Below are 288,358 nucleotides of genomic sequence, written 5' to 3'. Positions count from 1 at the left end.
TTTACACACTCAGGCTCACCAATCAGACGGACATAATTTTTGCCCAAAGCCCCATTGGAGGGGCACCATCGGGAATTTCATGATCCCTCCTCAGACTAGCAGGCCTGAAAAAAGCTATTCCTGAAGCTAGGATATGGGGGCCTCAGAAATTATATTCTTCGTATTCATATGATAAGTAAGGACAAAAGGCATCACTCTTCCAACCCTGGAGATCCCTTCCTTCCCTCAGGGTATGGCCCTCCACTCCATTTTGAGGCATATCATCTTTATAGGACAGGGGTAAGGTCCCAATACTAACAAGAGAAAATGCTTAGGATTCTAACAGGTTTTCAAGATGCGTTGGTAAGGGCCGCTAAATCTGATTTTTCTTGGTCCTTTTTGTGGTCTAAGAGGAAAGGCAAGGATGCAGGTTTTTGAGAATGCATTGGTAACGGCCACTAAATGTGACCTTCCTTGGTCCTCTTTGTGGTCTAGGAGGAAAATTAGTGTTTCTTCTGCTGTTTTGGTGAGTGCAACTATTCTGATCAGCAGGGTCCAGGGACCATTGTGGGTTCTTGGACGGGGGTGGGGAGTGAGAACAAACAAACCAAAACCATGGGCGTTTTTCTTTCAGATGGGAAACTCTCAGGCAACAACAGGCTCACCCTTGAAATGCATCCTAAGCCATTGGGACTAATTTGACCCCCAAACCCTGAAAAAGAAGTGGCTTATTTTTTTCTGCACTATGACCTGGCCCCAATATTTTCTCTCTGATGGGGAAAAATGGCCACCTGAGGGAAGTATAAATTACAATACTATGCTGCAGCTTGATGTTTTCTGTAAAAGGGAAGGCAAATGGAGTGAAATACCTTATGTCCAAGCTTTCTTTTCATTAAAGGAGAATCCACAACTATGCAAAGCTTCCAATTTACGTTCCACAGAAGGACCTCTCAGCTTACCTCCATTTCCTAGCCTTCCTACAGCTCCCCTTACTATTAATGATAAGCCTCCTCTAATCTCCCCTGCCCAGAAGGAAACATGCAAAGAAATCTCCAAAGGACCACAAAAAGCCCCGGGGATATTGGTTATGTCCCCTTCAACTCTACGGGGAGGGGAATTTGGCCCAACCTCGGTACATGTCCGCTTCTCCCTCTCTGATTTAAAGCAGATCAAGATAGACCCGGGGAAGTTTTCAGAAGATGCTGTTAGGTATATACATATCCTACAGGGTCTAGGGCAAACCTTTGACCTCACTTGGAGAGATGTCATGCTATTGTTAGATCAAACCCTGGCCTTTAATGAAAAAAATGCAGTTTTAGCTGCAGCCCGAGAGTTTGGAGATACCTGGTGTCTTAGTCAAGTAAATGATAGGATGACAGCTGAAGAAAGGGAAAAATTCCCTACTGGTCAGCAAGCCATCCCCAGTATCCCCACTGGGATCTCAACTCAGATCGTAGGGACTGGAGTCACAAACATCTGTGGAAGTGTGTTCTAGAAGGACTAAGGAGAATTAGGAAAAAGCCCATGAATTATTCAATGATGTCCACCATTACTCAGGGAAAGGAAGAAAATTCTTCTGCCTTCCTCAAAAGGCTATGGGAGGCCTTAAGAAAATATACTCCCCTGTCACCCAACTCCATCAAGGGTCAATTGATCCTCAAAGATAAGTTTATTACCCAATCAGCCACAGATACAGGAGAAAGCTCCAAAAGCGAACCCTGGGCCCTGAACAAAATCTGGAGGCATTATTAAACCTGGCAACCTCAGTGTTCTATAATAGAGACCAAGAGGAATAGGCAGAAAAAGAAAAGCAAGACCAGAGAAAGGCCACAGCCTTAGTCATGGCTCTTAGACAAACAAACCTTGGTGGTTCAGAGAGGACAGAAAATGGAGCAGGCCAATCACCCAGTAGGGCTTGTTACCAGTGTGGTTTGCAAGGACACCTCAAAAAAGGTTGTCCAATGAGAAATAAGCTGCCCCCTCACCCATGTCCTCTATGCCAAGGCAATCACTGGAAGGCACACTGCCCCAGAGGGCAGTGGTTCTCTGGGCCAGAAGCCCCCAACCAGATGATCCAACAACAGGACTGAATGTGCCTGGGGCAAGCACCAGCTCATTTCCTCACCCTTACTGAGCCTTGGGGAGGTTTAACCATTGAAGGCCAGGAAATTGACTTCCTCCTGGACACTGGCATGACTTTCTCAGTGTTAATCTCCTGTCCCAGATGGCTGTCCTCAAGATTCATTACCATCTGAGGAATCCTGGGACAACCATAACCAGGTATTTCTCCCACTGCCTCAGCTGTAATTGGGAGACTTTGCTTTTTTCATGTGCCTTTCTTATTATGCCTGAAAGTCCCACACCCTTATTAGGGAGGGATGTGTTAGCCAAAACTGGAGCTATTATCTATATGGATATGGGGAACAAGTTACTTATTTGTTTTCTCCTACTTGAGGAGGGAATCCACCCTGAAGTCTGGGCATTGGAAGATTGGAAAGCCTATTCAGAAGGGCAAAAAATGCCTGCCCAGTCCAAATCAGGCTAAAAGACCCCACCACTTTTCTGTATCAAAGGCAATATCACTTAAGGCCTGAAGCTCATGAAGGATTATAGGATATTATTAGACATTTAAAAGCTCAAGTCTTAGTAAGAAAATGCAGCAGTCCCTGCAACACCCCAATTCTAGGAGTAGAAAAACTGAGTGGTCAGAGGAGACTAGTGCAAGATCTTAGACTCATAATTGAGGCAGTAATTCCTCTATATTAAGTCGTACCCAACCCCTATACCCTGCTCTCTCAAATACCAGAGGAAGCAGAATAGTTCACGGTTCTGGACCTCAAGGATGCCTTCTTCTGCATTCCCCTGCACTCTGACTTCCAGTTTCTCTTTGCCTTTGAGGATCCCACAGACCACATGTCCCAACTTAAGTGGACGATCTTGCCCCAAGGGTTTAGGGATAGCCCTCATCTGTTTGGTCAGGCACTGGCCCAAGATCTAGGCCACTTCTCAAGTCCAGACACTCTGGTCCTTCAGTATGTGGATGATTTACTTTTGGCTACCAGTTCAGAAGCCTCATGCCAGTAGGCTACTCTAGATCTCTTGAGCTTTCTAGCTAATCAAGGGTACAAAGTATCTAAATCAAAGGCCCAGCTCTGGCTACAACAAGTTGAATATCTAGACCTAATATTAGCCAGAGGAACCAGAGCCCTCAGCAAGAAATGAATACAGCCTGTACTGGTTTATCCTAGCTCTAAGACATTAAAACAGTTGCAGGGGTTCCTTGAAATCACTGGCTTTTGCTGACTATGGATCCCTGGATACAGCGAGATAGCCAGGCCCCTCTATACTCTAATCAAGGAGACCCAGAGGGCAAATACTCATCTAGTAGAATGGGAACCAGAGGCAGGAACAGCCTTCAAAACCTTAAGGCAGGCCCTAGTACAAGCTCCAGGCTTAAGCCTTCCCACAGGAAAAAACTTCTCTTTATATGTGGCAGAGAGAACAGGAATAGCTCTTGGAGCCCTTACTCAGACTTATGGGACAACCCCACAACCAGTGGCATACCTAAGTAAGGAAATAGATATGGTAGCAAAAGGTTGGCCTCACTGTTTACAGGTAGTTGTGGTGGTGGCCATCTTAGTATCAGAGGCTATCAAAATAATACAAAGAAAGGATGTCACTGTCTGGACTACTCATGATATAAATGGCATACTAGGTGCCAAAGAAGTTTATGGCTATCAGGCAACTGCCTGCTTAGATACCAGGCACTACTCCTCGAGAGACTAGTGCTTCAAATATGCACGTTTATGGCCCTCAACCTTGTCAATTTTATCCCAGAGGATGGAGAGCCAATTCAGCATGACTGCCAACAAATTATAGTCCAGACTTATGCTGCCCAAGAGGATCTCTTAGAAGTCTCCTTAGCTAATCCTGACCTTAAGCTATATACTGATGGAAGTTCATTTGTAGAGAATGGGATATGAAGGGCAGGTTATGCCATAGTTAGTGATGTAACAATACTTTAAGCCTCTTCCCTCTGGGACCAGTGCCCAGTTAGCAGAACTAGTGGCACATACCCGGGCCTTAGAACTGGGAAAGGGAAAAAGAATAAATGTATATACAGATAGCAAGTATGCTTATCTAATCCTACATGCCCATGCTGCAATATGGAAAAAAAGGGAGTTCCTAACCTCTGGGGGAACCCCCATTAAATACCACAAGGAAATCATGGAGTTATTGCACACAGTGCAAAAACTCAAGGAAGTGGCAGTCTTATACTGCCGATGCCATCAAAAAGGGGAAGGAGAGGGGAGAACAACAGCATTAACGGCTGGCAGAGGCAGGGAAAGACCAAGAGGGAGTCAAAGAGAGAGAGAGAGAGAGAGGAAGAGACAGAGAGACAAAGAAGGAGTCAAAGAGAGAAAGAGAGAGGAAGAGACAGAGAGACAAAGAAGGAGTCAAAGAGAAAGAAAGAAAGAGAGAGATAGAAGTAGTAAAGAAAAAACAGTGTACCCTATTCCTTTAAAAGCCAGGGTAAATTTAAAACCTATAATTGATAGTTGAGGGTCTTCTCCATGACCCTATAACACTCCAATGCCACCTCGTTGTCAGTGTGAACAAGGGCATGGCCCAAAAGCACTGAGGCCACTGACAACCCATAGCTTTTCTATCAAGGATACTTAACCCAGCAGGTTTCCTAACAGGAGATCTAAATCTTAATTAATTACCATACAAGGTCTAGATCTAGGAGGAACTCCCTTCAGGAGAGGACATAGACGGTTCCTCCTGGGCTGTTAAGGGAAAAAGGCACAATAGTTATTCAGTAAGTGATAAGGAAACTCTTGTAGAAGCAGAGTTAGGAAAATTGCCTAATAATTGGTCTGCTCAAACATGCGAGCTGTTTGCACTCAGCCAAACCTTAAAGTACTTACAGAATCAGGAAGGGGCCATCTATACCAATTCTAAGTCAATATGGACTGAACGAGGTCTTACTGATAGCAAAGAATAATTGAAATCCTAAACTTACAAGGTTTTCAATGGAAGTGAAGTGAAGTTTGCTAAAAGTTAACAATGTAACATGCATTATCCTAACTTCTAATCTTGTAGATATCGGACCCTATCAGGTCCCCTCAAAACTCAAGTCTGTCAGCGCAAGGCCGTACAACTAATATCCCTACTTATAGGGTTAAGAATGGCCACTGCTACAGGAACTGGAATAGCAGATTTGTCCACTTCACTATCCTACTACCACGCACTCTCAAAGGATTTCTCAGACAGTTTGCAAGAAATAAAATCTATCCTTACTCTACAATCCCAAATAGACTCTTTGGCAGCAGTGACTCTCCAAAACTGCTGAGACCTAGACCTCCTTACTGCTGAGAAAGGAGGACTTTGCACCTTCTTAGGTGAAGAGTGTTGTTTTTACACTAACCAGTCAGGGATAGCATGAGACGCAGTCCAGCATTTACAGGAAAAGGCTTCTGAAATCAGACAATGCCTTTCAAACTCTTATACTGACCACTGGAGTTGGGCGACATGGCTTCTCCCCTTTCTAGGTCCCGTGACAGCCATCTTGCTATTACTTGCCTTCAGGTTGTGTGTTTTTAACCTCCTTGTCAAATTTGTTTCCTCCAGGATCGAGGCCATCAAGCTACAGATGGTCTTTCAAATGGAACCCCAAATGAGCTCAACTCACAACTTCTACTGAGGACACCTGAATTGACCCGCTGGCCCTTTGACTGGCCTAGAGAGTTCCCCTCTGGAGGACACTACAACTGCAGGGCCCCTTGTTCACCCCATCCAACAGGAAGTAGCTAGAGTGGTCATTGCCCAATTCCCTACAGCAGTTGGGGTGTCCTGTTTAGAGGGGAAATTGAGAGGTGAAACCAGCTGGCCTTCCTGTGTCGAGTGGGGACTTGGAGAACTTTTCTGTCTTCCAAGAGGTTTGTAAAGTGCACCAATCAGCGCTCTGTAGCTAGCTAGAGGTTTGTAAAATGCACTAATCAGCACTCTGTAAAATAGATCAGTCAGCGTTCTGTAAAATGGACCAATCAGCAGGACATGGGCAGGGACAAATAAGGGAATAAAAGCTGTCCACCCCAGCCAGCAGCGGCAATCTGCTCAGGTCCCCTTCCACTCTGTGGAAGCTTTGTCCTTTTGCTCTTCACAATAAATCTTGCTACTGCTTACTCTTTGGGTCTGTGCCATCTTTAAGAGCTGTAACACTCACTGCGAAGGTCCACTGCTTCATTCTTAAAGTCAGTGAGACCATGAACCCACCAGAAGGAACAAACTCTGGACACAACTCTGTGTGTGTATTTCCCTTAAACCACTACAATGAATATTTTTATGCTGGGATAATTTAACTTTGTTTCTGAAAATAATTTGTTTTATTTTTCTCCCCATTTTGTGTCAGTAGATTAAGCCTAGTACAATTATTTTAAATAGTGGTTTCAGGAGCTCAGACGATTTGTTCCAAACCAATGTTAGCTGGTTCCAGAAAGAGTTATATTTTGAATGAAGCTGTGAACAGAAACTCCATTTTTTTGCTTCAATTATTAGCTAAGACATATTATAATCTCATGTTTTATTATATGTGGGGCTAAGTGCTCATTGCTTAAATAAAATAAAACAACTAAAATGTGAACATGATTGTGTTGTAATAACAGATTTTCCTCAAAGTCTTTAGACAAGAACTGGCAGATACTTTGAAACAGTCATACCTCATGTTTGCAAAGTGTTAGATGTCCAGGAGGTGGCAGTAGTGAGCAACGATTAAAAGTATGGGCACATCCCTGGCTGAGAAGATAAATTACCTTTTCCCAAACAATATCTAACAAAGTGGCTCAGATGTGGCAGATATGTAAAGACATCTAAGCAAATGAGAGACATTTTTTACAGACTGATAACTTTAAAGTCAGCTGGAGGAAGCTACATCTTCCCAAACTTTATATTGTCTCCTTGATTCATTGGACCAACGTGACTATTTTAAAAAGTGACATTATGGAGATATTTTCTGGATCTACGAGAGGGGAGAAAGGCATGACAATGGGATTAGTCAGGCCAGATTAGTCTCATACTAGCATTGCTGGAGTGCCCAATCCAATTTAATTCACTATTGTCAAATGATCAGTCTGATTACACTTGAGTGTGTGTGTGTGCATGTATTTTAAAGGAGTATTTGAAGGGACATGCTGGTTGATGTATTTCCCTGTGGAGATTAGCCAGTGGTTGAAACTATGAAGTTATGTGAGTATATGTGTGATTCTGTGTGTGTTAGTTATCTATCACCGTATGTAGAGGCTTAAAAACAACATAAACATATCACTGTTCCTGAGGCTAGGAATTTGGGAGCAGCTTGGCTTGATTGTTCTGGCTTCAAGGCTCTCATGAGAAAGCAAGCAGATATCATTTGGTGCTACAGCAATCTGAAGGCTTGACTGAGGCTGGAGGGTACCCTTTCATGGTAGTTAACTCCTATGGCTGTCAAGTTGAAGCTGATTGTTAGAGGGAGATCTCAGTTCTTCTTCTCCCTGTGTAGGCCTCCCTACAGGGCTGGTTGAGCGTCCTTATGGTATGATGACAGGTTACACCAATGTGAGCAATCCAAAAAAAAAACAGGGCTGCCATACCATACAGCCTAGCCTTGAAAGTCACATACTGTCACTTCTGTTGTACCTTAGTGATTTCATAGGCCAGCTCTGATTCAGTATGAAAGGAGACTAACATGGGAAATGAGTGCAAGGAGGTGGGAATCACTGGGGGCCATCTTGGGGGCTGCCTACCACAGTCTATAAAGAGAAGATGACTTTTGCAAATAGTTGGAGAAGAACATGTTTTCACTAGAAAGCCCTTGTGAATACTTGTCATCAGGTTGTGATGCTGAGTCATGGTATTATATATAGAAGTGCTGATATAAAACAGAAGACCATTGTGATTACCCTGTGGGGTATTTATGCTGGAATTACTATCAAAGACTGGTAGTGAAGAACCCCCTTCCCCCAGTTGTATCGTCATGTTAAAAAAGCAAAACCAAATACAAGCAAACAAAACAAAAAACAGGTCACTGTGGAATGGCTAAAAACATTCCTTTTTGTATTAGAGACTAATATGAAAAACCTGTCCTCTTTTGAAAGATATTTGTCTTCTACTTTAAAGGAAGAAGCTTGTAGTTTGTGAACATTCAAACACATGACACAAATAATTGCTAAGATGTTTTATTCTGCTTTCTGCCAAGTACTTAGTGATTAAACTGTATTCCTCATTTGATCTTACTGTAGTATTGAAACTCTCATGTTCTGCTGAATAGAGCCATTTGTTTCTCCACACTGGTTGATTAGTGTTTTTGGTTGTCATTTTACTTGGCTGGCTTATAATCTGGTATATAATGACTAATTGGCCTGAACTTGGATGATGGAGAGTTGGGATGGGGAAGAGAGTTGGGGGCAAGGTGTCAGCCCACTATTGTCAGCCCATATTTCTAAATTTCTTCTTCCAGGACTCCACTGATCACTCATCTCAACATTTGTTTCCTTGGCATCTGCTTGACAAAAAAATCTCAATGTGGGTGACCAAAGGGATTCTGATATATAAACATTTATTTGGCCAAGTAGAAGAATATCTGAGCAAACTACATCCCACAAGGGATTCTGGCCACTTGATATTGATTGGAGATTGTATTAGGGCTATGAAACTTGGGGCATTGAAAACAATTTCTAATGAATGAGGACCTCAGAAATACTATCAGAGAACTCTGCAAATTCAGGTTGTATTGATTCATGGACAGTAGCAAATCCATGCACCACAGGATTTTCTTTCTAGATCTGTGTTCTAATGACCTCTAAGTTTCAGAATATTCTTTGTCTGGAATCTACTCAGATTACAGGCATTTTAGCTGCTATGGCATAGGTGAATGTTGCCAACCTAGTATCTGTCTTCTCTTTTTAGAACTCCCAATTTTTGTCGAGGCACATGGTTAACTGGAATAAAGACTATATTTACAATTAGTTATGGTTATAGGCCTAAAGTCTGGCCAAAGGGATATAAGTGGAAGTGTATGGCAGCTTCTGGGAAGTTTTCTTAAGATAGGTAGTAGGTGTACTTTGACCCTGCTTCACCCTACTTGCCTCCTGATGTTTAGAGCTTAGGTATGTTTGTTGGAGGACCATGCTGAGTGAAGTATAAGAAATCATGAGATGGATGCCGAAAGCAGTCTAAATCCTAGATAATAATGAAGCCAACATATCAGCACTTATTTGCTTATGTGGAAAAAAAAAACAAAACTTCTCTTTATTGAAGCTACTGCTGTTTTGGTGGAGAACCTCATTGTTGGGTATTTGTAAGGCTTGTGTGAAAAAAGGTTATGCGGTCTTTCAAAGTGCTGTTAATCACAAGTTATTGCTATTCACTTTGTAGTCTATGTAGACATAAACTATGGCACTTTTCATGTGATAGGCAGGGATAAGTTACTTTAGTAGCATCACAGGGGAGAATCTCAGCACTTTGGTGCAGCCTGCCTACACTGATGCTCCAGCTGCTGTCACTTTTGCTGCCAAGAAAGCAGCTGCCTCCCCTGCTTCCCAGCTGGTTCTGGTGCACATTTGTGGGTGGTTCATCATGGGACACACTCATTGTTTGTGTGCTCAAATGAGGAACACTGATTTCAATTTTTGAAATTCATTAATGTTTTCACATATGTAAAGTCATTGAAAGTAATTGTGACAGCTGTTTTATAGCATTATGACATCAGTAATAAGATGATAATTTTTTGGTGTTAGAGAGAGCTGGGCAAGTATAAGAAATTCAAGGGTTTTTATGTGGTCAAATGAGTTAGACATTTCTGTAGCCAAAAATGAAGTGAAAACAGACTTGTAAAAATGTATCCAAAACATGGAACCTATGATGTTTGACTAACAAGCTATACTCCTCTTCAAATCAAAGCTCGTGTTTAATATGGATGTTTCAATAGTATCATACCCTTTAAATTGAAATCATCTGTTGTTGGATTAAAGAATTACATTTGTGTTCACTGTTGCCATTTTTTGCAAAGTAATTATGGAATACTTATTATGCATAAAACACTGAGTTATAAACTATGATAGACTGAACACAAGTGTCTAAACTAGAGAAAACAGCATTAATGTGTTTTCTCTAATGTGCTAGGATGTTATTATCAGTATAAATATGTCTTAATTCACTGAAGACTTGAAGGAAATGTGCTGGACTTTTAGCAGTAGGTTTTATTGGTGTGTAAGGTATTTGGTGAATCTGGAGGATCACTTAGTAGCATCAGTAGTTACTTGGAAAAAGGCTATATTTTGTAAAATCATGGATGTCATTTTATTATTCATGGTTACATCACAAGACATCACATATATAACGTATCTTGTAATCTCTTCTAATTAAAGAATGATGCAACTATAAACATAGCTGCAACAATATTTATGTCCATATTTTGCAAGCGTGAAGAATGGCTTTTATTTGCAGCTGTAATCAGTTCACTGAAAACACTTATTTTCTATAGCTGATGCTCCTGAAGGCTGCTAAAATGGAGTCAACTCATTCCTTAATGGAGGCACATGAGACAATTTTCTGTTCTTTCCCATTGTCTTTAAAAGTGTGTTTTCTACTTGGCTTATAAGTTCTTTACAGGTTTACAACAGAGCAGTTGCTTCAGAATCCTGATACTGAGAGCGATAGTAATGCCTAATACATGCCAGGTATTTTATGTATTTTTAAAATAAACCTCTTAATGGGCAATTATTATAGCTCCCATTTTGTGAGTGATAAAACAAGACCCAGTGATTTAAGTGAACTTCTCAAAATCAAAATGCCAGTTAATGAAAAAATCTGGTTTTGAACCCCAGTCTGTTAACAATAAAATTATGCTGTTTCTACTACATAACCCTACATTTCATATAATGTTAGACTTTTACTATTACAGCCTTTTTGAAGCAGTAGGGAAATTGTAATGAATATTGCTTCATTTTTGATGGGTTGGAATAAATCCAGATTTTGTTGTTGAGCCCAGTTGATTTACTATTTAATATTGGATCTGGTGCACTGATAATGCAAATGAAGTTACCTAAGAAGGCAGAAGCATAGAGCAGCGTTATGATCATACTCTAAAGCCACATTCATAATCTCTTCCCCAAAGATGCTTCTTATTGTTAAAGAGGACATGCTGAAATACAATATTCTAAAATTATTCTCACTGGGGATGTATATAATTTTTGGTAATTTATTTCAGGAATATCTGGTGAGAATATTTAGGGATTCTCAATGAAGAGAAGAGGATGAATGTTTTAGTCAATTAATGCAGACACTACTGTAGAAATGGGTGAAAATGACCACACTATGATAGACTATCATTAGGATGATTTGTAATGCATGAATTGGTCTGTGGAACAGGCTGTTCAACTGATAATGAGGCAGCAGACATTGCCTTTGGCTTGTATATTTAAATCTTTTTGCCTAATTGGTGGAATATCAAAGAGAAAACCTAACCTAATAGAAGTTTAGAATAGAATTCCTTTAAAGTAGTATTGAAGAAGTCAGATCAATGTTATGTGTTCATAAAGGTATGATTCAGCTCTGTTTAGAGACACTCCCTTCTCTCTTACCAGAATTCACTGGGTTGAGTTACAAAGGTAAAGTGTATTTCCTTACCATAGTACCTATGAAGATTAAGCCTTTCAATACCTGTCTGATGCTTTTAATTGCAGCTGAGCAAGCCATTACACTGGGAATGAGTTGACCAGTGAGTGTGGACTTAGAGACAGTAGTATTCTGGAATCCTAACATTTCCTTGAGTTCAAATGAAGCATTTGAATGTTCTCAAGATTAGTTTTACAAATGCAGACTTAAAAATCTCACATTTTGTAAGAGACAAGCCATTTAGCTCTTGTTTTATTGCCAGCAATTTAAAGCTATTATTGAGACAGAAAATATGACCTGTGAGGTTTCATGGCATATGTAAAACCTTACCCATTTTTCACATTACCCTAATCTGTTTGGTCATTTAGTGAAACAAGATTTCTTGGGAGATAAAACACCACAGCCAACACATGTACAAATAAATAAATCAATAACTAACTCTTCCCTCAAATATCTTATCATGAGAAGTGCATTTTTCCCTTTCTAAATTGATTGTTTGTATTTTTGCAACTTGAGTTCTTTGCGGGTTAATAACTAGTGGTATAAATCAGTACTAACTGCTATTTGGACAAAAATGTTTCTCATATTTGACTCATTCTCTTGAACTTGAAACTCTAAGCAGTGAGGAGCTGATTGTTCTTCTGTTTGTATTTTGGTATTAATAATTAATATTATTAATTTTTCATCCCCCACTTCCAAATCAGGTTGATAAGGCATTTGCTGAATCATATATTCTTAGATTCCCCTATGGCTTTGAGCTTAATAAAAGTGGAAGATTATTTTTGTTGTTGTTGTTGTGTAAGGTAATAATAGTACGCTAATAAAAGGATAAAATGAGTTAATATAAAGTTCTCTGAAAAATTCCTGATACATAATAGATGATCTATATAAATTGGTGATAATTATTACTTTATTGCTTCAGTCCTGATTATTATATTTCACTTGAATAACAGCACTAACCTAATTTTTCTGCTATCAATCTAGTCTCCTTCCAGCCTTTTCTCCACAGAACAAGCCAGAGTGAGCAGTTTTAAGACGCAAATGTGCTACTTCCTTAGTGCTCCTCCTTGCTTTACTTTGATACCTTCCTGTTGCTCACAAGACAAAATCTAAACTCAATCTTACCGTGATCTGGTTTCTTCTTAGCTCTCTCCTGTCTCATGTCTTAATTTCTCTAGGTCAAAATCAAAATATTTAAATTTATTTGTAAATCTGGTATTAAAAACTAAGAATTATTATCTTCAACTTGCTTTTTTGATTATATTTTTGATTAATTAATGTTAATATTAATTCATAAATTAGTAGATTAAATTTTTCTCAGCAATTAACTCCATTTGCAAATTTAGTTACTTGAAATTCCCTTAAATTTTTTATACTATATTGAAACATTTTAAATGTCTTGTTATGCCAGACACTTTAAAAAACAAGTAAATGTGCTTTCTCTAGTATCATAAAATATACATAACATAAAGTGTACCATTTTAAACATTTTTAAGTGTATAATTCATTAGGAACATTTACATTACTATGCAAAAGTGCTTTTAATTAAAGCTTTAAGAAATAATCTTTCTAAGCACTTAAGCAAATTTTGTAAATCTGACAAATCAAACTTATAAATAGGGTTTTCCTAAAATTTGTAATGTTCACAAACTTAATTTCTTTCATACCTTTTAAATTAAAATATCAGTTAGATATTTCAATGTAAAATTAAAAGCTGTCATGTTAGATTTTCTTAAACAGTTTGAAATTTAAAAAATCTGTAAAAGAAAATGTTTCAGACAATTTATGAGAATATGACAAAGTTTTATTACCATCTTGATGCAAAAGAAGAGGGCCTAGTAGGCCAATTAAAACATTCATTTTCTGTAGATCCATTATACAGGAAAAGGAATGGTTACATAATTCACGTTAGATTTGTGAAGAAAATATTCAAAGATTTAGAAATTGGCAAAAGAGATGATTGTCCTTTTAGAGGAGTGTTTAAATGAGATTCCCTTCAGGGATAATGGGACTTTATAGGGTGTGTACCTTTGCCTTTCTCTGTCCAGACTAGTTTACAACCCTGTAGGAGAGGAAATTAAATTGTAGAAACTGATAGTATTCAAATGAGTCTCATTCATGACAATACAAAAGAAACTTGTCCTGTAGAGATACAATTTATTTTTACCCTGTAGAAGAGATCATCTGAAACACTAAATTTTAAGTTGTTAACCAGGTTGTATCTCTTAGCAGATTCATTTAGCAGCCCCAATTGCCTGTATAATAGACAGATTAGTTAGTTAGAGAGGTAAGTAGGTAGGTAGGTAGGTAGATAGATAGATAGATAGATAGATAGATAGATGTGCTTCACATTATAATTTTTTTTTTTAAATTTAAGAGATGCGGTCTCACTCTGTCTCCCAGGCTAGAATGCAGTGGCACAATCATAGTTCATTGCATCCTAGAATGCCTGAGCTCAAACCATCCTCCTGCCTCAGCCCACTGAGTAGAAGACAGGTGTGGTCACCATGCCTGGCAAATTTGCTTCATACTTTTAGAGACAGGGTCTTGTTGTGTTGCCTATGCTGATCTCGAACTCTTGGCCTTAAGCAGTCTTCCTGCCTCAGACTCTAAATTCTCCTTCTTAAAAAAAAAATTAAAATTGATATATATATGTACATATTTATTGGGTACATGTGAAAATTTAATACATTCATATAATGTGTACAGATCAAATCAGTGTAATTATGGTACCTACCGCCTTAAATATTTATCTTTTCTTTATGTTAGAAACATTCAAATCATTCTTTTCTAGTTTTTGAAATATATAATAGATTATTGTAAACTGTAGTCCAGTTGGTATCTATCAAACACTAGGTCTTATTTCTTCTATCAAACTGTATATTTATACCCTTTAATTAAACTCTCTTCATCCTCCCTCTCTCCTACCCTTCCTGGCCTACGGTAACCACAAATCTACTCTATCTTCATGAGATCCACTTTTTTTAGCTCCCATATTTGAACAAGTACATGTGATATTTATCTTTCTGTGCTTGTCTCATTTCACATACTGACCTCCTCTTCCATCTATGTGGTTGCAAGTGACAGGATTTCATTCCTTTTTATGGGTCAGTAATATTTCATTGTGTATCTATACCACATTTTCTTTATTCATCCATCTATGGGAACACTGGTTGATTCCATATTTTGGCTATTGTGAATAGTGCTGCAATGAACATGGGAATGCAGATATGTCTTCAATATATTTATTTTCTTTCTTTTGGAGATATATGCAGTAGTGAAATTGCTGGACCATATACTAGTTCTATTTTAAGTTTTTTGAGAAGCCTCCATACAGGCTGTACTCCATACAGCTGCTGTACTAATTTACACACACAGCAACAGTGTATGAGGGTTGCCCTTTCTGCACACCCTCACCAGCATTCATTACTCCCTGTGTTTTTGATAAATCTTTGCCCAGAACAATGTCCTGGAGCATTTCCCCAGTGTTTTCTTCTAGTATTTTTGTAGTTTCAGGTTTTACATTTAAGTCTTTAATCCATTTTGATTTGATTTTCATATGTGGTGAGAGATAGGGGTCTAATTTCATTTTTGTGCATATAGTTTTCCCAATACCATTTATTGAAGAGAATGTCTTTTCTCCATTGTATGTTCTTGGCACCTTTGTCAAAGATGAGTTGGCTATAAATACATGCATTTACGTCTGGGTTCTCTATTTTGTTCTATTGGTCTATATGTCCTTTTATGTCAGTACCATACTTACTTGGTTACTTTGTAGTACATGTTGTAGTGTATTTTGAAGTCAAATTGTATGATGCCTCCAGCTTTGTTCTTTTGATTCAGGATTGCATTCGCTATTTGGGGTATTTTGTGGTTCTTTATGAATTTTAGGATTGTTTTTTCTATTTCTGTGAAGAATAACATTGGTATTTTGGTAAAGATTGCTTTAAATTTGTAGAGTGCTTTGGGTAGAATTGTCATTTCACAATATTAATTCTTCCAATCTGTGAGTATGTAATGTATTTCTATTTTTTCATGTCCTCTTCAATTTCTTTTATCAGTGTTTTAAAGTTTTCCTTGTACAGATGTTTCACTTTGGTTAAATTGATTCCTAGGTATTTTATATTATTTGTAGTTGTGTTAAATGGAATTGCTTTCTTGGTTTATTTTTCAGATTGTTTTCTGTTGGCATATATAAATGCTACTAATTTTTGTATGTTAATTTTGTATTCTGCAAGTTTAACAAATTTATCAGTTAAATTTAACAGTTTTTTTGATGGAATCTTTAGGTTTTTCTAAGTATAACATTATGTCATCTGCAAATAGAGACAATTTGATTTCCTCTTCTCCAATTTGTATACGTTTTATTTATTTTCCTTGCTTAATTGCTTTGGTCAGTACTTCCAGTATTATGTTGAATAAAATAAGAAGGGGCTAGGCACAATGGCTCATGCTTGTAATCCCAGCATTTTGCAAGGGGTGGGGGGGGGGAAGGTGGGAGGATTGTTTGAGTCCAGGGTTCAAGACCAGCCTGGCAACACTGTGGGACCCTGTCTCTACAGAAAGTTAAAAAAAAAAATTTAGCTGGGTGTGGTGGCATGCACCTGTGGTCCCAGCTACTAGGGAGGCTGAGGTGAAAACATTGCTTTAGGCCAGAAGTTTGAGGCTGCAGTGAGCCATGATCACACCACTGCACTCCAGCCTGGGTGACAGAGTGAGACTCCATCTCTATTTAAAAAAAAAATATTAATGAAGGTGGATGTCCTTGTCTTCTTCTAGATTTTAGAGAAAAGTCTTTTAATTTTACCTGTTTAATATGATGTTAGCTGTAGGTTTGTCATAGATAGTCTTTATTATTTTGAGATATGTTCCATTTATACCCACTTTGTTGAGAGTTTTTATCAGAAAGAATGTTGAATTTTACTGAATGCTTTTTTGGCACCTATTGAAATGATCATAGTTTTTGTCCTTGATTGTATTAATGTAATGTATTAGTCTGTTCTCACACTGCTATGAAGAACTACCTGAGACTGGGTAATTTATGAAGAAAAGAGGTTTAATTGACTCACAGTTCCACATGCTGTACAGGAAACATGGCTGGCAGGCCTCAGGAAACTTACAATCATGATGGAAGGGTGAAGGGGAAGCAAACACATCTTCACATGGCAGCAGGGGAGAGAGAGAGTGAAGGGGGAAGTGCTACACACTTTTAAGCAACCAGATCTCATGATAACTCAGCCACTATCACGAGAACAGCAAGGGGGACATATGCCCCCATGCTCCAGTCACCTCCCACCAGGTCCTTCCCCCAGCATTGGGAATTACAATTCAGTATGAAATTTGGGTAGTGACACAAAGCCAAACCATATAATGTGATGTATCATGTTTATTGATTTATGTATGTTGAACAATCCTTGCATCTCTGGGATGAATCCCATTTGATCACGGCGTGTACTTTTTTAAGTGTGTTGTTGAATTTGGTTTGTTAGTATTTTATTGAGGATTTTTGTGTTTGTGTTCGTCAGGGATATTGGCCTGTAGTTTTCTTTGTTTTGTTATGTTTTTGCCTGATTTTAGTATCAATGCTGGCCTCATAGAATGAGTTTAGAATATTCTCTCCTCTTTGATTTGTTTAAAGATTTTGAATAGAGTTGGCATTAGCTTTCAAAAATGTATTTGGTAGAATTCTGTGGTAAAGCCGTCAAGTCCTAGGCTTTTCTTTCATGGGAGACTTTTTATTATGGCTTCAATCTTGTTATTTGTTGCTGGTTTGTTAAGGTTTTCTATTTATTCATGGTTCAATCATAGTAGGTTGCATGTGTTTAGGAATTTATCCATTTCTTCTAGGTTTTCTAATTTGTTGACATATAGTTGTTCATAATAGTTGTTAATGATTCTTTTTATTTTTGTGATCTCTGTTGTTGTGTCTCCTTTTTTGGCTTCTGAATACATTTATTTGAACTTCCCTCTTTTTTTTTTCTTAATCTAGCTAAAGGTTTGCCAATTTTGTGTGTCTTTTAAAAAATGAAGTATTCACTTTGTTGATTATCTGCCTTTAGTTTCAATTTCGTTTATTTCTGCTCTGATTTTTATTATTTCTTTCCTTCTACTAATTTTGGGTTTGATTTGTTTTTGCTTTTCTAGTTCCTTAAGGTGCATCATTAGGTTGTTTATTTGAAGTCTTTCTACCTTTTTGATGTAGGTATTTATTGATACAAACTTCCCTCTCAGTACTACTTCTGCTGTATCCCATAGATTTTGCTATGTTGTATTTCCATTTTTAATTGTTTAAAAAATGTAAATTTATTTCTTAATTTCTTCATTGACCTATTGCTCATTCAGGAGTACGTTGCTGAATTTCAAAACGTTTCTGTATTTTATGAGGTTTCCCTTGTTAACAATTTTTAGTTCAATTCAATTGTGGTCAGAAAGATACTTGATATAATTTCTACTTTTTTGGAATTTGCTGAGACTTGTTTTGTGGCCTAATATATGGTCTATTCTGGAGAATGTTTTAAGTACTCATGAAAAGAATGTGAATTCTATATCAGTTGCGTATATTGTTCTGTAAATGTCAATTAGGCTCATTTGGTCCATTGTGTAGCTTAACTCCAATGTTTATTTGTTGATTTTCTGTTGGGATGATCTGTCCATTACTGAGACTGGGGTATTGAAGTCCCCTACTGTTATTGTATTGCCATCTGTCTCTCTCTTCCTTTAGATCTATTAATGTTTACTTACATACTTGGTGCTCCAGTGTCAGATAAAGAGATATTTATAATTGTTATACCCTTTCACTGAATTGACCCTTTTATCATTATATATAGTGATCTTGTCTTTTTTTTACAGTCTTTGATTTGTAGTCTACTGTATCTCATATAAATGTAGCTACTCTTGCTTGTTTTTTATTTCTAGTTGCATGGATTATCTTTTTTAACTCCTTCAGCTTTAGTCTATGTGTATCTTTAGAGATGAAGTGGGTTTCTTGTAGGAAGAATATAGTTGGGGCTTCTTTATTCATTCAGCCATTCTATGCCTTTTAATTGGAGAATTCAGTCCATTTACACTGTGTTGTTATTGACAAGTAAAGACTTACTACTACCATTTTGTTGTCTATTTTCTGGTTGTTTTGTAATTCTTTTCTTTCTTCTTTTTTTAACTGTCTTCCTTTGTGGTTAAGTGATTTAATTTGATAGTGTGTTTTAATTCATTCTTATTTTTAGTGAATCTATTATAGGTTTTTGCATTTGTGGTTATCATGAGACTTAGAAAATCCATCTTATAGATAAAATAAATTATTTTAAAGAGATAAAAACTTAGATCACAAAGAATGTTAAAAAAAGCAAAAAATGAAAAAATTCTACATTTTAACTTCTATCCCCCATTTGACTTTAAGTTGTCTTGATTTACATATTTTTATATTTCCAATCTCTTAACAGGTTACTGTTGGTATTATGGTTTTTTGTAGATTTGCCTTTGGGGCTTCACACTAGAGTTATGAATAGATTGTTCACCTGTTGCAGTAGTAGAGTATTCTGTGATTTTCTATGTACTTAATTATACCGGTGGGTTTTATACTTTGAAAAATTGTCTGTTTGCATGTTAATGTGCTTTTTTTCCCTTCCAGATTGAAGGACCGTCTGTAGCATTTTTTGTAAGATGGGTCTGGTGGTGGTAAATTCTCTCAGCTTTTGATTGTTGAGGAAACACCTTTCATATTTGAAGATAGATTTGATGAATACAGTATTCTTGGAGGGTAGTTTTTTCTTTCATTACTTTGAAAATATTGTCCCACTACTTCCTGGCCTGTATGGTTTCCACTGTGAACTGTGTCACCAGATGAATTGGAGCTTTGTTTATATATTATTTGCTTTTCTTCCTCTTTCTGCTTTTAGGATGCTTTCTATCACTTTAGCTTTAGAAAGTTGAATTGTTATAGGTCTTGTGGTAGTCTAATTTGGGTTGAATCTGTTTGGTGTTTTCTGACCTTCCTGTTCCTGGATATTTATCTCTTTCTCACATTTAGAAAGTTTTCTGTTATTGTTTTTTTTCTCTTTGAATAAGCTTTCTACCCCTTGTTCTTGCTCAATTGCCTCTTGAAAACTAATAATTCTTAGATTTGGTCTTTTGAAGTAATTTTCTAAATTTTATGAAATATTTTCATGCTTTTCATTCTTTTATCTTTTTTTACGCTCTGACTGTGTTTTTTTCAAATAGCCTGTCTTCGAGCTCACTGATTCTTTTCTCTGCTTGATTCATTCTGTTGTTCAAACCCTCTAATAAATTTTTGAGTTTAGCAAATACATTTCTCAGTTCCAAGATATCTGTTTGATTTTAAAAAATTATTTCAATCTCTGTTAGAGATCCCTGATAATTTTTAAATATGCCTTTCTGTGTAATCTTGAAAATCACAGAGTTTTCTCAAAACTGCTATTTTGAATTCTTGATCAGAGAGTTAACATATTGCCATTTTGTTAGGGTCAGTACCTGATTCCTTGGTTTGTCCACTTGGGGAGGTTATGGTTTCTTGTCTGCTGTTTCTTGTGGATGTACATCTACGTTTTTGCATTAAACGATTATTTATTCCAGGCTTCTGTGTATGACCTGTTTTGATTTACATTGGACATGTTTGCTTAGAGATTCTTCATAATTTAGCTGTTAATTGTCATTATTTTTATCACCCCAGCTAGGTCACTGCCTCCTTTTGGTCACTAGATGGCAGCTTAAGCCCAAGATTTCCTTGGTTCTAGGCAATCAGAGTGCCTCCCTTCTCGAATGGGAGGATATCCCAAAACGGATATCTTGAGTGCGGGAAGGCTGGCTAGGGGTTTGTGCCAGGGAAGCTGTTACACAAACCTCCTATAACATGGTGCTGTTGAGCAGCCACTCTGATTTGATGTCTCTTTTGGCTGAGTTACAGAGACGTTTCCAGGATTATAGATAGTATTCCCATCTCTGCTCTTTGTCTCTGTCCTCAGAGATATTTCTTTATTTAGGCACTCCTGATGATTCCTGTGGCTTGAGGCAGAGACAGGTTTACTGCCAAGAAACCCAAGGTGGTTAAGAAGCTGGTTGTCCACATCATCTCATTTTTTTTTAGTGTGGAAACCCTAAGCTGAGGAGAAATTTTCCATGTTCTTGCTGTTGAACAGATTTGGGGGAGCGGTGTCACGGATATGGAAGTCCAACTTTCTTACTGTGTGTTGAAAGTTTTTTTTCCCTTCTCTGTGGTCCCAGGAATGATCTGACCCTCCTATTTGAGCTCTAGAATATTGCTAGTGATGATGTTAGAGCTGCATATATGTTTCTGGCTTTCTATGTGTATGTGGTGGCAGTGGTGGGGAGGGTGAAGCCAGCTTGCTTCTATGCCACCATTTTGAAGCTGGAAGTCCTCTCAGATTCTCCTTTTAACCAATTTTAATACCTTATTGATTTCCTCATTAATTAATGTTAAATAAAATCTTTGATGTTATTTCTTTTTTAGAGAGTTATGGTCTAAATTTTTTGAAGAACCATACTTGAGTAGATTAGATTTTTAAAAAGAATGCTTTGTTAAGAACTTTGACTGACAATTGATAGTCAACACGGTGAGAGTGAACTTGGAGAACAAGTCTTAATCCCTTTAAATATTTTCAAAAAATTGCTTATGTATTTTATAAAAAGTGTGGCTTTATTACCAGAAGGAAGTTTTGAATGACAGCATAGAATGTATTTTTTTCCCTGGATCAGTTTTGGAAAAAAGACTACAAACATTTATAATTTAAAACTTTACTCCTAATATTTCTGAGGTTGCCAAACCACATGCCCATCTTTGGCTTAGTGTAGAAACTTATAACAATTCTGCCCAAGCCACAGGTAAATATGCTGACACCTCCCCCTCACTCTCTGCTTATCCACTGCCCTGCTTTGAAGGAAATTTTTAAGCTCTGTGTGTGTGTGTGTGTGTGTGTGTGTGTGTGTGTGTGTGTGTGTGTGTGTGATATGTGCATTATATATTTTGCTTTCTTGGCCTTTCTACTTTTCATTCATTTCATTCCCTGGATTTTGATAGGTGAAATTATTCCTTAAACTGGTTGCAGCTCTTATCTTTGCAGCAGGGTTACAGTCAACAAATTATTTTATTGCCTTATTGCCTTCTTTATATTTATCATTTAATTCTTGTTATATCTTTATTATCTTGCTTATCAGACACTTTTTTTAAAAAATCGGCACTAGTCTTCACTCTGCTGCAGTTCATACAGAACAAAGTACATTTTTCTAGCACACCAGGTTGTCTCTTGCTCTCAGATCTTTGTACTTAAACTGGGAATAATTCTGCAAATATTTCTGAAATGAACTTCCTATGGAAAGCTTTTCTCTCTATGCTCCCACTAGCTTTATATATTTTTCCTGTAGTGCTTATAACACTGTACTGTAAATACATATTTCCTTGTATATTATATCCAATAGACTTTAATTTGAAGATAGTGACAATGCCTTGTCCCCTCCTGGAGCTTCCACACTAGTCTAAGGAAATTCATGTAGAAGTGCTTAATTACATACTATGAGAAAAAAAATAGATGAAGTTCAAGGGACAGATGAGATTTCTTTTTTTGAGGCAGGGTCTTGCTGTCCCCAGGTTGGAGTACAGTGGCATGATCATGGCTTATTCGCTGCAGCCTCTACCTCCCAGGCCCAAGCAATCCTCCTACCTCAGCCTCCTGAGTAGCTGGGACTATAGGCACATGCCACCATGCTTGGCTTAATTTTTGTATTTTTATTTTTAGTTTTTAGAGACAGGGTCTCACTATGTTGCTCAGGCTGAGGACAGCTGAGATTTTAACACTATATTCTGATCTACAAAAAAGATTGGACATGATGGGGTTCAGGATATGCTACCACAGAATATGGCCCCTGGGCACATCGGATATTTTAAGCAGAAAGAAGGTGAGAAAACCACAGAAGCAGGAAGTTCTCTCTGCCATTCTCCTGCCCTTCTTCGCTGAAGCAGGTCACAAGAGTCTCATGTGACATGTTCCCTTCCTATATACAAAGGAAAGGTGGAGTGTTGAATCTCTGAAGACAAGGGGCCCCAGAGAAAGATCTGAACAAACAGGCCTTCCTAACTTTCTCATAGTTTATTACCGTTAGATTGTATGCTTCTTGCTCCATCACATTTCTCCTTGACAGTCACCTCTTCATCAAAGCTGACATAAAAATACACGGGTTTAACTATTTCTGTGTGTCTTCATTTCCTTGTGAAGGCTCCCATGTTATGTAAAACATAGTATGTAAATTTGTATGCTTTTCTCTTGTTACTTTGTCTTTTAATATGGGGCCCAATCCAATGATCATAAGATTGGTAGAGGAAAAAGAGTTTTCCTCTCCTACAAATTCTATAAGAAAAAATCCATATGGTTGAAGCTACTAAAAAACCTAAGCCAACTTTAGTAGGACTTTTGCTAGTCTTGACAATTTATTTACCTTATCTAATTCGTTCTTCATCACAAGCGCTGTTGAATCACTGCCTCAACTATGCTGTGGGTACATATGGCAAAAAGCATTTTGGCCTTATTAGAAATGTACATAGTTGGCCAGGCTTGGTGGCTCATGCCTGTAATCCCAGCACTTTGGGAGGCTGAGTGGGGTGGATCATGAGGTCAGGAGATCGAGACCAACCTGGCTAACATGGTGAAACCCCATCTCTACTAAAAAAATACAAAAAAATTAGCCGGGCGTGCTGGCGGGCGCCTGTAGTCCCAACTACTCGGGAGGCTGAGGCAAGAGAATGGCGTGAACCCAGGAGGTGGAGTTTGCAGTGAGCTGAGATCATGCCACTGCACTCCAGCCTCGGCGACAGAGCGAGACTCCACCTCAAAAAAAAAAAAAAAAAAAAAGAAAAAAAGAAATGTGTGTAGTTGACATACTGGATGAATACTCTAATAAAAAATGAAATTTTCTGTTGTCATAAAAACTATATCATTTTCTCGCCACCCACACAGACAAAAGATTTATGTGACAATAATGATGAAATCACTTTAAGATGTCACAGTTCCATAGTTAATATTTTGGTGTTTTCTGCTGGAGACAGGCATGCTTTCATAGAGTCTTTGCTAGTGTTTTGGAGGCCCTGACTATAGACCGTTTAGATAGGTGGGGATGAGTTCCTGCTTTGTTTTTTTTTTTTAATTTTTCTTTGGACCACCTAAGATTTCCAATATTTCTACAGCAATCCATTTGGCGATGGCCTGGAGACCTATAATGAAAATAATTAGTGTTTTATGTTAAGCAATAATTTTTGAGGCATCAACCACATGTAATTGTGTCATATTTCAGCTGAGTGACTCCCTGATTAGTGACAGTCATAGATGATGTTGTTGCATTCTTGGGATCATTGCTTGAAAAAAATAAAGTTACTGTGCTCTTTGTTATAATAAATTTCCAGGTATCACACGAATTGTGAAAATAGTCAATGATAACACGTTACCAATTATTTTGTAGTCCCACATTTGGGAAAAAAAAGTGAGGAGTGGCTCAATATGCATACCAAGTGAAATTTATTATTTCTTTTGTATTTAATTATGTGAGAAAATGAATGCTGAAAGAAGTGAAACCATGTGAGATGATGGTGCTTTGTGTGAAGTTGTTGTGCAGAATGCCTTTATAGTTTTAGTTGTGCATAACTTCACACATACGTGCACATACTCACTAGTACATTCATAAAGATACAAACAACCTTATCTGCTTACATTTTTAAGCCTTGGAACTCCCAACTCTCCCTTTCCGATAGTATATAGGAGGGGAAATGAAGAATCCAGTTCATTACAAGCACTGTGCGCTAGCAGTTCAGAAACTGGAAGCCATGAAGTGTCAACGTTATACCGACAGATTTTTTGGGTGCAGGGGCGAGACTCCCTATCAGTATATCTCCTGCCTTAAGGGATGGAATGATGTATTAAGTGACTCTGAGCCATACAACTGGGGTATTTAGATAGGATGTAGAGGCTATTTTCTCAACTGAGGACAGAGAGCTCAAATCTAGGGACCATTCTGTTGGTCTCTGCTTATATAGACTTTGGCAATATTCAAATAAAGTGCATAAGTTTCTAAGGTCACCATAACAATAACCACAAATTGGGTGACTTGAAACAATAGAAACGTATTCTCTCATAGTTCTGGAGGCCAGAAGTCCAAAATCAAAGTGTCCATAGGACATGGTCCCTCTAAAGACCCTAGGGGAGAATTCTTCCTTGTCCTTCAAGCTTCTGGAGACTCCAGGCATTCTTTGGTGGCAGCATGGATTCCATCTCTTTCTCTGTCTTCCCATTGTCTTCTCCCATGTTTCTCTGTGTCATCTCCTCTTTTATAAGGACACCTGTCATTGGATTTAGAACTCACCCTAGATTCAAAGTAATCTCAACTCAAGATCTTTGACTTACCTTCATCTACAAGTACCCTTTTCCAAATAAGGTCAACATAGGTTCCAAGGGTGAAGACAACTGAGACATATCTCTCTGGGAGCCACTAATTCTGCATAAAGCAAGTATGAAATTTCTTCCTAGGTTGTGGTAGCTGATTCTTCAGGGGCTCGAAGCCTCCTCTTTCCTGGGTGATCAAAGAACTTAGAGCAGTGGAGTTGTTAGATGAGTAGCAGCAGTAAGAGCAGTGATGGAGAACCAGGTCTCAAATTTGGGGACAACTTTACATATTCCATAGGCTTAATGAAGAAGCTGAAAATGACAATTATCTCATTAAAATAAAGGTAAGTGATGAACTGGGGAGAGCAACTGTGGAGGCAAACTGAAATAGATATAGAATGAAGTAGATATATAGCAATAATTTTAGTAAATAACCTTCTGAATCTCTAACTATAATGTAGAGAAAGGTGTTTTGTTTCCTACTTTCAAGTAAGAATCTACAGATGAATGCAAAGCCAAAATCATGAAAAAACTTACATGTAATTGGATATATTTAAGCCAACTCACCAACCCACCCCGCATACCTTAGGAGGAAATTCTAGGTAAGAAGAATGGTGAGGATAGTAGGGCATGTGTTTAGAGTCACATTTAAACCATCTGCATGCAGATTCAAACTCTCACCTATATTTTCTTTTAGAAATGAATGTACATCTAATTGAACACAGTTTACAAAATGCTTTCATTATGTTTTCTCAGATCCTTATGGCCACACTGCGAAATGGGTATGATTATCACCATTCGTGAAAAGTTCTTTGCAAAAATAGCCCCAATAACGTTTTCTTTGCAAAAATAGCCCCAATACCCTTTTCCATCTCTGCATTTTGCCCTCCTACTCATCAAGAGATGAGTTTATTTCTTTACTCTTGAATCTGGGATGGCCTTGTGTTTTGCCTTGAACAAAGCGTGCATTGGAAATGATGCTCTGTTACTTCTGAGTCTAGGCTTCAAGAGGTTTTGCAGCTTCCGCTCTCACCCTCCTGGAATTCTGTGCTACCTCATTGAAGAGGGTTATATATCCTGAAATTGCTCTGTTGTGCGGCACACAAGAATTTCTTGCACCTGGTCAAGTTAAGAAGTAAAGGTAGGTGGTGAGTCAATATGTAGGCTTCGTTGCTTGGGGAAAATAAAAAGCCTAAGAGTAACTTGGCATAAGGAAAAGAAAAAGACGCACTATTTTTGAAGAAAGATTAACAAATTTTGTTGAAATGGCCTTGATTTTTCTGCCATGGTCATGAAAATAATAAACAATTTATAAGTTGATATATTTTCCTTATGTATTTAATATGAATGCAAAATGTGAAATTGCCAGTCAGGTTAAGCAGAAAAGATACTTATGGGGGATGGCATGTATTAAATACGTCACTGAAGTGTGTGTTGTAAGTGTTAACTTTCAGCATTACAAACCCACTCTACCTATTAATAGTTGTGAATTGGGGGAGTGTATAATAGTGTCTAAGGTGATAAAAGTAGTGAGGGTTTTCTTTTGTTTTTAAAATATCTCGGTCAATTTTATTTCTACCTTGAGTTTTTTTGAAAGACACTATTGACCTTGGGGTAATTGTGAGCTGCTGCAGCAATGATGTAGGCAGCTTGTTGAAAAAGAGTTAGAGAAGTGGATGCACTTTTGTAGTAGATAAATTGCATTAAGGGTCCCAATTACCCACCCCTTCTTTTATCAGGGACTTTTGCCTTGTGACTTCGCAGTTCTCACCAAAGAAGCAGAATCGCTTTCTCTTTCCCCATATTCTGAGTTTGGCCATACAATTTGCAGATGTGATTTATGCAGAGGCTTGAAAAAGTGCTTGTACAATGCTGCTTCTGCTCTTGAACCTCAACCTTTCCCATAGAAACATGTCAGGGCTTGCCTGATGGAGGAACATGAGAGACACGTGGAGCAGTCAGGTGTTCTTACTGACAGACAGCTGACCTCAGATGTTTAGGAGCCTAAATGAGCTTGGAAGGCCCACCTAGCCTAATTGCTCGTGCACATACTTGTGAACTAAATAAACGCTGATTTGGGGGACAGTTTATTAACAGCATTATTTCAGTAACAGGTAACTGATACAGGTGTCATTCAAGATTTGCTTCTTTTTAGGGGGAAGTGAGGATTCCAGACTGATAGCTTTAAGGACACTTTCTTTTTCTTGGATTCAGATGGTTCAACTGCTAAATTCCAGAGGCCTAATAATTTGGCTAATGATAGCATAATAATTGCCAGCTTAATGGTGATGATCAATAGGGCATGTGTTTCAGGGCCACCAGTGCATGCTTCAGGTGCAGTAAAAACTATTAGGCCAAATACAAAGAGTATTAATTACCAGAGAACACATCCTTAGCCATATATTTTTGTTAATGGAATGCAGTAAAACCTGATTACAATAAATCCTAGTTGACTTGGGAGAAAACTGTAAGTGACATTTTATAATATCCCATTTGCACTGAGTCCTAAGTTAGGTCAACAAGATTTAAAAGCCTTTCACCATGCGAATACATTCTCAGTACATAAATTGTTCATGAGGAATTTTCCACGTATTTTCTATTCATTTTATAATCACATTTTTTTTTGCCTTCTCTAGAAATTTTTAGGAGGCAAAACTTATTTTATTTCTATTTTTCTTATTAGTTTTTCAGCCCTACCACTTAAAACTTTGATATTTCTTTCCATTAAAAAAATACCAAACTGCTACTCCACTCAAATTTTATCCTCTACTTTCAAAATTTAAAATATCTTTAAAAATGTATCATAAGCATAATATTTGATGGTTGTGTAATATCTAGTTGGATGAATATTGTAACCATGTCCTTTTTTTTCTGCTTTTTTTGTGACTGTTCAAAATACCACTGCAACAATATGTTCTTGTTTGTATTTCTGGTTATTTCCTTATTGGGCGTATCTAGAAGTGGCATTACGGGTTCAAATGTTATAAATATTTTGAAGGTTTAAAAGTTCTGAGTATATATCTAGCTAACCTTTTAAAGAAAGATTGTGCTGCTTTCTGCACTGTATAAAATATCTTTCTCACAAAAATCTGTCAATACTGAGTATATTCTGTAAAAATTACTCTTCACTAGTGGACATAGAGTCTGAAATTTACAAAGATTAATAGAGCTAAAAAATAAAAAGAATGTAATTATTTTCAAATCCGAAAATATTGACTTCTCAGATTAAAGATTACTGAAGTGCTTGTGAGTCTGTGATGGAAATAGAAATCTAGCAACTAGGGTTTTCTTCCCCTGTGCTTCTCAAGTAGCCTAGAATGATGATTTATGATAGGATTAAAATTTCTACCTAATTGAGGGCATGTTTTGGCGCTTTTATTTTTGATACTCCAGTTATGTTCTAGGTATATAAAGAAATAGGAATTGGTGACAGGTGCCACAGGGAAAGTAGCAATTGGCCCCAAGGGTATGTCTCTGAGCCTTTTCAATGCAGGTGGGCATATGCTTATGGATAATAAGATTATGTTATAATGCTTGAAAAGAGAAGACCTTAAGATCTACTGGGAATAGCAGAAGAGTCAGGATTTTACAGACCTGGTTAGAATCCTGTCTTTGTCACTTACAAGTTCTGTCATCTTGGGCAAGGCACTTAACCATTCTTAGCCTTAGTTTCCTCGTTTTCTAAAACAGCTAAAATCACAACATGGTAGAATCGTTATGAGAAATAAGCAGTATAATGTAAGTAAGTGACAATATAGTATAAATGCACCTAATATTAATGGCAATTATTAAAAAATGGGTTGGATGTTATAGCAGAGGCTTAATGATGGGAGTCTGTATATTTTGAAGCATGAGCAAGTAGAATAATAATAGAAATTTGGGAGGACCAGCAAGATGTTGTGGACTAAGTGATAAAATTTTAGGGCTATAATGGGCACTAGCACTAGGGCATTTTACCATTGACCTGCAGGATAACTCACTGTTTTAGTCAGGGTTCTCCAGAGGGCCAGAACTGATAGAATGTGTATAAACACACACACACACACACACACACACACACACACACACACACACGTGTACACACACACACGGGAAAGAGAGAGAGAGAGACAGAGTGAGAGAGAGAAAGAGAGAAGAAGAGATTTATTTGGAGAATTGATTCAAGCCACTATAAAAGCTGAGAAGTCCTACAATAGGCTATCTACAAGTTGGAGAACCAGGGAGGCCAGTAGTGTAGCTCAGTCCCAGTCTGAAGGCTGTAGAACCAAGGAAGCCAATGGTATACTTTCAGTCTGTCTGAATTCAAAGACTCAAGAACTCAGGGGGATTACTGGTGTAAGTCCTGGAGTCCAAACTCCAGAGATTCTGGAGAGCTGATGTTCAAAGCTGGGGAAGAAAGAGTTCTCCAGCTCCAGAAAATAGCAAGAATTTGCCCTTAGTCTATCTTTTTGTTCCATTCAGGCCCTAAGCTGATTGGACGATGCCTACCCACATTGAGGGGACATCTTTTCCACTCAGTTCACACACCCAAATGCCAGTCTTCTCTGGAAACACCCTTGCACACACATCTGGGGAAGCTCAATCATTCTAATAAAATGCCAAGCCACCTGAGATTCCCTTTCAGCAGAAGGGGGACGAGATTAGTGCTTATTGAAGCAATGAGAATAACTAATGCTTTACCAGCTATCTAGATATCCTTTAATCTGGTAAAGTTGATACCCCAAATGAACCATCACACTCACTTCGCTAATGGTAGTGCCTGAGGATGCAGTGACCAGGTGTGAATACTTATGCTGCCTCAATTTGCTGCATCTTGAACTTGATCTTCTAGTGAAATGACTAATTGTCAGAAGCCACGTAGCTGGGTCTATACCTACAGAATTTTAGGAATTTATTGGAATTGCCCTGAGAGCATCTGGGAAAAAGGATATATCTTGGTCTGTCAAGTTGATATAGAATTTGGGGTTGGAGTATGGGTATAGGCAAGCCTTGACTTCAGAGAGAGTCTGCCTCCATATTTAGGAGATTAGACAATAGTACATGTGATCTTTACCTCAAACCAATTGTGATTAAAAGACTATAATGAAAATCTTTGTGCTTAACAATTATCTATATATTGATAGAGAGGTGGGTTTTATGGGGACTGAAATGGTTTAAATTTCCTAATGCCAATATGCAAATTCTAGACTCACCATCTTATATTCTTGAGAAAGGTAATGTAAGCACATTTATTGACATACAATGTCACACTTGACTAATTTGGACCATTATTGGGATTGTCAGTAATTCCTGTAGCTAAATTTGTTGTGTAGTAATATACTTTGATTATAGAGATAGGAGCATTGATTGTGTCAGTTATGCCACAGGCAAATCATTTCAGCTCAGTATAGAAAGGCAGAGTTTGAGATTGTGTAAAATTCTTTTAATAAGACCCCCTACTAAAACTAGCTCAGCTTAAATGGACCATCATGATTAGGAAAGGGACTTTGGTGTCCCCAAAGAGGAATCTTTTACTAATGAGGATTAATATGAGAATTACCAAAATTATTCAGAGTCAGAAAGAGCTGAGAGGAAAAGGTTTTAAATATTTGAATTGGATTGGATGACTGGATCAAAAATTTAAGTTGTTCTTTGTGATAAATATCATTATCCCAAACTGAAGAATTTGCAAAGGATTACAAAGAAGTAAATGAGGCAGTTCTCATTAGAGTTCTTCGGACTGAGGAAAGGAAAGAAAATGCACTGTTTATTATTATTTACTGGTAAAATATTAGCTGAACAGAAGAAGCCACATGAACTTAATTTGTTTTGTTTTTCTTTTTTTTCTCTTCTATGTCATATAGAGTTTTCATTTCACAAGGAAATGTTCATAGAGCTTTATTAACAATGATATAGGAACAAATAGAACTATACACTTCTATAGCTGAAGGGATTTTCACTTGACTTTCTACGCTGTAACATTCCCCCAGATAGTAAATTGGCTTCTGTGCTGGAATAACTCCAGTCATGGGGGAATTCAGGATCTCAAGAATCAGCCCATATTTGCTGATAGCATCAAATTTTAGAGATATGTTCCTTATATAACAATAAAAAATATTGCTGCATCCACCTGGGGTTTGCTCTGGGTAGGAGGAAAAACAATCTGCTTTTTTTTTTTTTTTTTTTAATGGAGTCTTACTCTGCCACCCAAGCTGGAGTGCAGTGGCATGATCTAGGTTTACTGCAACCTCCATCTCCCAGGTTCAAGCAATTCTCCGCCTCAGCCCCCCAAGTAGAGTATCTGGCATTACAGGTGCATGCTACCACACCCGGCTAATGTTTGTATTTTTAGTAGGGATGGGGTTCTGCCACGTTTGCCAGGCTGGTCTTGAACTCCTGATCTTAGGTGATCCACCCACCTCGGCCTCCTAAACTGCTGGGATTACAGGCATGAGTCACCACGTCTGGCCAATAATTAATCTTCTATTGCATACTTTTCTTGCTTTCCAAGCAGTGATGGAAGTTGAACACAGTGACCTTGACTTTGAGCCCTGTCTTAGTCTGTTTCGTGTTGCTAATAACAGAATACCTGAAACTGGGTAATTTATAAAGAAAAGAGGTTTATTTAGGTCACGGTTCTGCAGGCTGGGCAGTTCAAGGATGTGGCCTTGGTTTCTGGGGAGGGCTTTCATGCTGCATCAAAACATGGTGGTTGTCAGAGGGGAAGTAGACACATGTGAAGAGGCAAAACCCATGAGTCCTGGCTTTACTACAACCCACTCTCACAGGAATTAATCCATTCTCATGAGAACTAATTCAATCTCACCAGAGTGACAACTCACTATTGTGAGAATGGTATGAAGCCATTTATGAGGGATCCACTCCCATAATTCAAACACCTTCCACTAGGCCCCACCTCCCAACATCACCATTCTGGGGACCAAATTTCAATATGAGTTTTGGTGAAAAAAAGAAAAAAACATATTCAAACTATAGCAAGCCCCTTTTAAAATTTGATTGGAGATTTGTGAAGTCTTTAGATGGTTCTTTGAATAAAGATGGAACCCTGAAGAGAAGGCTTCCTTCTTTAGGAAAATAAATTTCGAAAAGTTATAAAAAGTGGATCCAGGATATTATAAGAAATAAGGAGGAAATGAATAAAAGAAAGTTGGACAAAGGAGTAGAAAGTTGGCTTTGATTTGATGGTAGTCCAAAACCTAGAAATTGGGGTTGTGGAACTCAGGAAAGAAACAAGAAAACCGTGTCCAAAAACATGATGATGGGCAGATTGACTCCAAGAATACTGCTTTTTTGATGTTTGATTATATCTTTCGGTTTTGTGTTGTAAGGCTGCTCTATGAACCAAAGTTTTTAGCTAAAATCTATTACAAAGTAACATTGCAGAATGGTACTTTGTGAAATAAAAAAAAAAGAGGTGACTTGGGGTGGAAAATCTAGGGCAGTTATAGGAAGAGGGTGAGGCAACCAGACATACTAAAAATGCATGACAAAAAGCCTGGAGCAGAACCAACAGATGAGAGTCCAGGAAATGCATTGTGGAATGTCAGCAACTTTCTCCTACCTCTAGGGAGTTGTGGAGATATGGGGAAGGAAGGAAGGTTATTTTGTTTGGATAGTGAAGAAAAAGATGATCATAAAAAGCTAAGGGACTTGGGGTCATTTGGGTAACAGTAGCTTATGATTGTTAACACTAATTGTTTTTTAATTTCTGGAAGCCTCCTAGAAGGAGTTCAATCCTGTGTATACAAGGACATTTCTTAAATATTTAAGAGGAGCTCTGTCTTCTCCAGGTCAGACAGACTATTTAAGGATTCCACAAATACTTGAGTCTAAATTCTCTGTCACCATTTGATCTTAGTTCTCTGGGTATGTATCAGTTTCTCAATATCTCTCTTAAAATGCTGTACCTGGAATGGAACTTAGTATTTCAGGCGTAATATGACAGGACTTTAGAATTCTGACATCTATTTAATCAATGAAAAGAAGACATGTAACCTCCCTTTTTCTGAAGCCTATTCTTCTAGCCATGCTTAACTGAAATAAAATCAATTATTTTTTGAATTCCTTATCATACTCATATTTCCTTATCATACTCATAAGTTTATGAAACACCTCATTTTTTGATGAAAGTTTTTAAAAATTTATATCTCTCTTACTCTATAGTTGTAGAATTTATATCTCTCTTACTCTATAGTTGTAGAATTCGTTTTTAAAACTAAATTTTATTATGCATACTACATAGTCTTTGATCTTTCTTAAATTCACTTTGGATCCTAATTAATGTCTTGTAAAGATGTAATAAGTTGCAAGTTATATTACTTTCTTGTCAGTGTTGAAGGTACTGAAAAGAACAAGGCAGATGGCAAAATATTATGGTATACTATTCTTTGGACACAGTTGTTGAACCAACTACACACCCGTATAACCATACAACAGCTAGCCCTTATGTCTTTCTCATACAGAGATTTGAAAGAAGAAATCAGCCTCCGTAATTAACAGAACCTCATGTCACATATTTAAAAATTTTAAATTTCAACTAACAAAGAGATTGCATGTTTCACTGTAACATTATAAAGGAAACATTGTAACCAATATAAAGATTTTCAATATTTTACAAATACTGTGACCACTTTCAGATTTATGTTATTGGTATTCTTTTTAAATAGCTTTTTTGACATTAGCTGACATAGGACTTAGGGTTTATTTTTGTCTGTCCTCTGAGGAAGAAGGGCTCTCACTTTCCTACCTGAGTATGATGGAGTTTTTTTCTCTCTTACCTAAGTGTCATGAGATCCTTTCTAACCATCTGTCCCTGAGGCAATTTTTGAACTATGTCTTAGATTGTTCCCTTATATTAAAGAGAGTCTGTGGTTTTGATGTGTTAAGAACTAAGATATGGTATTTGTTCACCTTCTGTCTGGTGGTTCTGTCTTTATCTCTTCTTTCATGTAAGCCTTCAGTAAATGACAAAGTCTTACTTTTTAAAAAATATTGTCTTTAATGCCTTCCCCCAACAATTCTAGACAAAGGGACCATTTTGACTTGCTTAATATAAACTTAATTTACACATTATAATGATATGTATTATATAAATAATGTATAAACATGGTCTTATTCTGTCAGGTTAATATAAATGTTATTTAAACAGTTTTATTCTTTCAGGGCATCGGCTGTATTTACAAAACTATTTTCCTTTACTAGTCAGTGTTCTTAGTTAATAGTCAAATTCCCTCTGGATAATTTAAATGGAAGGGGATTTATTACAGAGTGTTAGTTGACTGATAGAATTTCTGTGTGTGCATTGAACCAAGGTTGTGTTACACAGAGAGGAGTGATGCAAGTTGAAGAAATGCCCAAACACATCATGACGCTGTTTCCAAAAAATGAAGAAATGTTGCTGCTGCCTTTAGCTGTTTGACAGCTGTTCACCAAATCCTCCTCCAGAGGTGCTTTTGAAACACCTAAGGCCTCCCTGGCTGTGTTTGTCAGATCTGTGTAGTCCTTGCTTCACAATATTGTCTGTACCATCAAAGTTTCATGAGGTGAGTCTTTTGGTGGAATGTAGTCAAATGTACAATCTAGCTGCAGGAAACCTGGGAAATGGAGACTTAACTTTCCAACCTCTAATGAACAGAAAGGCATATTGTAAGGCTGCCGGAAGGGTGCTGAGTGAACAATCTGTCATGTCAGCTGTAGTTACCCCTTGGGCCACCTAACATGCTTAGGTGCTCTTCTTCCCAGAATGATGGGAACCAACAGCATGGGACACACACACACACAAACCTATTTTTTCAGATAGAAGAAAGACTACGTTCTCCCAAAAGGAGAGGCTCAAAATCTCGTCGGTCATTACGCCCATTTCTGCTTGGTGTTGCTCAAAACTTCTCTACTTCAGTTACTGCTCTGTATTGATATACTTAATGTATGCTAAATTTACAAAGTTTACCATCACTAGCTCATCCAACTTAAAATAGTAAGGGAAATGGAAAGGAGGAAACCAAAAAAAAAAAAAAAAAAAAGAAATTGTTTAGTGAATAAAGGAGGTGGAACTTCTTTCCTCCCCTAACTTTATCCATTTTAAAATTTCTTTGTCCTCAGCTGAGGAAGGAGAATTACTTGAACCCGGGAGGTGGAGGTTGCAGTGAGCTGAGATCGCGCCACTGCACTCTAGTCTGGGTGACAGAGTGAGACTCCATCTCAGAAAAAAAAAAAAAAAAAAAATATTTGTTTGTCCTTAGCCAGTCCTTCTTGGGATGAAAGTATCTCCTGATATTGGGTTTCTGTTGTTTTCCTAACTTTTGTTACTGGAAAAAGTGGTACTAGGAGGAACCATAGAGGAGCCCATTGGTTCCGGATTTACTCCTGCCTGCCCCCATTGCACAGTAGCACCCTTATTTCCTCTTGACAATCAGCATTAATTAATTGAAGCCAGTATAGTAAATTCCAGCCTATTGGTTCAAGGGCATAAAGAAAGAAGATTGGTCAAATTGCAGTCTCAATGTAGAGTTCTAAAGACCTAATACATCCCATATACATGGATAGCTGAAATTTTCAACAAGTGAAATAAAACATTTGTCAAATTCTCTGAATTTACCTGAATAAATTTCTGGCAGGTAACCAAGAGTGAATTTATATCACTGAATAACACCTGACCATATTCATGTGTGTAAAATCTCTGCTAATTGTGTTCTAATTTACTCTGCTTCTGGCTAGAAAGTTTACGGTAAGGTTTGTTTGTTTTTCCTTTACATTTCCAAAGTGTTCTCCATCATGCTTCTTTCCTCAAGTCAGTGAAACTCCACGTACATTTTGCTCTAGCAAGTCATAGTGTTTGGCAAATGATAGGTGATTCACACATGTAGAACATTGGTTTTTCACAGTGACTTCAAATTAGATTCACCTGGAGAGGCATAAACACCCCCACCCACCCCCAAAATGAAACCAAATAAAACTCACACCTGGGCTCTACTCAAGAGCAATTAAATCAGAAGATCTTTGGATGGTGTCCAGGCATTAATACTTTTTAAAAGCAACTTAGGTCATTCTAATATGCAGACAGATTTGAGATATGCTATATATTATGATAAGGCCTAGAGAGAGCCCTAAAAGTCTCCTATTCTCTATCTTTATCTTTTATTACTTTTAGTGACTTTTTTTTTTTTTTTACTATTTTATCTCTTGTGGGTAGAAAGCAGCCCTGCCAATTAATAATAAAACATTTTAAATGCACACACACTTTAACTGTTATATTTACAATTCTCTATTTAGTGGAGATAATTTTTAAAACAGAGGAACAAAGAAATATAGTTGTCACTCACAAATCCCTCATTCATAAATCTCCCACTGCAGGCATTTGGACTTATCTCCTTGTATGTCAACACATAGGCAAATAATAGGGATCATAATACATACTTAATTTTTATCCTGCCTTTTGCCCTTAAAGTTTATTCTAAGAAGTTTTTCAAGTTAGTGAATGCTCTTTAAAAAGAATTGTAAATGCTGCATAATATTCTATTGAATGGCTGAACCAAAATATATTTATCTTGAAACAGTTCTTGTTATGGAAAGTGATAGTTTGGATACTTGCCCCCACCTAAATCTCATGTTGAAATGTAATCTCCAATGTTGGAGGTGGGCTGGGTGGGAAGTGATTGGATATGGGGGTGGATCCCTCATGAATGATTTAGCACTATCCCTTTGGGGCTGCCTTTGTGATAGCTAGTGAATTCTTGCGAGATCTGGTTGTTTAAAAGTGTGTGGAAAGGGTTGGAAGATGGTGAGTGATGAAACACTACAAATTGGGTTCAATGTATACTGCGTGGGTGATGGGTTCACCAAAATCTCCCAAATCACAACTAAAGAACTTACTCGTGTAACCAAATACCACCTGTTCCCCAAAAACCTATGGAAATAAAAATTTTAAAAAATGTTCCAAGATTAAAAAAAATTATGTGGCACCTTGCTTACTTTCTGTCTCTCTGGCTCCTGCTTTCACTTTGCGATGTGCCTGCTCCCCCATTGCCTTCCACCATGATTGGAAGCTTCCTGAGGCCTCTCCAGAAGCAGATGCCAGTATGCTTTTTAAATAGTGTGCAGCACAGTGAGCCAATTAAACTTCTTTTCTTTATAAATTATCCAGTCTCAGGTATTTCTTTATAGCAATGCAAGAATGGCCTAAACACAGAAAATTTCGAAGTAGAGAAAATAGTGGAATTGAACCACCATGTACCCATTACAGGGCTCAATGTTTACCATCCTGATTTAATACCTTAATTATGGTTTAGGTCCTCACTATATGCACTGGGGAGGGGTTACAAGGCTGCTAGTCTTGAATGATCTCTTTGATTTGTGCTTACAACCCTTTCCTGTCAAGTGTCACCCAGAAAGTTCATGTGTTTTATCACAGGCCAGATTTATTCCATTATATGGATATACTACAGTTTGTTTATCCATTCACCTGTTGATGGACTGGTGGTTTCTGGTTTTTAGATATTATAAATAAAGCTCTTGCAACACTCATGTACAAATCTTTGCCTGGTCATATGCTTTAATTTCTCTTGGGTGAGAAATTAAAAGTAAAAGTAAAATGAAAATGAAATGCTTGGTTCAAATGCTAAGTGTATGTTTAACTTTTTAAAGAACTACCAAACTGCTTTCCAAAATGGTTGTACCATTTTATATTGCCCCGAGTAGTGTATGAGAATTTCAGTCACTTCATATCCTTACCAACACTGGGTGTGGTCAATCTTTTAAATTTTAACCACTAAAAAGTGAGAGAGTAGTGGTATATTATAGTGGAGAGAGTAGTGGTATATTATGGTGGTTTCGACTTGCATTTCCCTAATAACTAATGAGGTTGAGCTTCATTTTACGTGCTTATTTGCTGTCTATCTATAACAACCAGTTTGGGCTGCTATAACGAAGCATTATAGGCTGGGCAGTTTATGCGCAACAGAATTGATTTGTCACAGTTTGGAGGCTGGAATTTCAAGAACGGAGTGCCAGCATGGTTGGGCTCTTGGTGAGGGCACCCTTCCTGGTTTACAGACAACCATCTTTTTGTTGTATCCTAACATGGAAGAAAAAGGAGTGTTAGTGTTTCCTGGGGTCTCTTTTATAAGGGTACAAATTCCATTCATGAAGTTTCCATGCTTGTGACATAATTGTCTTCCAAAATTCTACCTCCCAATACCATCCTATTGGTGGTTAGGAGTTCAAAATATAAATTTGGGAGAAACAGAGACATTCATTCCATGATGCCAGCTATATATTAGCTTTGTTGAAGTGCTTGCTCAAATTTTTTGCTCATTTTTTCTGTTTTTTCCTCATTGTTAAATTTTGAAAAGTAAAAAAGTGTATATATTTTAGATTCAAATTTTTTATCATATATATATTTTGCAAATATTGTCACATAGTCTGTGGCTTGTTTTATTTTAATAGTGTATTTTCAAGAGCAGAAGATTCAAGTTTTGATGAAGTCCTGATGGATTTTGATAATACTGAATAATTTCTATAAGACTTGATTTAGAGTTTGTTATGAATCAGCTCTAAAAGCTATTGTAATTAATTGATAATGTTACATTTTTCTTTGTGAGAAAACTGGAATTTTAGTAGTGTTGAATTTTTTTCCTTGGAAAAATGTCTTAACCAAAAAAAATTAAAATCACACTTTCTTATTTGATTAGATGTCAAAAAGGAGGTAATACTCTAAAGATAGTTTCCTGGAACTCTTCTTCCATCCTAAAATGAGAAAGCACAATCCCATTCATTGGATTTTTCCTTTTTCTTGAGTATGAACTAATGGTGTGTCCTTGCTTTGTTTCTAATAGGATACTTGCCCCATGGTCTTGACAGCCTATGGAGTCATGAATAAGAATATTTTGAATCTGTTCTTTCAATGTTTTTGTAAGTGGGGAAATTGATGCTTCTCCATGATTTCCTGTTCTGTTCATTAGCATAGCTTGGCCAATGTTCCCCTGTAATAGTCAGGATTATGTTCAGGATGATATTCTCTATTATGCCCTCTGGCCCCTACATGTAATGGTACTAAAGACGGTGATGCTAATAATGAAGAGAGATGAAGACTTGTAGCATAAAGACCTATTTCTTTAATTTAAACATTTTTGGAAGTGCACATTTATGAATAATTCCCAAGGACATTTTTTTAGAGGAAGAAGGGATTTTTCCTTATTCCTAATTCACCAGCCAGATTAATTGATTCCCTTGTTTCTATTAGATATCTAATATTTTTACCTTCAAAGCAGTCTTGTTTCTCCTAACAGTAGTTTTATTTCTCTGTTGGGAACCTACTGCCTCTTTTTAATTCTTAGTTCATATGTTTTAGATGGCTATGACTTCTCCTGGTTCTAGGTGAGAACATATCGCCCAAAGTGTGGCTTGTCATAGTATTGCATCCCCTTGGCCACAATGCTTGGTTCAAGGATGGGCATCTTATTACTGTGACCATTGGAAGCTGTTTCAATGGAATTTACTAAAAGCATCTGAAAGAGGTCCCTAGAGCATGCTAAATGGATAGAATAAGGTCTGGGGTTACTGGGGGCCATTTTGCTACTGCATGGGAAGGGTGTTCCTGAGAATGAAACCAACACGGTAGAGATAAGAGGTAATAAGAGACAGTGTATTCTGATAACACATTTTGAGACTGGACATTGCCATTCTATTAAACAAGTTTTAATTTTTAAATTCAATAAATTCTCTTTTTTACTTAAACTGGTTTTAGTGGATTTTTTGTCACTTTAAATTAAATGATTCCAACAGAAACAATGTTCAAGTAAAATTAAACCCATTGTATTTTTGTTCTTAAAATCTGTGATTTACTTCCACAGCAAATATTTGTAAGTTCTATTTATAGAATTTATAAATCAGGGGGTGGTTATTGTTTAGAATCTAAACATAACTCTAAATGAATTCAGCTATTTATGTTTTTTCCTTTGACTAGTTTTTTTTTTTTTTGCACAGGAAATATGTATGGTGGAATTAATGCTTTTGATCAGGATAAATTACAGCACATGTTGAAGCATAGTCTGGATTCTCCCTTGGTAGAATTCAGCTGGGAACTACTTGTGGTTCTCTGCACTGATCTTGTTCCTTGCCTTTGTGCTACACTCATGTTGTCTCTTTCTTTCAGTTCTCTTTGCTTGCTTTACTCCTAAACACATTTTAATATACATTTCAAACATTGTCTCTTTCAAGAAGCTTCCCTTGACCTCTGCAGACTGTTAAGTGTCCTTCTTCAGTTCGCCTTGGATACCCCCTGCTCTGTGTTAGTTTCACATCTTATGTCTGTATACTTTAAATGATTAGCTCGCTGAGTAAAATGTGTCTTATTCATCTGCATCCCTTGTGTCTGGAGCCATTCCTAGCTAAGAGCAGATGCTCAGTAATGGTACTCTCAAAAAGCAAATTAAAACAAAACAAAATAACAAGAACGAATAAAAATAACTGGATCCAACTTCTGGATAGTGGGATTCATCTAGATCTGGCTAATTATCACAGTCACCTGGGGATATTTTTAAAGAGAAACATTATACGGTGGATACCTAGAGATTCTGACTTAGTGGATGTATTAGCCTGCTAGGGCTGCCATAACAAAGTACCAGGGTCTGGATGGCTTAAACAACAGGAATATATTTTCTCAATTCTGGAGCTTTTTAAGTTATAGAACAGAAGAGTCTGCACATGCAATTCTTGTATATGCTTTTTGAGATTATCAAATGCTCACCATGTGACATGTATTTTTTAAATCGCCATTTATTTGCTTTGTCATTTCAGAGTGATGCTTGAGGTTGAGTAGTTTTAAGTACCACCTATGAAGCAAGCCCAGCTATTCACGGAAAAGGGGAACTTGTGTCCTTCACCAACATAGCTGGAACCATTATCCTCTCACATATGCTTTATTTGAGAGGTTGTTTTTTATTCATGAAGTCCAAAAAATGTTTGCCTCCTCCATTGCCTATTCAAAGCCATTGAATATTATAATTTCTGTCCATTAATCAGCATTGCACCTACATGCAAGCTGTATGAACAATGGAAAAGAGTAATGAGGCATGATGTTTACCCTGATGCTTTTGGTGGGAATATTTGCTCATCTTTAGAAGAAATGAGCTGAAACCTACAGCAGTCTCCCAAGGAGCACCTATTATGCATTCCACTGAATTTCCTTTTTACTTTTCTTTTCCCCCAGGAGAGACAGTTTCCCCCACCCCTTTGGTCAATCAAGTACGGCACAAGGGTAATGACAACTCTAATAGATGCTGTAAACCAGTACTTTTAATGCGCAATATAATTGAGTAAGAATATAGTGTCTATACTGATGGAGTCCCTGGTGCTTTAACAGCTGAAATTATGATTAGAAAGATTCAGATAATGCTGACTTCTATTACATTAAACCACAGTATTATACAATTTCCCTTGCCGCAGCATATCCATTCTTTTCTTTTGAATTATGCAGTGTTGTCTTAAATGGTTTAGTATTACTTTGGAATATAATTAAAAAAACTCCTGAGAGAATTTAACATTTTTGGTAAAACAGATGCAAGCTCAATTTTCAGTGATAGTTTTCAGCAGACAATTTCTTTCTGTAGCTTTCATAGGAAAGAGCTTCTTTAAAGAGCACCCTACAGCAAACATTTCTAGCTAGCTGAATGGGATGGTGTGGGGAGCAGTCCATGTTTTGTACATGGGAAGATCATTACTCTACTTGCTGTGAGGTATTTAGAAACTGTATTTGCACCTTTCACATTGTCAAGGGTGCAAGGTGAAAAAAAAACAGTTTATGGATGGTAGTGAGGGGTAGGAGGTACTCTTATAATAATGAATGCTTCATAACTCAGACCTAGTGAGGTGTGAGTGAAATATGTTGTTTTCTTACTTTGTGAATAAAGATCATCAATTACTGCTGTGGACTAAGACACCTTTATTTGTGATCTAAAGCCATGCAATGTAATACTCTTAAACTGTTGGTTTCACCTTCCCTTTACTGGGTTATTTATCATTTTCTTTAAAGGATATGCCCTATAATTCTATGTACAATAAATAATAAAAATGATTTTGTGTTGATGCTAGTAATATTATTACTAATAGTATTGAGTTATCATTTACTGAGTAGCTCTTTGTGAAGCATTTTACACAAATTAAATTCAACTATCACACAATGAAGTTGAAGAAGTTTAAGAAACTTGCTAAATGAACAGTGGCCAGCAAGTGACAGAAGGAGGATTTGAACTCTGATATTTTCCAAAGCCGCTGCACATTATAATATCTTTACTGAATCTCTAGGAGAGAACCATCATTTTAGTGAAAAACAAAGATAATAACCAATGAATTCTGGAATAATTGAGTTGTTTACTCTGATTTCTTAAATGAAAGCATCAAGTATATTGGAAATACAAGGACTTCCTGGTGCTCCAGGTCTACCATGTAAACAGAGTAATCTCTATCTGGACACTGAAAAAATATTACTGTTTAATAAGAAAACAGTTTATGTTAAATTAAACATGATGGATAGAATCTCTGAAGTCAGCTAACACAAGGTGCCACACAGAGTCATATATGTAAGCTGTTATGAAATTTTAAAAGACAAAAAAATTTAAGGAAAAATATAACAATAAAAACAGATGATATTGACCCCCTGACTTTGTGCCAGGCATTGTTCTAAATGCCTAGTATATTTTAACGAATGAATTGAAACTATAAGTAAGAAAGGTGAAGCGAAAATTGGTTACAGACTTTTGTGACCCAAGCCTTGGTGTACAGAGCAAGGAAACCAGTTCTTTGCTTCTGGGATTGTTAGGGATGTAAGCTTTACTTGCTATGTACAGTTTCATTGATTAGTTGCACATAATTATCACTCTGGATGGTTGTTATTGGTTTATGTGTCTACGTTGTCCACTATTCTGTGAGAAGATCTTGTCATATTCACTTATATTTTTGTAGAATCTCATTCACTCATTTCCATCTCAGCACAATTTCATTAAATAAATGAATGAAGAATGAGTCTGAATAGAGTGAGGAGAAGGAATAAGGAAGCAAGTAAGGTTTGAATGCAAGTCCAAAAGGACTAATTTCAGCGAAGGAACTGGTGGAAAAGAGTGCAATTTTGTTAATTTCATGTAGTTAATTTGGGGCTGTATAACCAATGTATTGGTCAGAGTTCAGTTAGGAGATAGAAATCATACCAGATATTTTTACAAAGAATCGAATATTAAAAAATTGTTAACTAGATATTGGAAAACTGAAAAGACCAAAAGTGTCTTGCTAAAGCAACATGGCAGGAAGCAAGTGCAGAAGATAGCTATCTCTCAAACCATGTTCATTGTTTTAAAAGAGAGAATTTTATGTAAAGAGTAGTTAACAAGGTTTTGAAGAATCAAAAAGTCAAACATGGAACACTAAAGTACCACAGAGATAGTAGATGCAGATAACAGCTAGAAGAGCAGAGGAAGCAGTTGGAATTATGAAAACTTAGATGGTTGGAAGAGAGGCCTCCTGGAGCTGAAACTCAGTCCTTTGATGAGGGCCTGCCTATGATGATGGATATGTGAGTGCTGAAAGAACTCCCAAATAGAATTGACTGCTGAAGCTGGAATGCGCTGTAGTGCACTGCTGCTCCTGGGTAAAAACGGAGGCTGAACAAGAACTGGAGGGAAAAACAGGAAGCATGAAGCAAGCAGGAAGGAGCAAGTCCTTTCCTCTCTTTCCAACCTTGCAGCCTCCATCTACTGGGAGTATCTAGCAGGTAGTCAGCTGGCAAAGCAGAAATTATTTGCAGAATCACAAACCAGCATTCCAAAGTTCAGAATCAAAATTCAGGATCTTTTATACAATATTATTTGGGTATTTGTGATGGAATTCTATTTTTCCGTGTGTCATCAATTAGAGAAGTCATCTCTCCTTCATTTTCCATCTTAGAGTTCACTTGGAGTTTATCTTAGCACCCATTTCCTGGAGTGGACCTGTGCCCAGGGCTGACCAACCAGAATACTCCATGTGTCTGCTGCAGGGGGCCAGGCTATCATCATTTCTGGGATATTTTCTAAGCATCATGTGAAAGAGGCACTCTTTTGCCTGGAATCATTACTTGCAGAGATAAACAAAACCTAGAACTGCCAATGGTCATCTTTGCCACTTCATGCGGAAAAAAAGCTGACATCTAGGAAAGCACTACTGTGACAAGGAGAGAAAATGACAGAATTATTATGCATTTTCCAAGCTTCTCTATCAAGGCATTTCTGAAAGGAATCCCGTTTCTGAATTTTCCACTTAGAAAATCCATAAACAATTCTTCCCACTCACACAGTGAGTGGTCACCACCATTTTTTTTTTGTTTGAGTTTTTGTCACTTGCCACCCAAGGTCCTGCCAATATAGTACTTAGGTATTTAAGGGGACAGTGGTTTAAACTATTTGCTAGAAATGTATACCTTGGTTGAATCTTTATTTGAATACACAGATTGTAAAAAATATATATTTTTTACAATAAAATTTTACTTATTTTTTATTGTATTTATTGTATTGTATTTATTTATTGTAAAAAATTATTATTTTTTTACAATAAAAAAGACTGGGCATGGTGGCTCATGCCTGTAATCCCAGCACTTTGGGAGGCCAACCAAGCTGGGTGTATCACCTGAGGTCGGGATTTCGAGACCAGCCTGACCAACATGGAAAAACCTCGTCCTTACTAAAAATACAAAATTAGCTGGGCATGGTGGGGCATGCCTGTAACCGCAGCTACTCAGGAGGCTGAGGCAGAAGAATCACTTGAACTCAGGAGGCGGAGGTTGTTGTGAGCCGAGATCGCGCCACTGCACTCCAGCCTGGTCAACAAGAGTGAAACTCTGTCTCAAAATATATATATATATATTATTGGGAAAATTTGGACACTGCATTGATATTTAATGCTGTAAAAAATGATTTATTGTTAATTATTTAAGCATAATAATGGTGGTATGGTTTTTTTTTTTTAAAAGAAGATACAATCTAAGTATTTAAGGATGAAAAGACATGATGTCTGGGACTTGCTTCAAAATAATCCAATAAACGAGGTAGATAAGTGGGTAATTTAGATAAAAAGAATTGGTCATGAATTGCTTGCTATTTTCTCAAACTGGTTGATGGATTTATGGGGGTTGATTATATGATTATTTTGCATATGCTGAACTTTTCCAAAATAAGACGGTAAATTAAAAATGAATAATTGTTATAAGCACTCTCTTAGAAAACTTGTGATCCGTGATCATTACAAGAATATAGATAATTCCAAGGTGCCCTCTTTATCAACCCTATGCAGATTCTTTAAGGAAAGGAACAATGTTTTACTTGTCTTTGTTTCTCTAGTGATTTGTAGATCTGTGCATAGTTCATAGTAAGTATTCAAAACTTTTTATTAAGATAATAAACTTGCTATGTTGGAAATAAAATAATTAAAATTACACAAGTAGGTAGCAGAGGAGGAGGGTACAGAAGCTAAATATACAAATTCATGGTTTTCCCACCATATCATTTGATAATACAAAATATGATAACGGATTAGAGTGTAGTAAAGAAGTAACCTTACCCAAACAGAGGTCTGGCCTTTGCCCTCAGCTCCTGGGAAGTAACCTTTAAGCCTTTGGAATATTCTGCCTTATAAGGTTGTCTTTGTTTACCTAGAAACCTTGGGCCATGCCAAATAGTCTATGCTAACAATATAATATATGATGGGAACTTTGGGTGACACACATTATCTTGACCTCTAGAGGACTTAGAAACTTAGGTCAGCCAAGTGGACAGGCAACAATGTCTACACAGCCAAACCTCACTAAAAACGCTGGACTCCAAGGCTAGGTGAGCTTCCCTTGTGGACAATACTCCACGTGTATTGTCAGACATCACTGGTGGGAGAATTTAGTACTGTCCATAACTGCACTGGAAGAGGAAAACTGGAAGCTTCATGCTTGGAGATGCCCTGGACTCTACCTCATAGGCCTCTTCCTGCAGCTGATTTTAATCCATATCCTTTCACTATAATAAACAATAACTGTGGGTATAATAGCTGTAAGTGAATTCTGTAAGTTCTTCTAGTGAATTCTTAAATCTGAGATTTAGAGAATTTAAATTTCTAAATTTAAATGTAGGTGGTTTAGGAGACTCTTAAACTGGCAAGAGTCTTTGCAAGGAGAGAATTTCTCACCTTTTACAACTCATCTATTCATGTAGAAATAAGAATTTCCTCAGTCTCTCTTGCAGCTAAAGTAGAGGCGTGTGGCCAAAGGCTGATTTACCCTGAAATTAATGTATTTCACAATTTCACAGGCCCTGGAAAAGGCCTTGGTTGTGGTGGAGGGTGTACACTGGAAAACTGCTTAATGTGGGGAGGAAAAAAACCCATATATCTAGTGTGAGAAATGTTCTGTGTTGAGTGTGAGTCTAGGAAACACAGTTTGATTTTTCCTGTCTCTTATAGTCATAATTGGAATAATGTAATCTGTAGGCAAAGTTGGAGGTGGCTACCTGATTATAGGATCATTAAGATTGAAATAGATAACCAATTAAAGTCTTATCTAGAAAACCAAAACCAACAAAAAAAAAAAAAAAAAAAAAGAAAGAAAGATTCTAGGTCTGGTAAAAAAAAAAAAAAAGAAAAGAAAAAGAAAAAAAAGGCTTGGGCCGCCAAGGTAGAGAGTCATGGGATTCTTTAATTCCAAGAACAAAGTCAGTTAACAGAACCAGGCACTCAGGAAAAAAAATGAAAAAATGGAAGGTGTAGTATACTTGAGGAAAGATCCTTTCATAACATCATAAGACTTGACTTAAATCTTTCACATAACCCTCCCCAAACTTGCTCTCATTTTAAAGGGTAACATGTTCAGGGCATTGAACACTGCTAATCAATGGGAACCTCATTTAACTGACTTGTTTGGCTATTCAGAAGTCATATTGGTCTTGAAAAATGGGACATGATTTCATCAGCATATTCAGATAGTGACTAATTTTAAGTTGCTGTTCCAGATGTTATCTCTTTATTGAAACAAATTAACACAGTCTCTGGCATCTACTATACACCTCTTACTTTTTATCTATTCCAATATACAGAGAACAAGGAAAGCAGTTTGCTTTTATCTTACAGGGAAAGTAATACATTTTTCTCATTTTATCTCAGAGTCATGTTAACTCTTTAGATTCATGAAAAAAAATGCATGTCTTCAGGCACCCTGGCATTCTTACGATTCCACAGGACATCATGTATTCTACAACATTGATGCTGCCATGCTGAAAGGACTAGAGGGTCAGGGAACAGCAGGTGTTCTAGTGCCTTTGTGTGCAATGCTAGAGGGAGGCAGACAAAGTGCATGAAAATAGGCTGGTCTGTTTACTTTATAAGGAATTTACTGTTAAGGGACTTTCCAGGATATTCTCTTCAAAGTGAAATACAAGTTTTGCACTTTATACACCATAACTACTATTAAAGAGGCACTTTCTTGGTAGACATATGCATATTGAATAAATGCATGTTATATGTGGGAGTGAGGTGCTGAATAATTTACCCTATTACCCAAAAGACTGTCAAATTTGAGAAGGCCCCAGATCAAGGGAAGGATCTCCATCTGAGTCAGGGTACAGTGTAATTTATTCTCTCACTTGGTTCTTATGACTTAGAGCATACAGTGGTATTCAAAGTATGTGTAGTACCTTGGGTTACTTGTGGAAATCACTGTTAGGAGAATCACAGCAGAGATCCCTAGAGTTCTGGAGAAAAGTCATGTCTTTTTTGATAGGTAACTATTCTCTTCTTGCTAATAGGTCCTGGTAGAGTTTAAACAGTTGATCACTGGCCATGCTTAAGCTACACATTATCATAAATTTGGATAACTTGGTGAACAAGTTTACCCAGAAAAGTTAGGCACGCTTTGTAGCACTTTGTAATCAAGTGGAAGTAGTATATATGTAAGGTGAATATATAACTTATCATCCAAACCAGGACACTTTTGAAAGTAAAAGAGGCACTACTAGTAGTGGCTCTAATACCAGGACATCTAGAACTAATGAGTACTTTCCCTGGCAAACTAAGGGTATGCCTCCACTGACATAAAGTAAATGCCATTAGCAGGTAGCTCGCATTCTTAGCACGCATTTCCCCAGTTGGCCGACATTTCTCTATCACCCTATGCCACCTTTGTTTCTGGTGACCTTTGACTGAAGAGGGCAACAGTTAAAAGTAGATTCATTAATACTATGCAGGTACCAGCTGCTATTAACAATTACAATGATTCCTGGGGAAGTACTAATTATTTGGCTCTATAATAGAGGAGCTTTGAGTGGACAGACTGAAGAGTTTGTGAAAAGAAGGTCTGGAATGCACATGATTCTTTCAGGATAGACAGTGTGAGAATATTTGAATATTCAGCAAATACCATCCATTATAGAGGAGGCTATTGATAACTAGGTATGCATGGTGACCATTTTGTCCCCAGTCATCTCCCAGCCCCACTGCCTGCTCAATGAGCTATTCAAAAAGTAGTCATGGTAGCAGATCATGGTGGCATCCCCTCAGGCCTATTTGACTAACATCATTGTTGAATGCTCAACTTGTTAGTAGCAGAGACCAATCTTTGTTCATGGGGGCTAATTATTCTGAAAATATTAAAAAATTTTGTGTTAACTGATTTACCTCTGTTTATCCCTATGTTACCCTTGCTATTTACCTGTTTAATTTCATTATCACTAATGATGATGGCTGGCTCCTCTACTTTATCCTTTTGTTGCAGACTATTAAGGTGGAGTCAGTTGGCCCTGGACTTGGAGCTGGGTGCAGCAACCAATTGTCCCCGAAAAAGGGACAATAGCAAGTGCATTTTCATTTGTGAAAAAAGTAGTTGTGTTATGTTAGATATAAGCATTTGTTGTGTGGTTGTTACTGGTTGGAAGTTTAGACATGGGAAAATGAAGTTTATTTATACTATGCTGGGCATCTAGTGAACATTTGTCTTGTTTACTGCCTTCCAAGCCCCTTGTAAATACCCCTGATAGAATCCCTCATGGTATATCATGTTAAGGTGGAAGACAGAAATACTTTCCCACTTTTCATTAAAGCTGGAATGCAGGTTGGAGGAAATCCAGTTGGGACTTAGTTCAGAAGAGAGTGACATGAAGCAGTAACACCAAAGGGAATTAAATCTTGTGAAGGTAATAGAAAATGAGCTTTCAGAAGGCACAGAAGCAAGTCATCCTGGGGTTACAGTCCCATGCTGTGGGTGGGTAGTGCAAACTCGGGCTGTGTTGGTGGAGTGAGAACTTTACTGGAGCATTTTATAGGTGTAATTCAACTATTCTTCCTGGCTGCATAGTATGCATGCTGGATATCTTCAGCCTTCCCTCTCATAAACTTTAACACATACTTTTATTCTGTATATTGGATGGAATGAGCTCTGTCGTTTACAGTTAAAAACCGTTCCTGATGCATAGATATTTGAGATAACCAAACAGGGAAATAGAGGCATTAATCTGGTCAGCGATTACAGAAGTGATATTTTTAAAAAGCCACCTACCTACTCAGTGTTAAAAAGATCGAGCATTGTTCAATTCCCACCTATGAGTGAGAATATGCGGTGTTTGGTTTTTTGTTCTTGCGATAGTTTACTGAGAATGATGGTTTCCAATTTCATCCATGTCCCTACAAAGGACATGAACTCATCATTTTTTATGGCTGCATAGTATTCCATGGTGTATATGTGCCACATTTGTGGGAATTGAACAATGAGATCACGTGGACACAGGAAGGGGAATATCACACTCTGGGGACTGTTGTGTGGTGGGGGGAGGGGGGAGGGATAGCATTGGGAGATATACCTAATGCTAGATGACGAGTTAGTGGGTGCAGCGCACCAGCATGGCACATGTATACATATGTAACTAACCTGCACAATGTGCACATGTACCCTAAAACTTAAAGTATAATAAAAAAAAAAAAAGAAAAAAAAAAAGATCGAGCAATCTCGCCTAAGCCCCAACTCATGCAATTAGAATGCTTTCTTCCTCAGCAAGGAGATACGGAAATCTGCCTGAGTTTCGGAAAATCTCATACACGAAAATCTAAATTTACAAAACCGATTTATTAAATGATCTTACTCTTTTCAATTTACTGAAGGAGTCGCCATGTAAAAGAATTTACTATTATATATATTTTACTTAATTAACCAATTCCCCAGTTATTTATTATGTTGTAATTTGTTTTAAAATTCTTACTTTACAGACCTTTCCAAGATCATATCTGCTACATAAATAGAGATTTAAGTATTAGAATTTAAGTATGAGAATTGAAATACCTCACTGGGAAGTTGTGAAATTACTAGCCCCCAAGGGCTAACAAAGGATTTCAGCTAGCACTTTCAAGATTGGAATGCCTTTAAAAAAAGCAACATTATGAAGAATTCATGCTATTGAGGAATAAGTTTATTGTGTAGAGTTCTTAAATGAAGGTAATAAAATGCATATCTAACTGAAAAATTCAACTGTACAAAACAACATACCATTCAGTTCCTAAACATTTTTATGTTAAGGTGGATAGCTATTGATTTTATAGAGTCACTGAAATCCATTTTGTAGGTATTTTTACACTGTAAATTTAAAAATAATTTTTTTTTTTAGCACATAAAGATACCAGACAGTGGGTTTTATGGCAATGATAATACAATGGCTGTGGTTGCTTTTAATGTATATGTGTGTGTGTTCTATACTGCACCGAACTTATAAAAATCTCTAAATCCCTTCTGGGTTCACAAGTTCGCAGCTGATGTGGAATACCTATTAGACATTTAAGAGCAACATAAAAAGACTATCTCTGGAAGGCTGTGTTTATGCTTGGAATAGATCTCCTCCCGGGCAAGTTGAAAGCCCATTAAAAGGATTTGATTTCAGCCTTGGTGAATTGTTTCCTTTCCCATTAGAGAGCTGGTCTTATAGCTGTAACTGGGTAGTTGTCTCTTTAATTACTGTAAATTTGGCTTTATAATAACTACAGGAGCAGAACTTGGGCATATAACATGGCAACACAGATGCAGAGATTTCACAATTAGAAAAAGAGATTTAGCTTATCCTGCTACCAAGGACAGCTAAAAAATATGTCTGAGCTACATCTTTTAAAGCCTTCCAGAGAGAACTAGATTTCAGATTATGTAATAAGCCATGGTATTTAAGTTCTATCTTCTAAGCAAAGAATTAGGTAGTTTTACAACCCAGGAAGATCTTTTTCATAAATAGGATCTTATGAAATATTGGCTCAAATATTTTTAGGCTACACTTTATAAAGATTTACCGTATTTGAACAGCAACAGTTAATGAATTATTCAATATAGTTTAATAATTAGTAGTTCTAATACCATTCAAACTATTAAAATCCTGACCCAAAACTTCATTTTTCAGATAAAAAATTCCTCAATGGCTTTAACTACCTAGTTGATTCATAGTAACCAAAGGTTATTGGAAAAGCTTTAAGGAAGAGTTGAACACAAACACTGGATTTCACTGGTGAGAAGAAATTGAAAGTAAGCTTGTCAAATTTTGTCTAGTTTAGTTTGATTTTGATGATAGCAAAAGCTGAATGTGAAGATTAGTGGTTTTCCCTGTATGCTATTTGACCAGCCACAGAACAAACTACTTCAGCCTGTAAGATTACGTATCTTTATCTAAAGTCTGCAGATATGGATGTGACATGGTAAGTAGTAACTCAACCCTAGTAGCCTTATGTCATTTAATCTTTCAGATGCCCCAAGATCTGGTTCATTGTATATACTCCCTTATGTTTCTTTTACTTCTTTTATTTTTTTAAATTTTTTTATTTCCATAGATGCCCTAGGTGTTTTCTTATGGTACAAATCACCTTTATACCGGCATACCTCAGAGAGGTATGTACCTCAGGAAGTACACAACCCCATTTCTGTTCCATATCAATATAATAAAGAGAATATGGAAATAAAGTAAGTCATATAATTTTTAATTTTCCTAGTTCATATAAAAGTTATATTTGCACTATACTATAGTCTATTAAGTATACAATAGAATTATGTCGAAAAACGTAATGTACACATTTTAATTAAAAAATTTTATTGCTAAAAATGATAATAATCATCTGAGCCCTTAGCAAGTCATAATCTTTTGCTGGTGGAGCATCTTGCCTTGATGTTCATGGCTGCTGACTGATCAGGGTGGTGGTTGCTGAAGGCTAGGTTCGCTGTGGCAATTCCTTAAAATAAGACAATTAAGTTTGCCACATCTTCCTTTTGAGAAAGACTTCTCTATAGCATGTAATGCTGTTTAATACTATTTTACCCACAGTAGAAATTCTTTCATAACTGGAGTTAATCCTCTCAAACCTTTTTGCTGTTGTATTAACTAAGGTTCAGCAACCCACCATGGCACGTGTATACCTATGTAACAAACCTGCACGTTCTGCACATTCTGCACCTGTATCTCAGAACTTAAAGTATAATTATATATATATAATTATACATGTATATGTATACATCTATAAAGTATAATTATATAAAGTATAATTATATATAATATAGACATGTATATGTATATACATATATATGTATCATGTATATGTATACATATATAATATATACACGTATATACATATATATGCATGTATATATGCATATATAATAATGTATACATATTTTATATATGTATATATAATAATGTATATATACATATATACACATGTATATACATATATTATATATGCATATATACATGCATATGTACATACATATATTATATATGCATATATGCATGCATATGTACATACATATATTATATATGCATATATACATGCATATGTACATACATATATTATATATGCATATATACATGCATATGTATATACATATATAAAGTATAATTATATATATTATATATACTTATTATGTGTATATATAATATAATATATACATATTAATAATATAATACATAATATAATATATATTATATAGTATATATAATACTATATAATATCTAATATTATATATATTATATTATATAATATAATATATAATATAATATACATTATGATATATATTATACTATATATTATATTATATAATATAATGTACATTATGATATATAATATAATATACATTATATTATATAATATAATGTACATTATGATATATAATATAATATACATTATATTATATAATATAATATACATTATATTATATAATATAATGTACATTATGATATATAATATAATGTACATTATGATATATAATATAATGTACATTATGATATATAATATAATGTACATTATGATATATAATATAATGTACATTATGATATATAATATAATATACATTATGATATATAATATAATATACATTATGATATATAATATAATATACATTATGATATATAATATAATATACATTATGATATATAATATAATATACATTATGATATATAATATAATATACATTATGATATATAATATAATATACATTATGATATATAATATAATATACATTATGATATATAATATAATATACATTATGATATATATTATAATATACATTATGATATATAATATAATATACATTATGATATATAATATAATATACATTATGATATATAATATAATATACATTATGATATATAATATAATATACATTATGATATATATTATAATATACATTATGATATATAATATAATATACATTATGATATATAAGATAATATACATTATGATATATAAGATAATATACATTATGATATATAATATAATATACATTATGATATATAAGATAATATACATTATGATATATAATATAATATACATTATGATATATAAGATAATATACATTATGATATATAAGATAATATACATTATGATATATAAGATAATATACATTATGATATATAAGATAATATACATTATGATATATAAGATAATATACATTATGATATATAAGATAATATACATTATGATATATAAGATAATATACATTATGATATATAAGATAATATACATTATGATATATAAGATAATATACATTATGATATATAAGATAATATACATTATGATATATAATATAATATACATTATGATATATAAGATAATATACATTATGATATATAATATAATATACATTATGATATATAATATAATATACATTATGATATATAATATAATATACATTATGATATATAATATAATATACATTATGATATATAATATAATATACATTATGATATATAATATAATATACATTATGATATATAATATAATATACATTATGATATATAATATAATATACATTATGATATATAATATAATATACATTATGATATATAATATAATATACATTATGATATATAATATAATATACATTATGATATATAATATAATATACATTATGATATATAATATAATATACATTATGATATATAATATAATATACATTATGATATATAATATAATATATATTATGATATATAATATAATATATATTATGATATATAATATAATATATATTATGATATATAATATAATATATATTATGATATATAATATAATATATATTATGATATATAATATAATATATATTATGATATATAATATAATATATATTATGATATATAATATAATATATATTATGATATATAATATAATATATATTATGATATATAATATAATATATATTATATAACATATATTATATCATATATTATATAACATATATCATATATTATATAATATATATTATATCATATATATCATATATTATATAATATATATTATATCATATATTATATCATATATCATATAATATATATATAATATAAATTATATAATATATCATATAATATATATTATATCATATATTATATAATATATATTATATCATATATTATATAATATATAAAATATCATATATTATATAATACATATAATATATATTATATAATATATATTATATATTATATAATATATATATTATATTATATATTATATAATATATAATATAATATAATACATATTAATAATACATAATATAATATAATACATATCTATAATATATTATTATTAATATAATATACGCATATTAATATACATACATATATGTATATTATATATAATATACATATATAATATACAATATACATATGTATTATATAATACATAATATAATATAGTACATATTAATAATATATTATTAATAATATACTATATACATATAGTATATGTACATATACTATATACATATAGTATATGTACATATACTATATACATATAGTATATGTACATATACTATATGTACATATAATATATACATATAGTATATGTACATATACTATATGTACATATAATATATACATATAGTATATAATATATGTATGTATAATATATACATATAGTGTATAATATATGTATGTATAATATATACATATAGTATATAATATATGTATATATAATATATACATATATGTACATAATATATGTATATATAATATATACATATATGTACATAATATATGTATATATGTATATGTATGTATATATTATATATGTATATACATATACATGTATATATTATAGATATACGTGTATATACATGTATATATAATATAGATATAATATATATAAGAATATAGAAATATATAATATAATATATACTACACATAATATATATATTATATATACATGTATATTATATATTTGTATATATTATATATACATGCATATTATATATATACATATATATTTTATATATAAAAAATATTCTAAATTCTTTTTTGTCCTTTCAACGATATTCACAGTATCTTCACCAGGAGTAGATTCCATCTCAAGAAACCACTTCCTTTGGTCATCCATAAGAAGCCACTCCTCATTCATTGAAGTTTCATCATGAGATTGTCAACAATCCAGTACTGTCTTCAGACTCCACTTATAATTATAGCCCTCTTGCTATTTCTACCACATCTTCAGTTACTTTCTCCACTGATGCTTTGGACCTCCCAAAGTCACGCAGGAGGGTTAGAGTCAACATCTTCTAAATGCCTGTTAATGTTGATATTTTAACTTCCCCCATGGATCATGGATTTCTTAATGGCATCTAGAATGGAGAATCATTTCCAGAAGGTTTTCAGTTTATATTGCCCAGATTCATAAGAAGAATCTATCTATATTGGCTATAGCCTTATGAAATGTATATTTAAAATAACCAGACTTGAGAGTAATTACTCCTTGATCTAATTACAAAATGGATGTTGTGTTAGCGCATGAAACAACATGAATTTCCTTGGACATCTCCATCAGAACTCTTGGGTGACCACACGCATTATCAGTGATCAGTAATATTTTGAAAGGGAGCCTTTATTTCTGAGTGGTGAGTCTCAATGGCTTGAAATATTCAGTAAGCCATGTTGTAAATAGATGTACTGTCATCCAGACTTCAATGATCCATTTGTAGAGCACAGGCAGAGTAGAATTAGCACAACTCTTAATGTTCCTAGGGTTTTTGGAATGGTAACTGAGTATTGGCTTTAATTTAAAGTCACCAGCTGCATGAGTCTCTAACAAGGGAGTTAGCCTGTCCTTTGAAGCTTTGAAGTCAGGCATTAATATCTCCTCTCTAGCTGTAAAGGTCTTAGATGCATCTTCTTCAAATATAAGGCTGTTTTGCCTGTATTGAAAATCTGTTGTTTAGTGTAGCCATATTCATCAATTATCTTACCTAGGTCTTCTTGGAGAACCATGTTGCAGCTTATACATCACATCAAAGCTTGCTCCTTCACCTTGTACTTCAATATTAGGGAGATAGTTTCTTTCCTTAAACCTCATGTGCCAACCTCTGCTAGTTTCAAACTTGTCTTCTGCAGTTTCCCCACCTCTCTCAGACTTCATAAAATTGAAGAGTTAGGGCCTTGCTCTGGATTAGGCCTGGCTCAAGGTAATGATATGGTGGGTTTGATCTATCCAGATTACTAAAACTTTTTTCATATCAGCAATAAGCCTGTTTCGCTTTCTTATCATTTCTTATCATTTGTTACTAGAGTAGTGTAGGGAGACCCCCTGAAACTATTGCTATGGAATAAAAGATGAAATGCTCCTGATTATTGTAAATACAAAGTTGCATGCAGGATTGTGTAAAGACAATGCCAGGTTGGACTGCCAGAATGAGCCAACAGCATGTGATGTGCTTCCTCCTGCAGAGAGCCTGTGAATGGACGTGCACATTCACGTCACCAAGATTCCTATCCCAGGAAAGCAGATGTTCATAGCTCTGGGAATGGAATGCGACCCTTGTGGAGAGCCTAAAAATGGATGCATGAGGGGCGCCTATTCAAATGGATAAGATAGGGCTATAAAAACCCTCATCTTGCCACTGCTCTTTTAGGCCTCTTTAGGGTTAAAGCATACTCCCTTCTGAGAATTTCTGGTCTAACTGGTTGTCTAGCTTCACGTGCTGTTTCTATGGATTGTTTGTAACCAGCTTTTGCTGCAACTGTTACTGCTGATTAATATCTTGCTAATCATAGGTTATGGAATGACTGTGTTTCTGTTTTAAGGCTCTGTTAGAAATTACTGATACACACGCTATATTGTAAATTTTTATCTCTGTATACTGTACTTCTGCATACAGATGTTATGTTAAAGAATTACTTCATCCCCTTGTGACCATCTCACCTCATAATCAAATGACCCTAAATCCCTCACTAACCTATCCCCGCCCTCACTAAACTTAATAATAAATGCTGGTATACCCAGTGCATTGGTGGCATCACAGGACCAGAAGGTGGTGACCCCCCTGGACCCAGCTTTCACTATCTTGTGTGTGTCTATTATTTCTCGACCTTCCAATCTGCCTGGGAACAAAGAAAGAGCCCCATTGCATTGCAGGCTGCTGGCCAGATCCCACAATAGAGTAGCACTTTAACTTTTCTTCAATAACTTTTTCTTTGCATTTACAATTTGGCTGTTTGGTGCAAGAGGCCTAGTTTTCAGCCCATCTTTGCTTTTGACATGCCTGCTTCACTAAGCTTAATCATTTCTAGCTTTTGATTTAAAGTGAGAGATGTGCAACTGTTTCTTTCACTTGAACACTTAGAGGCCATTGTAGGGTTATTAATTGGCCTAATTTCAGTATTGGTTTGTCTCAGGGGATAAGGAGGTCTGTGGAGACAAAGATGAGGGAAGGGCCAATTGGTGGAGCAGTTAGAACACACAAATTTATTGAGTAAATTCTCCATCTTATATGGGCACAGTTTGTGATGCCCTAAAACAATTACAATAGTACCATCAAAGATCACTGATCACAGATCACCATAACAGATATAATAATGATGAAAAACTTTGAAATATTGTAGGAATTACTAAAATGTGACATAGAGACATGAAAATAGCACATGCCATTGAAACAATGGTGCCAATAGACTTGCTCAATACAGGGTTGTCACAAACCTCCAATTTATAAAAAAAATCATGGTATCTGCAAAGCATAACAAAGTGAAGCACAATAAAACAAGGTATCCCTGGATCTGCTTTAGACTGTATTTGCAGACTTCTGGGATCACCTCCACATGGACTTCTCTTATGGAAGAAGGACTTCACAATTTTCAGGGATGAGGTTAAGGTTGAACGCTGCTTTCCCTGTCTAGCTTCTTGATCATGACACGTCTAGCAGTATCAAGTCCCTGTTCTACCCCACCCCCCCCTTTTTTTTTTAAATAAAATTGCTTGCATTTCCATATATCTGCCAAATCCCACCAACTTTATCATTTATTTTTTCTATATAGCCCCTTCCTTTTTATATATACATTCTGGACTCTTCCCTGATTAGTATTTCTTTTTGTTTTGAGACAGCGTCTTGCTCTGTCTTCCAGGCTGGAGTGCAGTGGCACAATCATGGCTCACTGCAGCCTTGACCTCCAGGCCCAGGCAATTTTCCCAACTCAGCCTACAGACTAGCTGGGACCACAGGTGTGCATCTCTAGTCCAGGCTAATATTTTATTTATTTATTTATTTATTTATTCATTCATTCATTCATTCATTCATTTTTGTAGAGACTGGGTTTCCCAGGCTGGTATAAGACTCCTGGGTTTATGCAGTCTCCTATCTCAGCCTCCTAAAGGGCTGGGATTACAGGTGTGAGCCACCGTGTCCAGCATTTCACTGATTTCTTGGTCTCCAGTCTCAACACCTTCAAATTATGTCACTCCTATACTCAAAAATCTTAAAAAAAAGGAGATCATTAACTACTGAATAAAGTTCAGATTTAGCAAGCAATGTTCTCCATGACCTAGTCTGTTAACCACTCTAGCCTCACTGCTTGTACTTTTCTGGTAGACATTATGATGTTTCACGCCCTTAGAACTTTGTTTTGCCTTGTCTCAAGATTTTCTATTTTAGCTCACTAATTCCTATCCATCCCCTTAAGATACAGCTCAGGCAGCATATCTCCCAGCATATCCACTCTGGTGTCCCAGACTTGGTCATGTATCCCTCTTCTGGGCACCCTTGAAATCCTGTGTATGGCCTTACCGTTGTGTTACATTAATATTTCATGGTTATATGTCTTCCTTGCTATGTACCCCTTTCCCATCTCTATTTCTGAACCATGTCTGTTTCATGTAGGTGCTCAATAAATGTTAGCACTAGTAAATTAAACTCGCCTTGTTTCTTACCTGCCTCTGGTCTGTTCAGCTGGCTCTTTCTTTTCTTGCACTGTGTTGTTGGTCAATTGGTCTATTTGTGGTGACTCTTCCTCACTGTATCTCCTACTATCTGCTCATCCCTCTCTCTGGGTGATGGCTGTGGTATAGTTAGACATTCCTAGAGCCAGATGAAGAGTATTGAAACAATTTTGATTTTGCAATGTTTTCTTTAACAGCAAATAGAAGTCAGGAACTCCTTAAAGAACCCCACTTGTGTTTAGTTGCTCCTAACCCCTGTTAAGATCTCCATGGACAGCTTGAGGCGATTGACCTAGGAGGAAGTCATAAGTAGGGAAGATTTTACAAGGAACTTTTGAAATTAGGGTGCTTCTATTCTTGACCTAGAAGTTATCTTGTATTGGCTTCAACTCACGTGAAAAGAAAGGCTTAACAATGACTTAAAAAATTCAGTTTTAGATATTTAGTCAGTCTGAATTCTCAGTGAAATTATAACCTGATTTTGAATGAAAGCCACTGATTTTGAAACAGTCACTATTCATGTCAAATTCATTGCAGCCATACAAAGCTCCCTCTCAATCTGCAATTTAATGTCTAAAATCTTGTAAAAACTGCTTAATGAACTCACGCTTTAAAGGTTTAATTTTGTAAAGTTTTTCTCCCCCAACCACCTCCATTTGTACTAATTTGCCTAGATGGTATTAGGCACTCAAAGATATTTGACCCAAGTCATGGACAATTTGTTCAACAGCTGTCTATAGTGAGTTGATGAATTTCTTATATATGTAGTGGTTTGTAAATTTAAGTAATCTCCAACTGAATGGCATTTCAATTCCTCAAGTGATTAATGAAATAAAAGATGTTCAATATTGCATACTCAAAATTTAGCATTCTAGGAGTATGGTAATAATGCAAATTTGTACAATGGATTCAAATCAGCATTTAACATTGATGAGTGATTTCTTTAAAAACACAATTTACCTCACTGGATACCTATCCACAGATTTTCAAGTCATTGTGAAATATTTTGATTTCTAGAATCAAGACACTGATCCCAGGCGATTCTTCTGAACTAATTTTTGTCTTTGTCTCTTAACAGCTTTAATTCATAGCAGAAGTAAACTCCCATGGTATGAACAACACTCCTCTGTAATTTTGATTTGTAAGCGGGTGCTCTTTTTTTTTTTTTTTTTTAAATAAGACTTCCCTGAGCTGGTAGGGTTTTCTTAATCCTTAAGAATTCTGAATTTAACATCTAATTCAACATGAAGGGGACCAAGTTAGCACATGTTGTACTCTTTTTCTCCCCCTCTGTTACTCTTAAAGCCATGTCCCTGCTCTGTGTAAGGACAACCCCTCTCATTTTAGCCTATCTACTCATTGACTTTGTTCCCGTGGGTATCCTTTTATCTCTTGAATTCTTTCTCCTGAATCATTTCAATCAGGCTGTGAACACACTGTTTCATATCTTATCTTAAAAACAAAAATCTAATAGACAAACAGAATAGAACCCTTGACTCCACTGCATCTCTCACTTTTGGAGCCATCTATCTGTTATCTTTTACAGAAAAAGTCTTCAAAATATTTGTGACACTCTCTATGCACCCCCTCCTAGTCTCTTCTCAGTTGTCTGGCCAACTTATGGCAACTTAATTGCATTGTGGGCTCTAATTAATAACCTCCCTGTATTCATGAACTTTGGTCTTTAACTTTGTAGTCTCCACCCACTCTGATTCTGGAATGGACTTTGATATGGTTTAGATGTGTGTTCCCTCAAAATCTCAGGTGGATATGTGATCCCCAGTGGTAGAGGTATGACCTAGTGGGAGGTATTTCGTTCATGGGGGCGGATTCCACATAAATGGCTTGCAGGTAATGAGCGAGTTCTTGCTTTGAGATCTCGTTGTTTAAAAGAGTGTGGTACATTTTCTGCCTTGCTCCCTCTCTTACCATGTGATACACTGGTTCTCCCTTCACCTTCCACCATGATTACAAGCTTCCCGAGGCCCTCACCAGAAGCAGATGGTGGAAGCTTTTTTTCTGCACAGCCTGCAGAACTGTGGGCGAAAATAAACCTCTTTTCTTTATAAATTACCCAATTTCAGGTATTCCTTTATAGCAATGCAAAACCAGGCTAATACAGACTTGGATTTATTTTTGCCAATAGGATGTGGGGAGTGATGGTATGCCAATTTTCAGCCAAGAATTTAGGAGACCTTGTGCTCTTCTGCCTTCTTTCTTGGAAGTCTGACACCATTCTGAAAACTAGCCAGGGCTGTCCTTTGGGAGGTTGAGAGACCTTGCAAAACAGACATTTTTACAGCCAAGACCATTCTAAAGCAGCTGACCCCTAGACTACCTCACTCATTGATTGTAGATATATGAGGTAGCCCAGATGAGACCAGGTGAGCTTGGCTCAGATTAGCAGAGCCACTTAATTAACCCACAGAAATTATAGTCATTATTTTAATTTACTCACTTTTGTGGTGGCTTGTTACATGGCAATAGCTAGCTAACACATTCTGCTAATAGGGCTTTCACTGCTACTGAGCATCTGAAATATCCTTGGTAAGGTCACCAGGGCCGTCTAATTTACCACATCCAAGAGTCAATGATTTAGCCTTATTTTTCTTGACCTCACAGCAATCACTGACAAATGGATCCTTTTTGAAATTATTCTCTAGGCCTTTAAGATGTCACATTTGCTTGATTTCCTCCTATCTCACCGATGTTCTTTCTCAATCTCTTGTTCCTTTGCCAGATTCTAAAGTGTTGGAGTCCACCACAGTCTGAGTTTCCCATTTTCCTTTCTGTGTCCTTTTTTTTTTTTTCCTTTGAGACACAGTTTTGTTCCTGTTGCCCAGGCTGGAGTGCAGTGGCACCATCTCTGCTCAGTGCAACCTCCACCTCCCTGGTTCAAGCAATTCTCCTGCCTCAGCCACCCAAGTAGCTGGGATTAGAGGCACCCACCACCACGTCTGGCTAATTTTTTATTTTTAGTAGAGACGAGGTTTCACCATGTTGGTCAGGTTGATCTCAAACTCCTGACCTCAGGTGATCCTCCCACCTTGGCCTCCCAAAGTGCAGGGATTACAGGTGTAAGCCACCTTGCCCAGCTCTTTCTGTGTACTTTTAATTTTATATTATTCAATTCCATGGATTTAAATATTCTGTATATGATGTTAACTCCCAAATATAAATCCCATTTTTTATATCCTTCCTCTGAATTCCAGAATTATACTTATAGAAGTTTATTTGGCATACTCACTCAGATATCAACATTGTGCTATTGTCATCACAAACTTATCATGGCAAAGGTAACTATTTTTCTACCTTCCAATTCTTTTTCAGTTTTTTTCTGGTCCTAATCTTTATCATCCCCTCATCCCCTGACAAACCAAAACCCCAATGCACAAGTGTGTTGCTAGTGTTAATTCCAAAGTGCATGACAAATGTGACTGCATCTTACTGTCTTCTACAACTTTAGTCTGACCCACCATCATCTCATGTTTGCACAACTGCACTTGCCTCTTAATTGATTTTCCAACTTTCATTCCTTTTTTTTTATCCTGTGGTCAATTTGCTACACAGTAGCAAGAACAATTTTTTTCAAAGTATAAATCTAATCACATTATTATGTTGCTTTTCCTCTTCCAATGACTTTCCATGGCAATTGGAAATAAATCCAAACTTCTTACCTTGCTTTCTAAAACCCTATATGATCTGTCTACAGTCTTTTTCCGGGGCCTCACCTCTGGTCATCTTCATTTCTTTTGATTATTCTCCAGCCACTCTTGTTTTCCTTCTGTCCCTCAAGCATCCCTAGATTGTTTCTTTCTTAGAGCCTTTGCACTTGTTGTTCTTACTTCCTGGAATTCTCTTTACTAGATCGTTTATGGCTGGTACTTTTTGATCATTCTAGTCTTAGATTAAAATGTCATATCATCAGAGAGGGATTTTTAGGTCATCCTAGCTAAAGTAGCTTTTTTCTACAGCCTCAATTCATTCTCTAACCTACTACCCTTTAAATTTACTTTCTTCATAGCACTTATTATTAATATCATCTAAAATTAGCTTATTTATTCACTTCCTACATATTTATTGTCGTTTTTTTCTCTATTAGAGTGTAGTTTTCCTCAAAATTAGAATCTTGCTTTCCTTGTTAACATCTGTATCCTTCAATCCCTGAACAGAGTTTGGCACTGAGTGGGTTCTCAATATGGATGTATTCAAAGAATGAACATACCTGAAGTAGTAAACTAATGGTGAATATGTCAAAATGTTGGATTTTGACCTTATTTAAAAATTATAATGACAATAACACATAATATATATCCAAATCCTTAGATTCCTGAAATGTGTGAAAAATAAGGCATTGTAATGGATAAAATGGAAGAATTATGTATTTATCTAGTCACTGATTAGCTTTTGAATTAGCCAGCATAGGGGTACTGATTTGAAGTTCATTTATTCGTTGCCCTGGCAATGCACTTTTACTAAATTAATTTTCCAAATGTCATGCCCCAAGTTAGACTGATTTGCAACATATGAAGTTTAATTGTGTCCACAAATGGACAATACTCTCAGGCTTGCAGAGCTACAATGTATCAAGGAAATGTCAAATACATTTCAGTTTTATTTAGGAATGAAAATTTATATTTTCAAGTGAGAAATATTCAATTCATGGGATTACTATAGATTTATTCCTTAAGATTTAGCTTAAGAATTACCTTTCTTGGCAAGCATTCTTTAGTCTTCTAGGAAATGTGAGTCACGTCTTCCTCTTGGGTACCTAGTTCCTGAGTGCATTGACTACATTGAAATTTTGATTGGTAGTTGACAGATTATTTCCCCATAAGCCTTGATTTCTTTCAAACAGATCTCATGCTTTTCTCATTTTTCTTCTTGAAAAAAGACCTTGATTTTGGCATCTTTAGTTAATTTGTAAAATAGAGTAAGCTCTCAGCAAATGTCTGTGGTATTAAATAGAATAAATTGGTGCTGGATTGAATTACTAATTAATTGTTTTATGTGAATATCTAAGCTTATCCTTAGAATATAAAACTTTGGAGGACAGGAACCAGGCATTATACTTGTCCTTTTTCCTTAGATTCCAGTATACTACACTTCACATGGCAGTAGTGTTCTCTCCTCTGCTGGATTTGGGCTTCCTTCAGACTCTTTACCACCACCAGAATTTAGGGGAATTAGTGTAATAGTTAACCTCTACCTAGGGTTATACATTAAATCTCTATCTAGTTTCCTGTTCTGGTGAGCAGGTTGGATAACATAAAATGCGAAGAACTTTTTAACGAGGGATTATAGGTTATGGCTTTGGGCATTTTACTTAATCTCTGTATGCCTCAACTGTTTTTTCATAGGTGACTAACTCACAGAGTTTTTATGAGGACCACATAAATTAGGATATGTAAAGTACATCAAATGTTCAAAAGTCTGGTTTATAGTAGATTTTCAACTGATGTTAGATATTATTACCCTTTCCTAAGACTTACATCAGAGCTCAGCCTAAACTGTCAAACCTTTTGTCTCCTATTTTTCAATTTATTTAGAGCACCAGATCTTGGGCTGCAAAGGCAGATTAAAGCCATAAGTCCTAGGAGGATGTTTGAATTGAGAGAGTGTTTTCTTTAATTTTTGTCAGGTTTATTGAAACATCTTTTCACTCCTCCCACTGAAAGCTCTACATTTAATCCTGAGAAATGGGTAGGTGGTACATTTCAAGGTGAAATCTTTATATGTCCTTTCCTCTATTTTTATTTTATGTATCAGGGATGCAAGTCCATATGAGGGAAGGATAGCTGTAGCAAGAAGGTTAAAGCAGCACATGATCAATCCATAAAATTACTTGCTGAGGAAAACAAATTTTATTTGTATTGATGTTTTCCTTTGTAGAAAAATGTCCAGTGGAATGAGCTGTCTCTTCAGGAATAAATCAGAAGAGAAAAGGTACAATTTATGAGGAAAGCAAGTCCTGGATTGAAAACCATGGCAAGCAGACTTCTCCACCTGGCACAAGAAATATTATTGCTTACCTTGTGTGTATGTCTCCAAAATGAGTATGAACAAAACTGTTATGAAAGCCAAAGAAGTCAATTTTTGTGGCACAAAACTAGACTAGAAAAGACAGCAAAGATTTCAAGGAATCTGAAACTGTTTTCAAAAAAATCTATCCAAATGTGAGGGAGCACAGAAAAATCTTTTAAAGAGATTATTAGAGTTCATGAATTTATAGCTTTATAATTATTTTAGTCCTCACTGAGGAATTAGGCTATACAAGAGAACCTTTAAAGTTTTTTTACTGCTTTCTCCAATAAATTTTACAGAATTGAGTTTACAATCCATTGATTGGTCAGTTCTTGCTGGACTGAATCAATTGATTAAATGGAGAAAATAATATATAATTTTCCCCTCAGGAGAATGATAAGAATTATGATGTCAACTTGCACAAAAATGGTCGATAGCTTTTATCTGCCTACTTTTGTTAAACTATATTTAAAATTAATTTAAGCACTCTATCTTTTAGATAAATAATCAGTTGTAAATACTAAAAGTTATTACACTATAAACCATTAAATAAAGAGTGCATTTTGATGAAACGTCCCCAAATTTCACCAACCATGGTATCAATTGACAGTTGAGACTCCCTAGTCTTCATGATATCATATTGTTGTTAGCAGTGATGGCTATTTATATATTTACAAAGTCACTCTGATATTTGAGTAATGGGTAAGTCAGGCTTTACCTTGTAAATTAAGTCCTGCAAACTGACAGTTTTAAGAACTCTTATTGTGCTCACTACTCATGGCAGGTACGTGGTATGTCTGTTTTCTCTCCTCCTTAAAATACTATGCTATTTTGCTATAATTTTTAATCTTCCTATTCTAACAATTTTGATACCTCAGTCCTTTCCAGAGATGGAAGAGATACCAGTCAATCACAAATAAAGAATGTATGTGAACCTGATGCTATGTCAGTGATCGTTTTTATAGGCATGACAATTAGGTGGCTACCATTTAAGGTAGTGTGCCTAGAATATTTTACAGCATACTTTCCAGTCTTGATTATAAACTTTAGAAAATAATTTGAATAAAATGGAAAATGTCTAGAGTATTATGGAATTTCCTTCTCATCATATTTGAGAATCTGTGGGAAAAGCATGTAATTAGAACGAAACAAAAATACTTGCTGACACATTTTGCTAGGACTTCTGGCCAAAGCAATAAGGCAAGAAAAACAAATGAAACTGATTAGAAAGTGTATTAGTAATACGAAATTAGTAGCTAAAAACAAAATTTTATTAGCTTATAGTTCTGGAGGTTTGAAGTTCAAAATTAATCTTATTAGACTAAAGCTAAGATGTCAGCAGAGCTGGTTTTTTTGGAGGTTTTGAGGGAAGAATCCTTGGCTTCTTCAGATTCTAAACATCCTCAGTATTCCTTAGCTCATGCCCTCTTTCTTGAATCACTACAGTCTCTTGCTTTCTTCATCTCATCTCCTACTATTGTAATCAAATCTCTTTCTGCTTCCCTCTTATAAAGACACTTGTGATTACTTTGGGTCCGTCCGGATAATTCAGGATACTCTTTTCTTCTCAAGATTTTTAACTAAACCATATCTGCAAAATCCCTTTCATTATGTAAGGTAACAAATTAACAGGTTCTAGGAAAGTGCATTTTGGTATCTTTGAGAGGCTGTTGTTCAGCCTACCAGAGAAAAGAATACACAAAATTAGTTACAGAGATGATAGGCTTATCTACATAGAAACCCCAAAAATATCCACAGATAATGTATTAGGATTAACAAGAGAGTTTAGGTGGCTATACATAAAATCCACTTCAATAATGCAATTGCATTTTTACATATCAAGATGAAATAGTTAAAATTTTAACAAAAAAATAGAGAGAAGGGCAATGTAGATCATTAGAAATGATGCTGGGACAACTGGTTAACATATGAGAAAACTTTAATCCCTACCTTACTTTCTACCTGAAAATGAATTCTAAATTGATAAAAGGCATTAATGTGAAAGGCAAACTTAGAAAAATATTAGAATAAAAATAGGAGACTATTTTAAATATGATACAAATAGCAATAATCTTACAAGAAATGGTTGATAGCATTATTATATTAAAAGATCCTCTAACATAAAAAGAAACCAAAACAAAAGCGAAAAAGACAAACCAAAATCTCAGAGAAGATATTTTCAACACCTAAGACAAACTAAAGATCAGAATCTAAAATAAATCTGCAAAGAAAATAAAGAACAATTCAATTGAAAACTGAACAAAGGATGTGCACAGTTATTTCATGGAAGAAATAAACATGATTAACGTTTGAAAAGAAGTTCAACCTCTTTATGCAAATTATGACTTCAACAGGGAACTATTTACAACCATTTAACTGACAAAACAAAATAAAGGAGTCTGACAATGCTGACCCTGGTAAAGGATGTGGAGTAAGGAGAACTCTAATACCTTACAAGTAATGGCATAAAGTGGAACCACAACTTTGGGAAACAATTTAGCATTTTCTTAAAAGTTGAAGATGAATACAACCTATGATCCAGCAATTCTACTGGGTATATGCCCTTGGGACACTCTTGTTTCTGCATTCTAAGGGATATAAGCAAGAATGCTTGTAGCAATATTATTAATCAATTATAACAGCAGAAGTGGAAATAATAACAATTAAATACACTGTGGTATAATCCACCATGAAATACTATTTAACAGTGAGAAAGAATACATGACACTTATCTGGAAAATGGATGAAGCTTAGAAACATATTGTTGAAAGAAAAAACAAACCTTAAAAATATATACAGAATGATATAATTTTAATAAACTCCCGAGCAAAAAATCTAAAATATATATTGTTAAGCATACATATGTGTGATGAAAGCTATTTTTAAAAAAGCAATAAAATGATAAACACGGTGTACACAGTAGTGACTCAATATGGGTGGAAACAGGCAATTGGGCTTGGGAAGGAGCCAACAGACAGTTTAAAGCATACCGTGTATTCTAGTTCTCAAGGTGGTACTGTGTATATATAGACACACACACACATATACATGATACATACATATGATACATATATAGACACATATATACATGATAAATGACAGACACACATACACATATATTTATTTATAAAGAAAGAAAAGCAAGCAGTATAGCAGTGTCAGTTTGTCTATTACATATGCTGTAATTGGTCTGGCCCTACTACTAGACATAAGGGCACAGGCATGTTCAGTTCTCTGGCCCACCTCTGACACACAGGGCAATAAATAGTTACAGCATATCAAATTTAAAAATAAATAAACGTGTCCATTACCTGAAGATAGCATATTGGGGTGCTCTCTCTGGCAATTTTAATCCATTGATTTGCAAATGGAAGTTTAAAGGCAGTTATGCACAAAATATCAAATTTTTAATTCTCGAGTTTGTATTTTGTTTCATCTTTCTTTCCAAGGAATAAAACTGCTATGCTTGTTCTTCTGTATCCCAGAGAAATAATTTGATGGCAGGAGTTCCTATGGCTCCAGAAAATCAAAATAATTCCTTCCCTTCAATAAGTACCTCTTTGGCTTTGAAACAAGACTCTTTTGTTTTTTTTTTTAACAGAGTAGGGCTTGCCACCTCCCCCTAGTGGCCAGGACGTGCCAGTGGCACCACTGGGTTCACTAATGTTCGATATGGCACAATTAACCTAAGTGGTACCAGGTTGGAGGAACAATTTCAGAGGCAGCTTTACATCCCAGCTTGATTTTTGACGTTTTTTTTTTCAGATTGATTTGAATATTTTCTTTCTGGTCTAGTGTGCAATTTTCTTTCCTTCAGGGTGGGTCCAGTCCATACATTCTTTATCTAGGCTCTCTCGCAGAGGAGAGGCTATACTAGACAACATCAGGGAAAATGTGATGCCAGCTAGTTACACCATATTATTTCTTACTAGTTAATGACTTAAAAGTTTATAGCTAATTATACATGCAAGCCTTCTTTATTTTCATAATATCAAACTTTAAGCACGTGGGGAAGAGGTTGGGATGGCAGAGGGCCTATCCCAACATACTGTCAAAGTTATAGTTTATTCTGTTTATACCACACATATATTTTATAGCCATGTGAGATTGATATTAGTGGTATTTTTATTTCAGATGAGTAAACTGAGGCCCAGAGAAGTGAATAATTTGGCTTAGGTCAACTGGCCAATTTGTTGCAGAGCTAGAATTAAAATCCAGCTCTTCTGACTTTTAATCCAATGCTCTTATTACTACCACACATCACTTATGTATAAGATAAGTTCTAGGGCTGATGATGGGTCTCTTAGCAGGATCATGATGTGGGGGAAGATCCAGGATGCCTAACTTTGTTTCATGACCAATTGGCTCCTTTTTCAGTATTTTATTTCCGATCTAATAAAATATTTTTCACAATAGAAACTGTCTTTTGAGTGTGAGCTTTATATTTATATTTTATATTTATATTTATAGAATATAAAGTGTGAGCTTTATATTTATATTTATAGCATATAAAGTGTGAGCTTTATATTTATATTTATAGAATCCCCTTTCTTCCGTTCTCAGTGAGAGCTCTATCAAGCCAGAGCATCGTTTCTATTTTTTCTTAGGTCAAAATACATGAGGTCTTTCTAGACCCCAGAGTAGAGATCCTGGACTGTTTTAACTATGGTAGGCACAGTGTGATAGATTATTAGAATATACCTCAACATTTATTTTGCTCTTAGATTTTTTGGACAGTTGTATATCCTGGAAGAAGATTTAAATGGAAAAATAGCAGCATTTTTTAAGGTCTTGGTTCCCCATTTCGGAGGTTTTATATCCGTTTAATCTTACCAATATGCCACACTCAATCTGCTTTTCTTAGTTAGCTTGGCCACCCACATACCTCTGTCTGGTGTCTGGGTCAGAGTTTTCAATTCCTATATGTGTTCATACTTCAGGGGGAAAAATGCCCTTTTTAATCCAGGATAAACTACAACCTTATTTCCCTTGGCTTATCTTATTAATATTTGATGACATTTACTTTCAAAGCAACTTTGCACAGTTACCCTGGAGTGTTTGCACAAAGGAGGCTTTCTAATGCAAATCTGACTGAATTTAAAATTTTAAAAAATTTGGCTCAGATGAGATTGCCCTCGATGTAATAGCCAGCAAAGCAGTTATTAATTTATTTACTCATTGATTTCTTAATATATACTGTAATGTATTTAAAAAATTTGTTACAGACATTATGGTGAGTATTAGTTTATGGTTTAGTGGATAAGATATTGCATAAAAAAGAAGCACAGCTTCAAAATCTAAAAAAAAGATTTTGCTCTTGATAGAAGTTCATTGTAAGAAGGAAGGAGAGTACACACCAGCCAGGCACTGGGGAAACTACCTGTTCTTTCTTACACACATGAAAATTAAAGATTTTCTTTTACACTTGAGTACAAAAGACCCTCTTCAAGATTTGTTTTGTGATTTGCAGTAAAGGAGGTGCCTATGCGCTTAAGTCAAGGAGATGAGATCTGGTGAGTGGTCAATTGCAAGGGGAAAGTGGATACTATTATTTTTTGGTGAGTTTTAGTCTATTTGAAAGGAATACCGTTGAAATTTTGAATTTGAAATACAGTATTTGAAATAGCATACTGGCCACAATTATCATCTAGTAAAACATTAAGGATCTTTTAAAGAGTTTATTGAATTTATTCAGGAGAATGAAGAATTCAAGATCTAAAAAGGGATTTCAGTATTTGTCCAGAGGAGTAAATTATTAAGTTTCCTTTTGTTAGGTGAAATTTTAACTTTTGGAATATGAGACATAAAGTTCTATTAATGATGGAGGGACTGATTTCCCTGTCAATATGGCCCAGCAAATGCAATGTTAACAGGAGAGTAAAGAGCAGTTCAGTGAAAGAGGTGACAATGAAATGCTCTGGAAAGAATGAGGAGGCATCAGAGGCTTTCAGAGGAGTTGTAGCTGAATTGTACCGGTAGAATGAGTAAACTATGAAAAGGGGAAGATGATGGAAATATTTCTCCAAGAGGAATTGATTTGCACACTGAAAATGTTTGTTGAGCCATTATTGTGAGAAAGAAAAATGTGTTAAATGATGGGGAAGATATAAAAAGCATAAGTAAGTTTACTATTTAATAAGATATAGAGACATACACAAAAATGAGAGGTAATAACTAAAGACAGTAATAGTGATAGAGAGAGAAGTTCTAAAGGCAGTCGTAAGGTGGTTTCTGTATAAGGCTGTATAAGATTGTCAACTTTAAGAACGAAAACTCTCAAACGCCTGTCATCATCTTCTCCCTAATAATATACCTCTTTTAAAGTCATTATTTCCCCTGCAATAGAAAGTAGATCATGTCATAAATTATAGTCTTAATCATATTAATTGGCTTAGTCATTTCTTCTTTATGACACTACATGTCCTGAAAATGAGAGTAAATTTAACAAATTAGTTTAACTTGGAGATTTGATAAGAACACCATGTTAGCGAGACTCAATAAAACCATGCTGGCAAATTCTTAAAGTTCATTATCAGCAGCAGTTACGGGATTTGTTGATTTCCTCTTCTTCCTTTGCCTGCGTCATAGAAATCCTACAGCCTCTACTTCCAAATAGTTTCTGAAATATTCCACTGCTCTCCATTTTAACCTCTTAGTCCAAGCTACCTTTGTCTCTCCCCTGGGGTTTTACAGTAGCTTCCTACTGATGTCCCAAATTCTAACCTTCAGCCCTACAGACTAGTCTCCCACCAGAGCCAGAGGGACCTTTGTGAATGGAAAATTCAGATCATGTCATTCCCTGCCTGAAACTCCTCAATACTTTCCAAACTTACCAGCATCACAGAGCTTCTCTGATCTCATGGCCTACCACACTTCTTGTTGCCCACATTCCAGCCATATTAGGTATCCATCTGCTTTTCATGCATTTCAAACACACTGCATCTTTAGAGCATTTGCAGATCCAGCTGCCTCTGCTTAGAGTATGTAAAATAAAATAACATTTCAAGACCTTCTAAATTTATCATGCCAAGTGAAAAGTTAAATCCTGGAGACTGAGTCATGTAACAGGTTTGCAATTCTGCATCTGTTTTTTTTTTTTTTTTTTTTTAGATGGAGTTTCGCTCTTGTTGCCCAGGCTGAAGTGCAACAGCGCGATCTCAGCTCACCGCAACCTCCGCCTCCCGGGTTCAAGCGATTCTCCTGCCTCAGCCTCCCAAGTAGCTGAGATTACAGGCACGAGCTACCATGCCAGGCTAATTTTGTATTTTTAGTAGAGATGGGGTTTCTCCATTGTTGGTCAGGCTGGTCTCGAACTCCTGACCTCAGGTGATCCGTCCTCCTTGGCCTCCCAAGTGCTGGGATTACAGGTGTGAACCACCGTGCCTGGCTGCAATTCTGCATCTTAGATTATAGATTAGCTTTCTCCCTCATTGTTCCTGTTCTGTAAATGAGAAGGAGAGACCAGTGACTAGACCACTCTAGCTTTAGTCATTGACCTTTGTTGTAGATTAACTGCCTCCTTTATTGTCCTATACTTAGATCAGATGGCAACCAAGACCCTGTTACTGTTACATCTTCAGTGTGGAATGTTAAATATACCTTTCCAAAAAGAAAAATACCACCTAGACTAATCATACCATTGTAAGTACGCATTTGGCCTTACATAAGTGTTGAAATTCTCTTCACCTCCCCTAAACTTTGTTTATATACATGATCCCAAACTTCTACACTTCAAGACACTGACTTTTATTTTTTGGAATCCACGATTCCCAGGTAGCTTGTCCTCAGACTTTGTGCTTGAATCAACTCTCTTTAAACTAGATTCTGATCCTTTTGATTATTTTAGGTTGACAAATGCTTGTCTCTCAGGTTTTCATATACCTGGTGATTTTCATTTAAGTCTCAATTAAAACATCATCTCCCCAGAGTGGCTTTCTTTAACTTGGTCATTCTTTAATATAGTACCGTTTAAATTTTATGCATATTTTTTATTTCTATTTGAAATTATCTCACTTATTTACTTTATAATCTCTGTGTCTCTCTAGAATATCAGGGTCATAATGTCAGGATCCATTCTACTTCTTCAAGGTTTTATCTCTAGTACCTAGAAGGATACTTCTATAATGGTAAGTACACCACATATATTTATTGAATGGACGTTGAATTGTAATTGAGATGCTGTCTTCGCATTCGTCTTCCACACTTTGAGGCAGAGCTGATGGTTGTGGCTTGGGTAGGGGCCAAGGGAAGACTTCCTCTTTGCCCTCTCAATGGTCACTAAAAAAATCAACTGACAAAAGGCAGATTAATAAGAGAAAAGGCATACAAATTTACTAATGTGTACATGAGGGAGAACAACAGAGTGATTACCCCAACACCCCAATGAGGTTCAGAAGCTTAGATACCATCTTTAGGTTACAGAAAGAATGAGGACTCCAAGCATGGTCAAAATGGGTTAAGCTACTAAATCGGGTTGTGGTGGCAAAGCAGGTTATAGGAGAGAAGAGGAGGCTTGTAAGCAAAAGTGGATAGCAGTCCCCCAGAAATAACAGATAAATGTTTCTTTCAGACCTTTAAAAGTGTCAGACTCTCAGTTAATCTTTCCTAGATCCAGACAGACGAGGTAGAACCTCAGAGAAAACCTGGTTGCATCAGTACAGATTCCCTGCACATAAAAATCTCCCCTACAAAAGATAGCTTTGCAGGGCTACTTCTGTTTGCAGGCCCTCTGAAGGGCCATCTCAAAATATATAAAAGAAGTGTATTTTGGAATGAAATATCTTGATTTCCTTCAGTTGGTTCCCACAGGCTGAAAGGGGAATTAATTTCACCAGAATTACTGCTTAAGACAGTTTTTAGCTCAGTATAAAGTAAAATATCTTTTGTGGCTTTGTAGAAATCTAAGTTTATGATTTCAAAACTTCATATCCACAAGATGAAACTCATTAGCTGATGATAAATTTAAAGTAGGCATCCAAAGCAATAAGAAAAAAGGAAATGCAAGAGCAAGTTACAAATAAATTTTAAATTTCTAACACTATATGAAAGTCTTAAATCATGAAAATGAAATAGTAAACATCCAGCTATTTAGAGTCTTCTATACTATTCAGGATATGCAGCATATATGAACTTACTACTATCTCCTTGTTCCTAAAGTAATGTTCTTAGGCTTAATGTGGAAGCAGCTATGAATTGAAAGTGCACTCTGAACAAGATTTTCTGCTTATTCCAACAGCAGTGTTGAATTTTATTCATATCTATAATGATGTACTTTCATTTAAACATATAATAATCGACGATTAATCACCGCTTGTTTCCACTAGGTATTCTAGGGTGTGTTAAAGCACTACTAATGATTATTTTATTTGTCGTGACCTTCCTTGAACAAGTGGTGGAAACTCAAGTTAACTTCAGGAAAACAGAAATTTATTAGTTCCCCAAACCAGAAATTCCAGGAAAATTTCATGAAGTTATAACTCTCTTTCTTCATCTCTTAGTTATGCTTGTCTCTCTCTCTCTTTTAAACATTTTGGCATTATTATCATCTACAGAAGATGAGCTTCTTTTAGTAAGTTAATGAAAACTGGAGCCAGGGTTATATCTACCTCAAGGAAAGAAGTAGTCCTAACTTATTCCCACTAGCTTGCTCATTCATTCATTAAATATTGATTTAACCAATATGGATTGAGTGTCTTTTGTGTCAGAGTAATTCTTTAAAAAATTCTGCTTTTATATACCTAGATTAGGCTATGCATCTCTTCCTGGACAGAGGAATAGGCTATGTTGATAGGCAAGTGCAATGTCAAGCACCTCCACGTTGGCTGGGTGAGTAGAAAGCACTGTTATTTATACGGATTTGAAAGGGTTCCTAAAAAAACAAAAAGAAGGTAGGTTTACCTCAGTTATAGGAAGGCAGGTTTATCTTCGTTATGATGGGCAGACAAAAACTCATAGCTATAGTATTTCACTGAACTAATGAGGGCCCTACATAATTAATTATCTGGGTGTAAGGTTCAAGGCAAGCTGACAAAAACATAAAAGATGAGAATCACTATCACTTATTTCATTTCTTTATTTTAAAAATTCTGTTTTGGAAAAAAAACTTGATGAAAGTTGCTTACATAGCTTTTTATTTCTGGCTAGGTTACTTACACAATTCCCTATGCTATTTAATTGACATGTGGCTAAAGCTTTGTGAGTCTTGTTGAACTTAACAGTTATATAATTTTCTTTGTATAATTTAAAAAAGGAAGCTCTCAAGTGAAAGTCATAAAATAATTCAGCCCCCCACTCCCACCATGCCCTACAAACATACAGCTTAAATTTGTCCATCTGAACGCGTATATAATTCTAAATTTGTGTAAATACTCCTGTTTCCAACCCTTCCCCATTCCAATTTCACTTTGGTTTTATGTATCAATAGAACAATTCTTTCTTATTCTTAAATTCATTATAGTCTTCCCTTGATTATCTCATTCATTCCTATTCTGTGTCTGGAAAGCAAATTTTTTCTATTCTTTCTTATTTTTACAACAAATATATACTAACTACCAGTTAGAAACCAAGCACTTGGCTAAATTAAAAGAATAAAAATTCTTTGCAATAAGATACTTTGTTACTTATTACTAGACTTCCTTCCCCACAGCCCCATCTCCACTAGGTTACTATATGTGGGATGATTCTGTGTGGTACAAATGTCAAACACATTTGGATGCACTTTACTAGATTTATATTACCTTTTAAAATTCCCACCACATTTACCTGGAAATATTTACCCTTTAGGAAAGCATGCTGGGTAGTTTTAATCTGCTCATAGTTTTCTGAGAGTTTTGAGACTTGTTCTTCCTCTATTCATCTCTATCACACATCTCTGTCACATCTCTGCAGGCCACTGTAACCCATGGGGGTACTGTATGGGCTTTGCCACTGAACATTTCTCAATGAAGGAAGATCTGTTTGGTTTCTGTCGGTCATTCTGAAGAGATAAATATTCTTAATAGGTGAATAATTTAGAGGAGTCTTTTCTGAAGATATTCAGTGAGGTAACATGCGTGACTCTGAAGTGCGTTTATGTGCTTGAGGATGTTAACTGCCACATAATTAACAATATGTGACAGAAAATGCAATTTTCATTTACTTAACTAGAATATTACTTTGTTTTTTATATTATTTCTTCTGATTTTCCCTACGCACATGAAGCAAAATGGCTTTCTTTTTTTTTCTTTTTTTTTTTTTTTTGAGACGGAGTCTCACTCTATCACCCAGGCCGGACTGCAGTGGCACTATCTTGGCTCACTGCAAACTCTGCCTTCCGGATTCATGCCATTCTCCTGCCTCAGCCTCCCGAGTAGCTGGGACTACAGGCGCCTGCCACCAAGCCCGGCTAATTTTTGGTATTTTTAGTAGAGACGAGACGGGGGTTTCACCGTGTTAGCCAGGATGGTCTCGATCTCCTGACCTCGTGATCCGCCCGCCTCGGCCTCCCAAAGTGCTGGGATTACAGGCGTGAGCCATCGCACCCGGCCGACTTTCTTATTATTTTGGTGGCATTCTTACAACACAGCTTTACCGTTATTTTTATCTTTCCAAAACTGGCTGTTTCCATCTATGGTATTCACTTTAAACAATAGCATAGTATTTCTCAAAATCAAGATTGACCATTTGAAAACTGAATAAAATAGCCACTTAATTCTTTTCAGCTTTTATTTATAAATACTGATAGGTGAGAATTTCCCCCAATAAATTCACCTAATAAATGAAGAATAAATAGCAGGAGACAGGCAGTTCATTTTAGAGGCTTGTTACATGATGGCTGGATGTTCCAACCAGCAAAATGGGGCATGGCTGGTTTAAAACAGGTTTGTGGTTTCTTGCTGATCATTGTTATGAAATCAGAGAGTTCATTTTGAAGCTCTATTGAAGATTGTTTTGACAGCATGAATACAGATCCACCTACTGCCATTGATTTTGGACATTATAACATAAAATGGTGAATGTATTGAAAGAGAAATAGTGACATCTCTTCCCGACTTGGCTTTATATTGACCAAGGTACTTTCTTTAATTACTTCAAGCACTTATTGTCAATATCAGAGGTTTTTGTGCCAGTTTTAAGTTCTGCAACATTAGGCAACCCACTTCACCTCTCTGTGACTCAATCATGGGACTGTGCTGCAGAATCTCTATGATTTATTGTTGCTAAAATTTCTACCCATGCTGCTAATGTATGGGCTTTGCCACCGAACATTTCTTAATGAAGAAAGATCTGCTGTTTGGTTTCTGTCAGTCCTTCTGAGGCAAGAAATAACATTCTTATTAATAGCATTATAAATTAATAGTACCCAGGCTGTGTTACATATATAACACATATTACACACACATTACACGCACACACACACGCACAATCTCGTACTGCTCTTTACTTATTTATTTTCTGTGATTATTTTTTCCCTTATTTGACTAGTAAGTTCCTAGGTGGTCCATACTAATTCTCTATTTTTGAAGTGTTCTTCTAGCCAGGGATGTGCACAGAGGGCTCAGTAAATATTTCTGGATGAAGATGATGATAATTCGTTGGATTAATATTGATGAATCATTAGGTTAACTTATGGTTTATTTCTACTTGTGAAGACTTGGATATGGGAGAGGATAATGGTGGGATTTTTCATAATTATTGCCACTTGTCCTTTTGGTAGCAGATGCTCTAAACTCTACCCACTGAAGGCTAATCACTGTTAAACATGTAAGACTGTATTCTGGGGCTTTTGTCTGGTTGTAGGAACACACTTGACCATGAGGCACATACATGGTTCCAAAAGCTGCCTTTGACCAATGACAGAAGTGGTGGGACATAACTCACATAGTAGGGTTTCATTGTGCTGGAGTACACGTCCACTCAAATTCTTAATGCCTGCCCATGTTTGCTATCCTTTTGTTGGCAAGCCCACCAAATTACAAAGTGCTTGGTTTAAACCTTACTGGCTTTTAAATAGAAAACCCACGGAATGATTGGAGTCCAATAGATTATTTATTCATGTCTTAGCACATTAACTTTAGTAGATTGTTTGCTTACTTTTCCTGAACTCGAATCATTGAAGGCAAACATAGTTCTTAGATGAAAAGATGGGGGCAAAGTAGAAGAAAATAACAATTTGAAAGCAAGGAGTGCTTCAGGGAAAAGCAAGATGTTTGGGGCTATAAAATAAGGCATTTGGGCAGTTTCTGTGTAGTGTGAGGAAGATCAGTAATATGGCAGGCATAAGAAACAAATTCTAAGATGAGGAACAAATTAGATTCTTAATAAATGCGTAACTGTAAAAAGTATAGAAAGGAAGTTGTAATACCAGAAGTAAATTTGTTTACTTGTTTGCTTTGAGAAAATATATGACAGAAAAGATGCTGTTTTAATTTTATAAGAAAGAGTTTTAAAAAATCTTGGACAATTACTGTCCTAAAACTGAAATTGGCTTGGTAATGAAAGATCAAATTGAGTTGCATATGCTTATTATTTCCCATTGGTTGACTTAAAGACTCAAAAGTGTGGAATAGGAAAAATAAGCAAAGGTGGATATTATTTTTCCCATGCTGCTTATAGAGGAGTTCATTTACTCTAACCTTTTCCTGAAGATGATTATTTACCCTATTTTTATATAATTAAATCTTAATATCCTGGCTTATTTGAATTTAATATGTTAGCAAGAAAATAAATCTATTATTCCATATTATCTTTCTTAATTTGTAAATATAAGGTTATATTCAGTACACATGCATTTAGGCATGTCATAAAATATATGTAAATTGCCAGATTATAGATAAATGCATCATTTTCTATGCCACACCTAAGTATACATTACGGTTTCCTAAATTTGAAGGCCAGATTTGAAGTGCTATTTTCTTCTGATTACATGGGAGGTGAATATTCATACTTAGCTTAGCTGATAAAGTCGATGTGTTCCATTCACTATGTATCTATTTATAGTATCTCTTAGATATTCCCAGAAAATGAAATACATAACCTACTCTCTAAAAAAGTGCAATTAGAAGACCTATGCTCTATAAAGTTCTAATAAACAAATTGAATGAAATATTATTATTATGGGATGGAAACATGCCAAATATTGAGTTAATTATGTTGTATTCACTATTCTTTTATGGGTTGAAAACTCAGAACAAAACACATTTCAACTTAATATTTTAAATGGTCCTTGATCCAGAGAGATAATGAGTAAGATAAAAATTTACAGAGTACCAATAATGGAAAACAAAAGAAGACTGCTAATGTGGGCATATGAGCTGCATATGTGAATTTGATAAAACTGTGAGTCAAACGACCTAAGACAAATGTGAATGTGGAATAAAAAGAAATATAAACTAAGCATTCATTGAGAGCGTCTGTCATATCATTTCTATCTGTGAACAATATAGTGGCAATGAATTAAAAGCTGCCGCTTTCAGTACATTCATCTACTAAAGCACTAGACTTAACAGTGTTTATGAATAAACAGCAGTTTAACCTAATGGCTTCAAAAATCAATCAAACAATTTGATATACTATGAGCTACTAGAAAATCTGATTGTGTAGCTGATTTTATTGCTCTCTGTTTACATAAATTATTTTTTATTTTTAGTTGTCTGTGAACCATTCCCTTAGTCATCTATCAGAAAAAAATGAAATATTTTGACACAAAAAGCACTCAGGAAGCTTCAGTGCTGTCCTCTCCTGTAGTTTAGGACTACCCTGATGTAAGGCTCTGATTAATATCATATGGGAAGAACTATTACAACCCAGAAGTATTGATATTGATCCCTGTTCCCATCTTTCTCAGAGTGAATTCATGAGATATTAATATTTGCATCAAGTGGATATCACCTTCTTCATATCTCTTGCTCTTAAGATATTGATCATGCAATACTAACTCCTTTCTTTTCAATAACCGAAATGGGCAATCTCTCTGTGACATGTGATTTTTCCTGATCCCTGCCTGTACTGATGCTAGCTCTGTTCTGTGATCCTTTCTTGTCTTGTTACTGAAATTTCTGGTCTCTTATTTGTTTAAACAATATTTAAAGATCTGGGCATGGTGGCTTAGGCCTGTAAGCTCAGCACGTTGGGTGGCTGAGGCTGGAGGACTGCTTGAATCCCAGGAGTTTGAGACCAGCCTGGGCAACATAAAGAGACCTTGTCTTTACAAAAATTTAAAAAAATTAGCTGGGTGCAGTGGCACATGCCCGTTTTCCCAGCTATTCGGGAGGCTGAGGCAGGCGGATTGCCTAAGCCAGGAGGATGAGGCTAAAGTGAGCTATGATTGTGCCACAGCACTCCAGCTTGGGTGACAGAATGAGACTCTGTCTTAAAAATCCCACAAAACCCCAAAATCAAACATTTAAAGAGTGGCATTGTTCTATATTCCACAGAAACAGCAATTAAAAAACAATGAAGTCTTTGCTCCTGGAGTTTATTGTCTAGTAGAGGAGGACAGATATTAAGTAAATAAATGAGTTGCAGTGATATGGCAGATATAGACAACTGTCATGACAAAAATAAAGTAGGTTTGAAAGCAACTTTATATAGAGTGGTAATTTAAATCTTCTCTGATAAGCTCATATTTGAACAAAGTCTGAAGAAGGTGAAGCTCTGAGGCATTCCAAAATCTGGAGGGAAGAAATTTCCAAGCCTATCAGCAGCAGGAGAAAATACCTTGAAGTAGAAGCATGCTTGGGAGGTTCAAGGAATTTAGTGTAGTGAGGGAGGGGACTAGTAGTGAGGACAGAGTGATACTGGGAGAGCTCAGGGAACAAATCATATGAGGTCTTATAGTTCAATGAGTTTTGAATGAGATGGAAACACATTGAAGGATTTTGAGCGAAACCCTGCAAACTCCCTAATCTTCCCTTCCAGTCACTACCGAGAGTAGCCTCTATGCTGACTTTCCATACCATAGCTTAGTTCATCTTGCACTTGAACTTTAACATAAATGAAATTGAGCAGAGTGCCCTCTTGTGTGTCTAACTTATTTCACTCAAATTATACTTGAGAGATTTATTAATATTGTTGGACACAGTCATTATTTACTCATCTTCACTGCTGGACTTTCACTCTACAAATATGCTACAGCATACTTATTCATTTCATTGATGATTGACATTTAGGTTGGCTTGAGCCAACCTATATGTCTATATTGGACATACATTTGGATGAACATTTCTTTGGATGAACAGACGTATATATTTTGTTTGGGCATATACAAAGGAATAGAATTGCTGGGTAAGAGGTTACATGTATATTCAGTATTTAATAAATACTGTCAAAACATTTTCCAGCACGGTTGTAATAATTCATACTCCCATCGACAGTGTTTGAGAATTCTTGTTGTCCTGATAGTCATATCTTTGTGTAATATGCTCCCCTCCTTTGTGTGTGTATAGGACCTTCTGACTTGCTTTAAACCAATAGAGAATGGTGAAAGTGATGAGATGTTACTTCTAAAATCAGATTGTAAAGACTGTGACTTCTGTCTTGCTGGCACTCTTGCCGTTCTGTTTACTTTCTCTGTTGAAGCCAGTTGCCATGTTATGATCTGCTAGACTGAGAGGCCTATGTGACAAAGAACTGAAGAAATGAGGCCTTCAGTCCAAAAGCCGATGAGAAAGTGAATCCTGCCAACAATCACTAAGGTGAATTTAGAAACAGATCCATCTTTATTTGAGCCTTAAGATGACTGCAGCCTTGTGAGAGACTCAGAGTCAGAGGACCCAGTTAAGTACCTGGACTCCTGACCCATAGGAATAGTAACAGTATGTGAGATAAATAAATGTGCTATTATAAATGCTTGCTATTTTAAGCTACTATATTGGGGTAATTTTTTAAACAGTAATAATTATTTTGCCATTTGGATATACTCTTTTGTGACACGCCTATACACATCGTTTGCCCATTTTTCTGTTGAGTTATATGTTTTCTTGCTCATTTTTTTGCTTGATTATTTGTTTGCAGGAGTCATTTAAACACTCTAAACATGAGTCCCTAACATATTTATTGCATATATCTCCTCCCATTGTTGCTTGCCTTTTCACTCTTCTAATGGTTTATCAATTTTATATAGTCCAATTGACCACATTTTTTGCCCTTTATCATTAATGCTTTTTGTGCCTTAAGAAATTTCTGCCTACTTTGAGGTTATGAAGCTTTATTGTTTTACCTTTCACAGTTATATCTATAATCCATCTGGAATTGATTATATTTGTGATGTAGGCTAGGTATTAAGATTTATTGTTTCTCACATGAATATCCAACTGATCTAGGAGAATTTATTGAAAATATTATCTTTTCTGCATTGCATCAGAATATTACATTTGTTATAAATCAAGTGACTATATGTGGTAAACTGAGATGTGTTAAATTCGGTTAAACTGAAAACTGCATTTCCAAAATTTTTATTTGAAGAGTTTTCCATTAGAGCTGGCTATGTAAAAGAACTTGAACAGATTTGGAAGGAGAATATGAGAAAATAGCTATTAGTATTGAAGGTCTTCTCTGGTAGATATGGTAATAGATGAACACAGAGATGCAGGTGAGCTCTAGTTTATTCTCACTCTTCTCCATATCTAGCTTTTCCTTCTGACTGCTGTCTCAGCTGACCAACAGTAGCTCTAGGCCCCCACCAGTGGTTGGCAGTGCACCCACAGGAGAGGTATTGCATGCAGGCAACATTTTGCCATAGATCTTCTGTTTTCTCTTCATGTCTGCAGCTGGACATGCTTGGTTTTTCAGAAAGTCCTGCAATCTTTGACTTTTTCATCCATGCAAGTGCATCAAGAGGACTCATTAGTGACTTCCTCCCTGACCCCTCCAACCAACTCCCCTTTTGACAAAAAGGCATAGATAGTTGGTGCAGGCAATATGAACAATCCTGTCCTGAGTCCAGGCTGATACAATATGTATGTGTAGGTCTGATTCTGGGCTCTTGTGTCCATACCATGGTTAGTTTTTTTCTATTCTTGCACCAATACTACAATGTCTTTTTTTTTTTTTTCACAGGGTCTTGCTTTGTCACCCAGGCTGGAGTGCAATGGCATGATCTTGGCTCACTACAGCCTCTGCCTCCTGGGTTCAAGCGACTCTCTGCCTCAGCCTCCCAAGTGGCTGGGACTACAGAGGTGCACCACCACACTTGGCTAATTTTTGTATTTTTAGTAGAGATGGGGTTTCACCATGTTGGCCAGGCTGGTCTCGAACTCCTGATCTCAAGTGATCTGCCCGCCTTGGCCTCCCAAAGTGCTGGGATTACAGGTGTGAGCCACCATGCCAGGTCCCACAATGTCTTATTCATTATAGTTTTATAATAAGTCTTGATATCTGGCAGTAAATTCTAGCTTTGTTCTTCTGTGAGTTGGCCTTGGGTATTTTTGGCCTTTTTTATTTCTATATAAATTTTAGAATCAGCTTGTTAATATCAACCAAAAACATGCTGGATTTTTATTGGGATTGCACTGTATCTATAGAATTATTGAGGCAGAAGAATTGGTACTTTTACAATAATATGTCTTCTGAACCATATATAACTTAGAAAGAACTAAAATCAATTTTCTTCAAATTTGTCCAAAAAAAAAAAAACAGAAAAATACCCACTTTGAAATTGTTTTATGAGACCAGTATAACATTGATACAAGAATCAGTTAAAAGTTGCAGATTCTAATATTGGACAAAAAATGATATTTAACAATATGCTGTCTGGACGCAGACAAACTTTCAGCTCTCTGGCAGCCTAACTAGGGCACTTTCCCTTGCTCCCATAAGGAGATGACATTTATTTGGCTTAGAAATGTAAAGTCCTGCCATGACTCCAGGTTATTATAATTCCTCAGGATCACAAGTTTCTACACATCTTTCTGAACAGGCTCTAGGCATCACCATTCCCTCTGAGATAAATCCTCGGACACAAAAGTGGAACTGAAGCTTCTAGATCTGTAAGAGATGGCCTGACCTCTTTAGGTGTCTCTTTTGGAAAAGGAAAGAGTTCAGAGAAGGTAGAGCCAAGGTTTCCATCTTAACCATAATAATTCATTAATGCTGAGTGAACTCACCAAGAATCCCTGGGACCTGCCCAGAATCATCTCCCACCTCATGCTCTAAGGATCCACTGCAGATTCTCTCACATGGGGACTTAACTCTTCAGTTTTTCTTCTTTTACTGTGCTATACTAGATAGATAAAAAACAAATATCCTTTCAGGCTCAGAGTTTAATATGCTATAAAAGAATGTTGTGGAAAAAAGTGAATAGGTTTTGGGAAAACAGGGGCATCTCCTTTTGAGGAACACTGGAAAAAGTTGTAGAGGGAAGGATTACCCTGATTAAAAAATGAAGAGACAGGGAGAAAGTGAGAAAGTTACCAGAGGGGTGCCAAAAAGCCAGTGGGCTCATCTTGGTAAAGTTGCCCAGAAGGAGAGAGGACCCATGTGAGTGTCCTGGCTAAGATTCTTGGAGTTCTTAGAAAGTCGTACCAAGCGGCCTCTTATATTTTCTGCACCCAGTACCTACATCTTCTGCTCTGTCCTTGTTGAGCAACTCTCACAGATCCCCTGTGTGCTCACTGCTCACTGTCTCCTCCCTACTCCATTAGACCAGGACTTTTAAAACTGTGAATACGTGTTCAATGGGATTGTTGTAGGGAAGTATCCTTGGGCTTGTTCTTAAGGAGTGATGAAATAAACCAGATACTCTCCGATCTGGAAAAGTAGCTGCAGAAAGTCTTATTATCTTCTCATTTTTTTGGTACGCTTACTAAGTAGTTGTAATGACTGCATTCATAATGACCTTTACCACTGGAGAATTCCGTTCATTCTTGAGGACTCAGCTCAAATGTTATCTCCTCTGGGAAGCTTTTCTTAATTCTCTCAGGCAGGATTTTTAACTTACCTCTTAGTGTTCCTGTAGTCCTTTTTGTTTGGCTCCATTACAGACTTTGTCATGTTATTTTGTAATTATTTGTAAATTTTGTTTTGCTATCTGTATCCAACTTGAGACCATCTCTTATTTGTATTTTGTATCCCCATAAATGGTACTTGACATATAATAGAATCTTAAAAACTGTTGTAGAATAAATTCATCCATGAAGAGCAGGGCTGGCTTCATAATTTGAAAATTCCAGTGCAAAATGAAAATGTGGAGCCCTTGTTCAGTAATTGTTAAGGATTTCAAGTTAGCAACCATAGAACATTAAATTGAGCTTGAGGTCCCCCTGATGCAGTGCTTTGTATGTTCATGAAGCTGGCTCTGATCACAGGTCAGTCTTGGATTCCACAAAATGTGCAGTGTGATGTAAATTCTACCATATTTTACTAGCTGAGCTGTAGAATTGATACTACTCAATGACATTTAATTTGCTATGTAAGTGGTCATTATAGCAGAACATTATAAAGAATGGCTCTGTGAAATTTATTGTATACACATACACACATACATGTTGAATATTTCTTATCTGAAATGCTTGGGACCAGAAGTGTTTTGGATTTTGGATTTTTTTTTTTCAGATTTTGGAATGTTTGAAAATACATGATGAGATATCTTGGGACCAGAACCCAAGTATAAACACAAAATGTATTTGTTTTGTGTATACCTTATACACATAACCTGAAGGTAATTTTATACAATATTATAAATAGTTTCATGTATGAGACAAAGTTTGTGTACATTTAACCATCAATAAGTAAAGATGTCACTATTTCAGCCACCCATGAGGACAATCTGTGGTTGTCTGACATCAACATTATTCCTGACTCTGAATTTATATGGTACAAATCCTTCAAAATCATCACCTTGTTCATCATTATCACCGAACACAGTCTCAGGCCAGAGGTTGTATCAGACATGCACAAGAGTGTCTTTCATCACTGTGTTCTAATAATTGGCAATAGCATATAAGACATCCTTCATGACTGGGCATCATAGCCTATGCTTGTAATCCTAGCACTTCGGGAGGCCGAGGTGGGTAGACGGCTTTAGCCCAGGAGTTCTAGACCAGACTGGAAAACATGGTGAAACCCTGTATCTACAAAAAGAATACAAAAATTAGCCTGGCATGTTGACAATTGCCTTTAGCTCCAACTGCTTGGGAGACTGAGGTTGGAGGATTACCTTAACCCCAGATAAGTTGAGGCTGCAGTGACCCATGATCACACCACTGCACTCCAGCCTGTGCGACAGAGTGAGACCCTGTCTAAAAAGAAAAAAAAAGAAAAAAGAAAGAAACCTTCCACATCCACGCCTCTGTTCACTGCTGCTAGCATGAACAAGAAAGTGTTCAAGAAAGTGTTTTTATGATTATACTTCACTGATTTAAGGAAACCATGATACATAGATGAATTAATGAAGTCATATTTGAGATAAGATACGTGACATAAACATTATATTATTTTCTATTAGAATTTCAGCTGGAGGATGAGCAGAACAGTTGCCAAGCAATAGCAAAATCTTGCAATCATCATGCAGTCCAGCTTCCCTGCAGTAAGCATGAGCCACTGGTACAAAATACTTGTGAATCCAATCAGATAAGATGTTCCTGGTGATCCATACCTTTGTGTTAGAATAATAATGGAATGAAAAGAAATTCACTCCTTGAAAACAGTGGGGACCCAAGCTTTTGTCTATCACAGCAAGTTTACACCTATACATGTCTGCTTCATTAGGACATCCCAGTACAGCCGTTCTGTCCTTGTCACCTTTAGTTCCTCTAAGGGCTGTTCCATCTGCTGTAGTCAGTGCCTTTCTAGGGCAACAATGACAAAACAGTGATGTTTAATCAGCTTTGTAACTTGTTCTGTTGTCAGATTTTCATCAGCAATGATCTTGGCAAACTCATCAATGAATCTCTCTGCTGCTTCACAATCTGCAGATGCTTTGTCACCAGAAATCTTTAAAAACTTAAACCATGCCTTTTCTTAAATTTCTGCAATCAGCCTGTTTAATATTCGTAGTTCCCTTTAATTTTCAGTTTACCATGCTAGATCTTTACTTGTTTCATGATCAGTGTCACCATTAAGTGGCATGGCATGTATTCACCATGATGCTGATGGATCCACCTTTTAGTACACAATCAAGGTCTTCATTTTAGCTTTATGTGGTGTTTTTCTATTTTTAAAAATTAACTTTTGTTTATCACTTTCAGCATAGTGAAACTTTCTCTTTAGTTTAAACTTCTCTTTACTTCAGGTAATATATGGAGGTCATTTCAACACCATGCTCTTCTGTAAGATGTTTCACACTTACACTGCTGTCCAGTTTGTCCAACCGCTTGACTTTCTGTGCTACAGATAAACATAAACATAAATGCTGCTTCTTTTTCTTATCACTATTACTGATAGCTGTATCTGCAGAATGTTTTGACATTTTCCACAATATATTTATACCAGATGGCATAAGAATAAGACCTATATACAGTTAGTAGTGTTCATAGGTCTTGGATCCATTTGGGAAATCATGGAGAACTTGCAGCATGTCCAGCCTCCATGCATATCATTTTATTACTCTTTGTGTTCCTGCTTGTGTGAGGGATTCTGGGCATGTATGGAAAATATATATAACAGCTGAAGGGGGCTGGAAGAGTATATTTTTCCTTGGAGACACAGAATAAACTATGCTGTATGCTTGTGTTTTGACTATGATCCATCACATGAGGCCAACTATAAAATTTTCCCTTTGTGGCATTATATTAGTGCTCAGAAAATGTCAGATTTTGGAGTAGCTTGGATTTTTGCATTAGTAATGCTCAACTTTTACAAACACATGCATATAAATGTTGACTATGTTTTGAATGCAATATATTCCATATATTGTACCAAGGTTGTTGATTATATTAAATGTATATATGTCCTTTGATTATTATTATTAGGAAAATTTTACTTTTAGTATAGGGATAAAGAAGAGTTGCACTTTCTTCTGAGTTACAGGAACTATCAATGAGCCTATATATTTATTCATTCTTTTGTTCAACAACTATTTATTGACTACATACTAGGTGAGAGACACTTGGCTCGATGTTAGGGATACAGTTGTAAACAAGACATGAACCATCCTCTAACAGGGATTGTGTCTAATGGGAAAGACAGACCTTAAAAAGTATTCAGTAACTTGCAACTGCTGCAAAAACTATACAAGATTGTATAACATGTGGTTCTGAGCTTGTCTAGGGTATAAGGAAGTCTTCCCTGAAGAAATAACATTTAAGCTGAGACCTGACATGAACAAGAGATGAAAAAGAGTAGATCAGAGTTGGATAAGAAGCACTGAAGTGGATAAAAGAAGCACAGAAGGAATCAGTGCAGTAGAAATGAAAGGTAAAAAGACCTGAGGTTCACATTAAAGTATGTAGAAAGCAGAAACAACATGGGGACTAGAATCCTTCAGAAGAAAATAGGAGGTGATGTGAAGGAGTAATGATATTAAATGTGATCCTGGAGACATAATAGAATTTTGGGAAGTAGAGCAGACATAGACATTGAAAGGGTCTATGAGAGGCCTTAGGAGCAGATGCTATGCTTCTTGAATACCAAAATGTCCTAAGAAGAAACTGGAGATGTGGGAAGAACATAAAAACAATATTGGAACAAGCATTGAGGCTCACCATTGCTGTATTATTTTCCTGTTTTGCTGTAATAAATTACTACCAATGTAATGGCTTAAAAACAAGATGAATTTATTATCTTACAGTTCTGGAGGTCAGACATCTGAAATGGGTCTTGCAGGGCTAAAGTAAAAATGTTGGCAGGGCTGATTCCTTCTGGAAGCTTTAGGGAAAAATCTGCTTCTTTGTTTTTTTCCAGCTTCTAGAGCTTCCTGCATTTTTTGGCTCCTGGCCCTTGGCCAGCAACTACTGGACTCTGACCTCTGCTTCCTTCATCATGTCTCTTCTGACTCTCCTGCTTCTTTCACTTACAAGCATCATTATGTGACTACATCAGGTCCGCCTGGCTAATCCAGGATGATCTCGCATCTCAAGATCCTTAACTTAATCATATTTTCAACGTTCCTTTTGCCATGAAGATAACATATTCATGGGTTCTAGGGATTAGGACATTTCTGGGGATAGGGGGAATGTATTCTGCCTTCCAGAATTTCTCAGCAGGATTCAGATGTTTATCTTTTTTTTAAAGTAAAGGCAGTGTAATTAGATTTCTATAAAGAGTATTCTATCATTTCTCAGAAAGAAGATAGAGCAAGCTTGAAATTATATCACAAAATATTTACTTAAGACAAGAAATAAATACTTCTTCACCTTTAGAGATCAAGAATCTTGGGCTAAAATCCTAGCTGTATCCTTTGTCACCTATATTGCCCCAGCACATTATTAAATCTCCCTGAATTTCAGTTTCTGGATATGATAATGAGAATAATACTATGATGTAATGCCTAAAATTAAGATTTAACATTATGCGATGCCTTGACATCTGGTGAAATTAGAAGGGCCTCAAATATATTAATTCCAAGTTCCCCTCCCCACTCTGCTCCATGGATAAGGCCCTCTAGCCAAACAACTTTCCTTACCAAATAGATATTTGGGATCTCATTTCTGCTAACTTTGTGGGTTGCAGTTCCTTGCCAGCTGGCATAATTATTCAAAGAAGTCAATCGCATCCTTCATAGGAACCAGGGGTACCTCATCCTCTTGTTACTCCAAAGCTTGCCTGCCATAGCACTTGGCTGTTCACTCTGTTCCTGAGTGCAACCCCCATGTAATCCTGTACAGCATATGGCTCCCTTCTCCACTGGGCTGAGGGCATGTGTGACTAATAACCTGCTGTCTCTCTGTCTCATCTTTTCAGTTTCTGGTTTTGTGTGTTCAGCCATCCTCATAACCCTAGGGTGGGAATCTCTTCCTCACCAAAAGAGTAAATAAGATGCTTAAAATAAATATCAATTTCATAGCATTTTTATGGGATTAATTTTTTTTAAATGTTATGCTCTCAGAAAACTTGCAAAGTCCTGCTATGTAGGAAACTCTCAACAATTGGTAGCCATTGTTGGGGTTCAGAAAATGATACTCCCAAAGTCAAGGGCTCGGAAGCAGCCTCAGAAGCAAAGTTTTTCTCTGATCTTCTCCTGACCTCCTGTTTCTCACTCCTCATTCTCCCCAGTGGCAAAATAGAAACTAGAATCCCTCTTCCCCAAAGTGGGTCAAAGAAACAGAAATCTCTTTCCTCAAAGCCAGCCATAAAACCTAAAATTACCACTCTAACTTTCCCTTACCTTTCTGAGTAGAACTGGCCATAAAGAAATTCTCTAACCTACCTTGTTTGATTGTAGGTCATAAGACCCTCATTCCAGAAGGGATCCTGCATTATACCCAGAAGGAAGGAATGCTGCACAGAGAGGCCAAGAAGAATCTTAACAGACAGCCTTTGCTAAGGGAGATACAGGCTGGTTCTGAATCTAAGTGCTGCTCATGGACTAAAACTCAGAAAGTGAATTTCAAAGCATTGATTAAACCCAAAAGGACATGGCAAACATTGAAGGAAAATCTGTTACTAGGATGTTTATGAAAACATTTTCTTAAGCACCTGACGCAACTGGCAAAGAAATTGTTCATGGTTATAGAGTACCTGGCAGAGCCTTCCAGAGTGAAAAATGAATAAGGATAGCTCTAGTTTCTGCTTGCAATTGTGTGCTGATCAGCACACTCTCTTTTATGTTCTGTTTCATTTATGCAGGAGCTCTCGGCAGAATATTTCCATCAAGTTTTCTGTGCTGCAAACCTGCTTTCCTTTTAGAGTACAGAGAGAATCCTGCTTGTTCTTTAAGTTTCTCAGCATATAGTCTCCAGTTTTCATTTTTTTCTCCTCAGACCACATTTGACAAAAGCCAAATGTGAGCTGAGGTAATCTGTGGTGGCAGCCTTTTCAGATTTATTTAGATGGAGAAATGCGACCAAATGGCAGATGTACAGAGCGTATATTGAACAAAATCTGCTTTTTCTACAACAAATGTAGTTGGCTGTCTTTGCATATTGAGATAAGGAAAACCGTTCCTCAGAAAAATTTTAGGGGTCCTGGGACCAGAGTCAGCAAACACTTAGATGCTTTTCTCATTACCCTTTACAGCAGTATTTTTCCATTTTTTGAACTCCCATAACTGAAGAAGGTATGACGTGAACTGCTAGGCTCAGAAGATCACCTTAAACAAAGACCCAGCATGAGTTAATGAATGAAACAGATTAAAATAACAATAATATTGACACTGTCCCAAAGTTTCTACTAAACTCTGCTCCCATATATCCAACTGCCAACCAACTGCCAGTGGGTTATCTCCTCATGGAGTATTCATCTGCCTCCTGAGAGGCATTTTAATGATTCTGGGAACTTCAAGAATATCTAAAACTGAACTCTTCTATACTGCTTTTCCGTTGAAGCCTGACACCTGGACTTCTCAATTTACATCACGTTTCTGCCCTCTCTCTACCCCTTTCTACCCGCACACATTTAAAAAAATCATAATTATCTATTTTGTTCTACCCTCAATCATTTTTACACATCCATCTCCATCTATTTACACTTGTTCTAACCCAGACCATGTCTCCATTCATCCATTCAGTCTTTTCTGGAATAGCATAAGTGTCTTCCAGCTGAAATCCCTCCCTTCAGGCTTGCTCCTTTATGATCTATATTTGAAACTAAAGCAAGAGTGATTGTTCTAGAATTTGATTCATGCTCCTCTTTGATTTAAAATCTTCTTTTTTTGTTTCCCATTTGTAATAGTCTGCTTTTGCATTGCTATAAAGGAATACCTGAGACTGGGTAATTTATGAAGAAAAGTGGTTTAAGTACCTCACAGTTCCACAGGCTATACAGAAGGCATGGTGTCAGCATCTGGTTGGCTTTTGTTGAGACCTCAGGAAGCTTTCAGTGATGCTGGAAGGCAAAAGAGGAGCCAATATGTCATACGGTGAGAGTGGGAGCAAGAGAAAAGAGGGGAAGGTGCCACACTCTTTTAAACAATCAGATCTTGCATGAACTTAGAGCGAGAACTCATTATCATCAGGATGGCACCAAGCCATTCATGAGGGATCTACCTCTGGGATCCAAACACCTCCCACCAGGACCCACTTTCAACATTGGAGATTACAATTCAACATTAAATATGGAGGGGACAAATATCCAAACCATATTATCATTGCTTTACAACAAAGTCTGAATTCTTTAAGAAATTCGTATTTTCTATTTTAGCCTGTTTTTTTCACATATTGTGTTGAAGCTGCCAATCCCTTATAAACACAACTTCTTTCACATTCTGAAATAAGCATTACCTTCATTCAACTGTTTTCTCTGCCTGGAACAATTTTTCCTGCCCTAGCAGGCCAGGCCAACTTTACTTGTATTTTAGGTAACTTATCTTGCCTCTTGCTAGACCAATGCAGGGACCTCACAAAGCTCACTGTAATCTTGTTATTAGAGCATGAACGTGATTTATTAGAATTGTTTGTTTACTTGTCCCACACCAGACCCTAAGGTCTAAAAAGGTCTAATAGGGTATCCACAAGGGTAGGTGCCAAATATGTTTGGTTCCCTATTCCATCTTTAGCTCACCTACATTCTAACCCAGTTTGAGTGTCGAAGAATAGGCTCTTAAAAATACTTGATGGATGAGTTTCAGTCTATGTGTTGGCATGGTGCTAATTATTCACATACATTATCTTACTTAATGTTTATAACAAATTTGTGAAGTAGGTATTATACAGATCAGAAATATGAGCCTCAGAGAAGGAAGAACTTGCCTAAATTCACGGAATAAGATCAGTGGTGAGGCTGGAATAAAAAATCAGATTTCAAGCTTTCCTCTTAAGGCTACACAATAAGAGAAGGAGATTGGTTTCATGAGTGAAGAATACTGGTTGGAGATAACAGAGAGGCTGGTAAATAAAGGGTAAAGTTCAGTACCATGGGCCACTGAACTAGTGAGGAGACAACAGTGGAGAGTAAGAGGGAGAAGAGTCTTTCATGTTCTCTCCTTAGTTCCTTGAATGCTCAGTCAGGCCATTAGCTGGGAAGGCAGGCATCCTCTTAGTGCCCAAATGTTAGCACTATCCCTGCTGCCTCTTCACTTCCCCAGTTATTTAAGAAGAAAGGTGGATAGGGAGACCAAGATCTTAATCCTTGTCCACTAGAGCTGATTCAAGTGAACTTTAAAAGATGAGTTACCTATTATTTCCTTAATACCATATTTCTATCTCCTTGTTGGGCCAGTTGAGTAAAAACTAGCTTAATTAATTACTGTCTTTGCCCTCATGTGCTTTAAAAGTGTAATTGGGGAAATTATTTATATTAAAAGAGTTTATTTACTAGTGTGCTATGTAGGCCTGTAAGATGTTTTATTCACACAATGTTTCTTTTGTGTTGCAATATTGATAATTACCAGGGTAGTACTATGTGTTTGGCCAATGTGGCCCAGAATTTACTGCTTCAATTCTGTGCCACATATAAGGTTCCAGGGGGGCTTTATACAGCAAATTTTCTTACTTTTCATTTTTCTAACATCGGCTTCTATTTCATGATATTTTAAAATTTCTGCAAATTTCATAGACAAAATGATTAAAAGAGAGAACATTGTCAAAATTAAAGCTGTCTTTTAGTGATTTGACTCATTGAAAATGGAGAACAAAGCAGTCTAAATGAATAATTTTAGAATAAATCACCGTTAACCATACATGACATGTTGTACACCAAATAAGTTCTGATGCACAGTTAGTTACCTAATTAGGTTTAAAATTCATTTAAATAGATGGCTTCTATCCCTGGCCCACCCACTTATGTTTATTATTCCCATTTAAACACTGAGTACAAGTTAAGGCTCATATTACAGAGCTCCGTGGCCTGAAAAAATGCATGCTGAATGGAGAGACAAGTGCTCTATTTGGATAATCAATAAGTTAGTGTCTGTTGAAACCCATATTTTCTGGTAAATTGTATTTACTTTGGCTAGTGTTGAATGGGAAAATATCTTTCAGTAGAAAATCTCAGACTATGGTTCTTGAAGACATATCAACCCTACTTTCTTTACATGGTAATTTGGTAAGACAGGAATGAATACACAATACAGTCAAGAAAACCATTTCCTGCTGATGTATGTTTACTCCTTATGCCTATCAGGGTGCCATACACTATGTAACCTATTTCATTAACAGTAAGACACAGTTTTTCACATTTTTATTATCCTTGAAAGTGGAGTGTATCTTACAATCAATAGTGGTGTCATATTTACTTTCCTGAGTTTTTCTTTTTAGTAATACATAAAATAATGGCGTGTTTTACAATCAGTGGCATGTTAGATTCAATGAAATGTAATGTATTGCTCTTCTGGCAACTTTAAATGGAGTTTCTCAAGGTAACTCTTACATCTCAATAAGCTTACTTACTAGACAAATATTTATTCTTTCATTTCAGTATATATAATTGACACTATTTTTGATACTAAGAAAATAACGGAAGACACTGTTACTTCTCCCTAATAGCTAATAGTCAAGGAGGGAAAATAAATATATCAAATATATGATGAGGCAAAACATTGTGGTGAGTGCTGCACTCAAGAGTAAATACAAGGTGCAGCATGGAGTAATAGGAACTTAGCATATTTTGTCCAGTTGGCCTCTTTTGTACATTTATAATCCTGTGAAATGTAATTGTCTATAATTTCCTTATTTGTGGTGACACTTCATAGAGTGTTTCTCTTCTTCTTCTTTTTTTTAAGGGGTGTAAGGATTCATTTACTAGACTGAAACTCAAATTTTCATGCATAAGGATCATTGGGACTGTTTATTAACAATGGAGATTACTATTGTCCTTGCCAAGAGATTCTGATTCAGTAGGTAGGGACCCAGGAATCTGCATTTCTAATAAGCTTCTCCTTACTCCAAACAATTCTGATGTTTAATATGGTGTTAGGTCTACACTTTGGGATACACTGTGCTGAACAGAGAAAGTTAACACAAGAAGCAGTTATAATAATGAGAATTAATATAAAATTTTGCTTGTTATTATTTGTTTAAATATTCAAAATCTGATACATTTAAATGAGATGTTCCAATGCAATAAAAATTGTTCAGGAAAGGAAGCCTGTACTAAACAGATAAAAGATTTATCCTATCTGCTTACAGCAGTTTCTATCTGGCAACTAGGATATTGATCAACTACAGGCATGCCTTGGAGGTATTTTGAGTTCAGTTCTAGACCACTGTAAGAAAGTTAGTATTACAATAAAATGAGTCACACAATTCTTTTGGCTTCCTAGCACATATAAAAGTTATATTTATATTATGCTGTAGTCTACCATGTGTGCAATAGCATTATGTCTAAAGAAAACAATGTACGTACCTTAATTAAGAAGTACTTTATTGCTAAAATATGCTAAACATCATTGGAGCCTTCAGAGAGTCATAATCTTTTTGTTAGTGGAGGGTCTTACCTTGATGTTGATGGCTACTGACTGATCATGGTGGTGGTTGCTAAAGGTTGGGGTGACTGTGGCAATTTCTTAAAGTAAGACAACAATGAAATTTGCCACATCAATTGACTTCTCCTTTCATAAAATATTTCTCTGTCATGTACAATATCGTTTAATATCATTTTACCCACAGTAGAACTTCTTTCAAAATTGAAGTTAGTGCTCTCAAACTCTGACACTGTTGCATCAACTAAGTTTATAAAATATTCTAAATCCTTTGTTGTCATTTTAACAATGTTTTACTGGAGTTCTTCTTTACCGGGAGTAGATTTCATCTCAAGAAACAACTTTCTCTGCTCATCTGTAAGAAGCAAATTCTCATCTTGTTCAAGTTTTATCAGGAGATTGCAGCAATCCAGTCACATCTTGAGTCTCCACTTACAATTTTAGTTTTCTTGATATTTCTACCACATCTGCAGTTACTTCCTCCACTAAAGTCTTAATCCTCTTAAAGTCATCCATGAGGGTTGGAATCTACTACCAAACTCCTGTTAATGTTGATAATTTGACCTCCTCCCATGAATCATGAATGTTCTTAATGGCACCTAGAATGGGGAAGCCTTTCCAGAAGATTTTCAATTTACTGTGCCCAGGTTCATCAGAGAAATCATAATCTATGGCAGCTATAGCTCCATAAAATATATTTCTTAAATAATAAGATTTGCAAGTCAAAATTACTCCTTGATTCATGGGCTGCAGACTTGATGTATTAGCAGGCATGAAAACAACATTAATTTCCTTGTACATCTCCATTCGAGCTCTTGGATAACGGTGCATTGTCAGTGACCAGTAATATTTTGAAAGGGACTTTTTTTCTGAGCAGTAGTTCTTAACAGTGGGCTTAAAATATTCAGTAAATCATAATGTAAACAGATGTGCTGTCATCCAGGCTTTGCTATTCCATGTATACAGCACAGGTAGAATAGATTTAGCAGGATTATTGAGGGTCCTCGATTTTGGAATGGTAGCTGAAAATTGGCTTTCACTTAGAGTCACCAGGTGCACTAACTTCTACTATGAGAATCAGCCTGTCCTTTAAAGATTGGAAGTCAGGCATTGACTTCTCTGTAGCTATGAAAGACCTCGATGGCATCTTCCACCAATATAAGGTTGTTTTGTCTACATTAAATTTTTTTTTTGTTTAGTGTAGCCACCATCATAAAATTATCCTTGCTAGATCTTCTGGATAAATTGATGCAGCTTCTACATCAGCACTTGCAACTTCACTTTGCACATGTAATAGAGACTGTTTCTTCCCTTAAACCTCATGAACAAAACCTCAAATAGCTTCAAACTTTTCTTCTGCAGTTTGCTTACTGCTTCATAGAATTGAGGAAAATTAGAGCGTTGTTCTGGATTAGTGTTTGGTTTAAAGGAATACTGTGGCTGGTTTGATATTCTATCCAGACCACTAAACCTTTCTCCATATCAGCAATAAGGCTGTTTCACTTTCTTATCATTTGTGTGTTCCCTGGAGTAGAACTTTTGATTTCTTTCAAGAATGTTTCCTTTTTATTCACAACTTGGCTAAGTATCTGATGCAAGAGGCCAAGTCCTTGATCTATCTTGGCTTTCAACATGCCTTCTGTACTAAGCTTAATCATTTTAAAAGTTCAACTTAAGCTTTTGATTTAAAGTGAAAGACGTGAGACTTTTCCTTTTATTTGAACACTTAGAGGTCTTGCACAGTTGTTAATTGGCCTAATTTCAATGCTGTTGTGTTTCAGGGAAAAGGGAGACCTGAGTAGAGGAAGAGAAATAGGGGAACGGATGGTTGCTGGAACCACAGAACACACACAACATTTACTGATTAAATTTGCCACCTTATATGGGAGTGGTTCATAGCACCCTCAAAAAATAACAATATTACCGTTAAAGACCACTGATTACAGTTCACCATAACAGCTATAATGATAATGAAAAAGCTTAAAATGTTGCAAGAATTACTAAAATGTGACACGGAGACATGAAGTGAGCACATACTGCTGAAAAAATGCCACCAATAGACTTGCTCAACACGGGGTTGGCACAAACTTTCAATTTGTGCAAAAAAGCACAATAAAGTGAAGTGCAGTAAGATCAGGCATGCCTGTATTTTAAAAAGTCTCTGTAAGTGTTTATGGCGAAGCCAGTGTTTTGTCAGCTTCTTTCTGGTTTTGGATGTGAGGAGGTGGCATGAAGGGAAATACCAGCAGATGGATCTAATATTTAGGAGTAAAGATGGAAGAGAACAAAGGGTAGATATTATAGGTAGTATGTACAGGAGGCATATAATTTCATGGTTTTCTCATCTCCCTCATGTGACTCCAGTTCTGCAGCAGTTATAGAAATTGCCATTGCAATGCCAGCCAGACTGCAATGGGAGGCCACTTGGATAATGAGGGGGAAGTTCACTATCCAGTCCAGGCACTCTAGATGAGCACGTGCCTTTTAATTTCAGTGGCTGGGTCACTCAGTGAATTTCATTAACTTTAAATGGGAATATTTTGCTTTCTTTTTCTGTCCAGATTTGATAATTACATCTCATGTAGATATGAAATAGCCAGGGTATGCTTTTGACTTCAGTATGTTTATTATTTTTTACCTGGCTAGTTGCAAAAACCTTTTATGCTAACTTCCACTCATGTCCCTGTGAAGAGACCGCCGAACAGGCTTTGTGTGAGCAATAAAGCTTTTTAATCACCTGGGTGCAGGTGGGCTGAGTCCGAAAAGAGAGTCAGCGAAGGAAGATAGGGGTGGGGCTGTTTTATAAGATTTGGGTAGGTAAAGGAAAAAGGGGGGTTCTCTGGTGGGCAGGGGAGGGGGTCACAAGGTGCTCAGCAGAGGAGCTTTTGAGCCAGGATGAGCCAGGAGAAGGAATTTCACAAGGTAATGTTATTGGTTAAGGCAGGAACAGGCCATTTTCACTTCTTTTGTGGTAGAATGTCATCAGTTAAGGCAGGAACCAGCCATCTGGTTGTGTATGTGCAGGTCACAGGGGATATAATGGCTTAGCTTGGGCTCAGAGGCCTGATATTCCTGTCTTCTTATATTAATAAGAAAAATAAAACAAAATAGTGGTAAAGTGTTGGGGCAGCAAACATTTTTGGGGGTGGTATGGAGAGATAATGGGCGATGTTTCTCAGGGCTGCTTCCAGCGGGATTAGGGGCAGCGTGGGAACCTAGAGTGGGAGAGATTAAGCTGAAGGAAGATTTTGTGGTAAGGGGTGATATTGTGGGGTTGTTAGAGGAAACATTTATCATGTAGAATTATAGGTGATGGCCTGGATAGGGTTTTGTATGAATTGAAAAACTAAATTGCATAAGAGAAGAGAAAAACAAGTATTAAAGGACTAAGAATTGGGAGGACCAAGGACATCTAATTAGAGAGTGCCTAAGGGGGTTCAGCGTAGTTACTTGCTTGGTTGGCAAGTTTTTGGGCTCTATCCTTGAGTTTTTTTATGTTGTCATACACCAGGCCAGATTGATTTAGGTAAAAACTATACTCTTCATTTAAGAATATACAGAGTCCTCCTTTTTCAGCAGTGAGTAAGTCAAGGCCTCAGCGGTTTTGGAGGACAACTGCAGCTAAAGAGTCAACTTGGGCCTGGAGGACTGATAAAGTTTGTGATATGTCTGTGATGCTAGCAGAGAAGTCATTATACAGGCTACGGAAGGTCGTGACAGAGGTTAAAATGCCTCCTATTCCAGTACCGAGAGCAATAATGGAGGCAGAAAGTCCTAAACCGACAAGCAAGGGAATTAGTGGAATAACTCTTTTTTGTCATGTCAGTGTCATGAGGGGAACAGGGAGCTCTTCGGTCCCACTTGCAAATTGAATTTTAGGAGTAATGAAAACTAGTGTGCATGTGCCTGTCCAATTAGCAGGTAGACACATGTAGGTAGAGGATCCACAGAGGAAGAAGAGACCTTGTGCGAGGCAAAACTTGAGATGCAAAGTAAAAAGATGAGAAGAAGTGCTGAAAGGGGTGTCTTGTACCCAGACTCCTAGGGATCCAGCTAGGGCGGCAGCCATCAGAGGTTGTAACGGGGACTGATGAGGTAACTGCGTAGAGGGGGAGGCTCGATTTTCATGGTATATGAGAAAATGTCGAGTGTCTATGAGCAACCTTTCACTGTTATTTTTAGGGCTGGGTATAAGTAAACAAGAAGAGGTCTGGGAGGAGAGTCTGATGAGCAAGGGGAAGGTAGCCAAGGATGGCGTGGAATACAGGGTAAGTGTCCTCCTAAGCAATAATTACTGCTAATGTTTTTATGTTTGCCAGTATTGATAGAGGGCTTGTCTGTAATACGGAGCTGGAAGGCTCCAATTGTTTCAGTGATGTGTGTAGTTGGGCTTTGGAGATGAGGAGTAAAGGAACATCGAGAAGGTGAAAGATTACCTAGGGGAATTCCAGTGGGTCTTTGCTGAGAGATACATAAAGCAGCAGCCACAGGAATAGCAGTTTGTGTTGTGAGAGGTCCAAATATGGGGGGAGTAGAGTTGATATAAGGAGAAAGGTTTTTTCAGTAAGTGTGGAGGAGGGTGGCAGCGTGCTGATGTGACATGTCTGGGGAGGTCTTGCTGGACCTGTCTAGAAATTAAATGAGTTCTTCAGGAGGGTAAAGGTGAGGGCTGTTAAAGGAAGTTTGGAGGTGTAGGGAGACAGGAGATGTTGCCCAGTCTGCATGTAAGGTGGGGACAGCTGTGTAGGCACTGGAAGAAAGGGAAATGCAAAGCCAGTGGTTGTTTGCTAAGGAGGGATTAGAAATGTCTAGGAGAGAATGAGTAAGGTTGATAGTGTGGTGGAGATAGCTGGGGAGAGGTAGAGGGTAGCATAAGAATGGGAATGGGAATAAGACTGAGTATAAAAGTAAAGAATAGAACTTCATCAGGGCGAAAGTATTGAAAGGTCCCCTGCCAGCAAAGATCATCTATCCACTCTAAGAGGCAGTTAAGAGTTGCCAGTCCTGGGAAGGGGCAATCCCTGAGCTTGATGTGTAGGGAAGCGAGGGGGCCTGAATAATTCCTGAGGAGTAGTAGAATAGCAGATGGAACACTGAGAAGTTATTTCCTTGAGGATAGATTTCCACGATGGAAAGGAAATGAGAGGTTCTAAGAGGTGGGCTGGTGGCTTGTACTGCAGCATAGCCTGCCTTTGCTGGTGTGTGGCGATTAGGCCTGGTGGAACTGCCATCAATAAACTAAATGTGATCAAGGTGAGGAACAGGGAAGAAGGAAATATGGGGAAATGGGGTGAATGTCAGGTGGATCAGAGGGATATAGTCATGAGGGTCAGGTGTGGTATCCGGAATAATGTGGGAGGCCAGATTGAAGTCCGGGCCAGGAACAATGGTAACTGTGGGAGACTCAACAAACAGTGAGTATAGCTGGAGGAGCTGGGAGGCAGAAAGTATATGCATCAGGTATGAGGAAGAAAATTGATTTTGGAAGTTATGAGAACTGTAAAGAGTGAGTTGAGCATAGTTTGTGATTTTGAGGGCCTCTAAAAGTATTAAGGCAGCGGCAGCCGCTGCACACAGACATGAGGGCTAGGCTGAAACAGTAAGGTCAAGTTGTTTGGACAGAAAGGCTACAGGGCATGGTCCTGGCTCTTGTGTAAGAATTCTGACCGCACTAACCATGCCTAGGAAGGAAAGGAGTTGTTGTTTTGTAGAAGGGATTGGGATTTGGGAGATTAGTCAGACACGATCAGCAGGGAGAGCATGTGTGAGAATTATGCTGAGATAGGTAACAGATGAGGAAGAAATCTGGGCTTGACTGAAGTAATGGGAGCTGTCTGTGAAGCCTTGCAGCAGTACAGCTCAGGTAATTTGCTGAGCCTCATGGTGTCAGGGTCAGTCCAAGTGAAAGTGAAGAGAGGCTGGGATGAAGGGTGCAAAGGAATAGTAAAGAAAGCATGTTTGAGATCCAGAACACAATAATGGGTTGTAGAGGGAGGTATTGAGGATGGGAGAGAATATGGGTTTGGCACCACAGGGTGGATAGGCAAAATAATTTGGTTGATAAGGTGCAGATCCTGAACTAACCTGTAAGGCTTATCTGGTTTTAGGACAGGTAAAACGGGGGAATTGTAAGGAGCGTTTTTAGGCTTTAAAAGGCCTTGCTGTAGCAGGCGAGTGATAACAGGCTTTAATCCTTTTAAAGTGTGCTGTGGGATGGGATATTGGCATTGAGCTGGGTGAGGGTGATTAGGTTTTAATGAGATGATAAGGGGTGCATGATCGGTTGCCAAGGAGGGAGTAGAGGTGTCCTACACTTGTGGGCTAAGGTGGGGAGATACAAGGGATGGTTGTGAAGGAGGCTTTGAACTGGGGGAAAAGGTGGCAATGAGGTGTGGCTGTAGCCCAGGAATAGTCAGGGAAGTAGATAATTTAGTTAAAATATCTCAGCCTGATAAGAGAACTGGGCAGGTGGGGATAACTAAAAGGAATGCTTAAAAGAGTATTGCCTAAGTTGGCACCAGAGTTGGGCAGTTTTAAGGGGTTTAGAAGCCTGGTCGTCAATACCCACAACAGTTACAGAGGCAAGGGAAACAGGCCCTTGAAAAGAAGGTAATGTGGAATGGGTAGCCTCCATATTGATTAAGAAGGGGATGGATTTACCCTCCACTGTGAGAGTTACCCAGAGATCGGCATCTGTGATAGGCTAGGGGGCTTCCAAAGCTATCAGGCAGCATCAGTCTTCAAGCGCTAAGCCGAGAAGATGTGGGAAGGAGTCAGAGAGCCATGGGCCAGGGTTCCAGGGGCTCTGGGAGTGGCTGCCAGGTGAGTTGAACAGTCCGATTTTCAGTGGGGTCCCGCACAGATGGGACATGGCTTAGGAGGAATCCGGGGCTGTGGGCATTCCTTGGTCCAGTGGCCAGATTTCCGGCACTTGTAGCAAGCTCCTGGGGGAGGTGGGCCTGGAGGAACCCCTGGCAGCTGCGGTGGTTCAGGTGTTTGGAGTTCTTGTGTGCTGGAGATATGTCTAGGGTTTGTCTCACAGTGGAGGCAAGGAATTGCAACTCAGAAATAAATTGCTACTTGGCTGCCTCCACTTTATTATTATACACCTTGAAGGTGAGGTTAATTAAATCCTGTTGTGGGGTTTGAGGGCTGGAATTTAATTTTTGGAGTTTTATTTAATGTCAGGAGTGGACTGGGTAATAAAATGTATATTGAGAATAAGATGGCCTTTTGACCTTTTAGGGTCTAGGGCTGTAAAGCGTCTCAGGGTTGCTGCCAAATGAGCCATGAACTGGGCTGGGTTTTTATATTTGATGAAAGAGCCTAAACGCTAACTGATTTAAGACAGGTTGGATAAAGAAAAAAGAGCATTAACCTTGACTATGCCTTTAGCTCCAGCCACATTTTTAAGAGGAAATTGCTGGGCAGGTGGGGGAAGGCTAGTCGTGGAATGAAACTGTAAGCTGGACCGGGTGTGAGGAGGGGAGGTGATAAAAGGATTATAGGGTAGAGGAGCGGCAGCTGAGGAAGAATTGGGACCTAGCTCGGCCTGGCGAGGAGCAGCCTGGGTAGGAGGGGAGAGGTGAGATGGGTCTGTAGAAAAGGAAGATTGGAAAGAGGAAAGACTCAGCGATGCTTGGGGTTGGGACTGAGGGGACAGGCAGGAGGGAAAGAAGGAAGATTTGGGACAAGTTGCATTGGGAACAGAGACTAGGGTGGGACCGATGTGTAAAAGAATGCCTGGATGTCAGGCACCTCAGACCATTTGCCTATTTTACGACAAGAATTATTTAGATCTTGTAGGATGGAACAATCAAAAGTGCTGTTTTCTGGCTATTTGGAACTACTGTCAAGTTTGTATTGGGGTCAGGTGGCATTGCACAAGAAAATAAGGCATTTAGGTTTTAGGTCAGGTGTGAGTTGAAGAGGTTTTAAGTCTTTGAGAACACAGGCTAAGGGAGAAGGAGAAATGGAGGGTGGAAGGTTGCCTATAGTGAAGGAGGCAAGTCCAGAGAAAAGAGAAGGTAGAGACATGGAGAGAAGGGGTGGGGGGTGCTTGCCCCCCAGGACAGTGGTACTGGCTGCTAAGGGTGAAGGATCAAGGCAGGCATTCCCGTGTGGTCAGATACCCCTGAAATGTGGGTGAATAATCAGGCAGGCATCCCTGCGCAACTAAACACCAAGGGAAGACTATCTTCCCAAGTCTGTGACTGGCGCAGGAGTTTTGGGTTCATGGATAAAACGCATCTCCTTTGTCTCTACCAGAAAAGGAAAGGAACTGAAATTAAGAGAAGGGAGAGATTGAAGTGTGGCACCAAGACTGAAAGGAGAAAGAGGTTGAGGGATAGTGAAAGAGGTTGGAGAAGAGAATAAAGAGGGGCCGCTTACCCAATTTAAAATTGGTGAGACGTTCCTTGGGCTGGCCGGTCTGAGGACCAGAGGTCATAGGTGGATCCTTCTCATGGAGCAAAGAGCAGAATGACAGGGGATTGATCTCCCAAGGAGGTCCCCTGATCTGAGTCACGGCACCAAAATTTCACTCGCATCCTTGTGAAGAGACCACCAAACAGGCTTTGTGTGAGTAATAGAGCTTTTTAATCACGTGGGTGCAGGCGGGCTGAGTCCAAAAAGAGAGTCAGCGAAGGGAGATAAGGGTGGGGCCATTGGAGGGGGGTTGTTCTCTGGTGGGCAGGGGTGGGGGTCACAAGGTGCTCAGCGGGGGAGCTTTTGAGCCAGGATGAGCCAGGAGAAGGAATTTCACAAGGTAATGTCATCAGTTAAGGCAGGAACTGGCCATCTAGATGTGTATGTGCAGGTCACAGGGGATATGATGGCTTAGCTTGGGCTCAGAGGCCTGAAACTAACTTCAAGGTTAGTCATGAGATGTGGAGGATTTGATTTAATTAATGTGTTTGTTGAATATTTTACTTGAATATATAAAATTACTGTCACTGATCATTCACTTTTATGTCCTGGTTTAAGCACCATAAAACAAACAAACAAAAATATACTATTTATAACAGCCAACTCTAGTTAACAAATGATGCTTATGTTCATTGACCACTTATACCCTTAAATGAACACAATTCAAAGGTACCTCTTTCACCTGCAACCCTTGACCATCTACTTAATTAAATCCAGAATTTTTTAAGTTAAGGACTTTTAACTGTTTAATAATATGTAAGAACCAAGAAAGGTGATTCTGTATTGAGAAAGACTGTACATATGCATATCCCAAGAACAAATTTGCCTCTGTGTTTCCCTGTTCAGTCAATGAATATATGAGTAAATGCTTTTGAATCTTCCACATATATCAACACCAGAAACGTGCTGTGAAGTATAGAAGGAAATGCCATGGAGTTTTCTCATCATCCATTGACTACTTGTATCCATTGAAAGGACCCCACAACTCCTACACACATCTGACGCTAATCTTTAGATTATTCAGACTCTACTGACTGTGGATGCATTTTGCAAATGAAAGCTTTGAGTCTTTTGTCATTTTCTTGTTTTTAATACTTTGTTTTCTACTGTTGTTCATTACTGAGCTATTTATGTTTAAACAGATGCTTGGTCTTTTCCCACTAGGATCTCTCGTTTGGCTAATTTCACTCACTGAGGTGATTTAAATGGATTGTAATCTCCTGGGTTACCCTACATGTCTTCTATCCAGATCACTTAAGAAGGCTCTATGATGGCCCATTATTACTATGTTGATTTGTGGGAGTTTGTAAGTTTCCTGTGACAGATTGCTTTGGGGGAACTTGGGCTATTACCAAAAATAAGTAAAGGGATCTGGATATTCAATAACTTCAAAATTACTTGTATTTTTCTACATTTCTGAGCTTTCTTTCTAAATCTCCAAACTTCACACTGCTTCTCATACAGATTTAGCTCAATGATGTACTTCTCAATTCTAAGGTAATAGCTGTAGATAATACTCTATACAACCAGGGAGCTCCCAGCTAAGACTTTCAATGATAGTGGACATTTTTTATTGAGGGGTAACTTGTTACTGTGACGCTTTCCTTAATTTGTTGACAAGTCAACAGGATCATTTTCTGAATAAATGAATAAAGTTCACTTATAGAAAATAATCATTATCTTTGAATTAAACTTTCAGAGTTTGCAAGTCTTATTTTCTGCTAAGAGATTTACATCGCTTAAATTCTTCTACACTGATAAATATAACCAATCAACAGAGTACATGCTCTGAGGAATTAATTGTTGTCAGTTGATCTATTTAATGGGACATCACACTTCATTAACCTAGCTAACTCATTAAGCCTAATCAGACATGTAAAAGAAAAAGTTAATGATTGAAGTTAAAAAATAAAACCTGAATTCTAGGAGAGTCTTCATTTGCAACACAGATCATTCAGTTTCACAGAAATGCCTTGTTTATTCCAGAAGTTTTTTTTGTCAGGTCGCATTCTGTGCCAAGGAATTATATAGAGTTTTTCTTTATTTGGGGTATGTAATGCATGAACTAGTAGAGAAGATAAAAAATAAACCACTATGTTTTATACCAATGATTTATGTTCTATATAATTCATATATTGTGCAGGTGTTTATGATTTAGCAAAGGCAATTTTAAATGTGGAAGTCCATAGAAGGTTGTACATTTCTGTGAATGCAGATATGTGGAATTACTGTGCACCTCCGAGTCAAAAGTTTTATGGAATTCCTTTTGCTTTTTCATGTTCCTTTCGGTTAATACCATTTTGGTTTCATTGCCTATTTTCCTGGACCTTTTCAGTATATTTTAACTTCTGAGAAACTGGCTGTAGCACCCCCTGTAATGACAGGGAATTGCTACCCTGCCTTAGCAGAGCCAATTGTTTCAAACCATAGGTTTCCACTGAGGCTATGCTTTCTGTAAAACAGGGCAGGCTGGAGGTGGGACAGGAAACCAGGAGCAGAGGTTATTGATTGTTCACTTCCAATATGTCTTGCTTTCACTGCCTGTCTGCAATGCCTGTTTGTGAGAGAACAGTCTGATAGGTATTCCGTATGTCTGAACCCCATTATTTCCTAATGGGTCTTTTTATGCAGACAATTTGGGAGAAAACAATTTTGCCTCCACCAAGGTCATATGGCTCTGCTGGTGTTTTCAGTACATCATTACCTAGTTAGGAAAGCCCTGCTGTGCTGTTCTGGGAAATTGTATTTCCTGTTTTGTTTTTGTTTTTGAATCACCTGGAGAAGAAAAGCTAACTTAAAGAAAGTTCAGTCTAAGGATATCATTGGCTATGCTCTGCTTTTTCAGGGATTCACATCAGAGACTATATGAAATATCTTGAAGGAACCTTAGGGATTATCTACTCCAACAGCCTCATTATCTAAATGGGAAAACCAAAGGCCAGGGAGGTAAAGTGGTTTGTTGAAGATCTCACAACTAAGTGGTCTAAGGTAGTAGTCTGTTATCTGATTCTTTTAGTGAGCAGCTTCTTTTATTATTCCATACTGACTCACTGATAACAAAGCTTTCATTTACTGAGCACGACAAATATTTGCAATACCACATTAGAGAAAGCCATGTCAAGACAGATTTCTCAAAATGTAGTGGTGTGGTCAATCCGGTGTTTCCTATTACCTCACTGTCAAAAAATAATTTATTTTGGAGCTCACTTGATTATTAAGATTATTAAGCAAAAAAGACCTCTTCTCTAGTAGGACTGTTTTTTATTTTTTATCATAAATTTATCAAGCACCTATTATGAACAAAGTACTATAATAAGTGCTGGGGAGATAAAAATGATAAATCAGACACCCACCCTGCCATCCTGGGGCTTATAGCTCTGTTAATCTTTGAGTGCCAGTGTGCTTCAGGGCTGATGAAATAGTCTCTCAATCTCGATCAGATAGACTCCAAATACTCAAGCATAGAAGAAGGAATAGCAATACATTTAAATGGCATTCTATAAACTTCATGTGTATTTACAAATCCCAATTTTCTGCTGATATGGAGCAGCCTTTCCTCAGAGAAACAGCATGTACTTTCCTATGGCCGTCTTGAAATATTTGACATTTTCAATGAATCTTTCTGTAATTTTTACACAGAATTTTCTTATCTTCTCATGCATTCTTCCTTTCATTGGATTTGATAGTTTCCATATTTCACTCTCCAACTTCTTTGACATATCAATTTCATTTCTCTGTCTGAATTATACAAGACTCTTGTTTAGTTGAAGATTTTATCTTTCCACTGTGCAAATTCCCTTCCTTAGCTTTCAAAAACACACTTTCTGACTGCTATGCCTTTGAGAATTCAAATGACATCTTTTAGAATTTTGTAGGTTTCAACTGTACTTCAAGTTATTTTGTCTGTTTGTATTGTGGATGTAGCCCTTAAAATGTTTTTATAGTCACTGAATGCTTATAGTTGATATAGTGTCACTGATTTCTAGAAAATAGCTTAGTACTCACATTTCTTCTTTTTACATAGAACATATTTTGCTGCCCACTTTCTGTTAACTTTGTTGTCAGAAAGAGATCCCATGATATTTAGGTAGTATTGAAGTAATACACAATATAAAGATGTGTTATAGGCTGAAAGTGTTTGTCTGTCTATCACCTCACTCAGCCAAGAGCTAAGTGCTGTTTGTGCTGCATCATGTTACTGCTCACAGTGTATCTCAGAGGATGGAACCGCATATCTAATTGTTACTCTTCACAGTTTGTTCTATAATCTGCCTAGAAATCTGTCTATATCTATGGCATTACGATCCCAGCACAAAGGAGATGGGAATAAAATACTTTATTTTAAAAAGAGTTCAAATAGGGAAAATTACAAGAATAATGTAGCAAAAATCTGTATTTTCCACACCTACAATCAGAATGAATACCTGTGAATATTTTACTTGTTTTATTATATTTTCTTCCACTTTTGTTAAAGAAATAAATTATTAGGATGAAAGTCCTTTTAAAACATTATTTGCAGTTGTATTTCCCTCCTGCTCCCCTTAAAAGCAGCTACCATCATGATTTTTGTATGCATATTTCTTATCTTTTATTTTCTTCTAAAAGTTATAAAATATTTATTAGGAATAAAATTTTTTATTTAAATCAAAAAAGTAAAACTAATATTTACATCTTCTCCACCCAACTTAAGAAAGGGAACATTACCAATACCCTTGATTCTACCTGTGTACCTCTTAATCTCATCTCTCTGTCTACCCCTCAATCAAAGTAACCGGTACACAGAATGTTGTGTTTATCATTTCCTTTTTGTTTTCCTTGCTTAGCCACATACACATGCATGTTAAAACAATATATTGGGCCAGGCATAGTGACTCACACCTGTAATCCCAGTGCTTCAAAAGGCCGAGACAGGAGAATGGCTTGAGCACAGGAGTTCGAGACTAGCCTGAGCCACATAGTGAGACTCCATCTTTATGAAACAAAAACAAAAACAAAAACAATATATCGTTTAGTTTTGCTTTAATTGGTTTTACAAACTGAAATCATCTTATAGGTTGTTTTTTATAACAACTTTAGATTTCAAAATTATGTTATTCCTTCTTGTGACATCAGCAAAATGGTGAAATAGGAGGTATCTGCTTTTGTTGCCCAAGAAAAAGCAAGAAATAGACAGCTACCCATGAATGAAAGTAGCCTAGTGATATGGTTTGGCTCTGTGTCCTCACCCAAACCTCATTTCAAATTGTAATCCCCACGAGTCGAGGGAGAGACCTGGTGGGAGGCAATTGGATCACGGGGGCAGATTTCCCCCTTGCTGGTCTCGTCATAGTGAGTTCTCATGAGATATGGTTGTTTGATAAGTGTCCGGTGCTTCCCCACCCATCCCTCATCTGCTGCCATGTAAGATGTGCCTTGCTTCCCCTTCGCCTTCTGCCATGATTTTAAGTTTTCTGAGGCCTTCCCAGCCATTCAGAACTGAGTCAATTATGCCTCTTTTGTGTATAAATTATCTAGTCTCAAGTGGTATCTTTATAGCCGTACGAGAATGGACTAATACACTTAGGGAGGGCTCAAGAGTCCACTTATGAAGGTGCAGCAACACATTGGTGAAAAAAACTCGCTAATAATCCTGCAGAAAGTATCACTGGGGTGTCTGACATAGCTGAGATGTTTAGAAATGGCTAAGAACAAAAAATAAGGATAGAAGGATGGGGGCTATCAGTATCAGCTAAGCAATGGGTGTCACAGCAGTCCCCAGTGATCTGCTCTGCAGATGACATAAGCACCCTTTGCCACTGAGACACCCTTTGTCAATAGCCATTTCTTCTGCTCATGTCCAGAGAGGGAGATGCTGCTGTGCTCCACCCCAACTCCCAAGTAAGAGCTTCTGTTGTGTTACCACTGGAAGACGACTGCTACCTTTCTCAACCCTGTGTACCTCCCAGACCCTGGATCTGTGGCCATGTCATATACGCCTACACTCCAGATGCTGCTCCATTGTTGCTTCGTGTGTGCCCACATTCCAAAACCTAGTTCTGTGGTGTTCCATGCATGCCCACACTGCAAACACCAGAGCCACTCCCTTGGCCACTGATGACCCCTGCAATCTTTGCCATGCTAATGTTAGATAACAAAGTTGCATGATGACTATGCTGCTGTACCCTCTCCAGAGCCTGGACTGCCATGCCCCACCCAGACAGCACCCTCACACTAGCCCATAAGAAAAGGGCTTTCCCTATTGAGAGTAGTTAGTAACATCTGTAAGAGTACATTTGGAGTAACTCTTCCAGATGTTACTGACTGCTCTCAGTCAGGCAACAAGAAACATGAAAAAACAAAGAAACATAACAACATCAAAGGAACAGGAAAATATTTTTGGTAACTGGCTTCAAACAAATGTAAAGCTATGAATTGGCCAGAAAAGAATTCAAAATGATTGCTTTAAGTACAGTCGTTGAACTACAAGAGAACACAGAGAGACAACTCAGGGAAATCAGGAAAACAGTACATGAAGAAAATGAGAAGTCTAACAGGGAGATTAAAAACATTAAATAGGACTAAATAGGAATTCTAGATCTGAAGTATACAATGAAAGAATAAAAAATGCATTAGAGAAAAAGCCAATAGCAGAATTGATAAAAAAAAAAACTTTGCACTTAAAGATAATTTATTTAAAAATATCCAGAGAAAACAAAAGAAAAGTGAATGAAAAGGAATAAAGGAAGCCTAAAGGATTTATGAGACAGCATCAAGAGAGTTAACATTCACATTATAAGGCAAAGAGATAAAGAGATAGAAAGCTCATTTAAATTAATAATGCCTGAACACTTCCAAAATCTGGAAAATAATCTAAACGTGCAAGTACAGGAAAACCAAAAATCTCTAATCATATTCAACTTAAAGAAGACTATACCAAGATATACAATAATCAAACTGTAAAAAATGAAAGATTAAGAGTGAATCTTGAGAGCAGCAAGAGAAAAAATGATCATCAGATCATCACATACAAGGAACATCTCATAAGGTTATCAGTGGATTTCTCAGCAGAAACTGCAGGCCAGGAGAGAGTGAGATGAAAGATCTGAGACTGTAACACATTGATGAAAGAAATTGAGGAAGACACAAATAAATGAAAATATATTCCATGTTCATGGGTTAGAATAATTAATATTTAAATGTCCAAAGAGATCTACAGATTTAATGCACTCTTTATCAAAAGTCCAATGACGTTTTCAAGGATATAATCTTTAACAAAAAGAATAAAGCTAGAAGAATCACAATACCTCACCTCAGAACATACTGTAAAGCTACAGTAATTAAAACAGCATGGCACTAGCATAAAAACAGACATAGTGACAGATGGAATGGAGTAGAGAGCCTGGAAATAAATTTGTGAATTTATAGTTAATTGATATTTGACAAAGTTGCTGAGAAGATACAATGCAGAAAGCCCAGTCTTTTCAATAAATGATATTGGGAAAAGAGGATATCCACATACAGAAGAAAGAAATTGGACCTTTATCTCATACACTATATAAAGACTTAATCAGAAAGGATTGTACTTAATATATGAACCTGTAAAACCACTAGAAGAAAACATGGGGAAAAGCTGTATGATACTGATCTAGACAATAAATTTTTTGGATATGAGCCAAAAAGCACAGACAAAGTACAATGGTAGTTGCTGGGGGCTGGGGGCTGGGTAGGGAAAATGGAATGGTATTGGTCAAAGGATAACAAAGTTATGATTAGTGAATGAATAAGCTCTGAGAGCTATTTTACAGCATGATGGCTACAGTTATAATAATGTTTTATATACTTGAAAATTGCTAAGAGAGTAGATTTTAAGTGTTTTCATCACCAAAAATTAATATGTGAGGTGATGGATATTTTAATTCCTTGATTTAATCATTTTACATTTTTAAAACTTATTTTAGGTTTAGGGGTACATGTGCAGGTTTGTTATACAGGTAAATAGGATGCATGTTGTGGAAGTTTGGTGCACAGATTATTTTGTCACTCAGGTAATAAGCATAGTACCTGATAGGTAGTTTTTTGATCCTCCTCCTCCTCCCACTCTCCAACCTCAAGTAGGCCCTGGTGTCTGTGGTTTCCCTTTTGTGTCCTATATACACTTGACATTTAGGTTCCATTTATGAGCAAGAACATGGGTATTTGATTTTTTGTTCCTGTGTTAGCTCACTTAGGATAATGGCCTCCAGTTCCATCCAGGTTGCTGCAAAGGACATGATCTTGTTATTTTTATGGCTGCATAGTATCCCATGGTGCATATGTACCACATTTTCTTTATCCAGTCTACTGTTGGTGGGCATTTAGATTGATTCCATGCCTTTGCTATTGTAAATAATCCTGTGAGGAACATACATGTGCATGTGTCTTTATGGTAGAATTATTTATATTCCTCTGGGTATAAACTCAATAATAGTATGCCAGTCAGAATGGCTATTATTAAAAGGTCAAAAAATAACAGATGCTGGTGAGGTTGCAGAGAAAGGGAACACTTATACATTGCTGGTAGGAATGTAAATTAGTTCAGCCGTTGTGGAAAAACATTTGGCAATTTCTAAAATAACTTAAAACACATTTTTTACATAGATCAAGACATCACATTGTGAACTATAAATATATGTAATTTTTATTTGCCAATTATACCTCACTAATCCTAAAAATAAAATATATTAAAGCAGAAAAAGTTTTGTTTCAAACGTTTGCTCCCACTATTTTATGTAGCTATAGGTCATCTTTTTCTGTAATGTATAATATTCCATTGGGCAAATACACATACTTTATTTAATATTAACAATGTTATAACATATGATTATTATTTCCAGTGTTTTGCTGTTTTAAAGTTTCTTGTATATGTTTCCAGGAACACAGATGCAAAGATTTTTTTTAGAGTATATATTTAGAATTGGAATCCCCAGTTTTCAAGAAATGCGTATGTTCAATCAATTTTGAAATTTGATGTTACATATCTTCACAAAGTGTTCTTGTACTTTAGGAGTATCTTGGCTATTCTTATTCTTTGAGCTTCCACATAAATATTAAAGTCAATTTGCTGGCATCACTGTTATTCAATGTAATACTGGAATTTCTAGCTCTAGCCACTGCAAAAAAAAAGTCAGGAAAGAAGGCCAGGGGTGGGAAAAGACAGGCAGATTCAAAGGAAGAAATAGAACTGCCCATATTTTCAGATGGTGTTATTGTTTATGTAGAAAATTCCAAGGAATTTATAAACTAAAACTGAAACAAAACTCCTAGAACTAATGAATGCCTTCAGTAAGGTTAGAAGCTAAGAGATCAACACACAAAAAGCAATTGCATTTATATATACTAATAACAAACATGTGAAAATAGAAATAAAAGATAATAACATTAACTTCCACTCCAAAGAAAGTAAAATACCTAGGTATGAATTTAACAAAACATATAAAGAATCTAAATGCTGAAAATTACAAAATGCTGATAAAATAAGTTGAAGATGTAGAGATATAGAAGACTCAACATTGTAAGACATTGTAAAGTCCATAGAAGACACAAAAGACTGAATGTCATAAAGCTGTCAATTCTTCCAAAACTGAATTGCAGTTTTAATGGCATTCCTACGACAATCCCAGCAAGGCATTTTTATGGAGATAGACAGGCTTATTTTAAAATTTATATGAAATAATGCAGGTCTTGGAATACCTAGAGAAATCTTGAAATAAAAGAATAAAATAGGAGAAATCATTCTACCTGATTCATTTTTTTTAAATGTGGAGACTTAGCCACGTGGATCAGTGGAATGCTGTAGAGAACCCAGAAATAAACTCACACAAATATAACCAACTAATTTTAGACAAAGAAGCAAAAGCAATTCAATGGAAGAAGGATAGCCTTTACAACAAGTCATTCTGGAACAACTGGACATCCATAGGCAAAAAAATGAACCTTGACCTAAACCACAAAAACCAACTCAAAATAGATCATAGACTTAAATGTAAAAAATAAAACTATAAAACTTTTAGAAAAAATACAAAAAAAAGTCTTTGGCTAGGCAGAGTTCTTAGAATTGATAACAAAGAAATGATCCATAAAAGGGAAAATTGATAAACTGTATCTCATCAAATTTAAAAAGTTTGCCTGCAAAAGACACTCCTAAGTAGATAAAATGATAAACTATATATAGAGAAAAATTGGTTGTATATCATGTATCTAAAACAGTACTAATATCTTGTAAAACTCAACAGTAAAAAACCCAAATAATCCAAGCAGAAAAATGGGCAAAAGACATGAACAGACATTTCAACAAAGAGGATATACACATGAAAAATAAGCATATGGAACGTTTTCAACATCATTAGTCATTAGAGAAATATAAATTAAAATTACAATAACGTATCACTACAGACCTATACATATGACTAAAATAAAAATGTAAAATGTGAAATGGCATAGGCACTTGGCATGATAATTTGGCAGTTTTTTTCAAAACAAAACATACAACTACTATATGACTACACAAAAGTACCATTTATCCCGGAGAAATAAAAACTTTTGTTCATTCAAAACCTCTACAGGAATGTTCATAGAAGCTTTATTTGGAATAGCCCCAAACTGGAAACAACTAGATATCCTTCAGCAGGTGAATGGTTAAACAAGCTGTAGAATATTCATGCCATGGGATATGACTCAGCAGTAAGAAGGAAAGGACAACTGATATGTGCAACAATCAGTTGGATCTTGATACAATTATGCTGAGTGAAAAAAAGCCAATCCCAGAAGGTTACATACACTATCATTCTCTTTATATAACATTCTCAAATGACATAAAGAAATTGAGAACAGAATAGTGATTGCCAAATGGTAAGAATAGGGGAGTGAGTGGTGTGGCCATAAAGAGTAAAGCAAGGGATTCTTGTGGTCATGGAATTGTTTGTGTTTTTACTGTGTTACTGTTAATATCCTGGTTTTGATATTGTGCTAGAGTTCTGTGAGATGTTACTACTAGGGGAAACTAAGTAAAAGGTACATGTGATCACTTCCTACTATTTTTTACAACTGCACAAGATTCTATAACTCTCTCAAAATAAAAAGTTTAAGAAATGAATTTAAGTTCCTTGAATGAAATATATATGTAACATATACACACAAGTATACCTATATACACATAAATAATAAAATCTGTTAGAATATTGTGTGAAATTTTACCGAATATATACATCAATTTAAGGAAAAGTGACAACTTTCTGACAGTATTTTTTGTAAAGGCATGCCTATCCTTTTATTAAGTATTCAGTAGTATTTTTTCAATATATTTCTAAAATATTTCTATACAAAACTGTACATTTTTCATTAGATTAATTCCTTGGCACCTCATTATTATTACCACTATTATTTTCCTATTATAATACTAGTATAAATACAATTGAAAAGCTTACGTTTTACTTTACTGGATATTAGCCCACTATAGAAAGTCAGTTATATTTCTATATCCATAAACTTGCTAAACTCTTACAATTCTAAAATCTTATTTGTAAATTATTTTATTTTTCAATGTACATATTTATCTCATTAACAAATAATAACAGCTTTATTTTATTTTTTCCTTATGCACTTTTTCTTTTTCTTTTCTGATGAGACTGGCTAGAACTTCCAGTAAAATGTTGAATAGAAGTGGTGACAGTGGGCATCCATATCTTTACTAGATTTATGCTTATATTTCTACTGTCTTTTTCTCTTTAATTTCTGATGCATCTTTATTATTTTAGCTTTCAGATTTCCCTTATTGAGCTTTATTTTCCTTTCCCAACTTCTGTTTTAAGGTTGTTATAGTTCTCATTATAATTTGGGCTTATTTAGTAGTATGTTTTAATTAATGAGTTATTTAACAGTATGTTTTAAAATCTGTATATATTTTTAAAAATGTCTTTGAATTTTGATTTCTAATTTATGATAAAATGTAATCTACATGAGCCAGTTCTTTAAAGTTTGTATTATAACCTAGTATGTGGTCAGTTTTTATAAACGATCCACAGGTGATTGAAAAGAATTTATGATATCTAGTTAGTGGGTATGGACCAATTGCTCTCAAGGCTTGCTACTTATCTGTCATCCTGGGACTTGTGCTGTGAATTAGCTTTGCCTCTCTCCAGTTTTGTCTCTCTTGCCTCCTGGATATGATTTCTTCTGCTTTTCGGCTTGATTTCCCTGTTATCATAGAGCATAAAGAGCTTTAAGGGAAAGAGTGTGAATCCAAATATACCTTTATTCTATGTCCATATTTGACTGTAAGCAGAATTATATGTTACTAACAGTGGCCTCTCATGTTCTAAAGGCACTGCTCTAATAGCATTTAGCTTCCGTTGTAGTAGTTAACAAGTCTAAAATAAATGTTAATGCCTGTTTCTCAGTATATGACATTTCTTTTTCTCTCTGAAAACTTTTAGGATTTTTCTCTTTATTTTTATGGTTCTGAAATTGTGTGATGTTGTGCTTAAAGATATTCTTTTTTTTCCTTTTAGTCATTGTTCTAGCTCCTTCATGACCCTTTTATTTTGGAAACATGTGTTCCTTAGGTTTGGAAGAAGATTTTTCTCTTATTATTTCTTTGATACTTTCCCTCCTCCATTTCCCTTCTTATCATTTTCTACAGCACTAATTATTTGGATTTTGAATCACTTGGACTGATCCTTTTTTTAGTTAATTTTCTATTTGTTTCTCCTTTTTTTCCTGCATTCTTTGAAATTTTTTCAGCTTAGCAAGAGTGAATAATTTTTTAATTTGAGCTAAAATATTTTTATGTTTATTATATATGTGTACACATGTATACATGTGTGTATATGTTACATATATATTTAATTTCTAAGAATTCCTCATTTTTTCTTTTTGTCTTCTAAATAGTATTCTGCTGTTGTTTCCTTTTTAAACAATTTCTTTTTTTCTCTACAGTTATCAATTGTAGATTTAATTTTTTAAAAGTTTTTCTGCTGCTGCATGCATTGCTCCTAGGTACTTTAGAAAATATTTGTTTATTTTGTTCTCTGTCTTTTATGATAGAGGCTGTCCTCAACTGCTTGGTGATCTTTGGTCGGCCACTCATACTGAAGAGTGAGGCACAACAAATCTGACTGGAGCATGAGAGGGTAGCCTTTATTATCAAGTTATAGGGTGAGGACCTTGCCATTTTATTGCAGGATCATTAAAGTATGTCTATAGACCTCCTCATGCTCACTCCCTATACCTTGGACTGTTCAGTTCCCCCAAAGAATCCTTTAATCACTCACCAGGAATGGGGAAACGGATGGGTATAATAAGCCTGGCTGCTATGATTGTGAGGACTAATCAAGCATGGAAAGGGGCTGAGTATCTCACTGTTTGGTTTGCAGAATTTTGTATATATCCCTTGGTCTTTAATACAATAATTCATTTATTCCTTCAGCAGTGCCTAGTATCCACTGTATCCAGGCTTTCTGTGGTGAGATCTTTCCAGAGAGTATACCATCTAATATCTGCTTGACAGTAGGTGCGGGGTGAGGTTGGGGCTGTTGTTTGACTCATGGCAAGAGAGGAACATATGGGGTAGTTGCTCTTTACATAGACTTTCAATCGATTCTCCTATTTTCAGTTCCAAGGCAAAACCTGCCTTACGAGGTACTAGGTGTTTCCATTTCCTGGAATCCTCTAAGATTCTGTGAGGTAATTGATTTGCCTCTTGCTGGTATCTGCACCTCCCTCCATTTACATAGAAGTACTAAGTTTTGGTGAAGTCAAATTCTATTTATCTCTCTTTATTTAGAGTGTGTACTTTTTGTATCTCATTTAAGACAGATTTCCTATTCTAAGTGATTAAAGTAATTTCCTTCATTTTCTTCTAATAGTTTTATATTTTTTATTCACTTTTATTATTAATGTAGGTCTTTAGCTGGGAATCTTTTTGTTTATGGTATGAATAGAAATCTCGTTTTTTCAATATGTAGATCCAATTGTCCTAACTTGATTTGTTTAATAGTCCTTTTCCCCTGCTGATTTGCAATTTGCCATTTTATTATTCCATGATTCCATAGATAGATAGGTCTGTTTTTGTGTTCTTTATTCACTTTCATTGAGACAAAATGCCCTGTGAAATTTTGAAGAACTTGTTTTGAATTTACAGATTACTTTGAAAAAAGGTAATATTGTCTTGATTGAATTTATTAATTAACATGGTCCATTTTTCCATTTATTCAGTTATTCTTTCTTTAGTAATATTTTATTATAACTATAAAGAATAACTGTAATTATAATTATTATAATTTTAGATTATATTTTGCCATTTTGTGATTTAACCTTAATATCTTAAACACTTTGTTATATTGATTTTGAAATTTTTTATTATACTTGATGCATGGTGAGTGGTATTTTCCTTCTATTATGTGTTTGATTTTATCCTGTTTTCTTCACTGATGTGTCCCTGGCCTATAACAATGCTTGACACATTGTAGGTTATCAACAAATATTTGTTGACTTAATAAATAAATACGTAGTTACTCCCAATTTAAAGCAATAATAGTGGTTCAGTCTGGCCCCTTTGATTCTTATTTCTCTCTAAATTCCAATCTTTAGATATTGATGTTTTAATCTTTGTTATTTCCTTTTGCCTTTTTATTTTTACCTTCTATATAGTTTATCTCTTGGGAAGAATATATAGCTGAGTTTTCTAACTAGTGATTTTAGCCAATTATATTTTCTGATAATGAACATATTTGGAATTGTATTTGCCAACTTATTTTGTGTTTTGTACTTTTTATTCTCCCTTATTATTTTTTCTCCTTTCCAATATTCTGTTGAATTGATTGATTTTTTGAAACTCTTTCTTTTTCTCTTTTGATTTGAATGTTACAATTTTAATTTCTATAGCTTCTAACATACATACTTATATTTATGTTTGATTTGGTATCAGATTTTAAAGTTATTTGTGTCTAGTGTCTTTAGTTCTCACTGTACAAAACATAGGTTTCAGTATGCTTTCACTTTCTTTTACTTTTTCCCAGCCTTATCTAATGTCATAGTTATTTTTATGTGTTTAAAGAATGAACTGAAGTTATCAGGGTAACCTGGATGATGATATACTTGACTTTGTATCTAAACTACTCTTTCTTTGAGGGGTAGCCTTTTTTCTTTTTTTCTTTTTTCTTGACTGTGTATTCAAGGCTTATTTTTGTGATGCTTTGCTAATGTACTGATTGGTACATATATTCATTTAATAGAATGTGGTTAACAGTGCCTAGAGCAGAGTACATTGATCAATAAGTCCTGCTCCCTGCCTTTAAAAAATGTTGTCTAACACATTCTTTTAAGTGTGTAAAAAAATGAACTCAAACATATAAGGATATAATTAAATTTTCAGGATTATATTTCTGAAAGGTTTTACATTTTCTTATCAAAATAGAAATATTTTGATGTTGTTTAGGAATAGCTTGAATAAAATTTAAAACAATAAAAGCATAAAGTTGAGTAGTTGTCCTTCCTCAATTGTCTTTGTAAAAGTTTTAAAAATGGCAGATCAATTTGCACATTTGAGAACTTGCTTCATAGCTATTCACTTTTCAGTAGGCATGGCTCCTAATACACAATTTTAGGTCTCAGTGGTTCTGACACTGTAACTGATTAATTCATGGGTAGGCATCCTGGGTGGGCCAATCTGGGTTTTTCTCCTAAAGAAATGCAATTTTAGTCAGGAGACAAACAGACTGAGGGTCTTGGGAACAATATTGTTATAGATTCCGGGGGGAAAGATGATGGGAATCCAACTGGTGAGGATGTTTGAGCCCCTCTGACTCTTCATTTCTGTAGTCTTGGCAGTCTGACTCATTCTTTCAAAACTTTATGCCCCCTCCCCGAAATCAGTGGTTCCCAACCTTTTTGGCACCATGGACCGGTTTCGTGGAAGAAAGATAATTTTTCCACGGATGAGCGTGGAGTGAGGTGGTGGGGGATGGTTTCAGCATGAAACTGTTCCACCTCAGATCACTAGGCATTAGAGTCTTATAAGGAGAGTGCAACCTAGATGCCTCGCGTGCCTGTTCACAATAGGGTTTGTGTTCCTATGAGAATCTAATGCAACTATTGACTAGCAGGAAGCAGAGCTCAGGTGGTAATGCTCTCTCCCCTGCTGCTCACCTCCTGCTGTGCCACCAGGTTCCTGACAGGCCAGGGACCAGTACCTGTCCACAAGCCTGGGGTCTGGGGACCCTGGGGGAACCCTGCCCTAAATCCAATTCTGTTCATACTAACAACACCACCACCACAACAACAATAACAAAAAATACCCCACAAATAAATGGAAAGCAATAAAAAATATAAACTAATCATATGTTAAATCTACTTTTTCCACCTCTGTTTTTTAAGAAAAATAAATATTGGTAGCTGTTACTCTTAATTACATGATTTACTACTATAACAAAAATATTCTATTTATTTATTTAAAAAATTATTTGGGTGCATAGCTCTTGGAATGTATTAGTAATGTAAACAGAAAACATTTTAACTCACAAAATTCACATTCAGGGGTATGTGTGCACATACATACATACAGGGTTAGTTGCAGATACAGATGTTATATGATAACATAATTAAGTTAATTATATTGTATGTGAAGAGGTGATCTTACATGCTATGGAAAAAGATTATATAAAGCAGGGCTAGGAGTATTGGAAATGGAGGGGAGTGTGTTGAAATTTACATAGGGTGGTCAAGAGTAGGTCTTATTGAGAAGGTGGCATTTGTGACTTAAAGGAAATGAGAGAGCCATGGAGATATGTGAAGGAAAAGCAGCATTTCCAATAAAGGCAACAGCCAGAGCGAAAGACCTCAGGCAGTAATCTTATATATTTGAGGATGGGAAAGAAAGCTCCTGTGCTTGAAACAGAGAAAGTGAAGGGAGAGAAGTAAGAGATAATGTCAGACAGACAAGAGGAAAGAGGACAAATGATATAGTGGCTGGTGGTCATTGTAGGGACTTTTCCTTTTATTCTGATTGAAACAGGAAGCCAGGGCAGGGTTTTGCACAGAGGAGAGACATGAACTGACTTATGATGTGTGTGTGGGAGAGTCGGGGTAATGGTGTGAGCAGAAGTAGAAGCAAGGAGATATTGTGGAGCTCTTGTAATCCAGACATGAAATGATGGTAGCTTTGACCTGGGGAAAGCAGTGAAGATGGTGAGAGGTGGTCTGGAAAGAGTTTGGATATAGATTCTGAGTATGGAAGTTTGAAAGTAGAGCTAACACGATTAGCTGTAAAGAATCAGAGAAAGGAGTCAAGGATAACACCAAAGTTTTGGCCTGAGCAACAGAAAAGATAGTCACCTATAATTGACTTGGGAAAGACTGGTGGGGGACGCAGTTTGGGTTTTATAGAAGAGTTTGATTTTAGACATGTTGAGTATGAGATGTGTATTAGACATCTATTAAAATTTGCAGTTCCAGAGAGAAGTTTGTATTCAAGATAGAAGTCTGGTATTAGAGATAGATTCTTTGGTATTGACACAGGTTTTAAAGCCATGACTGGATGATCCCCAAAAGAGTGAATGCAGATAAGGAAGAGGAGCAGCAGGAGTGGATTCCATTTCCAGGATCTGATTTATAAACAATGTGGGGGACTCTCTGAAATAATTATGAATATAAAATTAGGGCAACAGTAAATAATGGAAAAAAGAAAAAAGCAGGTTGTATATTTTAAAAAGCTGAGAAATATAAAAATATTACCAAGTCTGGAAAAATGACAGTATTTTAATTAATTTACTGACAAAGCACTCAAACATTTTTCCTTACTGTTTTAGGCTGTCTTCTCAACCACTTTCTTTTTTCTTTTTCTGAGACTGAGTCTCACTCTGTAGCCAGACTGGAGTTCAATGGCGTGATCTCAACTCACTGCATTCTCTGCCTCCCGGGTTCAAGCGATTCTCCTCCCTCAGACTCCCTAGTAGCTGGGACTACAGGCACGCACCACCACACCCACCTAATTTTTGTATTTTTAGTAGAGACGGGGTTTCACCATGTTGGCTAGGATGGTCTCGATCTCTTGACCTCGTGATCCAGCTGCCTCGGCCTCCCAAAGTGCTGGGATTACAGGTGTGAGCCACTGTACCGGGCCTACTTATACCACTATGACAATAATTTACAAATGTTTTCATAGAAAATAGAAATAATTTCTCAAAAAACATTTTTTATCACTGATTAGTGGGATGCACAAGATGCAAGATTTTATCCACAGACAAACTCACTGTTAATACTGATACAGGTTTATACCTTACAAACAGAAGTTCTACTACATTTGATTACATTTTATTACCATCAAAAATGAAAGAAATTTTACATTTACAGTTGACATACTGCATTACCAAGTGTGTTACTGACAGAAAAAAAGTTTCCTTTTTTTTTTTTTTTGAGATGGAGTCTCACTCTGTCGGCCAAGCTGGAATGCAGTGGAGTGATCTCGGTTCACTGCAGCCTCTGCCTCCTGGGTCCAAGCAATTCTCGTGCCTCAGCCTCCCAAGTAGCTGGGACTACAGGCATGTACCACCACGCCCAGCTAATTTTTGTATTTTTAGTAGAGACAGGGTTTCACCATGTTTTCCAGGCTGATCTTGAACTCCTGACCTCAGGTGATCCACCTGCCTCAGCCTCCCAAATTGCTGGGTTACAGGTGTGAGCCACCATGCCCAGCCAAAAATTTTCACTTTGATTAGGTATTAATTTTACATGTCTAAAGATTGGAAGAAGTTTTTTTAGATTAGTTTATGGATCCATATATTTTAAATCATTTTTTCCTTCTACTACATATATAGTCTCAGGTGCCTCACAACACATTCACATTGCAACTCAACCTCTGGCACATGAGTAGTTGGAGTACTGTTTAAAGCCAGCTCTTTTATGAGGTAGCTAGCATTACCTTAATACAAGGAAATGACAAAACCACATAAAAATACCCTTGAAAACTTGGTTGCTTTTGGCCGCATCCCCAACATGACTGCTGCTACTCTAGTAGCACCTGGATGTAAGGAAATGTGATAGAAAGAAGTGAAAAGGAGGAAAAAGCAGTCTTAACCAATTACAATTTGAAAGCATGAACAGATTTTGGGGGCTTTCCTAGACCCTTGAAATGAGCCCATGCAATGGAGGATTGCTGAAGCTAAAATTAAACATCATTAGCTTCACTGTAAATCCTCCTCTGGGAGGCAATTAAAGACTAAGTCCTGAAGCACTTCAATATAAAGAGTTTGAGAATGAAAAGGGACCACAACAGAGACTGAGAAGGAATGGGAGTGATTTGTGCAGTAGGAGGAAACTCAAGAAAAATACAGGCTTTCAGAAACTGTGAAAAATAATGTATCAAGGAGAATGCTATCAACTATAGGAAAAAGGATGAGGACTGAGAATTGATCATTGGATTTAGCAACATGGAGGTCATTTGTGACAATAGCCAGAGAAGATTTAGTGAATCAATGAAGTCAAAGCCTTAAGGGATGAGTTTAAAGAGAATTAGGGTGAGAACAGAGGTAAGCAAAAAATACAGATAACTATTTCAAAAAGTTTTTCTGCAAAGGGGATCCAAGATATGGAAATATAAGTAGCAAGGGTAGTGGGGTCAAGAAGAATATATATATGTATGTGTATATATATCCAGGTGGGCATGAATCAGCAGAGGATGAAATGCTGATGATATAGGAGAGAGGCAAGGGAATCTAGTGCAAAAATGGAAGATTTGGCTTTAGATAGTTTCATCTATAATTCATCTATGGCAACAGAAGAAAGGGCCTAGTATGTGAGTGCAAGTGTTAGCAGACAGTGGAATCCATGGAAGTTCTTTTCTGATTGCTCTAATTTTCTCAGTATGGAGGAAGCAGAGTCATCAGCTTCCTACTGGGAATAGAGATAAAATAGAAGCTGTTTGAGGTGTGAGGAGAAAGGTGTGGATTATCATGTAGGAGAGTGAAAAAGTGGATAGATTAGGGAAGTTCAGTAGAATTTCTGGTAGCATTAGCAGCTCACCCTTATCTGTGTTTATTAATTCAACATATCTTCCCACATGATTGTGAGATTTTCTATAGTCATGGTTACCTGTACAGGTACAGGAGTGAAAAGAGTTGGATTTGTCTGTGCTATCAAGTGCAAAAATAAGCATGCAGATAGTGTGTTCTATAGAAATTCACAGATCCTGGTGGGATGGCCTTTACCGTGTGAGTGAATGCAGTGGTTAGAATGTGCCCTCCAAAGTTTATGGGTTGGAAACTTAACCCACACTACAGCAGTGTTGAAAGGTCGATCTTCAGGAAGTAATTAAGTCATGAGGACTCTGCCCTCATTAATGGACTAATGTTATTGCAGGAATGGGTTCCTGATAGAAGGTGGGGTTCAGCCTACTCCCCCCAGTAACTCCCCACATGCTCTATTGTCCTTCTGCCTTCTGCCGTGAGTGATGCAGCAAGAAGGCCCTTGTCAGTTGTGGGCCCCTCAACCTTGGACTTCCCAGACTCCAGAACTGTAAGATAGAAATTTTTGTTCTTTATAAATTGCCCATTCTCTGATATTATGTTATAGCAGCACAAAGCAGACTAAGTGAATTTTGAATGAGCATTTGAAAGAGAAGAATTACTGAATCCAGGAGAGACAGATAATGTATCTTTGAAGTGAATTAAGTAATTTAAGTAATTTTCTAGGCAATGACAGACTTATAGTTTTGATGACTCAAACATTTATAAATACCATGAATATGAAATTGTCTGTTCCCAAGAGATCTGGTGAGTTTGTCTTTTGTTACTTACTTGCTGGGAAGTATTTTAGTGCCTCTTTTCATTTAAATTTCATGTTAACTCTCCTCTGAGGCAAAAACAGTGCTTCCAGAGCTCTCTCTGCCACCATTTACTGTGTGTATTTTGTTTCTTGGCTTTTATCCTGTCTTTATAATTTTTTACCCTGAGGGTTGAGAAAATACAGAATCAAGTCCAAAGCAATGTACTGTGCTGAACTACTTTCTACTCTCAACAGCATATAGCCCTTGAAAACACGGTGTAATTTCCGCCCTTATAATGGTCCTCTGAAAAGTAGTGAGGTAACCAGGGTGAAGGGCTCCGTAGACTCTTTGGTCCTTGTTAGCACTTGGGGTTCTCTTGGTTGGAGACTCCTCTACACAGTGAACATAAACCCTCTGTGCTAAATCTTAAGGCTAAAAATGTTGTCTCAAAGGAAGGGTCTTGGTTACCAATCTTCTTAAATGAATGAAGTTTGATGAATTTAGATGAGGAAAATAATTTGGACCTTCTTAAGGTTGTTCCAGGCTCTTTTCTACAATCTTGTGATACATTTGTAAAATCACTTATTTATTTTTATATCCTAGGCATAGAAAAGGAAAACATAGGTAAACTATTAGTTAGAAATCCATATCCTTAATCCAGTATAATTTATAAATTCAGAAAGTAACATATTCTAGAAAAAGACTATAATTTGTTTCCTTGTCAGTATTTAAATATATCTCCTTCTCAACTTCAAGCATCACTTAACCCTCCTTTGACAAATAATATATGTTCCACAGTCAATACTACCTCATTTAGACTGAGGAAACAAGCTCTACCAGTGTCATTTGCTTTAGGATAGAGTCTTACACAAAGCTTTCCAGTATTTGATAAATTGATCCTTTGGATCCAAGGGACAGGAAATCCATGTGGTCATACACTCTCCTGATAGTTGTTAGGCTTGTGAAAACAGCCAGATTCTGAGAGACAGTGTTCTGTTCCTAGTATGAATTTTTGAGCTATATATTCTCTGTGGTGTGTGTGTGTGTGTGTGTGTGTGTGTGTGTGTGTAAGGAGGAAGGAGAAGATAGGTTTATCAAAGAACAGTAAACTGACAATAACATATTGATTATTTTCAAATTGAAACATAACTTATTAGTTGGTTTATTTGAAAAAATAAAAGCCTAATATAAACAAAATCAGAGTGTATCATACATTGGAAAGGTGAGAGTATTTGATATGGCTTGGATCTGTGTCTCCACCAAATTTCATGTTGAATTGTAATCCCCAATGTTAGAAGTAGAGCTTGTTGGGAGGTGTTTGGGTCATGGGGACTGTGATAGTTAATACTGAGTGTCAATTTGATTGGATTGAAGGATGGAAAGTATTGATCCTGGGTGTGTCTGTAAGGGTGTTGCCAAAGGAGATTAACATTTGAGTCAGTGGGCTGGGAAAGGCATACCCACCCTTAATCTAGGTGGGCACAATCTAATCAGCTGCCAGCGTGACCAGAATAAAAGTAAGCAGAAAAATGTGGAGATATTAGACTGTTGTAGCCTCCCAGACTACATCTTTCTCCTGTGCTGGATATTTCCTGCCCTTGAACACTGAACTCCTAGTTCTTCAGCTTTGGGACTCAGACTGGCTCCTTTGCTCCTCAGCTTGCAGATGGCTTATTGTGAGATCTTGTGATCCTGTGAGTTAATATTCCTTAATAAACTCCCCTTTAATATACATCTATCCTATTAGTTCTGTCCCTCTAGAAACCCTGACTAATCTAGGCGCAGATCCCTCATGGCTTGGTGCTGTCTCCATGGTGGCGAGTTCTCAAGAGATCTGCTTGTTGTAAAGTGTAGCACCTCCTCTACCCTCTCTTGCTCCTGCTTTCACCAAGTGAAGTGCCTGCTCCATGAGCAAAAACCCCCTGAGGCCTCTCTAGAGGAGATGCCACTGTGTTTCCTATACAGCCTGCAGAACCATGAGCCAATGAAACCTCTTTTCTTATAAATTACCCAATCTCAGGTATGTCTTTATAGCAATACAAGAATGGCCAAGAACAGAAAATTGGTACTGAGGAGTGGAGCATTGCTATAAAGGTATCTGAAAATGTAGAAGCAGCTTTTGAACTGGTAACAGGTAGAGGTTGGAAGCGTATGGAGGGCTCAGGAGAAGATAGGAAGATGAGGGAAAGTTTGGAACTGCTTAGAGACTGGTTAAATGGTTGTAACCAAAATACTGATAGTGATATGGACACTGAAGTCCAGGCCTCGGAGGCCTCGGATGGAAATGAGGAACTTACTAGGAACTGGAGCGAAGGTCACACATGTTATGCCTTAATAAAGAGTTAGGCTGCATTCTGTTCATGCCCTAGGGATCTGTTGAAGTTTGAACTAAAGAGTGATGACTTAGGATATCTGGTGGAGGAAGTTTCTATGCAGCAAAGTGTTCAAGATGTGATCTTGCTGTGTCTAATCACCTATGATCAGATGTGGGAGTAAAGGAAAGGCTTAAAGTTTGAATTTATATTTATTAGAAAGCATAGCATAAAAGTCTGGAAAATTTGCAGCCTGGCCATGTGGCAGAGAAAGAAAATGCTTTTTTTTCCAGAGGCAAATTTAAGCAGGCTGTGGAGCAATCATTTTCTAGAGATATTTGTGTAACTAAAAGGGATCCAAGTGCTAATATCCAAGACAATGGGGAAATGAACTTTAAGGCATATGGGAGACCATCACATCAGCCCCTCCCATCACAGGCCCAGAGGTCTAGGAGGGAAGAATGGTTTTATGGGACAAGCCTAGGGCCCCACTGCCCTACACAGCCCAGAGACACTGCTTCCTGCATCCCAGCCACTCCATCTCCAGCCTTGACTCAAAGAGCTTCAGATACTGCTTGTGCTGCCACTCTGGAGAGTACAAGCTGCCCTAAGCCTTGGTGGCTTCCATGTGATATTAAGCCTGTGTGCACAGAAAGTGCAAGAGTGAATGAGGCCTGGCAAACTCTGCCTAGATTATAGAGGAGGTATGAAAAAGCCTGGGTGCTCAGGAAGAAGCCTGATGCAGGGGCAGAGCCCCCACAGAGAACAGAACCTCTATTAGAGCAGTGACAAGGGGAAATGTGGGGTTGGAATCCCCACACAGAGTCCCCAGTGGAACTCTCAGTGTAGCAAAGACACAGGGTCAGAGATTCCAAAGCCTTGGGAGCTCAAGCCTTGCACCAGTATGTCCTGGATGAAGGCTATGGAGTCAAAGGAGATTATTTTGGAGTTTATGATTTAATGAATGCCCTGCCAGGTTTTGAAATTGTTTGGGGGCTACAGACCCTTTCTTTGGACTGATTTCTCACCGTTGGAATGGCAATATTTGTCCAATGTCTGTACCCCCATTGTATCTCTGAAGTAAATAACCTTTTTTTATTTTACAGGCCCATAGGTGGAAGGGACTTGCCTTGTTTAGATGAGACTTTGGACTTTGGGATTTTGAGTTAATGCTGGAATGAGTTAAGTCTTTAGGGGACTGTAGGGAAGGCATGATCGTATTTTGCAGTGTGAGAAGAGCATGAGATTTGGAGGGGCCGGGATGGAGTGATATGGTTTGGATCTTTCTTCTCACTAACTCTCCTGTGGAACTGTAATCCCCAATGTTAAAGATGGGGCCAGGTGGGAGGTGTTTGGGAGATGGTGGTGGATCCCTCATGGCTTAGTGTTGTCCTTCTGATAGTGAGTGAGTTCTCATGAGATCTTCCTGTAAAGTATGACACCTCCTCCCACCCCTTTGCTTCTGCTTTCACCATGTGAAGTACCTGCTCCTGCTTCACTTTCTGTCATGAGTAAAAGCTCCCTGAGGCCTACCCAGAAGCAGACGCTGCTATGCTTCCTGTATACCCAACAAACTCACCAGCCAATTAAAGCTCTTTTCTTATAAAGTACCCAGTCTCAGGTGTTTATTCACAGCAATGCAAGAATGGCCTAATACAGTATTGTTGGAGGAAATTTTGTCTTAGCGCACATGCATTGGGTTGCAACATTATTTGTTTTTCTTACTATAGACTACAGTAAAAAACATTTGAAAATCATTGGCCTAAAGCAACTGAAGTCTCTTACAGAGTTTACCTCAAGGAGTTGTTGGAAGGTTCACATGTAAATGTTTACAATATGACAATAACTTTTTAATATAAAAAATACTTGGTAAGAAACTCAAAGATCAGATAGTTGTAGATATGCGGCAATATTTCTGAGGGCTCTGTTCTGTTCCACTGATCTATATCTCTGTTTTGGTACCAGTACCATGCTGTTTTGGTTACTGTAGCCTTGTAGTATAGTTTGAAGTCAGGTAGCATGATGCTTCCAGCTTTGTTCTTTTGGCTTAGGATTGACATGGCAATGCGGGCTCTTTTTTGGTGCCATATGAACTTTAAAGTAGTTTTTTCCAATTTTGTGAAGAAAGTCATTGGTAGCTTGATGGGAATGGCATTGAATCTATAAATTACCTTGGGCAGTATGGCCATTTTCACGATATTGATTCTTACTACCCATGAGCATGGAATGTTCTTCCATTTATTTGTATCCTCTTTTATTTCCTTGAGCAGTGGTTTGTATTTCTCCTTGAAGAGGTCCTTCATGTCCCTTGTAAGTTGGATTCCTAGGTATTTTATTCTCTTTGAAGCAATTGTGAATGGGAGTTCACTGATGATTTGGCTCTCTGTTTGTCTGTTATTGGTGTATAAGAACGCTTGTGATTTTTGTACATTGATATTGTATCCTGAGACTTTGCTGAAGTTGCTTATCAGCTTAAGGAGATTTTGGGCTGAGACAATGGGGTTTTCTAGATATACAATCATGTCATCTGCAAACAGGGACAATTTGACTTCCTCTTTGACAAACCTGAGAAAAACAAGCAATGGGGAAAGAATTCCCTATTTAATAAATGGTGCTGGGAAAACTGACTAGCCATATGTAGAAAGCTGAAACTGGATCCCTTCCTTACACCTTACACAAAAATTAATTCAAGATGGATTAAAGACTTAAACGTTAGACCTAAAACCATAAAAACCCTAGAAGAAAAACTAGCCATTACCATACAGGACATAGGCGTGGGCAAGGACTTCACGTCTAAAACACCAAAAGCAATGGCAACAAAAGCCAAAATTGACAAATGGAGTCTAATTAAACTAAAGAGCTTCTGCACAGCAAAAGAAACTACCATCAGAGTGAACAGGCAACCTACAGAATGGGAAAAAATTTTCACAACCTACTCATCTGACAAAGGGCTAATATCCAGAATCTACAATGAACTCAAACAAATTTACAAGAAAAAAACAAACAACCCCATCAAAAAGTGGGTGAAGGACATGAACAGACACTTCTCAAAAGAAGACATTTATGCAGCCAAAAAACACATGAAAAAATGCTCACCATCACTGGCTATCAGAGAAATGCAAATCAAAACCACAATGAGATACCATCTCACACCAGTTAGAATGGCAATCATTAAAAAGTCAGGAAACAACAGGTGCTGGAGAGGATGTGGAGAAATAGGAACACTTTTACACTGTTGGTGGGACTGTAAACTAGTTCAACCATTGTGGAAGTCAGTGTGGCAATTCCTCAGGGATCTAGAACTAGAAATACCATTTGACCCAGCCATCCCATTACTGGGTATATACCCAAAGGACTATAAATCATGCTGCTATAAAGACACATACACACATATGTTTCCTGCGGCACTATTCACAATAGCAAAGACTTGGAACCAACCCAAATGTCCAACAATGATAGACTGGATTAAGAAAATGTGGCACATATACACCATGGAATACTATGCAGCCATAAAAAAGGATGAGTTCATGTCCTTTGTAGGGACATGGATGAAATTGGAAATCATCATTCTCAGTAAACTATCACAAGAACAAAAAACCAAACACTGTATATTCTCACTCATAGGTGGGAACTGAACAGTGAGAACACATGGACACAGGAAGGGGAACATCACACTCTGGGGACTGTTGTGGGGTGGGGGGAGGGGGGAGGGATAACTTTAGGAGATATACCTAATGCTAAATGATGAGTTAATGGGTGCAGCACACCAGCATGGCACATGTATACATATGTAACTAACCTGCACATTGTGCACATGTACCCTAAAACTTAAAGTATAATAAAAAAAATGAAAAAAAAATACTTGGTAAGAAACTCAGTGCTTTATTTTCTAATTTACTATAAAAAATCTTATTATTTTATAATAAATGTTAGAAAAATGGAGACATTCCAAGTATTAAGTGTCTAAAATATACAAATGTGAACTTTATTTTATTGAGAAAAAATGATGTCTTATTTCTAAAAAGCTTCTGAGATCCCTGAGTTCAGGGAATACAGAATGTATTACATTTTCTTGGAGTTCTACCTGGCACCAATCCCTCCTCAAGGGGATCTGGAGCAAGTTCAGCAAGGACAATGGCCAGGAGGCCTCTTATGATAGTTAGATATCAGGCATTAGAATTTGGCCAGAAGGATTACCCAGAGAGCTCAAAATGGAAAAAGGATGGAAAGAGGGACTTCTGAGGATGGAAGTTCAAAGAGGGAGTTCTGAGGCTGGAAGTCAGAAAAGCCAAATCTGTCTTAAGGTCTGATCATCAACGTTCTTATGCCTTCATTACATCAGTGAAAATGTAAGAACAGGGCAGGGAGCAAAGGGCAAATGTTGGAACAAAGTAAGAGGATCTGAACCCATAAGGTCTAGATTTTGGAACATAAACTTGGGCCTAGTGTGTTGTGGTTCAAGTAGAGGGAGCTGCAGTGGCTCAGGGCAAGAGGGCAAAAGGAGAAGAGAGCAGCTATGGAACATAATAGAATAATACTCAGCAGATTCATCTCCTCCTATAAGGTGTACATGGCAATAGGCAAAAGTAGAGCCTAAGGAGCCTGATGACCTCACTTTGAATTTAGACGCGGTCACTGATTGACTGTGTAAACTGGAATTAATTTCTGTGCCTTAGTTTCTTCAATGTAAAATGAGGTTAATAAAGAGTTGTTAGGATTAAGTACATTAATATTTTAAAAGTGCTTAGAACAGTGGCTGGTTCATGCTAAGTGCTACCTAAGGGCTTGATACATAAATAACTAAGTTGTCACCATAGCTTTTTACTTGCAGCAGGATAATTTTTTGGTACATTGTCTTAACCTGTTTTGTGCTGCTATAACAGGATACCTGAGATGGAGTAATTTATAAAGAACAGAAATTTATTTCTCACAGTTCTGGAGGCTGAGAAGTCCAAGATCAAGCTACTAGTATCTGGTGTCTGGTGTGGCCCTTCTTGATGCAGACTCACATGGTGGAAGACAGAAAGGCAAGGGAGAATAAACGTTGTATCCTCACATGGCATAAGAGCAAAAGAGTGAATCCACTTCCATAAGGTTTTTGTACCGTGATATTAATCTATTCAGGAAGGTGCAGTCCTCATGACCTAAATACCTCTAGTTAGGCCCCACCTTCCAATACTGTTGCATTGGAAGTTAAGTTTCAAAAGGAGTTTTTTGGGGGAAAGCACTCAAACTACAGCACACATTAATGCATGATTTTCTCTCTCTATATTTTCCACCTTTCCCTTCCTTCCTTTATTCAAGCAGAAGGTCAGGCTCATGGGTTTTTGGATTCTGGATGTTTTCAGCTTGTAGAAAGCAGATATTGCATTAAAATTCACTTTCTGAGTTATTTATTCTGAAGACTTCTGAGGGCACCAAGGGAAAAGAGATACGTTCTCTCTATGGGAAACAGTAGAATGTCTTGTGTGCTTTGATAGTGGAGACCCTTGTCCTGCTCTGTAATGCCACACTGGGGAGGAGTCAAGCTCTCAGGGAAAGTCTGAGTGGGGTCCCCAGGGAGTCTGAGTTCCCAATCTGGAGGCTCCAACTGTCTTCAAAGTTTTTCTGACTCAAGGATGGCATGGCAGCAGCAAAGCTGCAGGATCTGAAGAGACTGGATGTGTCTCCAAGGGAAATAATAGGTACTAATGAGTCATGACCAGAAGACCCTCCCCAGTGTATCAATTCTTTTGTAAGATTCTCAACCTTTTCTCAATCCAGGTGGGGAGGAGATGGGATAAGGAGCAGAAGTATGAGAAATTTCCTGAAGGATAAAGTCTGAATTTTTTTTTTCCCAGCCAGCCTGGTGGGATGGGGGCTCAGAGCGTGAAAACTTTCTTGTTTTAGTTTGAGAAAATTTTAAGAATGGTATTTTTTGTACACTGTAGTTTGGCAACTAAAAATCATACATGATATAGTCATATTTTTGATAACCTCCCTTATTCACCTGCTATTTAAGTTGTTATTCATTTTAAATACATTTCAATTGAGGAATAATGTTAAGAATGGGAAATGAAATTCACTGAGTATGCTCTCTGTGTCCCTGCCCAATCATCTCCTATGTCAAATAGGAGCAAACAACCTTGTTTTCAGCTCAGCTGTCACATCTGAACCTACAAAACCATGATGATCTGGCTTCTGGGAGTTGGAGAAGAACCTCTCCTAAATCTGAGCTATGTGCCTCAGTTATCACCAGAAACATCTGTTTACCAACTTGTCAGGCCAAACTCTTTACTCTGAATTTAGACAGCTGCCACAAAAATAATACACTTTCCTGAGAAAGACAATAAACACAACATAGCAGAAGCCAGTTGTCTCAGGATTAGCCAGCCAGAGATGAGGAAGACCTATCAGCATTTATGTTCAATTTATAAGGTCCTCTAGCGTAGTTCACTCTACTGAGTTTGGCTGGGCTCACTTTGGAAGTATTTTAAACATAACTTTAAGTCTGCACTTCAAGGTGGACTTCTGTTGCTCTGCGCTGTCTTGCCACCTTTATCACTTCATTTAGGCTCCTTCCGTCACCTCAGTGCTTCACCCTGAAGATCTGCTGACCTTGCTGTTTGCAGATCCTGGATTCTGCAGCTGCTATCTTTGACAACTGAACAGTGCGGCTCTGCCCTCAGCTGTCTTGACCTGCTGAGGATGAGATCTGCTGATTCACCTCACACACTGGTGTCACCCTCCACCTTATGCTCAGGTCAGGGGCAGGGCACATCCTCAGTATTATTGCTTGGATTCTGAAATACTACAGAGGTTAATAGTGTAACTTTTAATTTTTTTCATTCTGTAATCTTATGCCCTTTGTCTGCTCTCAGCCCACTGGCTAGATCCTTCTTTTTTCAAGTGATTTCCATCTCAGGGCTCTTTGTTCTGTATGCAAATTTTAAAGAACCATCCTCTTGTCACCACTACCTATACCCCCTACCCAGGTCCTCACACATTCTTATGCAAGTCTGAACCTTAATTGTGGATGCAGTTCAAATGTTTATCTTAGGATGGTCCTCAGCCTCCAGGAAAATCACATAGGATGCACATAGAAGCTTAGGGAAGGGGCACCACCCAACACACATTGGATATGTGTAGGACTTGTGTCTACTCTCAACTCCCTATTATATAGGCTATGTGCATTTAAGGTCCAGGAATAATAATAATAATAATAATAATAATAATAATAATAATAATAATAGTCAATTTTTCCTGAGTTCTTATCATGTGCCAGGTGTTGTACTGGTTTTGTATTTTCATGATTTTATTTAATCTTTGCAATAATCCCATGAAGTAGCTATTACATCCATCCATGCAGACTTTAGATAAGAACACTGGTGGCACAAAGAGTTTGGGTAATTTACCTGAGGCTCTGCAGTTAGAAAATGGCTGGATCGTGATTCAGTTTGAACTTGAATGGGATACTGAAAAACTATCACTTGTAAGCAGATCCTGGCGCTTGTACTTCTAATCATTGGCTACATGGGAGGACTAGCCTGGGAATGCTTTCTCTGGCTGTTTTTCCACATGGCTAATGGTATTTTTTACTAATGAACTATATTTTTTACTGTTATAAACACTGCCTAATCTTTCATTAACAAAAGACTGGAATACGCTACTCACCCCAGGTGATTCGTAGGATGGTAGTTTGACTTCAAATACAGAAAGACAATTCTTAACTGTCTTTATGATTAATAATGATAATAAGAAAAACAAGAAAATAGGCCACTGCTACTTGTGTTCAGTGTGCATTCAAATTTATGACATGTCTCTCCTTCTCAACCCTCATTCATTGTTACTTACATGTCATACTCTTAGTTATTTTTACTTAAAAATATATCAATTGTTTTTGACATGCTCACTTTTTGGATTTTTACTTTTTTGATAAATGTAGCTCTTGTTCTAAATATTGTGTTCTGCTTGGTTACTTGTGACTACTTGTTATTTATTACAAAATAAATGCATCTCAGACACACACATTTTCAGATGGCACTTGCATAATATTTAACATTTGGTTAATAGCTCTGAAAACAATAAGGTGCAAGTATTGCCAGTATGTATCACCAGGAAAAGCTTCTGAGGCTGACAACATTTCAAAATGAATGTATCGAAGCATTTGAAGACTTTTCTCCATTTGTATATAGTCAGGGCAAGACAATTGTTTCTCAAATGTTATTTATTTGTTGCTAGTGTTTTTGTGAGCAAATCTTTTTGTGGAGCTGACTTCAATGTGACCTTCTCTTTCCAAATGCATTCAACCTTTTGAAAAATGTCTGTTTTGGAATGAAACTTTTCAAAGAACATATCTCTCATGTCTTCTGAGTGTTGTTACTCTTGTCAGAATTTCCCTCTAGTAGGGATATTGTCATTTTTGCTATATCTGCTGGTTAAATTTTTGCATGGTGGAAAGACTTAGACTAGGCTAAGAGTTTCTCACAGACTAGGGCATTCCTCTATGACATATGATTCCAATTAAAAGGGGTATCGGCCAGGCACGGTGGCTCATGCCTGTAATCCCAGCACATTGGGAGGTCAAGGTGGGTGGATCACCTGAAGTTAGGAGTTCAAGACCAGCCTGGCCAACATGGTGAAACCCAGTCTCAACTAAAAATACCCAGCTAATAGCTGGGTGTGGTGGTGGGCGCCTGTAATCCCTGCTACTTTGGAAAGCTGAGCAGGAGAATCACTTGAACCTGGGAGGCGGAGGTTGCAGTGAGCCGAGATCACACCACTGCACTCCAGCCTGGGCAACAAGAGTGAAACTCTGTCTCAAAACAAATAAATAAATAAAAAATAAAAATAAAAATAAAAGGAGTATCATTTCACCCCCAACATGACAGTATTAAATTTACTACAATAATTGCAATGCCAATGATGTCATCCTCTCTTTCTCTTTATGTCTGGCTCAGGGGCTCTTAATCAATGATAATTTGAGAGACATATGCAGGAATATACCTTGAGCTTCTTTAAAGTTTCACTTGTCCTCTCATGAATTGTGTCATGATTAGTGAGCTCCATATGGTTGACTGGGTGACTTTCCGCTGACATTTATTATTGAGCATTTATTTATTAAAAGAAACTTGAGTAGTAACATGCAATATGATGTAAAGTATGAGCTAGAGAAACAGAAACAGCTTGAATTAAAGCTGTAGATGGGGCTGTGATTCAATCATAAGATAAGGAATAACATTATAAGGCTACCAGAGGTGCGAGGAATTTACTCAGCAAACACATATTTGGGACGTTCCCTGTGCCAGAAATGATGCTAGTAATAGGAGATGAAGCAAATATGACATAGTCCTCATCCTAGAAATACTTATTCTAGTCTTGGAATGTAAATAAATATATATAGTATATGACATGCAAAAATATCACTGAATTTGGACAATAGGCGTTAAATCAAAAAATTTTTGGTGAGTGAAGAAATACAATTTTGCACAGTGGAATGAGTGGGTCTGAAGGGCTGGTTCTTAGACAAGGAGTAAATTCTCTCCTCACTTTCTGAGATTTCCCTTGGAAAAATAGTTTAAACATGTTTTTAGCCACTATCTACGTACCAAGCCAAATATAGACCCTCGGCCCAGACTTCCTGCTGAGCTTCAGAACCATAAAGCCACTACCCACTGAACATTAGCACTTGACATTCCAGTATTTCTAGGATAAGGTCTATGTCATATTTAGTTTATCTCCTATTACTAGCATCATTTCTGGCATATTGCCCAAACTCATGTATCCTAACTTGATTTTCCTTTATCTGCAATTCCTATTTCAGTTAATCACTACTATTCACCCAGTTTCCAAAGCCACCCTAAATTGTTCCCTCTAATTCACATGTCACATTAAATCGGTCCATGTCCGTATTCTCTACCTTTTTAATTGTAAACTTCTCTCCTTGACTTTCCTATTGATGTGATTCATGTATTTGTCACTTATCTCCCAGATTATTATGATATACTTATAAATCCTCTCCCGTATCTTAATCATTTACAACTTTTCTCTTCCCTAGTGTCCTAGGTTTTCTTTTTTCTTTTTTGTTTTTTGTTTTTTTTTAATAGAGTCTCCCTCTGTTGCCCAGGCTGGGGTGCAGTGGTGAAATCTTGGCTCACTGCAACCTTGGCCTCCTGGCTTCAAGTGATTCTCCTGCCTCAGCCTTCTGAGTAGCCTGGGACTACAGGCATTTGCCACCACACCCAGCTAATTTTTTTTTTTTATTATACTTTAAGTTTTAGGGTACATGTGCACAATGTGCAGGTTAGTTACATATGTATACATGTGCCATGCTGGTGTGCTGCACCCATCAACTGGTCATTTAGCATTAGGTATATCTCCTAAATCTATCCCTCCCCCCTCCCCCCACCCCACAACAGTCCCCAGAGTGTGATGCTCCCCTTCCTGTGTCCGTGTGTTCTCACTGTTCAATTCCCACCCATGAGTGAGAATATGCGGTGTTTGGTTTTTTGTTCTTGCGATAGTTTACTGAGAGTGATGATTTCCAATTTCATCCATGTCCCTACAAAGGACATGAACTCATCCTTTTTATGGCTGCATAGTATTCCATGGCATATATGTGCCACATTTTCTTAATCCAGTCTATCATTGTTGGACATTTGGGTTGGTTCCAAGTCTTTGCTATTGTGAATAGTGCCGCAATAAACATACATGTGCATGTGTCTTTATAGCAGCATGATTTATAGTCCTTTGGGTATATACCCAGTAATGGGATGGCTGGGTCAAATGGTATTTCTAGTTCTAGATCCCTGAGGAATTGCCACACTGACTTCCACAATGGTTGAACTAGTTTGCAGTCCCACCAACAGTGTAAAACTGTTCCTATTTCTCCACATCCTCTCCAGCACCTGTTGTTTCCTGACTTTTTAATGATTGCCATTCTAACTGGTGTGAGATGGTATCTCATTGTGGTTTTGACTTGCATTTCTCTGATAGCCAGTGATGGTGAGCATTTTTTCATACCCAGCTAATTTTTGTATTATTAGTAGAGATGGGGGTTTTGCCATGTTGGCCAGGCTGGTCTCAACCTGTCCTCAATTGATCTCCCTGCCTTAGCCTCCCAAAGTGCTGGGATTACAGGCATGAGCCACTGTGCCTGGCCCCAGTTTGTTTCTATTGTTGTTGACAGGATTGTCTTTCTAAAAGTTTTCAGTGGCTGTCTCTAGAGTTGAGCAAATCCAAACTTCTTGTCTAAGACATAAAATATATCATGTTACTTTATATATATATGCTGTTTGCCTATGCTGTTCCCTCTACTTGCAATTTCCTTTCCTTATCTGAAGCTTATTATCTGTCACAATGCAGTTCATATGTCCACGAGTAAATGAAGCCTCCTCTGCCTCCCTCTTCCCATCATATGGCAAACTTCTTGTGGGCAGTCTTAGGAAAATTATTAAACATAATACATTCCCCAAATGTTTATTAAATAAATGAATATTAATAGTGTTAAATGATATCATTATTTTCATTTTTTGAGTGTTTACTTTTATGAAGACACTGGCTAAGCATTTTAAATATGTTTTCTCCAACAATCACAGCACTTCTGAAAGTAGTTATGATTTTTCTTACGTTATAAATAAGAAAATAGAGACTCAAAGAAGTTAAGTGAATTTTTATATCTCACATAGCCAGATTATGACGGAAGAGAGATTTGAGATCTAATCTGTCTGATTCTGAGTTTGTGAAAACATGACCTGAATTTTAACAACCTTTTATTAAAGATCGGTGAAAATAAGGTTAGCTCATAAGGATAATAGCAGGTTAATTTTCCAGCTGGAATACATAACTGTGAACATAAATATATAAAATGTGGATATTATATATAGTAAAATATATAATATAAAGTATATATAATTATATTTAATATAAAACATATATTGTCAATAAAATAGCATATACTATCAGGTATGCTATCTATAATTTTATTATATGTAATATAAATTAACATGTAAACATAATATGCTATATTCATATGCTAATGTAACACAAAACTATAAAATTCTATGTAATCATATATAATCTAAATTTTTATCTATCCAATGTATAAGGTAATTAAACAGAAAAACTTCAAATAAAGTGGAGCAGCTCCTTATTTCATCTTTCACCATTCTAAGTGCCATTTTTAAGATAGTATCATCAAATTTTTTTATTACAATTTCTTGGGTAATTACTCTAAAAAAAATGAAATGCTTATAATACTGTTTCCTAACTTATGAACTTGATTTCCTATTATAAAAGATGAATATTAAGCTGATTTATAATACCTCATATCACCTCTCCATATCTTCCAATTTTGACAGCTCTAGTATTTCTCCTAATTTTGTATTGGTTAATTGTGTGCCTTTTTTGTTCTTAAACCCCCATTTCTCTCTACCAGTTTTCTATGCATCTTTTGATTTCCCTTAATGTAAAAATGGTATTAATGTCCTTCCCTTCCTTACATGTCTCCTTCCCATTCAAATAATCAGCTCTGGCTATGTTTTCCTTTCTTGTTATTTAGGGCGATAACTTTTACTTTCCATTCAGTTAGAATTGTTCATCATCTGTGTGTTTGTGTGTGTGTATACATGTGCGTGTGTGTGCTTGCCTTGGAAATTACAACATGCACTTTTTACTTTCCCTGGACATTGCAAGGACATTACAACATTTCAATTCATTTATACTGACTTGTATGCTATGATTTTCTTACACATACACACATGCAAATATGGGTAAGTCTACATAAACCATGACTGTACAAAACAACAAATGGTAATATGTAAAATGTGTGTTTATACAGTATGTTTTTGAAAAGCATTATTGTTGTTTATACAATCACTTCTCATATAGAGTTTCCCATATATTTATCACTTTCATTGCTCTTCTTTTTTATTTATTTATTTATTTTTTGAGATGGAGCCTCACACTGTCACCCTGGCTGGTGTGCAATAGTGCAATCTTGGCTCACTGAAACCTCCACCTCCTGGGTTCCAGTGATTCTCCTGCCTCAGCCTCCCAAGAAGCTGGGATTACAGGTGCCCTCCAACATGCCAGGCTAATTTTTTGTATTTTATTAGAGACAGGGTTTCACTATGTTGGCCAGATAGGCCTTGAATTCCTGATCTTGTAATCCACCCACCATGGCCTCTCAAAGTGCTGGGATTACAGGCATGAGCTACCACACCTGGCCTTGCTCTTCATTACTTACCACATCTCTTCTTTATACTTTCTTCTCTCTTTATTTGTATCCATTAAATTCTTAAATTCTATTGTAATATCTTCTATGGTTTAAATGTTTTTTTCCACCCTCCAAAATTCATGCTAAAACTTAATCCCCATAGCAACAGCATTGGGAGGTGTGGCCTTTGGGAAGAGATTGAGTCATGAGGGCTCTGTCCTCATGAATAGGACTAGGTGAGCTAATAAAGGGGCTTGCAGGATGAAGTTTACTTCTTTTTCCCTTTCACCGTCACCCATGAGAAGACACAGTGTTCCATCCAGAGGATGTAGCATCAAGGCATCATCTTAAAAGCAGAGAACAAACTCTTACTTGACACCAGATGCCAGTGCATTGATCTTGGACTTCCCAGCCTCTAGAACTGTGAGAACATATATTTCTGTTGTTTATAAATTACCCAGTCTGTGGTATTTTGTTATAACAGCACAAATGGCCTAAGACAATATCCTAATATTTTGACTCTTTCAAACAGCTCTCTATATCATGTTTCATAGTTTCGAGCTCCTTAACAAGATTTTCAAATCAACTTTCAGTTAGTTATCTGTTATTTGTGCTGGTTCTTTCTTGAAGTTTTTGTCCACACATGTCTCTAGTTATTTTAGCTTGTATGCTGAAAATTGTATTTTGAAAAGCTAATTGCTGAAATAATTCAAGATTGAGCATTATGTTGCTTTCCTCCAAAGATTTTCATTTTTTTGTCAGGTGCATAAGGGCACTAGCAATTAGTGCTTAATTAAGTTCAGGCCTGAAAGTTTCTATGTAACCCAAATGACTTCAAGCCCAGGAAGGCTTTCCCCGGGACAATATCTGACAAAGAGACCTTTCTCCATTTGGACAGAATCTGACAGAGATTACAGGTTTCCACATCTCTATAGTCCAGGCAAGTTCAATGAGGGTAATTAGAGAGTTGAAAAATATTTCTCCTTGAGGGAGGTTAAAGAAAAAAATGATTCAAAAAACTTATTAAAAACAGTAAGTTCAGACTATGTTTAGGACTGCCACAATAGTATAGGGACTTTTGCAACGGGGTTTTGCAGTAGGGGAGAGAGATTGGGACCAACTCTTGAGTGCAACAAGGAAAAGCTGTTATTTATAGCCAAGGAGAAGGGTAGGGTTGGAGAGGTTAATGGATGGAAAATTACTGTGAGAGTGTCAAGGGTAATGCGGGATTAGGGCTCAACTGACCTAACCAGGATTCTTTCTGAAGGCAGATCAGGGTCATCATATTCTAAAAGACGAGTAGAGGATGAGAAACTCTGTCAGATATGTAGGGTGAATAGGTATCAAGGGTAAGGAACTCTGGCTAATCAAACTTGACAGGATTCTTGCTAACACCGGGTTCTTGGAGAACATACCTGAGGATGGAGCCTCATTGGGCTCAAAGGAGTCTGACTAAAATTGGGTCAAAGAGACAATCTTTTTCAGGGAGAATGAAAAACATTGGAGTTATTAATGGAGTGATTTTTCCTCAAGATGAAAAATCTAGGTGTTGATTATGGAAAATATGTGAGGAATTACTATTCTATTCTTCATATACACTCAACAAGGAATAAGAGAAAATAAGCTTGAAGCATCCCAAGCAGGGAGGAAATAGTAGATTTAATGAATGAATAATTAAACCAACTAGTGGCATACAAGGGAAATATTCCAATGTTTCTTCCTTCATATACCATTCTCAATGGATCTTTTTGGTCCATTCTCATTATACTGTTTTCACTGTCAGTTACTGAGGCACAGACCCTAGTAGTATACTAGACATTTCTTACATTGTCCAGTGCCCCTCTTGAAGGATTGTGGTATCTAGCTATCAATTTGGAGCTGATTGCATTTGGACACAAAATGAGAATAATAACTTTTACATTTGTATAGTGCTTTCTGTTATGTCAAAGAGCTTTCTTTTCCATTGCCTCAAGCAATATGGTGTAGTTTAAAAGCTGTGTGTTGTTGGCAGAGCGGTTTGATTAATTTCCACTGTACAATTGGTAAAACTGAATCCCAGAAAGGTTTTCACTTAAGTTTCAACTGGTGATAAAGTGTATGATAAAAGCAGGGGTTTCTAGTCTTACTTTCATCACACTTTAACATGGATGAAACATACCATGCAAAGGAATTCCAGAATTTAAATACTAAGCTTTTTAGTGAATGCAAATCCATAGTTAAGCTCTCCAAACTGCCTACCTAGTTTGCTTTAATCTTCTTCATGTTTGACATGAATGTGGTAGATACCCTTCTTTACCCAGCTATTAAAGTATTCTCTTTATCTGTCTTCTCTCCAATTAGTAATAGTATAGCTTGATATTGTTATATTTCCTGAAGATTTAGTCTTGTAACATATTTTCATTTTTTATCCCTCTTTCCTTGGATTTCCATTCACTTCTCTTTGCCCAGTTGCAGGTAATCAGGACTTATTCCCCCAAACACACTTCTTTTCTATTTTCCTTCCAGAATGCTGGTAGCTGTGTAATTAGGCAAGTTCTTCTCTGCTATTTTAAGAAAAAGAGTTCATAGAAAAGTAGGTCTCCTTTTGAATATTCACTGTATGGGATTCCTAATGTTAAAAATTAATATTTTCCAAAATATTAATTATTAAGCACATAAACAATGTGGAGATATTTAACATGGAGTCTGGTACATGGTAAATACTTAGTAAATGACAACTATTTTTATTACCAACAATAATAATAAATATTAGGCTTCCAACAACAAAGTCTGGATATGTGTTTCCTGGTCTACCAGGTTTGTATAGCATTATGAAAAAATGAAGCAATATGGTGCTGACTCAGAGTGCTCCTCTGGCTCTGGTTTGGTTGTGTACTCAGGGTCAGAGAACCCCTCTCTTAGAACATTGTTTGTGACTATGTATGCATCAGGACTAATAATGTCTTCAGTGTCTAAAAGTTAATTTAGCCACAGCTGTGTCAATATAAGAAGCATTACTTTCTGGTGGGATTAATTTCTGAAATGACATTTTAAGCTAAGGATTTCACCATCTCTATCCCTGAATTATTTTGAGAATGCCTGGAAAATGCCGTGTGGAAAGAGTTTTCTAGATGTGGCTTTTTCAAATGTGAAATTATGTTTGAAGACAGTTTTTAAATAGATTGTGAAGGAGGTTCCGAAGGAGTGAAGTTGAAACTCACTGAGTTTGGGCATTAGAATTTTTTAAAGCCATAACCAAGATTTAATTTGTTCTGGGGGTAAATTAGCTTTAATTTGGTTGGCTAGGTTGGGAGAATAACCCTCTCCCAAGTAAGAACCCTTGTGTTTTAGCTCTTAAACATTTGATAAATGGTTCCATAACGTGAATTAATTGATGCCAATTGTGACAAAAGTGTGGAAGTTACTGAACCCTATTCAGAGACTACTAAAGCTGCCATTTTAACGTAATGTTTCTACATCAGCCCCAGGCCATCTGTAAGTCAGACAAGAAGAAGGCTATACTTTGACACTGTTGATTGTAGAAGGAATTAAGTGATGCATTAATTTATACATGATAGAAATTTGAAAAAAGTCATCCCATTACTCATGAGAAAAACTTGTAAATAAAAATGAAGGACCCAGATATTAGCCAATGGGAGACAAGTTGGCCCTGTATTATTGACCAGTCCTATAAATATTTCCAACTCTTGAGTCTATGACAGACTGAAAGTGAAGAGTAATGCATTTTTGCTGACAGAGATACAAGAACTCCACTTAAGTCAAGGAAGGCTCTGAATGAGATCGTGATACAAATGGTTGACGACATCAGATGAGTTAATTGTTCTGACTGGCTCTGAAGGAGAAGTAGGTGAATTTTTTCTTCTTGATGAAATCTCAGAGCTATTTACCACAAATGGCACAGGACTCAGATTTATGTTATAACAATAAAACCTAGCATGAAATTTGGTATTCTTCCTTAGAAAAATGAGCCACATGTATTTTCTGATTGTCTATGTTTTCCTCATACTTGGTGCTCTACCTCAGAAAAATGAGCCATATGTAATATTTTCCATGATTGCCCAAGATTTCCTCAGATGGCCACATTAGGCAGAAGCTGTCATGGGAGATCTGACAAAAATCACAAATGAAGGTAATGTAGTTGCAGGAGATACTTTAGAACATCCTTAACGTTGTTAGTCTCACAAGATCTGAATCATCTTTTGTTTAGATGAATCAGTTTTACTAAGTTTCTACAACAAAGCTCAATGTATTTGAAGTGTAATTACCAATATTGAGGATTATAGCCACCTAACTTGGCAGACTATTACTCTTTCTTTGGCTGACTCCTTTAATCAAGGGCATTTTCGGGGCCAAATTTGACAGCTGCAGTGCTGGAGACAGATTGCCAAAAAGGTTCTGGGATAAGTTACATTTTCTCTAGCTTTTGTGTCAAAGCAATCGACAATCTATTAGAAAGTTTCATTGTCTACATCAAAGCCAGGAAGGTGTAATGCACCATCTTTCTGGCAGGAGTAACAATAGGATAAAGTGATTTTGATAAAATCTCATCATAGTCACATCTATGGGATTGTGATAGTGAATATTGAGTGTCAACTTGATTGGACTGAAGGATGCAAAGTATTGTTCCTGGGCATGTCTGTGAGGGTGCTGCCAAAGGAGATTAATGTTTGAGTCAGTGGACTGGGAGAGGCAGACCCACTCTCAATCTGGGTGGGCACTATCTAATCAGCTGCAAGTGCAGCTAGCATAAAGCAGGCAGTAGAAGATGGAAGAGCAGACTTGCTGAGTCTTTTGGCCTTCATCTTCCTCCCGTGCTGGATGCTTCCTGTCCTGAAATACCAGACTCCAGGTTTTTCAGCTTTTGGACTCTTGGACTTCCACCAATGGTTTGCCAGGGACTCTCAGGTCTTCTGCCGCATACTAAAGGCTGCCCTGTCAGCTTTCCTGCTTTTGAGGTTTTGGAACTCAGACTGGCTTCCCTGCTCCTCAGCTTGCAGATGGCCTATTGTGGGGCTTCACTTTGTGATCGTGCGAGTCAATACTCCTTAATAAACTCCTCTACATATATGCACATCTATGCTATTAGTTCTGCCCCTTTAGAGAACCCTGACTAATACAGGGATCAAAAGGGGAGAAAAACAGCCTGTTTTTATAGGAAATAAAGGTTAGTAGTACATGGTCTTATTCCTCTGGATACTGGAAGTCCCTGAGCAACTCTGCTACGTGATAGAGTTGGGTTCCAAAGACTATAGGCTCCAAAAACAAACAAACAAACAAACAAACCCAAAGACTACAGGCTCTAAAATGTCCTTTGTCAGAAATATCAGAACCTTTTGAGGAAAAGAAGCTGAAGCAGCAGCAGCAGCAGCAGCCATGCAATAACAGTAACAACAACAACATGTTCTGGGTTATTCTGACTCGGTACTGCTACTGTACCAAGTTATTTTGATTTGTAACCAAATTTAAGAATTGCCAGTGAGACTATAACCATACTGATTTCTCCTCAACTCCTTTTTTACTTCTTTTTCTCTCTATCCTTCACCTCTTTTTCTTTCTCCCCTGAAGGTACCAAATGCAACTCCACACAATTACTTCTTTGTTTTTTATACTCCTTGGGATATATGTGATATAATTGTTATTTAGTTTAGTGCTCCAGTTGTTCATAAGGACCTCAAAGACTAATGTACATGTTTAGATATAGCTACACAAAAGCAAAGTGTCCAAAGTTTAAGTCAATTCTCCATCTGAACTGCTAATTGGAATACTTCTCTGGAAAGGGAGATTCACGTTCTCCTTTGGCTGGCAGTTGGCCAGAGGTGAAGATGTGAGCTTTGGACAAAGTCAACATTCTTGGCTCCTATTGCCTAGGTTTTCACTGGACCATAGTCATAATCTCATATGTCAATGGTGTGTGGTCCTATCTCATCTTTGAGTGTGTTTTTTATATTTTAAAAATATTTTGAGCAGGTGCATGTTGAAAGGACTTTGTGGTTAAAGATTGGAAGTTAAGTTGGTGTTGCTTATAATTAATTGAGCATGTAGTACCAGAAGGTAGATAACAACTGGGCTACAGCAGAGGTTAACTTGCACTTTTTTTTTTTTTTTTTACAGTTTACAATAGATATAGACATTAAAGCTAAAGGATTATCAGAATTTAACTTCTGATCAGATAGTTGACGACAGTTCCCTATGATAACTATGCTAATTTATAATTTCTTAAATACATAGTCTTTAGCATTGGCTTACATATGCCTTCTATTTGTGAATGTACTGAAAGCACATCATCTCATAAAACTTTAAAAATAATTGTTTTGACTCTGGAGATTTAGTAAATATAATTCAAACCAAAGGATTTTTAAAAAACTTTTTTTCCCTCCTTTCTGGGGATGTTTTCTTGAGTTTGAAGAAGGTTAATTGCTAATTCTTTATCATCCAAAGTGGCAGCTTCCTTATTATAATGCTATATCATACACTGGAATGCCCGTTATCTGACATGAATGACTAATTATTAAAATACTTAATTTTTTTTCTCCAGCTGTTTGGTTTCTGAGTAAACAAATTGCTAAGTTTGATTGGCTTCCATTTGCACTTCATTGCTTCTTGACAGCAAATACTCCAAAAAATGAGTTGCCTCTGGGTGTTTATAATCTCTAAGGGCAGAAGAAACAAATGTGTGCGTGATTTTGCTAATTTAAAAACTAAAAACCACCCTCATTAAACATCTAACACACTTTAAAACTATTGCACAATATGATTTCTTAAACTTTGTAAAGACAGTGTCTGTTCCTAGAATCCCCAAATTCATTAATTTGATATTGTAAGATGTGATTTTATTAAATGAAAGCAAAGGCGTTATCTTCAAGGAATTGATGTATTGATGGCATACGAATATAGTTGTATGTAGACAATTCAGAATTGCTTTCATTCTGATTAGCCAGAGTTACATGATTAAAAAGTTAACTGGAGTACTGATTTACTTTCTAACAGATTTAGTTCAGCCTGGTGTGGTTGCATTTCAGAATCTGTGAAAAATGGAATCACAATGCTATGACAGCAGCATTTCTGCCTGTGGTATCTGTGAAGCAGGTATTGTAACACACATCAGAATTGTAATTTGGTCACAGATTTGGTGGTTTCTTCAGCTCCCATGACCAGATTTATCTGTAGAGTTTGGACTTTTTTTGTTTCTGTCATGCCTCAGGGAAAGGATGACACACAATGTGGAGTTCAATATATACCTGTCCCTTAGAATCTGTGGAGAATTAGTTCTAGGACCCCTGCAGATACAAAAATCCCCTGTGATGCTCAAGTCCTTTATATAAAATGGTATACTTGCATATAAGCCGTGCACATCCTTCTGTATACTTTAAATCATCTCTAGATTATTTATAATACTAGGTAAATAGTTGTTACACTGTGTTTTTATTTGCGTTATTTTTAAATATTGTATTATTATTTTTTATTTTTATATTTTTCCAAATATTTTCCATCTGTGGCTGATTGAATACACAGATGCAGAACTGGAATATGAAAGGTAGACTGCAGTTTTATGTAAGAACAAGATTGTGAAAAGAAAAAGAAATTGGAAATATACCTTAGACAGAAATGTACTTATTTCATTCTGTAGATGACAAAGTGGTCAGAAGGCTACTCTTCGAAGTTGTATAAACATCTTCAAAGATTGTTGAAACTTTGAAGATTCAAAGATTGGGTTAGAGACCCAGGGCTACCAGTTTTTAGCTCAATGATGTTGAGCAAGTTACTAGCGTGTAATAATAGTATCTACCTCCTTAGGTCACTGTGAAGATAATGTCAAATATTGCATATAAAGTGATTAACCCAGAACCTGACAGAGACTAAGGTTACAGGAATTATTTATTATTATCATCATCATAATTATTGTTGTTGCTAATAGATGCCATACATTACATGTGAAAAGTCCACTACATGAATGCACATGAGGTTTTTCTTATTCTTTGTTAGGTCTTTAAGTATTTATGAAATGAGTGTCAGGGCTACAAACCACAGTGTCTCCATGAATTAAAGGTTAAGATAGCAGTACCAGAGTGGATTCAGGATAGGCTTTAAACTTTGGGAAGGCAAAGATTCACCTTGATAATAACAATGAAAATTCTTTTAAATTTATATAAATATGTTTTATTTCACCTTTTTTACAGCCATATGAGTTAAGGGTTATCTTGTCAATTTTTAAGTAAACTGAAGTTTAAAGATGCTAAATTACCTGCCTAAGATCATGCAATAGGCAAAGCTAAAATTTGAATTTGGATTTGGTTGACTTCAGTGAAAAGTTCCTTTTTTGTTCCTTCCTTTTTTCTTCTCTCCTATCTTCCTTCCTTCTCTTTTTTCTTTTCTTTTTTCATTTTTTTATTGATACATAATAATTATATGTATTTATGAGGCACATGTGATATTTTGATCCATATATATAACATGTAATGATCAAATTAGGGTAATTGAGATATCCATCATCTTAAGTATTTATCATTTCCTAGTGTTGGGAATACTCAAAATCTTCTCTTGTGGCTATTTTGAAGTATACTATGCATTCTTGTTAACTACAGTCATCATACTGGGTTATAAAACACAAGAACTTATCCCTTTCATCTGACTATTTCTATACCCATTAGCCAGTCTTTCTTCATCCCTCTCTTCTCCTTCCCCTTCCAAAACTTTGGCAACTACCATTCTACTCACTACCTCCATGATATCAGCTTTTTTAGTTCACATGCATGAGGAAAAACATGCAATAATCTCTTTCTGTGCCTGGTTTATTTCACTTCACATAATGTTGCCCAGACTCATTTGTGTTACTGCAAGTGACAAAATTTCATTCTTTTCTTATGACTGAATAGTATTGCATCATGTATATATACCACATTTTCTTTATCCATTCATTTGTTGGTGGACGCAAGTTGATTCCATATTTTGACTATTGTGAATAGTGTGCTGCAATGAACATGGGAATGCAGGTAATCTTTTGACATACTGATTTTCTTTCCTGTGTATGTATAGCTGGCACTGGGATTATTGGATCTTATGGTATTTCTATTATTAGTTTTTTGGGAAATCTTCATACTGTTTTCCATAATGATTATATGAATTCCCACCAACAGTGTGTGAGAGTTCCCTTTTCTCCCCATCCTTACTAACATTTTTTATTTTTTGTCTGTTTGATAATAGCTATTTTAACCTGGGTAAGATAATCTCATTATGGTTTTTATTTCATTTCCCTAATATTTAGTAATGTTGAGTATTTTTTCATATACTTGTTGCCTATTTGTAGGTCTTCTTTTGAGAAATGTCTATTCAGATCATTTGCCCATTTTTGATTGGATTATTTGTCTTTTATGTTGTTTAGTAGTTTGAATTCCTTATATATTCTGCTTATTGAACCTTTGTCAGATGAACAGTTCAGTTTGTAAACATTTTCTCTCATTCTGTAGCTTGTCTCTTCGCTGTGTTGATTGTTTTGTTTGCTGTACAGAGCTTTTTAGCTGGAAATAATTGAATTTGTCTATTTTTGGTTTGGCTGTCTATGCTTTTGAGGTCTTAATAAAAAAAATCTGCCCAGACCAACATCCTGAAGCACTTACTCAATGTTTTCTTCTAGTAGTTTCATAGTTTCAGGTCTTACATTTAAGCCTTTCATCAATTTTGATGTGATTTCTATATGTGGTGAGATACATGGATCTAGTTTTATTCATCTACATATGAATATAGTTTTCCCAGACCATTTATTGAAGAGACTGTCCTTTCCTCAGTGTGTGTTCTTGGTCCTTTGTCTAAAGTGAGTTGGATGTATTAATAAATAAATAAATTTATTTATGAGTTCTTTATTCTTTTCCACTGATCTCTGTGTCTGATTTTATGTATGCCATTACTGTGTTTATTTGGTTACTATAGCTTTGCAGTATATTTTGAAGTCAGGCAGTGTTATGCCTTCAGTTTTATTCTTTTTGCTCAGAATTGCTTTGACTATTTGGGGTCTTTTGTGCTTTCCTACAAATCTTAGAATTGTTTTTTCCTATTTCTGTGAAAAATATCATTGGTATTTTGATAGGGATTACACTGATTCTCTAGACCACCTTAAATAATATGGACCTTTTAACAATATTAATTCTTCCAATCCATGGATATAGAAGGGATTTCCATTTATTAGTGTCCTTTAATTTCTTTCATTATATTTCGTAGTTTTTATTGTAGAGATCTTTTACCTCCTGATTAAATTTATTACTATGTATTTTTTTGTGGCTATTGTTAATGGGATTGCTTTCTTGATATTTTCTGATTATTCACTAACACATATAAATGCTACTTATTTTATGTGGATTTTATATCTGGCAACTTTACTGGATTTGTCTATGTATTCTAACAATTTTTTGGCTAAGTCTTGAGGATTTTTTTAAATATAAGATTATGTTTTCTGCAAAAAAAAGACAAATTGATGTCTTTCTTTCCAATTTGGATGCCCTCTATTTTTATTCTCTTGCCTAATTTCTCTGGGTAGGACTTCCAGTACTATATTGAGGGAAAGTGGTGAAAATAGAGATTCTTATTGTGTTCCAGGCCTCGGAGTAAAGGCTTTCAATTTTTCCCCATTTAGTATGAAGTTAGCTGCGGGTTTGTCATATATGACCTTTATTGTTTCAATCTATGTTTCTTTTATATCCAATTTTTTGAGAGTTTTCCTCATGAAGAGATGTTGAATTTTATAAAATGATTATTCAGCATGGATTGAAATTATTATATTTTTGTTCTTTATTCTGTTAATGTGATATATCATGTTTTTTGATTGATTTGTGTATGTTGAACCATGCTTGCATTCCTGGCTGAATCCTATTTGATTATGGGGAATGATCTTTTTGATGTGCTATTGAATTCAGTTTGCTAGTACTGAGAATTTTTGCTTTTATGTTTGTTCATCAGGGATATTGGCCTGTAGTTTTCTTTCTCTCTTTTTTTTTTTTTTTATTATGTTCTTACTTGGTTTTGCTATTAGGGTAATGATGGCTTCAAAGCACAAATGTGAAGGTATTTTCTCCTCTCAAAGTTTTTGGAGTTTGAGTAGAATTGGTATTAGCTCTTTAAAAGTTTAGTGGAATTCACTAATAAACCCAGCAGGTCCTGGGCTTTTGTTTGGTGAGATAATTTTTATTACAGCTTTGATCTTATTATTTGCTATTAGTATGGTCAGATTTTCTATTTATTCATAGTTCAATCATGGTAGGTTGTATGTGTCCAGAAGTTTATTTATTTATTCTAGGTTTTCCAATTTATTGGCATATTTATTGTTTCTTTGATTTTTTTTTTTTTTTGTCTGGATGGTATGCCCATTGCTAAAAGTGGGGTGTTGAAGTTCCCTACTGTTATTGTATTGCAGTCTGTCTCTCCCTTTAGATCTATTAATGTTTGATTCACATATTTGGATGCTCCAGTGTTGGGTGTATATATACTTACAATTGTTATATTTTTATTATGAATTAACTTTTTTGTCATTATATAATAGTAATCTCTACTGATCATTTTTTATGTCTGTGCTATCAGTTGTAATGTCTCTTTTTCATCTCTGATTTTATTAATTTGGGTCTTCTCTCTTTTTTTCTTGGTGTATGTAAAGTTTTGTTGATTTTGTTTATCTTTACAAAAAACTAACTTTTTAAAATTTATCTTTTGTATTGTTTTGTAGTCTCAATTTCATTTATTTCTTCTGTGATCTTTATTATTTATTTTCTCCTACTAATTTTGAGTTTGGTTTGTTCTTGATTTTCTAGTTCCTTAAGGTGAATCATTATCTTGCTTATTTGAACTGTTTCTGCTTTTTTAATGTAGATGTTTATTGCTATAAACTCCTCTAGTACTACTTTTGCTGTATCTTGTAGGTTCTGGTATGTTGTGTTTCAATTTTTCATTTATTTCAAAAACTTTCAAAGTTTCCTTCTTAATTTCTTCTGTGACTCATTGGTAATTCAGGAACATGTTGTTTAATTTCTATGTATTTGTAAGATTCCTAAAGTTTTTCTTGTTATTGAATTCTGGTTTTACTCAATTGTGGTCAGAAAAGATACTTGATATGATTTAAACTTTTTTGAATTTATTGAAACTTGTTTTGTGGCCTAACATATGGTTATTCTGCAGAATGATCCATGTGCTAATGAGAAGAATATATATTCTATAAATGTTAGGTCCTTTTGGTTTAGAGAATAGTTGTAACTTAAATGTTTCTTTGTTGATTTTTTTTTTGTCTGGATGATACCATCCATGGTGTTGAAGTTCCCTGCTATTATTGTATTGCAGTATATCTCTCCCTTTAGATCTATTAATATTTGATTTATATATTTGGATGCTCCAGTATTGGGTGCATATATATTTATAATTTTTATATTTTTATTATGAATTGACTTTTGTCATTATATAATGACCTTTTCTGCCTTTTTTCATAGTTTTTGAGGTAAAGTATATTTTGTCTGATGTATGTATAGCTTTTCCTTCTCTTCTTTGGTTTTAATTTACATGAAATATCATTTTCTATCCCCTTACATTCAGTTTATGTGTTTCTGTACAGATGAACTGAGCTTTTTGTGGGCAACATATTATCAAGTCCTGTTTTTTTAAATCTATTAATCCACTCTGTGTCATTTAATTGAAGAATTTAGTCAATTTTCATTTAATTTTATTATTGATAGGTAAGTACTTACTACTGCCATTATGTTACTTGTTTTCTGGCTCTTTTGTTACTCCCGTCTTCAATTCTTCTTTTCCTACTTTCTTCCTTTGTGGTTAAGTGATTTTCTCTGGTAATATATTTTAATTCACTACTTTTTATTTTTAATGTATCTCTTAGAGGTTTTTGCTTTGTGGTTACCATGTGGATTACAGAAAAACATCTTTTAGTTATGAAAAGTAAAATAATGATGATGCGTTTGATCTAAAAAAATAAAAACAAATAATAAACTATAATACTACATATTTTACCTCAATTTCCACAACACTTTGACTTTTTGTTGACTCAATTTATGCATTTTTAACATGGCTTATCTCTTATATTGTGGTAGTTATTATTTCTGATAGATTTGTCTTTTTATCTTAATACTAAATATATGAGTAGTTTACACATCACAATTACAGTATTAAACTATTTTAATGTGTCTATGTACTTACTTTTACCACTGAGTTTTATACCTTCAGATTTTTTCTTGTTGAACATTAGCATCCTTTTCCTTCTAATTGAAAAACTTTAACATTTCTTGTAAGACAGGTCTGATGTTGATTAATTCAGCTTAGTTTTTTCTGAAAGTCTTTATCTCTCCTTCATATGGGAACGATAGTTTTGCTGAATACAGTATTCTTGGTGGACAGTTTTACTCTTTTCACACTTTGAATATGTCATCCCACTTCCTCCTGGCCTGTAAAGTTTCTGCTGAGAAGTCTATTGCCACATGAATCAGAGCTCCCGAATACATTATTTGCATCTTTTTCCTTTAGAATCCTCTCTTTGTTCTTAACCTTTCTGAGTTCAATCATTATATGTCCTGAGGTATACTTATTTGGGTTGAATCTCTTTGGTGACCTTTGATTTTCCTATATCTAGATACTTATATCTTTCTGTAGGATTGGAAAGTTTTATTTTATTATTTCTTTGAATAAACTTCTGACTCCTTACAATTTTTCAGTTCCCTTTCAAAGGCCAGTCACTCTTAGATTTGCTCTTTTGAGATTATCCTCCAGCTCTTGTAAGTATTTTTCATTCTTTGTTCCTCTGACTGTGTATTTTCAAATCTCCTGTCTTTGTGCTCACTTATTCTTCTGCTTGATTAATTCTAATATTAAGATCCTTCAATAGATTTTCCAGTTTAACCTGTATTTCTTACCTCCAGCATATCTGTTTCATTTTTAAAAATTATTTCAACCTCTTTATTAAATGTATTTGATAAATTTCTTAATTGCTTTTCTGTGTTACCTTGGAGTTCACTGAATTTCCTCAAACTTGTTATTTTGAATTATGGATTCAAGAGCTCACACATTGTCATCTCATTGGGATCAGTCACTGCCTTCTTGTTTTTTACATTAAGGGAGGTCATTTGCTCTTATTTCTTATAAACCTCTGTTTATATCATTGCACTGAAGGATTAATCATTTACCTCCATCTTTACTGTTTGGCTTGATTTATTTTTTCTAGCGCATGTCTCTGCATAGGTATTGTGTTGATTGAGTTCCCCTGGCCCGAGATTGCTGCCTCTTTTATGGCACTAGATGGCTCCCTAAGCCTAGGTTTGCCATGGCTCTTGCAAAAGTTAGTCTGCCCTTCCTGAATATTGGGGGATCCCAAAGATTGCCCCTAGCTTTTCGGGAAGGCTGGCTAGATATTTGTGGCCAGAGGACCCATGGAGCATGTACCCTACAGTATTATGCTGCTAAACAGCCTCCCTGATTTTGCCAAGTCAGAGAATAGCCACCTCTTTTTTGGCCAAGTCAAACAATAGCCACCAAATTTTATGAGCTGAATGTTACTAGCCCCACCCTACTCTTTTTCTCTAGCTGCCTTCAGGAATTTTTGCCCTACAGGCCATTTACAATGCTTCCCATGGGTTGTGGCAGGAATGGTTATCATGCAAAACACAAAAACAAACACAAAAACAAAAACCCCAAGATGATGAAGAACTTGGCTGTCTGCCTTGATTTTACTTTTCCCAGTGTAGAAACTGGATTGTAGGGTGACTTTTCTGTGTGGTACCTAGCAGCTTCAGGAAGGGGCATTGCAGTTAGAGTGGTCCATTTCTTTTATCATCTGCTGGCAGATTTTCGCTTCTTTGTGATCCCAGTGATTGTCACAGACTTAATTTTGAGTTCTGAGATATTTCTGGTGATCACCTTGGCACTAGGTGGTTGGTTTTGTTTTTGGAGGGGGAGAACAACCAAGAAAGCCAGATTGCTTTTACTCTTTTATTTTGGTGATCTCTCTCTTTCTCTCCTATGCATCACTGTCACTTTTGATATAGAGTTTTTGAAACTGTCTTCTGACATTGTAATTTTTCTGATTAATAGCATAATTGTTTATGTTTGATAAGTTAAAATATAGAAAAGCACGAAATGATAAAAAGATAATCTGCAATCTTAACATCATGAGTTAGTCACCCATTTTAGCGTTTATCTGCCAATCTCATAATTAACTAGTTGCTCCTTTTTGATGCATTATACTTTCAGCACATAGAGAAACTAGTTTTTGGCCCCTCTGAGCTTTTCCAGACCCCCTTTATGAAACCCTTTGGTCCTCGGCCTTGGTTTTTGGTACTGGTACAAGAAGAGGCATTTTTCCTTTGTTTTCAGTTTGCAGAACATCATGCTGGCAAGTGTCAAAGATAAAGTGGTAAGGACAAACGTTTTTCATCAATAACCTTTGGTAAAGAAGAAAAAATACTGTTTTTCCTCTACCCCTCTTAGGTTCATTGGCTGGAGCCTTGATAATTAGACTGACAAAAGACAGATAAATAAACAGATTTATCAACAAATGTATGTGCATACCCATGGGAGTACTCAAACATGAGTAATTGAAAGAGGTGGTGCTACGGTTTGAACACTTCTGTTCCCTCTAAAATTAATGTTGAAACTTAATCCCCAAGGAAACTATATTAACAGCGTGGGCCTTTAAAAGGTAATTAGATCATGAAGGCTCCACCTTTATGAATGAGTATAACCTTATAAAGGAGATAAAGATAACTAGCTTTACCATTTTTGCTCTTTGGCCCTTCTCCACATGGGGACATAACATTCACCCCTTCAGAGAATATAGCATTCAAGGTGTTATCAAAAAACATCTTAGACTTCCCAACCTCCGGAACTGTGAGAAAATAAATTTCTCTAGCCAGTCTGTGATATTTCATTATAGCAATATTAATAGACTAAGACAGGAGTTAGAACTTGGGCTTGTGTAGGATCCCAACAAAAGAACAATACACATTTAGGGAATTGAGAAAACAAAAATAAAAGGACATAGAGTTTCTAGAGTGGCAAATCATGGGAAGGTAAATACATGGGGGAAACTAATGAAAGATAGGGTTAGTTAGTAAAGTTTGTTGTGGAGTGTCCTCTGTTGACTTCCAGCTGACAAGGGTCTAAAATAGTCTTTGGTGATTTACTTCTGTTCTTCCTGTTACAGAAAAAAGAGGGGACATCTTTATCTTTACAAATTTATATTTTGTCTTTAGGCAAATAGGAAGAAGGCAGAAAATTTTTCTTGTATCTGCTTTTTCTCAGTTGCCTTCAGTTCAAAATAATCCTCATGCTAAAGTAGCATATTTTGAAGTGGGATAGTCTTCTATCCTTCACGTTGCAATGGGGAAGAAGTTCCAGTATTAACTCAGCTTTGATTTGTACAGAGGTACTGGACATTTTTAAGGGAGAATGAGGGAGTGAGGAAGAGGAAAAAGTGGAGGCTTGAGCAGAAATTGTGTATTTAAATTGGTGCTTATCAGGAGGAGATGTGAACTTCTTATATTTATGACAGAAGGTAGTGGTACATGTTGGAGCAAGATGCCCATCAGGCTGGGAGAGAGAGTCAGAGTTATTTCCCTGAAGTTTGCATTTCAAAGAGACAGATCTCAGGTTCTTGAGAAGAAAGTTCTAGATGGTGGGAAACATCAGTCTCAAAAGAGGAAAGAAAGTATTATATTTACAACTTCAAGCTTTCAAAAGTAACTGCCCTAAGAGAGTATTCAGAGACCTGTCTATTACCAGGTTTTGGCTGCAACAAACAATAAATTCTCCTGGAAGCACTGAGCTTTCTGAGGCAGACACTGTAAGGGGGGTTTGGGGGTCAGGTCACCCCAGAAACTGTGGTGGTGTTTGTTCAAGCCTCTTAGTGTTGGGGCAGGAAAATAATGGAATCATTTGTGCTGAGAGGCTGCAGTTTTATAGCCGAATATTGAGGTCTGGCCTAGGAGGGGTTTCAGAGGATCTTGACTAGGTTTGAACAAGGAGAGAATCTTTGTCACAAGTAAGGGAATGGTTTGGCTTATAAGTACCTGTCTTTACAGAATATACGTCAATTGACCAAAGGGATGCCAATGAAAAGTTAAAAATTCTGTTAGTTAAACAAAAAAAAAAAAAAAAAAAAAAAACACATGTGTAGAACTGGGGAAAAGGAGAAAGAACCAGACCAGAAAATATTTCACTAAAGTCTAGATCCAATTAGCTATACTTAATTTGTCTATAGTTGGTATCTGATTTAGATGATTAATTACATCATAAATATGAAAAGAGGGAATGCAGCCATGGTTGTATTGAGAATATATAATGGGAAGGGATGGGAAAGGTGAATGGTGCTGAAATGGGAAAATTTCCCTTATCCCCCTTGCAGGGTGTATGATGAGGGTGTGGCTCACTTATTTGATGCCCCACAGCTCAAACTTCTAGGGGGAGCATGGAGATGGTCAGGTTGTGGGGCTCTGACCTCATAGCAGTGTCTAGGGGTGAATGTTTACAGCTCCTAAAGCCCCAGTGGGTGTGTGTTACAGTGTGCTCTTTTAGTTTTGCCGTCTGTAGGTGACTTGTATTAATCAGCTCAATTAGACCCTTATCACAAGGACAAAGGGCTTTCTGTATCCCAGAGTTCTTGCCTTGGTGTGCTGGAAAAAATCAGATCACACATGGGCTTGGAGAATGAATGCAAGAATTTATTGAATGGTGGAAGTAGCTCTCAGCAGATGGATAGGGAGCCAGAAGGGAGATGGAGTGGGGAGGTGGTTTTCCCCCGGAGTTCAGTCACTCAATGGCTGCACTCTCCTCTGACCACCCTGGGCAAATTCCCCTCAGCATCCACATTGTTCCACTGGTTGATGGCCTGCTGGTGTCTGCTGTTGCCTGTTGGTGTGCTCTTCTGCTCCTCTGCTCCTCTAGACATCTAACTGCCTGTGTGCTCTTCTGCTGGTGTGTTCCTCTCGATGTCCAGCCACTTGTGTGCATGGCCACTAGAGTCTCAGGGTTTTTATAGGCACAGGATAGGGGGCATGGCAGGTTAGGGTGGTCTTGGAAAATGCAACATTTGGGCACAAAAACAGGAGTGCCTGTCCTCACCTAGGTCTGTGGGTACAAGCTCGAGGGTGGAGCCCTCGCCAGGGACCCTGCCCTTCTTCTCCCAGCATTTTTCTGCCCTTCTCCCATACCAGTGCCACTCTTCTGCAAACTTTGATGAGAGATAATTGTGGAGAATCTGTTGAATTTGGATCTTTATGGTCACCTATCTAAAGTAAGTCTGACCCTTGAAGCTAATTTCATCTCATGGGATTTGATCATTCAACAGAGAGCAAGGATCTCAGGTACGCACATGCATGTATGTGTGTATAGGCAAATGTATTCATAATGCCATTCAGTGTGTAAGTATCTATAGATAAATTATTATTTACATTTGTGTATATTTTTTGGCTCATTAAGGACCTTTTGGGGTTAGGGGACAAACCAGGCGCTCTCTCTGCTTATGTATATATTAAAAAAATTTTTTGTCATTTTTTTTTAAGTATCAAATATGTTGTTTCCTTTCTTTCTTTACAAACAGTGTAAAATTCTTCTTCTTCTTCTTCTTCTTTTTTTTTTGACAGAGTTTTGCTCTTGTTGCCCAGGCTGGAGTGCCATGGTGTGATCTTGGCTCACTGCAACTTCCGCCTTCCGGGTTCAAGTGATTCTCCTGCCTCAGCCTCCCGAGTAGCTGGGCTTACAGGAATGCACCACCATGCCTGGCTAATTTTGTATTTTTAGTAGAGACAGGGTTTCTCCACACTGGTCAGCTGGTAGAACTCCTGGCCTCGGGTGATCCACCAGCCTTAGCCTCCCAAAGTGGTGGGATTACAGGCGTGAGCCACGGCGCCTGGCCAAATTATTCTTATTTTTTTTTCAATTTACACATTTCCTTAAAAAATGATCTTAAAGAACTTGTATATGCAGGACTTCATAACACACAGTGCTGATTGTGAGATCTGAGTGTGAAGCTAATTTTTCATCTCTTTACCTCAGCTTTTAGTCTTCTAAATCTATAAATGCTAAATGCTAGAATTTTAGTGTAGAATTGTCCTTGGCATGGTTTGCAATTGACTCCTACTTACACAGTGACACCTGAAATAGGGCCCAGGAAGATAGGAAAATTGAATGATGGGTTTGGGTGATAAATTAAAAACTGTGGAGAAAAAAAAAGGAAATGAGTAATGGTGAAAATTTTTTAAAAAGAAAAAATATATTTTATTTTCTTTCATCAGAAAGTATATTACCCTATATTAGGGCCAACATAGGAAGAGGAAATAATGATAATTATATAGATAAATCATGCACATTCCACTGATATTTGATTAGTCTTAGTGTGTTTTATGGAGGATGCAGTGCTCTAGCCATCCTAGAATACTTGCAGGTTCTTGAATGCTGTGTTTTCTGATCTTCAAGCCTCTATTTTCTCTCTTATAACTTCACTCATTCTTCAAAATGTAATTTAACTCCTTTAAAAGAAAAAAAACCTCTCTTCTTCTCTCTCTATATTCTCAAAGTTTAGCATCAGGCCAAGTACTTAGGGTCCAATAAATGTTAAAACTGTGGATAAATGATACAGAGATCAGTAGTGGTGGTGAGAAAATTCTCTTCCTTTACATTGAAGAAGGGCTTTGGGAAGGAGCATAGTTTCAGAGATGGGAAGGGGAACATGAATATTACATTCTTAAATATAAATTTATATTTAGAATCACATGAAACTAAAATTCTCATTAAAACAACTAGAATAAGGTGAATACTCAACTACATAACTACAACTATGTCTGCAAGATCAAAAAGTAAATTATTTGCATCAAGAAAAATGCAGATAACTCCTACTTTGTACCCTTTGATTAACTTCTCCCAATTTTTCCCAGTCCCAAGCCCCTGCCAACTGCTAATTCTACTCTGGACTTGTGTAAGTTCTACTTTTTAGATCTATAGATAAGCAAGATTATTTGGTGTTTGTCTTTCTGTGCCTGGCTTACTTCACTAAATATAACATCCTTCATTCATCTGTGTTATTGCAAATGATGAGATTTCCTTCATTGCTAATACTAAATAATATTTCATTATATATGTGTGTTTATACATGTGTGCATGTGTGTGTGTGTGTGTGTGTGTGTGTGTGTGTAGTCCATTCTTCTGTTGATTGGCATTTAGGTTGATTCTATATCTTGACTTTTGTGAATAATATTGTGTTGAACATGGAGGTACTTTGAGATACTGATTTCATTTGCTTTGGATATATATCCAGAAGTGAGATTATTGAATCATATAGTAGTCTATTTTTAATATTTTGAGAAAAATACATGCTGTTTTCCATAATGGCTATAGCAATTTACATTTCTGTCAACAGTATACAAGATTTCCTTTTCTCCACATCCATGCCAATACTTGTTCTTTTGTCTTTATCTTAACCATTTTAATCATTGTGAGGTGATATCTCATGGTTTTGATTTGCATTTCCTGGATGATTAGGTATGTTGAGTATCTTTTCATATACTTATTGGCTATTTGTATGTCTTCCTCTGAGAAAAGTGTGTTCCAGTCATTTGCACACTTTTTAATAGAGTTATTTGTTATCTTGCTATTGAGTTATTTGAGTTTCTATATTTTTGGCTATTAACACATTATCAGATATATGGCTTGCAAAATTTTCTCCCATTTCTTAGGTTGTGTCTTTACTCCTTCAATCATTTTCTCTGTTGTACAGAAGCTTCTTAGTTTGATGCATTCCCATTTGTCTACTATTTTGCTTTTGCTGCCTGTGCCTTGGTGTCATATCAAAAAAGTTATTGCCTATCCTAATGTAAATAAGTTTTCCCCTATATTTTATTCTAGCAATTTTACAGTTAAGTCTTAAATTCATTTTGAGTTTATATTTGCATATGGTATAAGATTCCAATTTCATTCTTTTGACTGTGGATATCCAGTTTTCCCAGCACAGTATATTGAGGAGACTTTCCTTATTGTGTGTTCTTGGCATATTTATTGAAGGTAAATTGGCCATGAATGTGGATTTAATTCTGAGCTCTCCTATTCTGTTCCATTGATGTATATGTCTCTTTTTATGCCTGAACTGTTCTGTTTTGATTGGTATAGCTTTGTAGTACATTTTGAAATCAGATAGTTTGATGCCTCCAGCTTGGTTCTTTTTGTTCAAGATTGCTTTGGCTATTTGAATTCTCTTGTAGTTCCATATGAATTTTAGGATTTTTTTCTATTTTTATAAAACATGTCATTGTATTTTTATAGGGATTGCAAGACTCTGTAGCTTACTTTGAGTAGAATTCCCATTTTACAATGTTAATTATTCCAATCCATAAACATGAGAAATCTTTCCAGTTATTTGTGTCTTCGAAATTTATTTCATTAATATCTTGTAGTTTTCAGTGTACAGATCATTCAACTGCTTGGTTAAATTTATTCTTAAGCATTTTATTCTTCTATAATGCCATTGTAAAGGAGATTGTTTTGCTTTTTTATATAGTCATTTTTAGTGTGTAGAAATGCAACATTGGTTTTTCTTTTTCTTCTTCTGACTTGTTACTTTCAGATGACTTATCTTTTTGCTTGTTGATTCTTTCTTCTGTTTAAAGCTCTCTATGGAATTTTTCAGCCCAGTCATTGTGTTCTTCAGCTCCAGAACTATAATTTGGTACTTTTTTTCTAGTTTCTACCTCTTTGTTGAACTTCTCATATTATTCATTACTGTTTTCCTTGTTTTGTCTGGTTGCCTCTCTGGGTTCTCTTACAGCTTACTTAGCTACTTTCAAATTATTAGTTTTAATTATTTGTTGAGAAGTTTGTAAATCTTCATTTCTTTAGGATAAGTTACTGGTGCTTTATTTTGTTCCTTTAGTGATGTCATTGTTTTCTGATTATTTATGATCCTAGTGGCCTTGATGTCTGTGCATTTGAAGAACTAGGCACTTCTTACAGTCTTTACTGACTGGCTTCAGTAGTTAGCCTATCCAGAGATTTTATGTGGGCCATTTAGTGGGTTCTACTGATTAGTCTGCTGCTATTGTCCTTAGATGGGGTGGCCTGGGTCCTGGGTCAGTGGGAAGGCAGGCCTAGCACCTGAGTCCACAGGAGCCAGCCTGGAGCCTGGGTCTGCAGAGGCTATACTGAAGCTTAAGTCTGCAGGTATGAACCTGAAGCTTCTGTCTGCATGGATAAACCTGGCGCTTGAGTCTGTGGTATGGGACTGAATTCTAGGTCCACAAGGTCCAGCCTGGTGACGGAGTGTGGCTGGAGCCTGGGTCTGAAGGGGATATCCCAGTTTCTGGAGTTGTGGTTGCCTCCCCTTGCACTGGGGAGGCCACGACCCTGGGACCATGGGTGTTGGCCTGGTGGTGCTGGGGTGGGCTTGGAGCCTGAGTCCACAGGGACCAGCCTGGTACTGGTTTACTGTCATGAACCTGGTGCTGGGGTCTGTGGGAAAGCTGACTTTTCACTTTATTCTTCTTTCCCTATGTGGATAGTATTTTTCTTTGCACTGTGCTGCCCATGCTGGGGGGAGGGGTGGTGTGTGTAATGTGAAACTGTCCTTTGTACACTTTTCAATGCATCTTTCCTTATTTCTGTGCTTCCCCTGGGTGCTGTAATCTCTCACCTAGATTTCCTAGCTGGTGTGAAGATAGTTTTATGCATAGGTACTTGTTCAAATTGATGCTTTTATAATGGGATAAGTGCTTCAAAATCTTATTCTGCCATGTTGCTGACATTTTCTATCTTTGCTTGAAAATTTTACTCTGCCAAGTTGCTGACATTTTCCATCTCCACTAGTCTTAGGACTCGTAATGAGGACTAGGGACCTAAGAAGGAGGCAAAGTGGTTTAATAAAAAGAGAACAAGTTTGAATGTGTTCAAAATTGAAAACTCTTAAAATTAACTCAAAATGATAAAATGAGGCAATTTGTTGGGATAGAAAATTGTGAAATTAATTGGAACTTGGATCTATCTATAAATCTGAGATGGAAAATTATTAGTAAATATTTTCAGAACTAATTGAAACATTTTTTAAAAACAAGAGACTGAAAACTAAGAATGACATACTGGGGAACTATTACACCTGAGACTGTAAAAGGAATAAATCATGGGACATATTAGTTCTGCCTCAACAATAAAGTTTATCACAGTGAAAAAATCTGTAGTTTAACTCACGTAATAGTATTGGATATGGCCCTGAAGTAAGGTCTATTATTTCATGAGAAGTCAGGCATTGCTAAATAATTTAAGAGTTCAGAAGAATCAGAATTTCAGAGCTGAAATAAACCTTATGAATAATCTAATCTGGCTTCTTAATTTTATAGTTAAAGAAATTGAGGTTTAGAGAATAAAAAGAATTATCTAAGATCACCTAGGGATTTATCAATAGAGTGGAAAGAAAGAGTCAGGACTTCAAGTTTTCAGCCTGGTGCCCATTTCTTGTGACAATATAACATGTTGAGCTATGTGTCAATAATTTCTTTACTAGAAATTATGTATGAAATTCAGCTGCTTCTTGGCTGAATAGATTTCTGTTTTTGGGAATGATGAGATACAATTACCTTTAGCAAGTATTTATTCAGTACATCCCTGTGCTTGGCACTCCAAAAATTTGAAATATAGTAGAAGGTTCATTCCCTTCTCTAGTGGCATATGAAATTGCAAGTTCCTCACAAAAGTGTGAAATTTTTAATATCTGGGTCATCTTACATTCACTGTGTTCTCAGTAATTATCATAGGTCCTGTTATATAATGGACAGTCAAAAACTGCTCAATAACTCAACCTGGAGAAAGAAAACTGATATCTAGATCACCAAACCATGAGCATTAAATTGTTAACCAGCAAATTCTGAGCAACTGTAGTAAGAATAGGAGACATTAAAATGTGTTGTTCTTGTTTCTAAGCAATGAAAACCTTTTTTAAAAATACTGTACCTGGCTGGGCATGGTGGCTCATGCCTGTAATCTCAGCACTTCGGGAGGCTGAGGCGGGTGGATGATGAGGTCAGGAGATTGAGACCATCCTGCCTAACATGGTGAAACCCCATCTCTACTAAAAATACAAAAAAATTAGCCAGGCATGGTGGCAGGCGCCTATAGTCCCAGCTACTCAGGAGGCTAAGGTAGGATGAATGGCGTGAACCTGGGAGGCAGAGCTTTCAGTAAGCTGAGATCGTGCCACTGCACTCCAGCCTGGGTGACAGAGTGAGACTCTGTCTCCAAAAACAAAAACAACAACAACAAAAAAAACCAAAAACAAAGCAAAACAAAAAAACTGTACCCAATTTAGTATTTTCCTTCTCACAAGCTTTTTTTAAAGGAAAAAGATAGTGGCAATGGAAAAAAATTAACCTGGTGACCTCCACAGCATGGCAGGATACTGTGCTATGCTGAATGATAAGTAGAAGACTGAAAAATAAGCTATTTCCCAATAAAAAGTATCTGAAGTATAAAATTATCTATGAAGTATAAATTATCCCTCAGAATTTATTCCAGCTTGAGGCAAGGGAACTATATTCTCACATCATTTAGTTATTGGCTTCGGGTCATACCAGGATGACGGAAATATAAACTCCCAGGTATTTCCAGACCTCTGTGTCTGCAGTCAAAGTAGTTGTAATAGCTCAAGGGCAGACTCCAAAGAGAACCACAGTGAAATAATTTGTAGTACAAATAAACAAAAGCCAGGGGAAGGATGCACAGAACTGGTAAAGCAATGGAATCTGAGCAGACCACAGGCAGTAGTATCTGCTATAGCAGGAGTCAGCAAACTTTTCCTGCAAAACCAAGCCATATTATATATTATCTCTGTTGCAATCATTGAACTCTGTTATCGCAGTGCAAAAGCTTCCATAAACAATAAATGAGCAAATGAGCGGTATGTATCCTAACAAAACTTTACTATAAACACTGAAATTTTAATTGTATGTAATTTTTACATGTCACAAAATATTATTTTTGCTCTGACTTTAAAAAGATGATTAAAAATACAAAAACCATTATTAGCTCACAGGTTGTACAAAAACAGGCAATGATTCCGGGCTGTAGTTTGCTGACTGTTGAAACAGTACTATTCAAACTGCTTCATGTTTATTAGCTCATTTTTCCTCATAACAACTTATTGTATTATGACTATTATTTTCCCCATATTACAGACAAAGGGACTGATGCACAGATTGGTAAAATAACTGTAGGATATAATAAATTCCCCTTCAAAGGTTTTAGCCTGTAAATTCTTAAGTACAGTGAGTTCTGAGATCTTCAAAGAACCAATGTATCAGTATATTCAGCTCCCCTCTTCTTTGTTCTTCATTTTAAAGTTTAACTTCCTCGTTCTCTTCATCTCCTTGTCCCTAGTTTCAGTAAACAACCTCCTCCTAGCCTCTATCACCTGCTCCATCCTGAGTCATCCCTGGTCACCTGCTCTGACCTGAGTCATCCTGAGTCACCTGTTCTGTAACCGTCCTTCCAGCCAAACTACTCACCCCGCCACTCCAGCTTGTATCCCTGCTCTCTTTAGAATAGCCAGTTGGAATTAGCTTAGACTGTGCAGTCCAACCCTAGCCAATAGGGGAACAACACAGCAGTAGGGGCTACCTGCATCAAGGATAAGAACCCCTTCTCCTCCCTTGTTCAGATGTGCTCTCACCATTGCTCCATTTGTGAGGCACATCCTTCTATAGAAGGAAAATTCACTTGCTGAGAAAATTAAATTAATGTTTGAGTGTTATTTCTTTTGTGGCACCAAAAATTTATTTCTAATATAACTCAACATTTACTTAGCTAGTAAGTAGCACAGCCAGGATTTGAATACATCGTCTAGCTAGTCTATGTTCTTACTTGCTATACCATGTTCGAGTGCTATCTTTTTTTTTTTTTCAGCACTGAAAATTTATTTCTAACAATTTGGGGGCTCATCTGGCATTCCCATTCTCCTCTGAGGAGGGTCTAGACTTCTCCCGTGAGAAAGTGCACACTGCTGCCTCCTTGTGGAGGCCTCAGGGGTAAGGAATCGAGACCCACCCAGTGTGACAAATAAACCCGGACTCTCAGCAATGCAAGAAGAAACAGACCGACAACTTGGGGGAAAAGATCATCACATACTGTGGTGACCAGCTAACTCTGCACAGACCAACATTGCAAAAGTGGCAAAGTATTTCCTTGGAGGTCAGGACCAAAGTAAGAATAGCTGCAGGGCTGGTGAAGTATTTCTTGGTTGGGACCAAGGTAAGAAAAGCCTTGGGGGTGGTGAAGTATTCCTGGTCAGAACCTACCAAGGCAGGAAGAGCCACGGGGGTGGTGAAGTATTCCTTGGTTGAGGTGTCTTGGAGGTTAAAAAGAGGTGAGGAATTTCCAGTAAGGGAAATTCAGCCTCACCCCAAAAGGCAAAAAATTTTCAGTAAGGGAAATTGAGGCTCACCCCAAAACCATTAAGATGGAAAATACTCCAAGTAAGGTAAGAGATAAAAAGGATAAAGCTAGCAACAATATTCACCCTAATTATCCCCTAAGCCTAATGTTAAAATATTATAAGGATAAAACCAGAAACAAGAAAAAAGCAGCTGCTATTCCAGACCCTTCTCCTATCCCTGTTATCCGCTTCCTTGTAACCCTGCCTCTTGGGAATCATCTCAAGAGCCCACTCACTAACAGCCTAAATACCCTTCCCTAAAAGTGTGTCCAGAATTGATTCTTTCCAGTGGGTTCTTGGTCTCGCTGACTTCAAGTATGAAGCCGCAGACCCTCACAGTGAGTGTTACAGTTCTTAAAGTTGGTGTGTCCAGAGTTTGTTCCTGCAGATGTTCAGATGTGTCCGGAGTTTCTTCCTTCTGGTGGGTTCGTGGTCTCGCTGACTTCAGGAATGAAGCCACAGACCTTTGTGGTGAGTGTTACAGCTCTTAAAGGTGGCATGTCTGGAGTTGTTTGCTCCTCCTGGTGGGTTCGTGGTCTTGCTGACTTCAGGAATGAAGCCGCAGACCTTTGCGGTGAGTGTTACAGCTCATAAAGGTAGTGTGGACCCAAAGAGTAAGCAGCAGCAAGATTTATTGTGAAGAGTGAAAGAACAAAGCTTCCACAGCATGGAAGGGGACCTGAGTGGGTTGCTACTGTTGGCTGGGGTGGCCATCTTTTATTCCCTTATTTGGCCCTGCCCGCATCCTGCTGATTGCCCCTTTTTACAGAGAGCTGATTGGTCCATTTTACAGAACGCTGATTGGTGCATTTACAATCCTTTAGCTAGACACAGAGTGCTGATTGGTGTGTTTTTACAGAGTGCTGATTAGTGCATTTACAATCCCCTAGCTAGACAGAAAAGTTCTCCAAGTTCCCACTCAACCCAGGAAGTCCAGGTGGCTTCACCTCTCAATCCCCCCTCTAAACAGGACACCCCAACTGCTGTTGGGAATTGGGCGATGACTGGTCTAGCTACTTCCTGCTGGATAGGGGCAAAGAAGGGGCCCTGCAATTGTAGTGTCCTCCAGAGGGGAACTCTTTAGGCCAGTGAAAGGGCCAGTGGGTTGGTCCAGGGGTCCTTGGTAGAAGTTGTTAGTTGAGCTCATTTGGGGCTCCATTTGTAAGACCATCTGTAGCTTGATGGCCTTGATCCTAGAGGAAACAAATTTGACAAGGAGGTAAAAAATATAGGACCCAAAGGTGAGTAATAGTAAGATGGCTGTCACAGGACCTAGAAAGGGAAGAAGCCATGTCATCCAACTCCAGAGGTTGGTATGAGAGTTTGAAAGGCGTTGTCTGATTTCAGAAGCCTTTTCCTGTAAATGCCGAGTGGCATCTCATACTACCCCTGACTGGTTAGTGTAAAAATGACACTCTTCCCCTAAGAAGGTGCAGAGTCCTCCTTTCTCAGCAGGGAGGAGGTCTAGGCCTCAGCAGTTTTGGAGAGTCACTGCTGCCAAAGAGTCTATTTGGGATTATAGAGTAAGGATAGATTTAGTTATTTCTTGCAAACTGTCTGAGAGGCAGATAAAGGTTGAAGTTCCATGTAAGAAGAACATGCCTTGGCTGGGTAGACAGAAATTTACCCTGGATTTTAAAGGAATAGGGTACACTGTGTTTTTCTTTACTACTTCTATCTCTTTCTCTCTCTTTGACTCCTTCTTTGTCTGTCTCTCTTTCCTTCTCTGTTTGACTTTCTGTCTCTGTCTCTTCCTCTTTCTATCTCTCTCTGTCTTTCCCCCTTCTCTCTCTCTTCTCTCTCTTTTCTTTCTGACTCCCTCTGTCTCTGTCACTTCCTCTCTCTCTCTCATTCTCTCTTTCCTTTCTGCTGGTTGTTCCTTGCCTCTGTCAGCCACTTATGCTACAGTTCTCCCCTCTCCTTCCACTTTTGTTGGCTTTGGCAGTGTAAGACTGCCACCTCCTTGGATTTTTGCACTGTGTACAGTAACTCCATGGTTTCCTTGTGATATTTAATGGGGGTTACCCCAGAAGTTAGGAACTCCCTTTCTTTCCATATTGCAGCATGGGCATGTAGGATTAGATAAGCATACATACTATCTGTATCAAAGTCCCCCAATTACAACTGAGTATGTGGGAGAAATACCTGGTTACAGGCTGTCCCAGGATTCCCCGGATGGTAATGGACCTTGAGGACAGCTGTCCAGGACAGGAGATTAACACTGAGAAAGCCACACCAGTGCCCAGGAGGAAGTCAATTTCGTGGCCCCCAATGGTTAGACATACTCAGGGCTCAGTGAGAGTGATGACATGAGCTGGTGCTTGCCCCAGGCATCCTCAGTCCTGTTGTTGGATCATCTGGTTGGGGGCTTCTGGACCAGAGAACCTTTGCCCTCTGGGGCAGTGTGCCTTCCAGTGATTGCCTTGGCATAGCAGACATGGATGAGGGGGCAGCTTGTTTCTCGTTGGACAGTCTTTTTTAAGGTGTCCTTACAAACCACACTGGTAACAAGCCCCACCAGGTGATTGGCCTGCTCCATTTTCTGTCCTCTCTGAACCATCAAGACTTGTTTGTCTGAGGGTCATGACTAAGGCTGCAGCCTTTCTCTGATCTTGCTTTTCCTTTGGGGCCTGTTCCTCTTGGTACCTATTATAGAACACCGAGGTTGCCAGGTTTAATAATGCCTCCAGATTTTGTTCATGGCCCAAGGCTCGCTTCTGGAGCTCTCACCTGATATCTGCAGCTGATTGGGTAATAAACTTATCTTTTAGGATCAGTTGACCCTCTAGTGAGTCAGGTGACAGGGGAGTGTATCTTCTTAAGGCCTCCCATAGCTGCTAGAGGAAGGCAGAAGGATTTTCTTTCTTTCCCTAAGTTATGGTGGACATCATTGAATAATTCATGGGCTTTTTCCTAAGTCCCCTTAGTCCTTCTAGAACATAGGTCAGCAGATATTTACGACTCCAGTCCCCATGATCTGGGTCTAGATCCCATTGGGGATCCATAGTGGGGATGGCTTGCTGACCAGTAGGGAATTTGTCCTTTTCTTTGGCTGTCATTCTATCATTTATTTGACTAATACCAGGTATCTTCAAACTCTCAGGCTGCAACTAAAGCCTCATTCTTTTCATTAAAGGCCAGGGTTTGATCTACCAATAGCATGACATCTCTCCAAGTGAGATCGAAGGTTTGCCCTAGACCGTGTAGGACATCTATATACCTATCAGGATCATCTGAAAGCTTCCCCAGGTCTGCCTTGATCCACTTTAAATCACAGAGGGTGAAGGGGACATGTACCTGGGTTGGGCCAAATTCCCCTCCCCCTATAGCTTGAAGGGGATATAACCGATAGCCCAGGGGTTTTTGTGGTCCCTTGGAGATTTCTTTGCTTGTCTTTTTCTGGGTGTAGGGGTTGATTAGAGGATGCTTATCATTAATAGGAAGGGGAGCTATAGGGAGGCTAAGATATAGGGGTAAGCTGAGAGGTCCTCTTGTGGGATGTAAATTGCAAGCTTTGCATACTTGTGGATTCTCCTTCAATGAAAAGAAAACTTGGACATAAGGTATTTTACTCCATTTGCCTTCCTTCTTACAGAAAAGGTCAAGCTGCAGGATAGTACTGTAATTTATACTTCCCTCAGCTGGCTATTTTTTCCCATCAGAGAGAGAATATTGGGGCCAAGCCATAGTGCAGAAAAAAATGAGCTTCCTCTTTTTCAGGGTTTGTTGATGAAATTGGTCCCAATGGATTAGGATACATTTCAAGGGTGAACTTGTTGTTGCCTGAGTGTTTCCCATCTGAAAGACAAAACCGCCCATGGTTTTGGTTTGTTTGTTTCTCCCCTGCCCAAGAACCCACAACAGTCCCTGGACCCTGCTGATCAGAATAGTTGCACTCACCGACACAGCAGCAGAAACACTAGTTTTCCTCACAGACCACAAGGAGGACTGAGGAAGGTCGGATTTAGTGGTCCTTACTGATGCATCCTCAAAAACCTGTACCCTTGCCTGTCCTCCTAGACCACAAAGAGGACTGAGAAAAATCGGATTTAGTGGCACTTACTGACACATTCTCAAAAACCTGTTAGAGTCCTAAGCATTCTCCTGTTAGTATTGGGACTTTACCCCTGTCCTATAAAGATGTTATGCCCCAAAAATGAAGTGGAGGGTCATACCCTGAGGGAGGGAAGGGATCTCCAGGGTTGGAAGAGTGACACTTTTGTCCTCAATTGAATAGGAAGGATATCATTTCTGAAGCTCCCCATATCCTAGCTTCAGGAATAGCTTTCGTTAGGCCTGCCAGTCTGATGAGGGATCCTAAAATTCCAGATAGGATAGTTCCCCCCACCCCTGAGGGGGCTTTGGGCAAAAATTATGTCTTTCTGATTGGTGAGCCCAGGTGCCTAAGGAAGGGAACAGAGTCCTGAAGTTTATACTAGAAATCATTCTTATAAGAGAAACTAGAAAAGCACCAGAGACAAGGAGTGGTTTTTAGAAGTGAGACTAGCCTCAGAGAAGAGAGGTGAGAGGAAGTTTGTCTTACAGGTGTCAGGGCCCAGGGGGCAAGGATCATGATAGATAGGATAGATAGGTGAGTCTTGCTTGGGTGATGTGACTTTGAGAGTTCCACTCATGGCCACAGGGTCAACCAATTTGTTGTCAGGACCCCAGGTCTGAGTGACTTTCTTCTCTGTCAACACTCAGCTCAGCCTGGAAGTACAGGAAAAGTGGAAGCTGGTTCCAGGCAAACCAATGCTCCCAACTTTGAAGAGTTGGGGGCTGTTAGAGAGCCCTTTCCTGGAAAGCCTGATGCCCATGTCTTTAGTCCGGCAGCCACGCTAGTTGCTTTTAACTGGCCAACAGGTGCCCAGTATTTAGCCCCTGAATTCTAAGGAAAAATAGGACAGAATAGCAAGTGAAAGGGGTCCAGTGGTGCTCACTGCTTGGCAATAGTCCCTTCATGGTCACCAAAATGTGTCTGGAATTTATTCCTTCTAGTGGGTTCTTGGTCTTGCTGACTTCAAGAATGAAGCCACGGCCCTTCCCAGTGAGTGTTACAGCTCTTAAAGCTGGCACGTCCAGAGTTGTTTGTTCCTCCTGGTGGGTTTGTGGTCATGCTGACTTCAGAAATGAAGCTGCAGACCCTCGCTGTGAGTGTTACAGCTCATAAAGGTAGTGCGGACCCAAACAGTGTGCGGCAGCAAGATTTATTGTGAAGAGTGAAAGAACAAAGCTTCCACAGCATGGAAGGGGACCCAAGTGGGTTGCCGCTGCTGGCTGGGGTGGCCATCTTTTATTCCCTTGTTTGGCCCCACCCATATCCTGCTGATTGGCCCATTTTACAGAGTGCTGATTGGTGCATTTACAATCCTTTAGCTAGACACAGAGTGCGTTTTTACAGAGTGCGGATTGGTGTGTTTACAATGCTTTAGCTAGACACAGAGCGCTGATTGGTGCATTTTTACAGAGCGCTGATTGGTGCATTTACAATCCTCTAGCAAGACAGAAAAGTTCTCCAAGTCCCCACTTCACCCAGGAAGTCCAGCTGGCTTTACCTCTCAAAAGGACTTCAACACGAGACAGAGCAATGTAAAAAGGATATTCAGAACTTCCCTTTCCTCTCTTCTCAGGGGAAGAAAGAGGCATGATCTGTAGAGCTGCTATCGGAGCCTAGGAACATGAACACCCTCCTGGCCAAAACGTTGCTACAGTGGATCAAAAATTTTCTGCCCAAGACCCTTGGTGGGACAATAACAACACAGCCCACTGAGAAAATATGCAGGACCTTAGTGAATTGATAATGAAGGAGATCAAAGAATCAGTACCCTGAACCCAGAATCTTACCTGAACATTTGATATACAGCAAGGGAACAATGAAGGGCCTATAGAATTTTTAGACAGATTAAAGGAACAAATGAGAAAATATGCTGGTCTAGGTCTTGAGGATCCTCTTGGTCAGGGAATGTTAAAACTTCATTTTATCAATAACAGTTGGCCAGATATTAACAAGAAATTACAAAGGATAGTGAACTAGAAAGATAGACCTATAGAAGATCTTCTGAGAGAAGCCCAAAAAGTATATGTAAGAAGAGATGAATAAAAACAAAAGCAGAAGGCAAAAATTCTGCTGTCCACCATACAACCAAGTGCCCAGGGAGCCAGAACCTATAAAGAACCTAGCCTCCCACTCTCCAGGCAATATAAAGGGTACAAAAGAGTAAAGCCAGGAGACTCAAAGGTAGAAAAAACAATCTTAGAGGAGAGAGAGACAGAGAGGCAGAGAGAGAGAGAGAAAGAGACAGAGAGGAAAAGAGGGAGTCAAAGAGGGAGAGAGAAAGAGAGAAAGAAAGAAAGTCAAAGAGAGAGAGAGAAAGTGAGAGACAAAGAAGCAGAGAGAGAGAGGCGAAGAGAGAGGGAGAGGCAAAGGGAGAGAAAGAGGACAAATGTTTCAAATTAAAAATTGTTCACTTCAAAAAAGAATGTCCCAAATGGGAAAAATAACCAGCCGTATATAAAAGCAAATCAGCTAATATTAAATTTATGTTAATTCCAGAGGCAGGAACAAACGTATTAGAGAGAGATTTAATGCTAAAATTTGGCTTAGGCCTCTATATTAATCAGGGAGAATTCCTCATTTCCCTAAACTTGCTCACCACCGCAGACAAAGAACACATTCATCCCGAGGTATGGTCTAAAGACGGGAATCGAGGAAAGTTACAGATCCCTCTGATTCATGTTAAATTAAAAAATTAAAAACCCCTGGGGAAGTAGTAAAGTGAAAACAACACCCTATTCCTTTAAAAGCCAGGGTAAATTTAATAATTGATAATTGAACATCTTCTCCGTGATGGACTTCTTAAACCCTTATGTTTCCCTGTAACACTCCAATACTGCCTGTACAGAAGCCAGACAGGTCATACTAGTTAGTGCAAGACCTTAGAGCTATTAATCAGATTGTCCAAACCATTCTACCTGTTGTTACTAGTAACTTCACCTGTCCTAGCTTTACTCTCCCTAGAACTGCCCTTTCATCTCTCTGTCAATGTAAATAAGGGTGTAGTCTTAGAAGTACTTACCCAAAAGCATGGAGGCCACTGGCAACCCATAGCCTTCCTATAAAAAATCCTTAACCCAGTAACCTGCAGATGGCCCAAATGCATTCCATCTGTAGTGGCAGCTGCTTTGCTAACAGAAGAAAGCAGGAAATTAACTTTTGGAGGAAACCTCATTGTGAGTACATCTCATCAAGTCAGGACTACCCTTAATCAGAAGGCTGAAAGGTAGCTTACTAACTCAAAAATTTTAAAGTATAAAGCTATCCTATTAAAGGAAAAAAAAGAGAGGCTGGGCACGGTAGCTCATGCCTGTAATCCCAGCACTTTGGGAGGCTGAGATGGGTGGATCACGAGGTCAGGGGTTCAAGACCAGCCTGGCCAAGATGGTGAAACCCCGTCTCTACTAAAATACAAAAAGTAGCAGGGTGTGGTGACAGGCGCCTGTAATCCCAGCTATTTGGGAGGCTGAGGCAAAAGAATCACTTGAACCTGGGAGGCAGAGGTTGCAGTGAGCTGAGATTGTGCCACTGCACTCCAGCCTGGGTGACAGAGCAAGACTCCATCTCAAAAACAACAAAAAAAGAGAGACATGATTTAACACTAACCACTGATAATTCACTTAACCCAGCATGTTTCCTAACTGGAAATCCAAATTTAAAGAGACCTGAGCATGTTTTAGTGTTTAGATTTAATTGGTTATCATAATAAAGTCAGAGTCAATTTAAAAGAGACCTCTTTCAAACAGGGCAGCACTGATTTACAGATGGCTCTTCCTGGGTAATTGAAGGAGAAAGACATAATGTGTACTCAGTAGCCAATGGGGAAGCCCTTACGGAAGTACAGTCAGGAAGACCCCCCAATAATTGGTCTGCCAAAACATGTGAATTGTTTGCATTAAGTCAAGTCTTGAAGCACCTGCAGAACCATGAAGGGACTATTTATGCTGATTTCAAATATGCCTTTGTGGTGGCTCACACCTTTGGAAAAATTTGTACTGAACAAGGTCTTATTAATAGCAAAGGCCAAGACCCAGTCCATGAGGAATTAATCACGCAAGTATTAAATAACCTTCAGTTGCCAAAAGAAATAGCTATTTTCCACATCCCCAGACACCAGAAAAGCCTTTCTTCTGAAAGTCGAGGAAATAACCTATCAGATCAGATAGCCAAACAGGCTACCATTTCTTAACTGTACAACTGGCCTGCTTTGCAGGAAGGTGTAACCTAGGGCACGTGGAGTTAAATGCTAGAATAAGCCAGACCTTATCTGCACTTCTGTCTAGGTCCTAGGCTCTACACCTAGCACATAATTGCACATAATTAAAATGCCAAACTTACAAGGTTTTCAACAAAAGTAAAGCTTGCTAAAAGTTAACAGTGTAACATGTATTATCCTAATTTCTAATCTTGTGGCCTTAGGCAGTCTAGTCCACAGACATGAAGGAAGTTTGCTTTGGGAAGGAAAGGTTATCATCTTTGACATTAAAAAAAAGGAGAATTTATGTAAAAAGAATCTTATATGATAAATTCTTGTCCTAAAGTAAATTAACTGGTTGTTTAAAGAAAGGAATGTTTACAAGTCAGAGAGTTGAGGCATGTGAAAGACTGTCTGTCAAAGTCATGAAAAATGTTATAAAATGGAACTTATTCAAGAAATATTGTATAATTTAAAAATAATTAGGCTTCCTGAATGTAAAACTGTTGGAAAAACAGTTTACATGCAAGGCGTGCAAGGAAAGTAAAATATACTTTTGATAAAGGATTATAAGGAGGCATAAGAATGGATTTTTGCCTACAATAAAAGGTTAAAAAATTGTTTTGAAGGTCTAAGCAAGTTTAGAAATGTTAATTGTATAGGAAATTCTGTGTATAAACATAATGGCAAAAGTTAAAGAGGTATCATCCAGTTTTTCTGTAAACTGGTCATTAAAATAAAAGCACGACGGGTTTTTCTTAAATCACTAACCTGTTCTTTAACAAAAATTATAAAGGGTTAAAAAGATTCCATAAAAATCTTACTTTATGGTCCAAAATTTAAATTGCATAAATATGTCTACAAGATTTTATTAAAATTAAGTTTAACATTAATAGCACACTAATATAAAGGTGAAATCTAGCTTCTCTGGTATAAAATCATACAGGAATCATTGTCAAATATAAAATGGTGTTTGGCTTTCTTTGGCCTAAAAACTAATAAAAATAGGTGCTAAAGAGAATTCAGAAGGAAAATAGATATTGCCAGACCAGAGAGAAATGTTATCCAAACCCCTTATGAGGGAAATCTTGTTCCAACTCATCAAGGGACCCACTGGGGGCCCCAAGCCATGTGTGACACAGTCCTCAGAGTTTATGGGTGCATAAGAATTTATACCCTGGCCTAACGGGTTACAGACAGTTGCTTTGTATGTAAGAAAGCCAATAAACAAACTATAAAAAAGATTACCCCTTGGGGGAAGGAGTCCAGGCTTAAGGCCATTCCAGTGTATCCAGGTTGATTACACAGAGATGCCTCTAATTGGTCACCTAAAGTATTTATTAGTAATAGTAGATCACCTTACTCATTGGGTAGAAGGTATTTCCTTTTCAAATACAACTGCTAATAATGTAGTCAAGGCATTCGTTGAAAATATTATACCCAAATTTAGATTAGTAGAAAACTTTAATTCAGATAATAGGACTCATTTCACTGCACATGTCATTAAGAAATTAGCCCAGGTACTGGATATAACATGGGAATGTCATACTCCCTCACCCCACCTTCATCAGAGAGAGTGGAAAGAATGAACCAAACTATAAAAAAAAAAAGCCACCTAACCAAATTAGTCTTAGAGACTCAGTTGCCATGGACTAGATGCCTTCCCATTGCTCTGTTGAGAATCTGACCTGCTCCTCAGAGAGATGTTGGCTTATCCTCTTATGAAATGTTGTATAGGTTGCCCTGTTTGCACTCCACTGCTGACATTCCCACGTTCAAAACAGAAGATCAGTTTCTCAGAAATGATATACTTGGATTATCTTCCACTTTCTTTTCTCTCAGAACTAAAGGTCTTTTAGCACAGGTACCACCTCTAGAGTTTCCAGTACACAAATATCAGCCTGATGACCACATCCTCGTCAGAAGTTGGAGGGAAGGAAAACTCGAACCAGCTTGGCAAGGACCCTACCTAGTGCTTCTAACCACTGAGACCGCAGTTCGAACAGCAGAAAGAAGATGCACTCATCACGCCTGGGTCAAAAGAGCACCACCACCTCCAGAATCATGGACAGCTATTCCAGGGCCAACTCCAAACAAGCTAAAGCTAAAACGGGTTTGATCTTCTCATATTGCATCTCTTTTCCCCTTCTATTGCTAGTCCTCTCATTATTAATGTAACTAGGTCAAGCTCACCCTAAACTATTACTTTTGATGCTTGCCTTGTGATGCCCTATGGAGAGTTGCCAAACCAGTGGCAACTCTCCACTTCAGAAAACTGTCTTTATCCTTCCTAGCTCTCCTCAGACTGGAAATCTGTTAACTGGGATAAGTTAATTTGGGAAGAGTTTGATGAAGATTCCAGTATAAACTGGGAATCTTGTCCTCCTAGAGCAGATCTTCTCTGTTGAAGTTGGTCCAATGCTCTACAAAATACTAAAGAGCAAGGGTGGATGACCCCAACTAGTACTTGCAGTTTCTTATAACTATTCTCTTTGCTAAAGGAGTTACCTCTCCTCATTGTCAGCTGAAGCAATGTAATCCAGTACAGATTACCATCTCTGCTCCCTAGATTTCTTCCCTTTCATTAGCCGTTTCTATGCTATAGGAGTAGAAGTCTCAGGGAAGGACCCCATAGGATCCTTTGAAATACACTTAATTGCCTCCTCACCTCCTGCACCCCCTTCTCTCTCTCCTAAGTTCTTCGCTAACCAGACCTTCTCTTGTAACATACCCAATGATAAAACCAAAGTAGTTGTTGTAGAGTTTAATGATCTGAAACAAACTATAGCAATTAAAACAGGGTATCAGGATGCAAATGCTTGGCGGGAATGGATCAAATATTCTGTTCTCAGGCTAAACGAAAGCAACTGTTATGCTTGTGTGACAGGCAGGCCAGAGACGCAAATAGTCCCCTTTCCACTTGAGTGGTCCTCTCATGGACTGGGCATGAGCTGTATGGTAGCTCTCTTCCAGAACCCCACAGCCTGGGGGGATGAGTCGTGCAAAGACTCTTTCACTACTGTTCCTTGAGGTCAAAAGCCCTGCGGGTCAGCCCCCGAGGGACATCCAGCCTCCAGCCCCTGTTGTTAACTTCACCTTGTGCCTTTCATGGCAGGGGAAAAGTTAGCATTCCTTAGAGACTTAACAGGGTGCAGTGAAACCAAGTCTTTTCAAGAGCATACCAATCAGTCTGCCTTTCTTCATCCACGAGCAGATGTGTGGTGGTATTGTGGCGGGATATTGCTGGGTACTCTGCCAAGTAATTAGAGCAGCACTTGTGCCCTAGTGCAGTCGGCCGTTCCTTTAGCCCTAGCATTCCATCATCACGATAAAAGAAAAAAAAAAAAGAAAATCATAAAAGAAGTGCCTCACATGGGTCCTTTGACCCTCATGTTTATATAAATGCTATTGGAGTTCCATGAGGAGTACTAGATGAATTTAAAGCCCAAGATCAAATAGCTACAGGATTTAAGTCATATTTTCACGGGTGACAATTAATAAAAACATAGATTGGATACATTATATTTATTATAATAAGCAGCAGTTTATTAATTACATCAGGGATGCTGTCAAAGGGATAGCAGAACAACTGGGGCCCTCTAGCCAGATGGCCTGGGAAAACAGAGTGGCCCTAGATATGATATTAGCTGAAAAAGATGGTGTTTGTGTTATGATTAAAATTCAGTGTTGTACATTTATCCGAAACAACACTGCCCACACTGGGAGCAAAACAAGGGCCTTACAAAGACTTACCACTTTATCCAATGAATTAGCTAAAAATTCTGAAGTCAATAACCCTTTCTCAGGGTGGCTAGAAAGGTGGTTCAGTAAATGGAAAGAAATCATAGCCTCAATTCTTCCTTCTCTTGCACCCATAACAGGTGTACTCATTCTCATTGGGTATTGTGTCATACCACACATCCATGGGCTAGTACAAAGACTTATAAAAGCAGCACTTACTAAAACCTTCCTTAACTCTCCTCCACCTTACTCAGATAAACTTTTTCTTTTAGAGGATTAAGTTGAGCAGCAAAGCCAAGACATGTTAAAAAAGCTTGAAGAGGAAGTACTATGAAAATTGAAAGAGGGGAAATTGTAGGATATAACAAATTCCTCTTCAAAGGTTTTAGCTTGTAAATTGTTAAGTACAATGAGTTCTGAGATCCTCTCCAAAGACCCAATGTATCAGTGTGTTCAGCTCCCCTCTTCTTTGTTTTTCATTTTAAAGTTTAACTTCCTCATTATCTTTGTCTCCTTGCCCCTAGTTTCAGTAAACAACCTCCTCCTAGCTTCTATCACCTGCTCCATCCTGAGTCACCCCTGGTCACCTGCTCTGACCTGAGTCATCCAGAGTCACCTGTTCTGTAACCGTCCTTCTGGCCAAACTACTCACCCCACCACTCCGGCGTGTATCCTTGCTCTCTTTAAAATAGCCAATCATAATTAGCTTAGATTGTGCAGTCCAACCCAAACCCAAGCCAATGGGGGAATGACACAGCTGTAGGGGCTACCTGCATCTGGGATAAGAACGCCTTTCCCTCCCTTGTGCAGGTGTGCTCTTGCCATTGCTCCATCTGTGATGTGCACCCTTCTATAGAAGTAAAATTGCCTTGCTGAGAAAATTACATTTATGTTTCAGTGCTATTTCTTTCGTGGCACTGAAAGTTTATTTCTAACCAAGTCAACTTTTACTCAGCTAATAAGTAGCACAGCCGGGATTTGAGTACATGGTCTAGCTAGTCTATGCTCTTAATTGCTATACCACATTGTGCCTGACCTGAACAGAAATAAGCTAAAAAATTAGCAAAAATTCTATTATATAGATAACATAACCAACCTTCCTTTACTGATATTTCTAGAGCTATATAGGAAGTGAACCTAAGAAAGAACAGAATCACACACCTTCTGGCTGCAATAACTGGCACATGGTATTGCATTAGGTCTTCACCTCAGTGTGCTGGAAGTCAATGATATGTCTTATTTTCAGAAAGTGGTTCATCTTTGGAGTAAAATAGCTTTATTGAAAGTTGTGCAGTTCTTTTATTTGGAACAAAAAAAGGTATGTGGGCTATGTATCTGGAAAGGATGGAGTCTTGTCATATAAAGACAAGCTTTACTATACAACCAGCTTTACTTGAACTTATATATTTTTTCCCGGTGCTATCATATATTGTATGGCTATTGCTTTAGGGACCTTGAGAACTGAAACATCTGCACCCATGCAGCTTTCTGTAGACATTAATGTGACTTTACTATTCCACTGTTTCCAATTTCCAAGAAACTCTTGCCTAGGAAGACAAAAGTTGAAAGTAAATTTATTGTTTATTCCAGGAACATCCAGAAGAATTTATTTAAATGAATATCAAACTATTTAACTCTTCAATAGATAGGTTCTAATGATTGTTTAGTCTCCAAGACTATTTGAACTTGCCTGAAAAGCCTTGTCTTTGGACACATCAATACTAAACTAACACATTGTTACAAAATTTAACTAAGCTCATGAATTGAAAGACCCACCTTAAACCAGAGTCTAAAACCCCACAAATATCCCAACTTTGTACTCCCTGCTCTGAGATACAACTATGACTTTGCTAAGGTAGTGCCTTCCTTTACCATGGTAAAATTAAACTCAGCCTTATCTTATCAAAAGTTGCTTTGATAATATTTCAGGCAGTCAGCACTTGACAATATCCTAGTTTTCTATATTTTTAATACTTTGAACTGTCTGTAGTTGAAGATAATACAGACGTTAACAGGTTCTCTGAGTTAGGAGCTCCTTCTAGGCAGTGTTTTTATGAAGAGAATCTGGGAACTGAAATCTTCTTCCTGGCTGTAATGCAGATCTTCACCACTTCTGAGATTAAATGTACCTTCTATTAATGTGTAAATTACTTGGAAAGTTTTTATTGAGCAAATGGTGTTTTTTTTTTTTTTTTTTTTACAACTGCTGATGTTCTCTAATTGAAGAATTATGTTATTAGATTTAGTTGGTTTATGACAAAGGCCAGTGCATAGAAGAGACCATAAATGAATGTGCCCATCTTCATTTGGTTCCTGGGAAGCTAAAATTGAGGAGTTGAATCTTTCCCTCCCCATAACCTCTATTGAGAGAGATTCTGAATGAAATCAAAATGCAGCAAGTTCACATTTTTATCAGGAAAAAAATCTGATAGTTTTGGTTAGACACAAAAAGCCCTTAAAAATCTAATTAAGTCTTAGGTTTTTGAAGAATAACTATGACATTTCTATTGAAGGCAACCCATGAAGCAATGTAATAGCCTAAACAGAGAAAGGTTGGGAGCCTAATTTGGGTCAATTGTGGTCACAAATCAATTTTTATTTTAAAGATAGCCTGAAAATAACCTGAAATAAACTTATTTTATAAAGTAACTGTGAAAACTTATTGTTCCTTTTCCTGTATTTTTTATTGTGCTTTGGGACTTGGTTTACTCAGCTATAAAACTTTTAATAGAGTATTTCTTGCTTTTGCTTGGGAAACTAACAAGAATATGACACTTTAGGGGTTGTTTGATGGAAAGGAGAAGAAAGTCTTTAAAACTTGCTGAAGCAAGCCATAGCTACCGTAGTCTAAATAAAGCTTCTCTTTGCTTTGGTTGTCTTCTACAAGGCAAGTGAGGCCCCTCTATTATTTATGTGCGAAGATTTGATTGAAGCCAACCTTTAAAATATTTCTACTCTACTAAGCTTAAATACTAACCATATTTGGGATTTGCCTAACACCTCTTCTCCAGAGGGTTTTAAATACATTTTACCGAGGATGTAAGTGATGATATACAAAACATTTTGCCTTTTTAGCCTGTCACACTCTGGGAGATCAGGAACAAACTTTTGAATACTGGAAAAAGCTATGTATGCCCTGAACTTCTAGTTCATTTTACCTAATCAACCCAGTCAAGGTAGGCATGGGGAGTCAGTTCAAAACTCTCAATACAGTCTGTTGATTTTTTTTTTCATTCAAATAAGCCATGTTCCTGAAAGTCATAATTTATAATAAAATACACTTTTTGAGACAAAGACAAACTTTATTAGTATGTCTAATTTTTTAGCATTCTTGAAAGAACTTACACTTTCTACTGCATAATGATGCAAATGTTGTTTTCTTAACAGTGGATAATTATTTGTGTTCTCTGGGTAACACAGCACTGGAAAGTGGAGAGATAACTGAGTCAGGGAAGAATTCTGATGCTCCTGGGAACTCAGGGTCCAGATTTACATAAAAGGTTCTGTATTTATAAAAAAATTTATTGTATATCTTCCACATTTTCACATCTGTATGATAGGAAATAATGTTGAGTCAGCCAAGTTTTTATTGGCACGTTTCAGAGTGAAACTCAGACAATTTGCATTCATATTTTATTGACTATTCTGTAATACTCTGTATCTTTAAAATAAATAGCCCTTGGCATTCCATTTCCATCCTTATGCTAAACCTATTGTTTTTCTGTTTTATTCCTTTTGGAAAATAGACTGTGACTTTCCAGAATTACTTTCTCAGTTTCTAAGGAAGCAATTTTTAAGGCTTCTTTTACTTTTTATATTTAAAGAAGTTTGTTGATGCCTTTAAACTTAAGTTCTTACAATGATTTACACTCTATACTCACCACATTTCTTGGTGGTATATAATTAATCATTTTGTTGGGCAGAGAAACACAAACTAGTAGAATGAAACTAGCTTGAGTTATAATTGCTGTGCTGTGCTAGTACCATTGGGTTAAGATTTTCTTTTTTTTTTTTTTTAAATTTTTAAATTTTTAAATTTTATTATTATTATACTTTAAGTTTTAGGGTACATGTGCACAATGTGCAGGTTTGTTACATATGTATACATGTGCAATGCTGGTGTGCTGCACCCATTAACTCGTCATTTAGCATTAGATATATTTCCTAAAGCTATACCTCCCCCCTCCCCCCACCCCACAACAGTCCCCAGAGTGTGATGTTCCCCTTCCTGTGTCCATGTGTTCTCATTGTTCAATGCCCACCTATGAGTGAGATTATACGGTGTTTGGTTTTTTGTTCTTGTGATAGTTTACTGAGAATGATGATTTCCAATTTCATCCATGTCCCTACAAAGGACATGAACTCATCCTTTTTTATGGCTGCATAGTATTCCATGGTGTATATGTGCCACATTTTCTTAATCCAGTCTATCATTGTTGGACATTTGGGTTGGTTCCAAGTCTTTGCTATTGTGAATAGTGCCGCAATAAACATACGTGTGCATGTGTCTTTATAGCAGCATGATTTATAGTCCTTTGGGTATATACCCAGTAATGGGATGGCTGGGTCAAATGGTATTTCTAGTTCTAGATCCCTGAGGAATTGCCACACTGACTTCCACAATGGTTGAACTAGTTTACAGTCCCACCAACAGTGTAAAAGTGTTCCTATTTCTCCACATCCTCTCCAGCACCTGTTGTTTCCTGACTTTTTAATGATTGCCATTCTAACTGGTGTGAGATGGTATATCATTGTGGTTTTGATTTGCATTTCTCTGATAGCCAGTGAGATGGTGAGCATTTCTTCATGTGTTTTTTGGCTGCATAAATGTCTTCTTTTGAGAAGTGTCTGTTCATGTCCTTCGCCCACTTTTTGATGGGGTTGTTTGTTTTTTTCTTGTAAATTTGTTTGAGTTCATTGTAGATTCTGGATATTAGACCTTTGTCAGATGAGTATGTTGTGAAAATTTTCTCCCACTTTGTAGGTTGCCTGTTCACTCTGATGGTAGTTTCTTCTGCTGTGCAGAAGCTCTTTAGTTTAATTAGATCCCATTTGTCAATTTTGGCTTTTGTTGCCATTGCTTTTGGTGTTTTAGACATGAAGTCCTTGCCCATGTCTATGTCCTGAATGGTAATGCCTAGGTTTTCTTCTAGGGTTTTTATGGTTTTAGGTCTAATGGTTAAGATTTTCTGTTGCAACAAATATCAAAGCAAATCTCATCTCCTATAGAAAAATAGGCATGCAAGAGAAAAAGGGAAAAACATGGAAGAATTTCAACTTTGTTGAGTAATGTGAAGGGACTAGAGAAGTTTAGGACATGGTAACCACTCCTAAGGACCTTCATGTCCATTTGACTTCACCATGATTCCCCCCTCTATGAGTAAATTCATAATGTAAGAGTTGCATTTTGATTGGATTTGGCTTACACACTTGATTACTCTTTGTTGACTGTTTCTTAACAGGTCACCTAGATTCAACAAATTTGGATCACATTTACTCTTGAATAAAAATATGTAAATTTCAATAGCGTTCTAGTCAAAGTTCTTTTGGTTGCAAATAGTCACTCTTTTACACTAGTAAAATAGAGGATTTTATCATGCAATGCAGAGGATATTCATGATCTCAAGGCAAAGTTCACATTTTATATTGTAATGGAATTGGGGGCCAGGAAGTTAATTCATTCCTATTAGCTCTCTAGAGCCATGTGGTCTTTCTTATCTCTGCTTTGCCTAATGTTCTATTCATCTCTCTTTTTTGCTTACTCAACATGTACCTGGTTCAACATGGTCTCCAGCCTCTGTCACTACATCATGAATACTTAGCTTCAACAACCAACATTAATTGACAACTGTCTCTGTGCATTTTGTTCAGATTCTCTTGAGGGGATGTGATTGCCTAAGCCCAGCTAACATTTGGAGAACCGTTTGTTCATTCCTAGTCCACTTAGCTTTGGCTGGAAGACAGGTTCATATGATACAACATAGATGGTTAGTTCTGTCAGAGGCATTTGAACCAGAGTGACTCCATTTTGAGTGAGGGCTAGGAAAATGAGCCTGAGACTTGCCGGGCTGCATTCTCAGGAAGTTAGGCATTCCTAGCCTCTAGATGTTTGTGGTTAAGGGAATAAATTAATAATGTTTATTAAACAGACCCAGACTTAGGAATGTCCAGATATCCCAATATCTGGAAAGCAAAGGCATTCCTAATATTGCTTTAAAGATAATAATATTGATTCTTGAAAAATACAGTAATTAAGAAAATTAATCCTTTATCACAAACCTTTGTAGCAGAGCACATCTCCCCATATAAACAAACATTGTACCTAGGGTAGATGCGTTCCTCCTGTTACTTTCAGGAATGTCCCACTCTGCCTATGGAGTAGCTGTCCTTTCACCACTTTACTTTTTAAATAAATTTGCTTTTACTTTGCACTGTGGACTTGCCCTGAATTCCTTCTTGCATGAGATCCAAGAACCCTCTCTTGGGGTCTGGATCCAAACCCCTATATTATAATAGTTCTACTACTTTAGCAGTGGCTGTGAGTGGAAACTATTTCTGTTGAAGGGGCGACTTGTCTAGGAGGTATTGAATGGTTTGACATGAGTTAGTCTGGGTTAGCCTTTTCACCAGATCTGTCTTGATATATGTGACTTCCACAACATCTGGAAGAATATCCAAGAATAGACATTCAAGTTTGTCAAGACTCCTTCACTGTTAGAGTTGTGCCCCTTATGCTTCATTTAATAAATATTTTTGCCAGGTGCTGACCCAGGTCCTGGTAATACAGTGGCGAAGAAGACAAGGAAAGGCCCCGTGTTCCTGAAACTTGTATTATATTGAAGGAGGGCAGCAATGCCAAATAAACAAACCAGCTATAAAATTTTATGAGAAAATGTTTAGTGCTATAAAGATGATAATACAGGATGATGTGATACAGAGTGAATGTGGGATTAGATTGGATTCCTAGGTAAGTTCTCTCTGAGGCAGTGAACTTTGAGCTAATACCTAAATGATAAAGGTGCTTGCCACATTTCTAAACATTTCATATGTATAAACTCATTTTTTCTCACATTTAGCTTATGAAGTAATTATTTATATTCTCTACAGTTGATAAATGAGGAAACAAAAGCATGGAGACCCAGTCAGAATATGTACGTTGCCTATGGTTGCATAACTAAGTAATAGAGCTAGAATTCAAACCCTAACAGTACCAATATCGTACACAGTCTGTACCCACAAACACACCCTATATGGCCTTCTGAGTAATTAAACATTACCCAGATTTAAAAGCTACTCAGACTCCCAGTTTCTTAGGTTCTCATTTGTTTTTTCTCTTAGCAATTTGCAACTTACTATTTCTTTTTCTCTCAGTGTTCAAATGTGTTTGTTTCTTTCCATTTCTGACCATTTAAACACATAAATAATACTACTTTTAAGCTCTTGTACAAAATAAACTGTGATGTATAAAAATATGGTAATTTTACTGTGTGTAAAGTAATATAAACATTTGCTACTTTTTATAATAAAATTTAATTTTTTCTACCTTTAGATGTATTAAAATATTTTATTTTGTCTGACATTATGAAATAATTCAAGCTTATTATAAAAGATGTACATATAGTGATGACCCAAATTCCCACCACCTAGCTTTCCTAATTTTTACCATTTTCACTTGGCTTTCAATTTAAAAAATCTAAAGAAAAATAGAAACTACCACAGATGAAGTCTATATATCTCTCCCTGATCTAATCTCTTCCCTTTCCTCCTAGCAGTTTATACTATCTTGAATTTATTATTTATCCTTTCCATGCATTTCTTTCATTGTTCACTTTTACTATAAATATAAACATGCATAAACAATATGTAGCATTCTTTGTGATTGCTATAGACTGAATATTTAATGTCCCCCTCAAATCCATATGTTGAAGCCCTAATCCCCAGTGTGATGATATTTGGAGGTGTGGCCTTTGGGAGGTTATTAGGTTTTGATGAGGTCATGAGATGGAGCCCATGATGGAATTTGTGTCCTTTTAAAGGAATGATAAGACCAGAACTCTCTCTCAGGCCCGAGTGAGGACCCTGAGGACAGAACTCTCTCTTGGGGCCTTGTGAGGACATAGCCTTTGTAGCTGTCCTCAAGTGGGTGGGCCCACACTAGACACCAAATCTTCTGACACCTTTTCTTGGACTTCCCAGTCTAGAGAAATGTGAGAAATAAATGCTTATTGTTTAAGCCACCTAGTCTATGATATTTGTTATAGCAGCAGGAGCTAAGACAGTGATGTTTTATTTTTGTAATTAAAAATTATTGGCTGGGTGCGGTGGCTCACGCCTGTAATCACAGCACTTTGGGAGGCCAAGGCAGGTGAATCACAAGTTCAGGAGATCCAGACCATCCTGGGCAACATGGTGAATCCCTGTCTGTACTAAAAATAAAAATTAAAAAAAGAAAATTAACTGGGCATGGTAGTGGGCACCTGTAATGCCAGCTACTCAGGAGGCTGAGGCAGGAGAATCACCTGAACCTGGGAGTTGGAGGTTGCAGTGACCTGAGATTGTGCCACTGCACTCCAGCCTGGTGACAGAGTGAGACTCTGTCTCAAAAAAAAAAAAAAGTTATTGCAGTAAGGAATTTTTAATTGTCAAGTCTTGTTAACTATAGGCACTACATTGTATAGCAGATCTCTAGAATTTATTCATCTTATATAACTGACCCTTTACAACTGAAGAACAGTAGCTTCTCATATCTCTTCCCCAAGTCCCTGGCAACTACCATTCCATTCTGTTTCTATGAGTTTGACTATTTTAGACACTTCATATAATTATGCAATATTTGTTTTTCTGTGACTGGCTTATATCATTTAGCATAATCCTCCAGTTCCATCCATGCTGTTGCATATTGCAGGATTTTCTTTCTTTTAAGGCTGAATAATATCCCCTTGTATGTATAAATCACATTTTAAAAATCCATTCTTCTGTTGATGAACATTCAGGTTGTTTACATATCTTGGGTGTTATGAACAATGCTGCAATAAACATGGGAGTGCAAATATCTCCTTGATATTTAGGTTTCAATTATCTTGTGTATATACTCAGTAGTGGGATTGCTAGCTCATATGATAGTTCTATTTTTTAATTTTTCAATGATCCCACATGCTGCTTTCCATAGTGACTGCACTATTTTACATTTGTAACAACAATACACAAGGGTTCCAATTTCTCCACATTCTCACCAACACTTGTTATCTTTGTTTTCTTGATACGAGCCATCCTAACAGGCATGAAGTGGTATCTTATTGTGGTTTTAATGTGCATTTCCCTAATGATTATTGATGCTGAGCATCTTTTCATATATGTTGACTTTTGTATCCCTTCTTTAGGGAAATGTGTATTCAAATCTTTTTCTCTTTTTTAAATTGGGTTATTTGTTTTTTCTTGCTATGGAGTTGTACAAGGGATGTGGATATGGTTTGGCTGTGTCCCCACCCAAATCTCATCTTGAATTCACATGTGTTTTGGGAAGGACCTGGTGGGAGGTAATTGAATCATGGGGGTAAGTCTTTCCTGTGCTGTTGTCATGATAGTGAATAAGTCTCATGAGATCTGATGGTTTTAAAAAGAGGTGTTCCCCTGCACAAGCTCTCTCTCATTTTTCACTTGCTGCCAGCCATGTAAGATGTGACTTACTCCTCCTTGCCTTCTGCCATGACTGTGAGGCTTCCTCAGCCATGTGGAACTGTAAGTCCAATTAAACCTCTTTCTTTTGTAAATTTCTCACTCTCAGTTATATCTTTATCAGCAGTGTGGAAATGGATTAATACAGATATCTTAAACTTTATTTAAATGTCATACTATATGTACATTCTCCAACCTGATCTTTTCTTTTTTGGTCAATGGTATGCTTCTGAGATTTAGCAATGTTGCTACATGCAGTTCCAGTTTATTGAATTTAATGTTGTTTTAAATAAACAAAGTTTGGCTGGGCACAGTGGCTTATGTTTGTAATCCCAGCACTCTGGGAGGCCAGGAGTTTGAGACCAGCCTGGCCAACATGGTGAAAACCCATCTCTACTAAAAATACAAAAATTAGCAGGCATGGTGGTGTGCGCCTGTAGTCCCAGTTATTTGGGAGGCTGAGGCAGGAGAATCACTTGAACCCGGGAGGTGGAGGTTGCAGTGAGCCAAGATTGTGCGACTGCACTCCAGCCTGGGTGACAGAGCGAGACTCTATCTCAAAAAACAAAAACAAAAAAACAAAGATTGTTCTCTGTTCTTTTGCAGTTAGTTAATGCTACAAGGAACCTGCTTGTACTTGTATGCTTGTGTACAGCTGTAAAGATTTCTTTTGGTTATATACCTAGGAATAAACTTACTAGGTATAGGACATGGACATCTTCACCTTTAACAGATTTTGAAAAACTGCTCTTCAAATATGGTTTTACCTGTAGTTTATACTTCTTATTATAAAAAATACTGATGAAAATATACCTGGAAACATTGAAACAAAGACTAAAAATATTAGCATTCCATATAAAACCTTTTCTCTATGCATTTTATCTATATAATATGACCCTATTGTATAAATAATGTTTGGTTTTACTTTTTACATATAAGTATGTCATTGTTGCATTATAAACTTTTATTTATGTCACTTTTAGCAACTATAAAACTCTCATGAGATGAATATACCACATAATTATCTTCTTGTTGGTTATGTTGATTAATTTTAATTTTCACCATTTAAAGTAATTTTTATAAACTTCATATGGTTTCAAAAATATGTTTATATTATTTTGGCTTCTGTTTTCTTATCTTGATATTATACCATGTATATATTCTATATCTGCCATGGAATGCTTCAAGTCACTACACTATGTGGAATTACACAGGGTTTTTTTTAAACCTTCACAGGTAAAGAGGATTCCATACCAAAACTTAGAATTAACCTGAAAGTTTCAATAATTTGAGTCAAATGGTTAAATATTTTAATAGGCTATCTTTTCTGTCAGAAGAGTTGCCATCCTTCCCTGCATTTTAACAGTTACATTTATTTTTGATATCGAAGAGCTACAGACTACTGAAATGGCTGAAAGGAGTCAAGAATGGTTGACTGCTTTGGTTTTCTTCTAGAACTGTAGCTTCCAACATTTCCAAGCTTAGCATATTGAGGGGACCATGTGCGTATGTAACAGACACAATTTCTAAACTTTTCCTGTCCTTTGTCTTTTGTAGTTTTGAAGAAGCTGTCATAATAAGGTCACAGTACAGGCTCAGCCTTATGTTAACAACTTTCTGAAGCTGAAACAGAATTCCCCTGAGAAGGCTACACAGCAGTGTTTGGCATGTGAACAAAAAAAATTCAAAAAAAAGAATGGCACAGTTTTCCTGTGATGGCTATACACTCTGCGAAAAAGACTCTAAAATATTAATTATAAGGTAGAGGGAGGCTGAGTTGGAAAGGATGCATAAAACACAAATGCGGATTTCTAATGCAACTGAAACAAATTAATTATCCCACTGGCTCTATTTATTTTATAATAGGCCCCAACTCTATACTTGCCTCAAGAAATACTTCCTTCCTAGGCAATTCTTTGGATAAAATGATGAATAGAGTTCAAGTGAGAGGGTGCAGGATGGATTGGCAAACTCAGTGAATTTCATTCCCTAATCTAAAATGAGATGGTTGAGAGAAAACTGATTGAAGCAGCTAAACCCTGCCAGGAAGAAAAGTCTCTGAGTTGCCACCATTGCTGTGTAGCCCTAAGCTTGTTACCATACAAATGTGTGACATCATCAGAGTTGGTGACAAATGTATAGTGGAGGAAGAGCAGGGGGTGGTGAATATAATACACAGGTGTAGGTTTTGCTAAGAAAGAAATTTTGCCTGTGAGGGACATAATGTGCATTAGCTCATTAAATCTTAAGTAGAATTGGAAATTTAAAAATTAGATTTTCAGTTCATGTAGTCTCATCAATTATCTTTGATTTGGGGCATAGTGTACAAGATTCTCCATGACCTGACCCTTACCTGACACTCCAGCCTCATCTTCCCTTATAATCACCACTTCAAACTGTACCTTGGCTATATATCAGGTTGATTCTTGCTGAGATATCTTTTGCTTTTTAAAATTATTATTGTTTTACCCTTTTAGCTTAAGATTTGGCTAACTTGTACTGTTTTTTGAGACTTCTTAGTCCTTCTTTCTGAGGATTTCTGAGCTTCTCTCTTGAGGATAGTGTCTATGGTAGCAGTGATTTTTATCTGCCCAGTATCCTTCCCCATATCTCACTTCTGCTACAGCCCCAGACATTCTCACTGTAGTAGAAGGGACTTGGCAGAATCTTTACCAAAGTTATTCTAACAAGAACTGAAGACTAAAGATCCTATTGCCTACTGAGTCACTAAGATGAAAAAAGCCTTGCGTTAGGAAAAATTAAAGACAATCATCAGAGACAAGAGATGGAGAGACAGAGTTCTAATAACTACCGAGTTCCCTTTTCAGTCCCTAATACACACAGAATGGCTTTCGTTCCTGCATTTTTTTCTTCTGATTGTTTGTTTTACTTCAGAATTCTAATACTCTTCCATAACATTTAATTTCCTAATGAATTGGAGATTTAATTTTTTTAATTTGTTACATGTAACCGATGGCCTAATACAATTTTTATTCTTGTGTTCCCCTTTACACCCTGGACTTACCTCTATCTTATTGCTTTCTTCATTTTGATGATGCAATATCACTATATATCTATGCTTCCTAAAGACTCTGAGCTCCTCCAGAATAGGACAATATCTTCATCAGCATTTTAAAGTCAGTGTCTTGGACACATTATCATTTAAAAGTACTTAGCAAATGCAAACTTAAATTGGACCAAACAGTAATAACCTTGGAAAGTTAGTTCAGTGTTGAGCTCTTTATGGAATTGAATACCACCTTGGAATTTTATTGGCTAAAAACTGTTAAAGTGGTTTATGATTTTGATATGAGTCAACAATGAATTACAAAGAAATCTAATATGCTCATCTTGAATAAATCATAGTCAATCTTGCTGCAATATTGTTTTCTATCCATCAACATTTATCGGTGGTGATTAATATAAGAAAAAAATAATACGTTATGTATTGAAAATGAGATAATTATTTTTTCCTTTGAATGTTAAATTTTTCTTTTTAAATTTCCAGTAGCAGAAAAATTTTCTTGGTAATTCTCAGTGCCTTTGTGTTTTATATCTAAAACATATAAAAATGAAGAACTTCAACTTTGGAGTTTGTGTCTTGATTGGACCTCTTGATATTCCAACTATTGCTTGTGTTGCTGAATTGTGACATGGTGTCACGTAACCTCATATAGTCTACCAAAGAGACATTAGATATTTATTCAGGGTCCCAAGGAGCAGCATAAAGAAAATGGATCTAACAATGTTGCTTAATTTCTTTTTTTTTTCATCTGTAAAATGGGTATAGCAATAGCACTGAATACAGTTAGAAGTATGATAAGTTAAAGGACTGAAGTTATTATGAAGATTAAAATAAAAAAAATCAATGGAGAAAATTTGCATAGTGAACCACATAGTAAATACTCAATACATGTTAGCCACTGTTAGAATTATTATGATTTGTTAGATGATGGATTAACAATTTAAAAAAATAAGAAATAAATTAAAGCAAAATATACAGTAGTGGTGGGGATCTCAGAACTAATTAATCAAGTCCACACTCTCCCCCTACTCTAAGCGAATGTTTCAGAGTATATATGTTTGTTGAATATCCCAGATGATGGGACTGAAAAATAAAACTCATATCTTAAAATAATAGACTTTTAGTTGAAAAGTTCACTGGAGGCCATTTCTTATGAGAGAAAACCCTACTGCTTTTGTTTTAAAACCCCCAGTGAATTGAACTTTTTAAAGTGACAGACCATTCAATTTAATAATACATATAATTGTTAAGAAATTATTTTTATTAAATTGAAATGAAATCTAGCTCTCAGAAAAGTATACTAATTGTTATTTGTGCTATTCCTTAGGGCATATAGAAAAATGTCTAATTTCTTTACAGCATAATATATGAGGTCAATTAAGATGTCTCACACAAGCCATCCCTCTCCTTAGGGATTCTGACTGCAGTTCATTTGCCATTGTATTGAATTCCCCCATCCTCTTACATACTCTTCTCAGCACTTAATCTAGTGTTCCAAAATCTCATTCATTCTGATACCCAAAACTATGTCTAAGTTTATTCTAATTAGCTCAGAATAGCTAAAATAGATTAATCTTCCTTGTTCTGGTACCTTATACTCAGTAGTGCACATTAGGTAGAATAATTTTGGACCATCTCCATATTTTGAGTATGAATTAAAGTAGTACATGTGACTTAACAACATGTTTCTTTTTAGTGTGTATTAAAGTACGGATAGATTGTTGATTCTTATGAGTCTTGTAGAAAATTAAACCCTCAAAAGGCTATGTATGTGCTGCTATATTTTTGAACTTGTGCTCCAGATTTTTGATTTATCTATGTTAAATTCTAGTTCGATTCAGCCCATAATTAGAATTTGATGAAATCTTTTTGGGTTCCTAAATCTGGCATCAGCATGTTAGCTTTCTCTCTAGCTTCATTTTATCCTCCAGCTTAATTCCATGCTATAAGTGTTGGTTTGTATTTTTTTTAAATCCATATTTGTTTAAATATTGTATTTTTTAATTTTTCAAAAAATAGTTTTATTAATTACAAAAGTAATACATGCTTATTACAAAAATCAAAATATTACAGAAATTTATGACAGAGAAAAAGTTAAAGTGCCACATTATTCCACTTCTGGAGATAATCACTATTAATATTTTGGATTATATTCTTCTCTCTCTCTCTTTTTATCTCTCCATATACTAGTAAAAATGTATCTTTGTGTCTTTTTCCACACATGGAATAATACATGTAATATTGAAACTTGATTTTTAAAAATTTCCTGCTAACTTAGCTGATCAAAACAAATTTATTGATGCATGATAATTATACATATTTATAGGATATGTGTGATATTTTTGCAGTGTTTAAAGGTTTGCAGAAAAGAATATTGGCAGAACAGAGCTTTGGACTGAAAACACAAGGTATTTATGTTGACTATCCACGAATAAGAAGGTAATTAAAGGAGATGTACTTATGTTTCTGAATATATACATTTTATGTCAGAACTTGTGCTAAGTACCATACATACATTAGCTCATACAAACATTAGCCACACCATAGTCCTATAAACTTAGTATTAAGTAATATAATTTTCACATTATAGATGAAGATAGTGAGAGGTGTCTAGTCCATCTTATGCTGGAACAAGAGGTCCTTTTTGTTTTTTTACTGAGTTTTGTTCTTGTGCCCAGGCTGAAGTGCAATGGCACGATCTCTGCTCACTGTAACCTCTGCCTCCCAGGTTCAAGTGATTCTACTGCCTCAACCTCCCAAGTAGCTGGGATTACAGGTGCCCGCCACCATGCCCAGCTAATTATTGTGTTTTAGTAGAAACGGGGTTTCACCATGTTGGCCAGGCTGGTCTCCAACTCCTGACCTCAGGTGGTCCACCCACCTCAGCCTCCCAATGTGCTGGGATTAGAGGTGTGAGCCACTGTGCCCAGCCAAGTTCCTATTTTTAAAATGTTTATCCAGGCACACCAGCATCATTTGTTGAAAAGACTCTCTTCTCCTAATTGAATTACCTTGGTGTCTTTGTGAAAAATCAATCAATTCTATTTGCAACGGCCTGTTTTCTGGACTCTGTATTCTATTTCATTGATCTAATCATCTATACTTATGTCAACTCCACAGTCTTAATTATTGTAGTTTTATAGTAAGCCTTGAAATCAGGTAGTGTGAGGCCTCCAACTTAATTTTTCTTTTTAAATATTGTTTTTATTGCTTTAGATTCTTTGAGTTCCATACATATTTTAGAATATATGTTAATTTCAGAAGAAAAGTATGATAGGATTATGATAGAGACGGTGTTAATTCTAGCTGAGGGAGAATACCATGAAGGTTAATTCTATCACCTCTGGATTTGGCCTGAGCTGTTTTGCTAAAGTACCTGCATGAAACTGACTTCTATCAAGGTATGAAACATATTATCATAATGTTTTTGCTTTGTAGTCATGGGCCCAAGGAATTTTAGGGTTGTGTGGACCAGCTTGTTAGCTTTGTTTATTGATAATAATTAGATAATTTACTATACTGTCTCAGACAAACCCCTGGAGGGCTGTGCTCTTGGGGCTGCTTACATAGCAGAAATGCTTATGCGATCAGCAGAGTATAAGAAATCTCAGCCGAGATTCCTTTTTAGAGTTCTTGGTTCTTTGGTGTTCTCTGCACATTTTGGGGGCTCCTTATCCAAGAAAGAAAGTGTGTCTCCCAGTGAACTTTAGAGACGGAGAAAAATTGGTTTGCACCTGGCTTCTCTAGGACATTTAAAGTAGACAAAATTTCTTGAATGCCTGCTATATTATATCCTTTTTCTGTAATAAACTGTAGATTTTTAAACAGTGCCATTTTGGGTCCTGTGAACCTTGTTTAGCAGCTGCACCCTGCCTGACTGCCACTGGTAGTGCAGAGATAATCAGTATCTTAATAATACTGAGTCTTCCAATCTATTAATGTAGTTTATCTCTTCATTTATTTGTCTTTCTTAATTTATCTTTGTTCCTTTAAAATGTATTCAGTGTAGAGCTCTCACACATTAATAACAATTCCAAAGTATGTTTTTGTTGCTATTGTAAAGTTTATTGTTTTGTAAAGTTACTTCTTAATTTTGATTGCCAGTTTATAGAAGGAAATGCAATTGAATTTTGTTATATTTACTTGGTGTTATATTTTTATTTTGATCTGCTATCCCACAATCATTTAAATTTAAAAATTAATTACAATTGCTTTGTAGGTTCCTTATGATTTTCTACATAAACAATCATATTGTCTTGGAATGGAGGCAGTTTTACTTCTTTTCTCTCAATCATATGCCTATTTTTTTCTTTTACTTTCTTGCACTGCTAGAACCTCCATTACAATGTTAAAACAAAGAGATAAAAGCAGACATTCTTAACTTCTCTATGATTTTCGTGCAAACAAATTTATTAATTTGCCATTGCAGAAGTTAGTTAAAGCTTTTGTAGGAATACCTTTATCATATTGAGGCAATTCGTTTTGACTCATAGTTTACTGAGACTTTAATTGTTCATATTAAATTTTATCAGTTGCTTTTTCTGTAACTATTGAGAGAATCACAAAATTTTTCTCCTTAATTCTGTAATTTGGTGAGTTGGATTGATTAGTTTTCAAATTTTAACCTAACTGCACTCTTGGACTTAAGCCGTCTAGTTCTTAGAGATAATCTTCTTGTAGAAACTGAACAATTATACTGAGGAAAGAAAGTGAGGTGTGTGTGTGTGTGTGTGTGTGTATACATAGTTTTTAAAAATTAATTGGTTTTAGTTTTTCTTAGGAAAATTAACATTTAATTTGTTGAACTAGTTGTAAGACAAGAGCCTAAGTGTTCACACAGCAGAAAAGTTGAATTTAGCAAAGCATGGCTAAGTCTGCAAATGTTGCAGAATTCAGCCAAGCTGGAATGGTATTGACTTGAGAAACAATGACTAAGCACAGGCCTGTGATCTAAGAAAAATGTAACTTTCAAGCACAAAGTGTTAATAGGCAACTGGTCTACAAAGCGTTCTCCATGGAGTGGGCAAAAAATCTGCCCAGCTGTGCTGCATCAGTGTTGGGAATTGACAGAAAAACGCAAGGGCTGTCTGTAGTAACTTACTCAGATTCCACTTCAAATTTTCTTTGGCGTTTTAAGTAGAGCTGTCCTCCCTTGGACTCATACAATCTTCTACAATTCCTACAAGTTTTCAAGAGGGAGACTGTACTTTCTGCTAACAGAGAAGTGGTATAATATAGTGATCAGCAGCAGGACTCAGAACCTGACTGTCTAGATTCAAGCCCTTGGTCCACCACTCATTAACTGTCTCACCTTGATGTTTCTAAATTTCTATCTGACTTAGTCATTCGTGATGACGATGATGGTGACGATGATGATGGTGATGATGACAATAGAAAGCACACAATGGAGTTATTTTGAGGACACAATGAGATAATATATTTAAATAATATGATGACAACAATACCCTGGATATAGAAGTATTCAGTGAATATTTGCCATAATTAGAAAATTCTGTTATTAGTATGTAAATACCATGAGGAGAGGCATTTTTATGTTTTGTTCATTGCTGCATCTGCGGTGCCTAGAATAGTACCTGGAACAAAGAGACACTCCATAAAAAATATATTGAATGCATGAATGTAACATTTGCATCTAGAACTGATGAGTTGCATATATTGGTAACAATTAGTCCTATAATCTAGCAATTTAGTGGATTGGCCCTTGCTGAGGCGATAGCCTACTGAACTGGACAGATGGTTGGGGTAAATGCCAGTACTTGCCCTCCTGCAGGCATTTTCTGACCTAAAATTCTCATGCTTTGGTTCAATGTGACTCTGCACAGAGCAGCCATATAATTTGTATACAAACCAAACACTTTTGAGAATAAAAAGGGTTCTATTAATGACACCATGATAATAGATGTAAGCTGGGACAAACTAGGACAAACCAGGACATATGGCCACCTTACTTCAGCACCCTCACTGCCCCTGACTGGATTAAAGATTGGTGGCATTCCTAAAAGAGGTTGTCTATTGAGTAGACAGCAGCCCATGAAGTGGTCCCCAGTACATTAGGTAGGAACTGTCTAAAGCAGTAATATTCTCAATGGGGGCATTTTTAATGCAAAAATAGCCTGAGAGTCAAGTACTGATAAGAGCCGTTCAAAGAGATAAAACAGAGGATAGCTGAGTCACCTAACAGCACAGCACGGCTGCAGAGGGCATAAAGCGGACCAGATCTCTGCAGCTGTTGCTGTGCCTGGAGAGTCACCCGTGCTGTTCTATTCTCAGACTCATTCCAGATTTTTTCCATGATTTCAGTTCTCTGCTGACTGGGATTCTGTCTTTTCTGTTCTTGCTTACTTCCCTGATAATCCATAATACAAGCTTTGATTATTTGTGAAGAACTGGTTATATTTTTGTTAATTACAATCTGAAAAACTCTAACTCACATATGTGCAACTAATATCAGTTCTTTGTATTTTTTCCAGCATTATCTGCTGCTCTGCACTGCTTTAGTGTTAACTCATTACTCGTGTTAGCCCATGATATTAAGATGCTCTGTAAGCTCTTGTCCGCTATGAAATCAGTGTAGGTTTACAGATTAAATGAGAAATAATTCACTTGTATTACCTGTACCATATTCAACTATGAGTTAAATGAGCTTTGGGTTTGCCTGGGAGTCTGACCAACATTTGTAATAACATATCCATGAAAAAAATATCAAATTTCAACCAAGAGTGCCAAGACATTATTTGAGAAGCTAAAATCCAGGATACAAGGTTTGATAAGTATAAGTGCATTATGAAGACAATAGGGCAGAATATTTTAACTGTGATTCTTCTGGAAAGGCAGAGCTAAACAAAAACTGTAAATATCAGAGACACAGGGTGGTGTTCAGCACCATCATAAGAGGGATATTATGGTAGAAATATAATTAAAAAATAACTAAACTACAGTAATGCCAAATGTACCAGAAAAGAAAATATGCGTGTGTGGGAGATAAGGGGTGACTGGAGGAGGGAAGGACTGTGAGAGCACAGCCTTTCTAGAATGAATCTTCTGCGAGAATTTTAATCTAACTCAGCAATATATGTACACACAGGAGTAAGGAGACTGCTGATGCATGTAATGCCTGTCAACATTCTTTCACATGATTAACTTTTCCTTTTTAAACTCATCTGATGTTATTGTTGTTAAATAAAATTTATAGGTGACTATTGGTTTGAACTGAGCTCCTACACTAAGCCCAACAGATCAAACTAAAATGAAATCATTTTTGTTGAGTTCCAGGCCACCAAGTCAAAACCAAGTTGTTTATCTGACCTCCTGAGAAATCAAGAGAGATAATAGCCAAATTCCCAAACAGGTCAGGTTTAGTCCTTATGATAAGGACATTCCCTCTGTTTTAACCTTTTCAAGGAAAATAACTTTGAAATGACCAATCCACTTTTTGTTCTTGGTTTCTGCTTTCCTCAGCCCTTTTCTGTCCGTAAAGCCAACCTCCTCCACTCAGCTCATTGGAATACTCATTCTATTTTACAGAATGGGGTATTGCCTGATTCTAGAATTGCAAATAAAAGCCAACTAAGGTCTTTAAATTAAATTTGTTATAATTTTGTCTTTTGACAGCCCATAAGAGGATCACTACAGAAGTCCTAATCATCCATTTTACGATAGTCTTTGTGTGTGCCTCCCATACAAATAAAATTTTTTAAAAAAAGCAGAACTTCATCCTACTTTTAGCTCTTCTTTGGAGTTCTGACTAAACCCACATCCATTAGTCCTGAAGCTAATTGAGCTAATCTACCATTTTCATGTTCTTATTTAGGAAAAGAGGTCATTGACGCTTTGATATTTTGGTCAGAATCTATTTTAAAGATTTGTGTCTATTGCAGCCAAATCATTTAAATAGCTGCAAAACTGTAAAAATATTTTAAAGGTTTATTTTTATTTTTTCTGAACAGTCTTTTAAAATAGCAGTCCAACTGAGGTCAAATGAAGCAAGATCTGGAATTTTAAAATTAGAGGGCAGCCATTAGAAAAATTACACTCATTACAGTAAAGGTTAGCTGAGAGTATTTTAGAATCCTATGAGTTTACTTATCATTTAAATAGAGAGACTACCATGTATTATCCTTACACATTTCTCTGATTCTTTGTTTTCTAATTTTTCTTCAATTTGTTAAAAAGATTCAAAAAATGAATCAAACCCTACTTTAGTGTTCAGATTAAGATGGACTTTATAAAAGTCCTTGAGAACATTTATATTTCCCTTCTTTCATTCCTTTCTTCCTTCCTTTTTCTCTCTTTTTCTTTTCTTTTTTCTTTTCTTCTTTCCTTCCTTCCTTCCTTCCTTCCTTTCTTTCTTTCTTTCTTTCTTTCTTTCTTTCTTTCTTTCTTTCTTTCTTTCTTTCTTTCTTTCTTTCTTTCTTTCTTTCTTTCCTCTTTCTCTCTTTCTCTTTCTCTCTTCCTTTCATTCTTTCTTGTCTTGCTCTGTCTCCCAGGCTGCAATGTAGTGACACGACCTCTGCTCGCCCAGGCTGCAATGTAGTGACATGATCTCTGCTCACTGCAACCTCCACCTCCTGGGTTTAAGCAATTCTCCTGACTCAGTCTCCTGAGTATCTTACAGACATGTGCCACCATGCCTACCCCAGCAAATTTTTGGAATTTTAATAGAGATGGGGGTTTCACTGTATTGCTCAGGCTGGTCTTGATCTGCTGGCCTCAAGTGATCCACCTGCCTCGGCCTCCCAAAGTTCTGGGATTACAGGTATGAGCCACCATGCCGGGCCGGAAAATTTATATTTTTTTCTGACAAGTTTTATTTGTTTCTTGATATATGTGTAATGTAATATAAAGTATATTTCTATGTTTGCAATATATATTACTGGAGATTTTTGAAACCTATAAGTTTAATTTAATATTAGACCCTAATATAAATATAAACATCCGATTAGTTAATCCAACACTGAGGAAAATATTTGTTCCTCCAAGTCCATAGTATTTAGACCATTTTATAAATATATGAAAATTTTTTCTTAAGCTAGTCATGACTCTGTTGCCCAAAAATAAATTCCTTAATGAAAGGCATCTTTCTTTGGCCTTTAAAGTTACTTTTTTTTTTAAATTTCATCAGTAAGGTCTACAAAAAGTAGATTTAGACAAACGCTATTTTTTTATGTTTCTGCCCTCAAAATGTTAACAGTAGATATAAATTCAACCATATTATACGTTTTTAAAAGCCAAGGCAATGCTGTCTTTTGTTATTTCTTTGCAGATAATTAAGATGAAAGGAGACATTAAGTACTGTTATTTATCACAAAATAAAAATGCCCATTCATCAAGTAAGGAGGTAAACCAGTATGATTTTTCACCAGTTTACTCATGATCAGAAATCCACAGTGATATGGCTTAGGCTATTTTTTAAAAAATGAAAAATAAAGTGTTGGATAACAAAAAATTTGAAATGTGTGGCTAGAAGTAGACCAAATATGCCTTTTGGCCAAAGATGATTCAAAATTGAATCTGAAATGTTATTAAAATGTTTACTATGATTACAATTTTTTATTAAAACTTTTGCTAGATGTATTTTTAAAGTTTGACATTAAAATGCAAGATTTATAACTTTTCAGCAAAAATACTCACTTTTAACAGAGAAAAGTCAATAGTGGGACAAGATCTACTTTTTCTACCTTGTCCAGACTAGGGTACTCCTGGATTGTGATGTTTCCACCAAGTACTTAGCTTTTCTTCTTCTCTAGCCAGAGCTGAATGTGGTGAAGGGTTAACTACTCTTCGACATTTGGGCTCTCAGATATGATCAGTGCCCTTGTGTCTGTCCTAACAACCCAATCTCACACTTAGAAGCTTCCCGCATTGATGGAAAACCACTTTGTGAATATTTTCAGACGCAGACATATTGTTGCTTTCATTTCAATATTTTTATTTTAATGTATTTGCAAGCATTCACTGCTTTATATTGTCTTATGGGGAAATTTGTTCTTAATCTTGGAGCTAGAAATGTAACAAGGGAGCAATGTGATTGACTTTCAAGTTACTAAACTCTTGTCCGAATTTCTATCTGCACCCAGCTTTTACTGTCTGCACTCCCAGCATCTTTTAATAGAATGATAGGAGGATATTTTTAGCAGCATTTATCAGTAAAGAAATGGTTGTAATCTCAAGGCACATAGTTTGCCTGATTTAGTATATAAATAACTTTCTCTACAAACAACTATTGTTTGTAGAGAAATACTTTATTATTCAATAATTATTATTGGTTGTTAAGTAAGACTTGCTATGTTGGAGATTTTCCCCCTTGCAACATATGATATAGTATTAAGGCTTTCTTTTATTTAAGCAGATTTTAATATGTGATGGTTACTTCTCCATCTAGTTTGGTTTGCAGTTCCAAAATCTCCTGTAACTTTTGATTTTTGCCTTTGGCTTAAAAAGAATGAAAATAGTGGCCCAACATTTCTCTGCATACTGCTAGTAATTTAGTTGTATTGTGTTCTATAATAATTTTTTAACCATATAAAAATATAAGCTTTTATCACATTGTCAATAAAATTGCATGCAATTTTTGTTAATAATTTATTATTCAATAATTATTATTATTTAGTCAGATGCTGTTGGCACATGTGGTTACTAGAAGTCTAAGATAGCCCCGAAGTCTCCTGCTTCCTGATGTACACACACTTTATAACCCCTAAAATTACAAACATGATGTTTATTACTCTCACGATTATGTTATGTGTTATGGCCAAAAAGAATTTTGCAGGTGTAGTTGAGTTCCCAAATCAGTTGACCTGAAGATATCAGAGATTATCCATGTGGGCTTTGCCTAATCACATGAGTCCTTTAAATCTGGCTTTAGAAGTGGGAGACAAAGAGGATAAGCAATTTGAATCATGATAAGGATTCAACTTGCTATTGCTAGTTTGGAGATAAAGAGGAAATCATGTGGCAAAGATTATGAGTGGCCTCTAGGAGCTGACAGTAGCTCCCACCTGACAGCCAGCAAGGAAACAGGGGCTTCTGTCCTATAACTAGAAGGAAATTAATTCTGCTAATGACAAGAATGAGCTTGGAGGAGAAATTTTTTCCTAGAATTCAGTCTGGTAGAAAAATTGATTTCAGTCTGGGATACTCTGAACAGAGAACTTAGTTATGCCACACTAGACTGCTGATCTACAAAACTCTTAGCTAATATGTAGAACTTTTTTAAGTTGCTAAATTTGTGGTAATTTGATATGCAGCCATAGAAAATAATACAGCATCAGACCCAGAAATATTTTGCCAAACAGGTACATCAGAAGCACTGTTGAGTTCAGCATGAGTCCACCACATTAGCAAAGTTAAAAAACAATTATCCATATAGGTTTCTTGGTTGGATGGTTCTGCCTGCCCATAAATCTGATGTACTAGACATATAAGTATCACATGGTACATTATCACTAACCTTTCAGTGCTCAGCAGAGTATAAGTTAGGAATCTTTTTTTAAACATCATTTTCTATTAAAATTTATCTTATTTATTTATTTTTCAAACTATCCTATTTCAGAAAGTTTCCTGCCCATTTCTAGGTCTCAGTATCCCTATATATGAAATGAGAAAGCAAACTTGAAGAATACAAAGAACTCATTCAGGATTTCTGAGTCATCCTTTTCTCCTCTCTAGAGACTCTCCTGGAAAGAGATAGTTGGGCAGGTCCTTCAACTAGGACCTCTTGGTCTTCTCCTTGATACCATCTTCTCACCCTTGGTTCTTCCTAACCCTCCATGATGCACTCTCTTCATCTTTCTCCCCCAAGCATTTTGCAACTAAAAGTCGCCAGGATGTAATGTGCATTCTGCAGGACGCATTATCAGAAGCCACCCTACTTTCTCTTCCATAACTGAAAGTTTTTAGTTAAGTTCAATTGATATATAGACCTGGCTATTCTATGAACTCAGAGCCATGCCCAGTCTATCTCATATCTGACTACCCGGAAGTTACTTTGGATTGGGGTTCATAAATGCTGTTGTTTCAGATTTCCAGAAAATTATCTCTGATTAAGCAAAGACTAGAAGTTGGAAACCTGACATCTCTACAAAACATTCTACAGATGAGTGAAAAACACACAGCCCATCACAGAGAACTTGCCATGGTTTACTCAAATTGATTAAGAAGATGTTGCCATAATAATTCACCTGCTGTTATTTAATGAATTCACTTATAAAAACAAAAGAACAACAACTCTTACTGAGGCCTTCTATATCTGTGTGAATAACAGGAGTCTCATTTTTCAATCAGATCGGAATTGATACTGATTAAAACCTGAATGATGCTTGATAATAAACGAGAATGGCTATCATCTGCAAGTGTAAATGATTTAAATGAGTGCACATATTTTGTTGGAGTCAGTAAACGTTTAACATAGGAATCTAAATTTTACCTGATAAAGCTTATGTGATCTATGACTTAAGTCATTTTATATTATCCCTCCATTCTTTCTCTTGGACTGGTTCTCTCTTATTAGGTTGCATATGGAGATAATGTGGACTATTGAGAGCTGATGGTATTTTCCAGCAAAAATGCAAAATAGAAAGTCCTGAGAATCGCCCATATTTTGTGAGATAAGGCATAGAAAAATGATCCCATAAAGAATACTAGAAAGGAACGGCCAGAGAGGTGGAGGAAAACTCAACAATATATGGCTTCAGAAGACCAGGAGAGCAGAACAGAGAAGGCGGAATAATGCTTATCAGATTTGTCTAATATGTAGCAGTGAGGATAATTTCAGTGATATAGTTGAGGCCGAACCAAGTTGCAGTGTGTGATAGATGGAGTAGGAAGCAAGGAACTAAAGCCAGAGGGTTTCAATGCCTCTGTTGACAGGATTGCCATCTTCATTACACTGTGTGTCCCTCCTAGGCAGGGACCTCTTCCTGATTCTTCTTCATATTCTCAGTATCCACACTATAGGCTCTGGAACAAAGAAGTCCTAAGGATCACTTTGGGGGAATGCTTCTTCCCCATACTCTGTGTTTCCTTCCGTGGAGGACATCAATTATTACAACATTCCTGGCTTCGCTCTATCTTTTAAAAAGCTTCATTCCTATGGGGAGAAGGTGGTTTGGAAGGAGAAACTAGACCTTCAGCTTACCCCCTTTTAAAAGCTTCTCTCTCTCTCATCTCCATGCTCTAAGTTTTAGGAGCTAATACTTTTGAGGGGGGCGGGGAGTGGAGGAGCTGCCCTGATACGGTTAACCTGGAAAGTAATATTTCCTAGAATAATTTATAGCTTTAGTATGTCACAAAAAGCATTGTGTTCATCTACTGAAAATAAACAACTATCTATAAATATCTTCCAAAAAGATTTTTGCAAACTGTGGATACAGATTTCCTATACTCACAACTTTCACGAATATCTTTTTATAGCATTATGGTAATGTCTCTTATTTCAAAGTTTAATTAATGAGGATATTTGGAATGCTTCATTTTTCTCTCTTCATAGTACTTATATCCCTTTTTATGCATGATTTAAGGAATTTTTTTGGTTAATCTTATGGATAACTTTGAAGGTTTTGTCGAAACAAAATTTTGAGGTGGTGAGCAGGTATTGCAACCTGAATTTGTCCTCAGAAGTGAATTATTTTGTAATAGGACTTATTCTCAAAATACTTAGAGCATAAATTGAATTAAACAACTAAATATTAAATCCAGTTCTTATGTTTTATTTTGTCTAATATGAATGATAGCACAATAAACAATTCTACAATAACAATTAGATATAATCTCTACTTTCTGCTTTGTATTAATATTTAAATTTTCATACTTTTTTGACTCAAATAATAAAATAAGTTTTAAAGTTATCTAGCTAATGTACTCTTTGTATTAACTGTCATTCTATTTTACTATTTAGTTATTTGGAATTTTTAAATAATTTTTTTGTAGGTAAACATGGCAGCTTTCACAATGAATTAATTATTCATGCAATTCGCTCATGCAAAAATACGCATGGCTGCATTTCAACTGATTTATAGAATTTCAAAAATTTGAGGAATATAAGGAAATTTTTTACTTCAAGTTACATCCAGAATGCTTTCTTATTCAAAAGTGAATATGAAGTGACAACTGGTAAATGTAAATAATGGGCACATTTTGTATTAGTAAAGTTGTTATTTTGATTAGCTATGATGGAAACCTATGGGATGTTTGTTATGTTTTTAAGTTATGTTTTTATTCTTTTGTCCTTGTTTTTTCTCTTAATTTTTTTTTTCTCTAAAGGGGTTTATCAATTTTGTTGATCTTTTTGAAAAACAAAGTTTTTTTTTTTTTTAATACTTTAAGTTCAGAGGTACATGTGCAGAATGTGCAAGTTTGTTACATAGGTACACATGTGCCATGGTGGTTTGCTGCACTCATTAACCCGTCATCCACATTAGGTATTTCTCCTAATGCTATCCCTCCCCCAATCCCCCGACACCCTGACAGGCCACATTGTGTGATGTTCCCTTCCCTGTGTCCATGTGTTCTCATTGTTCAACTCCCACTTATGAGTGAGAACATGTGGTGTTTGGTTTTCTGTTCTGTTTGCTGAGAATGATGGTTTCCAGCTTATCCATGTCCCTAAGCAAAAGGAACAAAGCTGGAGGTATCATGCTACCTGATTTCAAACTATACTGAAAGGCTGCAGTAACCCATACAGCATGGTACTGGTATCAAAACAGACAAATAGACCAATGGAACAGAACAGAGTCCTCAGAAATAACACCACACATCTACAACCATCTGATCTTTGACAAACCTGACAAAAACAAGCGATGGGGAAAGGATTCCCTATTTAATAAATGGTGTTGGGAAAACTGGCTAGCCATATGCAGAAAACTGAAACTGGATCCCTTCCTTATACCTTATAAAAAAGTTAACTCAAGATGAATTAAAGACTTAAATGTAAGACCTAAAACCATAAAAACCCTAGAAGAAAACCTAGGCAATACCATTCAGGACATAGGCATGGGCAAGGACTTCATGTCTAAAACACCAAAAGCAATGGCAACAAAAGCCAAAGTTGACAAGTGGGATCTAATTAAACTAAAGAGCTTCTGCACAGCAAAATAAACTATCATCAGAGTGAACAGGCAACCTGAATGGAAGAAAATTTTTGCAATCTATCCAACAGACAAAGGGCTAATATCCAGAATCTACAAAGAACTTAAACAAATTTACAAGAAGAAACAAAGCCCCATCAAAAAGTGGGCAAAGGATATGAACAGACACTTTTAAAAAGAAGACATTTATGCAGCCAACAAACATGAAAAAAAGCTCATCATCACTGGTCATTAGAGAAATGCAAATCAAACCCACAATGAGATACCATCTCACGCCAGTTAGAATGGCAATCATTAAAAAGTCAGGAAACAATAGATGATGGAGAAGATGTGGACAAATAGGAAAGTTTTACACTGCTGGTGGGAGTGTAAATTAGTTCAACCATTGTGGAAGACAGTGTGGTGATTCCTCAAGGATCTAGAACTAGAAATACCATTTGATCCAGTAATTCCATTACTGGGTATACACCCAAAGGATTATAAATCAATCCTCTATAAAGACACATGCACACGTATGTTTATTGCGGCACTATTCACAATAGCAAAGACTTGGAACCAATCCAAATGTCCATCAGTGATAGAGTGGATAAAGAAAATGTGGCACATATACACCATGGAATATTATGCAGCCATAGAAAAACAAAGTTTCAACTTTCTTAATTCTCTTTATTGTTTTCCTATTTTCTGTTTCATTGTTTTCTCCCTACATTGGATTTTCTTTACATTTCTTTATCAAGCTTCTTAAGGTGGAACTTCAGGCTATTGATTTTACACCTTTGTTTTTTTCTTATATAAACATTAGAAACTATACACTTTTCTGTAAGTTCTACTTTAGTTTCCCCTTAACTTTTAGTACTAATTATTTTATTATTATAGAACTTGAAATATTTTCTAATTTTTCTTGGATCATTTAAAGTTATGACTCTTGGATCATCTTTCTTTTACTGGGGGAAAAGAAAAGGTTATCCCCAAAATAATCACCGGGTTATTTAAAATTATATAATTTTTTTACCAAACTGTGGGATTTTTCTAGATATCTTATTGTTATTTATTTCTATTTAATCCTATTGTCGGAGAACACATGCTATATGACTTCAGGGTTTTTTTCTTTCTTTGAGATAGATCTCACTTTGTCACTCAGGCTGAAATGCAGTGGTGTGATCTCGAGTCACTGCAGTCCCAACTTCCTGGGCTCAAGCAATCCTCCCATCTCTGCCCCCCACAGATAGTTGGCACTACCAACTACTTGTTTTCTCCCTACATTGGGTTTTCTTTGCATTTCTTTATCAAGCTTCTTAAGGTGGAACTTTAGGCTATTGATTTAGGCTATTGATTAAAACAGCACGCACCATGATGCCCAGCTAATTTTTGTAATTTTAGTAGAGAGGGGATCTTGCTATGTTGCCTAGACTGGTCTTGAACTGCTGGACTCAAGAGATTTGCCCACCTCGGCTTCCCAAAGTGCTGGGATTACAAGCCTATACCACTGTGCCTAGCCAACTTCATTTTTTTTTTTTTTTTAGTTTATTGACAATTATTTTTGACCTAGAGTATTTTCTGTCTTGTTGACCATACCATGTGTGCTTGAAAAGAGTGTTTTCTGCAGTTGTTGGGTGTAATGTTTTATAAGTATCAATTATGTGGCCAGGTGTGGTGGCTCATGCCTGTAATCCCAGGACTTTGCGAGGCCAAGGCGGGCAGATCACTTGAGGTGAGGACCTGGAGACCAGCCTGGCCAATGTCGGGAAACCCCATCTCTACTAAAAATATAAAAATTAGCTGGGTGTGGCGGCACACCCCTGTAATCCCAGCTACTCAGGAGGCTGAGGCACAAGAATCCTTTGACCCTGGAGGTGGAGGCTCCAGTGAGCAGAGATTGAGCCACTGCCCTCCAGCCTGGGTGAGAGTGAGACTTTGTCTCGAAACAAACAAAGAACAAGCAAACAAACAAACACACACACAACTATGTTAAGATGGAAGTGCTGTTCAAAACTTTTATGCCTTCGATTTTTAAAATTAATTTTATCATTTCCTGTGAAGGGGTGTTAAACAAATTTACAAGAAATTTCCAAGAAACTTCCAACCACGACTTTGTCTATTTATCTCTTTAATTCTGCTAATTTTTTCTTCATGTATTTTGAAATTATCTTACTAGATGTATATGTATTTCTGATTGTTATGGCTTTGGTATGAATTGACCCCTTTGCCATTGTTATTATCATTAGGAGCACATTATCTCTGTTAATGCTCTTTGTCTTAAAGTTGACTTTCTCAAACATTGGTATTTTATTTTATGTGTAACATTAGTATATAATACATTCACTAATTTTTATTTAAAATAATTTTAAAAGTAATTTTAAATTCATGTACCTTTAATCTATCTTTGTCTTTATACTTAAAATAAATATAATTGAGTCTTGCTTTTTAAATCTAAGCCAACAACCTCTGCCTTTTAATTGGAGAGTTTAATCCATTTATAATATATTTATTATAGTTATTAATATGCCTAGGATTAAGTCTACCATTTCAGTTTTTGTTTTCTCTTTGTCTCAGGTAGGTTTTTCCTCTGTCTCTCCTGCCTTTTTCCTTGTTTTAAATTGAATAAACATTTGTATGAATTAAATTTTAATCTATCTATTGGCTTTTAAATTTTTTTTTGGCATTATTTTTAGGAGTTGCCTCCGGAGTTATACTACAAATATTTAGTTTTCACACTCTACCTAATTTGTATTGTGCCATTTGTAAAATGTAAGAGACTTGCAATCTTACAAATCTTTGGTTCTCTTTTTTTTTTTTTTCTGGGATTTCCCCCTCATCAAGCTGCCATTTACTTTGAGCTCTTTCGTCTAGTTCTTCAAGTTGGCAAAACTATGTATTTCTATCCAATATTCAGCCACCTGTGTGGAGTTGAATGGGGTGTTCCGTCAGATAAAGAGTCACACAAATGGGAAACTCAATGCTGTTTCTCTTTTTCCATGTGTTGACTCCTGTTGGATTCCTGTCTTATACCTTTACGAGAGTTATATAGTTTTGTCTGGAAGAATTAGTACAATAGAAGAAATCCCACCATTTCAAAAATCTCTTCAAACCATCTCCTTCAAATTTAAATTAAATTTAAGCGTTCTTTTCCTTACTTCCTCTTTATTTTCAGGCATCTAATTTTTTACTTGTATTTGGAAACTCACATTTTCTGTGAATAAATTAAAGATCTCAAATTGCTTACTGATAACTGAGTCAGACAAATCTTGACATTTTCTTGAACATTTAAACAAAATAGAATTCTGCATTCCTCAGGTGTACCGAATCATGGTATTTAGAGTTAGTTTTACAAATCTCTGTTAAAGAAATAAAACTTACCTGGTGATTCTGACTAACCTTTGAGACAGATGTTTGACTTCTAAATTAAACAGAAGTTGTTACTAATTTAAAATATAAATTCTGACATTTTAATTCTATAGAAGGAAGGCAAAAAAAATTGGAGAAAAGAGGAATCATCAGAGTTACTTTGGGTGCAAAAACTATATTACATGCAATTTATAATAATTGTCTTGTATTTCCCAATTATCCTAAAATTAGAAAATAAGAGTAATATAATTTCGCAAGTAAACTTCTTTGGGGACATTTTGTATGCTCAATGAAAATTTATATTAAATTTTTCTTAGAATTGAGGGTTATTAACAATAATTTGCTCAATTTGTAATCTTATTCTTTGTTCAGCATATACTTATTAATGATGTAAAATATCACTATTCTAAACCATAAAATATGCTATGTGATGGAAACTCTTGTTTCAGATAAAGATAATTAAAAATGACCTTCCTAAATTTAGTTTACTTGAGCCTAGGTTTTTCATAGGTTTCCCCACTTAGATTTCTCATGTAGAAATAATTGATGAAAAATGATATTATCAATCTAATTTGAAATAAGAACAGTTCTGGAAGTCATAATTAATAAGCTGTCTTCCACACACACGTGCATGTACACCCACACTCACACACACAGTCAACTCACATTTGCAGGCCTTATGAACCTGATCTATTAAAAAATAAACATGTAGGCAATTTCCTTCCGTTAGTTTCTATGTGGGAATCTAACCAAAAGAGTGTCAATTAAAAGAAATTAGTGTAGAGTCAATGATTAGGCATCTGTGTTGTAGTTTTCCAGTTTGCTACTTGGCATTGCTTTTGCAGTGTTATTGCAATGAAAGAACTGAAAACATCAGACTTGAGTATGAGAAAATCAGCAAGAAAATATAGTAAATAAAGAATATGGAGCAAAAGCTGAAATTTTACATAAGTCTATTTTATTAATATCCCATGGGAAAGAACAGCTTTAACTTCACTTACTTAAAAGTGAATGCCTTACCTGGGAAGAAGCACAAAGTAGGACAAAAACAGGCAAAGAAAAGAAGATTTGGCTTAATGGCAGAGTTCACAAGTTGTTTAGAAATCTCAAGGCATAAAATTTAATAGGTTCTCCTTACATAGGGTTCAGGGAAAAAGCCTAAAGGTATGTAAAACAATAATTAGCCTTTAGAAAAGAGTAGGCAGTAGAAGATAGTCCTTGAGGCTGTTGTTTGCAGTTTCTCAGTTCCCACTCTGACTGCAGTATTATGGAAGACTCAAAAGCAGTCGTCCCTGACATTTTTCAGTCTGCAAATCACTTTAAAAACCCCAAGAGGGAGATATATGGTAGTGAAATATAGTTAGTACTTGGAGCCAACCATGATTTGAGCTTTTGGCATAGGCACAGCATAAAGTAGCTTGAAAAAATACTACATTACTTTATAGCCCCTTGTTGATTTATAGATTGCTATGTCTTTCAAATTTTGTGTTCATTTTCATCTCCTATTTGTTTTTGTGTATGCCATGATAAAGCCAGTATCTGGTCTGAGAATAGTTTTATTTTATGATTTTCTGAGTTCACAAAGTAGAGAATAGACACAATTGCCAATATTTTGCCCCCAAATAAAATATCCCCCTGAAATTTCTAATTGATGCCAAAATATTTTCTCTCAGTCTATGTATTTCAATTATAAACTGAACTACTTAGGTGTAGGTTGCAAAATGATGGAGAGCTACAGCTACCTAAAGTAACCACATAAATTCTAAGGATTCAACAATGCTGCTGGAGAGTACATTTCCAATCAAGTGTGACTTTGCAACTTAACGAGATAGGCTAGGAATTAGATTTTCCATTTCCTGAAGGCAGATCTGGTTTTATATGTGGGCAGAGTAAGTAGCTGCTTCTGTATTGGGATTTGAGGCACACTAAAATTCTTTCCCTATCTCTGATGCTAAAGTATATATTTCATCCATATTCAGAATCTTGAAGGTTTTGTAATCCAACTCTCAAGTTTTAGAATGAGGAAACCGAGATCCAGAGAGGTCAAATAACTTGTTCAATCTTGTCTTTTTTTCCAGAAGTCTAAAATGATACAGAAAACCAACATAACAAGGAGACTATATAACTTGGGGTAAAAAAAAAAAAAAGCCAGAAATAATGTTAACATGCTTACTGTAATGATTTGTTTGTTACCTGTTTAACTGAACACATTTTGGAATTTTTTAACAACTTAAGAAACAAGGAAAATTGAGTCATATCATTCACAATAGTCAGAAGAAAATTATTATTTATTTATTTTAGCAAAGTACAATTAGCAGTGAATTTTATATTTTATATTCTGACTAGAGAGATATATTTCCTAAGGAGTACTTCATAAAAAGGACTGCTCGTGATGCAATAAAGAAACTTCTTTACAAATCCTGAAAATGGGTGTAACTATACATTTCAGAGAACCCTTCCTCATAATCACCTTCAATATAAATTGATGGCCACATACCGAAGTGCAATGAAGTGAAAGGAATTCTGTTGGGGACCAGGACAGTGGTATTCTACTCTCAACTTGTCTGTCTGGATTTAGAAATCTAATAAGATATATGCTTAGCATATTTAAAAAATGGTTTTTACTAAAATCAATAAAATATTAACAGTAGTTAGCATGTTTGACAAGCTGTGACCTTCTTACATCTTGATGTAAGTCAGATGCTTCACTGAAAATGGACAATTTTAAAATTCATTTTAAACAGTTGTATGCATTGTGCACAAAGAAGAGTAGGAATTCAACTGCAAGAGCAAAAAGCTCAAGAGAAAATGAAGATCGAATATTTTCATTGACAAGAATCTTGAGATTAGGTTTTTTGATGAAACCAGTGAAGAATTATGCATTGAGAATCCAATATGTTACCACATATGTTCTGAGAGTTTTGCATTTTCATTTAATGCTGTAGGAGTGAAGCAGATGAAAATGCAAAACTCCCAGAACCTTCCAGTAATTTTCATTTTAGAAGAGATTGAAAGCAAACTCTTAAAGAGATTAACCTATACTCAGCTCATTTGGAGACCTCTAAGCATATTTTTTCTTAACTCAGAAATACAAAACAAAAATAAAGCTCACAACACTATAGTCTATGGTGGCATAGTTTTTTTATCAATAAAATTTAAGGGTTTTTTTTTCACACAGAAATAGCTCAATGACCAATTCAGTGAGCACTTTATATCCTAGAACAGGTGCTAATGCTGTATGATGTAGTTCCTTTAACATCCCGAAGGTAATTCATCAAGAAGTCTTATTGGTGCTGTCTTGAATGACTACCCAAATCTGATTACTTCTCAGCATCTTTACTGCACTCGTGAAGTCAGCATCATCTCTCACTTTTACGACAGCGGAAGTCTCCTAACTGATCTTTCAACTGCCACAACTTGTCCCTATCCTCCAAACTACAAAGCCATTTTCCAATCAGCAGCCAAGGAGATTTCCTTAAAATGTATATCAAATCATATTTACTTCTTTTCGTAAAAACCCTCCCAAGATTTTCTATTTTCATTGGAATATAATCTCACAATTTTATCCTGTCCTTCAAAACTGCATGAAGAAAGAGGCATGGTTAATGGTTCTTTCCTTTTTTAAGATGCTGTGCCATTTTACTGCCCTCACTGCTCCTGACAGTCCAAGCATGTACATTTCTGTCTGTGAACTTGTGGTTTGCTATGCCTGGAACCCTCTTCTCTCCGATGTGTTATACTGTTTCACCATTTAGGTCTCAACCTGCCAGCTCTTCAGAAGGACCTCTTTTACATCTTATTCTTTATGAATAACTTCCTAGGGGAAGGGAAGACGTCTACCAAAATAACTCCAAGGAGATCCTATGCCTAGAATAGCCCCTGATAAAACTGTGATGTCAATGAAGTGTTTACTTGGTACCCCTACCTTCTTTTACTGTGTTATTTTCTCCTTTTTATGGTATTTGCTCCTCCTTGTTTCAGCAATTAGTGTCTCCCCCTTCTTCAATAAAACCTCAGAAAAACTCTCTGTCATTCTTTGCCTCTTATTTTGCATAGTAGTTAAAACGTTAAATTATGAAGAGCATTCAACAGTTTTTCATGACCATATTTTGTTTGCTTCTGAAGTTATATCATTTGCTTGTATATGATTGTTGTCTGCCTCCTCCTAGAATACAACACTGATGAATACAGGGACTTTGTCCTGCTTACTTCTGTATATACCATAGAACAGTGCCTTGCATCAGCTAGATAATGTTGAATGAATGCATGGGTAAAAAATGATGCTCTTGTCATATAACCATAACACTGCTGATTTAGAATTAGTAGGATATGTATAAGATGCAATCATAGGAAACAATCATAACAACTTTTGTCTGTGTTCCATTGTCACCAAATGCCGCGTGTTCTCACTCATAGGTGGGAATTGAACAATGAGAACACTTGGACACAGGAAGGGGAACATCACACACCAGGGCCTGTTGTGGGGTGGGAGGAGGGGGGAGGGATAGCATTAGGAGATATACCTAATGTAAATGACGAGTTAATGGGTGCAGCATACCAACATGGCACATGTATACATATGTAACAAACCTGCACGTTGTGCACATGTACCCTAGAACTTAAAGTATAATAAAAAAATATAAAAAATAAAAAATAAAAAATAAATAAAAAAAGAAAAATATTTCAAAATGATTTGATTAAGGTTTTAGCACAGTGTAAGTTTGGAAAGGCATATAGCTCATGGCCTTGGCATCCATTTGCCATTCTCTCCTCAGTGGACCCATTACTAGTAAGTGAACCTAAAATTGTTAAGATAAGTAAAACAGTTAAGAGTATATTTTCATATTTCTGGATACCTCATCTGGCTATAGAAAATATTATCAGTGAAGAGTAATAACAAAACTGTCATTAATACTGGATCATATTAGGATTTGAGATCAACGTACTCCGTGTTGATCTTTACTAGGACTGAGCACTGGCCTAGGATGTAGTTAACTCCTGGTCTCCTTCCTGATATTCTTCCTCTCCATTTTCTAAAAAAGGAGGCTCTTGAGTCATGGGATATATAGCCTAGTGAGTTCCTGATGTTGATTTATGCAGCTCTAAGATTTGTAAACCACTTAGGAAAGCTCTTGTTGTTGAAGGGAAAATAGAGTATTTTTTATTTCCGTGAATAGCTTATTTCTAATAAAGCATTTTTAACAATTTGGCATTTACTTTAGAAAAAAAATGGACATTAGGTATCACTTAAAATTTACATGTGTTAGTATGACAGAGTGTAATAGATGTTCATTAGCCCTAACTACAGTCTTTAACACAGATAACAGACAATTTATAAAAAATGGTTATACTATATTTATTTAGCACTTTCTAAGATGGATTACGTTATAGACCAATAAATTATCAGAAAAGGATGTTGCTTAGCCTAAAATGCAGTTTTAAGTAAAGTGCTAGCTCAGTGCTGAGGGGGAAGAAATCTTGTGACTAGATGCCAGGTGGTCTCTTTCATACACTCTGTTTTTATGAATAAGTTTCTAGGGGTGGGGGTAGAAGTCTGACAAAATAACTTCAAGGAAATCCTGTGCCTAGGACAGCCCCTTGGTAAAACTGTGAAGTCAATGAGGTGTTTATTTGGTATCTCTAGCCTCTCTTTCTTTTTTTTTTTTCCACTTCCTCTCCTCTCCCCTCCCCCTCCCTCCCCTCCCCCCTCCCCTCCCTCTCCCCCTCTCTTCCCCTCCCCTCCCTCTCCCCCTCTCTTCCCCTCCCTTCCCCTGACCCCCTTCCCCTCCTTTCCCCTGCCTTCCCCTCCCTTCCCCTGCCTTCCCCTCCCTTCCCCTCCCTTCCCCTCCCTTCCCCTCCCTTCCCCTCCCTTCCCCTCCTTTCCCCTCCCTTCCCTTCCCCTCCCTTCCCCTTCCCTCCCCTCCTTTCCCTTCCCTTTCTTTCTCCTTTTTTTTTCTCTCTCTGTCACCCAGAATGGAGTGCAGTGGTGTGATCTTGGCTCACTGCAACCTCTGTCACCCAGGTTCAAGCAATTCTCCTGCCTCAGCCTCCCAAGTAGCTGGGATTATCGGCGCCCATCACCATGACCCGCTAATTTTTTTTTGTATTTTTAGTAGAGATGGGGTTTCACCATGTTGGCCAGGCTGGTTTTGAACTCCTGACCTCAAGTGATCCACTGGCCTTGGCCTCCCACAGTGCTAGGATTACAGGCGTGAACCACTGCGCCCGGCCTCTAGCCTCTTCTTATTGTTATTTTCTCCTTTTCATGGTATTTGATACCCCTTGTTTCAGCAATTTGTGTCTCTCACCTCCTTCAATAAAACCTCAGAAAAAACTCTCTTGTCAGTCTTCATCCCTTATTTTGCATAGTAGTTAAAAACAGAGATTTGAGAGCTAGACTATCTGGATTCAAATCCCAGATCTACCACTTATAGTGTTGTAATGTTGTGTTTGTAACTTACGTTTTCCATAACTCAATTTTCTCTTGTGTAAAAAGAAATTATAGTAATTTTTCCGTCAGAGGTTTGTGGTTTTGGTTTAATGAATTAAAATATGAAATCCATGATAATCTTGCCATGTAGCAGGTATTCAACAAATGTTAGCTCTTACAAGGTATCTGTTTCATTGCTAATTTTGGGAGAAATAATTTTGTCTTTTCTTGAAGGAATTTTAGGCAATTGTGCACAGAAGGAGTTGACTAGGTAATCTTTGGGGTTGGAACTCTTCTATGTTGGTCCTGAAATAATATAACGAGGTCAGTTCTTACTGTGAAGGTTAGCAGAGCTTCCCTCAAAATTTCAAGGATTAAATGGCCGCTACAGCCAAAACTGTCCAGGCTCCAGGATTTTATGTATGGCTGATGGAATTCTGGAGTTGGAAATAGTTTACAACTTATATATTTCTTATGTAACAAGTGAGATGCTACTAGTATGCTACTAGATTTCATAGATCTTTCCTATAAGATGTTTAAGAAAAAGGGATAGAGAGCTGGGAGTGAAGGCTGCTGTGATGTTTCTGTTCTCTTTGAAGGTCTTTATAAATTAACTAGCATATATTGTCAATCCACTCAACTGGTGTCATTAAATGACATTTTGTTGCTCAATACCATGGGCATAATCTTTTTTATGCATGAAATATGGAGAAAGAGTAGAGAAACAACATAAAAGATTTATGCCATAACAATATGTGTGAACATTATTTATGGAACACAATTCTATATGCCAGGCAGTGTTCTAGGCATTTCCATGCATTTTCTCATTTTTTCCTCAAAACTGGTCTACAAAACAGAGTTTGTTCTTCTCATTTTGCTGTAATAGATGGAAATGGCAGAGATTAAATGTCATGACCGTGGCCTACCTGCTGCCCAGAGGTAGAGCTAGGATTCATTCCAGGCCTGTCTGTGTCTAATTGGAGCTTGTCCTCTTCATCACTGCATTCCATCATGAACTACACATATATCTGCTGTATTTCATAGCAATGAAAGACTTTTGCTCTGAAAGCTAATAAGCAAGGTTTATCATCCTTGGGAATTTCCCAGAGGTCTGATATTGATCCTAAGACTGGTTGAGTCAGAATTGCTGTATTTGTTTGCTCAAAGCTTCAACAATGAAATGAATCTTGTGTTCATAATTGCCTATTATGTTCGGTCTATTTTGCACTGCAAAAACTTAAGAACAAGAGCTCACAAAGATGATTCCAGACCTTTTAGAATACTTTCAACTAAAGCAGTTTCAGTTTAGGTTATATCTCTGTTGAAACCAGCATAGAAAAAAGATTTTGGATCTTGTAGAGAGAGAGAAAAGATCATTCACTCATTTCTTGCTTTATTTGGATTAATGTCTTATATACAAATATAAATGATAAAAACTATTTGCTTCTGAGTCTGCTAAATGGATGGTAAATTCATGGATAATTGCGATTTGGGCATACATAATTCCCAACCCCATATTTATAAGTATTGTTTTAAAGTAAGAAAACTCAGGAAGTATTAAATGAAAATAAAAATAGAGTTCTTTAGATTTCTGAGGAGTGAGGGATGTTAGCAAAAGTCTGCTTCCTTAACAGGGAACTAAAAACCATATGTACATAAATGTTATATCATTTTCCAAAAGATGAAGTGAGTTAAGGCATATAAAACAGTTAGAACAGGGCTTTGCCTAAAGCAAAAATATTACTATTCTTATTCTATCATATGTCCAAGAGAACAAAGATGGGATTATATTCATATATCTATAATAAAAAAACACATCAATAAAAAACTACACGTTTCATATTGCTGAAGGATCATACACTTATGAAAATACATCAGTTAACTTAGTCTGATATTGATTAAGGGAAATCCAACATCTATTTTAAAATACTAAACATTTTAAAATTCACTTTGAGGTTTTAAATCTCAATTATATACAAAGCAAGCATATGAGGACTTTTGATATGTTTATTGTAAAACAACCCCAAGTGATAAATAATTATAAATCTTATATTTTTTACTAAACACTAATAACCTGGATTCTAAAACATTATAATGCTCAAAGTATATGTTTAAACATGCTAGTTCTTCATCATTTAGCAAGACTAACCCTATTTTCTTTCCTTAAACTATAAATTTGTGGGTGGGGTCTGACAATAAGGGTAAAAAATTCCTACTCATGGTAAATCAATCCCTCTTTTGGCCCCATCATATTCAAATTTCATTTATCTGAAATCCAAAAGATTTAAAAGGTCAAAAATACCTAATTTCTACTCTAATGTCTACCTCCCCAAATGAGGTAATTAATGTCCAGAGAAGGAAATTGACTGGTTTTTTTGTCTGAGGAATGGTGGAGGAGAGGAGTGACCAGAACTCAGGCTTCTAGCCTCCTTTTTATGAAAAAACATAACATTCAAGTAATGTTATGAAGTTAGTGTAGAGATAGCCCAGCTTCTTCCAACTTTTTAATTTACTTTAAAAGAAAATAGATGTTCATAGTACATTCATCAAAATATTATAAACTGTTAAAATCTTTGGAATTATCAAAGATTACATTCAGAATAACTTTAATGATAAGTATTTATTTTAATTTTAGTGCACTCTATTTGTTTTCTAAAAGGATTTGCGTTGTTGTACAATAATAGGACATACACCTGAAGGTTAATAAAATAAGAATAGGTGGAAGTCGGGGAAACTAGTAAAGGGTAAAATGAAGGCATTTCATATGCTAAATTCTATGCATTAGCATAAATCTTGTGTTGGAGAGTAAAATTTGACTGTGAACCTCCATGTTGTCAATGCAAAACAGTTATACAACCCTTGTCAAAAGGAGGAAGTCAATTCTAAAAGGCATAGAAACTGTCACCTGACTCTAAATTCTTAAAGGAATTCCTAACCTGACCTTTTATGTAAATGAGACTAAATGACATTATGGACATTGTATTAAATTTTTTTTCATTAGATACATGAGATATTTTATATGTAGTGCTAAGTACGTTTTTTAGACTTGAATTTTCTAAGAATGTTTAATTGAGACTCAGGTAAATTCAGAACACTGCTACCTACCTATTCATTCAGAACAAATAAGAATTTAACATACGATGCCCATATTGCCTTCAAAAAGTTTGAAAGGGTTCTTTGTACAGTGGGTATATGTATTTTTTTTTACTTTGAAGAGTCTGTTTTAAATTATGAACTTAATGATTTAGTTGCTGTTTATAATGGTTTAAAACGTTTCTACACATTCTTTGACATTTTCTTATGGAGAAGCTGGGCTGGCCTTAGTGACTCATTTGTAGCTAATAGAAATTAATGGAAGTTATGCTGGGTGACTTATGAGGCCCGGTCATAAAAAAAAAAACCATGCACACATGGAAGAAGTCTGAGTACGCTGAAACTGCCATGTTGTTAGGAAGTCCAGGACAAAAGGAGAGGCTGTGTGTAGGTACTCCCATCAACAGCCCCAAACCAAGCGTCAGATAAGTAACTGAAATCACTCTGCCCAAGTTCTCTACCAAGAGATCTAGTCATTCAATTCTTCTCGGCCTATGTGCCAGATATTGTGAAGCCAAGAAGAGCCAGTCACATTGTATACTTCTGAAAGTTTGGACTTACAGAATCCTTTTAAGTTAAATAAAATGGTTGTTTAAGCTGCTAAATTTTGAAGGGATTTTTTTTTAACACAGTAACAGTAACTAACGGATTGTTAAAATAAATTCCGCATTTACCATGGAAAATATCTACTGTGAGAATTTCAAAAATGAGGAACATGAGGGGATCTGAGATTAGATAGTTTCATTTTTGTAAATCTGAATAGTGATTTAGGAAATTTATTCACATTTCTGAATTAAGAAGAAATACAAACAATTTACTTTTTCTGAATGAAAAAATTTATGTAGAGGTGCCAATTTGTTTTTTCTGAATGAAATAAAATAAAACTAGCTGATGTTGAAGAGGTTGTTGAGATTAGAACTACACCCCAATTCCCAGAGTGTGAAGACTCTTAGGCCCTGATATATTAACAAAGGTGGTTCAGAGATCACTTTCCTTGAGTATTTTACCTCTAGATCTATAACACTAGAGTCCATCCACTGCATTCTTTATGAGCATAGTGTTCTCAGAGAGTTCCTTTTCATTTTATCACTTCAATAATGCACTATGGAAGGAGCACTGTAGACATTGTAGGCATAACAGATTGTTGCACATACCACTTGCTGCCATCTGGTGTGCCACTGACTGCAAATGAGTCTCTTCTGGGGCAGCATAAATATTTTCCCTTTTGTAGCCAAACAAAATATTTTATTTTCAACTCATTACTCTACAATGCAGTCTTAATTATGATTTCCAAAGAAGAAATTGAAACAATGAAAGAAGTTTTAGAGAATATATCTATCAATATCTCTATTTGTTTATTTGTATTAGTTATCTAGCATTTATTTTTATCTATCTATTGATATGTAATCCTGAAGGGTTAATTGGCTATATGCAACATAATGGTAGACTGTTTTTCTGCCTTTTCTTTGAATGTGTTCTACAATTGGACTAAAAACTATTTTATTTCATGATTGCAGTGAGTTCTCCTTTCCTATGACTTTTGCAGAATTAAAATTATAAAACGGTTGTTGAAAAACTATAAGAAACAAGAGAAATAATTTATTGTAACTTCTAGTTTTTTTCTAGAATCATCTCCAAATTTCCTCCTTCTTACCCCATCACAGAACCACATAAAATTTGTGCCATATCCTAAAACTGGCAACTCCTTTTATAATTCCATGATTTCTATATGCTGGATCTATAATTAGAAATCTTCCCATCCCATCCCCTTAAAAAACATTCTCCTTCAAATCCTAAATAAAATGTCATGTCCTCTATGAAGCCTTGTCAAAGTTAGTTGTTCATATACAGCACCTTGTTTTACCACTCTTCTAAAGGATTCATCATATCGAACTGCAGTTGTTTATTTATCCATTGTTTCCTGCATCAGAGCAACCCGAACATAAGGAACTGTGTCTAAGTTACTTTTGTACTTGTAGTGCTCAATAAATTTTGCTGCAGAAAATACTGTGTTGATTGGTGGCACTAAGGTTTTAGGGTTTTACTTTCATCTGGGCCCTCAGAACTACTCAGTAGTTCTTTATTCATTCCCAGTTGTACCAGGATGTTCCTGGGCCTTTCTCCTTTCCTCCTCCTCAAACCTAGTTGACAATTTATCACCCTCTTCCTAGGAAAAATATACGTGGAATTTATTTAATTTACTACTCTCTCTCCAAAAATGTATGCATTACAGTTATCATTTCAACTTATTTCATTTGTTCCTTTACATTGCTCCATTCCGAGGCCACGTCTTTCACTTTGCACTATCCAATATTCTCACAACTGCTCTTATAATCAATCAACTCTTCCACCTGTTTTCTCTCCCTTTCCATTGACAATATACTTTCTACATCCATAAAGCCAAAGAAAGCAAATCTTCACAATGAAAATAAAGGTCTAATTAAAACCCAAACCCAAACCATTCATTCAAACTAAGCACCACCTTCAAAGTTCTTCCCTATCTCCCTCCTTCCTTCCTGCACTCTTTTCCTAAAAATACCACCTGCACCTCCTGTATTCATTTTGTCAGATTCCCCATTCTCTTCTGAATCTGTTGAACCTGGCTCCTGTTCCCACCATTTCCATGAAACTCTTTTGATCAGATCAATTATAGTCTATGCATATCCAGGGTGTATTGTACATGATATTGCAACTTTTAGATGCTGGTGACCTTGAACTTCTTGGCATCTCTCCTTATCAGTATTCTTTTCTGGTTCTCATCTCTGACAACATCTTTTTTCTTCTATTCTTATCTCCTTCTCTTCTGCTTGCCCCTGAATGCTACAACACTGAGGGTTCTGTCCTCCTTCATCACTTTATCTCATCCACTCCTATGGCTTCAGTTTATCATCACTGTGTTGATAAATTCCAAACTGGATTCTCTGGCCCAGATTTTTCTTCTTAGTTCTAGATCTACATTTCCATTACTTACTGAACTTCTACAAGCAAAAATGTATCCTTTTTTCTATAATCAAACTTACTGTCTAGTAGCAGAAACTTTCAGATTAGTGTCAGTTGATTCACAGTTTATCCCTCAGCCACTTATCTCTGAGGTTGCCTTTAAGTTCCAGGGGCATAAATGGGTATGGTGAGAGGGAGAAAAATATGGGGCTCTCCCTAGTCTATGGCTATTCTTGCTGGTGCCTGTCTTGCAGCCTCATAAATGTTGGTTCCTTTTCATCAGAGCATGTCCTAGTGATCTGAGATAGCTATATTTCTATCTAGTCTTCGGCATTCACTTAGACAATTTACTCTCCACTCATTTGTAACATGACGCAGCTCTCCTGGCCCTCAGTCATTTGCTTCTGAGACTCCCAGTGTAGACATGAAAATATTCTCTTTCATGCCACCCTGGGGACTGGGAGATTGATGCCTTTAATTCTGCTTGCCTTTAATTTAACTTAATTCTGATGCCTTTAGTATTCTGCTAATGCTAAACCAAACTTGCAGTGGTCTCTAGGTCTATACTGTTCTTGAGTTTCCAGTTGTGTAATTTATTGTCTTTAATACATTTCTCCTACCAAAAAATTTTACTTAGATTTGGGGGTCTACCACTCAGAGTCCCATATAGGTGTATAAAAGATTCTTCTCTGACTTTTTGTCTTCACCAGTTCAAGACAATTTTATCTTTTTTTCTGGTAGGTAGGAAAAAATTAGCTCTGACCAAGCTCAGATTTTTCTGTGCTTATTATTTAAGGCTTAAACTTTATGCCCCTCGTTATTTAGAGATCTGGCTTTTAATCATCAAAACTTAGAATTTCACAGTTTAACATTTTTTTCCATTAAAAACCTTTGTACCATACAATGCAAAGTTCTGTTTTGAAACAAAAACCAATTCTCTTTTATTCTCTTTGCATTTTTGCTCTAACAATGCAACTCTGAGTGAAGTAGTGTAGATGCCCTTACTGCATCCTGATTGCAAGAAGAAATGAGTATGAGATTAAAAGAAGCATGACTACTGTTGCAAAATATCCTCCAACTCCAGTTTCATTCTTGAACATCCAGATTGTTTCATTCTACTGTGTCTTTCAATAATAGCATCATCATTTACCTTGTTTATTGTTTGATTGCCTCCTCTTTCTTGACCTTCCCTTTTGTCCCTTCTCACTCTTACTGGAAATGAATGTGACAATTATATCTAGAAATGTTGCTCCAGTTAGTCCTTTCTTCCATATCCCTTTCACCTCCAATTCAATACAGTTTTCATAAACTCTCCTTTGGACCACTATGACAGAATCCTGATAAAGTATGTCTGTCACCAATTTCTGTTTACTGCAGCCCATCCTCTAACTTACTGTAAATGATGTTTCTATAAAAGAAAAATAACTATTTTACTCTTGTTTAAACACCTCTGTTACATCCATTTCATATAAAAAAATCCAAATTCAAATTTCTTAGTTTGCATGGAAATTCCTTCATAATATAACTTCACACAACACATGTGTTTATATGCACATTTCTTTGCTCTTGCTGTTACAGCTCTCCCCACATTGAATATCTCTCTGTTCCCCAGAGCACTGGGCCCTTTCACAACTGAGTGCTTTAAGGAGTAGTTGCTGCCTTTATTAGGTATGAATAGTCTCTGCTTCCACCCTCTATCCCTTCTTTTTGTAAAAATAATAAAATAAAATAGCATTGCAATTCTTCAGAACCACTCACCTACCATAGAACTTATGCTCTGTTTTAACTGGCTCATCATTTGACTTTAAATCTGATTAGACTAATAAAGACCAATAGAGCATGTACTTATGTACTTTTTCTGCTTTTTAAACGTTATGCTGCCAATACGAATTACAGTGTTACTCCACAAATATGTATTAAATGAATAAACATAGGCCTTTCATGCTCCTATATCACTCTGTTTTTATTTATTTTATAGCACTGCATTGTATTACTGTTTTCTTCTTTACATATCAGTATCTCCTATTGGATTTATAATATTTGCCATCTGCATTGTATTTAGCATATCTGGTCCCCCTGCTTTTTGGAAAGACTCTCTTCTGTTCCTCTCGTGTTTGTGGCCACTGCTTCTTAGTCTTCTTTAAAGGTTCTTTTTCTATTTGTAAAATATCTCCTCCCCTTATCCCCTACCATCTCTTCTTCTCCCCCTCCCCTCCTTCTCATCTTTGAACACTCAGTGCTAACTTCTCTTACATTATCTATCTATCTATCTATCTATCTATCTATCTATCTATCTATCTATCTATCTATCTATCTGTCTATCTATCTATCTGGTGATATCATCCAAACTCTGACTTTCTTTACAAGTAAAACTCAAATAACATTAATTTATAATTCTGTCCAAGATCTTTCCTTTGAACTCTAGATCTATATATCCTGTTTATATAATATATTCATGCATTTTCTCACAGTCCTTCCCCAAAAAAGCATGATGTTACAGACTGAATTGATTCCCCCCAATTTCATAAGTTGAAGTCCTAACACCTAAGATCTCAGAAAGCGCCTGTATTTGGAGACAGGTTCTTTAAAGAAGTAACTAAGTTAAAATGGGATCATCAGAGTTGGCCCTGATCCTATGTGACTGACATCCTATAGAAGAAGAGATAAGGAACATAGACACATAGACTGAGGGGTGTTCGTGTGAGGACACAGTGAAAAAGGGGGCCATCTGGCAAGCCAAGGAGAGATACCTGAGAAGAAACTAAATCTGCTGGCACTTTGATCTTCACCCCTTAGTCTCCAGAACTGTGGGAAAATTAATTTCTGTTGTTTTAACCATTCATTCTGTGGTAGTTTGTTATGGCAGTCCTAGATAAATCATATACATGCCTAAATGTTGAATTCATTTATTTTTCTTCAAATCTCCCCTTCTCATCTTTCTTATTTTAGTGGATAGCACCATCATCCACCCAGTTATAGAAATTTGAAACCTTAATTAGCACAGTAGTTAATGTAGATTGATATGTATTCAATCTTAAGCTGCACCTTCATTCTAAATATCTCTTCATCTCCACTGGTGCCTCCCAAGTTAAGCCACCATTGCCTTTTACTGATATGGCAGATATAGCCCCTTAAATTCCTTCTTCCATTTTTGCTTCTATTCTACATTATCTGCACTGGAAATTGTTTTACTTAAAGTAAAAATATAACCATGTAATTTTCACAGTTAAAACTCTTAATAACATCCAATTGCATTAATGTCTAAAACCCTTCAGGGCTTGCAAGGCCTTTTTAGATGTGGGCGCTGCCTACCTCTCCAGGCCAATCTTTCATTATTTTTCTTTTCAGTTTCCTCAAATGTACTGTTTCCTTTCTCAGGACCTTTGCACATGCTCTTCCCTCTTCTTACTTTTCTTATCTTTCTTTCTCCATATCTTTTAATAAATGCAATTACAGCTAGCATTTTTCTGAGCTTCATTTTGTGCCACTCACTGTCCTAAGCACTTTAAATACATTAGCCTATTTAAATCTTACCATAAACCTACATAAAGAGTTTTATTATTTTTATTTTGCCAGTTAAAAAACTGAGGCACAGATACGTTATTAAAATTAAGTGACTTGTTCGAGATTCCAAAGCTGGAAGTGGAGCTTGGATTTGAACTTGTTTGAGGACAGGGTAGCTCTAAAGCTTAGATTATGATTAAGAACAAAAGCTTTGATTCTCTGAATTAGGTCATGGCAGTCAGTATGCATGCTGTTAAGTCTCATCAGAGTTGTAATGAATAATTGTGTAATAAATTGCTTAGTGCCTATCTTCTGGATCAGAATGTAGTCTCCATGGGATCAGAGGCAATGTCTATCTTGTTGCCATTATGTCTCTAAGCACCTTGTATATGCTGCCATGATGAGGGCATTCACAAATATTTGTTAAGTAAATACACTGTAACTTTTCCTAGAACAGGGATGCTGACTGTACAGGTTTGGCTCCCAGGAGAGTCCTCACCTACAGAAAATGCTCAATAGATATATGTTTGATTAACTATCACCAGTTAGTTACAGATCTGCAGTAAAGTTTAATTCCATGTTTTGCTGTCTACCTGTATTAGTCCATTTTCACACTGCTGATAAAGACATACCCAAGACTAAGCAATCTACAAAAGGAAGAAGTTTAATGCACTTACAGTTCTATGTGGCTAGGGAGGCCTCACAATCATGGTAGAAACCCAAAGGCACTTCTTCCATGGTCGTGTCAAGAGAGAGAATGAGAGCCAAGTGAAACGGGTTTCCCCTTATTCAAACCATCAGATCTTGTGAGACTTATTCACTCCCAAGAGGACACTATGGGAGAAACTGCCCCCATAATTCAGCTATTGCCCACCCAGTCCCTCCCACAACATGTGGGAATTCAAGATGGGATTTGGGTGAGGACACAGCCAAACCATATCACTACCCTAAACAACTGGAAGCATTTTTATCTTAATAAAGGGATGATGATGCAGATGGTGGGATGTTGGTGAGTGTAGACAGGGGGATTATCTGAGCTATTTATCCCTATTTTTATCCTCCAAACCAAGTTTTCATTTTAACTTATGTTATAATTCACTGCATTTGAAAATCTTAGGCGTATATTAAATATATCTCTCTTTGTCTCTTTGTCTTTCTCTCTGTCTCTGTCTTTCTCTCTGTCTCTGTCTCTCTCTGTTTCTCTCTCTTTGGGTAGGCTGTGATAGTTACTTGTTTTGTGTCTTTTTTTTCTAGCTCTCGTTTTCTTCAAGTTCAGTATTTTTCATTTTAATGCAATGTAAACATTATGGACACTATGCCTGTCTTGGAGTCACTTTTGTTATTGGAAGAGTTTCTGACCCCTCTGAGATGAGTACTAGATAAGCCATAATTGTACTAGTACAGAGTTTAAAGGCATGGCAGTACTATGATTGGGTTAATACTTTACTACCTTCCTCCTGCTTCTAATTCATTTCTCCCAAAACAATTAAGAAATGTCTCAGAAGTCCTATTCATACATCTTTGCCATCCCAGTAGAGGGAGAGAGAAACAGTAAAAAACAACTAAAATGGTTCTACCACTCTGCACTTAATGAGCATCTGTAAGAAATATTTAATATTTAAAGAGTCTTTTAAATAATTTTTTTGGTAGAAAAATATCCAGAATCTTCTTTTAATAAGCACATCTAGAGAAACAGCTCATTGAATGGTTTTCAACAGTTAAGGTTTTTGTTTCTTAAAAGAGATTTATCATCATTAGTATGTTCAAATTATCATTGCAGTAGAAATTGGCATCTTCACACTGAACAACATTCATATTTCATGTAGATTAGAATTTTTTTTTCTTAAGATCAACGTGAATTAGTGTTAAAATTTGCTGCTTGTATTTTGTAGGTATATAGTCCCAGGGGTAATTAGTAAGGCAATCACAATCTTAACCTCACAGACCATAAGCTTGAACCTATTAAATGTGTGTGTGCATGCGTGTGTTGCACCCCTAGTTTCTCTTTCCCCATGGCAGAGGGTGGTGGTGGTGGTGTAAGAGGTTAACATGAAGGGAGGAAGGTGGGACCTCAAATGGATCAGACTGTGGAGGACTCAATCAATAAGTATTATGCACAATTGAAACACTCAGTGGTAACCATTGGGAAAATTTTTCTTTTGCTAATAAAGTTATTGTTAGGATTGGTGCTTAAATTTACAAAATAATTCCCTTAGACCTTGAGTAAAAGGAATAGTGCTGTACTTTTAAAGTTGTATTATAAAACCACAAGTTGTTTTCTTTTTCCTTCCCAAACTATATTGGCAACTTACAGCAGTAGCATAAACAATATTATTAGCAGGTATAAAGAAAAAAAGGTAGTGATAGAAGACAGTCTGGCAGCATTAAAAAAAAAAAAACAGACAGGAAGAATCCAGTTATGCTTAGCTAAAAGAGAGTGTCCCTGTGGTAAAAATATTTCACAAATTCTGTTCCCATTGCCAGGCTTATCCAGAAAGTGGCAAAGACTCCCAGACTATCTTATTTGGGTATTTTTAATAAGACTGTCTAAATACTTTTAGTACTAATTTAGACCATGTAAATTTAGGATTATCACAACCTTTTTTAAAAGTTGGATTGTAAGAGAAAGAATGCTTTAGATACATTCTCTAAAATTCAGGTCTTATAGCAATTATGTTTCTCATAATTAATAAATTACATTCCCATGTCTACTTCAATTTTCAATGCATTTTAGTTGGCTTAATGTATGTAATAAAAAATCCTATGAGCCTTTAAAGCATAGACTTAGTTTTTAGAATCCAACAAGCTAACTAATGCGGTTCCTGGTTTGAATCAGCTTTCTCTTGGCTCAATCATTTGTATTGTTTTGGGGGTTAAGGTCTTCACTTTGCCACTCTGAGGAAGACTATGCAATCTCTCGCTAAATACACACACACACACACACACACACACACCTCCCATAATTCTATATATTGTTTCTTTGTATACAATTTCAAAGGAATCTTGGGACTCTGAAGCTCACTCATTTGCTTGAGAATTAGGAACTTTCTACCTCACTGTAGTTTGAGTTTAAGCTTCTCTCTTGCTCCATTTTGTGCTACTATACCAAATACCTGGGGTTGAGGAATTTATAAAGAAAAGAGGTTTATTTCTTACAGTTCCGGAGGCTGGAAAGTCTAAGGTTGAGAAACCCAGATCTGGTGAGGGCTTTCTCATGTATCATCCCATGGTGGAAGGCAGAAAACAAGAGAGCATGCACAATGTTGTGGGGGGATTGGGTGAGGGAAGGGGGATGAATTCAGTCTTTTACTAGAAACCCAGGTAAACCCAGCCCTCATGAATGAATCACCTTTTAAAGAAACCTGTCTACACTGTTGGCTTTAGGGATTAAGCTTCCAATGCGTGAATTTGGGGGACACATTCAAACTATAGAAGCTTCTAAATGATGCTCAAAGTTTGATTTTATGCCCAGCCACCCCAAAGAGGAGAAATGTTCATCCTCACTAGCCAGTAGTCCCTGGTGATGGGATTTCCAAAATGATTGAAACGTTAAGCACATCCATCCATTGATTGGATTCTTTCTTTAGTCTCTTTGTTGCAAGTAGCTGAAATGGAAAGGGCATCTCTCTTTTTCTTGCCAGAATTCTTCTCTTTTTTCCATGAGGTGGAGAAGGTAAGCACTGCTCCATTCCTCCAGTCATCACATACTCAGTCATTGGGATATATACCTCCAGCTGTTTTTTTCTCTTTTCCTTAGTCTTTTTTTTTTTTAAATCTGTGTATATTCTTCTCACTCATCTTTTTATATTTTTATTACAGATATATGTAATCATAAATAATAGCCAACATTTATAGTGCTTTTATTATACCAGTCAGTTGTCATTATTCTGATGGCACACACACACACACACACATGCACACCCCACACACAATTTAGTCTTCACAATGATCCTCTGAGGTAGATACTGTCATTATTCCCAAATTAGTTATGAGAAAACTGAAGCCCAAAATGTTTCTTGCCGAAAATCACAGTTAGGAAATGATGGAGTTGTCTCCAGATTTTATATTCTTAATCAATATGTTTTTGTTTTTTCATGAAATATGAAATCATGAATGGTGTTTATTTATTTATTTATTTTGCCTGAAGTATCTCCTTTAACATGTCTTGTAGTGCAGGTTGGCTGGTGATGAGTTCTTTCATCTTTTGTATGTCTAAAAACACTTTACTTTGTCTTTATTTTCCGCTAGGCATATTCACTGGGTATAGAATTCTAGATTTACAGTGTCCCCTTTCCTAATACTTAAAATAGACTGCTCCACTGTCTTCTTACTTGCATTATTTCCAATAAGAAATCTGATATGATTCCTAGGTTTGTTTCTTTCTGCATAACATGTCTTTTTCTCTGGTGCTTTTATGATTTTCTCTCTATCACTGCTTTTTAGCAATTTTGATTAAGCTATACATTGGTATTGTTTTATTCATGTTTCTTGTGTTGACGTTCATTGAGATTCTTGAATATGTGGATGAACATTTTCCATCAGGCCTGGCAGGGCGGCTCATGCCTGTAATCCCAGCACTTTGGGAGGCTAAGGTGGGTGGATCATTTGAGGTCAGGAGTTTGAGACCAGCTTGGCCAACATGGTGAGATCCCGTCTCTACTAAAAATACAAAAATTAGCCAGGTGTGGTGGTGGGCACCTGTAATTCCAGCTACTTGGGAGGCTGAGGTAGGAGAATCGCTTGAACCTGGGAGGTGGAGGTTGCAGTGAGCCAAGATTGTGCCACTGCACCCCAGCTTGAGAGACATACTGAGACTCTGTCTCAAAAAAAATAAAATTCCATCTCCATCAAGTTCGTAAATATTTTGGTCATTATTTATTCAAATATTATTTTGGTTCTCCAATCCCCTCCTTTGAGGACTTTGAATGAAATTGTTCTATAGCTTTGTGATGCTCTTTGTATTTTTAAAAATGCATTTTTAAAAATGTATTTTTCTCTGTATGTTTCATTTTGGATGTCTATATTTATATACCTTCAAGTTCCCCAATCTTTTTTCACAATGTCTAATCTACCACTAATCCTGGCTAATATACTTTAAATTTCCAGCATGGTCATTTGCATTTTTAGAAACTCAATTGAGTTTTTTTTTTTTAACATCTGCTATGTCTTCTTTTAACTTCTTTTAACTTTTTGGACATATGGAATATCATTATCATGAGGGTTTCAATGTCTTTGTTTGCTAATTCTAATGTCTGTGTCAATTCTGGGTCAATTTCACCTAATTCATTATTCTCCTTATTATGGTTTATGCTTTCCTAAATTTTTTACATGCCTGGTACTCTAATTAAAAGCTAGATATTGTGAATTTTACCTTGTTTGGTGCTGGATAATTTTGTACTTCTATAAATCTTTTACAGTTTGTTTTTAACTACTTGGAAATGGTTTGATCTTTTTGGATCTGGTGCATTATAAAAATAATTTGTCAATAGCTTAGGAGCACTGTTTTGTCTATAATTAATTTTCAGCTATTGAGGCACTACCTTCCTGGGCACTCTACCCAGTGTCCTGTGAAATCAGAGGTTTTGCAGTCTGGTTGGTCAGAACACAAACATTTCTTGGCCCTATGTGAATGTTGGACCCTACTTATTCTAATTATTTTGGACAGTGTTTTCTAGCCTTGGAAAATTTTCTCACACACTTGCATTGATCAGTACTCTGCTGAATGCCAATAAGGGTGGGATGTGAAGGTGGAATGTGGCCCTCTACAGAGGAGTAGGGGCATTTCTCTGTACAGCTGTATCTTCCTTGGTTAACTTTTTCTTTGAACACTGGCTGTCTTAATTCTCCAGGAATCTCAGCTCTGTCTCTTCACCTCATGGAGTCTGCCAGGTTTCACCCTCAGTTCCTTCCCTGTCATAGTTTAAAATCTCTTTCAAGGCCAATAAGATGGGGCTTACCTCATTTGTTTTTTGTTTTTGTTTGCTTGTTTTTTCAATTGTTTAAGGAGGGAGGGTAAGGGGTAAATTTGATCTCTGTTATTCCATCTTGGCTGAAAATGTATGACAATAATATTTATTTTTTAATTAAAATATTACCTATATGTTTTCACTTTGTACATACTATTTTGAAACTTACTTTTTCTACTCAATCATATATGTCGAGATTTATACCTCCAGACTCATTAGTGTATTTCATTTTAACTGTTATTTAGTAGAAATATTATGCTAATACTTGTTTTCTTATCAATAACTTTGCATATTTTCAACCAGTTGCCATTATTATAATGGAGCAGTTCACATTATGAATTTTCAGATTTTTTATCTGCAAAATGCTGATAGCAATAGCAGAGTTGTTATCAGAATTATAAAATGTGTCTTATGTTGTTCAAAAGGAGCAAAAGTGCACAACAGATACTCAGTAAGTTTTAATTTATTCTAAGATGGCTTTCTCTCCCTTTTTTTCCTATTAATCTAATTCCTCTTCTCTTTCTTTCTACTTTATCTTGCCTTTTTGGATTGATCGAACAAGGCTAACTAATTCATTAAACCCAGTAAGTAATTACAGGTCAACAGTCATTTTATGAGCTACAGGAATGAGCAAGAGAGGCAATCCAAGTGACGCCATGTGAATTGTTTCGACTGAACTTTTTGGTTTTTAAAATTCTGGCCTTCTAGGACTCAACTTTTCTCCTAGTAGCAGGAAATATAAGGAAGACCTTAGGGAAAGGCCACAAATAGTACTTCAAAGCACTGTAGTTCCTTGGAGAGGTAGGAAGCAGGGCACTAAATCGTGTTGCCAAGGTGTACAGAGATTGCCTTTCTCTGTATCTGCCTAATTTGCTCCTGGAGGAGCTAATTCTTTTTACATTTTGGAAATCAAAGCTCCATGGATAAATACTGCTTTTTCTGACCTCATGTTTTTTTTTCTAGACTTCATTTAAAACATCTCAAATCAGATCAAAGGGAACACAAGGCTGTGCATTTAGATATCCAGTTGAAGTCATTTTCTTAGTAGTTTTCCTACCACCTGTGTTTTCCTCCTCCCACTATCTGCATTTTGCTGCCAGGCTCATCTTCCTTAAGTGAACTTCACAGACATGGATGGTTCCCCATCGTCTCCTGAATGGAACACAATAGTCTCAACCAGCTTTCAAGCCTCTGCACACTGTGATCTATAAGATATCTTTTCATATTTATGCTCTGGTGATACCCTTCCAGTACCCTGCATTTCAACTCCATAGGACTGTTGACTTAGGGCTGCTGTAAGTGGCTGTGCAGTAGTGAACTGCACAAAGGCAGAAGGATAAGGAGACTGAAACTCAGCGTGCGCTCTGATCTAGCTACACACTTTCAGAGTTGTGTCCGCGCAAAGGAGGTGCTTTTTCTCTACTCTGAAGGAAAACGAGATAAGGCCGAGTTTGTCCTGTTAACTCATGGTCCTGTTAACTCATGGTCCTGTTAACTCAATGCTCACCAAACACAACTTAAACTATTTCCTGTATCTGTCTGTGTCTTTGCTCATGCTCATTATTTTCTGTAGATTCCCAACCTCTTTTTTCGTCAATAAATTCTTTTTTCATCCAATCCACTAAAGCTGTCAAAGCTTTACTGCTGATCTGATACTAGTGCTTATGGTTTTAATCTTCTCTTTGGTAATTTATTGGTTGACTTCCCTCTTAAATCCCTCTTCTTTCGGTTTCTATGTCATGTCACTTTCCTTATTTTCTTTTAAATATCTGACTAGTCATATTTGGGCTTTCTTGGATTCCTCTCACCCCACCTCATTTCTTGATTCTTAAGTGTTATTATTCCTCAGGTTTTTGGTCTTTATATTTATTGTACCTGGCCTATATGTTCTCCCTGTTTGATCACATTTTCTAGCATGTCTTCAACTCGCATCTATGACTTGACTCTAAAATCTTTCTTGCGCTCCAGACCTATGTCTCCAACTGCCTGCTCAGTCATCTCTTCTTGCATGTATCCCTAAATCAATATGTCTAAAACAGTATTGAATGTCCACTTTCAAAGTATCTCATCAACTTGTATTTCTATCCCAGTTCCTGGCAGCACAATATACCAGTTTCCCAAATTATAGTTAGGTAATTCTTTCCCTCCTCTCTACTCCTGACAGTCAACCAATTTTCAAGGCAATTCTACCTTTGAATGTTTCTCATCATCCTTTCTTCTTGTCTATCCCAACTGCTATTGCTTTAGTTCAAACGTTCATCTTCTTAAGGCTAGACTATTACAAAACACTCCTCTTTTACATTTCTTGTGCTTCTTGATATTTCAACCCATCCTGCACATTGCTGACCTAATTACATTTCTAAAACATTGATTTATCATGTCCTCATCCCATCCCCTGGTTTAGGATCAAAAAACAAAGCACCAATTAATTGAAAGCCCATTCTCCTAAACACAGTGCTAAACACTTCACATACATTTGTTGTCTCATATAAAGTGCACAGTAATCCTGATGCAAAGATAATATTATGTTAGAGATTAAGAAAGCTCACAAGTACAAATAATTTTCTCACACAGAAATGGCAAAGTCGTGTTTCAAAGATAAGTTACTCAGATTACAAAGCCTCTATCTGCCTTCTAACCCTTACTGCCCCTTCTGAGATTTGTACCTTAATGTGACTATTTCATGTTTGGATAGCCTTGTCAAGTTACTTAGTATAATAAGAATAATGACAATATAAAACTCATAGGATTTTTTTCTTAAGAAAAATGAAATACATATGAAGTACTTGAAAATAATAAGTACTATGCAGATATAAGTTATTATTACAGACACTTCAAGTTCCTGATGGTATCTATTTTCTAAAAGTTTCTTGATTTGCCAGGTTGAATTGATTCTTGTTTTTTTCAGTGCACTCATTGCTGTCGGTGCATAGCTCAGTTTATTTTACTTACTTACAATTTTTTCTCTGCATAACTGAGTTTTTTTTAGAACAAAAGCTGTGTCTCCATCATTGCTATATACCCAGGACCTATCAAATTACCTGACAGAGTAGATTGAACACCATCTGCCAGCCAAAATGAAAAACAAAAATCTTAGTTAAAATTCATGCAATAGCATGAAAAATATTTAAACCCAGAAAGATATCCTGTTCACTTTCAAAGTCAGTAAAGGTTTATAGAGAGCAGAGACTGAATTTCAAAGAGAAGATTTGAGAAAAGAAATAAATAGACAGATTAGATTCTCAATTCAAATATAAAGCCTTTAAAATATTACTGTTGCAGATCTTTTTAAATAGCCCTTTCAAATTGTCAAACAACAACAATTTATTAAAAGTTAAGAAATAGACTCCCTGCTACTTCATCTGAACCTGCAGTAGAAATAATATGCTGTTGGTTCCTAGATTTTTAAGGGTCCATGAATGTGGATATAAAATTCTAGGGTGTTTTTAATATTTTAATAATCTTCTTGAAATTGCTTAATTCCCTTAATTAGGTGGTCTGGCTAACAAAATATGTTTTCTTTTCTGTGGGCTAGAAGTAAAGCAACACATTTTGAAAGTAATAGGTAATGATTGGCTTCTGATGATATCACGGAAATTATTAGAACAAGTTAGGAGATTAAACACTGTGACTAGAACCCCGTGAAATGGTCACTGTAATGAACTGAACATGTCCTATGTGTGATAAACCTTGGATACAAATGCTAAGTGACAGTAAAAATGAGCTACTGGTAGCACTGAAAAATGCTAAGTGTCTGTCAACTTATTTATTACTTATTAGTATTACAACTAACTTAAGTTAAATCATAAAAACATTATGAAATCACAAATACGGAATGTAGGGTTAAAATCTGAATAAGTGTAAGAAAAGATAGGGCTAAACATTAATAAATATAGTTTTGTAAGCAGACAAATTCTTTCAGATTATGGTGTCCATAAAGCAATAATAAAAGGAAAATTTAGTGATGAAAACATTGATACATTTCCATGTAAATGCATAAATTTTAATGGTATAGTAAACTTATTCTTACTGAATGAATGTACGAGCATATGCACCTAAATGAGAATATAAAACATTACTTCATTACTTGCATCTCAGGAAACTTTCTCATAGGTGCTCCCAGTACTTACGCACTGAGCCCCTGTCCCAGCTCTGGCAAAAGGTAACCACTATTCTGACTTTAATACCGCATATTAGATTTGCCTCTCTATGTACTTTACGAGATCAAATAATTCAGTTTGTATTTTTGTCTTTGACTTTTTACACTCTATATTATGCCTGTGGTATTCATCTGTGTGATGGTATATTATAGTAGTGTGCTCCTCATCATTGTTATATGGTACCCCACTGTTTGAAAACACACTGAAAAATGTTCTCCTGTTGATGGACAATTGGGCTTTTTCCAAGTTTTAGCTATTGATGATAATGCCGCTATGAGCATTCTAATATGTATTAATAATATCTGTACGTATCTGTTGCTGCATATCTGTACACATTTTGGTTGAGTATATAATTAGAGTGGACTTGTTAAACAATATGAATGCACGTGGTCAGAGTTTGTATAATAGATTCTGTAAGTTTTCCAAAGTGGTTTTACCACTTTTACTTCAACTAGCAGGGAGTGAGAGTTCCAGTTGTTCCATATCTTAACAGTTAGCATTGCCAGATTGATGGATAGATGGATAAAATTTTATTCATTCTAGTGGGTAGGTGGTAATATCTCATTTCAAACTCAGCTATAATTCTTTTATTTATCTCCTCTTTTCGCAGATTGTGGTTTGGTATTAATGATGTCTCATGGTTCTCACAGTGTTATTGTTTGTTTTCTTATTTTTACCAGTTCTATTTTGTTTAGTCCAATTTCTGCTACCAAGTACCACCAAGTATTGTTGTTGTTCCTGAATTTTATGTTTATCATAATAAAGACATCAATTTTCAATTTCTTTGCAAATAATTTGTTCTTACTCATTTGGCATGTTATTGATCTAATGAAAATTTCAGAGTAAAGAATGGGGGTTGTGGGGTATATGCTAATTTGGAATGAATGCCCTATGCATATTTTCCCAAGATAATTCAAAGATTTGAATTTATTTTCCTCTAGCACTTCTGATTGATGTTGAGTCAGAGAAGGCTAGTGGACACCAGTCAGTGGCTGCAGAACCAGCAATAACCAAGCCCTTTATACAAGTATTTTTATGCTCTCCATGAAATAGAATGGTTAGAATGAATTTTTAAGAAGTAGATGTGGCTTCTTGAATTTATCTTTCCCGTCCACTAACTTAATACAGATCAACATGGTGACCTTGGAAGATGGTGGTGGCATAGGTAGAAGCAACCTACTTTTCTGAGTTACTATTTGGAGGAGAGTCTTCCACAGATTAGGAGCATTAGGACTATGTAGAAGTGAGTAATAAACTTCTAATGTGTTTGGGCCACTTAAAATTTGGGGGTTTGTTTGTTTCATCATCTGGCTTTTAATTAATATAAAAATTGGAACTTTGAAAAAGAGTTATTTCTCCAACAAATAATTAAAATATGTGGCATTGGCTTGATAATCACTAGAGGGCAAGAAAATGCATATTAGAGGCTGGAAAAATGACAATCTATATTTTGCAGTGACAAAACATTTGGTAAAACTGCAAATCACCTGGAAGCTAATCAATTGTTTACAGGTCTGTAACTCTAGGAGTACAGACACCTGACTGTGTACTAGTTGCTTCTTATAGCACATGGAAATGTATTATTAAAACAAAACAAAAAGTATAAGAACAACTGGCAGTTTGAAAGCAGAAATGAAACGGTGTAGAACGATTCTGAAAGCTTTAGGGCTTGTAGAGTTGGAAAAATTGTCAGCTTCTACATTCCAAACAGCAAGAAATGAAACTGAAAACAACGTTGAACAATAAGAAGTTATTAATATTTTTCAGGTAAACAGCCCTGGGACAAAGAACAGACTACGGGTATTGCCTTCTTAATCAACAATAAAGTATTAGTTGGCTTCCAGGCAGACACCACTGACTTTCAAGAGAAAGGCACGGGAGTAAGGAAGTAAAGAATTCAGGTAGGCTTGAAAATTATACTCAAGAAAGAAAATTGGTCCTAGTTACTTGTACATGGAAACAACTGGAAATAAATAAATTAGAATCTACTAAGATTTTGAGGGATTCTAATCGTTAAAACCCTTATGAACTGGCTAAGAAAAAGCCTATGACTATGAAACTCTTTTCTAGTCCTCAAACTTGCACCAGCAGGAAAGAGTTTCTGGAAGTTGTATAGGTCCCCAAAACTGGCTCACTCTTCAATATTCACAGAAGATAAGGTACAAGGACAAACTTCTCAGGGCTCGAACCAGAGACAAAAGACAACGATGGGCAAGAGAGTTTTTTTTTTTACCAGGCAGCAGGTTTATAGTCTAATCTGTGAATATTCTCTACTGACAAATAGGAGAACGCCTACCCAGCAGGAGTTAGCTATTTCTATAGAGTTTTACTGTTTTCCCTTTTCATTTCCAGTTGGGAGTTTTTAATTATAGTCCTCCTATCCCTCTTCCTCTATCATATATTGAGAGAAAGACAGAGATAAGCGGGGGAAGGGAGGAGGATGTGGAAGCAGAAACTAATTTGTCTGTTAATGTGTAGGAGCCATTAGGACCTGGTGAAGAAGGCTGTATTTCACCAGGACATTCTCAACTTCGATTTGGTAAAAGTTTCTTGATGGGATTTTGGAAGATCTCTCTTGGCCAGGGCTTGACTATGTCCTATGTGTGAGGGAAATAGATGGCCAGAAGGGTGGACTACTTAAAATAAGACTAGTAGCGCCCTTCAAAATTGTGTGTCTCCTTCTATAATGTCCATAATGTGGAGCTGTTGCTAAGATGTGGTTTCCAATCCAGCAAATACTTTCCCCTACTTTATGTTTTTTTTTTTTTTTTTTTTTTTTTTTTTTTTTGAGACGGAGTCTCGCTTTGTCGCTCAGGCTGGAGTGCAGTGGCGCGATCTCGGCTCACTGCAAGCTCCACCTCCCAGGTTCACGCCATTCTCCTGCCTCAACCTCCTGGTCTCCTGAGTAGCTGGGACTACAGGCGCCCACCACCACGCCCCGCTAATTTTTTGTATTTTTAGTAGAGACGGGGTTTCACTTGTTTAGCCAGAATGGTCTCGATCTCCTGACCTCGTGATCCGCCCCCTCAGCCTCCCAAAGTGCCTACTTTACGTTTTACTTTTCAGCTAGATTTTTAAAGAAGCAGGTGTGCCTTTTTCACTGGCTTTTTCACCTTCTATCATCTTGGTTTCAGGGAGCATGACAACCCTGTAAGCCACATATTGAAGATGGCAGAACCATAAGACCGAAGGAGTTTGTGTCCTTGAATTATTACTTTAGGGAAAGCTTCCAGTCAATCAGGAACACCTTTGTTTTTTAGAGGAAGAAATAAAATTTAAATGTGTATGAGCTGTTTTTAGATTGATTTGCTACAATAAGCTAATGTTACTTAAATAATAAACAAGGCATGATTTTGTGTTTATTTTTAATTTTACTATAAGGAAAATGTTACAGATAAGAAGTACTTTAGTGACATTTAGGTGGTTAGGTGCCAGGGTGAAGGGAAGTCTGTAGCGATGTATCCTGAGATCCAGTCCTGTCTGACTTGTATGACATGCTTTGCAATTACGTTGTAATTATTTGACTGGAAACCTATAAAGAAGTCATGTTTGCAAGAGCTATCAACAATTAAAATTAATTGATTACAAATTGATTATAATTTTATTTTTATGTGAGAAGTCAACATACTTAAGTTTCACATAGGAGAAAAGAAAGATAATTGCTGTTTTTATGTTTAACAAGATGAGTAAATACAGGATGAAGAAGATGTGACTCAACAGCAGTTCATATAAAATATCCTGAGGTTTTTCATTGGCCACAAATTCAATACAAATAAAAAATACCATTCAGTTGTTAAGAAAAGAAAGTAAACATCCCTTTATATTTTGATGAAATAAAAATCGAGGATTCAATAGGCACATTTTAATAAGGGTCGATACAATCACATCTGCGTATTCAGTTCTAGACCCTGTATTTTAAAAATAAACATTTTCATGTAAGTGGGGTTGTGGCTACATTGTGGAAGTTTCCCTAGCCTTCTCGTTTTACAAACATTTGAGAGAACTGAAGATGTATGTCCTGGAGAAGCAATAACTAAAAAAAGACTTAATATCTGCATTCCGAGGTTCAAAGCTATCACATAAAGTTGTATCTACTGTGGCTTCAAATGCCAGAAGTTTCATCAATTCAAAGGAACTGGAGGGAATCTTTTAAACTTTTTTCTCTGACAGATCTTTCAAAGAGAGTTGTTGTTTCGTAAAGTACTGAGGAATCTGTCATGGAAAACATACAAATAGAAATCAACCAGCCCTGTGCCAGAATGATTGCAGCAAGCATTTCTTTTTGAGTAAGTTAGACTATGTATCTCCAAGGTAGTGGTTCCCAACATTTTCCATATCATGGCACAAAAGAAAGAAATATTTGTGTCTCACAGTGTGATTAATTGTGATAGGCCATTTAAGGTGAGACACAATTGGTTGAAGCTCAGCCCATCCCACTCCCTGTTGGTGGCTGGAAAGCTCTCTCCACTCACCTCTAACCTTTTCAGAGTACACCATTGTGTTGTGGCACATGAGTTGGAAGAACTTTACTCAAGTCATATCCAACTCTAAGACTGCATGATTCTCCATTAGAGGATGGAAAGATCCTTTGTTTTCCCAGCAAGAAATGGCTTCCATTTTAGAAACTAAATGGCAGGAAATAGAACAAATGTAGATGAAATGTATTCTTGCTTTTGATTCTTATATCATTGCTACAGGGCTCTGATCCTCAAATCTGAAACTGGGCAAATAATTCTGGATTTTTATTATTCTGGGAACTTGTTTCCAAAGCCAGGGTACTACTTCATAATAAGCCAATTACTTATTCTATGCAAAGAAGTAAGGAGAAACAAATCAGAATATTTGATCTGTAGCAAAGAAATAACAGCTTCTGCAGATGAAAGCATATTGAGCAGAATGCTAGAATAACAAATGATAATGTCCTTTTCAAAGGGAGCTAACAGAGCTGCAAGATCTTGGACTATGTCCATATTTAGTTTCCCATGTCAGTTCTGAATTTTTAGCTGCTTAGATCTAAGTTTTGTTTCAGCTGGAAGGATTGTAACTATTTATGTCATATTGAAGATATCAAGTAGGCAACCAATTTATGACTACATATCAAGGGAAATTATATTATACATTTAGCCATGAGCTCAATTTTTTCCACTAAGTAAGTCTTCCTTGCTAGACGACTACTTGTCTTTTTCAAAAACACGGCTTCTTGGATCTCAACTCTTTTGTAAAATCTTTAAGGTGAGAGAAAGGGATGAAGGATCTTGTCAGGAAGAGAAAACAGATCTCCCATGTCCAATACATGTTTGTTCTGGATTTTCATCATTAAAAAATTTTTGTCATTTTATAGAAATAATGCAAATTAGTAATAATTTGCTAACAATGTTATGGTTATTTCTTATTTTCCATTTTTTTGGTAACAACTGCTATAGTTTGGATTTCTGCTGAATTAATATTTATTTATTTCTTATTTCTCACAGATCATCCTCTTAGATTATTTCTAAATGTTAAATGTTAGGACAACCCTGATACCTGCCCTCTGAATCACTCGCCATCATTTCTCTGCCCTTTCAAACAAGAGTAATCAATTTATCCTTGCATTCTGCCAGATCCTGTTTTTCATTCGTATGCTCTTTCACACAAACACCTCCTTTGTTCTGTTTTTCACATTTTCTATGTTCCTACTGATTTATTTTTGTCTGTGTGACCTATGAGTTATTGGAAGATGTATATTAAATCTCTTGATAATGGATGTATTAGTTTCTACTTGTGGACGTTTGTGTTGGTTTTTGCTTTACATACAGTCCATTCTCATTGTTTTTAATAGTTCTGTTTTATAAAGTTGCTGTGAGTACTGAATTAGTGAATATCGAACCATTATTCTGAGGGGAAATACAGGGTTAGGTTCCTGTGAGTCTCTGGTCAGAATATTTCCATCAACTGACCAACACATAAGTTTTTGTGTGTGTGTGTGTGTGGTTTTATTTAAAGGTACTTTATTTAGCATACATTGTTGATTCATTAACACAGAATTTATGGCCAATGGCATTATAAATCATGCTTGAACAAAGCTTATCTAATACAAGTATTTTCTTTATAAGGTACATTACAGCCTGCTTATGAAAACTAGACAGAATTTCAGCATTACACTTGGGGGCCGTTTTAAACTGTGAAATCACCAAGAAAAAGCACAAATGTGAAAGACACAGAACTACATAGACCGTGAAAAGAACACCTGGTTACAGTGTGAGAGCTGAAACAAGAAAGCAGAATGTCACTTTCTTCAGCCTCAACTGGGAAGGTGCATTTAGGGCAACTCAAATGTTTTGCTACTCTGTACATGTCTGCAAATGACCAGGGTTAGAAATAAATTTCAGTGAGTGGGAGAATTTGCAAATATGGAAACCCCAAATAGCAAAGATTGCCTGTATTTGAAACTGCTATTAGGTGCATATAAGTTTAGAATTATTATACCTTCCCAGTGAATTCAACCTCTTATAAATAAGGAGTGAATTTCTTATTTCTAGTAATGTTATTTGCCTTAAAGTGTATTATATTTGGTATTAACTCTGTATCAGCTTTCTCTTGATTAACATACGCCAATCTTTTTTACATTCAACTTTCCTGTCCTTGTGTGTTTTTTTTAATGTGGTAAAAAATACATAACATGAAATGTATCCTCTTAAACATCTTTAATTGTACAGTACATAGACAACACCACTAATTTGCATGTCATCTTTATGCAGGAATCATGCTAATCATTCTGGTTTTTGTATATGTGCTGTCCAAGTGAGCACTGTACTTATGTTTTAAGTCTCCCTTTTATAAAGAGCTTTTGGATGTACTTAAAAAAAACAGTCTTTAAAAGAAAAAAACCTTCCGTCTTTCACTGGAAATTTTAGTCCTTTTATAGTTACTGTGATTAACTATTTGGATTCATTTCTATCCTATTATTTTGTGCTTTCTGTTTTTCCCATTTTTACTATATTTTTTCTTTCTTTTTTGTCTTTATTTGTATTGATGAAACTTTTTCTTGTCTTCTATTTTTTCTTCTAACTGCAGGAAGAATTTTTAGCTATTGACTCAATTTATCTAATATATGTAAGACCGATCTAATTTCTATTTTATCTTGAATCAGTTTAGAGACTATGTTCATTTCTTTTCTTGCAATGGTTATCGCAGATATGTTAGCATGTATATTTTATTTAGGGAAAATAGAATGGAACCAGGCACCAACATTTGAACATTACTTATATTAGAATTATTAGCTCTAAGGAAATTTACTTCATTATTTGTGGAGAAGAGTCTAATGATTTTTTTTTTTAGGGCAAACGTCGAGCTTTCCTCTGGGCTCCAATGTAAAAGAAGTGGATAGCGGCTGACTAGTGTACATATTATGTATGCAGTCTTTGAAGGAATCCCCCTTGTTTTTAGCTGTTCTTCCATTGCTCCTGGAGACTCTGAGCTCAGAGATTTTCTAGGCTCTGATGGGCAGAGTGGCTCGTTTCCTCCCTGAAGTTTCCTTCATGCCACATTCTGGATTACAACCTCCTCCAAAGAGTGTCATCTGTCAATATAATGTCATCTCTTGATTTCTCTGTTTTCTTTTCTTCACTATAATAGGTAATTCTATGTTTTAGCAGAGCTAAATACATCGCCGTCGTCTTCAATCCTGGAGACTAATTCCTTATTGAAAACAAACTTTACTATTCTATCTGATTAAAAAAGTAATAAGGTACATTTTAGTTACTTGGACTATAGAGAAATTATAGAAAAAATTAAAAATCCACCCACAATCTTGTAATCTAGAGATTACCATTGTCAATATTTCTGTATTTCTCTAGTATTCCTACAACATACATTTCAAGGTGTCTAGGGTGAGCCAGAGCTTAGGTTTTAAGAATAGGTTGACATGTGTATTGGAAGGTTTAAAATGTTAGCTTCATCAATAACAAGGTGTATGGCTTAGGGTAAATCTCTTAGTCATTCTGGACTGTTTCCTCTCCTGTACAATGGAAATAATAATATCTAATTGGCTAATTGTAAGCAATACATGAATTAACACATGTAAAATGAGTAGAAGAGTGCCATGCACAAAGTAAAGACTATAAATGTTTACCATTTTTATCCCTTCTACCCATGCAACTGCAAATGAGAGCTTTGTAAGTGAGGAAATTCATCCATCTTTATATGAATCTTGCCTACCTTGTTATAGCAGCTGGTTTTGGCATGGCCAGTTGAACCTAGTGGGAACCATCACATTAGTTGCTGACTTGGGAGAATAAACTGACTAGATGAAGAGAAGAGAGTTTTTGTGGCGCTAGCTCCAGTTACCCTTGATACTTTTTGCACTCTTTGTGCTTCTGTATCTTATCTTCTTGTGGCTCTGTTAGGTGAGCAAAATCTTCCTTTTGCCTATCCAATTTACAGTATTTTCAGAGTCAAATCAACGAGTCTTGAAGAATACATTTATTTTCCTGGATATCAATATTTTCCTGGATATCATTTATTAGACAAACATTTCTACTATAAATATTAAAGACTTTGCACACGTATACCCATCTAATGTTTACCACAGTCCTACGTAATATGTATTATAATCGCCACTTAATATTCAAGGTTACTGTGACACAGAGAAGTTAAGAAACATTCTAAAGCAGGGAGTCTAGGTCCAAAATCTATGTTTTTAACTGCTATGCCATGTTGACATGCCCCAGTCACTTGGACTATACTCCAATTTGCAATATGCAAAGAGAATGTAGATTCCTTTGATAGAATTTACACACCAAAGAATCTTATGAACCAACATCAGTCTGCTTACCAACTCTCTCTCTCACACACGCACTGAGTAGAGATGAATCACTAAATTAGTCTAATCTAGTAAAATTATTCCTTCCTAATATTTTGATTAGTGCCTTTATTTTTTTCCCTTGCCTACCATCTCCTCCAGGTGACATCTGATTGTATAAAGCATATTTATTTATTTGAGATTTTGTCTCAGAAGCGAGTCCAGAAAGAAAGGAGCTCTGCCTGGGGTTTCCTTTTCTGCCTGTGTGGGTGGTGGTATGTTTGGGTGATGGTATGTTTGGGTGATGGTAGGGGCAGGACTCCTGCGTACCAGGGTTGTAGTATGGTTCTTAAAGCTGATCAGCGACGTTTTTTTTTTTATTATATTATACCTTTCCTCTATTTACTTGAGAAAATAAGCTCCATATGCTAGGGGACATGCTTTATAGAAAAATAATATTTTATAAAGTATTTTTATTCTAACTGTAATATGGCCATTCTAGTTTTCTGTGGGTATTCTTTTATCTAAAATGTGTATTTTTTTTTTTTTTTTTAAGACAGAGTCTCTCTCTGTCGTTCAGGTTGGAATGCAGTGGCATGATCTCGGCACACTGCAACCTCCCCTCCTGGGTTTAAGCAATTCTCCTGCCTCAGTCTCCTAAGTAGCTGGGACTACAGGCACATGCCATCATGCCTGGCTAATTTGTTGTAGTTTAGTAGAGACAGCATTTCACCATGTTGCCCAGGCTGGTCTCAAACTCCTGAGCTCAGGCAATCCACTTGCCTTGGCCTCCCAAAGTGCTGGGATTACAGGTGTGAGCCACCGCACCTGGCCATTCTTTAATTTTTTTTTCCATCAGTTTGATTTAGTAAGTTTCTTATAAGAAACCAGCTTTATTTTGTTTAAAACCCCAAGTCATGCTTTTGCTTTTTAATTGATATGTTTAATTGCCAGAGTGTGTACAAGTTCTCCATTAATTTTGCCTGTGACTTGGTGGGATATTTTGATTTTTAACCTTAAGCCAGATCCTTTTGTATCTCTGCTGTCATGGCAAGCCATTCCCTTTTGTCATATACAGATCATGCTCTCTTAAACTTCCCCCCAAAATTTTCTTCTGTCTTTTGAAGAAGACAATTTTCAGTGATATGCTTTTCTTCTCAGACTTCAAAGCAAAAGCTCCTCCTCCTTGATTTTAGGTATCTTTTCAGAAACCACATGACATTTTTCTGTTCCCTCCACTCACTCCTGAATAAAAAATTTTCATTATCCAACAAGTGGATGGGTCATGACTGCAGTGTTCCTAGCCTATTTTAATGTCCACTTGCGTGCTGGCATCTAGCCCTGAAAGACACTTTTGTGTTCTTGAACCTTAGCTCTGTTTGTTGAGTACCATGGCCATTTGTATACAGAGGCCTGCTAGGGGGCTTCTCTCTGCTTCAGTTGTGGGTATCTTTGCCTTGTTAAGTGGATCATATGCATTAGCTGTTCTGCTTTATGAGTGAGGAAAATGAAAGACTAAACACAGTAATGATATCAGTGCTTCTATCTCTCCTTTTAATATTCTTCTGTATATAACTCAGCAGTCATGCATGCAGTGTGCACAGCCATGCAGTTCCACTTCCTGTCACATTGTATACTAGGAGTTTCAATCTCTGTCTGACTTTGTAAATAAAGGCTCTGACAGGGGAGCGGCTGAGAGGAGGACAACGTTCAGAGTTAAGTTGCTCGTAATTCCAGTGCAGTTGAGGTAGGTCTTTTTTAAATGGTTGGTGTGTCACTTGCATTCTGGGATTGGTAGTACATGGCTGGAGTTAGTCAAAATGTTATATCTAACAGTCTTAGGGTCTTCTGTATTCTGATGAGGTTTGTGGAATATATCCAGACCTTTCACCCAAGTCCACTAAATATCGCCATTAGTAAAATCGTAGTTTAAGTAAGAGAATATGGCATTCCCAAAGCTTTGACTTATAATGCCATTAAAAAGTTTCATCTTTTGGCCAGGCGTGGTGGCTCACGCCTGTAATCCCAGCACTTTGGGAGGCCAAGGCAGGAGGATCACGAGGTCAGGAGATCGAGACCATCCTGGCTAACACGGTGAAACCCCGTCTCTACTAAAAACACAGAAAAATTCGCCAGGTGTGGTGGTGGGTGCCTGTAGTCCCAGCTACTTGGGAGGCTGGGGCAGGAGAGTGGCGTGAACCCGGGAGGTGGAGCTTGCAGTGAGCCGAGATCACGCCACTGCACTCCAGCCTGGGTGACAGAGTGAGACTCCGTCTCAAAAAAAAAAAAAAGTTTTCATCTTTTTATGTCTCTTTGTGGATTGTTAGTGTAATGCTTTATTGCTATTCTGATAACCTGTTAACATGAGGACTTGTCATCTCATCTTTATTCTCAGTCTGATTATATATTTACACCACCTCCTCCTTGAAGGATATAGTACCCAAAGCATGAAAGAATGTATTTGGAGAACAATTGGATATATGGAGTTAACAAATCCTTGTTTGGTAAATTTATCTATCAGTTCATTTGTATATCAATTTATCTACCATCAGATATCAGAAGATTTAGTGGTCTTTTAAGTTGAGAGAAAGAGCATGTGCAAAATTGGGAAACCAACCATCACATCACATTCCATCATGTAATAAGAATACCTAGAAGTTTGGTGCTGCTTTAAATGTGAACAGAGTAATGGGAACTGAATTTACTAAGGCAGGATGAAACCAGACTTGCTAAGCTGGTGTTTGGACTTTACCCTGTTGGCAGTGTGGAAACAATGAAGGTAATTAAACACCAGAGTGACTTGGTTCAGATTTGTATCTCAGGGATTTAGCAACTGAGGCATCCACTGATCAGCTGGAAAGTGCAGGGACCACAGACAGGACTACCAGCTTGGAAACTGTTATAGTAACTTAGGTGAGAGTTTCTAAGGGCCCACATTAAGACAGTGGTCTCATGAAGGTTGGAGAACAGCGGAGGTGAGAGATTTAAGAAATACTTAGCTGATAGACCAATTAGATTATGGATTTGATGCGATGGGGGAGAGAGAAAGAACAGTCAAGGATTATAGTTGAGTACATGTTATTTGGATTAATGGATGCACATTAATTTCTCACACATTAAGGCATGTGGAAGGGGCAGCAAATATCTGGGGTTTGACCTTGTGTTATTTTAAATTTGAGGTATCTGAAAGACAACCAGGTGGAAAGAAATTAATATTTATTAACCACCTACTAAGTACTTGTACAGTGTTGGAAATTACACATGTTGTTTCATTTTATTCTCCCAATAACAACATTAAATTTAATAATTTTATTTTACAGATAAGGTTCCTGCCTTCTGTACAACTTAATTAAGTTGCAAATTCTTGTTGATAGTAGCAAAACTTCATGATTAATGTAGTGTAGCCCAGAGTTGAACCCAATTCTAGCTGTGTCTTATTCACACACTTCCAGTGATGAAAGGCTAAAGGGTATGGGGTGGGGTTGGAGAGCAGTCAGTACAAAGACCCTGGAAACAGAGTGCCTGGTTCATATCCCACCTCTGCAAGTTTTAAGTTTTGTGGCCTAAAGTAAGATCTTTAAGCACCCTGTGTCTTATCTTCATCTTTGATTAAATAAAGGACAAAACAATAGTGGTATCTGTTGCATAAGGTTGATTTTTGAAGTTTAAATGATGTGAGTGCATATATGTGTATGTGTATTATGTATATATCATGTGTATATATATATACATGAATAAGTGCATATTATATACACACATAGATATCACTCAAAAACAGTTTCTGGTATGTGTTTGCCCTAGGTAAGTGTCTGATAATTATTATTACTATTATTAGTGTTATGACATTTGCATTTCATGTGAAATCATCTCTTAGAGAGTTGGAGATATAGGTACAGAGGCCAGGAAGAAAGGTTAGGGATCAAATATTTTGATGTAGGTCATAATTAGAGTCAGTGAACTGAAATGATTTTTCTTTTAGTTTTAAAAGTTGTTTTGAATATTTAAGAATCTGACTTTCTGGGAGAGAGCTTTCTTTTGTAAAAGGAGACTTATATTTATAATATAATAATAATAATTCAACCAAAGCTCATACTTCAAAAATCTTCACATGTGCTTTTCTTTTAATATGTTAAAATCCCTTTGGTGTGCTTGATAAATTAAATTTATCTAGGTTTTCTAGAAATGCTTTTGGGATTTTAGTAAGGAGGAAAAAAAGCAGTTTTCATATGTAAGTGCAAAGTACAAAGCAATTTTTTCAGAGTAATGTAATAAGAAATCCACAAAAGTCCTGATGGATTCAAACTCCAATTCTTGCACAGTATTTCAAAAGAAAATTATGATAAAGGGAAAGTGTTCCACAGATACATGAAGCTGAGATTTGTTTTCAAAGTAATCTTATTTTGGGTATGAAACTGGTAACTTTCTCAATTGTTCCAAAAATTCTGAACCTCTGCCCAATCTGTTATTACAGCAGTTTGTAAATGCTTCATTTTGCTAATTTATTCATTGATATGTCAGTTATCTTTTGATCTCGTATAGGTTCTAAGGACTGTGTTAAGGATTCAGATATATAGGGCTGACTAAGGAACAGTTCTCTATGACAAGGAATTCACAGTCACATGGGAGAGACAGGGAATGGGTTATTAAACACAGGTTATTATGGAACACAAAATAGACAACTAACATTGTTTGGGGGAAGAAAGTTTTTCTGGAGGAAATGACACTGAGCAGAATCTTTAAGGATATGTAGGGTGAACCAGGTAGAAAGGAGGAGAAGAGGGAAAAATGTTCTAGGTAGGGGGAAACAGCAAGAGTAAAGTCATCCAGGTGAGGTATAGCCTGGTGAAGAAAGAAAACTCCTACTTAGCCCTGCAGTGTTGCTGGAGCATAAAGGGCAAGGCCTGGCTGCATTCTAGGTAAGTGAGTGACGACTTTAATTAGATCAATGGTGAAAAAGATGGAGGCAACAAACATGGTCACATTTTATGACTATTTACTCTGTCAATGAAGAAAACTTTCTCAGCTAGATAGGAAATCCAGAAGACAATAAAAAAAGTTTGGGAAACTTGACCACATGCAAGTGACAGATAAAGATGTAAACTTCTTGATAGGTGAATTACTAAGAAATCAATAAGGCATATCCATATAGAAGACTGTGTTCTTCCTGCAACTGGTGGGATGGAGTCTAGTCCTTTTGAAGATTCAGACTCTGAGAGAAGCTTCTCTGCTTGAGCTGACTCTAACATGTCAACAGCTACCGTATGTCAGCTGGTTAAGATCATAACTTTCAAAACGATCCCCCAAGCCCATTACAGACAGCAGCAAAGAAATAATGGGAGGTATCTATCTCTTAGCTTGTCTGTTCCTCTAAGCTGGGTGATATATATAAGATGATGTGCAGAGTGACTATACATTTAAATATATCAACCGTATAATGTATTAAGTAAAAGACTTGTAAGGTTTTTGAAAAGACTAACTATACATTTAGTCATAAGAACTATTAACTATATCTGTAACCTACAAAGACCCCTTACACACCAATAATGACACTCCTCTCATGGGAGCAGAGTTTTTCTTCTTTAGCAAATATATCTATATTAAAATGACAGAGCAATGTCCTTTTGGGGGAAACTTCTCTTATAAACTGATATCAACTGACTTTTGAAATTTTCAAAATGAAATTTTAGTCTAGAGATTGCAGAGGTGTTTTAACTCTACCTCATCTGACACCTGGGCAAATTGACCCATTCATAGGTATAACTCAGAAGGGAGTAAGTAGGCCCTGTTCTTAAATCTCATACATGGTTTAGCTTGCCCTTTTCTCCTCTAGAAGGAATGGGCATCTCCCTCATTCTTCTTCATTCTCTAAATCCTGAGATTAATCTGTTAATCTGAGCTGTCTGTGAAGACGGATCCACAGATAAGGCTACTGCCTTACTGGATTTTCATGGCAGGGAGAATTTGTTGGAAGTTTATTTACATATATTTACTTGTTTTCCTTTTTATAAGCTATTAGGTGCACTTTAATAAAGGAGATAAATTAGAAAAGGGTATAGAAGAAAACAAAACACCATGTCCTGTTGCACATGTTGTATAAATTCTCAATATCTTCTTGTTCCCACAAGGGTATTGAGTCCCTAAATCCTATTAGAGAATACAGATTGAGTTTGTAAACTGAAAGATCTCTGGAAGTAAGTTTGGTCATAGTTTGTGAGTTTAACTCAGTTATGTATTTCCTAAACTAAAATCAATTTCATTTTTATTCTTAACCACAGAAACAAACATACATATTTGAAGTCTTATTTTAGACATACTTGATTGAAGTGGTCAAATTCTTAAATTAAAAAAAAGGCTTGTATTTGAAAAAGGAAAATAAAACAACAACCACAACAACAAAAAGACAAGACAGAAATACTAAGCAACTTAATTTCATCCAGGTGCTGCTTGAAAATACAACAAACTGTCTTCAGAATACTTTTATGTGTTGTTGAAAGAAAGCACTGCAGCTAATATAGCTACAAAGGAGAAACAGTTATTCTTAAATGTCATCTACTTGCTGGACCTGAACAGGGTAAGGATTCAGACTTGATTCATTCAATTACTATTCCCAGCAGTGTTCTCACCAGCATATTGCTTTTTTTGGCTGCTCAAGAAAGTTGAAATAAGATTGGGTTGTATGCAAGAAGGACCTTAAAGAAAGAAAGAGCAGGTTATTGGCTTTAAAAACTAAAGAAAGTACATTTTATGTTATTTAAATGAATTGAAATATAATGTATTTTATTTTTTTAACCTCAGAAAATGAAGCTTTTGGAGTGATAAATATGAAATCCAAAACATGAGTCAAAATGTTGTCTTTTGTGAATTTCAAAACTTAGCACTCTAGTTTTATGATAAATGTATTCTATTTATTGCAGTGTACAAAAATGCATAAGTTAAAAACTAGTAGAATTAGGTAAACATATTTTTCATCACTATTATGTCCATTTTCTCTTTACAAATCAAATGTTTGAAAAAGATGCCTTATGCCTCAAAGCTATTTCGCTGTATTCAAAATATTTGCTGTTACTAGAAAATGATTTTCTAAAGGAATCCTGTTTATTGATTTTGTAATAAGCCTAACCCAGTATAGTTCTTTTTAAGTACATTTTTAAAACTTAAAAATAAAAATTGTATATACTTATAGTTTACAACACAATATTTTGAAATATTCATATATTGTTCAATGGCTAAATCAAGCTCACTAACATATCCATTTCTTCACATACTTATTTTCTTTTGTGGTGAGAACACTAAACATCTTTGAGCAATTTTTATGTATGTAATAAATTGTTATTAACTGTAGTCATCATGCTGTACCACAGATTTTTTAATTTCTTCTATCTAAAATCCTGTATCCTTTGACTATGTCTCCCCACTGACTAGTATAGTTCTACGTATGTAATATGTTCTCATTTTGCACAAATCTGGACAAAATGTAATCTTTATGGCCTTAGACATCTAATCATATATTAAATTTAAAATTAGCACCATAGTAAAAATTTTTTGAACATTATTTGCAAATTTTAAAAAATTACCTATTAGGAAATTATTGCCTATGGATTAACTAGATACTTTAATGAATAGCATGAATAATATTTTTTCATTCATTTAATGAATAATTACTTGGCATTTTTCCCTAACGAACTGAAATATTTATTTAAAACAGCTATTTACTTGTAACTTTAATAGTAATTAGAATACTTGTCTTTAAGTAGAGTTCACTGGTAGTACAGTGTTATAGTTGATGGATTTAATAATGTTGAAGTTATTGTACTGGCATCTTATTTTCAAGACTGTACCAACAGAACAGCACATTTTGAAGGAATCTGAGCCATTTTGTAATAGGAAAATACCTCATATGAGTCATTTCCTATTATATTTTGCTGTAGTGAGTTTTAGAATTTCATAATTTTAATGAAGCAGTTTATAGAAGCATGTTTCCTCAGAGGGTTTTTAGTAATACATGAGAATTCTACAGCCTTTGACAAATGAGTTTAAAACATAAATATGAGTAAAATGTGGTATTATTTATAAAGGATTCTTTTCTACCTGGTGATTTTTTTTTTTTTGGAATGCCTCTTTTCTAACTCAGCAATACAGAATTTCTTAGTACCTAAAGCATATAGAGTTGAACCTTGTTTTTTAATTCATCTTCTGATGGATTGCAGATAGAATTACATCTATTAAAACAAAACGAGATTTAGTAAAAGCTGCTACAAGTCACAGGTAGACCATGAAATGAATATTAATCTTTCCTCCTCAACAGCCATCTTATCAAAGTATTCCTTAGATGGGTGGCTAAGGTAGAGAAAGACTGATGTATGGCCTGTGATATTTTCCCCATCGTGCTCTCAGGAAGGACACCTGTTGACCTTCAGGTAGTGCTCATTACCAGCCCTAGTGCATCCCGTTGCTGTCTGATATGCTGCTGCCTTGCCCTATGGCCCCAAATTAACCAGCTTATCATAGATTACTTTGATGGGTAATTTCCCGACATTACATTAATTCAGTTCAACAGAGTAGAAGAAGACAGGCTCTATTTATCTGAAACAGTTAATGAGGCTTCATAGTTAGCCACCATAGCCCTCAAAGTAAGCCAGCGTTAGCAGACTGGACAATTGCTCCAATTCCTTATGAGAACTGACCCAGCATTTGATGTAGTATGATGTCTTCATTCATTCTACAGCTTTCCAGGAACACCAACCGAGCTTACAGAATGACAAAAGTTTATCCATAACCACAGCATATCTATGTTTTTGATTTTATTTATCAATAACCACAGTGACTTTATGTCTGTGATTTTATGTCACAAATGATTGCAATTAATTGATCCTTATTAATATTTTCTAAATGTATTCCATAGAAATAACGTTAAAGCATGTTTCTGTAATCAAATAATTTTGTTTTTGGTGGTGGTTGTTTGAATATTTCATCAGGGATTTGAGAATTTTTATTATGCTCCTATACATTGTGATTCTCCAAGCTTTATTTGGCCATAAATGTTTTTATTTTATTTTAATATTTTAAATTAAGATCATCCTTTTAGTTGAGAATCTTTTCTATAAACAATACTCTTTTCTACTCTTGATGTGGGTAATAGTGTAGTTGTACACATAGCACAATTGCAGATTTCTGAGGCATTGAAAATAAAGAATTCATGATCCCACATATTGACTGAAGTAAAGTTTGTGCATCTGTGGTTTAAGCATTACAAACCACAATGTTAACAATAGATTTTGCATATTAAACAGCATTCTTGTAATGAACTGTGTGTTACAAAATATTGCCACAAAGCTGTCTTTGTAATTCTCTGTTAGGGATTTGGCTTCATTCTTTCCTTAAGGCCAAACTTCGTCTTGAGACTTGGAAAGTGTCCTCATTATGCTAGGATGCAACTGTTCTTATAGTTATACAAAGAGGCAATAAACATTGCCAAGGATCAAGGTAACAATTTTATAGTATTATGCCATCCCAGCAGAGGTCATCTGAAGTTGATAAAATAGCTCCTGTATGATCAGAGACCTTTGACTTAATGAAAACGGTTATAACAGCTCCAGAAAATTGACTCACTCAGTAAAGCTGTCTTTTACATAAAATGACATATTTTTTTTCTGTTTGGAATGATCTTTTCTGCTGAATACTGCCTTAAAGTTTTAAATGAGCTTAGGCCAAAAACCTTACAAAACAAATGAATTTGTAATACTTTTGACTCACTGGCCTATAGTTCACCTTTGCAGAAACTGCTAGTGAAGCACATTTGCTGCATCTTCAACAAGGACAGGGCTGACTCTGCCAAATTGCAAATGAACGTTCTTCTATGCCACTTCCTGGAGTCCTTGCCTTCTCTTGTCCTGTCTTACTTGGAGCGTCCTCTTAAAACCTCTACTAATGACAGCATTTCAGGCAATGTAATAAAGTGGAGATGAAGATACTTGCGAGATGAAGGCCTGCCCAGAGCTCCAAATAGCACACTGCAGAAGCCAACACTGATTCAATCTGTCATCAGGGTTACCTGAACCGGGAGGCTGGCTAGCTCACTTTATTTTATTATTTTTTAATTATAAATAAACTTTATTGGTATAGTAGTTTGGAACATGATGTGTGTAGATTATTGACCTCCATCTTGGTAAAATAGGGATAGTAATAGTACCTCATGAGTTTGCAAGAGTAAAACGAGTTTAAAAACAGATAATGCTGTCCGGGCATGGTGGCTCACGCCTGTAATCCCAACACTTTGGGAGGCCGAGGAAGGTGGATCATGAGGTCAGGAGTTCGAGACCAGCCCGACCCACACGCTGAAACCCCATCTCTACTAAAAATACAAAAATTAGCCGGGTGTGGTGGCACGTGCCTGTAATCCCAGCTACTCAGGAGGCTGAGGCAGGAGAATCACTTGAACCTAGGAGGTGGAGGTTGCAGTGAGCCAAGATCACGCAATTACACTCCAGCCTGGGTGACAGAGCAAGACTCCATCTCAAAAAAAAAAAAAAAAAGATAATGCTTAGAATAATATCTAGCACATAGAAAGTGCTCAATAAATATTCATTATTGGTGTTATCATTGTTTCTACTTCTCACATCCCAGAGCTCTTTACACTTACCTCCCAAGTCATCCACCATTTGGTTCTGTACAATACTGAAGCTCTTCCATTTACAAACTTTCAATTAACACAATTTCAGAGACAGACAAAGCAATCCTCCAGGAAAAAAGAATGCAGAAGCTGCATATACTATAGATGGTGACAGTGGCCAATGACAGACTGTCATTTTGAACTAGTGACAGATTAATTTAGCAACAGTCTTTCTGAGACTAACCTGTCCCAGGAAAGATTAGCTTTCTCTATTTTCTTTTTTCTTTTTTTTTTCACTAGCCAGCACTAGATTTATTTTTAGGAGGCTAGCTCACTTTAAATAGAAGGGCAGACTATTCTCTGCAAGCACCTTTTTAGCAGCAGCCTTAATATTCAAATTACTCTTGTGTTAATGATAGCTAATTCACCTTAGTAGAGTAAAGCACTAATGAAACTGTCTAAGGTGATGCAAATGTATTCTGAGTCATGTCAGTTGGTCGGCCAGGTGAAACAAAGGTGAACTGTGAAAGAAGATAAGGAGAACCACAAAATGCAAAGATAATTTTTTGTCAGAAAACGGACCAACAGAAAAAGTGTTATACTTCCCAATAATGCCCCTTTCATCCTCGTGGTACTCATTTATTCCACTTGTACTTACAGAGGCTCTGGGTCTCCCTGCCCTGCGTATCTCTGCTCCATATGAGTTTCAGTGGTGTGACCTTAGCACTTCAGAATGTTAAGGAGACCTATAGTACCAGTTTGCCCAGGTTGAGGGGTTTCCTGGGACACAGAAATTTTAGTTCTAAAACCAGGGCAGTCTGAGGTAAGCCAGGATGGCTTGTCACCTTAGTTAACAAGCAGATAAGTGCTTTTCAGGCCACCTTCTCTCTCCCTCCAACTGAGATCTGCAGTAGTTCACAGGAATGAAAAAAGCATGGTTTTAAAATGAAAAGGTCATCGCTTAACTTATTTGTGGCTAGGCAAGATAGTGAACATTTTTCACCCCATGTTTTTACATTTGTAAAATGAAGATAATAAAGTTTATCTCACACGATTGCAGGAATATGGAAAAACTTCTTACAAAGAGCACTAAGTCAATGTCAGCCTCCTCTAATTTTCACAGGTGTTTTGGTCCTTGAAGACTGTAAGCCAATACTTTTTACAAAACACAGGTATTCTAAATTTTTGCTGTAAAACTGACCTCCTCAACACTTACACGGAGCCTTGTATTTAAGAACTTTATTTTATAGTCTTTGAATATATCTGGGTATTCCAGATGACTCACATTAATATTCAAGGCCATTGAGGTGTTGTGTTACATTAGGTGAATATCTTCTCTAATAAAGTTGTCTACACAACGTCAGGTAACTTTGATTTGGTCAGCTCAGTAGGAAAAACTCAACTACTGCTTAAATTTATGTGTGGTTCCTGATTTAACTTGTAATTTTGGTCAACGTGGTAGATCTGGTAACTTTAGGCTGACTCCTCATGAACTATAAAGCAGCTCTGATTTGGATATGGCACATTTCAGCAGAGGCATGTCATTTTACCTCACTTCATCCTTCCCTACTTTCTGGGACTGGTCTAGACTCACTAAGTCTAAAAATATAGCACTTTCTGGTATTGAAAAAAACAAAAATATATCTGCTTTGTGCTTTTAAATATTTGGTCATATATTTACAGCTCAGAAACTTAGGCATTTTTCTCCCATACTTTGTTGATCATGGACTTCAAGGCAACTTTTGCACATAATTGAAAATCTTAAGCTAAGGAGAGAAGGTAGAGTGTGAGCTTATTTCACTAAAAAGTAGTGGATTTGTCATTTTTTAAACATGTCTCTGTTTCTATTCTATTCAATATTTACTATTATTAACTCAACATAAATGTTACTGTTCTCTAAGGTCAGAGATAGGAAAATCTGTGTATTAAGTTGACGCCATTACTCTTAATGGCATAAACCACAATTACTTTTGCACTAACCTAATAATATGGAGGGCCATCTGAGGACCACTCACAAACTCTGTTGACTCAATAGACATATGCTCTGATCATAAAACTTTAAAAAACACTATGCTCATCACTGCTTCTATACCTTTGCACATGTTGTTCTCCCTTACTAATATGCCCACATTACACCCTCTTAATTATAGTGTGGGGTATAATGGGACACTTATACTCATTAGTTAATACCTAGTTCAAATGAACTTCAATGTATAGCTTTTTGGAAAAATTTATGCTGTAGCTTCCTGTTCACATACCTATCTCCTTAATAAACTGATCTCTATAGCTCACTTAATTCTTCTATCCCCAGCTCCTAGTGTAAGTTCTGGCAATGCATATTAAAATAAAATAAAATTTTGTTGAAAGAATGAACAAATAGATGAAAGATGAGTTTTTAGGTTAAGTTTAGCCATTAACTTACTGTGTACACTGGAGTAAGTCATTAGCCTGTCTTTGGGACTCAGAAAATGATAACCCCAAATGAAGGCCTTCAAAGCAGCCTCAGAAGCAACAGTTTTTCTGTGACCTTCTCCTGCCCTCCTCTCTCCCCATCCCATTCTCCCCTGACGTAAGCCATAGAAATGAGAATCCTTCTTCACCGAGGTGGGTCATAGAAAGCAGAACCCCTTTTCCCCAAAGTCAGCCACAAAAACCTAAAAATATTACTCTAACTTTCCCTCTGCCCTATCTGTGTAAAAGCTGGCCACAAAGAAATTATCTGACCTAACTTTCTTGATTATAGATCATAAGACCCTCACTCTGGAGAGGGTCCTGCCTCATACCCAGAAGGAAGGAATACCTGCTCTGAAAAGCCAAGAAGAATCTAGACAGACAGGCCTTACTGGGTTTCCTTACTCATCCTATTAGCATTAGAACATGCTCTTTTTGTCCAATCATCTTTCTACATGGCAGACCGTACTTTGCTGAACCTAAGTATAAAAATGGACAATTTCCCCTGTATCTTTGGGTCTTCATTTGGTAGGTTCCCATGTATACACGTTAAATACATTTGTATGCCTTTTCTCTACTTAATCTGCCTTTTTTTGAGTCGATTTGTCAACTAACCTTGAGAGAGCAAATCCATTGGCCCCTTCACCATCGAAGTTTCTTTACCTATAAAAGTACTACTATTGAATAATACCGAGTGATCTGAAATAAATCACTAGCTGCTTGTAAGAAACATGCAATTCATGTTTAATATGCATTTAATATTATCTGTTTTGGTAAGAAATACAGAACCAAATAGTTCATAAGAAACTGAGCCTTCATGAACTAAGACTATGTATAAAATGTATTAATCAGTAAATCATCTGAACTTCTATGGAAAAAAAATAAAAATAAAAGTACTAGATTTTATGGTATATCACATCATTGTACCCAGTCAATAATGCCCCTTCCCTGTCCCTCAAAGTGGACTATACAGCTCAGCTCAGTGCCAGGCAACTCCCAGTTCTTCCTGTAGGTAAAGTATAATTCCCGCCCATGATCAGAATGCCAAGGGAAGTAACAGCGTTTCAGTTTTGAGCAGAAAGTGTTTCAGTTAAGAGCCTGAATTAGAGTTATGGCTGATGTGTAGCCTACATATATTATGAATGAGACTTAAAAATTGTTGTTGTAAACTATTTGAATAATTCACTCCTTAAGTTTTCTTTCCTGGTCTGTTTTTCCACAATATTACTAGCATTTAATAAAAATCTCTCTACTACTAATTATTATCACTTGGGTTTTTTTTTTTTTTTTTTTTGGAGATGGAGTCTCACTCTGTCGCCCAGGCTGGAGTGCAATGGTGCAATCTCGGCTCACTGCAATCTCCACTTCCCGGGTTCACGCCATTCTCCTGCCTCAGCCTCCCGAGTAGCTGGGACTACAGGTGCCTGCCACCATGCTTGGCTAATTTTTTGTATTTTTTAGTACAGACCCTGTTTTACCGTGTTAGCCAGGATGGTCTCGATCTCCTCGACCTCGTGATCCACCTGCCTCGGCCTCCCAAAGTGCTGGGATTACAGGCGTGAGCCACCGCGCCCAGCCTCACTTGGGTATTTTAAATATATTTAGAAAAGATGAGCTTAAGAAGTGTGTGAGGCAACCTTAAATTCATGAAATACATCTTCCGACTAGTTTGTCACTGATCTTTTAGGCTAGCTTGAGCCATCTCCTAACAAGCACTTGAAAACCAACAGAAGTTCATCATAGTTGTTCCAGCACAAGTTCTGGCACCCAACTGTTATGGGAGGCAAAGTCTAAATTGGTCCCCCAATAATCCCTACATGCTAGTAATCAAGGCCTTTCATTGAGTAACTTGCTTATAAGTAATACAATACCTCAGTGTTGAGGGGATATTGCTTCTGTCATTAGATCGCAAAAGATTCTGACTTTTGTGTTGGTAGCAGACTCTCTCCTTTGCTGGCTTTGATGAAGCAAGCTGAAATGTTGAGAGTTACATATGGCAAAGAACTGAGGTTGGTCTCTGTCCAGTAACCAAAAAAAGACTGAGGCTTTCAGTCCAAAAACCTGTGAAAAATGGAATCTTGCCAACAATCACACAATCTTAGAAACAGATCCTTACCATTCTGGATTACAAATGAGATGACAGCCCTGGGTGACACCTTGATAAGAGGCATGTGAGAGAGAGACTCTGAAGAAGAGGACCCAATGAAGCTGTGCAGGGACTCTTTACCATAGAAGCTATGAGATAATAAACGTGTGTCACTCTGATCCTCTAAGTTTATGGTAATGTTTTACACAGGAATAGATAACTAATATAACTGTGATTTATTAATTCAACCATCTGTTCATTCTACAAATGTTGATGAAGTATTTATTATGTACTAGAACACTGTTGGCACTGGGGATATAACAATGAACAAGCAGACATGGCTGTTGTCTTTTTGGAGCTTATTGTTTAGATGGGAAGACATACCGTCAAATTTGCAATTTTAATAAAGTGTGGTACGAGTACAGAATAGGGATCATGAGACACTGGGAGTCTAAATGGCAGAAAAACCTGACTAGTAACGTTGGTGTTGGGAGGGTTTATTTTAAAAAGTGTTATTTTTGAGTTCTGAAGAATAAGACATTTATTACACGAAAAATGAAGAGAATGCTCCAGGGAGAGAGAACTTATGTACGATGACCTAGAGATGAGAGAGAGTTTGAGAAAAGGGTAGAATTTCTCTATTTTGAATCTGAGACAGAGAAGCCTATTTAGATGTGTTGAGATAACATGAAGGCCTGGTAAATCATTTTCAGATTTAAGACTTCATGCTGAAGAAAATAAGCTACAATTACTGGTACAGAAACAGACACATAGGCCAATGGAACAGAATAGAGGATCCAGAAATAAACCAGCACACCTTCAATCATCTTATCTTTGTCAAAACCTTTAGAAAAAAACAAAAAACAAACAAACAAAAAAGCAAGTGATGGGGAAAGGACTCCCTACTCAATAAATGATGCTGAGACAACTGGCTAGTCATATAGTCATATGCAGAAGAATGAATTTGGACCCCTACTTTTCACCACATACAAATAGTAACTCAAGATGGATTCAAGATTTAAATGAAAGACTTCAAACATTAAAAATCCTAGAAGAGAACCTAGAAAATGACCTCAACATCAGCTTTGGCAAACAATTTATGGCTAAGTCCTCAAAAGCAATTACAACAGAAACAAAAATTGAGAAGTGCAACCTAATTAAATGAAAGAACTTCAGCACAGCAAAAGAAATTATCAACAGAGTGAACAGACAATCTACAGAATGGGAGAAAATATTCACAAACTATGCATCCAAAAAGTGTCTAATATCCACAATGTATAAGGAACGTAAACAACTCCAAAAGCCAAAAAAGAAAATACAAAAAAAAAAACCTATTAAAAAGTGAGCAGAGGACATGAAGAGATACTTCTCAAAAGAAGACAAGCAAGTGGCCAATAAACATATGAAAAAAAATGACCCACATTACTAATCACAGAAATGCAAATCAAAACCACAATAAGATAATGTCTGATACCAGTCAGAGTGGCTGTTATTAAAACGTCAAAAAATAACAGATGCTGATGAGGCTGCAGAGAAAAAAAGAATATTTATACACTGTTGGTGGGGATGTAAATTAGTTCAGCCACTGTGGAGAGAGGTATGGAGGTTTCTCAGACAACTTAAAACAGAGTCACCATTCAACCCAGCAATTCTATTATTGTATATATACCCAAAGAAAAATAAATTATTCTTCAAAAAAGACACATGCACTTGTATGTTCATTGCAACACTATTCACAACAGCAAAGACAAGGAATCACCCTAGATGTCCAACAGTGGACTGGATAAAGAAAATGCTGTACATGTATACCACAGAATACTATGCAGCCATAAAAAAAAAAGAAATCATGTCCTTTACAGTAGTGTGAATGCAGCTGGAAGCCATTATCCTAAGTGAATTAATGCAGGAACAGAAAACCAAATACTGCATGTAGTCACTAATAAGTGAGAGCTGAACATTGGGTACTCATGGACTTTAAGATGACAACAATGACACAGGGGTCTACTAGAGGTGGGAGGGAAGGAGGGACAAGCACCGAAGAACTACCTATTGAGTACTATACTATCTGAGTGATGAGATCATTCATACCTCAAACCCCAGCATCACACAATTAACCCATGTAACAAACCTGCACATGAATCTAAAATAGAATCTCAACCCACTGAATCTAAAATAGAAGTTGACTTAGAAAAAACAACTAAAAAAATAAACTACCACTGATAACTTTTAACAGATGAAGAACATGGTCACATTTTTGTCTTTGGGAAGAACATTCTGCTTGCATTGTGGAGAATGGTTTTTCTATTGGTTACATTCAGTTGAAGCAGAGCTATGGTGACTTTAATGTTTGTGATTTACTGTAGGAAATGAGCCTTATAAAATGTAGGAGAATGAGGGATGCAAATGTCTGGAAAAAGAGCATGAAGATCTCAAAGGCCAAGCACATCCAGCCTCTGGAGAAAGCCTGAAGGAGTTGTTTGTGGAGAGGTCTATGACAAGTGGTTGCCTCTGTGTGGCTGCTTCCTCTGCAGTCCACAGATGTGAATCTGATGGTGAGCCAGGGGTTGCTGTTGGCAGACCAGAAGCTGGGAAGATAAGCTGCGCATGCTTCTACTATGCTCTACATTTTCTTTTTTCTGTAGTCTCATCACCTTCCAACTGACTATAAAATTCTTTCCTTTGTTATATTTATTGTGTCTCCTAATTAGAAATATAAACTCCATGAGTGTGGGAATATCTGAACATTATTTTTATTCCTATCCATTAATATTTATTTCTATTACTAAGTAGCTTAGATCTAGCCCGAAACAATGCCTGGTTCATCAGATACATATAAAAAATAGAAAATTTATGTAATTTCAGTTGTAAAGGTATATATATTGGCAGGTGTTTTGTGATAATTCTTCAAATTTATTAATTGGCTCTATTTTGCTTATGTTAAAATAATAAACAGTTTATCTCAAATATAATTACAAACGTTTTAATGTTTCTACACCAGAATTGAGGCGTTTTATTTAATTCTTACTTTACTCCTTACTACAGAGATGGAAATCAACTTAAATGAATTCTAATGATGATGATTGAATAAATTAACATTGGAGGAAATTGTGTTCATAAATGCATAGTCACATGGGGACATAGATCACTTGTCTTTTTCTGTAATATTTATCTTCAGTTCATATCTGGTCAATTTATTTTGATGATTCACTTTCCAAATTATGGAGCTTTCCCTGTGGTTCTGCATTTTTATATTATTGGACTGCTCTAAAAGTGGCAATTTTTCTAATTTCTAATCCTTGTAAAGTCCTTATGCTTGTTCTGCACATTGGGACTTAGATTAGGAAGCAGAAGATTTCTGTTTCCATTAGAGATGATGTCTTGTTAGATAGAATTGATTTCAGTAACTTGTTCTCCTGAGATAAAGTCACTTTCAAGTTTCTTGAATAACATGCCATCAAATTTCTCATGATTAGTACTCAACAATTTCTCAGCTTAAAAGTCTTCTTGTATATTAATGTTGCAAAGCTCTGCCTGGTTTTGATTCATAGATTCAGGTGTGACAGTTCATCCCTTGCCCCCTGGGAAACCCAGTGAAAAGGTCTTTTTGAATATGAGCTTGTTTTCATACATATACAGTGACTTCGTGGGGCTGTTTGTGAAAGTTTGCTGGAAATGAATGCAGGCATCTTGGGGTGAGGGTGGGGTATTGTATAGATTGTGGATTCTACTTCTACTTTGTATTTTTCTTTTTGTTTGCTGTATCTTCTTTACTTCTACCTCTATCCGACTTCATTTAATCCTGGACCACAAATTAGAACACTAGAAGGACATTATACAAAGTGGCTTTAAAATGTGACAGGGTTTGGATTAAATTATAGCTGTGCTAGCCACGCCATTTACAAACTACATGGCCTTAGGCATTTAACTTAGTTTTGTCAACCCCTAATTTTCTCATCTGTAATATAGATAATTTCTTTATCTCAAAGTTGTATGAGAATTTAAATTGTGTGTGTGTGTGTGTGTGTGTGTGTGCGTGTGTGTGTCTGCAGTTTCTGGCACCCTATAGGTGCTCAAAAATGTTATTTACTGGTATTAAAATTGAATTAAAAACATATGTACATTCAACTAGGTTTTTTAGTAAATGTGGAAAACCAATCCACAAAGGATGGAAATTTAAAATGTAGGTTACATGATCTTAAATAATCAAGAATCACTTTTCTAAATTAATTCGCTTTAGTTTTTTCTTTTTCTTCTCTTCCTTTATGCTATTTTTTCCAGCTTTATTGAAGTATAATTGACAAATAAAAGCAGTTTATATTCAAGTTGTACAGTGTGATGATTTGATATACCTACACATTGTGAAATTATTACCTCAATCAAATTAATGAACACATCCATCACCACACCAAGTTACCACTGTGTGTGTGTGCATGTGCATGTGTGTGTGTGCTGAAGACACTATAGCTCTTTCTAGGCACATTTCAAGTAAACATTACAGCATTACTAACTAGAGTCACCATGCTGTTCATTTGTCCCGTGACTGATTCATCGTACGTGTGCTTTTTGACCAGCATCTCCACATTCCTCGCCACTCCCCTCCCAAGCCCCCATCAAACACCATCCTACTTTCTGCTTCCATTAGTCCCACTTTTTTAGATTCCATGTATAAGTGAGATCATACACTATCTGTCTTCCTGTGCCTGGCTTATTTCACTTAGCATGTGTCCTCTAGGTTTACCTATGTTGTCACAAACAGCAGAATTTTCTTTTTTAAGGCCGAATAGGTTTCAATTATGTGTCTATACCACATTTTCTTTATCTATTCATTGACGATGGAAATTTAGGTTGATTCCATAGCTTGGCTATTGTGAACACTGCTGCAATGAAAATGAGAGTGCAGATAACTTTTGGACATAATGATTTCATGTCCTTTGGATATATACCCTGAAGTAGAATTGCTGGTTCAGAAGGCAGTTCTATTTTTAATTTCTGAGGAACCTCCTTACTGTTTTCCGTAATGACTATATCAGTTTACATTCCCATCAACAGTATAAAAAGTTTCCCTTTTCTCTACTCACTGACCTTTATCCTTACCAACATTAAAACCATAATATTTCATTATAGTTTTGATTTGCCTTTCTCTAATTAGTGATATTGGGCATTTTTTCATATACTTTTTGGCCTTTTGTATGTTTTATTTGAAAAATGTCTGTTTAGGTTCTTTGCCCATTTCTTAAATTGTGTTATTCATTTTTCTGCTATTGAGTTGCATGAGTTTCTTATATATTCAGGATATTAATTTCTTATCAGATATATGTTTAACAAATACGTTATTTCATTCTGTGGGTTGCCTTTTCTTTTTCTTTTTTATTTTTTTAATGAAGTCTTGCCCTGTTGCCCAGGCTGGAGTGCAGTGGTGCGATCTCGGCTCACTGCAACCTCCACATTTCAGATTCAAGTGATTCTTCTGTCTCAGCCTTCTAAGTAGCTGGGATTATAGGTGCATGCCGCCATGCCAGGCTAATTTTTTTTTATATTTTAGTTGAGACAGGGTTTCACCATGTTGCCCACGCTGGTCTCAAACTCCTGAGCTCAGGCATCCACCTGCCTTGGCCTCCCAAAGTGCTAGGATTACACGCGTGAGCCACTGCACCTGGCCTTCCTTTTCATTTTGATTGTTTCCATTGCTGTGTAGAAGCTTTTGTTTGATGTAGTTTCATTTGTTTATTTTTGCTTTTTTTGTCTATGTTTTTGGTATAAAAACCATTGCCAAAGCCAATGTTAGGGAGTATTTTCCCTGTTTTCTTCTAGGAATTCTATGGTTTTAGGTCTTAAATGTGAGTCTAATCGATTTTGAGTTATTTTTTGAATATTTTGGACTAGCTCAAGTTTATTCTTTTGCATGTGGATATCCACTTTCCCAACCCCATTTATTGAAGAGATAATTTCTCCATGTGTACTGTGTGCTTTTGTCAAAGGTTAATTAACCATATATATGTGGTTTTATTTCTGGGCTCTCTATTCTGTTCCATTGGTCTATGTGTCTCTTTATATGCCAGTACTATACTGTTTTGATAACCATCAATTTGCAATACACTTTGAAATCAGGAAATATGATACCTCCAGCTTTTTCCTTTTTATTCAAGATTGCTTTGGCTACTCAGGGTGTTTTGTGGTTCCATACCAATTTTGGGATGTGTCCTCTATGTCCATGAAAAATTTCATTGGAATTTTGATAGAGATTACATTGAATCTGTAGATCACTTTTGGCAGCATGGACATTTTAACAATATTAATTCTTCCAATCCATGAACACGGGATATATTTCCATTTATTGGTGTCTTCCTCAATTTCTTTCATCAATGCCTTATAGTTTTTGATGTATAAATATTCCACCTGCTTGGTTAAATTTATTCCTACATATGTATGTATGTATGTATGTATGTATGTATTTGTTTGTTTATTTATTTATTTATTTATTTTGAGATGGAGTCTCACTCTGTCACCCAGGCTGGAGTGCAGTGGGGCAATCTTGGCTTACTTCATCCTCCACCTCCCAGGTTCAAGCGATTCTCCTGCTTCAGCCTCCTGAGTAGCTGGGACTACAGGCATGTGCCACCATGCCCAGCTAATTTTTGTATTTTTAGTAGAGATGGGGTTTCACCATATTGCTCAGGCTGGTCTTGAACTCCTGACCTCATGATCTGCTCACCTCAGCCTCCCAAAGTGCTGGGATTACAGGTGTGAGCCACCATGCCCAGCTGTATTTTATACCCTCTAATAATATTGGAAATGGGTTTGTTTTCTTAATTTATTTTTCAGATTTTTTTATTAGTGTATAGAATTTTTTTGCATGCTGAATTCAGTTTCTGCAACTTTGCTGAATTCACGTATTACTTTTTATTTTTTAATAAAATTTTTAGTGTTTTCTATATATAAGATTATGCCACTTGCAGACAAAAACAATCTAATTTATTTCCTTTTGACTTAGATGCTTTTTAGTTTTATTTTTTTCTTGCCTAATTGCTCTGGCTAGAACTTCCAGTTATATGTTGAATAAAAATGATAAGAGTAGGCATTTTTGTCTTGTTCCTAATCTTAGCGGAAAAGTTTTAAGCTTTTCATTTTTAAGTATGATATTAGATGTGAGCTTGTCATATAGGGCCTTTATTATGTTAAGATATATTATTTCTATTTTAAGTTTGTTGAGAGTTTTTATTGTAAAAGGATGTTGAGTTTTGTCAAATACCTTTTCTGCATCTATTGAGATCATTGTGTACTTTTTATTCTTCATTCTGTTATTGTGGTGATAATATCTATCGATTTACATATGTGGAGCCATCTTTATACATCAGAAGTAAATCCCATTTGATCACAGTGCTTATTCCTTTTACTGTATTAATATTTTAAAGGAAGTATCTCTTGTTGGAGTCTATATACTTAAGTTAGTCCAAACCTCAACTCGTTTTATTTTTAAAAATCTATTGTGGGGTGATCTAAACTATTCTCAATTTTTCTGTTAAAAAATATAGTTTCCCTCTTCTCACCTGGCAATCACTTAGTTACCAAGGATTTAATCATTATCTGAAATGTGCTTAGAATTAATTAGCCAGAAAATGCTGCCACTGACTTCAAATCAGATAAACAACTTTATATGTTGGTTAGCACTGAACTAAGGAAGGACTAGGAGGACAGATGAACTCAAAGGTCTAATGGAGCCTACAATACATATTTGTTGTTAATGCACATTCATTTTTAAAAACATACCTAGTATAATTCTCATATTCTCTAAATACTTGCTTGTTGGTTGCTTTCACAGCCAAATTTTCCAGAAGTGCTTCCTCTATAGTTCAGTTGAATTTTAAGTAAATTCAAAATTTGTAAATTTAAAATGGTATGGTGTAAGACACATTACAAACATACTTATGTGCACAAAATTTGAAGTCATTCAAATCACTATAAATGAAATGTTAATCCAGACTCATATTAATACAAAGTTAGTGAGTAGAGTGAGATGTAAATTCTTATGCTATCGTCATGTGGCAGTACTACTTTTTCTATGTACATAAATATCCACCTTATTTTGTCAGAATCTAGAAAGTTTTATTCTCATAATGATCAACCGCTCTTTCCTCATTGTCTTTGTGTGTTCACCATCTCTCATCACCTTCTCTCCATATCATGTCACTGAAACAGCTCTTTCAATGACTTCTATATCATTAAAGCTAATGAACATTTTGCATTGTTAAATTTCCTCTCCTTGAAACAGCATCTTTCCTGGTCATTGTGTACTTTCTTTCTTTCTGTTTTTTTAACTTTCCTTATTTTAAGTTCAGGGGTACATGTGCAGGTTTGTTACATAGGTAAACGTGTGTCATGGGGGTTTGTTATGCAGATTATTTTATCACCCATGTACGAAGCCTAGGACCCATTAGTTATTTTCCATTTCTCTAGCTATATTAGCCTCCTTTACAAGCCCATTCTTCTATAGCCTCTTCTCTTTTCACATTAAATCTTGCCTTGGGCAATCTCATTCATGTGTAGACTTTAGTTATTATAGGTAGGAAGAATTACAAATATGTTCCTCTATTTCTCAGCTGATATGAAGTTTTGTCATCTTCACTCATGATTTTCTCACTTCTTTTCTATTCAGCCTCAGCATACTTGTCCAAGTTACCATGAAGTCTTAACGTGGATCATGTAGTAGTTTTCAGATTGGCTTTCCTATATTTATTCTTGCCTTTTTTCCAATTCAAAACACAGGAGCCACAGCGATGTTTTTGAAACGTAAATCTCATTTCTTCCCATCTATGCCCCATTAAGTAACTTTTTTGGCTTTTCATGATTGTCAAAATGAACAAAAATACTTATTTTCTCTACAACCTTGTATGGCATGTCATGTAAATACCTCTCCAGGCCACTTCGGTATCACACTTTCACCCATTACTTTTGGAACACCTACACTAGCCTTTTAAAATATATATATTTTTGTAGGTTTTCTTCTTCCATAGGCTATTCTTTCTGTCTGCTATACTTGTCCTGCCTTAACACAATGTAGCCTAGCTAACTTATTTTCTTCAACTCCCAACCCAATGTTCACTTATTCAAGAAGTAGTCTCTGTTATCTTAAACCAGATCAGTTGTCCTTACTGAAAATTCTTATAGAACCATGTACATCTGTTATAATGTTAATGGCCATTGTAAATTAACATGTATGCAATTTTTAAGTCCTCAAAAATGCTTTTGCTCTGTGAGTTGGCAAGGTTAACCTTGTTTGCTGTTCTTGCTGTTGTTCACCATTTAACTTTAGCACCTAGCACATAGTATCTCGAACAAAATAGCAAAAAATACTTTTTGCATGAGTGCCCGAATGCATTAAGCAAACACATTTAGATTCTACTTCTCAATTTCTAGAATAATAAGTATAAACTCCAAATCTCCCTTTATGTTCAAAGCAAATGAAATAATAGAAGTGTTGGAATAAAGTGTTAAAAAGAAAATGATGACTGGGCTAGATGTCAAGTGATAGAAGTTTAGATGTTGAATCTTCAATTTCATACTGTGCCCCTTTAAGCAAGACTCTGCCTCAATGTCATTTCTAAGAAAGAAATAATAATAATAGTAATAACTAGGCTAAACTTTACGATGAATTTGCTATATGCATTAGATAGCTGGCTAAAAGATGTAAAGACATGTCAGTTCATCCTTAGAATTCCTATGAAATACATACTAATATAAAAATTAAAACAATAACATCTAACAATTATATAGTACCATATGCCCAGCACACTTTCAAGCCTTTTACATTCATTATTTCATTTACTCTTATGTAACAATGTTGTCAGGAGGATTAGACAAAATATTCATGAGAAACAACTTATAGTGCACATCACAATATACAGGTGTTAATTATTATATCTATACAATCTAATGAAAAGTATACTTCTGTGTAAAATGGGGATTAGTTATGCTATTTTATGGCCAGTACTATGCTTCTTTACTTTCTGCCAGGACTATTTTTCTTTCATGACTCCTTTTGCAGTAATCCATTGTTAGTCAGTTTTCAACTGTGAGAATTTTGTCATATTTGACATTGCATATTTGGTATTTACAATTCTCTAACACTGCATGGCCAGAGGAAAATACTGTTTTGCATTCTTGTAGTGTGAGATAACCACAGAGAGTTGATAAATTATTTTTATATTCTTGAGGCCTATACAATCATATTTTAAATATGTTTACAGGCTTAAAAATCAGAACTATTACATGTGATAAACAGGTTTTTCAATGTATTTTTGAGATATTTTCTTAAATTAAAATAATTATTTATTTCACAAAACTGTTTGAGATAAATGAGACAAAATACCTAAGGGCATTTCTAACAATTGCAAAAAATAATATAAATACTGGCATCTAATCTTCGAGTATATAGCATATTACATTTAAGTTGAATATACTTTCGTATTATGAACTAAATAAAATTCTGTATAAAATCTTATGGGGAATAAGAATAACAGATAAAAAGTATTCAAATAATGGATAAATTTACTTGCATTTACTTCATCCAAGTAAAATTATTTATTGCATGAAGCCTGCTTTACTACTTTTTTTAACGTTAGAGGTGTAGAGATCTTTCTTCAAAACACAGGTTCTTTATTTACTGTACGTGTGTTGGTCAGTCATAGCCCTTGAGGTGTTAACTTCAGGCATTTCTCAATCTTTTCTTGTTAAAATAGATTTTTCTAGCTCATTTTTCATACTCCCAAGTAGCCAATAGCAGTAATAATAGCATGTAAAGTTATACAAAGTTGACTTCCCAAATAAAGACAATCTGGAAGTGAGAAACCAGATCCTAGTTCAACTTACAATGGGGCTTCTGTTTCATTGTGTGTAATGCAAGAAATTAGGACTAGAATTCCATTCATTCATCATTCAAACACATATTTAAGGTACCAGGCACTGCTCTAGATGCTAGAGACAGACATAATTTATTATGAAGCTTATATTCTACTGGAAAGACAGCAAAAAAACTACTTCATGATTAAATAGCATTTTGTTATTAACATTCTTTTGCAAAAATATTTTTAACCTTCTCTACATAAATATACTTTGTTTATAGTTGTAATTTAACTTAATAAATTTTGTCATATTTACTGGCTTATATAGAGAGTTCCTTTGTGGGAATTCCTCAAAAATTGAAATAGTGTTTTAACTTTTTTTAATAGGTTGCAATACTTTCTACAACTCCTGGAACATAATGCCTGCTTAATGATGGTTTGCTAAGCAGATGAACAATACATAAATAAATTAATTAAAGGAAGAAGAAGGGAATGAGTAAAATTTTTGGAGCCTAGATGGAAGCTAAGGTGTTCAATAATCTCATTTGGGCCAGAATCTCTGTGTGTGGAAGCCAAAGTTACATTCCCTCACTATACTCTCTTAGGAAAGTGGAATGGTACACTTCAAAGAACTTCTCATCCAAATATGTAACTATCATTCACAGAGAGGTTACAGTATTTAATTATTAAATTAAATTTAAATTTATAGTATTATAATTACAGTATAAGTTTACAGTATTATAATTATATATAATAAATACAATTAAGGGACATTTGAAAGCATGTAAATTAGAAGTGGGTTTGAAGAATTTGCTTTGTGAACAATTAAAATCAATATTACAAATAACCATTCTCTTTATTTGGAGCAACAGAAATTGAAATCTGGTGGTATGAATCAACCAGGCAACGGGGCAGTCATGCTAATGTTCCCAGGCCAGAAGAAAGAGCTGTAATAAGGAAACATCAAATGACATGCTGGAGGGCCTGGAAATCGTCTGTAATGAACAGTGAAATATTTCAAAAGAACATTATTAGACATTTCCATTCCCTTACATAGAGAGAAACTATACCTCTCACTCTTCACGTAGTAGTCAATGCTGTCTAAGATAAAACGGATTAATGTCTCAGTAGTGTTAAAAGTTGTAAGAAAAGAAGAAAACTTAGGCAGTAATTGCCACTAATTTTTTAAAAAAAATAACATTACTTATTTCTCATCTATTAAACGCAATTGGATTAGTAATTTTATGACTTTTATTTTGATACAAAAATTTTACTCTATCTTTTATATATGTGGATAAGTGTGTGTGACTTTTCATATGTATATAAAAGTATATTTATAATGCATATATTTACTTCAAAAATATTTAAAAAGATGTACAATAGATGATATGCAGAAATCTTTTTTTATCTGCAGTATAACCTTCTCTGACTCAGTTACCTGAGATCAATCATGGTCCAAAAATATTAGATGAAAAATTCTAGAAATATACAATTCATAAGTTTTAAATTGTGCACTCGTCTGAGTAGCCTAATGAAATCTCACACCATCAGGAAGGCTCGGTCCTTCCTGAGTCGTGAATCATCCCTTTCTCCAGGTATTCTCCTGTAAACTCTACTCGTTCATTAGTCACTTAGTAGCAGGCTTGGTTATAGGATTGACTGTTGAGGTATGGTAGTGCTTGTGCTCAAGTAACCTTTGTTTTACTTAATAATTACCCCAGAGTACAAAAATAGTGATGCTAGCAATTTGTATATGACAAAGAGAAGCTGTAAAATGCTTCCTTTAAGTGAAATGTGAAAGTTCTCAACTTAATAAGAAAAGAAAAGAAATCATATCCTGAGATTGCTAAAATCTGTGGTAAGAATGAATCTTTTATCTCTGAAATTCTGACGAAAGAAAAAGAAATCTGCACATACTATACATAAGGTTCGGTACTATCCGCAGTTTCAGACATCCACTTGGGGTCTTGGAATGTATCCCCTGAGGATAAGGGAGAACCGCTATATTCCTAAATATTCTGAGTTAAAGATTTTCTTAAGCAGAGAAATTTAAAATATATATTATATTAGCCTTTTCAGACTCTTATCATAAACACGTGATTAAAAGCAACTAGTAACATAATATTAAATTATTATTGAAAAATACAACTGTACACTTAAATATGAATTCCTCTTAGTAACATTTTGGCTTTTCTGTATTTACAAATCATCTTTTAAAAACAAATTTTCCTGTCTAGTATTTAAATTTTGGCTTGAATATATTTCCTGAAATCTAGACTTTGGTTATAATCTCAAAATGAAATCAGCAAATGATCTGGAATTGGCAGGATCATTTTTCCTAGAACTACGTTAAAATGTCAGATTTGAATGGTATTATTCATGAGGCACAATGGTACATTTGAGCTTTGCTGGTGCCCATGGAATGAGATTTTATCTGAGGGATATATTGTCATTTAACAATTCCAAATGCCAATCAGCAAAATCCAAAGTCCTTTTATAGTGACCTTGAGCTTGCTTCAAAGCATGATGAACAACTTGAGAGATTAATCTAGTGAAGCAAAAGCTTCCAGGCAAAGACAATACTCACCTTATCCAATTTGTGGTTCTCACACTGTATAGACTAGGACTTTTGTGGGCAGTTAGGGTGGTAGATAATAACTAATTATTTCAGAAATGAGAGCTGTCAACACATGATATCCAGAGCTTCAATCAAGTAATCTATCTTTTTAAAAAGTATTAATTTGTATTATCAATATTAACTTATATTTATTCACATACCCATTCTGTTACTCTTTATTTCTTATGTGTCTGGGTTTCCATCTTGGATTATGTTGTTACTGATAGTAAATTCTTAAATATATTCTGTGCTGGTTTACTGGTTCATTATTTGAATTCTTCTTGATTGATTTATTTGTGAAAATATATTTATTTCGCCTATGTTTTTGAAGGCTATTTTATATGAGTATAGGAATGTAAGTTGGCAGTTACTTCTCTTAGTACGTTAAAGATTTTGTTCCATTTTTGGTTGGATTCTGTTATTCTCTTGAGAAATCAGTTGTAAAATTAATTTTTGTTACTTTGAATAATGTGCCTTTTAAAATTTTATTCCCTATTTCCAGATTCTCTCCTTTTGTTTGAGGTTTTCTTCTGTAATGTGATTAGGTGTGTTTTTGTTGTTGTTGTTATTGTTTTTATTGCATTTAAATTTTCCAGTGCCTCTTGAATATGTGTATTGTTGTCTTTCCTGAGTTCTGGATTCTCCCCTGTCTTCTCTTCCAATTTTGCTTCTGCTTCATTTCCTTTCTGATTTGTGTTTGTGTTTGGGGCTATATCTACATTTATGTCAGATATTTGACTGTGTTACACACAGCTCCTTTTTTTTTCAGCTTTCCGCTTTTTTAGATGTGCTTTTGTTTACATATTTTGACTATCAGCTATTAAATTGTTTAAATTCTCAACACTCCTTTTTTTCATGATATTTTTCTTTTGGGATAATTTTTTCCCTGACAATAAAAATAAAAAGTTTCCTGAAATATTAAAAAATACATTTAGTGAGGGTTTTTTTAATGATTAAACACTTACAGTTTGTATTTCTACATACTTAAAACTTATCATCATCCTCAAATGATTATTGTGAAAGTTTGTAATTACAGGTTGGTGATTATATTCTCTCAGCACTTTAAAAATATTATTTTACTGTTTTCTGGCTTCTATTCTTGCCATTGCTGAATATCCTTTTAAGTTAATCATCATTCTTTTAAATACAGTCTGTCTTTGTTTCTATCTTCAAGGCCTTTTTTAAGATCTTCCTTTTTTTTTTCTTCTTTGGTTTTCAAATGATGCTTTTAGTTAAATTTTTTTCTTTAACCTGTTTAAGATTTGTTGTACTTACTGGACATGAGGATTTGTGTCTTCAATAATTGTAGAAAATCATAAAAATTTTAAGAACATTTTGTTGAAGTATAATGTGCACTCAGAAAAGTGTTCACAAGTGTACAGTTCAATGAATTTTTACAAACCACACATATAGATCTAACCAGCCCACAAATCCAGATGCTTCCTTCATGTTCCCTTTCAGTCATCTTCTACTGCCAAGTGTTACAACTGTCTGGAATTCTGTAACCGAAGATGAGTTTTGCCAGTTGTTGAACTTTCCATAAACGGAATTCCATAGTACATATGATTTTTGTGTTGACTTATTTTGCCCAATGTTTATTTTAATCACTGAGTAGCATTTTATTTTTCAAATCCAGACTTTTTTTTTAATATCTCTTAAAAAATTGTCTTCTCAAAAACCAGTTACCCATACTTTAGACTTTCTTATTTTCTTTCATATCTTCTATCTTTCAGCTCATTGTTTTACTGGCTTGTATTATCAGTAATTTCTTTCTTCTTTTTTGAGAAGAAGTCTTGCTCTATCTCCCAGGCTGGAGTGCAGTGGCGCGATCTCGGCTCACTGCAAGCTCTGCCTCCCGGGTTCCCACCATAATCCTGCCCCTGCCTCCCAAGTAGCTGGGACTACAGGCGCCCGCCACCACACCCCGCTAATTTCTTTTGTATTTTTAGTAGAGACGGGATTTCACCATGTTAGCCAGGATGGTCTCAATCTCCTGACGTCGTGATCCACCTGCCTCGGTCTCCCAAAGAGCTGGGATTACAGGCGTGAGCCACTGTGCCCAGCCAGTAATTTCTTAATACACATCTTTCAATTCATAAATTTTCTTTTGAGCTATTCATAACTTGCTGTTTAATCCGAACATTGATTTCAATCTGTTTTTAATTTTAGTAATAACTTTTATTTCTAGAAATACTATTCACTTACTTAAAAATATGCCTTATCTTTTAAAAAATATCTTATTGATCTTTTATATTTTTATTCCATTTTAAATGTATTTAAATATTTAAAGATACTTCTGTCATATTCTGAATCTTATGGTTATATTATCTGATGTCATCAGATGCCTAATTATACTATTGGCTGTTTCTGCTCACTCTCTCTAGTGGTATCTTATGTTCCTGAAGTGTTTTGTGATCTTAAGTAATTAGATCATTTGTAACATGAATTTTTTTTAGAATCCCAGCAGTTATTGACTTTTTGTGCTACTTTTTTGAGAATACAGTATTTGCCTTTGATTCTTCAGGAGGCTACTATTAAGTTAATCTTCTCTTGGACCTTGCAGATAGTATAGATTAGAATTCTCAGCTTTGTGTGACTTGAAATTTCCAGGAGATTTTTTTTCATCTGTATTTCACATAAAAGCTAAAATTTCCTTGTTTTCCCCTTATGCCAACATTATTTTTTCTCATCTGTAATTTTACTAAGGTTATAGACCTCTGAGGCATACACTTTTATGTAGAGAGCTCCTTTCTAACACTCTACCTTATGTGACACTCAAGGTCTTGCCACTTATTCCATAATTGGCATGAAAGACAAAGTCTATTTTACTGAGATTAATACATCGTCTTAGATTAGCCGTGCCTTTTGAGTAAGCTCACTATTTATGTTTTCAGTTCCTCCTCTATTTTGCCTCTGAGATTTTGTTTTTAGTTCTTATAAATTCAGCTATGTCTTTAAAATGATGTTTGCTATACATTATAGATCATTTTCAAATGCTTTGTTTTGGGAGTTTTAAAGGCATTTGTTCTGCCATATATCTGAGTTAGAGGATTTCCTCTTTTCTTTAAAAAACACTCACTTTATTTTACTGGGTGGCTCCCTCAGTAGTTAACAATGACTTTGGGGAAGTTACTTTAGTTTTTGTGCCTTGTTTTTGTTTGTAAAATAAAGATGATAAAATTATCTATTTCTTGTGATTTTTTGGATCAAATAGTATAATACATGTAAAGTGCTTTCAATAGTGCCAAACACATACTAAGTTGTCAGTAACTGTTAGTTATTACCACTAGCACTATTGTAACTGTTGATGAACCCTTTGAAGATATCAATTTCCAAGCTTTCAATTATTATATTGACAATAATAATTGATAATTTAATATTTATAGATTTCCCATGCATGTCACATCTTTTATGCAAGCTTCAATGTATGCTGCCAACTTTTCCTTGAATAATAGTTTCTTCAGAGTTTAAAGTAATCCAAGATGTTATCTATTCCAAATTTCAATGTATTTGAATAATGTCAAACAGATTACCATCCAGGCTGTCTTGACTCATACAAGGATGTGGAACTCAAGGAATATATTTGATTTGTAATTCCCTCTTTCTTATAACTCATCATCAGCTTTCCTTCTTCCTTCTCTGGCTTATATAAATGATATGTACACTGATGTAGGCCATACATAGAGAAAAAGAACATGATTTCTAATGCTAACCATTTGACCCTGACACATCATTTCCTGGGAGAAGGGAGAAGAGAGTTCAGTAAAGAAAAAATAGTGACCTAGTTCAAGATTATATGTTATTTCTTTCATTTATGTTTGGACTTTTTCAGGCAGCAGTTCAGAATGGTTTCTAGATCCAGAGAGACTATATGCCTGAGGCTCTTGTACTTACAAAAGGTCAAAAAGAAAAAAAAAAGAATGCTCATGAGTGTTTCTGTTGATTCATTTAAGATTCTTTTTGACTTAATACTGTGGAGACCAGGATTAAATATCCTTTGGGACTATGTTCGTATAGATATGGCATGTATTATTGAATTATGCTTCCCAGGCTAACCTAGTGAAAGTGGTGTAGTTTTAAGCCTGATAAGTTTAGGACAGTTATAAAATCTAATATTTTTATTTCTTGTTATGTTATCCTTACAATGGCATTTTCACTGCTTTGCTTTAAAATATGAGAATGAAAATGATAGATTCTATTTTATTTCTATCCTTCTGGCATAATTTAAAAATCATCATAAAATAATCAGGGAAATTGTCTCAATGAACAATTATGAAAAAAGCTATTCAAGCTGAATGCCTCTAAGTGAAGCTTCAAGAATGATGTTAATTTGTTGTAAGATACATTTCTGATAAGAACTATTATAAAAGGACGAAAAAAGGCATACCAGAATTCTAGAAGCCCTAAAAACTAGAAGCACACTCATACAACAACTTCTTTTTCCTCCTCTGCCTCCTTTACAAGTTTGAATGAAAAATACATAAAGTGCCTCATTTTCACTTATTATGTTTGCAATGGCATTCTCAGATGAAGGCTGGCTCTTTTAACATCAAATTCTCCCTTTAAATTACAGCAGAGATGAAGCATGTCACCTTTCTTTCAATTCTAGCACATAAAGAAAACCTAAGTTTTTTATCTTAGCACTTCAAAATTTCTATTTCCTGGCACAATATTATAAGATTTTTCAAGAACTAGCAACATTATTGATGGTATCAAAAAAGAGGGAAAGTAATTTTTTTTCTTAAATAGAGCATATCTCTAGTAGTAGTTATTTTCTTCTTCTTAGGAAATCACATTGATTAGCCCTTATTCACAAATGATTTAAAAATCTTTAATTTTGGAACTGCAGATCTATATGCACAATGAACTAATCAATCATCTGAAAGTTGCACAACCTTTCTAAATTTGAACTCCTTATTTTTCCCCAAACCCTATTCCTCTTATGCTAAATGAATATTCTAAATTAAACATACTTCCCCAAGCCTAACCTACTAAATGGTTCTCTCTGCTTCCTATCTCCAACATAGACTTAACCTTCTCTCCATAGTGACCTACTCAAAGTTTACTATATAGAACATGAGGCTCCAAATGTCACAACTTTCTCACACTCTGCTCCCTTTGCCTGGAGCACAAGTCTCCTGGGCTTCCTTCATGTCTCCACCTCATCCTAACTCTCCTAGGAAGTGATGATACCTTAAGAAGCTCTCAGTTTAGAAGGAGAGATGGGAAGCCAAAAGAATACTTTAATACAAAGAAATGTGATAATAGAAACTTCATTACAATAATTTATTTATATGTCTTCATGTTGTTAAATTACAATCTTTTTGAGGTCATGGGTTATATCTAATTTATCTTTGTATTGTTAGTGTTTAGCATAATAACCAATAAATATTATTATATGTTTATTAATGAATAGATGCTTAATAAATATTTACTAACTATATGTAGTTCTCATGACCTACAACTACAAAACCATTATTATACAAGTATCAGTAACTTTTTTCATTCTCAAATAAGCTCTAGTCAACAGCTCACTGACAAGATTCAGATTTACATGAAATCATAAATTCTGAGACAAAATCCCAGGTGTCTTCCAAACTTGGCATAATATAGTTTATACATCATATTGCAGATTGTGCTTTTGAAATGCAAAGGTGCAGCATTAAACCAAGGGAAATATAAGGCCGTTAGAAGAAATTTGTATGAGCCAATTGTTTTCTCACCATGCAAGATGACTTCTTTCTTCAGCAGGATCTATATAGAATTCTAGTCTGCTATTGGTCTAAGGATCAGAAGACCTGGTTTATGAGGCCAGTTCTGGTTCCTCTGTGAGCTAGCTATATAATTTATACATTTTTTGAGGCTTAGTTTTCTTATTTACAAATGTGGGTGATAATACTTGCCATGATTACCTCACATAGATAAAACAAGGCCCAAATGAGCCAATGCACATGAAACTATTTTGAAGCATACAGGTTACTGTGAAGCTGTAAAATATTATGATTAGATAAAATGTATTAGTTTGTTCTGATTATATAAATAGAGATGAATGTTGGAGTGTAAAAAATAAATTTCTGGTCATGAAGTCTTTGCCCATGCCTATATCCTGAATGGTTTTCTTCTAGGGTTTTATGGTTTTAGGTCTTACATTTAAGTCTTTAATCCATCTTGAATTAATTTTTGTATAAGGTGTAAGGAAGGGATCCAGTTTCAGTTTTCTGCATATGTCTAGCCAGTTTTCCCAACATCATTTATTAAATAGGGAATCCTTTCCCTATTGCTTGTTTTTGTCAGATTTGTCAAAGATCAGATGGTTGTAGATGTGTGGTGTTACTTCTGAGGCCTCTGTTCTGTTCCATTGGTCTATATATCCGTTTTGGTATTAGTACCATGCTGTTTTGGTTACTGTAGCCTTGTAGTATAGTTTGAAGTCAGGTAGCGTGATGCCTCCAGCTTTGTTATTTTTACTTAAGGTTGTCTTGGCTATATGGGCTCTTTTTTGGTTCCATATGAAATTTTTTTTTTTTTTTTTTTTTTGAGACGGAGTCTCGCTCTGTCGCCCAGGCTGGAGTGCAGTGGCGCGATCTCCGCTCACTGCAAGCTCCGCCTCCCGGGTTCACGCCATTCTCCTGCCTCAGCCTCCCGAGTAGCTGGGACTACAGGCGCCCGCCACCACGCCCGGCTAATTTTTTGTATTTTTAGTAGAGAAGGGGTTTCACCATGTTAGCCAGGATGGTCTCGATCTCCTGACCTCGTGATCCGCCCACCTCGGCCTCCCAAAGTGCTAGGATTACAGGCGTAAGCCACCGCGCCCGGCCCCCATATGAAATTTAAAGTAGTTTTTTCTAATTCTGTGAAGAAAGTCAATGGTAGCTTGATGGGGATAGCATTCAATCTATAAATTACTTTGGGCAGTATGGCCATTTTCACAATATTGATTCTTTGTATCCATGGGCATGGAGTGTTTTTCCATTTGTTTGTGTCCTCTCTTATTTCCTTGAGCAGTGATTGGTAGTTCTCCTTGAAAAGGTCCTTTACATCCCTTGTAAGTTGTATTCCTGGGTATATTATTCTCTTTGTAATAATTGTGAATGGGAGTTCACTCATGATTTGGCTCTCTGTTTGTCTGTTATTGGTGTATAGGGATGCATGTGATTTTTGCACATTGATTTTGTATCCTGAGACTTTGCTGAAGTTACTCATCAACTTAAGGAGATTTTGGGCTGAGATGATGGGGTTCTCTAAATACACAATCATGTCATCTTCAAATAGAGATAATTTGACTTCCTCTCTTCCTATTTGCATATCCTTTATTTTTTTTCTCTTGCCTGATTGCCCTGGCCAGAACTTCCAATACTATGTTTAATAGGAGTGGTGAGAGAGGGCATCCTTGTCTTGTGCTTGTTTTCAAAGGGAATGCTTCCAGCTTTTGCCCATTCAGTATGATATTGGACAGCAAAAGCAATGGCAACAAAAGCCAAAATTGACAAATGGGATCTAATTAAACTAAAGAGCTTCTGCACAGAAAAAAAAAAAAAAAACAACTATCATAAGAGTGAACAGGCAACCTACAGAATGGGAGAAAATTTTTGCAATCGATCACAAAGGGCTAATATCCAGAGTCTACAAAGAACTTAAACAAATTTACAAGAAATAAAACAAACAATCCCATCAAAGAGTGGGCAAAGGATATGAACAGATGCTTCTCAAAAGAAGACATTTATCCGGCCAACAAATATATGAATAAAAGCTCATCATTACTGGTCATTAGAGAAATGCAAATCAAAACCACAATGAGATACTATCTTATGCTAGTTAGAATGGCAATCATTAAAAAGTCAGGAAACAACAGATGCTGGAGAGGATGTGGAGAAATAGTAATGCTTTTACACTGTTGGTGGGAGTGTAAATTGGTTCAACCATTGTGGAAGACAGTGTGGTGATTCCTCAAGGATCTAGAACCAGAAATACCATTTGACTCAGCAATTCCATTACTGGGCATATACCCAAAGGATCATAAATCAGTCTACCATACCTAGATACATACACATGCATACATATATTTATTGCAGCACTGTTCACAATAGCAAAGACTTGGAAACAACCCAAATGTCAATCAGTGATAGAGTGGATAAAGAAAATGCAGCACATATACACCATGGAATACTGTGCAGCCATAAAAAGGATGAGTTCATGTCCTTTGCAGGGACATGGATGAAGCTGGAAACCATCATTCTCATCAAACTAACACAAGAACAGAAAACCAAACACCGTATGTTCTCACTCATAAGTGGGAGTTGAACAATGAGAACACATGGATACAGGGTGGGGAACATCACACACTGGGGCCTGTCAGGGAATGGGGGACTAGAGGAAAGATAGCATTAGTAGAAATACCTAATGTAGATGATGGGTTGTTGGGTGCAGTAAACTACCATAGCACGTGTATACCTAAGCAACAAACCTGCACGTTCTGCACATGTATCCCAGAACTTATAGTTAATAAATAAATAAATAAAGTCCTAAATTTGAAAAAAAATAAATTTATCTTATCTGAATTTATTTGTTAAAAATTTTTCTTATCAATAATTGTATTACTGTAATAATTGCTAATTTGTTGAGTGTTTGCAATGCTCTAGAACGCATGCAGATTATCTCATTTACTTCTAACTACAAATCCATAAAGTAGGATTGATTATGATCATCCTTACAGATAAGGAAGATGAGACTTACAGATACTAAGTTACTAAGTGATAAGGGTATTGTATACTATTGCAGAATTTCAGCATCCAAATTAATTTTACTCCAATTCCTAAAGTGCTCCTTGTAAAGAAAGGGAAAAAAAAGTTCTAAAACATGAGTATACTCTTGCTAGTCAGTGAGTTATTTACTTTTCCCATACTTTCCCAAGAATTATTCTAAGATGAACAGTACATGAAATTACTCTTAGCATGTTTACCTAGGTCTATTTTTTTTTAATTTTTATAATGACATTATAATAGCACACGGTATTATACCAGGAGGGTAAAAAGGAATCTGTATGAGATGCTAAACTTTCTCTGTAAACATGCATTTTCTCCTGAGACATTTCTTTATCTAAGTTCCCTAAATCAGGAGATATCAGTTAATTATCTACCGTTTGCTCAAGCTAGAATCATTGGTATTATATATTTTTTAATTTTAACCTTTCTCCTTCATCCCTACTTCCCTATCCTTATTTCATTTAATCAATTATCATGTCCTGTCTCTTCTACCTTGTCTGTATTTCTTGATTCAGTTTTCTTCTCTTCATCTCCTTTCTACCACACTAGTCCAAGCCAAAATGCTTCTTTGCTTAGAATACAGCAAACATCTTTCAACTGGTCCCAATGCATCTATTTTACATTCCTTTTGATTCATTCTCCAATGGCTAGATTGATCTTTTATAATGCCAATTCAATAATGCTATACCTTTGTCTGAAATAGTTAGTGAATTCCAGTTGTTCTTCAAATAAAGTTGAAAAGCCCTGACATGGATTTTGAGTCTCTGTATGATCTGTTTTACCTAATGTCATGTCATACTATTTTCTCCTCCTTTTACACCTAGTAGCCATATGACCTTATTTCACTTCAGTCAATACCCACGTTTCTTCCAGCCTTGGAAGCCTGTACATATTAGTTCCTCTGCCTGCAAAGCTTGGTCACCCTCACCTGCCACCTGGATACAAATAAGTCATTCTTCAGGCAGCACTTTACATGTCACTTTCTAAAGGAGGCATTCCTCCATCGCCCATAGATTGGATCAGATTCCCTGTTAATTGCTCTTATGCATGCTGTTTTTCTTTTTTTAATAACCTGTATCACAGTAATTCTTAATTATGAAAGAAATTATCTTTGTAACTCAAACAAACACAGAGTTTTTGTTTTTCTTATACTTTTGTCCTTATAGCTGAGTAGTGTAAAAAATATTTGAGATCCCTCAGAAAGTGAGATGGCAAAAGATCATAAATAGCTATGCTCTAAAATTTCCCCTGTCATACCTGTTTACTGCTTGAGGGCAGGATTTCTATTTTGTTTATTGCTGTACTGTGTGACTCTGGCACAGAGTGGGTGTGCAATGACTATTTGGTAAATGAGTCAATATATGAAGTTTCTCTATGGATCATCTAGAATAAAATACAATATAATTCAGTTCTTACTACTCAGATAAATGGAAACTGCCCCCTTATGAATCTCTTCATGGAATCAAGAAACTGTAGCCTAGCTAAATTTTTATATATTTTTTTACTTTGTTATCCTTGATGCCTAATATATTTCTTGATTTTTATTACTTAATCTTAGAGACACCAATCTGAGCTGAATACCATTATTCTTATTTTTATAAATAAAGAAACTAACTGTGGTAGTCTTCTAGCCACCCTGCAAATCCTTTACCTCCTTCCATAGTAACAGGACTCTGGCTGGCACATAGTTTGACATTTCTCTGACTTTCTTGCATTGAGATATGTCCTTTTGGCGAATTCTCTCCCATCTTGTAAGAGAAACTATGTGTGCCTCTAAGCCTGAGCTTTTCAGAGGATGGATGTGCCTTCTCTTCTTCAAATACTTTCTCTCTTCCTCTGACTAACCCTGGGCATGGCAACTCAGCTGCATCTCTGAATCTCTGTGAGGAGGAGAACATCCTTTGCGCTTGGAACATACATGTAAGCAGCAAACAAATGTCTATTATGTCTGACCTGTTGCAATTTGGGGTCCAGTTTTTAAGCAGTTTGCCTATATAATCAAGGTACACTCAGAAACGTGTTATAATATTCTCTATGGCCACCAGGTGGCTTCCAATCTCAGGACTGCTTGGCTCAAAGACCAACCATCGCCTTCAAGGACATCTCTGGGGAACAAAATACAGAAATGTCTCTTTAATTTGTGTACTTATATAACCCTGCTTCATCTATCCTAGTTCTTATGTGATTATTTCCTCCAATTTCTTTTTTAGATATTAGTGTGTTTCAGTCATTCATCCAGTAATTCTTTCAATTAACTTTTAATGAATGCCTACATTTTTGAAGTAGATTCAAAGAACAGTTAAATCTCTACTCCTGAGAAGTCTGTTGGTGGTCAAAAAGACAGGAAAGGAATACTTAATAAATAAAATAGAACACAATTTTAAAAGTGGTGCATGTCGTAGAAATGCGAATACAAAATTTGAATGCTACGAGGAGAAAGTGCTTGTCATGTTTCTGTTAATATGAGCTGACGACTAATTAGCCAATATCCTGCTTAATTTATTTCCTTCCTTACAACCCAGTAAGGTCAGAGCACTTCTGACATCTCTATTTGAACTAGAGTAGATGAGAATGAAAGAGGAGTCCTCTGATGAGATTCTAGCCCTTTATCTCCTTGTAACAGCCCTTATACATTGAGTTGCAGTTTACTAATAAGCTCTAAATTGTGTCATTAGGCAGGTAGTTTGGTTTCATTATCACCAATTCTTTCAAAGTGGCACTGCTAATCTTTCCAATTAGCCAAGGAAAATCACTGCCAACCAATCAGATAACTGGACTAGTGAAAATAGGTTACCTGGAAATGGCTGGCTTGAAACATAATAGTGTGTTCAGAAAATATTTTGGCAGAAATAGTAATTCCAAGGGGCAGGGAACATACCTGGACACAGACTGCTTGAAAATAGTTCTGAGTGTTGGGTTAATCTGTCTTTGAAAATTCACAAAATAGTCCCCGGTGTGTGATGTTCCCCTTCCTGTGTCCATGTGTTCTCATTGTTCAATTCCCACCTATGAGTGAGAACATGAGGTGTTTGGTTTTCTGTCCTTGCGATAATTTGCTGAGAATGATGGTTTCCAGCTTCATCCATGCCCCTACTGGGGGAAGTGGGGAAAGGCTATTAGAGTTCATTCTAGTAATAGTAGTAAGCTAAGTTTCATATGCCTTAATATTGTTAAAATTATTTTATTTAGAAAGGGAATCTTTAGAGTATGGTCTTCAATATCACCTTAGACTCATCTTGGATTAACTTTTTGAGAGCCAACAAGTTACTTATTCTTTTAGAGCAGAACAAACTAGGGAGCACAGGTTACTTACCTCTGTAAATATAATCTTTTCTGGTCTTAACTATCTGTTTATGCAAATATCCTATCTGTTCTATATGTTTATGCAGAGAGTTAGAGATGATTGAGAGATAATAGGATTTGATGATATTAAGTGACAACTTTAATGAGAACCCTGAAATCAGACCAAGAGATCCGATGGGAATTTCTTCCAAGAGATATATTTAATTGGGGCTTGAACATATTTTAAAAGCTGGATGAATAATTCTATTAAGAAAAATGCATCTAACAAATAGAACTACTAATTGAACTGTAATGCTGACCTTTAAAAATAACAGACATGATTAAATGCATATCATCAGAGTGGCCTTTCTGTCTAGATATAAGGCTTTTAAGTGTTTCTTTCCTCTCTGCTTATTGACTTTGGTTAATATATTCTGTGGATTTAAACTTGATGTATTCAAGAAAGTAGAAAATAATTCACCACCACTTAGGTTACTGTCAAGAATGATGAAGTAACAGAGATCCACTAGGCTTTCATGGACTGCTGGACTCACAATATTTTAAATCTTTGGGATCTCATTAGTAGTACTTCCAATACAGTATCTTTGAAAATGAGTTTTATTTCTAGTTTATGAAAGAGACACATGATTATCTGGTAGATTTAACTCAATAAGAACAATCCTATTTTTTTGTCAAAAATAGGATTTGATCAAAAGGTTTCAGCTAAACACTTGAGAGACACAAATGACTGAACTCCATGAAATGAATGATTGCTGTATTAGTCCTTTTTCATATTGCTATTAAGAAGTGCTAGAGACTGGGCAATTTATAAAGAAAAGAGATTTAACTGAATCACAGTTTAGGTGGCTTGGTAGGCCTCAGGAAACTTACAATCATGGCAGAAATCAAAGAGGAAGCAAGGCACCTTCTTCACAAAGTGGCAGGAAAGAGAAATGCTGAGTGAAGGGGGAAGAAACCCTTAAAAAACCGTCAGATCTCATGAGAACTCACTCACTATCACAAGAACAGCGTGGGGAAAACTGCCCCCATGATTCAGTTACCTCCACCTGTTCTCTCCCTTGACAGGTGGTGGGTTTTATGGGGGTTATGGAGATTATAATTCAAGATGAGATTTGGGTGGGGACAGAAAGCCTAACCACATCAATTGGTAAGATACTACAATTTTGGAAAACCAATGGATATGGGAGGGGAGAAAGAAAGTCTCATGACTCTTCTTTGGAAGATGAGTTGACTAATGATGTTTGTAAGAATAAGATAAGCACTAGGGATAAACATTTAGCAAATAGACTTCTCAAAACACACTATGAAGTAGTAGCTATTATTATCTAAATTTAATGTGAAAACCTTGGCTTGAATAACTTTCTTAAAGTCACAATGCTGGAAATCAGCTACAGTCTGTGTGGCTCCAAATGGACTTTAAATTTCATGATTGTTTGGAAAAACAAGGTGATAAATTTTAAGGAGTGAAAAAGAACAGGGTTGTCACTTGGTGAGCAAAAAGATAGAAACTTAAAAAGAAGAATATCCACAAGAAGAACATAAAGCAGGAGAAATTTTGCTACTTGAGATTTTTTGAGGCTCAAATGAAGTGAGAGTATTTTCTAAATAACCAAAAAACATACATTTCAGTTTTTCCAGCTATGCTCCATTTATAAAATGCAAAAATTCTGAATAGCTGCTTTTATTTTCTACTTAATGTTCTAAGGAGAGACACACTTATAGTCAAGTGTCAAGTCAGACATCAATCAGCCTATAATTATTTTATATGTATTGACTAGCTAATGTTCCTTAAGTCCCTTCTTAGTCATTGCATGATTTAACATTGCTCTTTTTTATATAATTAAAATAGAATTCACTATGGAGCTCATACAACTACCACCTTCAGCTATTAATCAAGGAGTCATTCAACTGAGAAAGGGGAGATTGAGATGCTGAATCATTTCTCATTCTGTGAAGTCTACCAGAATAACCCATAAAGCAAATATCAACCTATTTCAAGTGAGTTGTGCAAGAAAATTATTTAGAATAAAATGATAGTTTGTTTTTTCAATTCACACATGTCTTGAAAACTGGCTTGGGTGTGACAACAGCATTTCACATGACACTTTCTATAGGTTAGAACATCAAAACAATTTGCCATAAATTTGTTATTTGTTGCTGTAATACTTATTGTTGAAGAGCAGAAGAAATAATTGTGCACACTGCCTCAGCCAAGACCTTACTCATGGCTTCTCAATTTACTTATATGTAAATTAGAATAAGAAATAAATGAGAAAATGAAAATTTCTGTTGACTTTTACTTAGATCAGGAAACAGTAAAGTTTTTCTCTTACAGAGCCATGTAGAAAATATTCTAGGCTATG

At 36.4% G+C, this 288,358-nt stretch overlaps 1 long non-coding RNA gene across 2 annotated transcripts; it reads left to right on the top strand.

Annotated features, from left to right (window-relative positions):
• The first annotated feature begins 141,193 nt into the window (after positions 1–141,193).
• LOC129529458 (uncharacterized) lies at positions 141,194–288,049 on the top strand. 2 transcript variants are annotated; one of them, XR_010133673.1, is made up of 3 exons: positions 237,686–237,793; positions 238,318–238,451; positions 287,845–288,049. It is a non-coding gene; the product is annotated as an uncharacterized lncRNA (long non-coding RNA). The 2 variants fall into 2 exon arrangements; XR_008674962.2 differs by lacking the exons at positions 237,686–237,793; positions 238,318–238,451 and adding an exon at positions 141,194–141,310.
• The last annotated feature ends 309 nt before the right edge of the window (positions 288,050–288,358 follow it).

Source organism: Gorilla gorilla, chromosome 1 (genome assembly GCF_029281585.2).
Source record: "Gorilla gorilla gorilla isolate KB3781 chromosome 1, NHGRI_mGorGor1-v2.1_pri, whole genome shotgun sequence".
NCBI classification, from domain to species: domain Eukaryota; kingdom Metazoa; phylum Chordata; class Mammalia; order Primates; family Hominidae; genus Gorilla; species Gorilla gorilla.
The sequence above is the reverse complement of the archived record's forward strand: the minus strand, read 5'-3'. Positions and strand labels throughout refer to the sequence as shown.